Source organism: Dasypus novemcinctus, chromosome 24 (genome assembly GCF_030445035.2).
Source record: "Dasypus novemcinctus isolate mDasNov1 chromosome 24, mDasNov1.1.hap2, whole genome shotgun sequence".
In the NCBI taxonomy this organism is placed as follows: domain Eukaryota; kingdom Metazoa; phylum Chordata; class Mammalia; order Cingulata; family Dasypodidae; genus Dasypus; species Dasypus novemcinctus.
Genome location: NC_080696.1, coordinates 48,438,982 through 48,727,339, shown reverse-complemented (window position 1 = coordinate 48,727,339; position 288,358 = coordinate 48,438,982). Strand labels below are relative to the sequence as shown.

Below are 288,358 nucleotides of genomic sequence, written 5' to 3'. Positions count from 1 at the left end.
ACAACCGGGGGAGGGGGGGGAATTAAATAAATCTTTAAAAAAAAAAAAAAACTTTGGAGGAAAGACAGACATTGGAATAACTAATCAAAGAAATTCAAGCAAATCTCCTATAGCAATTTAAGGAGTTTTATAAATGAAAATCTGGATAGAAAATTGTATTGGATATAGAGCTAAAGGATATTAAGAAGATAATGTGTGAACAAACAGAAGAATTAGAAAGCTAAAAAGGAACATAACTGAACTTATGGGGATAAATGTTACAGAATTAAAAATACACTAGAGGGGGGAAGTGGATTTGGCTCAACTGATAGAGCATCTGCCTACCATATGGGAAGCCCAGGGTTCAAACCCAAGGATTCCTGACCCATGTGGTGAGCTGGCCCACGCACAATGCTGATGCACACAAGGAGTGCCATGTCATGCAGGGGTGTCCCCTGCAAGGGGGAGCCCCACGCACAAGGAGTATGCTCTGCAAAAGAGCCGCCCTGCACAAAAAAAGTGCAGCCTGCCCAGGAGTGGTGCTGCATACACGGAGAACTGACACAGCAAGATGACACAACAAAAAGAGACACAGATTACTGGTGCCACTGACAAGAATGCAAGTGGACACAGAAGAACACACAGTGAATGGACACAGAGAGCAGACAATGGGGGGAGGGGAAAGGGGAGAGAAATAAATTTAAAATAAATAAATAAATAATATACTAGAGGGGAGCAGGTGTAGCTCAGTGGTTGAGTCCCTGCTTCCCATGTACGAGGCCCTGGGTTCAATCCTTGTACCTCCTAAAAAAATACACTAGATGAGGAGCTGAGTGGCTCAAGTGATTGAGTGCCTGCTTCCACATGAGAGTCCTGGGTTTGACTCCCGGTGCCTCCTAAAACAAAACAAAACAGCAAGTAAACATCCATCAGCCGTATGGGATCTAAGCCCTCTCTCGCTTTAGAGGTGAAGTGGAATCATCATCCCAGGGTCCTCAGAATGGAGGAATAAAATATGGATTAGAGTGATCTGACTGGTATTCTACTATAGAATTATTGTGACTCTAACAATAGAAGAAATTATATCATTGATGTCGAGACAGAGACCACGGGAGTTGCTAAAGGCAGGGAGAGGGAAAAAGAGGTGTGATATTGGGGCATTTTCAGGACTTGAAGTTGTCCTCAGTGATATTGCAGGGACAGATGCAGGACATTATATATCCTGCCATAAGCCACTGAATGGACTGGGGGAGAGTGTAAACTACAACATAAACTATAATCCATGTTGTGTAGCAATGCTCCGAAATGTACTCATCCAATGCAATTAATGCACCACACTAACAAAAGAAGTTGTTGATGTGGGAGGAGTGGAGGGTGTGGGGAGTGGGGTATATGGGAACATATGTAAAATTTTGTGTGATCTATGTATCTTTTAAAAAAAAGATAGTTTTAAAAAACAAACAAACAAAGAAACAAAAACTCAGGGGAGAATGTGGCTTGCTGGTTGTGTGCTGGCTTCCCCCGTCTGAGGTCCTGGGTTTAATCTTCATGCCCAGTACCACAAATAAATAAATAAATAAATATAAATAAAATAAAATAATATATATACATACTAGAGTTATACAACAGCAGATTTGAATAGTCAGGAAAAGAATCAGTGAACTAGAAGACAGGACAATTGAAATCATACAGTTGGAAGAACAGATAGAGAAAAAAGCTTCAAAAAGTGAGCAGAGCCTAAGGGACCTGTAGGTCATAAGCATTATGGAATTTGCAGAAGGAGAAGGGGAAAGGGCAGAAAGAATGTTTAGGAAATAATGGGCAAAAATTTCCCAACTCTTACATAAGACATAAATATACATGTCCAGGAAGCACAATGTATTCCAAACAGGAAATGCCCTAACAGACTTACTAAAAGACACACAGTATTCAAAATATCAAATGCCAAAATAAGGAGAGAATTCTGAGAGAAGCAAGAGAAAAGTGATTCATCACATACAATAGATCTTTAATAAAACTAAGTGCTGATTTCACATTAGAAACTAAAGAGGTGAGAAGACAATAGTATGACATATTTAAGGTACTGAAAGACAAAAACTGCCCGTCATGAATTCTTTATCTGGTAAAACTATCCTTTAAAAATTAGGGGGAAGCGGCTGTGGCTCAATCAGTTGGGCTCCCGTCTACCTTACGGGAGGCTCTGAATTTGCATCCTGCGGCCTCCTTGTGAAGGCAGGCTTGCCTGCACACTGTGGAGTGCCACTGAGCCTGCAAGCACCACAGAGTGCTGCCCAGCCCCCAGACGGCACGGAGAATTTACTCAGCAAAGTGATGCAACAAAAAAAAGGGAGACAAGGAAAAAAAAACACACAAAAGAGCACACAGTGAATGGACACAGAGACCAGATAGGAGGTAAGCCACAAGGGATGAGGGGAAATAAAATAAATAAATAAATATAGGCACAGAAGAACACACAGAGAATGGACACAGAGAGCAGACAGCATGCAAAAAGCCACGGGGGGGGGGGGGATAAAAAAAATTAGGGAGAGTTTAAGACATTCCTGGATAAACAAAAAGCTGAGAGAGTTTGTCACCAAAAAACCTACCCTACAAGAAATGCTAAAGGGAGTTATTCAGATTGAAAGGAAAAGAGAGGAGAAAGTGGCTCAGAGCAGTATGAAGAAGTGGAGACTTTCAGTGAAGAAAACACATGGGTAAATGCAAAGCCCAGTAGTACTATATCCTCAGTATATAACTCTACCCTCCTGAGAGCTCTATTGAATGACCTAATGCAGATAGTCCTTTGCTCCAGACTATTCTGTTTTCTATATTCTTGCACTGCCTTAGTTGTCTGCAAGTTGCTTCTTCCTGCAGGACAATTTCTGGAAGGGTGAGCTTGAGATGACTTTCCTGATTCAGCCTTTCATACTTTCACCCAATAGACTGGCGCCAACACACAGGCACCCAAGTATGTGCATAGGGGTTGCTCTTCTCCCTCTGGAATGGGGCCACAGAGTACGGCAGGCTCCACGCCATGCTGGAGAGGAGACGCGAGACGGGAGAGACCAGCAAGAGCACCGCGAGCTTCACCTTTCATTTTTCAATCTCTGTTTTCTTAATTTGGCACTCACCCAGATACTGCAACCCTTTAATTGGCTTCTAGTGTTTTGAGAACGATAGATCTGTTAGTTTTTGTTTGTTGTGCAAAGATTCTGTGTGGGAACAATACCCTGGACACCTTATGCTGCCATCTTGCTTGACCAGAACTCCTGGATTAGGTTTTACTCTCAAGTGCAGCTGGAATGAATTCTGACACAGTCCTCTATGTTGCTCAGAACTCAAACATTTAAGGTTGCATTCTGCTCATTCTGGTGACACTGCACACTCAAATATTTGCCATTCTCCTACATCCTGTACTGTCAGGTTGCAGGATCTTCCCTGCAACAGGTAATTTGTTATCTGATTCTAGGTGTCAGATCTTTGGGTGTTCGGCTGAGTTTCCTGACTATATAACAGCACCTAAGAAAGGTTCAGACAGTTCTGGAGGGGAGGACACCACATCTGGTAAAGAATGTGTAAGTTTCAAGGCTTGGAACAGGCCATCATAGCCACCATGTCTGCCTCCACCATAAAATCCAGCAGCTTTGTCCACATAGTGGGATCCTCGCCCTTGAAATCCTGGCATCTGGGGTGATAGAAATCGCTGATAATGGTCCCAAGATCATGGAAGTGTCTGGCTAGAGTAGAAGTAGCCCATTCTCCACTGCCTCATGGCCCCACAGGGTAAGATGACCAACTGCTTGAGCTGGTAGCGAGTCTGTGCATGCAGAAGTGCCCGTTTCACTCACCTGCTCTGAGGGTCTTCCCAGATGCCTATGTCTAACTGATTTTTAAAAACAAATCAATTTTATTGATACTTATTAATAAAGCATACAATTCATTCAAAGTGTGCAATCAATGGTATTCAGTATAATCACATAATTGTTCATTCATCACTTTAGTCATTATTAGAGCATTTTCATTATTTCAATAGTAATAATAATAAAAAACAGACAAACAAGAAAAGTCTTCACCTCTCAATCTCTGACCTTAAATCTCTGTTTTTCCTTCTTCCTCTATCTCTTCACTCTGTCTCTGATTCCAGATCTGCCCCATTTTCAGCCTTGATCTCTTGCTGGTTCTCTTGTTTTCTCTCACTGTCATTGTCTGACTGGCTGTCTTTTTCATGAACTCACAGTCTCCATTATTCTGTTTTTGCATTTTTAACTTTCTTTATTGCCTTTCCTCCATCTCTGTTTCTCTTTCTGTTTTTCTCTAGCTTTGTGAGTCTCTGTCCCTTCCTGGGAGGAAAACCCCTGCCTTTGACAGGTTCATCTTAGCTCCTCCTTCCCCAGGGTCCTGAATTTCCCAGGGGCTAGTCCATCTCTTGACCTTGGGGCTGGCCATTGGCTCCCTCTCAGTCCTGGAAGTATGTCCTGATGTTTGGGCCAAGGCTGGTGACTAAGTGTTAACTCTACCTTTGAGCTCCCTTTTTCAGAAACGTGTGCCTTCTTCCCTGGAGTTACCATGTACTCCACTACTGGAAAGATGGGAAGAGCTAGAGAAACAGAAATATCACCATCATTTGTGTGGCTGTAAATGTCAGGATCCTTCTGACATTCTAGGCTCAGATGAGTAGAGCCTGAAGAGGGACCAGAAAGGTCGGAGTCTGGGACCACTGTGTTGTGGAGCATGGAAGGTGGGGCATCATTTCTGTGGACTGGAGGTTGGGGAAGGAACTGTACAGCAGGCCTCCTCCTCTGCTGGCCTTGCAGTCAGTACTGGTGGTGCTTCTATTCCAGGCATCTCCAACACTGAGTCTGGGAATGAAGACTCCTTAGAAGGACGAGAATGAAACTGAATTCTGAAAACTTGAGTCTGAATATTACTCTGCCACTGATTTGCTGTGTGAAACCCTGAGCAAGTGACCTCAATTCTTTTAAGTTCCATTTGCTTATTTTTTAAAATAGGTTGTGAGTTGTGCCTGGCCTATTGTGAGGCTCTGGGTGCACGCATCAAGTGTATTTCTATGATTACTTTCCAGGAAGTTTGGGCTCTCTAGGTACTTGCCAGTGGTGGGGAGACTTCTCTAAGGTCAAATCCTACCTGGAGTGTGAGACTTGAGGCCTTTAAGAATCATTTATTCCAAGGATCTGATCTTACAGATGGGGAGACTGAGGCTTAGAGAAAGGATAGGCCATGCTGCAAGGTGGGCAGAGCTGGAGTCCATCTCAGTCTCCTGAGCCCAGTATTGTCACCATGTTTTTTATCTGACCACAGGGCCCTGGAGACCTGAAGTGATGCTGTCAAGTGTGAGTCCCCCATCGTCTTTCAGGCACCCTGCTCTGTTTGGCCAGAGATGCCCTCCTGGTGGTGCTCACCACTGACCCCAGGCTTGGGCATATGGGACCCCACAGTTGTAGTGGTCAATCAGGCATCCACTGGTCATGTGCACACAAGATCCTGCCACCTCTGTCGTCCTGCAAAGAGAGCTTCTCTGAGACTCATTTTTTCTTACTTGTAAAATGGCATGACAATAGTGCCTGCCAAGTGTCAGGTGAGGATTAAATGTGATCAAGCACATAAACCACTTAACACTGGGATTGGCTCAATAAACACTTTCCCAGTAAGTGTTTTTTAATTTTTTCCTTCCCCTCCCCCTCCCCCACCCTGCTATTTTTTTGCTGTCTGCATCCATTCACTGTATGATCTTCTGTATCTTTTTCTCTCTCTCTCTTTTTAAAAAGATTTATTTTTATTTATTTCTCTCCCCTTCCCCCCACCCCCAGTTGTCTGCTCTCTGTGTCCATTTACTGAGTGTTCTTCTGTGTCTGCTTGCATTCTTGTCAGCGGCACTGGGAATCTGTGTTTCTTTTTGTTATGTCATCTTGCTGCATCAGCTCTCTGTGTATGCGGCACCACTCCTAGGCAGGCTGCACTTTTTTCGTGCAGGGCAGCTCTCCTTACGGGGTACACTCCTTGCGTGTGGAGCTCCCGTATGGGGGGACGCCCCTGCATGGCACGGCACTCCTTGCGTGCATCAGCACTGCATGTGAGCCAGCTCACCACATGGGTCAGGAGTCCCTGGGTTTGAACCCTGGGCCTCCCGTGTGGTAGGCGGACGCCCTGTCCGTTGAGCCAAAGCTGCTTCCCACTTTTTCTCTTTTTGTCTTCTCTTTTTGTCTTTCTCCTCTAGGATTTACTAGGATTCAATCCTGGGGACCTCTGTAGTGGGGAGAGGTTCCCTGTCAATTTTGCCACCTCAGTTCCTAGTCTTTGCTGTGCTTCACCTTGACTCCCCTTCATCTCTCTTTTGTTGCATCATCATCTTGCTGTGTTATTCACTTGCACAGGCACTGGCTCACCGCGTGGGCACTCAGCTTGCTGTGCAGGCACTCGGTTCACCACTTGCCTTCTATTTAATCCTGTCTGGTAGATTCACTCATTCATTCGATTCATTCACACAAAACTTACTTAAGTTTTTATCACATGCCAGGTATTGTGCTAGGACCTGAAGCCACAATGAAGAAGACACATGAGTCAATAGCACAGGTGTTTAAGAGCCTGAGTTGGAAAGCCAGACTTGCCTGGCTTGGGATAAAAATCACTCGAGTTCTCTGAGCATCACCTCATCTGGAAAATAGAGGGATTGCTTTCTGTACTGGCTCATCACACAGGCACTGGCTCACCATGCAGGCATTCATGCAGACACTCAGCTCATCACATGGGCATTCACATGGGCACTTGGCTCACCGCATGGGCACTGGTTCGCTTCATGGGCACTGGCTCACCATGCAGGCACTCACATGGGCACTTGGCTTGCCATGCAGGCACTTGCACAGACACGTGCTTCACTATGTGGGCACTTGGCTCACCACCTGGGCACTTGCGTGGGCACTCAGCTCACCACGTGGGCACTTGGCTCACTGCATGGGCACCCACATTGGCACTCAGCTCGCCACACAGGCACTGGCTTGCTGCACAGGCATGCTTTCTCTTCTTCTTTTTCATCAGAAGGCCCCAGGGACTGAACCCAGGTCCTCCCATATGGTAGGTGGAGACCTTATCACTTGAGCCACATCTGTTTCCCAGTAGGTGTGAATAATGGTGATTGTAATGTCCAAAGTAATACAGCCCTTAGAGCAAAGCCTGCAAGTTTGCAAGATAGCATTCTTTAATCCAGACAAAAGTAGTTGACGTCTAGCAATTTTGGGAACAGTTTTCCCACACTGCTTCTAGCTCTATTCTACAGTTTAGTAAGTCAGCCTTTCTTTTTCCTAGTCTCCTTCACACAGCAGTCTTGCTGGCAGTTTCTTAATGTCCAACACTTGGTTGACAATTTGTCCTACCAGACCCCTAAAACATTTCTTCATGACATACCACAGCCTCTGGTCCAGTAACCTCATGGTAGATGACGCCTTCCTTAGGGAGACAATCCCACCTTTGGAGGAGTAAATTGCAGAACCTCGATCCATACACCAGCTCTCTCTCGGTTGGGTGTAGAGAAGAAACCAAAGCTCTACTATTGTTGATGTTTTCCTCCTTTTACTTCCTTGATGGATGGATTTTTTTGCCCTTGCCCAGTTTCTGCTTTACCAGCAGCCGCCCCACCCCACCCCCAGCCAGTCACAACTGAGCCTGAAAGAACCGTTTACCTCTCCCAGGTTCATGAGGACTATGAGTGGCTGGGCAGGAAATCCTAACCTTGCGAAACCTTGTTGAGTGGGGACAAGGACTCATTTGGACCACCTATTTCTTAGTAAGTTGTGAAGAGAGACAGCCACGTCTGCCACCCACAGATCTACAGGGATGAGTTAATGATCTGACTGCTCGTGTTTTCCTCTTTCTCAGGGCTCTGGGCCTGCCCCAGCTCAGTGGTATTCTTCCCTGATACTCTCCTCTCGCCACACCGGCGACTTCTCCTGGTTTCTGTGTTTCCATTCCACTTTTGTCATCATGGACTATTTTTTTTTTTTAAAGATTTATTTATTTATTTAATTCCCCTCCTCCCCGGTTGTCTGTTCTCTGTGTCTATTTGCTGTGTCTTGTTTCTTTGTCCGCTTCTGTTGTCAGCGGCACTGGAAGTGTGGGCGGCGCCATTCCTGGGCAGGCTGCACTTTCTTTCACAATGGGCGGCTCTCCTTAGGGGTGCACTCCTTGCGCGTGGGGCTCCCCTACGCGGGGGACACCCCTGCATGGCAGGGCACTCCTAGCGCTCATCAGCATTGCACATGGGCCAGCTCCACACGGGTCAAGGAGGCCCGGCGTTTGAACCGCAGACCTACCATGTGGTAGACGGACGCCCTAACCACTGGGCTAAGTCCGTTTTCCCTATTTTGTGTTTTGCTCAAGGGAATATTTCAAGTTGGTTTGGAAAATGACTGAAGCTCTTGGGTGTGTTTATGGCCTGGGAGGAACCAGGGTGAAATAGTTTCTTAGAGTCAGTTCGTTGCCGTCCTGGGTACAGATGAAGAAATCAAGGTCTAGAGAAAGGCAGTGGCTGTCTCAGTCGCAGCAATAAACCATGAGAACCTAGCCTCCTGACTTTGATTAATAAACATTTTTTTTTTGAGACTGAGAAACATCGTGAATTTTAGCTAAGGGCAAAGATGGTATCTATTAGTATGGCGAGACCTGAAACGGCACCAACCTTAGACCTGGGCAACTGGGGCTCCTGCCTGGGGCCTCGCTCCTCAGGGGGCCCTGTGCTCTGGAATGCCTTCCTCAAACTTTTCTGTTGCCCTCCCTTGCCTGGGAGCGCCCAGGGCCTGCTGTGCCATTGGGTGGGGCCCTGAGAGCCCGGACTGAGGCCTGCATGGCTTCTGGTTCTCCTTTCTCCCTTTGGGGCTCGTTCCACCCCCCTCTTCTCCCCACATCGCTGGCATCCAGAGAAGTCACCGTTCTGCCTTGGCGGGAGCCTCCAGCGGTGGCTGTACACATCTCCCCCAGGGCTTTCCAGAGCGTCATGTCCTTTCTCGCCTCGGACTGTGTGGTAACGTTGTGCTCTCCTGGGTCCATCTCGAGGAATGCAGGATGAGGCATGGACATTCCTTGTGAGAACTGGATGCTCTTCTCACTCCTCCAGAGCCGGTTCTGGAATTTGCAGGGTCTCGTGCAAAATGGAAAGGTGGGGTTCCTTGGTCAAAAGCAGGAAAAACGTGCCACTGAAGTGTGAAATTAAACTTTTTCCTTCCTTCTTCAGCCTCTCCCTAGACTTGCTGTGGAGTTTTTATCTGTAATTGACTGTTGCTCTCCCTCCGGCATGGGGATACTGAGGGGGAGGACGCAGACCCTCAGAGGTGCCTGGGGCCCTGCCCTACTACTCAGCATGTGCAGACAGGGCCCACCTCCTGACAGGCTCCCCTTCCCACCAGTCGGAGCCCCCTTCTGCCAGACGCTGGACTGGTTCACCCACTGTGCCCCGGGGAAAGCCCATCTCCCCTTCCCAGCACCTGCTGCTTCAACCCAAGGTCGAAGGGCAACCCCCAAAGGATCACGGCCCCTATGTCTGGATGTGCTTGGTGTCTGGGTAGCAGGTGGGCCGAGAGCTTGCCCCACCGAGCCACCTGTCAAACACGCCACAGCACTGTCAGTCTAGGGCATGAAGTAGGTGGCCGGGAATCACCCTCGGGAGGAGAGGAGGTGGTGGGAAATGGGGCCCCGAGTGAGCTGAGGTTCCAAGCCCTGCTGCCCTTGTCCCACCTGACTCTACTTACAAAACTCAAATTCAAAGATAATGTTGTCAAGAATTTCAAGGCAGTGAATTCAGAGAATGAAACTCCAAGGGAAACGGACTTGGCCCAGTGGTTAGGGCGTCCGTCTACCACATGGGAGGTCCGCGGTTCAATCCCCGGGCCTCCTTGACCCGTGTGGAGCTGGCCCATGCGCAGTGCTGATGCGCGCAAGGAGTGCGCCCCGTAAGGAGAGCCGCCCAGCGCGAAAGAAAGTGCAGCCTGCCCAGGAATGGCGCCGCACACACTTCCCATGCCGCTGACGACAACAGAAGCGGACAAAGAAACAAGACGCAGCAAATAGACACAGAGAACAGACAACTGGGGGGGTGGGGCGCGGAATTAAATAAATAAATAAATCTTTAAAAAAGCAACTCCAAGTTGGAGGCCCTGAGTGACACGCCCATGAAGCCTGCCCTGCCTCCTCACCTAGCTCCCCTGTTGGTGGAGGGGTGTGGTCAGTGTGAAAGAGATCACACTCTAGGAAAGAGTGGTTCCAGCTTAAAGAGTTCAAGAGAAGACACTATTGGAAGATGCATGGCATAAAACTCAAATGGCCCATTTAACACGACTAGAAATGCATCACCATTCATATCTTCCCACATACCCTGGGTAAAATTTGCATTTGTCACCAGCAAGGAAGCATACTGGAAGCCAGATTCTGGGGTGGTGAGATGGATGACAGTCTCATGAGTCATGATGAAACCAGCGCTAAATATAGTGTATTGGGGACCATAAGGCTTCAATACAAACAGGTTCCAAAGAGCCACGGCTTTGTCAAGAGTAACAGCGTTGCTGCCCTTTCTTTTGGTGAGAGCTGAAACCAGGTGGGACCAGCACACCTGACAATAAAGAGCACAAAGAGATGATTCCTGTACTCTGTGAAGAACCTTCACATACTCTAGTTGGGCAACAAACACATTGGCATCTCTTCTCTACATAGTATTCCAAATCTTCATCAAAGAATCACTAAACCTTACATGGGCCCATGAATTTTATACTTTTTTTTTTTTTCAGGTATTGGGGGCTGGGGACTGAACCCAGGACCATGTATGTGAGAAGCCGGCACTCAGTCATATTGGCCTCTGAAAGTTGTTTTTTCATCCATTTTGCTTGTTGTTGTTGTTGTTGTTTTTAGGAGGTACTGGGAACTGAACCCAGGACCTCCCATGTGGGAGGCAGGAGCTCAACTGCTTGAGCCACATCTGCTCCCTGTAATGCATTTTTCAAATTGTTTATATAGATAGGGGCCCTGCAAAAAGTTTTCCCAGGTCTCCATATCCTTAGGGAGCTCTGACCTAAAGGCTCATTGGAGGGATTAACAGAACTCAGGTTTGCCAGGAACTTAATGGGACAGAGGAAGATAAGTCCAGAACCAAGGACTGAGGCTGTAGGTAGAGCCGGGCAGAAACCTGTGTGCCTGAGGTATGCAGGGACCTGACTGCACTAGAACAAGCTCCACCATCCTGAGTGGGTCAAACTGCTGAGCGCTTGCCAAATACTCCTCATGACAAACACACGAGATAGGAGAAAACAATCCCTCTATTTTCCAGATGAGGTGACGCTCAGAGAGCTTGAGTGATTTTTAATCCCAAGTCAGGTAAATCTGGCCTTCAAGGTCAGGCTCTTAAACACCTGTGCTATTGACTCCATGTGTCTTCTGCATTGTGACTTGAGGTCCTAGCACAATACCTGGCATGTGATAAAAACTTGAGTAATTTTTGCGTAAATGAAACGAATGACTGAATCTACCAAACAGGATTAAATAGAAGGCAGTAGAGGGTGTGTGAAGTAGACTTAGTAAAGAAACCTCAGGTTTGGAGGGGGAGTGTCCACCATCTAATGGGTTCTGGGGATCAGCATGGGAGGAACCAGCTGTAGAAAAGCTCAGTCTTGTCTAATTAACTCACTGCGCAACTTGGACTTTGCCCTTCTTCTGAGGACTTCTTTCTCTTCTCCTTCCCTGCCCCCTCCTTTTTCTTTTCCCCCTTATTTTCTTCTGCTTTAAACTGGTGGTTCAGGCTAGATCAGGGGTCAGCAAACATTTTCTGAAAAGGGCCAATCAAAATTTTACACTTGGTAGTAAGTCTTTCAGGTCTCTGTAAAAAATACTCAACTTTGCTGTTGCAGTGGGAATACAGCCATAGATGATACATGAATTAATGAGTGGAGTTGTGTTCGAATAAAACTTTACTTACCAAAACAGGAACCTGACTGGGTTTGGCTCCCTAAGGCTGAAGTTTGCTCTTTCTTGATGAGAAAGGAGTTGGCCTTTATCAGTTAATCACAGATAGAAAACCCTAGCTATAGCACTCTCCTTTTCACTCTTTAAGTAGCAAATATCTAGAAAACTCCAGGAGATTAAAAAAATGAATAAATTGAGTAGAATTTGGAAAAAAAAAGAAAAAGAAAACTCCAGGAGATCTCTAAGCATGGCCTTGAGGAAGATAGGGGGGAGCTGAGGGTGTGAAATGTAGGAGCTTCTCCCACTCTCACCCCTGTGTCAGAACCATCAAATTGCCCCCTACCAGGCCCTCCTGGCTGTGAGAACCGATATCCTGAACCCAAGCTAAGCTGGATGCTACCCATTGGTGGGAGTAAGACCCTCCATCTCTCCTTTCCCTGCCCTACTGGATGACCCAGTTAGGAGTAAAAGCACCTGGCTCATAGTAGTTACCCAATTTACACTAATTTTCTTCATTTTCTTGCCCTGACAAAATTTAAACCATTGAGTGACTTCTGCATAGAGATATCTGCTATCATTTGGTTGTCCAGCTGTGCAATGCTTTCCAGATCTGTTTGTGATTGATAATAGGTGATTCTCTCATATCTGTTTGAGTGTCCACAATTGTCACTTTGAGGAATGAATGGGGGAATCCCAGGCATCAACAAGGCTACAAGAGGTTGAGGCAAGATTTTAGACTTTGCATTCAGACACAGCTGGGTTGAATTCTAGAGTTATGATGAGCCTCTTGATAATCAGAAGTAATCTATGCAGTCTGTGTAGCCCACAGAATGGGTTTAATAAATGGCAGCTATAATTTTTATCACGTGAGATCTATAGGGGATTCTGGGTTAAGAAGCATTCCTCTAACACTTTATTTATTTTTTTTTTTTTTAATTTTTTTATTTTTTATTGACTTTGTAATAATATTACATTAAAAATATATATGTGAGGTCCCATTCAACCCCACCCCCCCACCCCCCCTCTCCCCCACCCCCCCCCAACAACACTCGTTCCCATCATCATGACACATCCATTGGATTTGGTAAGTACATCTTTGGGCACCTCTGCACCTCATATACATTGGTTCACATCATGGCCCTCCTCTAACACTTTAAATTGCACAGCGTAATTAAATGTTGATTGCAGTGGCAGGTGAGTTGCTCTTCCCTTTACTTCAGATTCATTTCAATTTGCTTCGGTGGTCAGGGATACAATCCATTTATTCTTCTCAAAGTTCTTTCACACCCTTTATCTCACAACCCCTTGAGAAGGGCTGATTTGTCAGTATCGTCCAATTTCACAGCTGGGAAAACTGAGCTCCATAGAGATTTGCTGAGAGCAGAGTTTTTCCTTCTGCACTTTTCATTCGACAGCCATTTGATGAGTGCCTTCTATCAGGCACAGAATAGGCACTGGACTATAACAGTCTAAGTATTTCAGGGGAAACAAATATCATTTGGTTGAGTGATAGGACATCTGAGCTTTCCAGACAGAAATTGCATTGAGCAATCCAGCAGAGCGTTTCACAATCCCGGATGTGGAGTGAGTTGCAACATGGTGTGTTGTGGGAATTCAGGCTCAGGCACAAGAGAAACTTCCAGCACATGACCACTTTATTACTTAAACAGCACAAAGGCTCCCAAAAAAGCAGGGGAAGAGCTTCTATCACGGCCACTTTCCTGGGGAGGTCAAACTGCTTGGGTCAAGGTCCCTGGTTGGCAGCTCCACATACCCCACCCCTCAGTGGAGGGGAAAAACCCTATTCTGTGTGAGCGTGAAGTCCTTATTCACGTCAGGGGGATGGGGCCCTGCCTGTGCTAATTCCTGCCCTGAAAGCACCAGGCACTGCTTGTTTCCAGTTTCTGGATTCAAGGTCTGGTTGAACCTTTTCATTAGACCTAACATCTCGCCCAGGTTGTGGGATGGAAACAGACTGAAACATCGTTGCACATTAGAAGAGGAGGCAGCAGGTGGGCAAGGGCTGGGTGACGGCCGCTGAGTGCGTGCTGTGACTTCCCTAGCACCTGAGAGTCCAGGGACGTGAACATCCGGGTGCATTGCAGGACACCTTAGCTAAGTGTCTGCCTCTCTGGTCTCAGCTCCAAGTAGCACCGCCCTCCCCTTCCACAGGGTGCAGAGCTCCTTATCAGCCTGCTGACACTTGCAGGCCAACCTCTTCTCTTTCTATTCTGGGCCTGCTCTGTGGGCTTCGTGGTATTGCCCGGGACAAAAAGAGCCTCACTGATCTCATTGGTATCTGGTTGCTGGTCTTTCTGAGCTTCCTGTCTAGGCAATAGCAGCTGGGAGGGGCCAAGGAAATGCAGGTGGGACACACCCACTGGTGAAGTATAAATAGTGAGGCTCAGCATTGGCCCACAGAGCCTTCCCTGCCCTCACCATGAAGTCCAGTGGCTTCTCTCTCATGGTGCTGCTTGCTCTGGGAACCCTGGCACCGTGGGCTGTAGAAGGTGATGGAAAAGGTGAGTTGGAGTCACCCTGCAGGATTAGAGGTTGGGGCTCCTGGTGGTGTGGGAATGGCCCCTCCTCTAGGCTCTGAACTTGGATCTTAATTCCTCCCTCCTTGAGGGAGGGCTTCGTGCCCGCCTGTGCTCCCAGGGCTGTGAGGGGTTCAGAGCGTCTGGAAATGTACATTTACTCAGCCATCCCCACAGCCCAGCTCTCTCTGCTCTTAGCCATAGCTCTCTCCCTCTTTCCTTCTCCATCTTTGTCTCCTTTACTCCCTTAACATGCTTGTGACTATCCATCCATCAGCCTCTGAGTCTCTCTTGTTCTCCTTTGTCTCTGTTTCTGTCCTTTCCTCTGTTTTTCTGCCTCTGCTTTTACCTCTCAGTCTTTGCCAGGTTGACTCTATTGATCTTTGCTTTTTTCTCTGTCTCCAACACTACCAGCCTTCCAGGCTGCCTTTGTGTACCCTTGCCTCTCCCTGGGGGGTAGAGAGCCTTGACTTGAAGCCCTTTACCTTTTGTCCTGGGTCTGTGACTTCCCCTCACATGTGCCTGGTTTAATGAAGCCTGTCTTTATTTGGAGACTGAGCAGGCATTTCCCTTTGCACTTTGTGGGTGGCCCCCTAGGTGAAGAGTCATGATGGCTACTCAGCACCCGCCACCCACCCTGGCCCAACTCTTGACCTTCTCTTCAGGATCCGTGAAAGCTGGAATGTGCCCTCGTATAAAACCTGCCCAATGCCTGAGATATGAGGAACCTGAGTGTGCAAGTGACTGGCAGTGTCCAGGGAAGAAGAAATGCTGCACTGATGTTTGTGGCATCAAATGCCTGGATCCTCTTCCCATCGTGAATCCAGGTGAGGAGAGAGGAGAGCTGGGCAGGGAGGTGTGAACCTGAGGACTGGGCAAGAGGTAGAGAATGGGACTGGGCAATGGGGTCCCACCAGGTCTCGTTCTCTGCAAGAGTTGCTGAGGCACATTTGTCAGTCATGGAATCACCCAGCCAGCCAGCCTGTCAGGAGGCCAGTCAATCAGGCAATCAGCTGGTCATTCAGATAGCGGAGCCGTTGGCAGGCATCCATCCAGTCAGTGCTGTATAGACAGCTAGTCACCTACACTGACTGAGAACTTGATGTTAGAGGGGAGCCAGAGCCTACCTTCCCAGGATGCATGTGCCTCAGAAACAGGGTGGTGGTGATGGAAGGGAGGTTGGGAGAGGAATCTCACTGCACAGTGTGGGGAAGAGGCCGGACCCAAGAAGCAGGGAGGCAGTGTCCAGGGTTCAAGGCCTCTGACCCACGCCCTCTTTTTTCCAGTTAAGAAGACTGGAAAGTGTCCTCCGGTCAGTGGTACATGTTTGATGCTCAACCCCCCCAATCACTGTGAGCGTGACAGCCAGTGTGAGGGTTACTTCAAGTGTTGCAAGGGCATGTGTGGCAAAACCTGTGTGTCCCCCGTGAAAGGTAAGGAGAGGGGTAGGGGGCAGATCTTTCTCCCTCCAGCCTCAATGCTCTGTAGGTCCAGGCATACAGGCAGGGGGATGCCTGACTCCTGCCCCCAGCAAAACCTCTGCCTGACACCCTTGGCTTTCAAGCGCATTACTCCTCAGTCCTCAAGGCAAGGTTTCCATAGGATCACCAGAGTTTTGATTCTATTCCAGGTTTTTCTAGTGAGGACCTTGGGCAAGTGATTCTGAGTGTCTTTCCTTATCTGCAAAATGGGCATAATGAAATGGATAAGGCACTATTTGCATTAAATATTTATTAAGATTATGTCTGGTATGTTATCTAGGGTCAAAGGCCAACAGATCAGTGGAGCTTGAGAATAATCTAGTGCAATGCTCTGATTTTACAGTTCAGAAAGACTGAGACAGTGATCCAGGAAAGAAGAAATTTGAACTCAGTCTCCTGATACCAAAACTTTCAACTATACCACACTTTGTAATGTTCTCTATCTCAGGGGGGCTTCTTTGGGGAGAGAAAGTAGAGATGACCTGACTGGTTCCTATACTGAAGTGCTGGTCTGATTTTCTCTTACAGCTTGACTCCTGCCGTTTTGAGGAGGCTGTGGCTTCCTACTCTGTGTAGTCTGAGGATTCCCTTTCTCTCCACTTGGATCCCTGGGGCATTCCATGATGAAGACTTGGTTCTGTCACCAATACCTCATTTGGAGAAAGTCTTAGCACACAGCTGGCTTTCAGGACATGCCTGCTTATAGATGAATGAATATGTGAGCATCTTTCTCTCTGCACATCCTGCTTCTGTGGTTCATTGGGTATGAGTGGGATGGGAGATGACAAGGGAATGTTTGGACCTGAGAACTCCTTCCCACATAAATGGAATGGAAGGAAGAGGCTGAGGAGATGGGCACACATGAATTTGCATCACACGTATAAATGTACTGGCTCTGGGATTTGGGATAAGTGGTTTTATCTCCTGAATTTTAATTTCTTTGTCTGCAAAGTGGCAATAAAATCACTTTCTCACAGTGTTTGAGTATTGGAGTATGTGAAATATGTGAAATGAACAGTAATGTTACTAGACCACAGCAGATTTTCTAAGAAACAGGAGATACTTGCAAGCTTCTAGAGTGATTTTGATACTTTTCAATTTCTTCTCTCCCCCAAAACACCATTTCTTCCATTTTCACATCAGTGTTTATGACATGCAGTTAGCCAATACCGCATGAGGGTGGTGGTGTTCTTGATTCCATGGAGCAGGAAGAATAACAAGAGCTGGGCTGCTAGAGCAAGGAGCACTCTGAGAACCTCTCTTCACATGTCTGCGTTTTTTTGGACTCTAGAGGAAATGGAGAACTTGATTAACTGATGACTGTTTTTTAAATTTATTTATTTTTATTAAAAAAGCTTTAGATTACATAAATGTAACATTGAAAATATAGGGGTTCCCATATACTCCATACCCCCCATCCTTTTCCCCATTGACAACATCTCTCATTAATGTGGTACATTTGTTACAATTTATTAACACATAACGAAGCGTCTATAGGTTACATTATGGTTTGCACTTTGCACCACATCATTTTATAGGTTTTGACAAAATGTATAATAGCCTGTATCCATCATTGCAATGTCATGCAGAACAATTCCAATGTCCCCAAAATGCTCCATGTTATACCTATTCTTCTCTCTATCTCTGCTCAGAATTTCTGGTGATCACTGTCTTTATATCAATGTTACAAATTCTTCCATTATTAGAATAATAATAAGTCTTCTTTAGTCCATAGTTGCATTCTTCCCTTATCATTCCTCAATCTTGGGGATTTTGGGATGGTGGTGCCTACTCTGCTTCTGATTGATAGGGAGCTTAGATCCCATGTGGTGGATGGATGGAACTATCTTGCTTGCAGTTGTAGAAATTCTCTGTTTTGGGGGGATAGATGGGTGCTGTCCATCCTCCTCCTTTTGTTAGTTTTTCTGGGTGAGTCTGATGAACTGGAGAGGAGGTGTTGTCTGCAACTGTGCTGAGATTTAGGGCTCAACTGGCATATGAACAGCCAGAAATTTAAGTCTCTGGGACACATATTTAATGGGTATAATGCTAATTATAGGTTTAAATGAAAGAGGTATAAGAGCCATTGTAGGAAAATTATAAATGAGTCTAACTCTGATACATTGGGGGGATAGGTTATTATATATTCCATGGTACGGCCCACTGACAGGGTGCTGAATTCTTAGGATTGTCTTCCCTGCCTATAGTGTCTAGATATCTCTAGAGCCCTCAGGAGTCACCTGCTTGAGGCACTGTTTACTGTGGCAATCAGGGAGATCCTTTGGAGACATGCGTAAGTGTATCCTCTGGAGTTACTTCTCAACTCATTTTGAAATCTCTTAGCCATAAAAACTCATTTATATTTAATATTTCCCCCTTTTGGTCAAGGTCTTTTTCCAAATGCATCATTAGTTGGTGCTTGGGAATAGTACCTCGGTGCCAGAGCAGCTTATCCCTGGGAGTCATGTCCCATGCCAAGGGGAAGTTTATATGCTGAGTTTGGTTTAGAGAGAGGCCACATTTGAGTGGCAAGGAGGCTTTCAGGAGGTAACTCTTAGGCAATATATTATACTAGGCTAAGTTTCAATTACAAGAATGAGGTTCATAAGTACAGCACCAATAAAAGGGCCTGGCATATTGGTCTGTCCTCCTTTTCTAGGCACTGCCAATATACTCTAGGGATTCTTGCCAGTCTATTAGAGATGTAGCAGGACTCCACAGAATGGGAATTCAATGTTCTTTCAGTTATTGTGTGGGTCTTCACCAACCAAGACAACACCCCATGGCCACTTGAACACATTCATATTCCATAGAGGCATGCCCCAGGTACATGCCTCCCCATACCTCCTCCGACCACTGACACCCTGCAGCAGTGATCTTCCCTTGCCATAGTTGAGATCCTTCTGCAATCCAAACCCTCCTCAAAAACAAAGCCAAAAAATGAATACATAGAAATAATAAATAAAATACAAAAGACAAAAAAATTTTTTTGCATTGTGTCTTTCATCATCGTAAGATCTGTTATCTTTTATGTACAGTGACAATTTTTTCTGTATGATCCCCAAGTGACTTACTTTTTTAAGCTTTAGCTTACAGAAAATCACATAAAAAATATAGGGAAGTTCCATATATCCAGCCTCCTCCCCCTCTCACATTTTCCCCTATTAATAACATTCTTACATTAGTAGGGTGCATTTGTTACAATTGATAAGCAAATATTGAAGCATTGCTACTAACCATGGTCTGATTTTCAGTCCCAGTAGAGTCTTGAAATGACTGCATTCCCAGCAGACATAAATAAATTTTTAAAAATCTTTAAAAAAAGTAAAATAAAGATGGAATTTTTAAAAAAATACCTACAAGTTCAATGAATTTGCAATAAAAGTCCCAGCATGATTTTTTAAAGACTTAACAAAGTGATCCCACAGCTAATGTATTTGCAAAAAGCTCCTACACACTCCCAATTTTTAAAAGGAGAAATGTGGGGGCTTGCTAGCCCAGGTACCAAAGATGTTAATACTATAGTAATTAATAACTAATGTAGTATGATGTCAGTGCTGAAAAAGACAAATGGTTCTGTTCTAATGGAATAGAATGGAATATGTGGAAATTTGTTACATGAAAGGGAAGAATTTTTACAACTCAGAAGGCAAAGGTCAAACTAGTAATAAAAGCTTTTTTTTTGGTTCACAATGACAACTTTTATTTAGTGTTCACAGTAATCTAACATAGTTTGGATTTTTAAAAATTGTTTTTAAACAAACCAATTTTATTGATACAGGCCACTAAGTTTGCTTTTTTTTAAAGATTTATTTTATTTATTTCTCCCCACCCCCTTGTTGTTTGCATTTTCTGTGTCTGTTTGTTGTGTGCTGGCTTTTCTTTTAAGGAGGCACTGGGAACTGAACCTGGGACTTCCAATGTGGGAGGGAGGCACCTAATTGCTTGAGTCACCTCCATTCGCCTCTTTGTTGTATCTCTCATTATGTTTTCCTCTTGTCTCTTGTTGCGTCAGCTCACCACACCTGCCCATCGCGTCAGCTTGCTGTCTTGCTTGTCTTCTTTAGGAGGCACCAGAAACCGAACCTGGGACCTCCCGTGTGGTAGGTGAGAGCTCAATTGCTTGAGCCACATCTGCTTTCCCTAACTTTTAAAAATAAACTTTTCATTTGAAAATAATCTTAGATTTACAGAATATGATAGTATAGTGAGTTACCATATAACCCTTACCTAGTTTCCCTTATTAACTTCTTACATAGCCATGGTACATTTGTCAAAGCTAAGAAATTAACATTGGTCTATTGCCACTAATTAACCTCCAGACTTTATTCAGGTTTTACCAGGTTTTCCACCAATGTCCTTTTTCTGTTCCAGGATCCAATCTAGATACCAAATCACATTTATGCACTTGGCTTTCAAACAACACACATATGCATAAGTAGATCCTAGTTCATACTAATTTTTCCAAACAAACGAAATATTTTAATATAAATATCAATATTTAAAACAATTTTTTATGACCAGGGAAGGGAAGGCACTCTTAAGCAAGGCCAAAAATATTAATCATTACGGAAAATATTGATATACTTATGTATACTTTAAATGAAAATTTTCTGTGTGAATAAACACAAAACAGTTGAACGATAAAGTGTGACTCTGAGAGAAAGCATTTAAAATGGTGAGCACAGGCAGTGAATTAGTTTTAAAAATATCTATTGAATTTCTATCAATCGATAAGGAAAATACAAATAAGCCAGGGTGATGGAAGGAAGCTGTGGATAATAAAAGGCAATTCAGAGAAGAAGAAATTCATGTTGTCAAAATAGGTTAAAAAAAAAACTTTACCTCATTATTTATTCATCATAGTATATTGCAAATGAAAACAAACATGAGACACACATTTTTTTAGTTGCCAGATTAGTTAGGAACTGAACACAAAGGGATTGTTCAAAGTGTGTCACAGGGAAGAGGAGTTAGACCTATTACAGCCTTCTGCTTTGGTGAGAGGCTGGGCCCTTGTCTGCAATGGAAGGAATCACCAGGAAAGAAGGTGCAGCGGGAACACCGAAATCCGGATGAAGCAGCTTTGGTGGTGTTGCACCCAAAAGGAAGGTCAAAGTGTCTTCTTCCCCATCATAGCACTCCTTGTCCTTGGAACCCTGGTGTCCTGGGCTGTGGAATGTTGAAGTAGAGTCACCCTTGCCTCTCCTGGCCCTGGAAGGGGCATATCTTTGGTCTTTGATATCAGAGCCCACTTCCCAGGGGTGGAAACCTCAGGCTCCAGAATCAAAGGGTCTGAGGACACCTCAGCTGAAACCTTACTAAGCATCCAGAAATCTTTTTTTCTCTGTCTCCTTATTTCTGCTTCTTTTCCCTTTTCTGATCTCCTTGCGCTCTTCTTATCTCCCTTTCAGTCTTTCTTACTCATAGCACCTGTTTCTTTCAGTCTCTGATCCTTTTTCCTTTTCCCTCGGTCTGTCTGCCCTGCCTTCATGCTTTCTGTTTGCCTAATTCTCTGCTTCTAACTCTCAGCCACTGTGTGACCTTGTTTGCTTCTCGCTCGGCCTCCTGGCTCTCTCTCTGTTTTCCTTTCTTCCTCCGTCTTTGCTTTTCCCTGAGGTAGGAAAACTTGATCGTGAGTTATACATTTTTTTTGTTCCTGAGCCAGTGACTGGTGACAAATTCACTTTGTCACTGTTCACTCCTTCCTGCAAACCATCCTGGATCTTGAACTTTGTCTAAGGACTTCCATTTCTCCTTCGGAAATCGCCATCTATGGTAGAATTCGTCTCATTCTTGGGAAGGTGGCCCCTGTTCCAGGGCTGTGATTGCCATTCACAGTCATGTTCTTATTGTCCAGAGGTGCTGAGTGTTGGCACCTGCCCTCACATAAGGCCCGCTCAGTGCTTGGTGCACCACCCTCTCTGTGCCAGAGGCTCTGGCAGTGCTTGGAGAACCAGAAATGCTGTCCTGACATTTGTAGCATCGCTTGTCTGGATTCTATTCACTGCCAAAACCCAGGTGGGAAGGACCTGACTTGGGAAAGAAAAGCAGGGAAGCCTGAGCCTGTGGTTGGAGAATCTTGGGAACTATAGGAGACCCAGTTTGGATTTGGGGTAAGGGACAGGGCACAGGCAGGCTTCCTCTACTGCAGGCTTTGTAAATCTCCAGGGGTCAATCTTACAGATGGTGAACCAGTCAGGGCCTGAGCCAGTCATCAGCCAGCCTGTCTGTCTGTCAATCTACCAGAAAGTGTTTTAAGCCCTCTTTGGGGCCCTGTCCAAGTGGGGTTCTCCAGATAGCAGGCTCTGATTCAGAGATCAGCATGCAGGAGGCTTATTAGGGAAGACTCTTGAGATTCAGATGTGTGGAGTGAAAGGGGAGGAGGCGGCAGTGTGCAGAAAGAGAAGCTGAGCCTAGGCTGACTCTGAAGTTTCTTAAGATGATGATTAAAAAAAAAAAAAAATGAGATGACACTTCAGAGCATCCTGAGTTGAGGTGAGGGAGACAGGCCTTTATATGCCTGAATGTGGCATACATTTATATACTGAATGTGGGCCACCTCCAAAAGAGATGAGATCTTGGGCAAGGAACACAATCCTAAGGAAAGCTGAAAGCTGAAAGATGTCTATGGATAGCTAAGTCCTCCATTCCTGAAGGATGATCTAGCCGATGCCATGGGAAATAAATTCTTCCAAAACTGAGTCATGATATCAGGCAATTGAAACCAAATTAAAGCTCTGTGTGTGTATATGCACATGTATGGATTTGACAAACTGATAGGAAAATATATATAGAAAAGAAATGGGCCAAAAATAACTAACAAAGTCTCAGAAAAAATTAAGAATGGAAACTTGCCTTACCAGATATTAAGAGTTAATATAGTAGCATCATAATAAAGAAAATATGGTGTCAATATAAAGACAGACAAATTTGAATCAAAGGGAGTAAAAAGAGAACCAAAAATCAGACCCATTCTTATATATTAATAGAATTTTATCTGTGATATAAGTGCATTGGCAGCTGAGTGGCTAATCAATAAATAACCAAGAAAAAAGTGGTTATCAATATAGAAAAAATTAAATTGTGTCATTTCCTCAACCATATATAAAAATTAAATCCAGATGAGTTAAATATTTAAATTTCAAAAGCAAAGTTTTAACCTTTTTGTACAATATGTAAGTTTATTATATATATTCCTTAAATTTTATAAAATATTTCAAATATACAGAAAGGTATATATATTTATATAGCTACTTACATACTATACACGGAAATGTGGTGTATATGTGGTTTTTTTTTGTTTTTTTTTTAAAGATTTATTTTTATTTATTTAATTCCCCTCCCCTCCCCCAGTTGTCTGTTTTCTGTGTCTTTTGCTGCGTCTTGTTTCTTTGTCCGCTTCTGTTGTCATCAGCGGCACGGGAAGTGTGGGCGGCGCCATTCCTCGGCAGGCTGCTCCCTCCTTCGCGCTGGGCGGCTCTCCTTATGGGTGCACTCCTTGCGCGTGGGGCTCCCCTATGTGGGGGACACCCCTGTGTAGCACGGCACTCCTTGCGCGCATCAGCACTGCGCTTGGGCCAGCTCCACACGGGTCAAGGAGGCCCGGGGCTTGAACCGCGGACCTCCCATGTGGTAGACGGATGCCCTAAGCACTGGGCCAAAGTCCGTTTCCCCTATATGTTTTATATATATATTTGCTGACCCATTTGAAAGTAACTTGCGGAATACCAGGAGGACTGAGGAATTACAGTTAGTGATTACCTCTGGGGTGGGGAAGAGGAAAATAAACCTGGTGTCCATCAAAGGCAACCTCCTATGTTTTGTTTGTGGTAGATTACTGTTTTAAAATATATATTTATATAACTAGTACTAGAGTTGGTAGGTGTACATCCAAGAGACTTAAATCTTTGGGCTGTCCATGTGCCAGCTGGGCTCTGAAACTCAATGGAGTTGCAACATCTACTCTCCAGTTCATTGGTCTCACCCAGGAAAACTAACAAGGAGGCAATGATGGACAACTACCATACCAAGGAACTGAGAGTCTACAACTGCAAGCAAGAGAGTCCCATCCATTGGCCCTAATGGGTTGCAGCCCCCTCTCATTTAAAGGCTGAGTAGACATCACCATCCCAGAATCCTCCCAGATTGGGAAATGAGCTATGGACTAAAGAAGACTTACTGGTGTTCTACTGAAGACTTATTGTGATTCTAGCAATGGAAGAAATTATATCACTGATGTGAGGGCACTGGCCATTGGAGGTTCTGAGGACAGGAAGAGGGAAAAACAGGTGTAATACGGGGGCATTTTTGGAACTTGGGAATTGTCCTGAATGACATTGCATTAGTATATATATATATATGTATATATGGTATTATACATATGATATATAATACAGGTAATTATATATCTTGCCATACAGAATTGGGAGGGAGAGAGTGTAAACTACAATGTAAACTTTAATCCATGCTTAGTGGCAATGTTCCAAAATGTGTTCATTAATTGCAATAAATTTACCACACTAAAAAATATGTATATAAAGCATTATATATATATATATATATATATATATGTAATGATTTCAGAATTGCAATAGAAACTTTTTGCTACGATTACCTGCAAATGACATTGTATTAGCCAACCAAAGGGGTGCTGATGCAAAATACCAGAAATTGGTTGGTGTTTATAAGGGGTATTTATTTGGGGTAGGAGCTTACAGATACCAGGCCATAAAGCATAAGTTACTTCCCTCACCAAAGCCTATTTTCACATATTGGAGCAAGATGGCTGCCGATGTCTGTGAGGGTTCAGGCTTCCTGGGTTCCTCCCTCCCTGGGGCTTGCTTTTCTTTCCTCTGTGAGCTTACTTACTGGGGCTCCAGCTTAAGACTTCAGCATCAAACTCCAACATCAAAACTTCAACATCAGAAACCCCCAACTCTGCCCTTTGCCATTCCTTTTATCTGTGAGTCCCCACCCATCAAAGGGTGGGGACTCAACACCCTAATGACGTGGCCCAGTCAAAGCCCTAATCATAACTTAATCACGCCCAGGTAAAGACCAGATTGCAAACACAATCCAATATCTATTTTTGGAATTCATAACCATATCAAACTGCTACAGACATAGGACAATAACCAGAAACCCACCCTCCAAACTAAATGAAGTTAGAAATCACCTGTATCCTCTAACCACGATATATGAAGATTGAAAGGAATGGTAAATAACTCACAAAGTGGAGAAAATCAAACCTAATGAAGGAGAGTTATACTGATGAAAAAGAAGCCAATATGCCCTACAGAATCACAGAAACATGCAGAAATAGAGAAATCAAGAATTTATGGTGGGTGGTTTTAGGGCTAAGGGTTGCCAGATTCAGCAAATAAAAATACAGGATGTATAGTCAAATTTGAAATTTAGCCAATCAGAAAAACAGTATTCAGACAAAGAACAAATACTTTTTTCTGAAGCATAAGTGTGTCCTCTGAAATATGTTGGATATACTCATGCTAAAAAATTCGAATTTATCTGACAACAGTTTTAGAACTATATTTGAATGTCTCTATACGGGGTGGTTATACCCACAGATTCTACTCTAGTAGGTCTCAGACTGTCGATTGGGGCAGAAGATAATATCAACTCTTTGTGCACCTACCTCAGCCTCCTACATATGCCATGGCAGTGTGGAAGGTCAGGGTCACCCCACTGGTGAAGGTACAAAGGGCAAGGCCTGGCAGTGGCCATCAGAACCATCATTCATATGTTTTCACCATGAAGTCCAGTGGTTTCTTCTTCATGAAGGTCTTCCTTATCCCTGAAACTTTTATGTCCTCATTCTGGGCTGTGGAAGGTGGCATTTTCCCTGGTGAGTTTTAATTACTTGGTTCAATCATCTACCCACAGTGAAGGATGGCAGGGGTAGGGTAGGGAGTGTTCCTTGCTAGCACAGGGGTGTTGTACTCTTTCTGTCCCAGAGCCTGAGCTTAAAGTCTTACTTCTAGTGGGTATCCCAGGTGTGGAGAGGGCCTGTGATTAACAGGAACTAAGTTCTTTATGAGGGCTCCATCTGGGAGTATGTCTGAACCACTGGAAATTATCCTTTCAGTAGACAGTTCTGTATCTCTCCCAGTCTTGGTTGACTCGATTCTCTGGGTCTTAAGAAATGTCTAGATCAAAGCCCAATAGGACCATCACACCTGGGGGCCTCTCAAGGATCATCTAGCCAGTGTTCTGAGTTTACTGAACCAATGAAAAGCTCAGATTGGTCACCAATGTCTGGACACCAAGACCAGTGATTCTTCAAGAATGCCGCTCCATGTTCCTTCTTTCCTGCTCCAAGAGGTCTTAGAGCTTGAGGGCCAGAGGTTCCCCTTGATGTGAACCTGGAGGTAAGATGCTGCTCTATGTGCAGAAGCGCTGATCTAATGTTCAGCCTGATTCCTGCTAGCTTGGTGAAGCTGAAGATTCCTGTGGGAGTGATCCAGGGAGTCTAGTTCCTACACAAGCCTGGACCATTGGGCATTCCGAGCTGGAACCTTGTTTCTACCATGAATATTTTCTTGACTTCTGGTTCCTTTGTGTAGCCCTGGAAACCAACAAAGGGCTCAGCCTCATGCAGGCATTCAGAAAATGAGTAAATGCTTCTCTCTACATACTCTGCAAGTAGGAGTCAGAGACTGGCCTGGTGGCTGGGCGTGGGTGGGAAGAATAGAGACCCTCTCCTACACATGCATCCCCCATAACCAGGGACAGAGTTGTTTTCTAGGATATATAACAGAATTCAAATGGCTTCTAGGCTTCTACTTCTAGGCGAGGCTAGAAGTTTTCTAGGAAAAAGCAAATAACTCAGCCAAGTGGATGAACCAGTTTACCTTCCTACCAGCAGTATGTGAGCATATTTTCCACATGACTCCATAAGAGATCTATTGTCAGACTTTTAAATTCTTGGTGGATAAAAACTGATGACTTGTCTTAATTTGTAATCATGATTACTCATGAAATTGAACATACATTCAGAGTTAGAATCATGTCAGAATAACAACATGATTAATATAAATGTACATAGCGCTGTGTCTTAATAATTGTAAAGATTCAGTGGCAGAGCATTGCTCAAATTTATTTCCATAGCCTCAAGAGAATTGTGAGGATGCTTGAGAGGGATTCAAACCTTATGTAAACTTCAAAAGATGAGCCCAGGTCAAGAGTTGGGGAGTGTAAACCCCAACAGGAAGGAATATGACTGTGAAGTTAATTTCTGATGGGAGGATCTGACAGCCACAATTGTCATTCATTAAATCATTGGTAGAGGGAGGGGTGTGTGGTTGACCCTCCCTTGTTTACTCCCCACTTCCCAGGCTCTGTATTTGGCCTAGCTTGACGCTTTTCTGTCCTGCCACCACCACCAATTCATTGTCACCAAGCCACTATTTCAAGTGTCCTAATCACATGGCCAAGGGATCCTTCAATACTCTTAGAGAATGTTGGTATTTTTCAGAGGACCTTTTCCGATTATGTGAAAGAACCTGCACAAATCCGGTATGGGTGAGTGGCCCCAAGGACAATCATGAATTGTGAGGGTGGGATGGGAGCATGGCTGAGGGTTCTTTCTGGCTTCATTAATCGTTTCATTCATTCAAAAAGATATCATGTGTCAGGTTCTATGCAACTCATTGGAGATTCCACAGGAACTGTAGAGACATTGTCCCTGCCCAGTCAGTAAACTAGCTGCTGGGATTTACCTTTGGTTTATTTCCCCAAAAGCAGACCCTAAGGCAATTTAAGGACAGGTAGATTCTTGGGAGGAGATCCCAGGAAAACACTCTGAAGAAAGTAGGTTAGTGAGGTAGGGTATGGAAAGAAGCCAAATAGAGCACAGTGCTGAAATGGTTTCTGCTGTGGGTAACTCGGGCTCCATCCTGTTGGGGAATGCTGGGAGACAGTATAGAATTTATCTTGGAATTTCCTACCCAGAAGTTAGAAGTGAAAAAGTTGGGCTATTTATCCTCCAACTATTTTTTTTTTTATTGGGGCCGGGGATTGAACCTGGGACCTCATATGTGGGAAGCTGGTGCTCAACTATGGACCCATATTGGCTTCCCTGAGTTGGTTTTTTCATTTGTTTGCTTGTTTTTTGTTTTTGTTTTTAGAGGCACCAGGGACCAGATCTGGGACCTCCCATTTGGGAAACAGGTACTCAGCTGCTTGAGCCGTATCTGCTGCCCTATCATCCATCTCTCATCTGTCATTTGGCCTCCTCCACGTGGGCTAAGAGGAAGACCTCAAGCAGAGAGTCACAGGTGCTTACAGTAGATGCCAATGGCATGCACTGGAGTGGGAAGCGCCTTGAGATTATGGAACAGGGCACTGGCAGAGTCGGCTACAAAGTCCATTGTAAACAATAGTCAAAACAATTTTGGGGGAGAAAACACAGTTGGAAGACACACTATCTGATTTCAAGATTTTCTATAAAGCAACAGTAACCAAAACAGTTTGATAATAGGATAGACACATGGATCAATGGGAATCCAGTAACAGACCCACACTTGGTTGTTGACCAAAGCACAAAGGAAATTTAATGGGGAAAGAATTGTCTTTTTGACAAATAGTGCTGGAACAACTGGGCATCCCTATGTAAAAATATGAACTGTAATCCACACCACACACCACATAAAAAAATTAACTCCAAATGGACCATAGACCTAAATGCAAACACAAAACTATAAAACTTCTAGAAGAAAACAAAAGGAGAAAATCTTTGTGACCTTGGGTCATGCAAATATTTCTCAGATGCAAGACCAAAATCATGAGGAAAAAAAAAACTGAGTAGGATTTCACTGAAATAAAAACTTCTGTTCTTTGAATGACATTTAAGAAAAAGAAAAGATAAGCCACAGACTGGGAGAAAATATTTGTAAAACACATATCTGAGAAATGACTTATGTACAAAAAATATAAAGAACTCTCCAAAGTCAATAATAAGAAAAAACAAAACAACAAAAATGGATAAAGATTTGAATAGACATATCACCAAAGAAGACATAAAGATGGCAAGCAAGCGCATTTAAATACCCTCATCATCATTAATCATTACAGAAATACAAATTAAAAGCACAGTGAGAAACAACTACATGAATGGCAAAAAAAACCAAAACAACAATAAAAATACTCCAGCAATACCAAGTTCTGGCAATGATGCAGAGTCACTAGAACTGTCACACATTCCTGGTGTGATGACAAAATAGTGCTGCCATTTTGGAAACAGTTTGACAGTTCCCTTATAAAGTTAACATATGCTTTCCATGCTACCCAGCAATCTCATTCCTAGGTACTTACCCAAGAGAAATGTAAACTATATTCACACAAAAACCTACACATGAATGCTTATAGTAGCTTTATTCACCATCACCCCAAACTGGGAGCAATCCAAATATCTTTCAGCTAGGGAATGGATAAGCAAATTGTGTCCTATCAGTACGGTGAAATACTACTCAGCATTGAAGAGGAACAAACTACTGATAATGGCCAACAACATATCTCAAATCAAATACATTATGCTAAGTGAGAGAAGACAGACTCAAAGGACGCATACTGTTTGGTTCAGGCTATATTATACCCTCAAAAAGGCAAAACGGTAGAGACAGAAAAACATCAGTGGTTACCAGGGCCTGGGAGTGGAGGAAGGGATTAATGAGAAATGGCACAAGAGAATATTTGAGGGGTGATGGAGCTGTTCTCTGTTTTGATTGTGGTGCTGGTAGCATGACTGTATACATAGAACTGCATACCAAATGTGGTGCATTTTTCAACAATAAACAAGACAGAGGCCCTCATCTTTAGACTTGTTTCCATGGAGAGGCATCTCAGTAAACTGACAGTGATGACCTTCGTGGACAATCATTAAGAAAGTAGTAAGTGTAGGGGGAGAAGGGGAACAGAGGAGGGGATCCCAGCTTAGAGACAGGCAAGAAGGGGTTGTTTGGGTGCTTACACTGGGGACAGCACCTATCAGAGGCTCAGCCTAGAATGTGAGACCCTCGCAGCCACGTGGCAACAGCAGTCAGCTGGGGCAGGTTTACTGCAAGAGTTGGCTGAAGAGCCCCCATGGCTTGAGACCTTAGCCTGAGAGCATGACCAAGAAGGGACCAAGGGGAAGGGAATGTCCCAATTCTGAGGGGTGATGGGATGAGGCGTGGGCAGTCACAGAATCATGGGTCCAGGGTGATCATCTCTTCTAGCAGGTTCACCTCTGCATTGTACATGAGCCAACTGAAGTCCAGATAGGGGCAGGGGCTTGTCCACCGAGCAATTCTAAGGCAGTGGAATCAGGTCTTCAAGACCTGGTGCTTCAAGATGGCAAAGGTTTTCTGATGGCGGGGAACTGAGGGAACTTCAGTCACAGGTAAAGGAGGCTTCAACTGAAGACTGATGAGCTGCAGGCTCAGTTAGTAACCTAACCAGGAAGGTCAGGACCCGGGAGGGCAGGATTAGAATAGATACAAAGATCTGAGGCTGTGGTTAGAGCCTTATGCACATAGGACTGTTCTAAGAAGAATAATTCTAGCACTTTCTGGGAGTCAACACATATTATGAGATTTCATATCCTTATGGGTGAGCTATGTGGGATAATAGGTTTTCTCGTTTTTCTCCCATATTTTTCTTTATTTTTATCCAATTATATGAGCATGTGGTCTAAAGAGTCGCGTAATTTTACAAGGGTTGTTGTGACCATCAGCAGATACTGACCACTCTCCCCAGAGGAAACCACTTGTAGCTGATTATTTGGCACTTAACTCCCTGTCTCTAAATAACAGATGGGAAATGCTACCTTCTGACTTTTCAGTTTTAGGTATAATCTATTGACTTCTCACCACTGGCTATGAGGTTTTTGTTCATTCCTTCGCTCCCTGAACTGCTACCATACACGCTTGCCCTTCCCATCAGTGTTACATGTTGATTAGATCAACAGTACTGTTTACATTAAGTGACTACAGAAACACTTGTTACAGCTGAGCCATGTTCTAAACTATACGACCTGTCCTTTCTGGCATGAATTTTAAAAATTTTCTCTGAAATGAAAAAAATTGTCTTCCTTTTCATTTGCTTAGTTTTCTATGTATGTTCAATGATTCAACTACAAACTCTTCACCAGTTGCCTAAATCTCCAGTCAATGCATTCAGATATGCCAGGTATTCTATTAATTTCACCTTCCAGAAGACTCTGGAGCTCTCTGACCTGTTCCAATCTGTGCTGGAGGCTCTGTATGGCTGGTACTCAACTGTCATTCCAAAATTTTCCATTACCATCATCTTGGGATCTCCTTTCTTTTCTACCCTATGTTTCATTTCCTATATTCCCTGAATTTCTGTTTCCCTTTAATAAGCGTTCTTTTGATATTTAAAGTTGTTCTGTTGTAGACGTCGAGAGAGGTTCAATTATTTGTGTATAGAAAGGCCAGGACGTAGAAATAATTTTGGGGAAGGAAAAAAAGACTTTATTTACGACCAGCTGGACTTGGGAGACTTCTGTTCAAAACCCAAGCCCTGAGTAGAGTTTTGGGTCCTTTTTATACAGACGATATAAGGGTGGGGAGTCAAATGGTGCTTTATGAAGGAAAACGACTTTTCTTTGTTAGTCGAGTATTTGTCTGAGTACCAGATAGGTTTTGAATTAACATATCCCCCACATTCCATCTGGATGCAACTTTGAATACACATTCAGTCTTACACCCTTTCTGAAAACTCAAAGCCTTTAGGGCCTATATCACTTAACTGGATTTCGAGAGACTAGGCACACTTGGATACAACGAATTCAAAATTATCTAATTTTGAATTCATGCACAGGCTATATTATATCTCCCCTTTGAGGTCAAGCTTAAGTTATTAAGCTTTGGCATCACGATTGTCAGAGTCTCTCTGGACTGACTGGCATGTATATAGAGCTGGCATTGCTAAATTGTTTTCCCGGGACTGGAGTCGTTGCCATGGTTACCAAGGGCAGGGCTGCAGCTTCTCCCTGGCCCACAGGCACAGCTCAGGACACAGACAGCTCAGGTTATCTAGGAAGAGATGAACAGCCTCCCACCCAAAGCCCACATCAGTTCCACACAAACTGCTTCCCACATAATCATTGCCCAGTGAAAGAGAACTTTCATTATAATCATGAAAGAACAGTGGGGAAATTTGGGGGTGTGGAGAATTCAAGGATGTTAAATGGCTTCCCTAAGCGGCTGTTAAACCGGCTACTTTTATCTCAGGAAAGTGGTTCAAAGGTGACTCGCTTCACGTCAATTTCACTTCCAGTCACAGAGCTAAGAGTTAGGGTGTTCACTCTCTCCACTGTCCTTTCACCCCCTTTATCTCAAAGTAGTGGCCGAGTAAGGTATTACCTCCACTTCACAGCTGGGAACACTGAAGCCTGAAGAGATTTAGATTGCCATACCCTCCAGACCATGTAATTCAACAAGGATTTGAGAGACTCCCTCCCATGTGAGAGAGTGCCTGGAGCTGAGGGAATTATGCAGAAACAAGCCAGCAGGGAGCCAGCCAGCGAAGGCATCACCGGGAATTTGGGGAAGGGCGTGACCTTGGCAACCCAGGCAGGAGTGTCACAATCTCTAGGAGTCCAGGAATGTGGGAAAGTGGGGCACAGCGAAAGGCCACAGCTCTGCTTATTGCTTCAGATTTCTAAGGAGCCTCTTTGTAATGTTCTCCTACCCTTTACTTTTCCCTCTGTGCCTTTCCCCTACCTCAAAAGCAGAAGGTTCAGGTCCCCTAAGGTGTTACAAGATGGCTTCCTCAGCAGTCTGGGGACACCCTCCCCCCCCCTTCAGGCCTCAGGCTCTTGCCTGGGGCAGGAAAGAGCCATCAGTGTTCTGGGTGGCAGGGTGACTGTCCTCTGCCTACATCTTCAGCTTACAAAAGAGCATCTGGGAGGGCCCAGGGCAATTCTGGTAGGGACATTCCCACAGGCCGAGGTCTAAGGGGTGAGCCTGGCAATGGCCACCACAGCCCTGGCTGCCCTCACCACGAAGTCCAGTGGCCTCTTTGCCTCCATGGTGCTCACTGCTCTGGGAATCCTGACGTCCTGGGCTTAGGATGATGCTGGCAAAGGCGAGTCAGAGGATCTCAGGACAGGGCTAGTGAGAGCTCGGCATGGGGTGGCCTCTTCCGGTTAGTCCAGGGTTTCACTTTGAAGCTATTACCTAGCCCCTAGCCCCTACTTTCCAGCAGCTTCCTGAAGATTGCATCTAGCAGAATTTCTGAGCATGCAGAAACCCACCTTTCACAGCTGGAGCAGTTTACCCCAGCTTCCATATTTCTCCTTATTTCTGTCCTGCTTTCTTTCTCTATAGCTTCTTCTCTATTATATGATTGTTAAATTTCTTGAACTTGATAACTACTTACGGTGATTACAAGGGCAAGTATCTTTGTTCTTAAGAAATATATATAAAAGTATTAAGTGTTCAAGGAGTCTGATGTATACAACCTATTCTAAAATGTTCAGAAACTAGATGGGTAGGTAGATAGACAAATAGAATGACACAGCAAATGTGGTAAAATGTTAAAAGTTGGTGGAGCTGGGTATCTGGGTGGGAGTATTTTGAAGTTCTCTGTATGGATTTTGTATCATTTTTTCAATTGTCTTTTAAGTCTGTAATAATTTCAAAATTAAAAAAAAAATTTAAATGAGGAAAGTCTCATTGTGCTTATGATGTGGGCTATGGGTGGGAGGCTCTTTGTCTCTTCAGAGATAACCTAAGCTGTTTGACTTGTGGGTGTGGAACAGTAGGAGGCTGCAGTCCTGCGCTTAGTGACAATGGCAACGACTCCAGTCCCAGGAAACAGTTTAACAATGCAAGGTCTATAAACTTTAAGTATTTAGGGGAAATGCAAACCAAATATGCTAAAAGCTTATCTAGGATGTCTGGAGTCCATGCTAAAAGCTTACCTAAGATGTGGAAGATATATATGCTAATTGAAGCCTATTGAGAACTGAAACAAAGGGACCATTTGGCCTTTCCTCTCTGTATAAAAGACATTTGAAAATCTTGTTGAGGGCTCGGGATTCAAACAGAAAGCTCCCGAGTCCGGCCGGCCGTCAATAAACCATTTTTCCTTCTCAAAATCATTCCTGAGTCCTGGCCTATCTATACGCAAATAATTAAACCTCTCTCCAATTCTACAACACTTATATGGAACAATCACCAAAATATATTTATAAAGAAAAAAGTGAGATATAGAACACCTTATAGTATCAATTCTCTTTCTCTCTCTGTATATCTATATCTACATCTATCATATATATATATACATACATCTATATATATCTGATCTGTGCATGTGTGTGAACTTGTTTTCTCTATTTTAAAGCTGAGAAAGCTGAGAATTTGAGTCCAAGTTTCCTTAGCTCATTTATAATCTAAGTTAACATAATAAAACCTTTTTCACTTAACAAAACCAACAACCCATATTTGATGATCTGTTAATAGGACTATGTACATGTTTTAACTACTGAGTCAAGTGGTGTACTGTGATTCTGCTTCCATTCCTATGTAATGTTCAACCTCTAGAGCAGAATTCTCCACCTCAGCACTATTCACATTTTGGGTCAGATAATTTTTTGTTGTAGGGGGCTTTCCTGTCCCTTGTAGAATATTTAGCAACATCCTTAATTTTTGCCCACTAGATGCTAGTAGCATATTCCCACCCAGTCGTGACAACAAAAATGTCTCCAGACATTGCCAAATGCCCTCTAGAGCAGGGGTTCTTACCTTTTTTTGTTCCACAGACCCCCTTGCCAGTCAGGCGAAAGCCACAGACTCCTTACTAAGTCCACACTATATTGTGTATTATTTAATAAATATATCACACCCACACCAACACGTCCCCACAAGAATAATGTTTTTTAAATTTTATTTAAGTTCAAGTTCACAGACCTCTTGTTAAGAACCCCTACTCTAGAGGGCAAACTCACCCTAAAAACAACTTCCCTAAAGTGAAGTTCCTCATTATTTTATTTGTTTGCTATAGCAGTTTGATATTATTTATGAATCTCCAAAAAAAGAGCAAAATTATGTTTGTAAACTGGTTTGTTCCTCTGTGATATCCTTTGACTGTGTTAAATTCAAAGTTTTAAGGTTACTTGATAAAAGATTAGGCTTTTGATTTGACCACACCAGTAGGGTATGACTGAGGATTGAGTCTGTGCCTCCTTGGTGGGCCGATATTTAATATAAGCAGGCACTAACTCAAGAAGACACATGAGAAGATAGAGTTCCATAGACAAAGAAGGGGAGAGAACTTGGTCATTTCGGTCCTGCCATGTGACAGAAAAGAGAAGTGACAAACAGTAGGTTGTAGCTGAAGAGATAAGAGCATCCAAGCCACTGAGAAGGCCTGGAAAGAAATGAGCCCTGTGCCAGCCTACAGGTGAGACTGGAATTGCTGGGACCATGGAGCCTTAAGAGGAAGAAGAAAGGAGAGACCATGCAGAGACTGACCATCATCTTGCTACAACATGTGGCAACAGACTTTGGTAAGTTAACAGCCTTGAATTGGACTCTTTAGGGTCTTGTAACTTTAAGCTCTTACCCCAAATAAATACGCTTTATAAAAGCCAACAGAGTTCTGGTTGCATCATCACCCCTTTTGGCTAACTAATACACTGCCCTTTTATTGAACATCTCCCCTCAAAAAGTTAAGTGTAGAATTACCAAAGGGCCCAGCAGCTCTATTTCTAAGTATGTACCCAAAAGAATGGAAAGCAGGGACTCGAATGGACATATGCACCCTGATGTTCACAGCAGCATTATTCACAGTTGCCAAAAGGCAGAAGCAACTCAAGTGTCCATCAACCGATAAATGGATAAACAAAATGTGGTGTTTATATACAATGGAAAGTTATTCAACCATAAAAAAGGAATGAAGTTCTGATATATGCGACAACATGGATGAACCTTGAAGACATCGTGTTGAGTGAAATAAGCTAGACACAATATTGTATGATCTCACAGATATGAATATATGAAATAATTATAATAAACAAAACCACAGAGTTAGAAACTAGAATATAGGTTATCAGGGGCTGGGGTGGGGTCAGAGAAGGGGAAGTTAATGCTTAAATTCCTTTTTGGGTTAATTCCTTTTTTGGGAAAAGTATTGATAACGAATGGTGGTGACAGTATTACAACAAAGTGAATGTAATTAATGACACTAAATTATATATTTGAATGTGGTTAAAAGGGGAAATTTTAGGTTGTATATATGTTATTAGAATAAAAATTTTGACAAATCCCATAGGACTGGACAACTCAAATAGTGGACCCTAACATAAACTATGGACTATATTTTACTATTATTTCATCGATTGTTACAAAGGTACCACACTAATGCAAAGTATAAATAATAGGGAAACTACATGTGAGGGGGTATATGGGAACTCTGTCTTTTCTGCATTATTTCTCTGTAAACTTAGAACTTCTCTAATAATTTTTTTTCAGTCAAGCTAGTTATTTATTTAAATCAATTTGTTGTTAATATGACAAGAATGAGAGCAGATGTGGCTCAAGCAGTTAAGCACCTGCCTCCTGCATAGGAGGTCCCAGGTTCGGTTCCTGGTGCTTCCTAAAGAAAAAACAAAACAAGCAAACAACAATCAAAAACAATGAACAAACAAACGAGCAAAACTGAGCAAACAGTGGGCAAAGAAACAAGCAATCAGCAAAACAACAAGCAAACAATGAGCAAAATCAATGAGCAAAACAACAAGGAAACAACAAACAAAAACAATGAGCAAACAGATGAGGGAGCCAACTCAGGAGAGCTGATGTGGCTCAGTGGTTGACTGCCGGCCTCCCACATATGAGGTGCTGGGTTCAATCCCCAGTCCCAGTTCCTAAAAAAAAAAAAAAAAAAGACAAGAATGAGTTTATTAGTAAAACAGCTAACCCACATTGAAACTTAAACATTGTTTGAAAAACAAAATCTCATTCACAGCAAATACCCTTCCATAAGTTGCGGAAATATTTTCAACATAAATATGGGTTTGCTAAAATAGATGCTCTAAGCTTCATTAAAAGGTATGAAGTTAACACCACCCAGTTTTAGGAATAAAATTTTACTTTATGAAGTATCAATTTTTAAACAGAAAACCAAATTTACCATTTGAAATATTCATGGAATCTGATTACCTAGATTACCTTTTATTTGATCAATTTTACATTAGATTTTGTTGATACAATGACTTTTTTTTTTTTTAAGTACCAGGGATTGAACTCAGGCTATCGTACATGGGAAACAGGTGTTCAATCACTGAGTTACACTCTCCAATGAGAGTTTTTTTTTTTTCATTTTTAGGAGGTACTGGGGATCAAACCTGGGACCTTGTATGGGAAGCAAGCGCTCAACCACGTGAGCTATATCCACTCCCCAAATGCAATGACTATTAATAGAGAACTTTTTTTTAAAGTTGTGAGAGTGGATTAGAGTGACCTCAGTATTTCTAATATTTTTTAAGCATAATAAGTGAGGTGAAAATTCAACAGGAGGTTCAAGAACCAATTGGAAGAGGAAGAAGAAAGGATCAGCTAACTCAAAGACAAACAACTGAAATTGTAAAGGTTGAGGAGCTGAAAGAAAAAAAGAAGAAAATGATGAAAAGAATAGATCCTGAGGAACCTGTGGGACACCATAGAGCACACTAAACATATCATAGGAGTCCTGAAGGAGAAGAGAGTAGATAAGGGAGCAGAAAAAATATTTGAAGAAATAATGGCAGAAGGCACCATTCTTTTTTCACAAATATAATCTGCTTTCATTTTTAATTAGGTAAACCCCAAATTTCCAAATAATGAAATGTACAATATTAAGCATAGCACAAATTACGGATATGAATCACAACCATTAAGGAATGTCAACATGAACTGCTGACTTTTAAATTTCTGTAAAAATGACATGACAGTGAATTAATTGAAAAAGTGAAGATCCTGCCAGGGGTGCTTTAATGAATGGTTCACAATCAATTAAATATGGTCTGTTGAAAAACTATTTAAAAAGTTATTTGCCAAATGCATGAAACCAGAATTCCTTTCTCTGAAAGCAGAATACAAAAACTCCCTGCAATCTTTTTTTTTAAAGATTTATTTATTTATTTATTTCTCTCCCCTTCCCCCCCTCCCCATTGTCTGTTCTCTGTGTCTATTTGCTGTGTCTTCTTTGTCTGCTTCTGTTGTCAGCGGCACGGGAATCTGTGTTTCTTTTTGTTGCATCATCTTGTTGTGTCAGTTCTCTGTGTGTGCAGCACGATTCCTGGGCAGGCTGCACTTTCTTTTACACTGGGCGGCTCTCCTTACAGGGCACACTCCTTGCGCGTGGGGCTCCCCTACGCGGAGGACACCCCTGTGTGGTAGGGCACTCCTTGCGCGCATCAGCACTGTGCATGCGCAAGCTCCACACGGGTCAAGGAGGCCCGGGGTTTGAACGGCAGAACTCCCATGTAGTATACGTTCGTCCTAACCACTAGGCTAAGTCTGCCACCCCTGCAATCTTACATACACTGTTAGATTGCTCTCTACATGGGTGTTTCAAAAATGTTGCCAATATAACTTTCAGACAAGTCAGTGTGTTAATGAAGTTTCACTGTGGTGTAACAAAACAAAAAAGTACTAAGTACTCTGTAAAGACTTTTCATCTTTTTTGTACCTAGGAGATATATAAGACATCAAGTCATTTCCTTGCCTCTAAAAAAATAAATATACATTGCCCTTGGCAATTGTTCCCTACTCTAATTAGAGTAAACATAGACTATTAAAGTAAATTACTCAAACTAGCAGTCAGGCTTGAGAGAAAGGTTTGGGGGAACCATCCCACTGGATTCAAAAAACAGAAAGAGTAGCTCAAAGGTTGACCCTGACTTTCACCCTGAAGAATGTATATTTAGTTATCGCATCTGAATGCTTGGTTGGCATGTATTTTGCTAAATTTGAATTTTGAATTTTGTCCAACTATAGTTAAACAAGCATACACTGAGAAGAATCTTAGAAGAAATGCAGTATAAAACATTTCTCTTTTGGATGTAATAAATAGAAATATAAGGAATGGTGTTTTACTGTATTTCATTTCCATTTCCTAGCCACTACAAAAAATGATGGTCATCAAACTTGACTATAAATGACTTATGTAAATTTAGCTAAATTGACTGAAGAAATAAAGATATTAATTTAGTTAAATTTTTCTTTCCAGACAAAATATCCCCTCCCCTCAATTCAAACATCTGTTTTTTGCATACATGAGAATTTTCCCAGATGCCAGTATGAAAACTCCACATATACATCTTGGTTTTCTGTTTGAAATCATATTCAAAGGTGACATCCCAATGTTAGGACATAAAATGGAATCACAGTATTACACTTGCACAGTGTTAAGAATTGGGGGGGAAATTTAACTAAAAAAAAGAATTGGAGGAGGCGCTATATATAGGCTATCTGTATTTTTTTTGCATGATTTTTCTGTAAACCTTCAACTTCTTCAATTTAAAAAAATTCAAAAATAATAGATTACTTCCCAAATCTTTTGAAAGATGAATACACAAATCCAAGATCCTGAAGAAATACCAAGCAGGATGAACCCAAATAGATCTATCCCAAAACACATTATGATCAAACTGTCCAATGCCAAGAACAAAGACAGAATCTTAAATAACAACAAGAGAGAAGCACTATGACACCTATAAGTCATCTTCAACAAGATTCACATTCCTTTTCTCAAGAGAAACCATGGAGGCCAATGGGAGGACCTATTTAAGGTGCTGAAAGTTAAATTTGTTACCTGAGAATGCCATACCTGGCAAAATTGTCCTTCCAAAATGAGGGAGATATTAAGACATCAAGACAAAACAAAAATGGAGGGAGTTCATTTCCTCTAGGCCTGCCTTACAGGAAGTGCTAAAGGAAGCTCTTCATGTTGCAAAGAAAGGAGACTAGAAAGTACCCCAAAGCTGGATGAAGAAATAAAGGTCTCCAGTCTAAGTAACAATATAAGTAAATATATATATGTAACAGTATTCATTTTTTAATTTGTAGTGCTGTCTTTCACTTCTTATAAGGTTGAAAATTCAAATGCATGAAAAACAAGTGTAAATCATTGTTATCTGGCACATAGTACATAAAGATGTAAACTGTGACATGAACAACATAAAAGGGAGGGATGAAAGGATGTAAGTACTGTGTATGTGTAGGTATTGAACTCATGTTGGAGTCAACACAAACTAAATTGTAAGAGATTTAGAATACTAACCATACTTCCCATGTTAACCATAAAGAAAGTATCAAAAATCTACACAAAAGGAAAAGATATGTGATACAATTTAAAAGATCATCTAAACAAAAAGGAAGGTAGCAATGGAAGAAAGGAGGAACAAAAAAGGTATAAGACTTAGAAAAAAACAAAGTAAAATAGCAGAAGTAAATCTTGCCTTATCAGTAATTTCTCTAAATATAAACTTTTCAATCAAAAGCCAGTGATCAGAAGAATGAATAAAGAAACATGACTCTGTTATATGATGTTTACAAGAGACCCATCTTATATCCATAGATACAAATAGGTTGAAAATGAAAGGATGCGGAAAAATTCATACAAATAGTAATCAAAAGATACAGTCTATATTAATAGACTATCTAATATGCTATTGCTATAAAATTGAAATATCAGTATATCTAAGCACAGAGCATTTATATTATCAGGGAATATTAATAGTTGAGATAAACAAGGAGTGCCAACATGACAAATGGGTCATTCTGGGGGAGATTGCTTGAGTTCAAATAGCTATTGGACACTCATGTCATGAACGTCTGCTTCCTGTGGGTTTGGTCCTACCCATTTGGGCAGGAAAGAAACCCCTTCCTTTTACTTCCCTCAGACATCCAACCTCATAGTCTTTCCATGTACACTCTAGTCTCTAATTGCCTTCTAGATTTCAGAAACAGACAATACTTTGCCATCTTTCAGACCTATGTTCTATTTCCAACTGACTTAGACAAATTGCCTACCTGCTCATCCTCAGCCATACCATCTATAAAAGAGGAAGGCAAAAGCAAGTGGAAGTTTCTGAGCCTTTCTAACTGAAACTCCAAATGACCAGGAGCAAGCATTCTGTACCAGAGGGAAGACTGAATTCCAATCCCACACTCACTCCCCAGATCCAGCACCTACCAGGACCCTGAGCCTCTCTCTGAAGCTCTGTGGTTATCCTGGCAGCAGAATAATAGAGAAGTTATCAGTAAGCTTAAAATAACCTCTGGCAACTTCTTATGCCTGGTCTGGAAATGGGCCAGTTTTCTCTTCCAACCAGTCATGTGTATCAGCCTTCTCAGGGGTTAGCAGGAGCCAGCCCTAGGAGGTAAAATCAGGTACCCACTGTTTATCAACTTTTGGCATTTTACATGATCACTCAGCCTTCCATCTGATTTAGAACAGGGTGTACACTTTGAGATCATGGTGAACCACATCCTTATCTTAGAAATAATAAAACCTAGACTAAGAGGAGGATGAAGGGGTTTCAAAGATCACAGAGTGCTCCAGTAAGAATGTTGGCTATAGACCAGGTAGGTGGATCTAACTTTAAAATAATGCCAGGGTAATGAACTTCCTTGACCTGGACAATGAATGATCTATAGTGTCTTAGTTTCTGGCTGTTAAAACAAATACTAATAAAATAGGTTGGCTTAACAACATGAATTTATTGGCTCATGGTTTCACAAGATAGAGAGCTTGCTTCCCCCTGAATCTTCCAGTTGGTTGGCAATTTTTTCAGTCCCTTGGCTTTTCCATTACGTGGCATGGCACATGGTGACCTCTCCTTTTTGTTGGGGGGGAGGTCCATTGACTTCCACCTTCTATTCTAGATCCTCCCAGCTTCTCTTTCTGTGTCAAATTTCCTTTAGATATGAGAACTCCAGCTGATTGGATTAAGGCCGACCCTCTTTAGGTGTGGGATCTTAACTATTAAGATCTTCAAAGTTCCTGTTTACAAATTGGTTCACATCCACAGGACAAGCAGTTGGGACCTGAACATGACTTTTGTAGGGGACATGATTCAATCCCCAACACATAGGAATGGGATAAGTAATCTAGGAAGAGAGAACAAGCGTAAGCTAAAGCTCTGGAGCAAGCAGAAATTAGATTTGGGAAGATGCTGCAAATGGAAGCAACTTGGCTGAGATAATTATGTACAAAACTGAGAAGCCAACAGTCCTCATTACTCCAATTTAAATGATTTCAACACCCTGCTTTACTAATTTTTCTCACAACTTTCCACTGCATGAGAAAGTTGACTTAGATGGACTCCTTGAGCCCTTTTCAACAAAGGAAAGGTCCTTAAAAGACAATCTCTTGCAGGATCTATTTTACAATTGACATAGCAAAGATGAAAATGAACTTGCGTAAAGTTAATTAGAAAACAAATGTGTTAGGGGAAACTGGAATCTTGATGATATTTTTGGCATGCATTTATTTAATAATAAATGACATAGTATGCTTTCATTATTTACTTGCCATCTACATTTTTCTAAGAATTGCTTTTTGAGGTCCTTTGCTAATTTTTCTATTAGACAGTTGAGTTTTATTGTTATTTATTTTTTTAATTTATTGAAGTGTATCACTCATACGTAAACATACATAAATAATAAGTGCATAGTAGTAGTTGTGAAATTACAAAACAAACATATATAACATTATACAGGACTCTCATAACTCACCCTACCACCAATACCTTGCATTGTTGTTAAACATTTTTGACTAATGATTAAAGAGCATTGTCAAAATATTACTACTTACCAAAGTATTTTCCCCCCAACTTACACTATTATTATCTTTACATCATTTATATATGAACATACACAAGCAATAAGTGTACAGAAAAAGTTGTGACGTTACAAAACAAACATGCATAACATCATACAGGGGTCCCATACATCAACCCTCCACCAACACCTTGCATTGTCATGAGAACTTTGTTACAAATTCTGAAAGAATATTGTCAAAATCTTACTATTAACTATAGTCCTTATCTTATATTTGATGTATTTTTCCCCCAACCCAACCTATTATTATTTTTAAAATATTTTTATGACAGAAGTTGTAAACAACCATGCACATTTGCAGAATTCCCAAACAACACCCCTCTATCAGCACACCACACTGTGGTGGAACATTTGTTACAAATAATATAATATTATCTGATTGTTACTATGTCCACAGTGTACATTTGGCACACATTTTCCATACTGTCCCATTATCAACACAGTACATCTCTGGCATAAATGCAAGAATATTATATTTTTACTGCTAACCACAGTTCATAGCTCACTCCAGTTGTATCTTTCCCATGCTTTTCCACATTCCCACCACCGTGCAATAGAGATGTAAATTTGCTCTAGCTAACAAAGGACACTTGCATCTGTACCTCAACCACAATTTTCATCCACCTCTTGGTTTACTGTTGTATTCAGTTGCTAGAATATTATCTAGCATTCTGTTAATTGCCATTTACATACCTAGACTATCATTTTCAGCCACATCCCCATTTATAAACGAGCTGTTACTATGTGTTACCATCCAATCTATGCATTTCCACACTTTTACAGTAAAGATAATTAAAACTGCTACATACATTAAACATCAGTAGTCCATCTCAAGCCTCCTCTTATCTCCTTTAAGATTCCACCACCTACCACTAGGTCTTGAAGCTATTTTTCAACAATTTCTTCTAGAAGCTTTATGGTTCTCGCTTTTACTTTTAGGTTATTTATACATTTTGAGTTAATTTTTGGATAAGGTGAGAGATAGGGGTCCGCTTTCCTTCTTTTGGCTATGGATATCCAGTTCTTTCAGCACTATTTATTGAATGGACTGTTCTGCCCAAGCTGTGTGGCTTTGACAGGCTAGTCAAAAGTCCCTTGACCATACATGTGAGGGTCTATTTCTGTACCATCAGTTTGGTTCCATTGGTCTGTGTGTCTGTCTTTATGTCAGTACCACGTTGTTTTTACCACTATATGTAGGTAATATAATTTAAAGTCTGCAGATGAGGGTTTGCTTTTCCTATTTATGATGTTTCTGGCTATTCAGGACCCCTTACTCTTCCAAATAAATTTGATAATCATGTTTTCAATTTTTAAAAAAGTTGGTGGAATTTTTATCAGGATTGCATTGAACTTGTATATCAATTTGAGCAGAACTGACATCTTAATGATATTTAGTCTTCCAATCCATTAGCATGGAATGTTCTTCCAGTTATTTAGGCCCTTTTTTATTTCTTTTAACATTGAATTGCAGTTTTCTGAATATATGTGCTTTACATTGTTGGTTAAGTTTATTCCTATTTGAGTTTTATCTGTCATATTTTATTTTCACCACTCCTCTGACATTTTTAGTTACTTTTATTGATATAATCTTCATTTCTAGACTCTCTTCTAGTCCTCTTTCTCCTGTCTTTTCTTTTCAGGCTCCAGCACACCCTTTAGAGTTTCCTGAAAATCTGATCTCTTGGTTAGAAATTCTCTTAGTTTCTGTTTATATGTGAATATTTTAAACTTGCCCTCATTTTTTAAAGACAATTTTGCTGGATATAAGATTCTTGGTTGGAAGTTTTTCTCTTGTACTATCTTAAATATATCACAGCACTATCTTCTTACATTCATGGTTTCTGGTGAGAAATCAGCACTTAATCTTATTGGATATCCCTTGTATGTTTTGCATTGCTTCTCTCTTGATGTTCTCAGAATTCTCTTTGTCTTTGGCCTTTGACATTCTGATGAGTATATGTCTTGGAGTTGGTCTATTTGGATTTTTTCAGATGGGAGTGCATTATGCTTCTTGGACATGGATATCTATGTCCTTCAATAGGGTTGGGAAATTTTCTACCATTATTTCTTTAAATATTCCTTCTGCCCCCTTTTCCTTCTCTTGTCCTCCTGGGACTCTGATGACACATATGTTTTGCACGTCTCTTGCTGTCATATTTCCCTGAGACCTTGTTCAATTTTTCCATTCTTTTCATTTGGTCTTTTGTATGTTCACTTTCAGAGACCATTTCTGCAAGCTCACCAATCCTTTCTTCTGCCTCCTCAAATTTGCTATTATATATTTCCAATGTTTTTTTAAATTTCATTGATTGCACCTTTCATTCCCATAAGATCTATTTTTCTATGCATGCTTTTAAATTCTTCTTTGTGCTCATCCAATGTCTTCTTAATATCCTTAATCTCCTTAGCCACCTCATTGAATTTATTAAGGAGATTTTTTGAACCTCTATGATTAGTTGTTTCAACTCCTTTATGTCATCTGAAGGCTTATCTTGTTCCTTTAACTGGGCCATATCTTCCTGTTTCTTGGTGTAGATTGCAATTTTTTGTTGGTGTTTTGGCATCTGGCTTTCTAGAGTATTTATTCTGGGTGCAGTTTTTCTCTTTAGTTTAGAGCTTCCTGCCCTTTCTCCCCTGCCTGGGGTGGGGATGGAGCTGCAAGTATGGGCAGCAATCTATGCAGTGTGGGTCTATCGGTCCACAGTTGCCCCAATAGACTTCTGATTGTTCAGCCTATGCCAGCTAAAGGTACCTGCACTTACCTGGATAAACTGGTGCAGGGTTCACCAGCCTCCTCTGCCAGAGGTGGGGCTAAAGCCTAGGCTAGGGCTGCAGGCTGATCTGGGTGAAAGAAACCGGTTCCTACTGTCAGTGTGATTTTTGGTCAGCCGGGCTTCCCCTCATGCTGGGGATGGAGTCATAATGGCAGCTACCTGTCTCTTTCCAACCTGGAAAGGTTCATACTTTAGCTGTTCTTAGGGTTATACTTTAGCCAACCGAATAATTTACTAATCGGCAGCTGAAACTGGTGGCCAACCATCTCCTCCTCCCCTGTTTTGGGAAAGGGAGCTTCAAATTCCAGTCACAGAATAGCTCCTGGGGAGGCTTGTGCTGCCAAAGTAGGATAATCACTAGGCTCCATGGCTTGGCTGGTAATTTTCCAGAGTGGCTGGCACAGGTCCTGGCAGCTTCCTCCTTGCTGGTGGTGGGACTGGGGCCTATGCTAGAGCTGCAATCTGATCTGGATGGAAAGAGGCCAATCCCTCCCAGCACTGTGATTTTCAGTCCGTCCTGCTTCCCCTTGTGCCAGGTGCAGAGTTAAGATGGTTGCTACCAGCCTCTTTCTGACTTGGACAGGCTCAAACTTTAGCTGATTTTAGGATTAACTTTAGCCCACTGAATTTACTCATCAGTAGCTGAAGTTGGTGTCCAACCGTCTCTTCCTCCCCCATTTTTGGCTTTCAATTTGGCTTTCAATTCTGACCACAGAATAGCTCCTGAGGCGGCTTGTGCCTCAAGTGGAGGATTGGAACCCACCTCCATAGCATGGAGGGCTCTACTTACGAGTCTTCCCTGCAGATGGGCAGTCTCCTTCCATTCCTTCAAGGATGTTACAGGATGCTCTTCTGGTCTCCTGGAACCCCTGAACAGGTGCTTTCGGTAGCTCCAGATAACTCTGGGTGTTTGCTAACTGCCCTGTACCAGGAGGTGACTCTAGGAGCTCCTTACTCTGCTGCCATCTCGCTGGTTGTCTCTATTGTTATTTATTTTTTAGAGCTCTTTTTACATGCAGGAGGTTCGCATGTCATGTGAATTAATACATTTATTTTACTTGTTTGCTGTTAACTATTGTTTTATTTTATTCAAGCAATGCTTTTGCACAACAAGTGCTTTAATTTTTATTAAGTTCAATTTTTACTAAAGTTAGGAAAGTTTTGTCAAATCAAAGATCACTAAAACACCAGAGGAGAGGAATTGCAATAGGCCCTGGGAAAGTCAATCCCACAATTTCATAGTAGCACCTCTTTCTGAGGGGTCACATGCACCAAAGACTGCTAAATTAATTCTCCAGCCCTTCAACAAGAAAAAATGCACTAAGCAAAGTCTTCTAGGGATACGCAATACCAGAGGACCTAATCAAACTGGAATCAGGGGTGGTGCCCTAAAAGGGAAGATTCTGCAGCATTTACTACTTTCTTACCTGTATCCCAAGTATATCCTCAAGGAAGGCCAAATCTTCAGGAAAAGAAGCTAATTTAGGGTATCGGAAAAAGATTGGCCCTGGGGTAAGAAGACCTGGTTTCCAGTTGCAGTATAACCTCAATTAATTTCTTTTCCTTTCCAAGCTTAAACCTCCATCTGGTCATGGAGAGCTTATCAAAGCAGTACATGTCAAAGTGCTCTGTAGCCTGACATTCTAGGGGTGCATTTACAAAAAGAAAGAAAACACATCTCTGTCGTGTCTAAATTTCGCTTAGCCCTGCGTGGCAAGGAGCTTGGGTACAGTATCATAAGGAGCACCTGATTCCAAACTGTTTCTTCCCAGGAGCACGGAGCCACCTGTTCAGCTTCCTGCCTCATTCTCCCAACCCAGCCATTAGAGATGGTGCAGCCAGGATGGGCCTTTTAGAGGACTTGGCCTCAGGAAAGCTTGGATTTCTGGCCAGAGCCTGCTGACCAGCTTCCCACCTCTGTGTGGACAGAGATAAGTTGTACCGTGTCCCTGCCATATTAGTAATAGGGAAGCAAAGGGCAACTATGTTTACATGCAAACAAGTAAAAGAGGCAGAATCATCAAGGCAGCGCGCTGTGGTGCAATTAGCACAAACCTTGGTCCCCACTACACATTAGCTGCACAGCCTTGGGCAAGCAAGCTTTCTGGGACTCCGCAACCACATCTTTTTTTTTTTTTCATTAAAAAAAAAATATTACATTCAAAAAATATGAGGCCCCCATTCACCCCCGCCACCCCCACCCCACCACTTCCCCCCACAGCAACACTCTCCCCCATCATCATGACACATCCATTGCATTTGGTGAGTACATCTCTGGGCATCGCTGCACCTCATGGTCAATGGTCCACATCATAGCCCATACTCTCCCACATCTTAATGCAGCAGTGATGATAATACCCAGATCAGAGATACTTAGAGTTTTGAGTGAGAAGGTCTGAGCCCAGTGCTCAGTAAAAAGTACCAGAGGGACAACCATAATGATAATAATAACAACAAATCCATTTTTGTATCACTTCCTTTTGGAAACTGAGGTAAAATATACACACGGATCAAAGCACAGATCTTAACTATACGTTCAATGAGATAGACACATATTCATTTAAACAATGCCTCCAACGTGCTTCTTCTTTTTCATGATCATTTTGACTGGTCTGGGTGCTGTGGCTTTCCATAAAATTTTCAGTATTGTCATGTCAATTTCTAATGAAAAAATCCTGTTGACTTTTTTTTATTAGAATCTAATTGAATCTGTAGATTGATTTGAGGAGATTTATGTGGAATTCTGGATCAAAGGATCCCAAATAACCAGAACAATCATTCCTACAAAATGAGAGAAAATAGTTCCAAATCATATACCTGATAAAGGCTTAGCATCCAGACTATATAAGGACTTAAAATCTACCATATAAGACAAATCGCAAAATTTAAAAATATACAAAAGACTTAAATAGACATAGCTCCAAAAGAAAATATACAAATGTACAGTAAGCACATGGCAAAATGTTCGACATCACTAGTCATTACTAAAACATAGATCAAAACTATAATGAGACACCCCAGTCACACCCACCAGATGGCTATTATCCACAAAACGTAAAATAACAGGTGCCGGTGAGCACTATGGAGATGTGGGAACCACCATGAATTGCTATAGGGAATGTAAAATGGTGCAGCCTTTATGGGAAATATTGTGGCAGTTCTTCAAAAAGTTAAACATATAATAGGATCTAGCAATTTCACTTAAAGGATTATATCCAAGAGAAACGAAAACATGTTCACTTAAAAGCCTGTATGTGAATTTTCTCTTGTCCTGTGGGTTACTTTTTCTTTTCTTTTTACTTTCTTGATAGTCTCCTTTGATTCACAAAAGTTTTTAACTTTGATGAAATCTAGTTTAGTTACTTTTCCATTCTCATTTATACTTTTGGTATTATGTAAGAAGCTGTTGGTGAATCCCAGGTCATGAAGATATACACATGTGCTTTCTTCTAAGTGGTGTATAATTTTAGTTTGCATATTTAGGTCTATGATTGATTTTGAGTTAATTTTTATATATGGTGTTCATTCTTTTACATGAGGATAGACAGTTGTTTTGCATCATTTGTTAAAAACACTATTCCATCTCCATTGAATGGTCATGGCACCTGTATTAGTCAACCAAAGGGGGGCTGATGCAAAATACCAGAAATTGGTTGGTTTTTATAAAGGGTATTTATTTGGGGTAGGAGCTTACAGATACCAGGCCATAAAGCATAAGTTACTTCCCTCACCAAAGTCTATTTTCACGTATTGGTGCAAGATGGCTGCTGACGTCTGTGAGGGTTCAGGTTTCCTGGGTTCCTTCCTTCCTGGGGCTTACTTCTATTTCCTCTGTGAGCTTACTTCCCCGGGCTCCGGCTTAAAGCTTCAGCATCAAACTCCAACATCAAAACTCCAACATTAAGAACCCTCAACTCTGTCCTTTGCCATGCCTTTTATCTGTGAGTCACCACCCACCAAAGGGTGGGGACTTAACACCATAATGACGTGGCCCAATCAAAGCCCTAATCATAACTTAATCATGCCCAGGTACAGACCAGATTACAAACATAAGCCAATATCTATTTTTGGAATTCATAACCATATCAAACTGCTATAGCACCCTTGTCAAAAATCACTTTAAATGTAAGGATTTCTTTCTGGACTCTCAAGTCTATGTCATTGGTTTATATGTCTGTTCTTATGTCAGTACCACACTGTCTTGATTACTGTCACTTAGAAGTCACGCTTGACAATGGGAAGTGTGAGTTGTCCAACTTTGTTCTTTTTTTCAAGATTGTTTTGGTTATTAGGATCCCTTGATCCAGAATTCCATATAAATTTTAGAATCAGCTGGTCAATCTCTGCAAAAATGTCACTAGAGATTTTGATAGTGTTAGTACTGATTGTGTAGGTCAATTTGGGGATATTAACATCTTAATAATATTAAGGCTTCCAATACATCAACACAGAATGTCTTTCCATTTATTAGGTTTGAAGTTTTCCATGTACAAATCCTGAACTTTTTTGATTAAATAAATTCCTACATATTTTATTCTTTTGAAGCGATTGCATGTGGGATTTTTTCCTAAAATTCCTTCAGATTATTCCTTGTTAATATTAGAAGTAAAATTGCTTTTGGTATATTGGTATTGTATCCTGAAACAGTCTGAAGTCATTTTTAGCTCTAATAAATTTTTGGAGATTCTTAGAAACTTTCAATATATAACATCAGGTAATCTGAAGTAATCCTTTTAGTATTTCTTGTGCAGTAGGTCTGATAGTGAGAAACTGTCCCACTTTTTGTTTTGTGAAAGATTTATTTGTTTATTTATTTATTTATTTATTCCTCACCTCCACCCCATCCCGCCCCTCATTGTCTGCTCTCTGTGTCCATTTGCTGTGCATTCTTCTGTGTCTGCTTGTCTTCTCTTTAGGCTGCACCAGGAACTGATCCTCGTTCCTTCTGGAGGGGGAGAGAGGTGCTCAACCTCTTGTGCCACCTCCACTCCCTCATCTGCTGCATCTCTTATTGCCTCTCCTCTGTGCCTCTTTTTGTTGCATCATCTTGCTGTGCCAGCTCTTCACCTGGGCCAGCTTGCTGCATGGGCCAGCACTGCTGTACGCACCAGCAGTCCGTGGGCCATCTGCCATGCAAGCCAGCTTGCCTTCACCAGGAGGCCCCGGGAATCGAACCCTGGACCTCCCATATGGAACATGGAAGCCCAATCACTTGAGCCACATCTGCTTCCCTCGGTTTTTGTTTACCTCAGAATGTCTTCATTTCTCCTTCATTTTGAAGGATAATTTTGCTGGATATAGAATTGCATCATGTCCCCCACAAAAGACCTGTTCAGATCTTAATTCATATTCCTGTGGGTTTTAACCTATTTGTAAGGGGATTTTTTTATTATTTGTTAAGGTATGACCAAATTGAATCAGGGTGGGCCTTAATCCAGATAAGTGGAATCCTTGCAAAAAGAGGAAATTCAGGTGCAATTAGAGAAAGCCACAGGAAGATGCCTGAAGCCAGAAGTCAGTGGAAATCAGAAGAACAAAGAGAAATCACAATGTGATAAGAGACAGAGAAGCAAGCCAGGAACCCCAAGGGTTGCAGACAGCCAACCTAAGAACACTACAGAATTCAAGCAGAAAGCATAGCCCTACCAATGCCTTGATTTTGGGCCTTTGTCTTCCCAAACCATGAACCAATAAATTCCTATTGTTAAGCTAACCAGTGTGGTATTTGTCATAGCAGCTCTGGCAAACTAAAACATTGGTTGACAGATTATTTCTTTCAGTATTTTGCCTTCTGCCTTCTGGCTTCCACAATTTTCATAAGAAGTCAGCTGTAAATCTTATTGAGGTTCCCTCATACATGACGAGTTGCTTCTCCCTTGCTACTTTCCAGATTCTCTTTGACTTTCTACAGTTTGGTTATGATTTGTCTAGGTGTGAATCGTTTGAGTTTATCCTTCTTGGAGTACATTCAGCCTCCTGGATGTGTAGAATAATGTTTTTATCAATTTGGAAAATTTTTGATATTTGTATTCTTCAAATATTCTTTCTGATCCTTTTCCTCTCTCCTTTCTTCTGGGATTCCCATTATCTGTAAAGTTCTTAAGCATGTTGGTGTACCACAAATCTCTGGAATTCTGTTCCATTTTCTTCATTCACTTCTTTCTGTTCCTTTTATTGTGTGATTTCGACCAACAGTCTCCAAATTCACTCATTCTCTCTTCTGCCTGCTCAAATCTGCCATTGAGCCCCCCTAGTAAATTGCCCATTTCAGTTATTGTAGTTTTTAACTCCAGGATTTCTCTTGTTCTTCTTATGATTTCTCTTTATTGATATCTCTATTTTTTTGAAGCATCACTCTCATGCCTTCCTTAAATTCTTTGTTCAGGGTTTCCTTTACTCTTTAAACCTGTGTATAATAGTGGAATTAATGTCTTTGTCTAACAAATACAACATCTGGGTTTCCTTCAGGAAAATTTGTATTGACTGCTTTTTCCTGTGAATGAGCAATAATTTCTTTTTACTTTACATGTCTGTGGCATGAATTCCAAAAAGGAAATATTGATTATGTTTGTAAACTGGGCTACTCCTCTGGGCATGATAACCCTTTGATTGTATTAGATTCAGTTGACATATCTGATTAACTTATGTTAAGATTAGGGCTTTGATTCAACCATGTCATCAGACTGCAACTTAGTGTTGAGTCCCTGTCCCCTCAGTGGGCTGCTGAAACAGACTCACATGGAAGTAGAGACATAAAGAGGAACACAGAAGAATAGAGAGTGCTCAATAGACACAGCAGAGGTCCTGGGAAGAAAGATAAGCCTGATAGTTTCCACCTGAAGAGAACAGAGCTGAGCCTCGAAAGAAATGAGCTCCGGGAAGAGAGATAAGTCTTAAGTCAGCCTACAGCTGAGATCAGAAGCTGCGACCATGGAGCTGTAAGAGGAAGAGGAAGGCTGAACTCTCACAGAGACCAACAGCCATCTTGCTCCAACACATGGCAACATACTTTGTTGAGGGAAGTAACTTACTAGTTATGGCCTTGTGACTATAAGCTTCTACCCCAAATAAATACCTTTTATAAAAATAAGCAGATTTTTGGTACTTTCATTAGCACCCCTTTGGTTGACTAATACAATGTCTCATATGTTTTTTTTTAAAAAACTGGATATTTAGATAGTATAATCTTTCATTGATTGAAACCAGATTCTCCCCACAGTGTTAGTTGCTATTGCTTTTGTTGCTGATAGTTTGTTTATTGACTTTCCTGGACTAATTCTGTAAAATCAATATTCTTGGTCTCCTTCAGTCACTGAAGCCTCTATTCAGTTAGCTTAGTGGTTGGCTAAAGATAGGAAAGAAATTTTCTTAAATGCCCTACCAGTCTCCTGGCCTTGCCAAAACACTCTGTCTCTATTCAGACATATTTTCAGTGATCCAGCAGGCCATTTACAACTCTGCCTGTCTTCACATTCTACTTGCACACAGCTTGAAGTTCAGCCAGAGATGAAAGTTTAGGGTTTTCATTGGTCTTTTCTAAGCACATGCATGGACTTGGGGGTGTGCACAGCTTTATGCCTGCATATGACCTTATAGATTCCCAGGAATATGCTAGAATTTTTCAAAACCCCAATGAACATTTCATTCTCCAGATTTCCCTTTAATTTTTTTTTTGTTCTCCCTCCTTTGTGGCTTTTTGCTTGCTGTCTGCTCTCTGTGTCCATTTGCTGTGCATTCTTCTGTCTGTATTTATTTTTATTTATTCCCCCCTCCCCCTTGCAGCTTGCTTGTTGCCTGTTCTCTGTGTCCATTTGCTGCATGCTCTTCTGTGTTTTGCTTTGTCTCCCTTTTTGTTGTGTCACCTTGCTGAGTTGGCTCTTCGCAGCATTTGTGAGCTAAGCAGCTCTCCTTGGCGCTTGCAGGCCAGGTAGCTATCTGTGGTACTTGCAGGCGAGCCTGCTTTCACAAGGAGGCCCCAGGATGCAAACCCAAGGCCTCCCATTTGGTAGATGGGAGCCCAACTGATTGAGCCACAGCTGCTTCCCTCCTTTTAACTTTTGGAATCAACCTCTTTTCACCCCAATTGAAATCACTGCTTCAAGAAGCTGTGATGTTCTACAATTCCCATGAATTGTTTTCAACACATAATCTAGGGTTTTCCACACAGAGAAAGCTCTGAGTAATGTGAAATATGACAAGTTCTGAGAAGAGGAGCTTTTGAAGGAGCTGACAGATATGTCAATTAGTGACACTTCTCTGGCAATGGAGCTGTTGAGGAACTATAAACATGTTGTCCTTTCTCCTGTGGCTACCAGGCTGCTGATTTTTGGAGCTGTTGCTGTGATGGTGTTGGTATTCAAGGCTGCTGCAGAGCTGTGGAAAGAGGGATGGGACAGGGCATGTTTAAAAGCCACAAAGCCCTCTGTTCTTACTTAGATTCACCCAATTTTCTTGACTAAGCATTCTTTGGATTGCCTTTCATTAATTGCCAGAGTTTTGAAAGAGTTGATTTTGACAATAATTATTTGTATTCTCCTTTCATTATGGAAGACCAGGTTTTCTTCATGGGCTTCCACCTGTTGTGGAGATTTGGTGGAAGTTTGCTACCAAATTAATGAAGGACACTTCTAATCTTGGTGTTAGAGAAAAAAAATGGTGCTTACTGGGACATGGAGACTGACATGGTTGCAGGCAGGAAGTTTATTGGGAAGCTCTCTCAACAGAAGGGGTCTGAAGATAAGACTTCAGGCCCCTCCCCACACACATGGCAGGGGTCTGAAGAGAGACTTCAGCCTACTTCTGGCAGAGGCAGTCATTAATTTCTAGCACATCTATAGGCAGGAACATGCTTAGTTAGTGGGAGTGGGTTGGGGCTTAGATAAGACCCAAAGGTCAATAGGGATGACTAGGGGGTGGTGGGCTAGGGGTAGTGAATTCTAGGGATGTGGGAGGGGTTGGTGGCACCACGTGGCTTCTTTGTCTATTCTTGTGAGGAAATGAACTGTATCTGAACACATAGGCTCTGGATGGGGGGGCTGTTCTATGTCACGGGAATGCAAGTCATTGTTTTTGTTAACCATTGTAATCCTTGTGATCAGTTAATCATTATAAACCTTGTAAGGGAGAAACCTCTAACAGTTGGTTTATTATTTTCTTCTTTTATTGTGAATCGATAATTGATTTTTCCCAATGTGTACCGCTCCTATGGCAGAGATTATATGATCTTTTTCCTTTACGCTATTAATGAGGTGGATTCCGTTGATTTATTTTTGAATGTTACACTAAGCATGCATTGCTGACATAAATTCCTTTATTCGCTTGTTCACAACTTCAAGAATTATCACCCTTTTACACATTACTGGATTCAATCAATTAGTATTTAGCTTAGGACTTTTGCCTTTATTTCATAGCAATGTTGGCATGCAGTTTTCCTTTCATGTGTTATCCTTGCCATCTTTTGGCATCACAAAATTATAGTGAATATCAAAGTGCTTTGGGAGAAAAAAGGTCACAAATGGATGAATGGGCTGCAAACATGCATGATGAGAATTCAAGTACAGATTCTAATTAGCTGGCCTTCTGAGTCGATCAGAAAGGATTTATTTACTAAATCTGACCTGGAAATCAAGAGAGGACAGGTCAAGCCAGAGCTAGAGAGGAGCAGAGTCAATGCACAGCAAAAAGAGGCAATGCCAGGGAGCAGATGTAGCTCAGTGGTTGAGCGCCTGCTTCCCAAGTACAGAGGTCCCGTACCTCCTAAAAAAAACCAAAAAAGACGCAATACCAGGAGGTCGCCACAAGGTTGTCCTACAGAAAAAGCTGAGGAGTTGCAGCAAAGACAGCTGCTTCCCGGATGTCTTTTCCTCAGCAGCTCTCTGCCTTCCACATCAGATCCCTGTACTGGAGTGTGGGATCCATAAATCTACTTCTCACTATTGCTTAAGAAAGGTATGTTCTTTGCCACTAAGCAAGGAGAAATTATGCGCACTTTTATAGACGTGTAGGGAGTTCCAGGGAAGCTATTCAACCCGTTTCATATTCCAAAAGGACCTCAATTAAACTTAACCTCATCAACACAAGAATTTCAAACACAAAGAGACATAAAGACAGGAGTTAAATAGGAAAACATTCATCATAGGACTTAATTTTGTGTCCCTATAGTGCACAATGAATTGATGTTATCCATAAATATAGAGATTATCTTGCTAATACCACATTATCTAGCTTTGTCTTTGGGCCTGTGCATGTGTTACAAATGTTAATTTGTTAAAAGCAAACTCTTAAAATATACCCGTTTATGAATGCTGTTGGGAGAGGTGAGGTGGAAATGGTTTTCCGGATATGGAATGAGAAGAGTGGATATTCCTCGCCTGATGAGTGCACTAGGAAAGACAATTCCCTTCCATGAACCTCGGCATCTGCTGTTAATGCAGGATTACTAAGGGCCAGTCCAGCTCTGGTACTTTCTGAATAAGTGGGCAGCATTCGCGGCTCTCAGCAGTTTCTCCTCAGAGGGTGTTTCGCAGCCCTTTCCCGGGCTTCCGGAAACTGCTGGTATTCCGTGGTTCAGACGCCCCACTTCCGGCCTCGCGCACCGGGCACCACAGCGCCCCTGCTGGTAGACCGCCGCCAGCGACGACGGAAACAGAAGGTGGCCTTTGGCGCTCGCCTGCCACACAGTTATCCTGCGTCATGAAGTTGAGCAGTATCTCTGTGCTCGCTGTCGTTATCCTCTTCTACCTCCAAATGGGCCAAACTGGATTCCGACGGAAGGGTAGGTGTGGGGCGGACGGCCCTGCGAGTGGCTGGGGTACGGGAATGTTTCCTGGGGGGGGGGGGGGGGGGGGTCCGTGGGAAATACTGGCGCTGATCCCTAGAAGGAACACACTCACCCTGTGGCATTTTTCTTCAGCTGTCGTGAAACCTGGGTATTGCCCAGAGTTCACTCTTTACTGCGCTTTCACTCTTTTACCTTCATGCCGAGGTGATAAATGTTGCAAGGGGACCAAGAAGTGCTGTTACTATGACTGTAGGCACGAATGTATGGAGCCCTGGTGGACTTTGGGTTGAGGTGAGCGGCTCCAGGGCCTGCTTTGCCCCAGAAAGGGTCCCCCTTGGTGAGTTGTCTTAAAGGGAGATGAGAACTGACAAAGCCCTTGGAAATCACTGTAATTAGAGATTTTAAGTCTGCCCTGGAATTTACCTTAGGGTGTGTAAAGAAAGAGGCCCACTAAGTTGGGACTCTGGCCTGCACTCCAGAGAATTCACAATTCTTTCCTGACTTGAACACCATTCTTCAATTTTGTATAATGGACATTTGGAAAAGATTATTCCTAGTTTCTTAGGTGTTACTGAATTTTTATTATGATTATTTTCAATTGCCTTTTTTTACTGCTTATAACAATAAATTCCTTTTCCCTTCATGTATAATTTGAGCTACATTCACTCCTTTTTTTTTTTTTTTTGAGGTACCAGGGACTGAACCTGGGATCTCATACTTGGGAAGCAGGTGCTCAAACCACTGGGCTACATCTGCTCCTCTCCCCTTCATATTTAAATGCTGATATAAGGAATTATGATATCATAATTCCTTAGGATGATTTGCTGAGTATAGGGATACCCTTCGTCCCTGCTTCCTTGCACCACTTAGGATAAGAGTTCCTAGCAGTGTGCCTGATTGTCTGATTACCTGATTATGTCTTCTCTTCCCAGGTGGGAAACCCTTCTTTACTAGGCCTGAGAAGTCACTGATGCTATAGCTTCAGACCTACTCTTGGCTTCCTGGTATACTGTTCCTCCATGCTCTCCTCACCCCCAAGATTTTATGTTTTTAAATTGTTAAATACCCAGAAACATTGTAATATAGAAACAACACAACAAAGAAATAAGGTATTACTATATTTTAAAAATCACCACAATCTCTAAGACTGCTGGATATGTCTAGAGGTCTCTCTGTCTCTTTCTCAGTCTCTGTCTCTCATGGCCTTTTTGGGACTGGGGACAGTTGTCTACAAAATGAAAGAAATTTCTGGGAATCAGTTGTGGCTCAACTGATAAGAGTGTCCACCTACCATATGGAGGGTCCATGGTTCGATATCCAGGGCCTCCTGACCTGTGTGATGAGCTAGCCCACACACAGTGCTGCTGCATGCAAGGAGTGCTGTGCCACGCAGGGGTGTCCTCCGCAAAGGGATGGCCACGCACAAGGAGTGTGCCCCGCAAGGAGAGCTGCCCTGTGTAAAAAAAGCACAGCCGCGTGAAAAAAGCACAGCCCGCCCAGGAGTGGTGCCACACAAAGAGCTGACACAGCAAGATGACGCAACAAAAAAAGCAACACAGTTTCCCAGTGCCTCATGACAAGAATGCAAGCGGACACAGAAGAACACATAGCAAATGGACACAGAGAGCAGACAACAGGGGGAAGGGGAGAGAAATAAATAAATCTTTAAAAAAAAAAAAGACAAATTACTGCAGCTTGCATCCTCTACAACAAAAGTAACACAGCACTTTTGAGGCCTCTTTTGGATTCTGGGAGCCACACGTTCCAGGAATACTGCTATGACCCCTAAACCTGGTGACATGAAAAGCTGCCAGCTTCACATGAGGCCTGGAGCAGAAAATTCAAGCTGCAGTGCACTTAGCCCTGCTGCTTGGAACATATATCCCAGCAGACCCTATGCTGTAAAAGATGCTTGTAGTGGGAAAGATGATGTATGGAGATTATAGTGAGTCTCAATGAGATAATCACAACAAAGTTCCCTGGGGATCTAAAACCAAGCCATACCATCTGCAGTGGAGAATCCATGTGCCTTTTGAGAATTATGCCTGGCATGTTATTAGGTCCTTATAGAGAAAGAATGCTTGACCATGGTGCACCAAGTCACCATGCTTTTAGAATTGCCCCTTATAAGTTGAGTTTTGTTGAATTCACCAACTCATCAAGTCAGATAGGCTGATCAGAACTCCATTGTAAGATGGAAATGGTACATCTGGGATTGAGCCCAAGCAGAAACAGAGGTCATGAAAAAAATTACATGAGAGGGTAGACCAGTTCCTCTAATCACCCACTATAAAAGTATCAGCATGCCTCCCCCAGCTTGCATCTAAGGCCATATATTGGGGGTGGTGTGTAGGGGGGCATTGTCTCAAAAACATAGCTGAGAAGGAAGAAAATATCAAAGCTTGGTGTAAGTGCAGGCTGTGGGTGAAAGCTGTTGTCTGTATTACAGCCTCATTCAGGGTGGCCTTGAGACTGGGGGGATGGAATCATCACCCGTTGGGCGTTGGCTTTGTGTGAAAGGATAAGTCATGAGAAGTGAGGATAAGCAGATTCCTGGACAGTGACCAATGGCCTATTCATCTTGGAGGGAAAAGTACTAAAAAATTGGAAACAAGGAGGTCTGCAATAGGGCAAGTGGACAAATGGGAGTGAATGTTTATATCACATGTTAACACCCACCACAAATCATCTACCATGGATGAGACCCTGAAAAGCCAAGAAGACATGGGAAACGGACTTTGGCCCAGTGGTTAGGGCGTCCATCTACCATATGGGAGGTCCGCGGTTCAAACCCCGGGCCTCCTTGACCCGTGTGGAGCTGGCCCATGCGCAGTGCTGATGCGCGCAAGGAGAGCCGTGCCACGCAAGGGTGTCCCCCGCGTGGGGGAGCCCCACACGCAGGGAGTGCGCCCGTAAGGAGAGCCGCCCAGCGTGAAGGGAAAGTGCAGCCTGCCCAGGAATGGCACCACCCACACTTCCCGTGCCGCTGACAACAACAGAAGCGGACAAAGAAACAAGACGCAACAAATAGACACCAAGAACAGACAACCAGGGGAGGGGGGGAAATTAAATAAATAAATAAATCTTTAAAAAAAAAAAAAAAAAAAGCCAAGAAGACAAAAGGCTTCAACCACTTGACACTAATCAGTTTTCATCACCATACCTAGAAAAAGAAATCTGATGGCACAAGGGGGGGGACTGTAGTAGCCATGGAAATGTGCTACTAAGGTCTCCTGCTTTAGACAAGTACTTGCTAGAAGTCCCCAGCTGCTATTCTATGAATCTGCCTCCATGTTTGCCCAAACACCATGCTTCCCACAGGCAGCTCCCGGTCATAATGAATGCCACACAAACACAAAGGCACACCATTCCTGAGAGACCCGGGATGACTCTGATGGGTCACCATGGCTCAGCAAATCTCCGTCAGCCTTGCTGACACTTTCTTAGTATTGTACTGTAGTCTGAGGCTCTTCCTACCCACCCTTCCTTCCCTCTGTCCTTTGCAGGGATCAAACCTGCACTGTGATCTGATGGCCATTTTCTTCCACCTTTGACATCCTCCCCTTCATCCCTTGCATGTTTTGTTCTCCAGTACACTCTTGATTATCTAATCCTGCCTTGGCATCTGCTTCTCATAGGGCCCAAACTAATCTACGTGCCTGTTTGTTTCTGGATTGAATTGTTCACAAAAAGAAGAGAAAAAAAAGGGAAGAGGAAGAAGGTGAGCAAAAGGAAAAAACATACTTTTCCCCCCCAAATAGATATTAGTATCAGGTCAATGTGGTATTTAGAATCCATTACAATCATTAAAAAAGTGAGGTACCCATTTTACTTAAATAATATTTATCATATACCTAAAATTATATCCCTTGTAACTGCAAATTATGAAAAATATTAGGTATCAACTTAAAACATGCTAGGGTATAAGTAGTTTTCCAAATTTGCTTAAAGCATATGTGTCAAAGAAAAATAAAATTTTTGAAGATGACTTTCCAAGACCTCTACTTTCTGTGTGGTCCCTAAGGGAGACTGAGGCACACGAAATGAAGTAACTAAATGGAAGTCTAAAGACCACTTTATTAGATAGATCTGGGCCTCCAAAACCCAAGATAAGACTCAAGGCAGCAACCATGTGCAAGTGGCAGGCCCAGGCAGGCCTGTCAGCACAGGCTGAGAACCGGGACTGGGCCTGGTGGGCGGCGGGGCCCTGGTCGAGTCCTCAGAATCCTGGGACTTGGGGAGTTTGCGTTGGATTTTAACGAGCGGGAGCCCTTCTGTGTTCATGGAACTAGGAAAGACCAGAGTCTTGGAATTCTATGCGTGCAGTTACTATAAAAGACATGAACCAGCAAGAGTTTGTCAGAGCTGTGGCAGCCTTTCTCAAAAAGTCTGGGAAGCTGAAAGTTCCCAAATGGGTAGACACCGTCAGGCTGGCCACACATAAAGAGCTTGCTCCCTACCATGAGAACTGGTTCTACACACAAGCTGCTTCCACAGCGCAGCGCCTGTACCTCCGGGGTGGTGCAGGGGTTGGCTTCATGACCAAGATCTATGGGGCACATCAGAGAAATGGCATCATGCCCGGTTACTTCAGTCAAGGCTCCAAGAGTGTGGCCTGACAGGTTCTCCAGCCCCTGGAGGGGACGAAAATGGTGGAAAAGGACCAAGACGGTGGTCACAAACTGACGCCTCAGGGACAGAGAAATCTGGACAGAATCACTGGACAGGTGGCCCGCCAAAAGGAACATTAGAACAAATGATGCTGGGTTAATAAATTGCCTCATTTGTAAAAAACAAAACAAAACAAAAAAAAACAACGCAGCTAGGCTGGACCAAACAAAGGACTTCCTTTTCATATATTTTGAAGGCATAAACTTTAGGTCTTTAAAAAACCTAGAACTAAGGTATGTTTTGTTTTATTACCAACCCAGAGTCCCAAATATAGGCCAAGATCTTACTACTTTAACAGGTGGAAAGTCCGTCGGCAGCAGATGTAGCAAGAAAGCCTTGCTTCCCATCTCAGGATAACATAGTCTCTCTTCATGGAATCCAGAAACAGAAAACATGGTTATAAAAGGCCTATGTAAGCTGATGAATGGAGAATCTGCATCAGGAGATACTGAGAGGATCTGATCAGAAAAAACAAAGATGGAAGCATTGGGGGAGTGGGGAAAAGTAAATATGAAACAGTAACCTCATCCTTTTTGCAGATCCTAAGGAATCAGGGAAAAAAAACCAACAACCAAGGGCAACAGAGAGTCAGCAGTCTTATAGGTTCTGGTGTCTTTTTAGTTTATTTCTTTGTTGTGGTGGTTTCCTATTACAATGTTTCTAAGCATTTAATTATTGACAAAGTCTTGAGGGTACAAAAAGTGTGGAAGAACTGGAGACCAAGGATCCAAGACTAAGTCTTCTTAGTCTTGCCTCAGGCTTCTTAATAAGGGGATTCCACCTGGGAAGAGAAAAGAGAATCAAAGACACAGGAAGATACAAACTGGGCAGGGACATGGATGTGGGTCCTCCTAATGGTTGTGCCTGACCCTTGCTAGGTACTCTCCTCCCAAAGTCACTAGGGAGGTACTGCTAAGGTCAGGGATTCTAGGCAAGTCATCCTAAGGAATTATGATAGAATGCATTATATCACCATTTAAATATGAAGGGAAAGTGCTTCGTTGTTATAAGCAGTAAAAAAAAAAAAAAAGGCAATTGAAAATAATCATAATAAAAATTCAGTAACACCTAAGAAGCTAGGAATAATCTTGTCCAAATGTCCATTATACAAAGGAGAAGCATGATGTCCAAGACCAGGAAATGCATTCTCTGGGGTGGAGGCCAGAGTCCCTGCCTAATGGGCCCCTTTCTTTATTCACCCTAAGGTAAATTCCAAGGCAGACTTAAAATCTCTAATTACAGTGATTTCCAAGGGCTTTGTCAATTCTCATCTCCCTTTAAGACAACTCACCAAGGGGGAACTTCTCTGGGGCAAAGCTCACACAGGCAGGCCCTGGGGCCGCTCACCTCAACCCAAAGTCCACCAGGGTTCCATACACTGACGTCTGCAGTTGTAGTAACAGCACTTCTTCGTCCCCTTGCAACCTTTATCACGTCGACACGCAGGTAAAAGAGTGAAAGCACAGGAAAGAGTAAACTCTGGGCAATACCCAGGTTTCGGTCTGGCTGAAGAAAAATGCCACAGGGTGAGTGAAGGCAACCGTGTGTGTCTTCCAGGGATCAGCGCCAGCATTTCCCCCGGCCTCCCAGGAAACATTCCCATACCCCAGCCACGCACAGGCCCATCTCACCCCACACCTACGCTTCTGATGGAATCTAGTCTGGCCCATGGGGAGGTAGAGGAGGAGGATGACAGCCAGCACAGAGAGACTGCTCAACTTCATGACGCAGGAAAACTGTGTGGCAGGGGAGCGCCAGGGGCCCCCTTCTGTTTATATCGTCTCTGGTGGCGGTCTACAGCAGGGGGCGCTGTGGTGCCCAGTGCACGAGGCCGGAAGTGCGGTGTCTTAAAACCCCCAACTATCAGCAGTTTCCGGAACCCGAGGAAAGGGCTGTGAAACACCGTCTAAGGAGTAACTGCTGACAGACCCGAATGCTGCCCACTTGTTCAGGGAGTACCAGAGCTGGTTTTAGTAATCCTGCCTTAACAGCAGATACTGAAGTCCATGGAAGGGAATTGTCTTTCCTAGTGCACTCGTCAGGCGAGGAATATCCACTCTTCTCATTCCATATTCAGAAAACCATTTCCACCTCACCCCTCCCAACAGCGTTTAGAAACGGGAACATTTTAAGAGTTTGCTTTTAACAAATCAACATTTGTAAGAAGTGCCCTGGCACAAAGACAAAGCTAGATAATCTCTGTATTTATAGAAAATGCCAATTCATTGTGCACTTCAGGAACAAATTTAGGTTGTGTGCTGTTTTTTTCTTTAACTCCCATTCTTGTCTCTCCTTGACTGCACAAACTTCATGTGTAGATAACGTCAAAAGTCTAACTTGAGGTCCTTTTGGAATATGAGCCCTGGGCCAAATAACTCTGCTGGCACTCTCTGCACTGTTCCTACTTAATTGGCAGCAAAGAACATACCTCTTAAGCACTCTAAAGAAATAGATTTATGGACGGCACAAGGAGTATAGGTATCTGATGTGAGAGGCAGAGAACTGTTGAGGGAAAAGACAAATCCAGGAAGCAGCTGTTCTTTGCTACAACTCTTCTGCTTTTTCTGTAGGACAACCTTTTGGCGGCCTCCTGGCATTGCATGTTTTCACTGTGCATTGACTCTGCTCTTCTTTACCTCTGACTTGGCGTGTCCTGTCTGAGTTCCAGGTCAGAGTTAGCAAATAAATCCTTTCCAATTAACTCAGAAGACCAGCCACTTAGAGGCTGCACTTGAATTTTCATCATGCGTGTTTGTAGCTCATTCATCCATTTGTGACCTTTCTTTTTTCAAACGACTCTGGTATTGACTAATTTTGTGATGCCAGAAGATGACAAGGATAACACATAAAAGGAAAACTGCATGCCTATGTTCCTATAAAATAAAGGCAAAAGTTCTAAACTTAATATTAACTGATTGAATCCAGTACTTTTAGACAAGTACTAAAAAATACTTGTCAGAATCAGCTTTTCAGAACTTTGGGAATTAATTAAATTCTCCAACAATACAAGAAGTGTTTTTTGTTGTTGTTTATTTTCCCCAAGAAAACACCTAAAACTTACGAAGAAGTGAGAGCATTGTGATATTTTCATTTGCCCTGTTCCTATCCCCTCTTCCTAGATCTGCTATAACCTTGAAAACCAACAGTGTTACAGGTCCTGCAGCTGTGAAAACCAGCAGCCTACCAGCCCCTGAATCAGGAAAATGAGTTTGGAGCTCCTAAAAGCTCCATCCCCAGAGAAGTATCATTATTTGACCTATCTGCTCCTTAAAGAGCTCCATTCTAAGCGTTTCTCATTATTTCACATGATGGAGAGCTTTCTCTTGTGGACAATCTATCTCTATGGGATTTTTAAAAGACTGTCTGAAGCTGGGGAAGTGTTGGATTCCTCTAGGTTCTTGGCTATGTTGTACAAAAGAATTTAAGAACACAAAAGTTTAGTTAGGCCTGTAAAAAGAATTTACTGGGAAATGGGGGGAGAAGGGGAAAGTAAGACTTGCTGAGAAATGGGAGAGAAGGATGGGAATACGTGCTGAGATTTGGTGCAGGCTCTTCTAGGCAGAAAGAGTGAGTTTTGGCTTATGTGGTCTCCTTTTAAACTATTAATTTTTCTTTCCCTTGCTAATGCTTAGGGGAGGGGCCCCAGCTGTTATTGGTTACCCCACTAATGGTGGGGGCCAATGGTGAGGCCTGTTTAGAATATCTGGGGCCTCCCCTCAGCCCATGAAAGAGTCCCACCTGGGCCCTCAAGGTCAAGATCAAGATCTCAGCAGGGGGGTTTAATATATACCCAGGGGATCTGAATCTCTGGACTGACCATATGATAGCCAGGCACTGAGCCTCAACAGACTTCAGCTCCTACACTCTGGTTTATTGGACTTACCCCACTCAGCTAACATGGAGTTGAAGAAGGTCAATCACCACACCATTGAGCCAAGAGTGCCTACAATTGAAAGCAGGAGGATTGCATCCAGCATCCATGTGGAATCTAAGCACCCTTTTGATATAGATGTGGAGTGGACACAACCATTCCAAGGTCCACAGGATGGAGGAATAGAATATGGATTAGACTGGACTTACTGATATTCTATTCATAAACTATTGTGATTAGTAAGTGAAGAAAATGTGGCATTGGTGTGGAGAAAGTGGCCATGGTGGCTGCTGGGTGTGGGGAATGGGAGGAAGAGATGAGATGTGGAGGCGTTTTTGGGACTTGGAGTTGTCCTGGGTGATGCTTCAGGGACAGTTACCGGACATTGTTTGTCCTCCCATGGCCCACTGGATGAAACGTGGGAGAGTGTGGGCTATGATGTGGACCATTGACCATGAGGTATAGTGGTGCTCAGGGATGTATTCACCAAATGTAATGAATGTCTCATGATGATGGAAGAGATTGTTGCTATGGGGGGGAGGAGTGGGGTGAGGGGATGGGGGGTATATGGGGACCTCATATTTTTTAAATGTAATACTAAAAAAAGACAAAAACAAAAACAAAAACAAGATCTCAGCAGGGTCTCATGGCCATGTCGGTCAGCCATGTTGTTTGTCGGCCATGTTGTCTGCCAGGCCAGCCACCTTCCCGTTTTCACTGTACTAACCTGCCTCGACTCCTCCCACAGAGAGTTCACACCCTTATTCTTAAGGGATGCTGAGGGGCCATGGTCATTCTTCTGTAGTTACTTCCTGCTGGTTAGGGCAGTAGTCCCTGCCAGACAGGGCATAAACCTCTCTGGCTATTCTATTGAGGCTGAGGGAAGATGGGTCCGGCACCCTGGTTGGAACTGGATAAAATCCCCTCATGACTGATTTTCTTGATTCTGTAAGAAATAAACTTAATGAGAATTTTGAAGATACATGGTCACACTTAATGGATAAAGAGGATGGTGGTGAGCAGGCCCAAAAAGGGGGCCAGCCAAAACGTACTGGACAACGAGAGTGAGAAAGGCCAGGTGCCTTCAGAGGTTGCATCCTCCCAAAGTTGATGGGAAACAGCATTCTTCCTTGAGCTATTTTATGCTGTTGGTTAGTTCTAGGGAGAGTTTGTGGTAGACCTGCTGGATTTGGGTATAAACTGCCAACTCCAGTCCCCACAGCAGTGGTTATGCTTCGTACAGCTAGGAGAGGTATGGAGAGGCACTGCCTTAGACATAAACTTACAAAGACAGACTAGGCAACAAGACAAGCATATAGCAAACAAAATAAAGACAATACTTAAGAGAGCCATTCCTTTATTGTATAGGTACATTCATTAACTACTTAGGAAATGAATTAAGTTTACCAGGACTTTTAACAGGTTCAGTATCCCTCTGCATATGGTCTAGAAAAGATATCATATTCATCAGGCATATAGATACAGTACTTAATACTAAATCAATGCACAAGTTCCTCTTTGAGCTGTAATTAATAGATCTAAGCTCCAGGTTTGCAATACCATACATGTTATCTCTCCTTGGAAGCAAACCGTAATGCCAATTGTGTTTAAATTCTACTTATACTGATGTGGGCTATGGGTGGGAGGCTCTTTGTCTCTTCAGAGATAACCTAAGCTGTTTGACTTGTGGGTGTAGAATGGTAAGAGGCTGCAGTCCTGTCCTTAGTGACAATGGCAATGACTCCAGTCCCAGGAAACAGTTTAACAATGCAAGGTCTATGAACTTTAAGTGTTTAGGGGAAATGCAAACAAAATATGTTAAAAGCTTATCTAGAATGTCTAGAGTCCATGCTAAAAGCTTACCTAAGATGTGGAAGATATATATGCTAATTGAAGCCTATTGAGAACTGAAACGAAGGGACCATTTGGCCTTTCCTCTCTGTATAAAAGGGATTCAAAAATCTTGTTCGGGGCTCGGGGTTCAAACAGAAAGCTCCCGAGTCAAGCCGGCTGTCAATAAACCATTTTTCCTTCTCAAAATCATTCCTGAGTCCTGGCCTCTCTATATGCAAATAATTGAACCTCTCTCAAATTCTACAACAATACCACTCTAGTAATTGTTCCTCCTTCACACAGCCAGTATGTTGCAGCACCATTTACCCTGGAGAGAAGCTAGGAAGGTAGACTCCAGTCTTTTACCAGCTTGATGCATAGCACCCTTCGACTCTATGAAACAGAGCCAGTCTGGAGGCAATGTCCATTGTACATCTGGCTGTATCAAGTCATTGCCAGCTGCTGCAGGAGTCTGAAACTACAACGTGCTCTCTGTCCACGTCAGGAGCATGTTCAGAGATGTATAGATACTTTTATTGTTTAAGGGGTCAGTGGCCAACTAGTCAATAACTCAAATGGAGAGGCACCATGCAATGTATTTGGGTCTGGTTTGAATGCACAAGAGAGCTTGACAAAACTGAAGTCTATATCTTTTGATTTTTATATACTTTCTTCTAATTTAAAAAAAAAGATATATTTTTATTTATTTCTCCCCCCTCCCCCATTGTTGTTTACACTTGCTCTCTGCTTGTCTTCTTTCTAGGAGGCATTGGTAACTGAACCTGAGGCCTCCCTTGTGGGAGAGAGGCACCTTATCACTTGAGCCACCTCCGCTCCCTATTTGTTGTTACTCATTGTGTTTCTTCACTATGTCTTGATTACATCGTCTCACTGCATCATCTTGTTGTGTCAGCTCACCCCACCAGTCCATCACATCAGCTCACTATCTTGCTCATCTTTTTTAGGAGGCACTGGGAACCAAACCTGGGACTTCCTATGTAGTGGGTGGGAGCCCAGCTGCTTGAGCTACAGCCTCTTCCCTTTTTTTTTTTTTTTTTTTTAAAGATTATTTATTTATTTATTTAATTTCCCCCCCTCCCCTGGTTGTCTGTTCTTGGTGTCTATTTGCTGCGTCTTGTTTCTTTGTCCACTTCTGTTGTCATCAGCGGCAAGGGAAGTGTGGGGGGTGCCATTCCTGGGCAGGCTGCACTTTCTTTTCACGCTGGGCGGCTTTCCTCACGGGCGCACTCCTTGCGCGTGGGGCTCCCGCACGCGGGGGACACCCTTGCGTGGCTCGGCACTCCTTGCGCGCATCAGCACTGCGCATGGCCAGCTCCACACGGGTCAAGGAGGCCCGGGGTTTGAACCGCGGGCCTCCCATATGGTAGACGGACGCCCTAACCACTGGGCCAAAGTCCGTTTCCCAGCCTCTTCCCTTTATACACTTTCTAAACACTTTCAGTATAATGGATAACATATCAAATGACTTAACTATTTTAGTACTTTGCTTTTTACTTTTACACCTTTACCATGATTACATTAATTAACATGTATTTTACTTTAGCAGCACAGGAAAAACTACTTTCTCAATTATTTTATGAAAATCTAAGATTCCCAATGGAACCAAGATTATCTTTCCTTACCACCACTCTAATATGCAGATTGAGGTGGCCTCTGACAGGTTTCTCTATAATGAAGTTACTTTTTGTTATTATTATCAATTTAGGTTTCTAATAAATAATGGCTTCCTGGAATTAGCCATTTAAATGCTTCAGTTTAGAAGATGGCTTTCACAAACTCCGTAATTAACCATAACCACATAGACTTTACATTTAAATAAGCTTATTAAATTACCAACCAATGAAGTTTACTTAATCCATTTAAGAGAGGGCAGATCTACATTTCCTTCTTAGCTTAATTTCATTAAACATGAACTTACAATTTTCAACATCTTAAAGATTTAATCCATGTAATGTTAATTTATTTAATGAGTATTTGATAACCCTAGGGAGATTACACCCAAGTTAAATAAAATTGAAACCATTATATTTATGCAAGGAATGTTCTTTTTCCTTCCTTTACAGGAGGCTAACACCTCTTTAATAAAATTTTTAAATGGTGAATAATCTTAAAAGCATCCTGATTGCTAGGTTCTGGAATATATTAATATTACAAGTGTTTAATTTGTTTTAATCATAATTTAGAAAAGATCTTTCCATAGCTTTCAAAGACCCTTCCTTTACATACTGAAATTTGAAATTGCATTATTAACCACCCTTATTTTAAGGTTGTTAAAAGGTTTAAATTGGGGGATTACAGGGAAAACTGATTCTTAATTACTCAGGCTAGAAAATAGTTTTAACCTGCCACACCTAGCTCCTCCCTCAGAGCTCTTGCAGAGAAGGCCCTGGGGACTGGGTAGGTCAAAGGGCTCAGGAAAATCCTTTTCCCTTTCCCAATAGTTACTGTATTCAGATTTCTATATGACCTTTCCATTCTGCTTAGCCTAATTTGGGCTCCAGGAATATTCATTCACATACATAACCACAAATTTATTGTTTTAACAATTTGAATAGAGCTCTTTTAAGAATTTTCATTTGTTAATTTGATATTACTGTACTTATGTATGAAGACACACACTGAGCAAACAAGCAGATGCAAATAGAGTCAGACTCAAACACAACTAATTGATATTACTTATAATTCACATTCTTTTACAAAATAAGTTTAACTGTGAAATAACATTTAAAAGATTTTTTTGAAGGCTATTTTTATGACTCTAATTTACAATGCAACCATGCAGTTTTGCACAAGAATTTCATCCCTTTTAATTATTGGCTTATAAACAAACTGTCCCCAATGCTTTAAAATACAATTTACAACATTTTACTTTACTTCAGAGCTTGCTTATTTCTCTTTTTGACTTTGGCAGGCCTTGGGTAAAAAGCACTAATTTCATTATATACTCACTGAGGTCATTGAAGCCTCAGAGAAACTGGTTTCTTTCATGAATTGCTGCTTTTACGAACCTCAACAGTCAAGATGGGAGGCCTCCCCTACTTCCCAGTCCTCAGAGATAACAGGACTCCAGTGGCCGCTGGATGGAAGAGTGGACATTCAACCCAAAGGGTCGAGAATTCCACCAGGCAGCAATTTAGTTCAAACTTGGAGCCACAAGAGGAAGCAGGGTTATTGGCACCAGGGGAAGGACAGGAGACAGGGGTGTCTCAAGTTTTCTTTCCCCTGAGCCATAGGGTGCAGAATTTGTCATGAAATAACTATAAACAAAGGCTAGACCTGAATTAACCATAAACTAAGGTAAATTAGCCCAAGATTATTCTTACAATGATAAGTCTAGGCTAAATCCACCCAGTTATAGCAATTTCATTTTTTTTTAAAGATTTAATTTTTAATTTTTTATTTCTCTCCCTTCTCTCCCTCCCTCCTCCCCCCCCCCCCCCCCATCTGCTCTGTTCATTCGCTGTGTGTTCTTTTGTGTCTGCTTGCATTCTCGGCAGCACCGGGAATGTGTGTCTCTTTTTGTTGCATCATCTTGCTGTGTCAGCTTTCTGTGTGTGCGGTGCCACTCCTGGGTGGGCTGCACTTTTTCACACAGGGTGGCTCAATACGGGGCACACTCCTTGCACGTGGGGCTCCCCTACGTGGGGGACACCCCTGCGTGGCGCGGCACTCCTTGCACATGGCAGCGCTGTGCATGTGCCAGCTCACCACTTGGCCAGGAGGCCCTGGAGTTCAAACTCTGGGCCTCCCATATGGTAGAGGAATGCTCTATCAGTTGAGCCACGTCTGCTTCCCAGCAATTTCAGATATTATCCTTCTACTGTTTTATAACATAAAGGCATCTATATAATGATCTTAACTCTTAGTTTCTGGTAAGTGTCCACTTAAAAACAATTTGGGCACTGCCATTTATTAACTAAGCAAGTAAAAGAATTTTATTAGTAACAACTTTGCCAAGTTTTTCTGCTTTTTCTGCAGATGAACGAATTCCATTTGTGAATTATACATCAAATTCAATTGCAAGATAGTATTGACATTTAAAGACAGTTTTTAGGCAACCTTTCACCATTATCCAATTTGTAATTGGTGACTCCCAAGTCTGGTTTATGAGTTCCTAGGCATGAGCAAACTAAGTTAAAGCAAGGACAGATTAGAACAGGAGAGAATTTTACACACTTAGCTTAGTTTAGGAAAAGACTTGACTTTAGAATCACCTAGATGCAAAGTTATCAGTTTCTGTCTGTGGCAGATACCTCATGCAGGACCCTCCAGCTTAGTTTCTTCAGGAAAATCCCTGGGCAGCCACTAAGGAAGGAGCTAAGGGGTCCAGAGAAGCCCTGCCCCTGAGGAGACACGAATTGGGCTGCATTCCATTAGTTACTTCCTGTGAGCAGTAAAACCCCGCCAGTCTTTTTCACTGGCAGGATTGGAGTGTTACAAGGAAATAGGCAGGGAGCTAGGAATAGTCAGGAATCTTTTAATCTTAGTACATTTCCTCATCCCTTTAAGGAGACATGGCCACATGGTCTCTGCCCTCAGCTCTGTCTGGCCTCTCCTTCTCTCTCACACAGGTTTACTGGAACTCAGGGTCTCATACAGAGCCCACTCTCAGCCACATGGTGTGACCGGAAACAATTAGCCTCTTTCTTTTTAGACCGTCAGTAGGCAGGCTGTCTTGATTTAAGAGCCACCCATTATCCTACAGGAGGATAAAGTTGGTCAGTCGGGGGCCTCCCACTGCCAGATTTGACTGAATGGACTGCTCGCTGGGCCAGAGTCCCAGAAATCAGGGAGTGCTGCTCACTGTCCCCATGCTCCAGGGATCGGGAGCTTTGTCTCTGGGTGTCCCCAGAGCCTTAGAAGTCTTGGGGGCATGTGAGTGAGGTTCTAGACCAACCAACCAAGCTGGGCTGACCTTAGGAAAGGGGCTGACTAGGGCCCTTTCTTTTGCCTACTTTGCAGTGGTCTTAGGAGCTAGCTGAGTGAGCTCTCCTCATAGTCGCTCCCAGGGACCAAAGTCTGCAGTTAAACCCAGTATTAAAAACCCATTAGGCCTGTGCGGTGAGTCAGTCCCACACAGAGAGCAATGAGACAAGATGGTGATGCAACAAAAGAGAGATGCAGGGGAGACGTGACAGAAACCAGGAGCTGAGGTGGCACAAGCGACAGAGTACCTTTCTCCCACATTGGAGGTCCCCAGGATAGAATCCCTGTGAAGCCTAGAGGAGAAAATGAGAAGAGAAGGCAAAAAGAAACAGACACAGAAGATCACACAGCAACTAGACACAGCAAAAACAGCGGGGGGGGGGGGGGGAGGAAAAAAAACACGTTGCCTTCTATTTTTAAAAAAGTCCATTAAAAAACTAAGAGAAACTAAAAACTAAACACACACACACAAATTAAGAGACTAATTGTCCTGTGACTTGCCAGCTAACATCTCAGGGACCCCCCAAGACAATCTCAGGGTCTCCGTAGGGTGGAGAAGGAGCAAAGCCTCAACACACGACTGAGGGTGGGGCTCATGCCTTGCTAATACAGGCATTTTCGGTTTCTAATTCATTCTAAAGCATTTCACAGACCCAAAATGAGGATAGCAGTAGTTGGAAGATCAAAGGCACTTTTAATTAAAAGGAGTTAACTAGCAGCCTAAGGAAATGGTACAATAAGTGATAGCCATTCTGAACTCAGAGAGGGCCTGGTAAACTCCCAGCAGACTCCTGCTCTACTCGGGCCACATGCTCAGTCAGGTCTCAAGTACGGTTTCACCCACAACCCAGAACTTCCTTGGATTTACATGGCATGGGGGTTCACCCCTACCATCTCCAGAGAGGGAGCCAAAAGTCCGGATGGACCAAGTTTATGTCCTGTGGGAGCCTATCCAAGGAACCCCTTATCCAGGAACCCCCTTTAAAATGACAGAACCAAAAAAGGGCACAGACAGGCTATAAAGAGTTCAGTCCACCAGTCCTTGCTGAGTGTCGGGGAGGGTTGCACCTGCCTCTGGGACTCCTGGCTGGCTTGCCAAAGGAAGCCGGGGAAGTGTTGGACTCCTCTAGGTTCTTGGCTATGCTGCATAAAAGAATTTAAGAATACAAAAGTTTAGTTAGGCCAGTAAAAAGAATTTATTGAGAAATGGGGGAAAAGAACAAGGCTTGCTGAGAAATGGGAGAGAAGGATGAAAATACGCACTGAGATTTGGTATGGGCTCCTCTAGGTGGAAAGAGTGAGTTTTGGCTTGTGTGGTCACCTTTTAAACTATTAATTATTCCTCCCTTGCTAATGCTAAGGGGAGGGGCCCCACCTGTTACTGGTTACCCCACCAGTGGTTGGAGCCAATGGTGAGGCCTGTTTGGAATATCTGGGGCTTCCCCTCAGCCCTCGAAAGAGACCCACCTGTCCCAGGAGAGCGTCAGCTCTCCATGTGTGGGCTGCGTTTTTTGTGCAGGGTGGCTCTCCCTGTGGGGTGCACTCCTTGCATATGAGGCACTCCTACATGGGGGGAACCCCTGCGTGGCACAGCACTCCTTTGCATGCAGCAGCATTGTGCGTGGGCCAGCTCAGTCACATGGGCCTGGAGGCTCTGGGTACCGAACCCTGGACCTCTTATATGGTAGGTGGATGTTCTATCAGTTGAGCTATATCAGTTGAGCTACATCTGCTTCCATCAACTTCTTTCAATAATAGCTGTAGGCTGCGATAAGTCTCGTCTCTCTCCCAGGGCTCATTTCTTTCTGGGCTCAGCTGCTCTGCTCTCTCTACTAGGCCAGCTCCACTAGGTGAAAGGCTCGTCTCTCTTCCTAGGGCCTCTGCTGTGGGCCTCTGCGTATTTACTTTCAGGGGCTCCAGCCATTACTACTCTAACTCCTCTGCTGTTTTGTTTTCTCCATGAGTCCCACTGTCGTGGCCCAAGCAAAGCCCTAATCACAACTCAATCAAGTAAAAGTGAAACCTAAGATGAATTCAATACAACGTAATATGCCCAGAGGAACAGACCAGTTCACAAACAATCCAATATCTAGTTTTGGAATTCATAAACAATATCAAACTGCTACAGGGGTTTGTCTCTGTCTAGCCCAGTAAGAGAAGGCACTTCCCCAGGTCAATCGAGGGTATATAACCTTCTATATCAGGATGTGGCAACATATATCTAGTCCCTTTGCACCTGTAACAATTCTTGGAGACTCGGAGGGAGTTTGGATCCCTGAGAATCCACAGTGTAGGGATATTTGTATGTTTTCTGACTGCTCACTACTAGAATTCCCATCCTAGGTTTTGGTGCCTCCCTGTTTGAGTCAATATTTAAGTCGTGATAGTTGAGAGACAGAACGGGGCTTTCTCTTACAGAAACAGAACAAATCAAGAGAGTCATTTTCCTTCACCCTGATACCTAGGGCCTATGCTAATATGCTCAGCATATACAAAGGTCCCACCTGGCACTTTGGAGCTCCACTGAATGACTCAAAGACACAAAGACAAGGTACATTCTTGCTTGGGGCAGTGTAGTTTTGTTGTTCACAGCTATACCCAAGCCCAATGGCCGGGACAGGTGGCCATGACAAACACCCAGGACTATATAGCAGGGTTCACATCTCACGTTTGCCAAGGTGTGGTTCTGCCTTGGTCGTGCTGCTTGGACACTTATTCCTTACAACATCCCCTGAAGTAGAATCTTCAGGTTGCCCATAATTCCATAAGCCACCTTCTGCAGGATGGATTCTCTGGGAAGCAGAAGCTAAGACAGAGTTAGGAGTGCAAACATTCATTGCAGGGTGAAGGAGAGGAAGCAGCCTTGACCAGAAGGAGCCAGAGTGTCGCCAGCCTGACAACATCTCTGCCAGCCCAATGGCAGCTCTGGAGCAAAGACGTTCCATGGCAGGGAGGGGATCTCCCATTGGGCAGAAAAGAGTCGGCCTTTGTACTCTGTCCTTGGCCGGGGCCTCCCCTGGTGTACAGTGATCTCGACGCAAACCCTGAGGTAATCCCTGAAGGATCATTAGCCAGCAGTGGTCAACTAACCACGTTCCTCTCAGCTGGACCACGAGTTGTTTCTTGAAGGGGGATCTGTGCAGCACAGTGCACCCCTTGTGCTGTGAGAATCCACGTCTCCATATACATTTGGAGAACAGCCACTCCAGGGGCTCTGCTCCTGAGGGAAAGCTTAGAAGAGGCGTGTGGGTGGGGCAACTGAAGCCCCGGGTGCTGCTGTCGCACTCAGGACTGTACCTGGTACTCATCACTGCCCACTTGCCCTCTGGTCCTCGGTTGCCCTCAATGCTAACCTCAGTAACTAACCCAGTGGTGCAGGCCAAACCCTCATTCCTGAGGGGTAGCCATACGCTCCTCAGGCCAGGGGGGCTGCACTTGCCCACACATCGTCACCGTTGCACAAGATGGCAAGGAGAGACTTTGCCATGCCTTTCCTAGCGCTGACCTGTTCCAGTTCAAATTTAGGAAAAGTCTGTTCTGGTTGGTGTAGCATATTAGAGAGTCTGCACTTTAGTTGTCATGATGTTTCCTTGTAGCCCTGCTTAGGAAAGCTGAAACACTATTCAGCTTGAGCTTTGAAAATTACATCCCTCTCTGTAAATTCAGGATGATAGAGAGAAGATATCTGTGCTTTCAAAGTAAGATTTTTGTCATGATGGTGCCTAAGGGCCAGCAGGGCTGCTCCTCCGTGAGGAGGTGGGACAGCTCTTAGGACTGTCAGAGCTGATATGACACAGTGCCTGCCCCTTCCCTCTGTGACTAATGCTTGGGAAAACCCCAAGGTCCCTCCCAGGGTGAGGGAGGCTATTTCCTGGTAGAACAAGAGAAGGCAGTTCTTCTTCCTTGAAAACTGCAGACCCGCCCCCAGTGCCGGCCCACCTGGAGCTGCATAAAGCCAGGCTCGGCCTCAGCTCTGGGCCAAGCGCGTTCCTGACAACATGAGGTTCCAGGGCGTCTTGGTCGTGTCCGCGCTCCTCGTCCTGGGGCTGCTGATGGTGGAGGCAGCTGTCATGAAAGGTGAGTCGACAGGTGGCCTGGGTGGGGCTGAACTGGATGGAGGACAGGCCTGACAGCCCTCTGGGCCCCAAGAGAGAATGTTTCTGGTGCAAGAAGCAGGGCAGGAGGCTACACTCAGCCTCATGGCTGCTGCCATCCCATTGTAAAAAGCAGGAAGGTGCCACGTGGGCGCTGTGTGCTTTCCACCCAGTGACTGAGCTGCCAGGAGTCTGGGGGCGCAGAGGGGCTGCTGTGAGGCCTGAGCCTCGGGGGTTGATACTTGGCAGGATGTGGAACAAAGTGGGCACGCAGGTCTCTGGACCCTCCTGCCTCTGACCGCCCCGTCAGAGCACCCGGGGCGTCAGTCCTCTAAGAGGAGGCGAAGGAGCGAGAGGAGCTCAGGAATCTGCACCTCTCCCTTTACTAAGGAGCAGACTGAGACCCAGAGAGGAGCGCTGAATAGCCAAGGTCGTTCCCAGAGCCAGAGGGAGCCGGGGCCTCCTGACACACGGCTCAGGGTCTCCCCCACCAAGCTTCCTCAGAAGTGACAATGGTCCTTCTCTGCTCTGGGAGTCACCCCCGGCTGGTGTCTGCCCTTGAGAGCCCCAGGACGTGGACTGGAGACAGGGGAAAGAAACAGACGCCCAAGGGAATTGTGGTCCTGTCAACACTTTCCCCAAAGAGAAGGGAATGGCCATCCAAGCACCCAGGCTGCAGGCACCCCTGCTACTTCCCCCCATCTCATGTCACAGTTTGGGGGGGCGCTGCAGTGGGCAGTGGCTGGACCAAGGGAATGAGCAGGTAGTTGATGCAGAGGCACTGGCCTAACTGGGGCTACATCCCTTCTTTTAACAGTTCCACCTAAAGGTCAAAACCCTGCCAAAGGTCCTGTCCTGGACAAAGGTCAAGATTTGATTAAAGGACAAGTTCCAGCTAAAGGTCATCGTCCAGTTAAAGGGCAAGATGCAAACAAAGGTCCACACTCCCAAAAACCTGGCGTTTGCCCCACGACACTGATCCGGTGTGCCATGTTGAATCCCCCTAACAAGTGTCTCAGCGACTCCCAGTGCCCAGGGAGCAAAAAGTGCTGCGAGGGCTCTTGTGGGTTGGCCTGTTTGGAACCCCAGTGAGGTGAGGACTGGGTAGAGGGCAAGGGGACTTCTGGGGGCACAGGGGAGGTCTGGGCAGGGGGACAGCTCCTGCTTGGCAGGGGGAGGGTGTGTGGGGGCGATGGAGATCTGCGGGGCCTGCGTTGACCCTGCCTCCCCACGGCCTCCGAGCCACGTCTCTGACGCTCTTCTCCTCACCAGGTGGAGCCTGTCCTCGCTGCACCGGTGCCACCCCCAGGGCTGCAGGCCCCCGTCTGGCCCTGGGTCCCCCCGGCCGTCTTCCACACTGCCCATTCTTCCTCTCATTCAGGATGTCCTACCCTGGGACCGACTCTCTTGTGCGCGTCCCAATAAAAAGACCTGCCTCTACTGCATTTGTTTCTGGCTCCTATGACTTCTGGGCCCCTGGAAGCTCCAGCCACGTGGGTGTGGAGTTGGGCTCCCTCCCCAGTGGATAGGGGAGAGGGACCCATGGGACCTGTTCCTGGTGTACTGGGGAGAGAAGGGACAGGAGCAGGAGGCCCAGCCCTAGGGCTTGGTATTATAAATCCAATAATCGACTCAGTACCGCAGCCTCCATTGCACCAGGCAGGGGGATCCTGAAAGCTTGCCTGGGCCTAGGACGGGCTGGGAGGGCTTAACGCTGCCTGAGGGGCAGCTCGGTCTTTCCCCGCCTGGACCTGGCTACTGTCAGCCCTGCCAGCGTGACCAGCTATAGGGGCCAAACCTATAGCCCCTTCCTCTCTTTTTGCTAATGTTTCCCAGGGATCTCTATTCCTTCCAATAAGACGTAGAAAGAATGGTGTTACAGATCGTGGGAAATCTCTGCTCATTAAGGTTAATTGGGAGCAGAGCAGACTCGTGCTGTGAAATGGGGTAGATCATCTGTGGGCAAACCTGAATGACCTCTACTTTAGTCCACCCACCTCCCCGCCATCAAGGAAGCTGCCAGGGAAGGTCCAGGCCTCGGGAGGAGGAAACATTTTAGGTGGAGTGAAAGGAGCATTGATTCTGGAGTCGGATGACCTGAGTTCTAGTCCCAGCTGTGCCTTCTCACTTGTTGGGTAACCTCAGACGAATCTCTTCCCTCTCTGAGCCCCAGTTTCTCTAATTAAATTGAGGTGGTTAGGGAAGTGGATGTGGTTGAAGTGATTGGGCTTCTGCCTACCAAATGGGAGGACTTGGGTTCAATCTCTGGGGCCTCCTGGTAAAAAAAAAAAGTGTGCCCACACAGAAAGCCAGTTTCTGCACAAGGAGAGTCATGTAGCAATATGATGACACCACAAAAGAGAGACAAAGGGTAGAATCAAGGCGAGGCACAACAGAAACCAGGAACTGAGGTGATGCAAGTGACAGGGGACCTCTCTCCACATTAGAGGTCTCCAAGATCGAATTCTGGGGAATCCTAGAGGAGAAAAACGAGAAAAGAAGACAAAAAGAGAAATAGATACAGAAGATCACACAGCAAATGGACACAGAGAGCAAAAAACTGCAGGGCGGGAAGAGGGGGAGGGGAAACCTGAGGTGGTTGGATGTAATTACCCTGGAGGTCCAGTCTAGTGGGTGAGCAGGGAGCCCTATGCCTTTCCTAGCCCCTCCCCAGCATGAGCACACCAGCCCCAGCTTCCCCTTGCTTGTTCTCTATGGATTGTTTGGACTAGTGCAGGGCTTTGGTTTCAGGGAAGTGGGGAGTCCAGGTGGAGCAATGCCCAAACTTCCAGTCTGACAAATAGCTGACAGATCATATTTTAATTAAATGCCTACAACAGGCAGTTAGAAAATAGAACAGACAACAATTCCCATGTATAATATCAACAAACTCATACCATTCCTACAAATAAACTTAACAAGAGACTGGCAGACCTTTTAAAAGGAAACCTATACAACTTTTTACAAATTACATCATTAAAAAAAAAAAAGGCTTGACTCTCTAAGCCAAACTCAGCATATAAATGCATTACCCAACCCCCAGTGTGGGGCATGACTCCTGGGGATGAGCCTCCCTGGTGCCAAGGAACTGCTACCAAGCTCCGGCTGGTGATGCAATTAGAAAAAGACCTTGAATAAAAGGGGGAAATGGTAAAGACAAATGAGTTTATATGGCCAAGAGACTTCAAAATGAGTCAGGAAGTCATCAGAGGGGTCACACTTATGGATGTCTCAGCAGGATCTCAGAGACACCAAAGTAGATACAACCCAGGTACTGGTGTTCCTGAGGGCAGAGACAACCAGGTCCTACAGTCATGGCAGATGGTGCCAGAGTTCAGTGCCTTACCAGTGGGCCCTACTTTGGAATTTGTGCTCCTGAGTGTGATGGAGTTGGACTCAGATGTGACTTCTCTACACATGCCTCTTCTGTCCCTTTTATTGAACCTGTGGTTGGTGCTGGGGTTGGTGTATGCCCAGGAGACTTGAATCTCTGGGCTGTCCCTGTCCCAGCTGGTCTCTGAGCCTCAACAGTGTTGCTGCACCTACTCTCCAGTTTGTTGGACTTACCCAGGTCAGCAGACAGGGAGGTGAGTATGGACAACCACCATACCAAGGAACCAAGAGAATCTACAGCTGTGGGCATGAGAGTCCCATCCACTAGCCTTGTGGGATCGAAGCCTCCTCTCAACTGAGAGGTGGGGTGGGCATTGCCACCCCAGGGACCTCAGGATGGAGGAATAAAATATGGATTAGAGTGAACTTACTGGTATTCTACTATAAAATTATTGTGACTCTAACAATGGAAGAAATTATATCATTGATGTGGAGACAGTGGCCACAGGAGTGGCTGAAGGCAGAGAAAGGGAAAAGGAGGTATGATATGGGGGCATTTTCAGGGCTTGGAGTTGTCCTGAGTGATATTGCAGGGATAGATGCAGGACATTGTATATTTTGCCATAACCCACTGAATGGACTGGAGGGAGCATAAACCACAATGCAGACTATAATCCATGCTGTGTATCAGTGCCCCAAAATGTGTTCATCAATTGTCATGAATGTACCGTACTAAAGAAAGAAGTTGTTGATGTGGGAAAGTGGGGGGTGTGGGGAATGGAGCATATGTGAACCTCCTATGTTTTTTAAGGTAACATTTTTTTGTGATCTATGTATCTTTTTAAAATAAATAAAAATATGTATTTTTTAAAAGCTTGCCTACTTCAATAAATTTTTTAAATTAAAAAAAAAAAAAGACTTGAATAAATACATGCTATGCACCTGAACAGAAGGGCTCTGTATGTTGAAGGTGTCAGTGTTTACCACTTTGTTCTTTAAATGTGCCCCATCAAACTATCCTACACATGGAGTCCTTTATATGAATCCGTTCTAGTGGGAGAGGAGAAGTGGCAGACGTGGGCAGTGTTACAGCCTGGGGAAAATGTCTGAGAAAGTGAAGTTACCAGGCCGAGAGAAACAAAGACGAAAGATTGAGAAATTGAGAGAGAGGGGTCTGCAGGGTCTTTTATTCCCATTTTATCTGAGGGCGGCTCTATCCATTCCCTTCCTGTTTGCTTTTGTCCCCCAAAATTCACCTTTTGGCCAAAGCGAGGCTCTGCTGGGTCCTGTCATAGGAAACCAGCAGTCCTGGGTCAGAGTATGGTTAGCATCTGGAAGTGTGGGTGTTGCCAGGAAAAATATCTCAAGTGTGGAAGTGTCTGAGGGGAGGTCGGGTGGGGGTGGCTGGGGAAGGATTCCTCATCCTAAAAAACTAGAAGCCCTGTTATTGAATGGCGAACCATTTGAGAGGCTGAATTATATATACTGCATTCCTCCCAAGAAAAACCCACCTGTGCTTGGTCTGGTCTGTGTCCCTGTGGGGTGAGGCTGTTGTTAATGGTGTCTCTTGAAGACCTTGTTTTAGATAGTTAGGGTGTGGCCCGAATCTGGTTACTGGAGACCTTTCTAAGCAGAAGAAATTCAGACACAGAGGGAGAGAGAGCCCCGGGGAGGAGCCAGAAGATGGAGGCCAAGGGAACAGAAGGGGAGGAGAGGATATGGCCATGGGCCAGGAAAGCCAAGGAGCCCAAGGATTGCAGGTCAGTTGGAACCTACCGACCCAGGAGGAAGCAAACCATGAGCCAACGGGTTTCTCTGGTAAGCCACCCATCGTATGGTGCTTGTCTTAGCAGCCTGGAAACTAAGACAAACCAGTTAGGAAAGTTTCACTCGGCTCTGGTCTCAGACCAAATGCCCAGAAGGCTGGAGCTTTTGAGAGATCTGGCAGACAATTATCAGGAGGATGCATTCTGTTGGCTTCTCAAATTGTTTGCTTTTGAAAGAAATCAAACCACAGAAGAATTTATAATATGTATCTGTACCATTTAAACAAACACCCATAAACCCATCTACCAGATGGGTAAGTGTTAGGGGTGGGGGTAAGTTATGGGTCGTAACATAGAAGAACTTCCCTGTGTACCTGCATTGATTGCGTCCCACTACCCTGATATTTTATGAATCATTCTCCTGTTTTCCTTGTAGTTTTATTGTATTATGGCTTAAAATAATATATAATTTAGGTTTCCCTAGACAATATATTTACTTTGAATATTCTAAATTTTTAAAATGGATAGTGCTGTATGTACTCTTCTCTGACTAAAGCAGCTCGTTCAATATTTTTTTAAGATTTATTTTATTTAATTTTTTCTCCCCACTCCCCTTGTTGTTTTGGATTCTCTGTCTGCTCTCTGTGTCCATTTGCTGTTTCCTCTCTGTGTCTGCTTGTCTTCTCCTTAGGAGTCACCGGGAACTGAACCTGGGACCTCCCCTGTGGGAGAGAGGCGCTCAATTGCTTGAGCCACCTCAGCTCCCTACTTTGTTGCATGTCTCCTTGCTGTGTCATCTTGTTTTGTCAGCTCACCGTGCCTGCCCATGGTGCCAACTCACTGTCTTGCTTGTCTTTTCCAGGAAGCACCAGGAACCAAACCGGACCTCCTGTGTGGTAGGCGGGAGCTCAATTGTTTGAGCCACATCTGCTTCCCATTCAATTTTTTTTTAAGATTTTTTTTTTTTAGAAATTCTTTTTTTTTTTTTCTCTTCCCTCCCCACCCCGACCCTGGTTGTCTGTTCTCTGTGTCTGTTTGCTGCATCTTCTTTGTCCGCTTCTGTTGTTGTCAGCGGCATGGGATTCTGTGTTTCTTTTCGCTGCATCATCTTTTTGTGTCAGCTCTCCGTGTGGGCGGCACCATTCCTAGGCAGGCTGCACTTTGTTTTGCGCTGAGCGGCTCTCCTTATGGGGCGCACTCCTTGCATGTGGGGCTCCCCTACGCGGGGACACCCTTGCGTGGCACGGCACTCCTTGCGTGCATCAGCATTGCACATGGGCCAGCTACACATGGGTCAAGGAGGCCCAGGATTTGAACCACGGACCTCCCATGTGGTAGACAGATGCCCTAACCACTGGGCCAAGTCCACCGCCAGATTTTTTTTTTTTACTTATTTTCTCTCCCCTTCCCCCCCACCCCCGCCATTGCCTGCTCTCTGTGTCCATTCGCTGTATGCATTCTTCTGTGTCTACTTGTATTGTCAGCAGCACCGGAAATCTGTCTCTTTTTTTGTTGTGTCATCTTGCTGTGTCAGATCTCTGCATGTGTGGCGCTACTCCTGGGCCAGCTGCACTTTCTTTGCATAGGGTGGCTCTCCCTGTGGGGCATGCTCCTTGTGTGTGGGGCTTCCCTACGTGGGGGACACCCCTGCATGGCACAGCACTCCTTGCATGCATCAGCACTGCACCTGAGCCAGCTCACCACACTGGTCAGGAGGCCCTGGGTTTGAACCTTGGACCTCCCATGTGGTAGGCAGATGCTCTATCAGTTGAGCCAAATTTGCTTCCCTCAATATTTTTTATATTTATGTCTGTAGATAGGTACAGTTCTAGATCATTCTACTGTGTAAAAATACACCACAATTTATCTGGCTATTCTGCTGTTGGTGGACTTTTGAGTGATTTCCAGTTATTAACATCATAAATAATGTTGCTACAAATATTCCTCTATTTTTTTTTGAACATATATATGTGTTTCTGCCAGGTATATTCTTTTTTTTAATAAAAATTTACATAAATATTTATGTATTTTTCTCTCTCCCCCAGATGGCTTCCTCATCTGTCTGCTCATTGTTTGCACTCACTGTCAGCTCTCTGTGTCTGCTTGCTGTGCCTGCTTGTAGTCTTTTAGGAGGCACTGGGAACCGAACCCAGGATCTCCCATGTGGGAGGCAGATGCCCAACTGCTTGAACCACATCCACCCCCTGCTAGTTGTAGCTCTTCATTGTGTCTTCTCCTTGTATCTCCTCATTGCCTCATCTTGTTGTGTCATCTCTTCACATCAGCTCCTCTTCTTTTTTTAAAAAGATTTTAGTGTTCCTTTTATTTTTATTTTTTTTAATTATTTATTTATTTCTCTCCCATTCCCCCCCTCTCAAGTTGTCTGCTCTCTGTGTGCATTTGCTGTGTGTTCTTCTGTGACCACTTCTATCCTTGTCAGTGGCACCGGGAATCTGTGTTTCTTTTTATTGCATCATCTTGCTGTGTCAGTTCTCCGTGTGCGCTGTGTCAGTTCTCCGTGTGCGCAGCGCCATTCCTGGGCAGGCTGCACTTTCTTTCACTCTGGGCGGCTCTTCTTACAGGGCACACTCCTTGCATGTGGGGCTCCCTTTGCAGGGGACACCCCTGCGTGACATGGCGCTCCTTGCGTGCATTAGCACTGTGCATGGGCCAGCTCCACATGGGTCAAGGAGGCCTGGGGTTTGAACCATGGACCTCCCATGTGATAGATGGATGCCCTAACCACTTGGCCAAGTCTGCTTCCCAGCTCCTCTACTTTAGGAGACACCAGGAACCAAACCTGGGACCTCACATGTGGGAGATGGGTGCCCAATAGTTTGGGCCACATTCGCTCCTCTGTTGAGTATATTCTTAAGAGTGAAAATGCTGGATCATAGATTATGTGATGTTCAGTTTTAGAGCTATTGCCAAAGAATTTTCATAAGAATTTCCGTTGCTTCACATTTTTGCAACACTTGTTATTGTCAGCTCTTTTTATTTTAATCATTCTGATGGGTGTGTAGTGATACTGCTCCATGAATTTAAGTTCCATTTCCTTAATGAGTAATCAAGTTGAGTGCCTTTGCACATATTTATTGGCCAATTGTATACCTTCTGTTGTGAAATGTCTGTTCAAATCTTTTGCCTGTATTTTCTAGTCGGTTTTCTCTTTGTTTCTTACTCATTTGTAAGAGCTATTTATATATGCTGGATGAGACATCTCTTGGAAGGTATATTATAAATACCTTCTCCCAATCTATAGCTTACCCTTTTACTCACTTCTTGAGTGTTCTGAAGACCAGAAGTTCTTATTTTACTGCAGTTCCATTTATCCATTTTTCTCCCTCTAGGGTTAGCTTTGTGTGGGTGTTCTTATATTTTCATGTTTTATTTTAAAAGCATCATTGCCTTACCTATTGTGTTAGTTAGGGTTCTCTAGGGAAATAGAATCAGCAAGAGATATCTGTCGATAGTATGTGATTCTATAAGAGTCTCTCACACAGCCGTGGGGATGCACAAGTCCAGGTTCCGCAGGCAGGCTGCAACCAGAGCCTGCAATGAAAGTCCATTGAAGGTTCTTGATAAGTTCTGAGAGATGTTGGCTGTCCAAGACAAGTTGGGAAATTCCTTCTCAATGCTGGATCACTTCCCCTTTTAAGGCATTCAACTGATTGGGTTAAGTGTCCCTCATTGCTGATAGCAATCTCCCTGACTGATGTAATTATAACCAGCTATCTATGATTTACCACTGCAATAAAGTCAATGGTGACTAAAGTTCATAAGTGCCCTTGTATTACAATTAGCCCAGTGTTTGCTTGACCAAACAACTGGGCACAATTACCTGGCCAAGTTGACACAGTAGCCTAACCATCACACCTATCATACTTTGACTTCTGTGTATGCTATAACGTAGGGGTTAAGATTCATTTTTTTTCTATATGAACATTCAGTTGGCCCAGCACCACTTTTTGAAGACATTCTTTTCCCACAGTACTACAGTAACATCTTTGTCATGAGTCAGGTGATTTTATATGTGTGGATCTATTTCTGCACTCTCTGTTCTGCTTCTGGCCCCCTTGCTCCAGTACCACACTGTGTTCATTGCTGTAGCTTCGTGACGAGGCTTGCCATCCAGTGCAGGAGTTGTCCTGCTCTGCCACTGCTGTGGTAGTGTCATTGTTGTTCTTTCTTTTCTTCTCCCTTCCTCTGTTTCTTCTCCTCTTCTTCTTTCTCCTCTTCCTTTTTCTTCTTCAAGATTGTTTTGTCTGTTCTTGACTCTTTCTTTGCATTTCCATATAAAGTTTCAATCAGGCTGATGATTTCCATACACACATACATAACCCTATTAAGATATTGATTGGGATTGCATTAAATCTATAGTTCGGTCTCTTTGAGGGAGTGATGAGGGTGGTAGAAATTTTTATCTGTAAGTTATAGAGTCTTCCATTCTATAAACATGGTATATATTTATTCAGATCTTCTTTAGTTTCTGCAGTAACGTCTTTGTGTTCTCAGTGTAAGGTCAGTGTATAGTTCTTCCCAGTTACTTGATAGTATTGTAACCTTCTAATTGTAATATTTCAATTGATCAATATTCTGCATTGTGGTTTGACCATTTTGCCTTTTAGTTAAGAAATTCTTCTTTAGCCTAAGATAGGTCCTGAAGATACTCTCATAAGTTGCCTTCTAAAAGTTTTATAGTATTGCCTTTCACATTTAAGTTTTTTATCCCTTGTAGCAGTTTGATATAGTTATAAATTCCAAAAATAGATATTGGATTTGTTTGGAAACTGGTCTGTACTTGGGCAAGATTAAATTATGATTAGGGCTTTGATTGGGCCATGTCAGAAGGGTGTTGAGTCCCTGCCTCTTGGTGGGAGGGGACTCACAGATAAAAGACATGGCAAAAGACAGAGTTGGAGGTTTTTCATGTTGGAGTTTGATGCTGAAGTCTTAAGTTGGAGCCCCAGGAAGTACGAACATAGAGGAAAGAGAAGCAAGCCCCAGGAAGAGAGGAACCATGAACCCAGAGAGATGCAAGCCCTGGGAAGAGAGGGACCCAGGAAGCCTGAGCCCAGGCAGATGTCAGCAGCCATCTTGCTCCACACATGAAAATACGCTTTGGTGAGGGAAGTAACTTATGATTTATGGCCTGGTATTTGTAAGCTCCTACCCCAAATAAATACCCTTTATAAAAACCAACCAATTTCTGGTATTTTGCATCACCACCCCTTTGGCTGACTAACACATCCCTCAGTTGATTTTTGTTTATAGCATGTGCTATAGATCCAATTTTTTTCCCCCATAGGGATAAACCATTTTTTTCACCACTGTTTATTGACTAGGCCTTCTTTTCCATATTCATTTGAACCACTCCCTCTATTATAAACTAAGTTTATATGTATGTATATGTGTGTATGTATATATCTGTCAGTTTGTTTCTGGTATCTCTGTTCATATATGTACCCATGCCAGAATACTTTGATTATCAGAGCTCAAAAAATGCCTTACTATATGTAGGAGAATTTTATTTTTGTTTTTTTTGTGTGTGTGTCTTTATTCATTTTTTTAATATTACATTCAAAAAATATGATGTCCCCATATACCCCTCATCCCCCTCACTCCACTCCTCCCCCCATAGCAACATTCTCCTCCATCATCATGAGACATTCATTGCATTTGGTGAATACATCTCTGAGCATCATTGCACCTCATGGTCAATGGTCCACATCATAGCCCACACTCTCCCATGTTCCATCCAGTGGGCCATGGGAGGGCATACGATGTCCGGTAATTGTCCCTGCAGCACCACCCAGGACAACTCCAAGTCCCGAAAACGCTTCCACATCTCATTTCTTCCCCTCATTCCCCGCACCCAGTAGCCACCATGGCCACTTTCGGTAGGAGCATTTTGTACTTCTGCACTGTCGGGCAGTCTGGTGGGGGGACTTCTCTCAAGTGGCAAGGGCCACCTGACACCACGCAGGGCATTGCAAGTACCATTTGAGGTGCTCCCAGTGGTTTGGTGGGTCACATCAAGCATTCAGTGCAGGGGGAAGACTCTTCTTTCTCCCCCCTGCTCCCACCACCTGGGATCCAGCACCCTTCAGGACACTGGGCCTTTTTCTGAGTGAGGAGCCCTCACCTGTTTCTGAGGCTCTACAGTCATCCCTGAGGCAGAACACGAAAGCAGTCACTGGTCAGCTTAAGATAACCTCTGGACATTTCTTAGGTCATTTCCCTATGTGGGCTGGAGAGACTCTTTTCCAACCAAACATGTGTCAGCCTTTCAGGGGTAAGCTAGGAGGTAAAAACAGGCAGCTGGTATTTGTCAGGTTTTGACATTTTCTCCAATCATTCAGCCTTCCATCTGATTTAGAACAGGATGTACACTTTGAGATCATGGTGAGCCACCTCCTTATCTTAAAGATGAGAAAACTGAGGCCGAGAGAGGAAGATAAAGGCTTCTGAAGGTCAAGAGTGCTCCATGCAAACTTAGCCTTGAGCTAAAATGTAGAGCTGACCCGTTGATGGATTCCCTTGGTCAAGACCACATGGGTGGTCCATAGGATGGAGATGGACATTCTAGAGTGAGGGAATAGTGCAAAGTCATGTATCCAACCAAAAGTAAAATGACTTTGGGAAGATGCTGCTGCTTTGGTGGAGATGATCCTCTATGAATCTGACAAGTCAGCTGTTCTCAATGGAGTCTCTGACACCCTCTCATTGCCCCATTTTTTTTTTTTTAAAGATTTATTTATTTATTTAATTTCCCCCCCTCCCCTGGTTGTCTGTTCTTGGTGTCTATTTGCTGCGTCTTGTTTCTTCGTCCGCTTCTGTTGTCGTCAGCGGCATGGGAAGTGTGGGTGGTGCCATTCCTGGGCAGCTACTCTTTCTTTTTCACGCTGGGCGGCTCTCCTCACAGGCGCACTCCTTGCGCATGGGGCTTCCCCAAGCGGGGGACACCCTTGCGTGGCACGGCACTCCTTGCGCGCATCAGCACTGCGCATGGCCAGCTCCACACGGGTCAAGGAGGCCCTGGGTTTGAACCGCGGACCTCCCATATGGTAGACGGACGCCCTAACCACTGGGCCAAAGTCCGTTTCCCAGCCCCATTTTTGATGATCTCAACTCCCTGTGTTTTCTCCTATTATTTCAGAACTTTCAGGAAAAAAATGGCTTTAATAGAATCTTTGACCCTCTTTCATTGTGAACGGAACTGAAGAGGATCTTAGAGACAATCATCCCAGCCCCCTCATTTTACAGTTAAGAGAACTGAAGCCAAGAAGAGGAAAAGAACTTGCCTAAGGTAGTTAGTGAATACAAGGTGATATTGGAAAATGCAGTTGATTAAATAGTGTGTTAAGTAGATGCAAGATGTTTTAACTTGCATCTATTTAATAATCAATGAGATGGTATATACTGTTTCATATTCATTCAAGTGTTAACACTTTTTTTCGGTGAATTGCCTTTTCATGCTCTTTGCTCCCTTTTCTATTGGGTTGTTGAGATTCTTTCACATGATTTGTAAGAACTCTTTTATAGAAAGAAAATGTACCACTTGCTCTTATATATTGTATTTTTCTGTTTAGCTGTTAACTATTGTTTTACTTTGTTTATGCAATATTTTGCCCTATCAATGTTTTTAGGTTTTATAAAGCCAAGTTCTTGTTATTCTTAAAAAAGCATTTCCCAATTGAAGATTTACAAAAAGAGTGTTCATGAGGCTTCCAAGATAGCTGGGGTCATGGGTATCCATGTATACTGAAATCTCCCGTTACATTCTTCAAAAGCCATACAACTCAATGAGAAGAACCGCAACCCCACACAGACCCCATGCCTTCAATGAAGTCAGAAATCAGAGAATGCGAAAACTTCAAATTATGCATACGGAAAAAAGAATTGATTTTCAATGGAGATACCTCTTGATCTCTTTCCTCAGTCCTTTTCAGAGAGCAAAGTAGGGCTCAGAAATCAATATGTATATGTAGCAGTTTAATATTATTAATGAATTCCAAAAAGAAATATTGGATTATGCTTGTAATCTGATCTGTACCTGGGCATGATTGAGTTATCATTAGGACTCACAGATAAAAGGCATGGCAAAGAACAGAGTTGAGTGTTTTCTGATGTTGGAGTTTTGATGTTGGAGTTTGATACTGAAGATTTAAGCTGGAGCCCTGGGAAGTCAGCACACAGAGGAAAGAGAAGCCAGCACCAGGAAGGAAGGAACCTTGAACTCCGAGATAAACAAACCCCAGGAACATAGGAACCCAGGAAGCCTGAACCCTCGCAGATGTTGGCAGCCATCTTGCTCCAAATAGACTTTGGTGAGGGAAGTAACTTATGCTTTATGGCCTGGTATCTGTAAGCTCCTACCCCAAATAAATACCCTTTATAAAAACCAACCAATTTCTGGTATTTTGCATCAGCACCCCTTTGGCTGACTAATACAGTATATAAAAGAGAACAGAGGAATGGAGAACTTAGAGTTGAACTAAAAGAAATAAAGACAAAATAATAAAACAAAACAAAAACAGAGACAGAATTGAATTAAAATCATTCTCAGAAAGAACAAGTCCATGTTAAGCATGAAAATACCAAAAATGAGGGCTGGTAGAGCAGAGCACTTGCTTGAATTCCCACACCTATTTCCCCCCATTATTAATATCTTATGGTACTTTGGTACATCAGTCACAACTAATGAGCCAGTATTGATACATGACTAGTTACAGTCCATACTTTATTCATCTTGCCTTAGATTTTACTAAGCATTTACTACACATAGTATTTACCCTAGTCTTCTCTAGACTCTTGACAGTTTCTCAGACTTTCTTTGTTCTTGATGACCTTGACAGTTTTGAGGAGTACTGATCAGGTGTTTTGTAAAATGTCCCTCTGTTGGGATTTTTCTGATGCTTTTCTCATGGTTAGATGGGGTTCATTCATGAGGACCAAGGGAGAAGATGGCTTAAGTCTTAGAGTTAACTTCATAGGAAACAACCTGCTGCAATTAAGGGCTAGCTTAATGTTACAACATAAGTGGGTGTGAGGAGCAGCCGTGGTATAGCTTCTCGTCAGATGTCCACAGCTGCGCTACCACATGGAGAACAGTTGGGCAGCTAACCAGTGACAGTGAGCGCCATCCATTGAATAATTAAGGAAAGAGAAGCATCAATGCCATTGCCAATGACAAATGAGCACCCTAGCATGCACACATACTTTCAGTAGTTTCCTCTTTAGTCATATGATTAATATGCCAGAGCCTACCTGGGATACTTCAGAGTGAAAACCTTCAATAAAAAAAACAAACGAAATTAGATCTATACCACATGCTATAAACAAAAATCAATTGAGGGATAAAAAACTTAAATGTGAAAGGCAATACTATAAAACTTTTAGAAGGCAACTTATGAGAATATCTTCAGGACCTGCCTTAGGCTAAAGAAGAATTTCTTAACTAAAATGCAAAATGGGGAAACGGACTTGGCCCAGTGGTTAGGGCGTCTGTCTACCACATGGGAGGTCTGCGGTTCAAACCCTGGGGCCTCCTTGACCCGTGTGGAGCTGGCCCATGCACAGTGCTGATGTGCCCAAGGAGTGCCCTGCCACGCAGGGGTGTGCCCCCCGTAGGGGAGCCCCATGTGCAAGGAGTGTGCCCCATAAAGAGAGCTGCCCAGCGCAAAAGAAAGTGCAGCCTGCCTAAGAATGGCGCCACCCACACGGACACACGGAGAGCTTACACAACAAGATGACGCAACAAAAACACAGATTCCCGTGCCGCTGACAACAACAGAAGTGGACAAAGAAGATGCAGCAAATAGACACAGAGAACAGACAACCTGAGTGGGGGGGTGAGGGGGAAGGGGAGAGAAATAAATAAATAAATCTTTAAAAAATAAATAAATAAAAATAAAATGCAAAATGTCCAAACTATGATGAAAAATATTGACCAATTGAAATATTACAATTAAGTACTTACAATACTATCAAGTAACTGGGAAGAACTGTACACTGACCTTACACTGAGAACAAGAAAATTTTACTGACAGAAATTAAAGAAGATCTAAATAAATATATACCATGTTTATGGAATGGAAGACGCTATATCCTATACGTACCAATTTCCACCACCCTCATCCCTCCCCCAAAATAGAATGAACTATAGATTTAGTACAATCCCACCCAAAATCTTAGGAGGCTAACTATAATACAAGGGCACTTACGGACTTTAGTCATCATTGACTTTACTGCAGTGGTAAATTATAGATAGCTGGTTATAATTACATCAGTCAGGGAGATTGTTATCAGCAATGAGGGACGCTTAACCCAATCAGCTGAATGCCTTAAAAGGGGAAGTGATCCAGTATTGAGAGAGAATTTCCCAGCTTGTCTTGGACAACCAACATCTCTCAGAACTCATCAAGAACCTTCAATGGACTTTCATTGCAGGCTCTGGTTGCAGCCTGCCTGCGGAACCTGGACTTGTGCATCCCCACGGCTGTGTGAGAGACTCTTATAGAATCGCATACCATCGACAGATATCTCTTGCTGATTCTATTTCCCTAGAGAACCCTAACTAACACAATAGGTAAGGCAATGATGCTTTTAAAATAAAACATGAAAATATAAGAACACCCACACAAAGCTAACCCTAGAGGGAGAAAAATGGATAAATGGAACTGCAGTAAAATGAGAACTTCTGTTCTTCAGAACACTCAAGAAGTGAGTAAAAGGGTAAGCTATAGATTGGGAGAAGGTATTTATAATATACACCTATCCAAGAGATTTCACAACAGAAGGTATACAATTGGCCAATAAATATGTGCAAAGGCACTCAACTTGATTACTCATTAAGGAAATGGAACTTAAATTCATGGAGCAGTATCACTACACACCCATCAGAATGATTAAAATAAAAAGAGCTGACAAGAACAAGTGTTACAAAAATGTGAAGCAACGGAAATTCTTATTCACTGCAGATAAGAACGTAAACTGGTGCAACTATTTTGGAAATTCTTTGGCAATAGCTCTAAAACTGAACATTACATCCTCTATGATCCAGCATTTTCACTCTTAAGAATATACCTGACAGGGGAGCAGATGTGGCCCAAACAGTTGGGCACCCACCCCCCACATGGGAGTCTGAGTTTGGTTCCTGGTGCCTCCTAAAGAAGAGGAGCTGATGCAATGAGATGACACAACAAGATAACACAACGAGGAGACATAAGGAGGAGACACAATGAAGAGATACAACTAGCCAGGAGTGGATGTGGCTCAAGCAGTTGGGCATCTGCCTCACACATGGGAGGTCCTGGGTTCGGTTTTCGGGCCTCCTAAAAGAAGACAAGCAGACACAGAGAACAGACAGTGAGTGCAAACAATGAGTAGACAGATGAGGGAGCCATCTGGGGGAGAGGGGAAAATACATAAATAAAGAAATCTAAAAAAAAAAAAAAAAAAAAAGAATATACCTGGCAGAAACACATACATATGTTCAATAAAAAATAGAAGAATATTTGTAGCAACACTATTTATGATATTAATAACTGGAAATAATTCAAAAGTCCATCAACAGCAGAATAGTCAGATAAATTGTGGTATATTTATACACAATAGAATGAACTAGAACTGTACCCATCTACAGAGATGAATATAAAAATTATTGAATGGGAAGCAGATGTGACTCAAGCGATTGAGCTCCTGCCTACTACATGGGAAGTCCCAGTTAGGTTCCTGGTGACTCCTGGAAAAGACAAGCAAGACAGTGAGTTGGCACCATGGGCAGGCATGGTGAGCTGACAGAACAAGATGACACAACAAGGAGACATGCAACAAAACAGGAGCTGAGGTGGCTCAAGCAATTGAGCACCTCTCTCCCACAGGGGAGGTCCCAGGTTCAGTTCCCAGTGCCTCCTAAAGAGAAAACAAGCAGACACAGAGAGCAAACAGCAAATGGTCAGAGAGAGCAGACAGAGAACCCAAAGCAATGGGGAGGGGCGGGGAGTAGAGAGAATATATAAAATAAATCTTTAAAAAATACTGAATGAACTACATTAGTCAGAGAAGAGTACCTACAGCACTATCCATTTTTTAAATTTAGAATATTCAAAACTAATTATTTTGTTTAGGGAAACCTAAATTATATATTGTTTTAAGCCATAATACAATAAAACTACAAGGAAAACCGGAGAATGATTCATGAAATATCAGGGTAGTGGGACGCAATCAATGCAGGTACACAGGGAAGTTCTTCTACGTTACTACCCATAACTTACCCCCACCCCTAACACTTACCCATCTGGTAGATGGGTTTATGGGTGTTTGTTTAAATGATAGATATATCTTATAATTTCTTCTTTGGTATGGTTTATGGTTCAAAAGTAAACAATCTGAGAAGCCAATAGAACGCATCCTCCTGATTACTGTCTACCAGCACTCTCGAAAGCTCCAGCCTTCTGGGCATTTGGTCAGAGTCCACAGAGCAGAGTGAAACTTTCCTAACTGGTTTGTCTTAGTTTCTGGGCTGCTAAGACAAGCACCATACGATGGGTGGCTTACCAGAGAAACCCGTTGGCTCATGGTTTGCTTCCTCCTGGGTCAGTAGGCTCCGACTGACCCACAATCCCTGGGGTCCTTGGCTTTCTTGGCCCATGGCCATATCCTCTCCTCCCCTTCTGTGCCCTTGGCCTCCATCTTCTGGCTCCTCCCCGGGGCTCTCTCTCCCTCTGAGTCTGAATTTCTTCTGCTTAGAAAGGTCTCCAGTAACCAGATTCGGGCCACACCCTAACTATCTAAAACAAGGTCTTCAAGAGACACCATTAACAACAGGCTCACCCCACAGGACACAGACCAGACCAAGAAGAGGTGGATTTTGGGGGGACAAGGGAGGTACATAATTCAGCCTCTCACATGGTTCATCTTCAGTAACAAGGCTTCCCATTTCTTAGGGTGGAGGGACCCTTCCCTCCCCACCCCACCCACCTCCCCTCAGACACTTCCACGCCTCAGGTGTTGTTCCTGGCAACAGCCCCCTCCAGGTGCTCACTCCAGCCTGACCCAGGACTGCTGCTTCCAATGACAGGACCCAGCAGAGCCTCGCTTTGACCAAAAGGTGAATTTTGGGGGACAAAAGCAAGCAGGAAGGGAATGGATAGAGCTGCCCTCAGATAAATGAGAATAAAAGACCCTGCAGACCCCTCTCTCTCAAATTTCTCAGTCTCTCGCCTCTGCTTCTCTCGGCCTGGTAACTTCACTTTCTTGGACATTTCCCCAGGCTGTAACGCTGCCCACGTCTGCCACTTCTCCTCTCCCGCGAGAATGGATTCAAGTAAAGGGCTCCAGGTAGGAGAGTTGATGGGGCACATTTAAAGAAGAAAGTGGTAAATACTGACATCTTACATGCAGAGCCTTCCCGTTCAGGTGCACAGTGTGTATTTATTCAAACCTTTTTATATATATATTACTTTGTGAATAGTTGTATAGGTTTCCTTTTAAAAGTTGTGCCAGCCTCTCGTTAAGTTTATTTGTAGGAATGGGATGCTTTTGTTGATAGTGTAAGTGTGAGTTGCTGTCTGTTCTATTTTCTAACTGCCTGGTGTAGGCATATAATAAAACATGATCTGTCAGCTACTTGTCAGGCTGAAGTTTGGGCGCTGCTCCGCCTGGACTCCCCGCTTCCCTGGAACCAAAGCCCCGCACCAGTCCAGGCGATCCCTGGAGAAGGAGCAGGGGACGTCAGGCCTGCGCGCTCATGCTGGGAGGGCCAAGGAGAAGCCCAGGGCGCCCTGCTCGCCCGCTGGATCAGAGCTCCAGGAGAATTACACCCACCGCCTCAATTTAGGTAGAGAAACTGGGGCTCAGAGAGGGAAGAGATTCGTCTGAGGTCACCCAACAAGGGAGAAGACACAGCTGGGACTAGAGCTCAGGTCATGTGACTCCAGGGCCGAAGCTCCTTCCCTCCACCCACAGTGCTTCCTGCTCCTGAGGCCTGGTCCTTCCCCGGGAGCTCCCTTGAGGGCGGGGAGATGGGTGGACCCTGAGCAGAGCCTTGGGGTCATTCGAGTTTGCCCACATGTGGCCTCCCCCTCCTCACAGGGTGAGTCCTCTCTGTCCCCAGTTAATCTTTTTTTTTTTTAATTGTCTTTTTTAAAAAGATATATAGATCACAAAAACTGTTACGTTAAAAAATAGAAGAGGTTCCCATATACCCACATGCCACACACTTACTCCTCCCACATCAACAACCTCTTTCATCATTGTGGCACATTCATTGCATTTGGTGAATACATTTTGGAGCACTGCATGGATTATAGTTTGCATTGTAGTTTACACTCTCTCCCAGTCCATTTAGTGGATTATGGCAGGATATATAATGTCCAGCATCTGTCCCTGCAATATCATTTAAGACAACTCCAAGTCCTGAAAGTGCCCACACATCACTTCTCCTCTTCCCTCTCCCTGCCCTCAGCAACTACTGTGGCCACTGTCTCCACACCAATGACACAATTTCTTCACCAACTTAATCTTAATGAGCAGGGATTTCCCGCTATCTGTAACACCATTCTTTCTACGTCTTGTTGGGAGGAATAGAGATCCCCGGGAAACATTAGCAAAAAGAGAGGAAGGGGCTACAGGTTTGGCCACAGGTCGGCTGGTCACGCTGGCAGGGCTGACAGTAGCCAGGTCCAGGCGGGGGAGGACCCAGCTGCCCCTCAGGCAGCGTCTAAGCCCTCCCAGCCCGTCCTAGGCCCAGGCAGGCTTTCAGGATGCCCCTGCCTGGTGCAATGGAGGCTGCGGTACTGAGTCGATTATTGGATTTATAATACCAAGCCCTAGGGCTGGGCCTCCTGCTCCTGTCCCTTCTCTCCCCAGTACACCAGGAACAGGTCCCATGGGTCCCTCTCCCTATCCACTGGGGAGGGAGTCCCAACTCCACACCCACGTGGCTGGAGCTTCCAGGGGCCCAGAAGTCATAGGAGCCAGAAGCAAACGCAGCAGAGGCGGGTCTTTTTATTGGGAAGTGCACGAGAGAGGCGGTCCCAGGCTAGGACGTCCTGAATGAGAGGAAGAATGGGCAGTGTGGAAGACGGCCACGCGGGACCCAGGGCCAGGCGGGGGCCTGCAGCCCTGGGGGTGGCACCGGTGCAGTGAGGACAGGTTCCACCTGATGAAGAGAAGGGCGTCAGAGACGTGGCTCGGAGGCCGTGGGGAGGCAGGGTCAACGCAGGCCCCGCGGATCTCCATCGCCCCCCACACACCCTCTCCCTGCCAAGCAGGAGCTGTGCCCCTGCCCAGACTTCCCCTGTGCCCCCAGAAGTCTGCTTGCCCTCTACCCAGTCCTCACCTCAGTGGGGTTCCAAACACATGTATCCGCAAGAGGAGATGTAACAGCACTTTTTCTTCCCTGGGCAATCGAAGTCACTATGACACTCATTGGAAATCGGCTTCAAGCATCCGATCTTTATGCTGAGGCATTTGCCAGGTTTTTGGGCACGTGGACTTTTGTCTAGATCTTGCACTTCAACTGGACCATGACCTTTAGCTGGAACTTGTCCTTGAACCGAATCTTGACCTTTGACCAGGACAGGACCTTCGGCAGTGCCTTGACCTTTAGGTGGAAGTGTTAAAAGAAGGGATGTATCCCCAGTTAGGCCAGTGCCTCTGCATCAACTACCTGCTCATTCCCTTGGTCCAGCCACTGCCCACTGCAGCGCCCCCAAACTGTGACATGAGATGGGGGGAGGTAGCAGGGGTGCCTGCAGCCTGGGCACTTGGACGGCCATTCCCTTCTCTTTGGGGAAAAGGTTGACAGGACCGCAATTCCCTTGGGCGTGCGTTTCTTTCCCCACCCTCCATTCCACATCCTGGGGCTCTCAGGGGCAGACACCAGCCGGGGGTGACTCCCAGAGCAGAGAAGGACCATTGTCACTTCTGAGGAAGCTTGGTGGGGGAGACCCTGAGCCGTGTGTCAGGAGGCACCAGCCCCCTCCTGGCTCTGGGAACGGCCTTGGCGATTCAGCGCTCCTCTCTGGGTCTCAGTCTGCTCCTTAGTAAAGGGAGAGGCGCAGATTCCTGAGCTCCTCTCGCTCCTTTGCCTCCTCTTAGAGGACTGACGCCCCGGGTGCTCTGACGGGACGGTCAGAGGCAGGAGGGTCCAGAGTCCTGGGCGCCCACTTTGTTCCACATCCTGCCAAGTATCAACCCCCGAGGCTCAGGCCTCACAGCAGCCCCTCTGCGCCCCCAGACTCCTGACAGTCAGTCACTGGGTGGAAAGCACGCGGAGCCCACGTGGCACCTGCCTGCTTTTTGGGATGGGATGAGCAGCCACGAAGCTGCGTGTAGCCTCCTGCCCTGCTTCTTGCTCCAGAAACATTCTCTCTCGGGGCCCAGAGGACCTTCAGAGCCTGTGCTCTGTCCAGTTCAGCCCCACCCAGGCCACCTGTGGACTCACCTTTCATGACAGCTGCCTCCACCATCAGCAGCCCCAGGACGAGGAGCGCGGACACGACCAAGACGCCCTGGAACCTCATGTTGTCAGGAACGTGCTTGGCCCAGAGCTGAGGCCGAGCCTGGCTTTATGCAGCTCCAGGTGGGCCGGCACTGGGGGCGGGTTTTCGAGGGAGAAGGACTGCATTCTCTTCTTCTACCGGGAAACAGCCTCCCTCTCCCTGGGAGGGACCTCGGGGTTTTCCCAAGGATTATTCACAGAGGGAAGGGGCAGGCACTCTTTCATATCACCTTGCTAGCCCTAAGAGCTGTCCCACCTCCTCCCAGAGGAGCAGCCCTGCTGGCCCTTAGGCAACATCACAACCAAATTCATATTTTGAAAGAGCAGGAGACTGAAAGGAGAGAAAGAAATTGCCCAAGCTCATGCAGCCAGAGGGTGTTCCCCCAACATGCCCTGCTTCTGCCAGCCCCACGCAGCGCGCCCCTATTTCCACCCCTCCCGGTATCAACACGGGCTTATTCTTCATTCTCCCTGGATCCTGAGAAAGAATCCATAAGGTAATTTGCCTGGGAAGTCTAATGACTCGTCTGTGCCCTTTGCCATTTCACAGGCGGCCTTTGAGCCACACCACGAAAGTAAAGGGAGAGTTCTACGGGGATGCAGCCCTAGAAATCACAGTGGGCAGAGAGAAAACAGTAGAACCTAAGTGAAAGGAAGAAAAAGAAACCATCTCTAAGGTGGACACCTACAGTTTGTAGGGCCAGCGTCCCTTCCTCCTTCTTAGAGCAACGTCCTCTTTCTTCTGCAGAACTACTGCTCCTTTGTACCATGAATGTCAGTAACCTGCAGCCACAGGGTTGCGTGTGCGTGTGTGTGTGTGTGTGTGTGTGTGTGTGTGTGTGGCTGAGGCCAGGTCTACTGAAGGCCTTTCTTTGAATGGGCACTAAGGGGAAGAGGGAAGTCCCTCATTTGGGTGGACTTGGGAGATAGGAACTCCAGAAACCACGGTTCCAGCCTGGAGAGTGAGGGCGAATCACCTGTCTGAGAAAAATGAAGCCAACACAGAGAGAGAGAGGCCTAGAAGAGCTGGTGAGACAAGCTCCTGGGGGCACCAGCTCTCCACTCCCTTTACCCTGAGAGCAGTTCTTCCCACAGCCCCCCATGGTGGGGTCACAGCTGGTGGATTAACCTACTGCCTAGACTAGTCTGAGCTGTCGTTGCTTCCAAAGTTCTGCATAATTGAAAATACCCAGAGGTTGGGTGTTGCCAGGGACACAACCTGAAGTTTGAAAGTGACTAAGATGAGGTGGGAGTGAGGCAGGAAAAAAGCTGGCTGATTCCAGGACGGTGCACACGTTGGTTAAATCCCTTCCCCTTGCCTCTTAGGACTCAGACCACATGCCTACCAAGGCACAAAGTTCAAAGGAGCCATGAACAAATGCCAGGATGAGGGAATCAATTGGCCACCTGCAATACATCCTACAAATGAGAAAGTGGGTAGCACACATCCCTACAGTTAAAGAGCAGCATTAACGTGAGCAGAGCTCACCAGCCAGGTAGAGGAGACTATTTGAGGCACCTATGCCCTGCCCCTCCCCAGAGGTAACACTTCCTAGGTTTTCTGTTAATTAACCCTTGCTTTCCTGAATCGTTATACCACCTTTGTCTGTATTCTGAACTATATATTTAATTTTGCATATTTCAAAAATTTATATAAATGGAATCATCTAGTACCATTTTCATATGTCTTTCTTATTTTGCTCAACTTTACATTTTTGAGATTCATCTATTTTGAAACCTATACCTATGGGTCATATATTTTCATTGCTTTAATATTATAATATGAAATTACCAAAAATGTATCTATCCAACCTACTGTTGGTGTACATTGGGTATTTGGGGTTTTGGGCATAATTTTGGCATAGTAAATAGTGTTGCTATGAATAGTCTTGTACATATCTTTTGGAGAACATAGGTCTAAATTTATGTTGTACATAGCTAAGAATGGAAGTGTTGGATCATGGAGCATAGATAAGTTCAGCTGTCATAGATGTTGCAAAGTTTACAATGTCATTGCAGCAATTTATACTTTCTCCAGGAATGTGTGACTTCTGCTTGCTCTACAACCTTGACAATATTTGGTACTGTCTGCCTTCTAATTAGCCTCTCTGGTGGGCATGGATTGGTATTTCCTTGTGATTTTAATTTGCATTTCCCAAATGGTGGTGAAGATAATTAAGCTGTTTTTCACATTTTTATTGGGCATTTGGAAATCCTCTTTTGTGAAGTGCCTGTTCAAGTGTCTTACTCATTTTTAATGGGCTTGTCTGACTTTTCTTCTTTTTTTTAAAGTTTTTAAAAATTAATAGATCACAAGGAATGTTACATTAAAAAACATAAAAAAACATAAGAGGTTCCCATATAACCTACTCCCTACTCCCCAGCACATCATTTTTGTAAATTGTATTTTTTTGAAGATACATACATCACAAAAAAATGTTACACTAAAAAAAATAAGAGGTTCCTGTATATCCGCCACCCCCGCACTCCACTCCTCCCACACCAACAACCTCCCTCATCATTGCAGCACCCTCATTGCACTCAGTGAACACATTTTGGGGCACTGCTGCTCTACAGATAATAGTTTACCCTGTAGTTCGCATTCTCCCCAAATACATTCAGTGGGTTATGGTAGGATATATAAAGTCCAGCATCTGACCCTGCAATATCATTAAGGCAACTCAAAATCCCAAAAATGCTCCCACATCACATCTCTTCTACCCTCTCCCTACCCTCAGCAACTACTGTGGCCACTTTCTCCACCTTGATTCTGAAATTTCTTCTATTACTCGTCATAATAGTTTTATAGTAGAATATCAGTAAGTCCCCTCTAGGCCATATTTTATTCCTCCATCCTGTGGACTCTGGGATGGCAATATCCCCTCCACCTCTAGATCAAGAGGGGGCTTAGATTCCACACGGATGATGGATGCAATTCCTCTGCTTACAGTTGTAGGCACTCTTGATTCCCTGATGTGGTGATTGACCATCTTCACCTCCCTGTTTGCTGACCTGGGTAAGTCCAATGAACCAGAGAGTAGGAGCCCCAACTATGCTGAGGCTCAGGGCCCAGCTGGCACATGGGAAGTCAAAAGATTCAAGTCCCCTGAGTATGGACCATCCCTAGCGCCAACCACAGGTTCAATTAAAGTGACAGAAGAGGCATGTGTAGAAAAGTCACATCTGAGTCCAGCTCTATCACACTCAGGAGCACAATTTCCAAAGTAGGGCCCTCTGGCATGGCACAGAGCTCCAAATCCATCTGCCATGGCTATATACCCTGTGGATCTCCGTAGCATTCAGGAGAACCAGTACCTAGGGTTGTATCTATTTTGGCTTTTTCTGGGGTCCTGCTGAGGTGTGCGTAAGCGCGACCCCTCTGATGACCTCCTGACTCTTTTTGGAAGACTCTTAGCCATGTCGACTCATTTGTCTTTACCATTTCCCCCTTTTATTCAAGGTCAAAGAGCAGTTTTTAACACTTGATCCAACATGTAGGCTGAGATATTCTGCTAGTCTGAGTCGATCCTTTTATTTGAGGTCTCTTTCTAGTTGCTTCTCCAGTTAGTGATTAGTAGTAATCCCTTGGTGCTAGGGAGGCTCATCCCCAGGAGTCATGTCCCATTTGAGGGGAAGATAATGCTTTTGCATACTGAGTTTGGCTTAGAGAGTGGCCACATTTGAGCAACATGGAGGCTCTCAGGAGGTAATTCTTAGGTACCCTACAGCTCTAGACCTAGTTCATATTTCAGGCACACAGGCTCCTAAGCATAGTCATCAGTATCAAGGGCTCATTGTTGGACCATCCTTCCTTGTTGATCTTTGCCATTGCACTTGGGGGATGATTGTTGTTCCATTGGGGCATGTGACAGAGCTCCCCTGGGTGGGGACTCAGCACCCCCTCAGTTGACATTTGTAACTGTAACCACTATAAAAATACCCAACATATATCCTAGCATATTTATGTTCCCTATATACTTGCCCTGGAGAACTACCCCCCACCCATGTGCTCCCCATCAATACCACCCCACACCAGAGTTCCTCCCCTGCCATAGCTGAACCTCTCTGTGATCCAAAACTTCTTCAGCAATGAATCCTAATATATTGCCAAATTCAATTAATAGAAAATTGAAATACAATAATGGGTTTAAAGTTCAGAAGTAGAATACATAGTAATTTAGAAATACTAACATCAAGTAAAAATAAATTGGTGTATTAATAAAATGAAAAATATTATATAAAGCTTTGTTTCTAATGTTTTGCATTTCATCACTGTAATAGGTGTTGCCCTGTATGTACAGTGGCAAGACACTTTCATTTCTTCCTCAGTGTCTACATCCTTTCTTTTTCCTTTTTTTCCTAATTTTAAATATTGTCTTCAAAAAAGTTTTAGATCACAGTAATTCACATACACAATATAGGGGACTCCCGGATATCCAACATCAAACCCTTTTCCCCTTTCCCCAGCAATGATCTGGGTACTGTCTGCCTTCTAATTAGCCTCTCTGGTGGGCGTGGATTGGTATTTCCTTGTGATTTTAATTTGCATTTCCCAAATGGTGGTGAAGATAATTAAGCTCTTTTTCACATTTTTATTGGGCATTTGGAAATCCTCTTTTGTGAAGTGCCTATTCAAGTGTCTTACTCATTTTTAATTGGCTTGTCTGACTTTTCTTGATTGATTTTTGTAAGAGAAAAGGAACTCTCATAAATTACTAGTGAGACTCTATACTAGTGCAACCCATTTGAAAAGTTTAGCATTAGATAGTAAAACTGAATATGTGCACAAGCTCTGATCCAGCAATTACACTTCCACATATATACTCAAGAAAAATATTTCCACATGTTTACCAGGAGACATGCACACAAATGTTCATGAAAGTACTGTTTGTAATAACAAAATACTAGAAACAGCCCTTATTACCAATAAGACACTGGATAAATATGTTATGGCAAATGAACAAAATTAAATATTATTTAATTGTGAAAATAAATAAAACACAGCCACAATATAATTATAATATAATTTTGAATGAAAAAAAATTCTAAGAAGACTATATTTAAAATTATATGCTTGCTATAAAGCCCAAACCAAGGAAAACTAAGTAATATATTGCCTAGGCATATTTACATATGCAATAAAACTTTCTTTAAAAAGTAAGTAAAACAAAGAAACCATATACATGAATACAGGATAGTTTTTAACTCTGGAAGTGAGAGAATAAAGGATTTTGGATGGGTGAAAACACGTGTTGATGTTAAGTTTTTGGTAATATTCTAGTTCTTGGGTTGGTTGTTAAGTTCATGGTTGTATGTGTGTGTGTTAACATGTATTTATTTTTAAGGCTTAGAGTAAATAATTTGTGGATTATCATAGTTTTCAATAAACTTACATTGCTGCACTTAGATTGTTTCTAGTCTTTTGCCATTACAAACCTTACCACATGTGGAATTATTTCTTGGATTATTTTGCAGGCTAGATTACCAGAGGTAGAACTGCTGGGACAAAAGCTAAATGCATTTGAAACTTTGGTAGATATTGTCACATTCCCCTCAATAGGGGTTGAGCCATTCTGTTCCCCCACTAATAATGGATACAGCTGCCTGTTTCCATAACCTCATCCACAGAGTGTCTAATTTTTAGATTTTTATCAACCTAATAAGTGAGAAATGATGTCACTGAGGTTTGTTTTTGTTTTTCTTCCCTCCCCTTCCCCTCCCCCCACCTTCCTGGGTTTTTTTGTTTTTTGTTGTTTTTTTGCTGTGTCAATTCTCTGTGTGACCTTCTGTATCTATTTCTCTTTTTGTCTTCTCTTCTCGTTTTTTTTCTAGGATTCACGGGGTTGTTTTTGTTTTGTTTTTTTTAAGATTTATTTTTTATTTATTTCCCTTCCCCATCTCTCTCCCCACCCCGGTTGTCTGTTTGTCTGCTCTCTGTGTTCATTCGCTGTGTGCTCTTCTGTGTCCGCTTAAAATCTTGTCAGCGGCACCTGGAATCTGTGTCTCATTTTTTTGTTGCTGTTGCGTCATCTTGCTGCGTCAGCTGTCCATGTGTGCGGTGCCATTCCTGGGCAGGCTGCACTTTTTCCGTGCTGGGCGGCTCTCCTTACGGGGCACACTCGTTGCATGTGGGGCTCCCCTACGCGGGGGACACCCCTGCGTGGCAGGGCACTCCTTGCGCGCATCAGCACTGTGTGTGGGCCAGCCCATCACACAGGTCAGGAGGCCCTGGGTTTGAACCTTGGACCTCCCATGTGGTAGGCGGATGCCCTATCCGTTGGGCCAAATCCGCTTCCCGAGGATTCACAGGGATTTGATCCTGGGGACCTATGATGTGGAGAGAGGTTCCCTGTCACTTGCGCCACCTCAGTGCATGGTTTCTGTTGTGCCTCACCTTAACTCTCCCCTTTGTCTCTCTTTTGTTGTGTCATCCTCTTGCTGTGTGGCTCACTTGCCTGAGCACTGGCACTCGTGCAGGCACTGGCTTGCCACTGGGCACGATTTTTTTTTTACCAGGAGGCTCCAGGGATTGAACCCAGGTTGGTCTTTTTTTTTTTTTTTTAGATTTATTTTATTTATTTATTTCTCCCCACTCCATCATTGCTTGCATTTGCTGTGTCTGTTCTTGTTTCTTTGGGAGGCATTAGGAACCGAACCCAGGACCTCTGATACGGGAGGGAGGCACATGATTACTTGAGCCACCTCTATTCCTTGCTTTGTTGTGTCTTTTATTGTGTTTTTCTTCTTGTGTCTTGTGTTGCATCAGCTTGCCACACCTGCCCATTGCATCAGCATGCTGTCTTGCTTGTCCTTTTTAGGAGGCACCAGGAACCTCCACTCCCTGCTTTGTTGTGTCTTTCATTATGTTTTTCTTGTGTCTCTTGTTACATTGGCTTGCATGCCTGCCCATATCACACCCGCTCTCTGTCACCTTTAGGAAGCACTGGGAACCAAACCAGGGACCTCCCTTGTGGTAGGTAGGAGCTCAATGGCTTAAGCCTCATCTAGTTCCCTCACTGAAGTTTTTATTTATTTATTTTATTTTATTTATTTTTAGATTTTATTTTTTTTATTTATTTCTCTCCCCTTCTCTGCCCCTCCTCCCCAGTTGTCTGCTCCCTGTGTCCATGCATTGTGTGTTCTTCTGTGTCTGATTATATTCTTGTCAGCAGCACCTGGAATCTGTCTCTTTTTGTTACAGCATCTTGCTGTGTCAGCTGTCCATGTGTGGAGCACCATTCCTGGGCAGGCTGCACTTTTTCGCACTGGGCAGCTCCCCTTACAGGGCGCACTCCTTGAGCATGGGGCTTCCCTACATGGGGGACACCCCTGCATGGCACAGCACTCCTTGCGCACATCAGCACTGCACGTGGGCCAGCTCATCACACAGGTCAGGAGGCCCTGGGTTTGAACCTCAGACCTCCCATGTGGTAGGCGGACACCCTATCTATTGGGCCAAATCCGCTTCCCATATTCTTTAATTTTTTTAAAAATTTATTTATTTTCATTTATTTCTCTCCCCTTTCCCCCACCCCGATTCCTGCCCCAGTTGTCTGTTCTCTGTGTCCATTTGCTGTGTGTTCTTCTGTGTCTGCTTGTCAGTGGCACCAGGAATCTGTGTCTCTTTTTTGTTGTTGTTGTGTCATCTTGCTGCGTCAGCTCTCCTGGGCAGGCTGGACTTTCTTTTGTGCTGGGTGGCTCTTCTTACAGGGCGCACTCCTTGCTCACGGGGCCCCCCTATGTGGGAAACACCCCTGCGTGGCATGGTACTCCTTGCGTGCATCAGCACTGCGCATGGGCCAGTTCATCACGCGGGTCAAGGAGGCCCTGGGTTTGAACCCTGGACTTCCCGTGTGGTAGGAGGATGCTCTATCCGTTGAGCCAAGTCTGCTTCCTACTGAAGTTTTTAAAGATTCATTTTTATTTTTTCTCTCCCCCCCCATTGTCTACTTTTTGTGTCCATTCGCTGTGTGTTCTTCTGTGTCTGCTAGCATTCCTGTCAGTGGCACCAGGAATCTGTATCTCTTTTTTGTTGTGTCATCTTGCTGTGTCAGCTCTCTGTGTGTGCGGCGCCACTCCTGGGTGGGCCACACTTTTTTTTTCACATGGGGTGCCTCTCCTTGCAGGGCACACTCCTTGCATGTGAGACACCCCTACATGAGGGTCACCTCTGCGTGGCATGGCACCCCTTGCACACGACAGCACTGCTCATGGGCCAGCTCATCACATGGGTCAGGAGGCCCTGGGTACTGAACGCTGGACCTCCAATATGGTAGATAGGTGGACGCTCTATCATTTGAGCCACATCTGCTTCCCTGAAGTTTTTAATTAGCATTTCTCTGTCATGAATTAGTTTAAGCACCTTTTCATGTTTTTGAGGACCACCTATATTTGTTTTTCTGGAAACTGTTTGTTTCCTTTGCTCATTTTTCTATTGACTTACTAATCTATTTCATCTTAATTTCTAGGAGCCTTATATTCTAGAGAAAAGGCCTTTGTCTGTGATATGGTGTGCAAATACACTTTTTATCTCATTCTCAGACCTGCCCCAATCAGCTGAGGATGGCATCCTTTCCTTCTTTTACCAGGACATCCCACCTGTGGTTGGCTATTTCTTCCCTGAGTTTCTGCAGTTCTGCTTCATAATATTCTTTCATTGATATTTAAAATTTATGTGCTAATAAATTTTAAATCTAAATGAAATTTAAAAGTTATAAAAAGTAACTTACTAAACTGAAACCAACACAAGGAGAAATGAAAATTCTGAATAATTCCAAAACCATTACTAGAAATGCAATCAATAGTCATTACCCCACAAAGGAAGCGTCAGGATCACACACCTACACAGGCATATTCCACCAAGCAATCAAGGAACAAATAACTTCAGAACTACTTAAAGTCTTCCACACAAATTTTTTTAAAAAAGAGGAAACAATTTCTAACACATTTTATGAATCAAGCGTAATCTTGATGCCAGTACTTTACAAGGATTTATGCCAATTATAACCTCAACAAAGCTATTAAAGTTTTAAAATAAAAACTTAAAAACTCGACCAGGATACTTTGATAAGAGAAGATTATGAGCCAATCTCACTCATGAACATAAATGCAAAATTCCTAAATAAATAATTTACAAACTGCAGCAATATTTTAAAAGTATAATACATTGTGAACTATTTTAATTTACCCTAGAGATGCAAACATTAGAAACTCAATGTAATTCATCACATGAACAGATTAAGGAAAAATATATTATAATCTTAACAGATACAGAACAACATTTGATAAAATTCAAAATACAGTTATGATTTTTTAAAGGGCAAATTAGGAATGGAGAATAACTCTCTTAGTCTTATAAAAATTGCCCCAGAGCAAACATCACACATAAAGGTAAGATGTTTAAACCACTCCTTTTTAAGTCAGGAACAAGATTATGCTATCCCTGATTCTATTCAAGATTATACGGGAGATGCTATCTTACAAAGTCAGGCAAGAAAAGAAAAGAAAAAGTACAAATATTAGAAAGAAACAAAACTGTCATTAGTCATAAATAATGCAAATATGTTTATGAAATGCTAAAAAATCTACAGGTAAATTATTATAATCAAATAGAGTTTACCATGATAGAGGGAAGCAAAGAGAACACACGAAAATCAATTACATTCTATACATCAGCAACACACAAATAGCAAATAAAAGTTTACTGATTGAGCACTTCCTAGCAAAGGAGGACAATATGCCAGGCCCTCGATATTGATGCTTACACTTATAAACCTCGTTTTCATGAAGCTGAAACTTAGCCTAGTCATATATATTGCCTGCTGGGTGCATATTCCCAGAAGAATTGAAAGCAGGGATATGAACAAATATATTCACACCAATGTTCATAGAGGCATTATTCACTATTGCTGAAAGTTGAAAACAGCCCAAATGTCCATCAACAGGTGAATGGATAAACCAGTTGTGGTATATACCTACAATGGAATATTACTCAGCTGTAAGAAGGAATGCAGCATTAACATAGGGGATAACATGGATGAGTCTTGGAAGATCTAATGTTGAGTGAAGCAAACCAGGCACTGAAGGACAAATATTACATGACCACACTGATATGAATTAAGCAAATTGAGCAGACTCACAGAGCTAGAGTCTGGAGGATAAGTTTACATGAGACAGAAATCGAGAAAAAGGGTGTGAGTCAATGCCCATATGGGCAAAATCTATGCTAAGGTTGAAGGGTGTAATTGAGCAGTGGATGGGCATAACAGTGGTGCAGTGATGCTATTATGTTGGGTGGTACTAGTCTGTGAGGGGGTCAGGGTGGGGAGGGTGGGTTGGACTATCCAAGGAACTGGGGGGGAGGGTTGGGGAAAGGAGCAGATGAACTCTAGGTATTTGCAAGTATGTGGATGAAACTGCAACACTGGGAATGTTCTTTTGGCAAACATGGCTGGGGAGGGTTCCTGGTTTAGGGTGCTGGATGCAGGACAGGGCACATCTGGGGCAGGCTTCTAGGGAGTGTTCATCTTGTCATAGTGTGTTGTATCAGTTAGTGGAGACTCACATAATGAGTGGGATGGTATTAGACTCCCATCCTGAGGAGTCCTGCTATATTCTCAAATAGAGGGGTGTGAGTCTCTTTAGAGCATAGGCAGTGCCTAACAGGGAAGGAAAGGCCAGTCTGTCAAGCCCTCCATGTTGTTGCAAGTAACTGTGAATCAGCAGGATCTTATTGACTGCCAAAGTAAATATTGTCTTGAGTTTCAGGGTTCCTGAGGGCTCTGGGGACATCCAGACACTATAGACAGGACAGATAGCTCAGGAGTTTGGCACCCTGCCAGTGGGCCCTATTTTGGAATTTATGCTTCCCAGTGTGACAGAGTTGGACTCAGTTGTGGTTTCCCTACACATGGCTCTGCTGCCCCTGTATTTGAACCTATAGTTAGTACAGGAGTTGATAGGTGTATGTCCAAGAGACTTAAATCTTTGGGCTTTCCATGTGCCAGTTGGGCCCTGAATTTCAACAGAGTTGCAACACCTACTCCCCAGTTCATTGGACTCACCCAGGACAACTAAAAAGGAGATGATGATGGACAACGACCATCCCAAGGTACAGAGAGAGTCTTTAACTACAAACAAGATAGTCCATCCATCTCCTCCATGGGACCTAAGCTCCCTCTCATTTAGAGGTGGAGTGGGCAGATGGGCTAGGGTAGACTTACAGTTAATCTACTAGACTTATTGTGATTCTAGCAATAGAAGAACTGTTATCATGGATGTGAAGGCCGTGGCCACTGGAGGTTCTGAGGGAAGGGAGAGGGAAAAATAGGTGTAATATGGGGGCATTTTTGGGACTTGGGAATTGTCCTGAATGACATTGCAATGACAGATACAGGCCATTATATATCTTGTCATAACTTACAAAATTGTGCATGAGAGAGTGTCAACTATAATCCATGCTTAGTGGCAATGTTCTAATATGTACAACTCTGTATTTAAACCAAAACCTATTGCTTACATACTTTAGATGGAATATATACATAGATATAGCTTAAGAGTTACCTCCTGAAAGCCTTCTTGTGGCTCAAATGTGGCCTCTCTCTGAGCCAAATTCAGCATATAAATGCACTGTCTTCTCCCAGCATGGGATATGACTCCCAGCATGGTATATGCCTTTTTAAAAAAATTTCTCTCCCCTTCCCTCCCTCCCCTAGTTGTCTGCTCTCTGTGTCCATTCACTGTGTGTTCTTCTGTATCCACTTGTATTCTTGTCAGTGGCACTGGGAATCTATGTCTCTTTTTGTTGTGTCATCTTGCTGTGTCAGTTCTCCGTGTGTGCGGTGCCACTTCTGGGCAGACTGCACTGTTTTCACATGGGGCGGCTCTCCTTACAGGGCACACTCCTTGCACATGGGGCTCCTCTACACAGGGGCATGCCTGTGTGGCATGGCACTCCTTGTGCACATCAGCACTGTGCGTGGGCCAGCTCACCACATGGGTCAGGCTGCCCTGGGTTTGAACCCTGGACCTCCCATGTGGTAGGCAGATGCTCTATCAGTTGAGTCAAATCCACTTCCTGGCATATGACTTTTTGAAAAAGACCTTGACCAAAAGGGGGAAATATTAAATACAAATGAGTTTTTATGGCTAAGAGATTTCAAAGTGAGTCAGGAAGTCGTTCCAAAGGTTATGCTTCTGCCCATCTCAGGAGGCTCTCACTAACTGCCACACAAAGCAGTGCCTCAAGCAGCAATGCTCCTAAGGGTTCTAGAGACATCTAGACACTGTAGGCAGGGCAGAGAAGCCCAGGAAATCAACACCCTTATTGGTGGGTCTTACCTTAGAAGAAATGATAATCTATCTCCCCAATGTACCAGAGTTAGACTTATTTATATTTTTCCTACACATGGCTCTTTTGCCCCTTTTATTTGAACCTATAATTAACACTATATGCATTAAATATACGTCCCAGAGACTCAAATTTTTGGTCTGTTCATATACGAGTTGAGCCCTTAATTTCAGCAGAATTGCAACCAACACCTACTCTCCAGTTCATCAGACTCACCCAGGACAACTAACTAAGAATAATTATGGACAACACCCATCCCAAAAAAACAGAGACTATCTACAACTACAAGCAAGACAGTTCCATCATTTGCCCCCATGGGATCAAAGTCCCCTTTCATTCAGAAGCAGAGTGGGCATCACGATCCCCAAATCCTCAAGATTGAAGAGTGAACAAAGATAAGGGTGAAGTGTAACTATGGATCAAAGTAAACTCATTATTCCAGTAATGGAAGAACTTGTATCATTGATATACAGGCAGTAGGCACCAGAGGTTCTGAAGGAAGAGAGAAGAATAGGTGCAACATGGGGCACTTTGGGGGACATTGGAATCATTCTGTATGATATTGCAATGACAGATATAGGCCATTATACATTTTGTCAAATCTATAAAATTGCATGGTGCAAAGTATAAACTATAAAGTAAACTATAGACCATGGGTAGTAGCAATGCTTCAAAATGTGTTTATCAATTGTAACAAATTTACCACACTAGTGAAAGATGTTAACAAGGGAAAGAGTGGAAGGGGGAGGAGGTGGGGTATATGGGAATCCCCTATAGTTTCAATGTAACACATTTATGTACTCTAAACCATATTTAAAAATAAAGAAAAAAAATGTTTAATGATTTTTATATGCATAAAATAAAATATGAAGAGCTAAGAAATATGCCTAATATATTTCGTGCAGGATCACTACAGAGAAAATAAGACTTTAGTCAGAGAATGTTTTTAAAGTCTGCTAATGAACTAGAAAGGTATACCATACTAATGGATTGGAATGCACAATATAATAAAGATATCAGTTCTCTTCAAATGGATTTCTAGATTCAGTGCAATTCCAATCAAACCCCTAGAAAGATTTTTTACCTTGGCAAGATGATTCTAAAATGTATACAAAATGCAAAAGCCAAGAAGAGTTAAAATACTCTTAAAGAAGAACAAGTTAATAGAACTTGACATACCAGATGTCAAGATTTATTTTAAGATAATGTGGTAGTAAAACAGTGGCAAATAAATATACAAATGAACAGAATAGAGAACCCAAAAACAGTTGATTGTGTATAGAGATGTATGTTTTAAACATAGTTATAATAAAGAAATATGGTTAGGGTCATACCAAGATAAATACTGAAATATGCTTATCATATTAATATGGGTTCCTTGAGTGGCTGAAAAGGGGATAAAGCTTAAGAAAGCAGGAGAGAAGGAGGGAAAAGGCAAAAATAAATTAATAAATGAATATATTCACTAAAAACTCATGTTCATTGTGATCCTATTTTCTGTATAAATAGATTAGAAAAAGAACAAATAGTACCACATCTTTATCTACTGACTTCTAGGAATGTCTATATCATACCAATAGAGAAAACCAACTAGGAGAATATCTGTGTGTTTTAATAATATTTATGTGTGTAAAAACACATAAATAATATTCCCCATATGTCCATATTCATGTTTGGAAAAGGAGAAAGATATGAGGGGATATACAACCAGGCTGTAAATATTGGTTACATCAGGGTGATAGAAATTGGAAGAGCACAGGACAAGCACTGGTGAGAAGTGCTTCCTTTAGGTGTACAGTGATTGTTCAGTTTTTCACTTGCCACAACAAAAAGTCATTACTGGGAAGCAGATGTGGCTCAAGTGATTGGGCTCCTGCCTACCATATGGGAGGTCCAGGGTTCAATTCCCAGGGCCTCCTGTGAAGGCAAGCTGGCCCACACACACAGCTGATAAATAAATAAATCTTTTTTTAAAAAAGTCATTACTATTGTGATGAGAAAATGTCAAAAAAAGAAAATTAAAATCGCTAAACCAGTATAAAGAACTCAAGAAATATTGTATGCTTTACTAATATGTATTAATAAAATTGATTTGGTAAAAAAAAAAAAAAAAAGGCGAGTAAAGAAAACAGTATAACTGACAACCGTTTTATCTAATAAATATATGCATGTGGCCATTAATGCAAGTGTTAAGAAGGAATGCTTACAATGTGTCATGATGTCAAAAATATTATAACAACATATGTCGGTTAAAGTGCAAGTGCACACAGCAGAAGTCACTCTAAGTAGCTTAAGGAGGAAAAGAATTTAGCTTCTGTATGAATGCATTTGATTTTGAGAACCTGAGTCACATCTGAAATCCTAGCTGTGAAAAAGACTGGAAAAAACAGTCTCTTAATTTCCAGCCTCTGCAGAAAGACACTCCGGGAAAAATGAAATCGTCGTTGATTAAGCAGTGCCCGGTATTTGCCACAATCCACCCTTTTTCTTTTCAGTATTCACACACATTCTTCCCAGGCTGGCGCTTCTGAGCAAAATTCATGACCAACCCGGAAGGAAATTTGAGAGGGAGTTGATGTAAAGAGTACTGAGAATGAGCAACGTAGAAGCAAGTGCTGGAGGAGGCAGACGGAATAGGACTGAAAGCGCATGGGCGGAGGGAGAAGAGAAAGCGTATTTCTAGTAGAGCGTGTCACCTTGAAGGGCTGGAACCACTCTCCGTGGCAGTGGCTGAAGGCAGGGGCCCTGAACCGGGTCTGAGAACCAGGCACAATACAGCAAACTGCCCAGGACTGCAGCAACAGAAGAGGGAGCCCTTGAGCCGGAAACTGGGAAAACTGTGACTTCCCACGGCTCCCACCTAAAATCAGAATTTAATTACAGACTATATACAAAAATACTAGTTTGTGAAAAATCAGAAATGAGCAGCAACGTTTATCAGCATATTTTTAAAATACCCAGTAAAACACAAAACTGAGGAAACTGATTTTCTAAAATAAATGTTTACAATTTACCAAATATATGCCTCTTCACCAGAAAGCAGAAATCCCGAGACATGAAGAGATGGCAAGATAATAGGAAGATGTGAAATAGAAATTGACATCTCAGTAAAGAAATTGAAGAAAAAGACAAAATCATTTCTGAAATAAAGACTAAGAACAAAGTAAGGAACAAAAAAGAAAAAATAGGGAGCAGATGTGGTAGAGCAGTTGAACACCCACCTCCCACATGGGAGGTCCCAGATTCAGTTCCTGGTGCCTCCTAAAGAAGACAAAACAGCACAACAATCAGACAACAAGAAAAAAAAACAAGCAGATAACAAGCAAAAAGAAACAAACAGGGAGCAGACATGGCTCAAACAGTTGAGCACCGCCTGCCATAAAGGAGGTCCCAGGTTTGGTTTCTGGTGCCTCCTAAAGAAAAACGAGTAGGAAAGGAAAAAACAACAAGGAAGACAATGCACAATGAACAAAAACAATGAGCAAACAACAAACAAAAATAATGAGCAAACAGACAAGGGAGCCATCTGGGGAGGGAGAATAAATTATTTAAAAAGAAAAACATAAGGAATAAAACACAAATTTAAAATAACTAAAAATGACTAGTGGAAAAGTCTTACATGTAAAGAAGTCAATGGAGATTCAACGTATATATAAGCCAAGTCGGACAAAAAAGGAAAACAATACAACAAAATAGAAAAACTAATTGAACTGTAATTCAGGAAAATTTTCTTGAAATAAAAGATGACTTAAATATGTATATATATGTATAAATAAAAATATATATATATATAAAACTTAACATCACGTACTTGCAAAAATTGAACCAGAATGATAAACAAGATATATTCAAGTAAAATTTTTGGACTTTAAAGATAAAAAGAGAAGCCTTCAGGGAGCCAACCCACTCTCAAACACTCTTAAAGAAGTCATATTGACAGCAATACTCACTTCCAGAAAACAGCAGAGCAATACCCAAAGTCACTTAAGGAAAGAAAGTATGCACTGAAGATTTTCTGACCAACTATTAATATTTTGGCATTCAACAAGAAAGCAAATATTTATGAACATGCAAGAGCTGATGGAATATTATTTCCAAGAGTTTTCCTCAGAAGTTTACAAGGGACAAGATTTATCCAACCTAGAAATGTTTGGGGAAACTAGCAAAATGATTAGTGTTGAGCCCTGAATATTTTTAACTGCTGAACTAAGTCTAAAACAAAGGTGAGAAAAAGAGTAACAAATAGTCTATAAATATAATATGCTGTGAAAACATAAAAATATTCAAACTTCCTTCAAATGGAAGAAAAAGGGGGAGAGAAAGTGGATAAGAGAGTGAGTTCACTGATTGTTTCATATGTAATAGCTTAGAGTCAAAAGATATTTAAAACAGTATAAGCTTCATCAAAATCAAGGACTTTGGTGCTTCAAGGAACACTATCAAAAGTGAAAAGAAAACCTATGGAATGGGGGAAAATATTTGTAAATCACATATTTGATAAGGGCCTAGTATCTGGAATATACAAAGAGCTCTTACAACTCAGCAAAAAAATTTAAAAATTTAAAAAGCCAATTAAAAATGGACAAGGGACTCAATAGACATTTCTCCAAAAAAGATATATAAATGGGCAAGAGGCATATGAAAATATGCTCAACATCATTAGTCTTTAGAGAAATGCAAATCAACACCACAATGAGATAACAATTCATATCCAACAGGATGACTATAGTAAAAAAAAAAAAAAAAAAAACAAAACAGAAAATCAAGTGTTGACAAGGATGTAGAGAAATTGGAATCCCAAACATTGCTAGTGGAAATGTAAAATGGTACAGTCACTGTGGAAAACAGTTTGGCAGTTCCTTAAAAAGCTAAACATAGGGGGAAGCAGCTGTGGCTCAAGCAATTTAGCTCCTGTTTACTATATGGAGGACCTGGGTTTACTCCTCAAGACCTCCTGGTTAAAAAAAAAAAGAAAAGAAAAAAAATGGCATCCCAGACCTGCGCAAAATGGAGAGTCACCAAAAAGATGATGATGCAACCAGATAGGAAAAAAAAAAAAAAAAGCCAAATTTAGGATTACCATGTGACCCAGAAATTTCACCCTAGGCATGTACCCCAAAGAACTGAAAATGGATATTCAAACAAATACTTGTACATGAACATTCATAGCAGCACTATTCACCATAGCCAAAAAGTGGAAACAACTACAATCCACCCAAATATCTACCAACTGAAGAATGGATAAACTAAATGCAGTATATACATACAATATACAATGGAATATTATTCAGCTGTAAAAAGCACTGAAGTTCTGATACATGCTACAATGCGGATGAACACTGAAAATTAGGCTAAGTGTAAAAAAGCCAGATTGAAAAAAAAGTCACATATTTAGGATTCCTTTGATAAGAAACATCCAGAATAGGTAAAGCCAGAAAGCAGATATTGCCAGGTTGGGTGGGAGGTGGAAGAATGAGAAGGTACTGCTTAATGGGTACAGGTTTTCCTTTTGGGTAATGAAATGTCATAAAACTAGATAGAGGTGATGATACCACAACACTGTGAATATACTAAATGTCACTGAATTGTACACTTTAAAATAGTTAATGGTTAATTTGATGTTTATGTGAATTTTATGATGATACAAAAATGTTTTTAAAAAACAGCATAAGGGGAAGCGGATGTGGCTCAACAACTTGGGCACCTGCCTACCACACAGGCGGTCCTGAGTTCAGGTTCAAAGCCTCCTAAAAGAAGACGAGCAGACACTGCTTCCTGCTGCAAAGAGCTAGACTCCGCCCCTGCTGCAATGCGCTAGACCCCGCCCCCACCACAATAAGCAAAGGCTGCAAGCCAGCAGATGCCCCAGCTGGTGGGGCGCAGGTGTGGCTCAGTCCCTTGGGCACCCCCTCTCAAGAGGGAGGTCCTGGGTTGGGCCACTGGTGCCTCCTGGAGAAGGTGAGCAAACAGTGAGCAGACAGACAGATGAGTGAACCACCTGGGGGAAGGGGGCGATAAATAAAGAATGAAGTAAATTTTTTCAAAAAATAGCATAAGGATATTTAAGACTAAGAAAGATAATATTGACAAAAAATTGATAGTGGAAGACAGAAATACATTTTTTATTGTTGCCCATAGTAGAAAACTAATAAATATCATCTTAAGAAGGGAAAAAACTAAGCCTTATTTAAAGTTATAAATATGAAGTCATTCACTAGGACAAAATTATAAACCTTCCTAAACTTGGAAAGAACCATGAAAAAAGACCAAGGAAATAAAACCACAAAGTAGGTGACTTTAAAAACAAATATGTACATATATATGAATATAGGTATGTATATAAATATGTCTAGCTATATAAATAGAAACACTAAACATATAAAATAATATGCAACTGAAATAAAATATGCCTATCATATCAACAACTGATAATGGCTCAACTCACCAATTAAAAAGAAAAAAAAAGCAACTTTCAGATTGGATCCCAAAACAAAACCCAACATTTGTTGTATACAAGAAACACACTTAAATTTCTTCTCTGAAAAGTTTAAAAAACAAAAAACATAATGGGCAAAGACAGACCAAATAAATGCAAGCATGGAGAGAGCAAGGGTGGTGATCATGATGTTAAAAAAAGAATGAATTTTGACAATTGAATAAATGAGTATAATGAAAAAATAAAGGCATCATATAATACAAACAACTACAATCCACAATAAAGGGTTCTCAGTAGTGACTACCTCTGAAAAATAGCAATTTTCATAAGCAAAAGTATAGAAGGAATAAAGAGAAACAAAGTACTAATAATGAGAGACATCATTAAACTTTTATGTTAATACAGAGCAAGTGGGCAAAACCCAATAAGTATATAAACAAGCCAACAACATAATCATTTAGGGTAGATCTTACGGATATAAAAGTCAAACTCTATACCTTGTCCTTTCAAATGGCCATAGAATAATTACAAAAAGACCATGTATTAAACCACAGAGAAAACTGCAATAATTTTTAAAAAATTATTATAAAGAAAGCAGTCTATGGTCCCAAAGGAATAAAAATAGGAATTAAATACAAAGCTGAAAAAAAAGTATCTGAAATTTTAAAGGTTCTTCAAGAAATAATTTTTGATTCAAAGGGGAAAACAAAGTGGGAAACAGATGTGGCTCAATCAATTGGACTCCCATCTACCATATCGGAGGTCCAGGGTTCAATGCCCAGGGCCTCCTGGTGAGGGCAAGCTGGCCCACGTGTAATGCCTGCCCACGTAGGAACGTGGCCCTGCGTGGGAATGCCACCCCACACAGCAAATCTGCCCTGCACAGAAGTGCCGGGCGACGCAGAGAGCTGGCGCAGCAAGATGATGCAACAAGAGACAAAGAGGAGAGAGAATAAGAAGACATAGCAGAGCAGGGGAGCTGAGGGGGTGCAAGAGCGTAATCGCCTCTCTCCCACTCTGGAAGGTCCCAGGATCAGTTCCTGGAGCCGCCTAATGAGAATATAAGCAGATGCAGAAGAACACACAGCAAATGGACACAGAGAGCAGACATCAGGGGGGAACATAGAACAGGGGGCAGGGGGGAGAGAAATAAATAAAATCTTTTTTAAAAAAGGGAAAACAAAGTAATCGCAGATTTTTTTTAGTTTTTATTTATTTATTTTTAAAGATTTATTTATTTATTTCTCTCCCCTCCTCCCCCACCCCGGTTGTCTGTTCTCTGTGTCTGTTTGCTGCATCTTGTTTCTTTGTCTGCTTCTGTTGTTGTCAGAAGCACGGAAATCTGTGTCTCTTTTTGTTGCATCATCTTGTTGTGTCAGCTCTCCATGTGGGTGGCACCATTCTTGGGCAGGCTGCACTTTCTTTTGCACTAGGCGGCTCTCCTTAGGGGGTGCACTCCTTGCGCGTGGGGCTCCCCTACGCAGGGGACACCCCTGCGTGGCAGGGCACTCCTTGCGCGCATCAGCAATGCACGTGGGCCAGCTCCACATGGGTCAAGGAGGCCTGGGGTTTGAACCGCAGACCTCCCATGTGGTAGACGGACACCCTATCCATTGGGCCAAGTCCACTTCCAAGATTTTTTTTTTAAATAGGAAGTACTGGGGATTGTACCAGGACCTCGTACAGGGGAAGTTGGTGCTCAACCACTGAGCTACATCCACTTCCCTGAATCACAGAATTTTGAAAAGACAAAACAGTGATAATGAAAACATTGCAATAGTGTTTATACGATTTAATAAAGCAGATCTTAGAGAAAATTTAAAGCTTTAAATACATATAACAATTAATATGAAAGAAAATAAATGAATTAAGCTTGACTCAAAATGATGAAAAAGAAGAACAACTGAAGGAAAGCAGGAAAAAAATAAAGATAAAATCAGAAGTTAATTCATCAGATAGTACTAGAAATAATAAATATAGAATTAGAAGGTTGTTCTTTAAAATATAACAAAAGAGGACAACCAGCAAGATGGCGGCAGAGTAAAGCACTCCTAGAGTCAGCTCGTGCTATAGGGCAGTTAGTAAACACCCAGAGCTATCTAAAGCACCGGCTTGGGGTCTCCAGGAGACCAGAAGAGTGTCCTGCAACATCCTGGAAGAATGGAAGGAGGAGACTCTCCTTCTGCAGAGAAGATTCGTCCATGCCCCGGAGGCCGGTGCCCATCCTCCACTGGAGGCACAAGCAGCCTTGGGAGCTATTCTGTGGCTGGAACTGGAAGCTCCACTTCCCAAACACAGGGAGGAAGAGAGGTTGGCCGTGATTCAGCTACTGATTACTAAATTCAGCTGGCTAAAATATACCCGAAGAACAGCTAAGATTTGAACCTGTTCAATTCAGAAAGAGGCTGGTAGCTGCCATTTTGACAGTGCCCCCAGCATGAGGGAGGCCAGGCTGACTGAAAATCACAGTGACAGTAAGGACTGGCTTCTTTCGCCTAGCCTCGGCTAGGGCTGCAGGCCCTCCTCTAGCAGGGAGGAGGCTGGCAGATGGGGCACCAGCCTCTCCAGGTAACTCCAGGTACATTCAGCTGGTACAGAATGAATAGTCAGAAGTCTACTGGGACAACTGCGGTCATTTTGGACCCACACTGTATAGATTGCTGCCCACACCTGCAGCTCCATCCCTGCCACAGGCAGGGGAGAAAGGGGCATGAAGCTTCGTCAGTCTCTCTGAACAACTATAGTCTAGGCCTGCACGACTTGGATTATTACACATGGCTGTGGCTCTGTCCCTAACACTGGCAAAGGAGGAAGTTGGGAGAAGCTTCACTGGTCCCTGGGACAATGAGGGCAGCTTGAGGCTCCCCGGCTTACAGCACCAACTACATGCTTGGCTCCTACTACACAACCAGCAAGAGAGAAAGGGCAGGAAGCCTTAAAGAGAGAAACTGCCCCCAGAATAAATACATCTTGTAAGCCAAATGCCAAGACACCAAAAAAAAAATTACAATCCACACCAAGGAACAGGAAGATATGGCTCAGTTAAAGGAACAATTCAACAAGACTGTCTTTCAAAACTGAGGGTGAGTTAAGAATATTCACAGATGAACAAAAACTGAGATGGCTGCAGATGACATAAAGAAATTGAAACAACTAATCGTAGATGTTCAAACAAATCTCCTTAATAAATTCAATGAGCTGGCTAAAGAGACTAAGTATATTAAGAAGACATTGGATGAGCACAAAGAAGAATTTGAAAGCATACATAAAAAATAGCAGACCTTATGGGAATGAAAGGCACAATAAATGAAATTAAAAATACACTGGAATTATATAATAGCAGATTTGAGGAGACAGAAGAAAGGATTGGTGAGCTTGAAGAAATGCCCTCCAAAAGTGAACATACATAAGAACAGATTAAGAAAAGAATGGAAAAAATTGAACAAGTACTCAGGAAACTAAACAACAGCAAGAGACATGCAAATATACGTGTCATGGATGTCCCAGAAGGAGAAGAGAAGGGAAAAGGGGCAGAAGGAATATTTGAAGAAATGATGGTAAAAAGTTTTCCAACCCTTGGGAAGCAGATGTGACTCAAGCAGTTGGGTGCCCACCTACCACATGGGAGGTCCTGAGTTCAGTTCCCAGTGCCTCCTAAAGAAGACAAGGAAGACAGCGAGCTGATATGATGGGCTGACATGGCAAGCTGACACAATGAGATGACACAACAAGAAGACACAGCAAGAGACACAACAAGCAGGGAGGAAATGTATTTCAATCTATTGGGCAAATCCCTCCCACATGGGAGGTCCTGGGTTCAGATCTGGATGCCTCCTAAAAGGAGACAAGCAGACACAGCACACAATGAACAGACACAGAGAGCAGACAGTGAGCACAAACAAGGGAGGAGAACTAAATAAATAAAATAAATCTTTTTTAAAAAGACTAAAAGATCATTATAGATAAAAATAAGGTATGTCAAGTAGGAAATAACCAGAGAAACAAAAGAAAATATAAAAATTGAAGGATATTAATATGAATTCCTCGATGAAAATAAATTTGAACTCTGTATGAAATTTTAAAATTGCCTAGGAAAATAAAATTTATCAAACTGACCCTAGAAGAGATAGGGAGTTTAACACTTTTCATAGAAGAAATATAAATAGAATAGAAATTTACATACACAAAAAAGAAAATGAGCCCTAGCTAGGCCTAGCACCAGGCCTAGACAAACAAAATGAAAGTCTTTGCAGTGTTTCTTTTTTTTTTTTTTATCCATTTTTTAAAAAATATTACATTAAAAAAATATGAAGTCCCATTCAACCCCACCGCCCCCACCCCCCACTCCCCCCACAGCAACACTCTCTCCCATCATCATGACATATCCATTGCATTTGGTAAGTACATCTCTGGGCATCGCTACACCTCATGGTCAATGGTCCACATCATAGCCCATACTCTCCCACGTTCCATCCAGTGGGCCCTGGGGGGATCTACAGTGTCCCGTAATTGTCCATGAAGCACCACCCAGGACAACTCCAAGTCCTGAAAATGCCTCCACATCTCATCTCTTCCTCCCATTCCCCGCAGCCAGCAGCCACCATGGCCACTTTTCCCTCACCAATGCCACATTTTCTCTGTGGACAATGGATTGGTTGTGTCCATTGCACTTCTATATCAAGAGGGGCTTAGATTCCACATGGATACTGGATGCAATCCTCCTGCTTTCAGTTGTAGGCACTCTAGGCTCCATGGTGTGGTGGTTGACATTCTTCAACTCCATGTTAGCTGAGTGGGGTAAGTCCAATAAATCAGAGTGTAGGAGTTGAAGTCTGTTGAGGTTCAGGGCGTGGCTATCATATTGTCAGTCCAGAGATTCAAATCCCCTAGATATATCTTAAACCCCAGCACCAACTACAATTCCAGTAAAGTAGCATGAAAGTCTTGTGAAAAGAGATCCCATCTGAGTCCAGTTCCATCACACAGAAACACCAGCTCCAAAGAAGGGCCAACTGACATGGCAGTGAACCCCATCTGCCATGACCATAGAACCCGTGGGTCTCTTTAGCCCTCAAAAGAACCAATACCTGGGTTTGTATCTACTTTATCTGTCTCTGAGACTCTGCTCAGGTGTGCATAAGGGCAATCCTTCTGACAACCTCCAGACTCTTTCTTAGAGACTCACAGCCATATAAACTTATTTCTCCTTTCCATTTCCCCCTTACATTAGGTCAAACAGCATTTTAAACTCCTGTTATTATATGTAGACAGGGATATTCTGCTGGTCCGCGTTGAACCTTTAATTCAAGGTCATTTTCTAGTTGCATCATCAGCTGGTATTTGGTAGTGATCCCTCGGTGCCAGGGAGGCTCATCCCCGGGTGTCATGTCCCACGCTGGGGGGAATGCACTGCATCTACATGCTGAGTTTGGCTTCGAGACTGGCCACATTTGAGTAACATGAAGGCTGTCAGGAGGAAACTCCCAGGCACAGTGCTGCTCTAGGCCTTGTTCTTATTTCAGGCTGCAGTGTTTCTTAAATGATATTAAAATCCTGTGGCCTCCCCATGAACCAAATCAAGAACTAGAACATCAACTTAACCTGTACCAGACTGTGACAGTTTGAGATTATTTAATGAATTAGTTTATGTTTGTAAACTAATTTATTCTCCTAGGTGTGACACCCTTTGATTATATCAAATTCAGTTGAGGGGTCCTTGGTTGGATTAGCTGTTAAGATTGCTTTGAGGGCTTTCTTTGATTTGACCACGTCAGAAAGGCGTGACTCAGGTTGAGTCCCTGCCCCCTGGTGGGTCTGATATAAAAGGACGCTTACACAGACAGAAAGACACAAGACACAGAGAGGAGAGAACGTTGTCATTGTTGACCCTGCCACATGACAGAGAGGAGAAGGCTCGAACAGCTAAAGCCCTTGGGAAAGACACCTGATAGCTTACAGCTGGCCTTGGGAAGAGAGCAAAGAATGATATAGGTGATATAGGAAGCCCTGAGAGACAAGCTCTATGCCCACCTACAGCTGAGACCATGAAGTAGCTGGGCCCACCAAGCCTCAGAGGAAGAGGAAGCCCAGAGGGGAAGGCTGAGACCAGCCAGAGATGGCCCACCATCTTGGTTCAACAAGTGGCAACTGACTTTGGTGAGAAAGTACTTCTTATGGTAGCTTGAGTTTCCACAGCCTTGAGACTGTAAGCATTTACCCCAAATAAAGCCCTTTATAAAAGCCAACAGCTTTCTAGTACTTTGCATCAGCACCCTTTTGGCAGACAAATAAAGATAGCTACTATCCAGAATTCTAGGTTTATCATCCCTTTGCTTTTTTGTTGATGACATTGTTCTGTTCCTTCAACTTCCTTATATGTTTCGAAAATTCATCATAAAAAGCTGGGGGATGAAATAGCCAACACATACTCCAAAATTCTCACAGTTGGACTTGAATCTCATTAAACCTCTAGAGCTAACTTCGATTTATAGAAAAGAAGGAGGAAAGAGAAATCAGTATAAAGAATCAGCACAGAGGAAGCAATTTGGGACATTCTGAAGAACAATTCCCCTGTTTTATTCAACAAGTCAATAGCATGAAGAAATGGGGGGGTTGAAGGAACAGTTCTAGATTAAAAGAAACTTAAGAGTGTAAGAAACAAAGATTAGTTTAGTTTTCACATAAAGGAAGAAAATATTAATTAAGGTAACCTGCAGCCTACTGCATCAGTCTCCTACTCCCAGCTTAAGCAGGAACAAAGGAAACCAGCTTAAGCCAGTCCATAGGCAGTAAAAAAGATGCCCAAGAAAGAGCTAAGTCAATACCAATCAGCACTAAATTCCATTCCTTATTAGGCAAAGGGGAGCAGGTAAAAACTAAAATGGTTGGAATGTGATGGGGGAAGCAGTTAATCACAAATTTTTGCATGGGAAAGTTAGATCTTCTCGGATAGGCTGTAACCTCTGAAGCATCAAATCTGGAGAAACAGAGGAAGGGCTTGCGTGCTAGGCTTAGGGGTATAAATTGTGTCATTTTTCTTTGTTTAAGGTGCCAGCCACGTTTTCTGTTTGTGTGCCCCTTCTTGCAAGATTGAGAGTAAATTTTTTTCTTCTCCACAATCAGGTGAGCCTTATTTTCTTCCAGAAGATTTCTTTCTTACAAGAGGCATTACAACCAAATGCAATTTGTGCCTCTTGTCTGAATTCTGATTCAAACTAACCAACTCTAACGAGTCATTTTGGAGACAAGAAAAATTAGAGCATAAATGGGATATTAGATGATGTTACTAATTTTGTTAGGTATGAAAAGTCTGGTTTAACTACCCCAGAATTTAAAACTTTGGTATAAAGCAAAAGCAAGGAAACAAAAAAATTTGCAGTATTATTAATAAAAGCATTTATCAAGCTCATCTCATTCAATCCTCAGAATAATCTTCTAAGTATTATCACTATCTTATACAAAAGTAAACTGTCCAAAGTTATCAAGTAATTTATCCGAAGTTGCAGAGCTGGTGACTTTACTGGTGGCAGTAGGACTCAGAACCAGGTCTGCCTGATTCAAGTATCCATGTACTAACTTTACCATACTGCTTTCTAGATATGAAAAGTTAACAGTATCCTTAATATAGAAACAACTCTTAAAACTCAGTAATGAAAATAAAAGGACCCCCAATAAAAATGGGCAAAGTGCATAAACAGGCAGTTCACAAAAGAAGAAATGCAATCGGTTCACATAAACATGTGAAGAAACGTTCACCCTTACTAGTATTCAGAGGAAACCAAATTAAAATGAGGAACTGGTTTCCACTGCCGAAGACTTTTTCTACTTATTATTTTTTTAAATTATCCTCTATCTGGTGAATGTATCTGTTAAGGATCTTTGGTTGCAAGCAACAGCAACTGACCTTGAGCTGTCCTCTTTAGAATGCTGCCTTCTCTGCCCAGGATTCAAATGGACAGATGTGAGGAGAGGAGGCAGTGTGATGAGTCCAGCGGGTCAGCCTCTGTCGAGCTCCTCGCCTGTGGTAGGAGAAGTCCCTGCTATCGTGGCGGTCAACCACGATGACGGGGGTTGGGGAGTAATGGCCCCACCAAAGAAAGGGATGCTGGGGGACAAGATCAACAGATGTCTCCTGCAGAGCTAGGGGAGGCTCTCGTACACTCCTGCACTTCCTTTCTGAAATGCAACCTGACCAGACATATCCAAAGCCTGAAAAAGTGATCAAACCCTTTGAACCAGCATTTCTACTTTGACAAGCTTACCCTAGGGAAACAATCAGAGGTGTGGCCCAAAATGCATGTACAAAGATTGTTCTGCAGCTCTGTTTATGAGAGCAAATTGGAAACAACCTCCATGTTACACAATAGATTTTTTACATTTTGGTATATCAGTCTTATAAAATATCATGGAACTATCCGAAGCCATGATATTGGAGAACATTTCCTGACACAGGAAAAATGTCTACAAAATAATCCCAATTGAAAAAGCATTCCTTCAGTGAAAATTAGCTTCATAAGATTTCCTCCAAAATAAAGCTGCCAAGGAGGCATCAGGTTTCCAAAAGCAACACCAGATCATGAAAGCGGCATGAGGCATGCAAGTTAAACTCAAGGAAGAACTTCCCGACTTAAGGGCTGTCCTGGGCTGGAATGGGTGAGTGAGAGAGGTGCTGGCATGTCTCCTTCCTTTCTCAGGGTCAGTTGAGTCATGGCCATGCTTCCAGGGCCCAGGAACTGGATGGGATCACCAGGAAGCAGAGCTCCAGCTCAGCCAGGAGACAGGTGTGTGTCCTTGAGCCAGCCCCTCCCATCGCTGGGCCGCAGTTTCCTCATTATTCAAGTGGGCGGGTGAGGAGGGAGGATTTGATCTCCAGTCCCGACAGTGTCCCACAGTATGTTTGGGGCCCCCTGCCACCCCCTACACAGAGCCCCAGGTGCCTCTCTTCCACCAAATGCAGGAGCCAACACCACAGAAACCTAAGGCAGAGGTGCTGGCTGTGATATTTTTTCTCAGGGGCCAAGGAAGGGGGCTCACAGGCCCCCTTCATCTGCTGTGGCCAGAGACCTCCTTACCACGTGCCCTGCCAGCCTCGACAGCCAGCCAGGCCCAGGCAGAGGGCAGGGCTAGCAGAGGCCACTGGAGACGCTCTCGTTCCCACCCATGCCAGGCCCTGGAGCAGAGGTCAGACCTCGCCCCCGTGCCTGCTGGGCCGGCCTTGCAAGCAGGGAGCCCTAAGTGTCCCTCCCCAGGCAGCCGAGCTCTGCAGGCCTCTCCTTGCCATTGCAAAGCTGATTTCTATCTCCTGCTAAGCCATCACCGGGGTTTCTAGATCCTATAGAGCGTCACACTTTATACAGATAAGGAAAACAGCAGCCCAGAGAGGATCCAGCCCTACCTGTATGGCTGGATCCTCGTGCCCTGGCACCCAGGACCCGCCCCAACCCTGCTGTCCCCTCTTGCACAAGTGTCCCCTTGCCCTGAGGCCTGGGGGCCGGGGGTGGGGCCAGGATGAGACAGCTGAGTGCTGCTCCAATCACCCCCTCTTCTTCCTCTTCTGACTCAGCCACGCTAGTCTCCCTGGGGCTGAAGTGTTAATTTGGGGAACCCTGGGCTCTGGCCTTACCAGGCACTGGTGGTAGAACCATGAGGGCCAGAAGCCTCCTCCTCCTGGTGGCCCTCCTGGCTTTGGGAAGCCAGCTGCCTGCTGCCTGGGGGCTGAGGAAAGGCGGTGAGTGAGGGCGAGGTGGCTGAAAAGCTCTCCAGGGGCCTGGGGTGGTTTCCAGCACCGGAACTGAGCTGAGAGAGACAGACAAATAGAAAGGCTCAATGCAGAGACCACCAAGTCAGCTGGAAAGGGCGTCACCCACCTCCAGGGAAGCTCTGGGGCCGGGCTCAGACGCCTCTGCCCGGGTCAGGAGGCTTCTGCCTCTCTGGGAGGAGGGGGATTGGGGGAGACAAATAACACATGTGTGGGTGTCTGTGTTTCAAGTGCTCCCGGCAGCTTGTGTTTCAGACCGTCCGTGCCTCCCAGCTGCCCGGGTCTGTGTCTGCACCGGTCTTTCCGCCAGCTACGTGGTGTGTGTGTACCTGGGCTTGACCGCACGTCTGGGTGTGCGTGCCTCTGTGTGTATGCAAGTCTCTGTGTCTTTGTGTCGCTTGTCTGTGCCGGTGTGTGTCTGGGTATGTGTGCTCAGGAAGGACTGCCTGTGTCTGAGCCCGTACACGTGTGTACATGTGTGGCTCTGAGCCTCTGGGCATGTGGCGGCAGAGGGGAGGCCTGTCCCGGCAGGCTTGTTTGTGGTTGTATCCATGGAGGCGTGCCTGGATCTCGGGGTCCACGGAGCAGGGCGATGGCCCTTCTGTGACGATGGGCCTTCTCTGCCCCTTTCATCCCCCAGCCCAGGCTGAGGAAGGGGCAGGAATGTTGAGTGGGGGAAGTGGCTTCTAGGATCTGCCTGCCTCCCCCACCCTCCCCATTCCCCTTCCCCAACCACACCCCTGGCAGGGCTGGGGCTGGTCTGTTGGCAGGAGAGGGAAGCCGGGGGTGGCTCGAGTGGCTAAACAGGTGCCTCCCCAGCTGGGGGAGGCCCCCGCCCCATCCCCTTCCGAGCTGGACACTGTGACCTACATTCTCCCGTGCAGGCCAGGTCCTGCCTTGGGAGAAAGGGACAGTAATGGGACCTGCCTCTCCTTCCAGGACCCTGAGGAGCTGTTCCCTGCACCCCCTCTGCCCCCTCCCAGCCTGGGGCTTGAGCCTGCTCATATGGTATGGGCAGGAGGGAAGGGAGTCAGGGAGCTCCAGGCCCTGGCCCAGGGCTGGCTATGATTCATGCGCCACTGCCACACCAGTCCTCACTTGGGATGCTGGGAGAGCAGGACTATTTTTCTCCCCATTTTGCAGATGGGTAAATGGAGGGGCAGTGGAAGCAACAACTTGCTCAAGGCCAAGTTCTGACTCTGAGCTAGTGTCAAAGATAGCATTTGAGTGCAGGTCTTTGGAATAAGGGAGATTTGTCTCCCCAATTTACTCCTCTGTGAAATGAGGTCTGACGCCCTTCTCGCGGGACTAAACAGTGTCTTGAGGCAGCAGGGCTCTCCCAAGGGCTTGGCATACAGCATAAGCGGGAGATCTGGGGGAGGTGCTGGGGGTACTGGGAGGGCACTCCCCGAAACTGAGCCCAGTGTTCAGAGGTGATAGCTGGCCCCAGCCTACTCTGCACACGCCCAGCACCTCCCCCCACAGCCAGGCGTGACACAATTTCTCTCCCCCAGTTCACCTCATCTCCTTCTTTCCCAGATTTCCCTCCCATGAGGCATCTGCTCTGCCTCTAGGTGGAATTGCAGGCAATGGAAGAAGGTGACATGGTTGAGGGAAGGGCCACCTGGGTTTGTTTCTGTGGAAGCACAGCCACCCCTGCTTACAAGATCCCACCCCCCACTCACTCAGATATCTGGGTGTCTCTAATATAAAGAGCCCGGCATTGCCCCTGGCATATAACTAAGTGCCCAATGAAGGTTTTCAGTGGTTCCATGGATTGGTGAATTTACCTGTGTCTGTAGCTCTGCGCGTATGTTTCTGCCTCTGGCTGCGTATGTGTGTCTCTGCTCGCACACATGTGAATACTAAATGTTCACATACATGCTCGCACACGTCTGTGGGCGTGCATGATGGGTGTAATGATCTGTGTGTGTCCCTCTGTGTGCAGGCATTTGTTATGACAGTATGTTTGTGTATTTGACTATGTGTATGTATTCCCACTCATAGGGATAAATCTATATGTTTATATATATGTACAAATTATCTATGCATGTCTCAATGTGCATTGGTGGAATCCTATGAAATTGGCAATCTCCTATGGTAAAGGCTAGAGGTAATTGTGTGTGTCCATCTAATTGTGTGTGTGTGTAGCTATGTCTGTATGTATAAATATATATTTCATTGTGTCCAGGTATGATTATTTAATTCTTGGAGTCCACATACCTACAGGTGTGCAGAGCCGCCTGTGTGTGTGTATGCTGTGTCTGTGCACACACCTGGGAGTGGGTACCTGGATTTGGAGGGACGGTTAGGAAGTGGAGTGTGACCTCCCAGCCCTCTCACCTGCCCCTGCATGCTCCGGCCTTTCATCCCCACCTCCACGCTTTTGCAGCTCTCTGCACTGGAAGCACCAGCTCTCGTGCCCTCTCCCCACCTGCCTGTCTCTCCCCGAGCCTCGGCTCCCGGCCCCTCCACTGCCCACGGGGTTCGGGCGGCTCCGTTCAGCCCTCTCGTGGACATCTGCGCCCCTCCGGCCTGGGCTTGTGCGTCAGGGTTTGTCTCCCAGGGCCCCACGCCACTCCAGCCTGGGGAGCTGACGCTACTCAGAGAGGGGGGCTCCGCGCAGGCCCAGTCACTCTCTCCAACAGGGGCAGCAGTTAAGCCAAGCCAGCCCAGTCCAACACCTGGAGGGACTCTGAGCGCTTCCTGTAAGCAAGGCCCCTACTACGTGTGCAGCCAGCACCCAGAGGCCAGCAGGGGAAGGTGGACCAAGAGGTGCCACAGCACTGGATCCAGCCCTGTTGGGGGGGCTCTCGCACCCCTATCCATTTGCTAGATTGAGTGGGAGGCTGGGGACCAGCCCCCATCCCTATGGCTCAGTGGTGGCCAGAGCAGGGACTGGGGCCCTGCCCTGAGAGACCAGCACGTGGGGTCCTCTTACAGGTCTGGGCAGGTCTGGGCGAGTCACTGCCCTTTTCAAGCCTTGTCTTTTTCCCCTCCTTGGAGGAAGATGCCGATTTCAAGCCTTTTGCATGAAATCTGGGAATGGCCCAAAATCCCAACAAGAGGAGTGGTGAGGTAAAGCCTCCCAACGGGATATTCTAGAGCCATAGCCCATTAGGGGAGTGACACAATTGCACTCCTGGGAGTGGCAGGCTGTCACCTGGCTGCATGAGCTGCTCCAGGCCCATGCCAGCCGACAGGATTCGCTTCAAAGCCCTTTCTTCCAAATCATCACTGAGCCCCGAGTATTTTGCAGGAAGAGCTGTGCTATGACCAAAGCGGGCTCCATGCCGCCTCTCGAGACGCAGACAAATAAGTGCAGAGTCACAAACTCTGAAAGAAAGATTTTTGGGGAGTGTACAGGCATTGGGTGAGGGCTGACCCAGTTAACATGGAGTCAGAGAAGGTGTCCACCCGTGACATGTCACCTGAGGCCTGACTAGTTGACGGGGCAAATGGGGGTGGAGGAGAGAGCGCCAGGCAAGGGCACAGCCAAAGCAAGGGCGCTGCAGAGGGGCAGGGACTGAGCCAGGCAGCGGGAGGAGTGGTGAAGAGGCCCCGGAGATGGGCGGGAAAGACCAACACAGCCTTGGCCACAGTGGAGGCTCGGAACTTTCTATTCCTCCTATTATCTGAGGCTCAAACCAGCCCCGGGAGGTGGGCGTCCATCTTCCCATTTCACAGAGAGAGAAACTGAAGCTTGGAGTGGTAAAGAGACTTGGCAAAGGACAAACGAGAAGAAAGGTCTGGTGAATTCAGATCAGGTGCTTCCCAGGCCAGCGCTTATTTCATGACCCTGAGCTGCCTCCCGCTGCAAGATTTGGGGGCATTCTCTTACAGAGAAAATGGGGGGCTGTCCGCCGGACGATGAGCCCTGCCAGCAAGGGCCTAACCAGTGTATGCACGACAGACAGTGTCCCTCGAACAAGAAGTGCTGTTACCGAGCCTGCTTCCTCCAGTGCCTCCCCAGAGTCTCAGGTAAGGTGCCCCCATGCACTTTGCTGACCCCCGGCTCCCAGCCCCTGGGCTGGAGGGCACGGGCAGGGCTCAACCAGGTGCCTGTGTTGCAGTGAAGAGCGGCAGCTGCCCCCAGGACCAGCTGCGCTGCCTCAGCCCCAAGCAGCATCTGTGCCACCAGGACTTGGACTGCCCGGGCAGCAAGCGGTGCTGCCTTGGCGCCTGCGGCCGGGACTGCCGGGACCCCGTCAGAGGTACGGCTCCTGCGGGCAGCTTTCTCCCTGTCCCCCCAGCATGGACATTTCCTTCCAGCTCTACAAGCGTCACAGCAGCCCTCCCCAGAAGCCTGGGCCGCCCCCGGGAACTGGGGGTGTGGCTGAGGATTGGAGGGGACCTGTTGGAACTTCAGAGGATCCCTGCGTCTCTCTGTGTGACCTGGACCAAAACTCTCAACTCCTCTGGGCTGCAGTTTGCCCTTTGGCAAAAGGCTGGGGAGTCTTGCCTGGTTGGGAGTTGAAGCCAGAACTCAGAGCCCTGTTTTGGGAGGGAGTTAACCCTTTCCTTCTCTCTCCACAGGCTAATTCTAATTCTGGCTTCAGATCCAAGGCTCTGACAGTCAGAGTGGAGGTCCCAGCAGGAATAGGTGAGGACAGGGGCCGGAGGCCACCCAGATGACACTGTCTCCGCCGATAGCCGCTCCAATCTTCTGATCAAACACAAATCTGATGTCCCTTGCCCTGCAGCCCACACACCACCTGGTTTCTCCTGCTGGGAGTCGAGGGTTCCAATGACCCCAAAGGAACGCCTCTCTGTGTACCCAGCCCAGGTCCCTGTGCAGATGCCACTAGGAAATTCTGGCCCATCCCAAAATTCAGTGGATTCTTTCGCCTCTCTTTGCACCATGTTATGCCTTCCGCCTAAAATGCCAGCCTCTTTCTTTTCCTCCTGATTTTCTCTTTGACCTGCAAGGCCTACTTCAAGCAGCCCCTTCTTTGTGGAGCTTTGACCCCTCTTTCAGGCAGCCCAACCACCCAGCACTTAGGTTCTAGCAGAGTTTTCCAAACTTCAGTCGATTCACAAACCCCTTTCCCAATTTTTGCCAGACCTGCAAGATATCGTGATATTTTGTGTACTGCCTATACTGTTATTTACCTAATATTTTTCTTTAAATTGTATGTAAATAAATTTACTTCAAAAGAAAACTCGGTATCACTACTATAAACGGGACAAGCAAGAGCTCTGTAACTGTAAAATAGATGCAATGAAAACAGTTAAATTCCTTAAATCATGTCAGATTAATTTATAGTAAATAATATTATTAAATTCTAGCTAGATAATGCCACCTGCCAAGACTGGGAGCATGAGGCCTACACTCTGTTTGAATAAATGAAGATTGAAAGGGCTTAAAGAGATATTTAAGACTAAACTAAGACTTTCTCCCTGATGTAATCAGAAGAATTAAAGCAGAGAAAAACTTTATCACTCCAAGAGCCAGTGTTGTGTCATGTTGCATCCAGGTACACCTTAAGATCATTTAATATTGGGGCGATTTGGGAAACATTGCCCGGGCAGCTGGGGTGTCATTATTTATAAGTGGGCCTGTCTCCTCCCCTGGCTGAGTCTCATTCACTCCGTCTCTGCCCCGTCTGTAGTCAGGACCTAAGGGGTGTTCTTGGGGCAGTTGGCGAGGGAATGGACCCTCCTGGACCCCGATGGCTGGATTCCTGACTCTCCAGCTCTGGGGAGGAAGAGGAGGCAGGCAAACGCCTCCCTCCTTCACCTGCTGGGCCTCCTCCTGTGTCCTGGTAGGCTCAGGGGAGGGCAGTCAAGCCTGGAAGTAAAAACGGGTTTTCGTTCCTTTCTTCAACCTTTCACGTGGTTTGCTGTAGGCCTGGCTGGAAGATTGGTAGAATTCCATTTTCTCACTGCCATAGTCCTTCCCAATGTGAATTGTTGACTAAAAGCAGCAAATGCTAATGCTGTGGATACAAGGTGAGGCCTGGGAGAGGAGAACTAGCCAGGAGTCATGGACTCTCCATGTGACCTTGGGCATTTCCTTTTTCTGGGCCTCGGTTTCCCCACCTATAAATTCAGGGAGTTAACAGATATTCTGATAGATTGTACAGTTTGCCCACCATTCTCCCTCCCCCTGCCACACTTGCCATGGCTTTCCTGTGGGGAGAGTACACATCCCTTCCCTAATTATTTTGGGCTGGGCCATGACCCTGGCTTTTGCCTATGGAATGTGGGCAGAAGTGACAGTGTGCCAGTTTCAAGGTGAGGCCAGGAGAACAGCACGCCCAGAAAGTCACTGGTCTCAGAATGGGAGACACGTGGGCAGGAGTATAGCTGAGCTGTCCCAGCCAATCTTCAAATCTGTGGTTTGGGGGTTGTTTGTTACACAGGATTTTTTTTTAAGATTTATTTATTTCCCCCCTTCCCCTCCTCCTGCCCTGCTGTTTTTGCTGTCTGTGTTGTATTCTCTTCTCCTTTTCTCTCCTCTAGGATTCACTGGGATTCAATCCTGGAGACCTCTGATGGGGAGAGAGGTTCCTTGTCAATTGAGACACCTCAGTTCCTGGTTTCTGGTATGCTTCACCTTGATTCTCCCCTCGTCTCTCTTTCGATGCATCATCATCTTGTTGCGTGACTCACTCACGCGGACACTGGCTCACCACGCAGACACTCGCACAGGCACTAGCTTGCCACGTGGGCACGCTTTCTCTTCTTTTTCACCAGGAGGCCCCAGGGATCAAACCCAGGTCCTCCCACATGGTAGGCGGAAGCTCTATCTCTTGAGCCACATCCACTTCCCTAGGATTACTGATGTAAGAGCTGGACTAATTCAGATGACGATGACTGGCCCTTAGCGAATGCCCACTTTATGCCCCACATTTTCCAATACCATTTCATTCACCCATCCCATCAGCTAGAGAAAGCTGGGTATCGTCGTTTCCATTGAACAAAGAAGAAATGGAGGCCTTGAGCTGGGAAGTGATATAGACAGGATTAAAGTCATATTTCTCCTTAGATATTAATTAAACCAGCAACAGGTAACAATTAGGGAACACTTACCTACCCTGTGCTCATTTTAATAACTCTGCATGTTGAATCTCATCAAATCCTCACAACCTTGCCAGGTAGGGTTATTGACTACACTGATTACATTCTGTCATTGAAGATTCCTTCCAGCTCTAAAGACTCAGTTTTCCACATCTGAAAAATGGATTCCAGCTTCCTAGAAAGTCAAGCGACCAGCCTCAGTGCCTGTTGGTGCACAGCTCATTGCACTGGATTCTTTCTGGAAAGACTTCAGGAGAACCAGAGAGGGCTTCCTGAAGGACGGTGGTATCTAAGCCAAGACCCTGGGATTTAGTAGGAGTTACCAAGTATGATACTGCTAGTCATCCATTCTCTCTTTATTCTTTACCAGTGGCAATGTTTCCAGTTAGAAATATTTACACTATCACCCTCAGGCTGTGGCACTGCCATAGAATTCTACATCTTGGCCTAGATGGCAGCTACATGGGTGCCCAGATTTGTAAAAAAGAAATCCATGCAGCTGTAACTTAAGATCTGTCCACTTTATTGAACTTTATTTCAAATTTTAAAATGTGTCACCTCCACAGGTTCTCTTGTAGTGGGGAGGGCCATGGGACTCAGGACTGGCCAATCAGAAGTAAGGGGCAGTCTACTGGGGGGCTCCCTAGAGAGCTATTGTGTTCCTGACAGAGGAGGCAGGCTCAGCCTTTGGCACTTCATCCGTTCACCCTTCATTCCTCCTGCAGCATGGATGCCTGCAGCTAGATCAGCCATCTGGTGTGTCCTTGAGGATTGTCTTAGGTGGGCTCCCCAAAAGCAAATGCTGAGATGATGCTCTGGTAGTGTTCACAGGAAAAATGGGCACGGGAGTGGAGACATGTGGCAGGAAGGGAAGGAGGGTGGCAAGGGTGTGCTACCATGCAGATTCCCATGGAGGGAACTCTTGAGCATTGGCCCCATTGGGGCAAGGGGGCTGGAGAATTTATGTCCCTGTATGCCTCCGTCATCAGTTAGGAACTGCCAGTGGAGTGGGGGGACATAAATTCCTAGATACTTTGGTCTCTCCTGTGTGCAGGCACAGGAGGCTCTGAAAGTCTCAGGGAAGCCCTTTGACAAAGAAATGCAAGTTAAAAACAAATTTTAAAATATAAAAAAAACAAAAAGACACACACACACAAAAGAAATGCAGGTTACTAGCTGTTGGGAGGGAAAACATACCAAGAGCTTGTGTGACAAAGAGACCCAAGGGGACATGGGCAGAGCAGTAGCCTTATCAGCTCCAAGGACGAGAGCCACTTGAGGGACACTAAGAATGGTAGAGTTGGAAATGAGAAGGAGCCTGGGTTTTCGACGCCCCCACAAGCAGCTGCACAAGCAACAGCCTGCCAAAAAGAGTCAACTCTTCTGGTTAAGTAAATGGATTTAGCCACTGTGGTTCAGTTCCTGTTAGGGCTAAATTAAATCCTAACTGCTCTACTGCGTCAAGTCTAGAATCCAGGTACAGGGAAGCAAACGTGGCTCAACTGATAGAGCATCTGTCTACCATACGGAGGGCCCAGGGTTGGATCCTCAGGGCCTCCTGACCCGTGGGTGAGCTGGCCCATGCACAGTGCTGCCACACACAAGGAATGCTGTGCCACACAGGGATGTCCCCCATGTAGGGGTGCCCCACACGCAAGGTGTGTGCCCGCAAGGAGAGCCACCCAGCTTGAAAAAAGCACATCCTGCCCAGGAGCAGTGCCACACACACGGAGAGCTGACACAGCAAGATGACGCAACAACAACAAAAAAGGGACGCAGTTTGCCAGTGCCACCAGATAACACAAGTGGACGCAGAAGAACACACAGCGAATGGACACAGAGAGCAGACAACGGGGGAGAAGTGGAGAGAAATAAATGAAACAAATCTTTAAAAAAGAAAAAAAGAATCCAGGCACAGCTTAGCTGGGGCCTCTCTGCACGAGGCTGCAGTCCAGGTGCTGGCCAGGGTCTTGCTGAGCCACTTTCCACTGGTGGCCAGAATTTCAGTTCCCTGATGGCTGATGGGCTGAGGACTGCAGTTCCTGGCTAGCTGCCCTCATTTCCGTGCCTTAGCAACATGGCAACCTGAGTTGTCAAAGCCAGTCGGAAATCACAATCATGGAAGTGACATTCCATCACCTTTGCCATATTCTGTCCAGCCCTCACTCAAGGGGTGAGGATTGCACAAAAGCATGACCACCAAGAGGCAGGATCATGGGGGGGCATTTTAAAAGCTGCCTGCCACATCTAGGTCTGCTTAATTCCAAAAGTTCCTGTACTTTCTACAATGTCAAGTTTGCTCTTTAGGGCAAAACCCTATGGGCTCAGATGGCCATTTCTGGCCAGGGACTGAGGGAGAGTTCGGGGGCCACCCTGTCCATGGCTCATAAGGGGCAGGGATCCCCCAGAGAAACCCCAGAATCCCCTAATGTCACCTCTTCCCACTCCTATTTCTCATAACTTCATCCAAAAACTCAGTTTAGCTCTCACAAGAGGATCTAAGGATAAAACCAGATTCTGGCTCCATTCGCTTTGGTCCTTGGGAAACGGGTTTGTCTTTTCTCTTTGGGGGAACCACTGCTCCACCTCCGGAAGAACCCAAGTTCTGGGGGGTGGCTGAGGCTGAAGACAGCGTACTAGGCCAGCCAGGGATTGGGAGATCCACTTCTCAGCATATCTGCCTCAGTTTCCCTGTTGGTAAAATGGAGGAGTGGGCAAGATGATTACCAAGCACCTTCCTACTCTAACCTCTTACTCTGAGAGCAACACTGAAGGGGCACAGCCTCAAATAGCCATATGTGACTCTGCAGCATTAAAAATGCGGTTAGTCCAAACTGAGATTTTCTGTAAGTGGGATATGGTAGGTATAATTCTAAAATGGCCCCAGTGACCCTAAGCCCCATATAACCTCCTCCTCTGAGTGTAGGTGGAACCTGAGAATGTGTGTTATTTGGCTAAAGGGAGATTGTCCCGGGTGGGCCTGACCTAACCAGGTGAGATTTTCAACAGCTGAGTGTTTTCTCTGGCTGATCACAGAAGAGGGAAGTCAGCCCTCCAGCTTTCCTGGAAGAAAGCAAACATCCATGCTGTGACGTGTCCGCAGGGGCCACATGGCAAGGAACCATGGGCAGCCCGTAGGAGCTGAGAGTGACCCCAGAGGGCAGCTGGCAGGAAATGGGGACCTCAGTGCTACATCTACAAGGAAGTGACTTCTGCCAACAATCTGTGAGCATGAACAAGAACCCTGAGCTCCGGGTGAGAACTCCTACGCAACGCCTTGATTTCAGCCCAGTGAGCCCCTGAGCAGAGAGGATCCAGCCATGCCGTGCCCAGATGTCACGCCTACAGAAGCTAGATGGTAACTTTTTGCTGTTTTGAGCCACTAAATTTGTGGTAATTTGTTATACAACAATAAAAAACTGAAACTCTAGAGTTCGAAGATTTGGTACAAAAATAAAAATGTAAAATAGCTTATTAATAATTTATTTAATGGGTCCATGCTGAATTTATAATATTTTGGATATATGGGGCTAACATATTATTAAAACTAACCCCACCTCTTTTTACTTTATTTTAATGTTGTTACCAGAAACTTTGAATTTATGTATGTGGCTGACATTATATTTTGATTGGACAGTGCTGGTCTAGAGGACTTATAAGTCAACTATATGATTTTGGAGAACTCACTTCGCCTCTTAAACCCTTACTTTTTTCACCTGTGAGATTGGAATACTGTATTAGCCAAAAGGGGGTGCTGAGGCAAAGTACCAGAAATCTGTTGGCTTTTATAAAGGGTATTTACTTGGGGTAAAAACTTAGTTACAAGGCCCTAAAGAGCCCAACTCAAGGTTACTTCCTTACTAAACTGTTGCCACGTGTTGAAGCAAGATGGCCTGCGAGGTCTGTGAGGGTTCAGCCTTCCTCTTCCCTCTTAAAGCTCTGTTTGTCCAGCTTCTTCCGATCTCAGCTGTAGGCTGGCAGAAGGCTAATCGCTCTTCCCCAGCCATTGTTACTTTCCCGGCTCAGCTGCTCTGGTCTCTTCGCAAGGTCAGCTGTAGACTATCAGGCAAATGGCTCGTCTCTCTTCCCGGGGCCTCTGCCTTGTCTGTGGAGCTCCCGTTTTTCCTCTGTGTATCTTCTCTGTGTTTCTACTTCTGTGTGTCTCCTTGATTGAGTGTCTGTCTATACAGCCCTCAAGAGGGGTGGGGACTCAAACTGAGTCACCCTAATGAGGTGGTTGAATCAAGCCCTAATCTTAACATAACTTAATCAAAGGCATCTCAGCTGAATCTAATACAAACAAAGGGTATCACGCCCAGAGGTACAGACCAGCTTACAAACATAATCTCTCTTTTTGGAACTCATAAATATTTCAAACTGCCACAAATCCTACCATCACCTACCCCTTAGATCTATTTGCAGCTTAAAGGAGATGACTTCCCAAGCATACTTGGCTCAAGGAAAGTGCTCAATAAATATTGGTTATTATCATTATGATTAATTCATATCTGTAAAGTAGGGATCCTTGCTTGTATCCAAGTCCAGGTCTCCATTCCTCTCCCCCCAACCAGGCCCACAGTAGACACTCGATAAACGCTTGCTGATCACACAAGCTTTGGCACACCTTCCCCCTTTATGTTCACTGCCCACTTGGAAGGTGGGAATCAGGAAAGCACTGGCAGATGAGGAAACTGAGCTTCTCAGTGGCAGAATGACCTATTACAAGCTTCACTGCCCAGAAGGGGAAGAGCCAGGACTGAGGCCAGCTCAGGCAGGGCTTGGGATTCACAGGGACACAAGGACACCTCCTGCAATTCCCTGATGAAATCCCAGTTGGCAGTTTTGGAAGACTGGGCTCCAATCCCAGGTCTCCACCCCTAGCCCAGTGTCCCCATGGAGTGACCCAACCTCACCTGTGAAATGAGGACCAGAAGAGCCAGGACCTGCCAAGTTTGTGCCGTGTAAGTCAGATAACTCACCTGAGGTAGAGCCCTGGAACAAACTAAGCACTCAGTTAAGGAACTATGATTACTGTTTGTTGTTATTGTTGTTACTTTGCCAGAGAAGCTCAGGCTGAATCCCCTCTCGAGGGGGTCCCCATCCCCAAAATGACCCCTCCTCTCAGGGCTCCAGGCGTGAGGGGATGCCCCAGCTGTTGGGCCCAGTCTTCAGACGCGTCCCCCCACCCCCAGCCAAGTTAGGAATAGAAACCACCGCCTCCGGCCGCCCACGGCCTCCCTCCCTCCCCCGCAGCGGGCCCGGCAGCGATCGATGCGGCCTCAGCCGCGCGGGACGGAGCAAGGCAGGGAAGGAGGGGGCGGCGGGGACTCCGGCAGCAGCGCGGCTCTGCGGGCGCGGGGCAGGGATGAGCCCGAGCGCGGCCGGCGGCTCCCCAGCCTCGCATCTACTGAGACACCCGCGCCGGGCGCCCGGAAGGGGCCGTGAGAGGTAAGGAGTGCCCCTCGGAGAGGGGCGTGGTCCGGGCAAGGGGCGGGGGCTGCGAGGGTGGGAGGCGGCGCTTTGGGGAGATCTGGCTTGGTCTTGTTGGCTCATCTGTAAAATGGGATTAGAAAAACTCCCTGGCGGGGTTGGTGCAGGAATGAAACTGGGAGAGGTGTGCATGAAACACAGCGAGGTGACCAGCGCGTAGTAGGTGCTCGAAAGAAGTGTGCAGAGGGAAAGACAAGTCAAAAAGCCTGGTTGTCCATCTCAACTTCGCCATGTATCAGCTGGGTGATTTTGAGCAAGTCACTTAACCCTTCTTCGTGACCTTCAGCTCCCAGTCAGGAAATGTTTGTTGAATTAGTTATCCCATTTCCTAGAGGAGGAAGGTGAGCTCCAGAAAGGGAAGGGATTTGCCCAAGGTCAAGAAGCCTAGGCCGACCTGGTTGCAAATCCAGGTGAGGGAGTGGAGGTGGAGCTGCACCCCACAGTATGCACCGCGCACCTGCCCTGTGCCAGGGACTGCACTGCTGAGAAACACCTTGTGTCACCTCATCTTCATGACCTCTCACGGGACGTCTGATGTTCCCCCAGTTTCAGACAGGGAAACACAAGCTCAGAGAGGGGAATGGACATGCTCAAGGTCACACAGCTAGTAAGCAGCACTCAGAATTTGAACCCAGGTCTACCAGAGGGAAGTACAAGGAATCAACATTTATTGCGCACCTACTGTGTTCCCGGGGCTTTGCACACATACTCACGACAATGCTTCACCAGAGCTACCATCGTTTCCATTCTCTAGAGAAGAAAGCTGAAGCCCAGGGCAGAGAGGAGACTGGCCTGAGGTCACAGGGCGAAGGACAGAACCCAGACCCACCTGACATCAAGCCCAGGTAAGTGAGGTGCACCCCACCCTCTGCCAGGCGCTGGGCCAGGTGCTTGATGCACATTCAATCCCCACATCCACGCCGGGAACCAGCAGCGCAGGCGGGATAACGGAGGGTCTGAGGGGAGTCACCAGCCCTCACTTCCAGCAGAGCCACGATGGGCAGTGGAAGGAGCTAGCGTTTCCTGAGTCTCCACTAAGGCCGAGTACTTTCCAGAATGTACCCCTACTCCTCCAGCCATCTTGGTGGTTGGTAGGTGCTGTGCTCTCCAGTGTGCAGATAGAGAAACTTGACACCTGGAGAATAAGCACCTTCCTCAAGGTCCAAGGTGCATCAAGAGTGGAGATAAGCCCAGGTTTGCTGGACTCCGGAAGACAGTGAAACAAGTGAGTAATTTAGAAAACTCCTCTGTGGCCAGGCCTGGAATAAGACATTTAATCTTTTTAAACGAATCTTCAGGGGGGCTATTAGTAGCTCCATTTGACAGAAGCTCAGGAGCTGGCATGACTTGCCCCAGGTCACACCACAGAGCCAAGGTTCAAGGTCAGGTCTGACTGTCTCCACAGATGCTTTACATGGCTCTCTGACTTGGGCATGTATCAGAATCACCTTCCAGCCTTGCCAGAACACAGACTGCTGGACTCCCACCCCCAGAATTTCTTCTTTTTTTTTTTTTTTCCCACCCCCAGAATTTCTGATTCAGCAAACGGCAGGCTGAGAATTTGCATTTCTAACAAATTCCCAGGTGATGCTAATGCTGCCAGTCCAGGGAACACACTTTGACACCCACTGCTCCAAATTGCTCCTCCCATCACCCCTGGGTGGTCAACATTGCTACTGCAATTTTGCAGAAGAGAAAACAGGTTCAGAGTGCTAGTGTGTTCAAGATCCCACAGCGGACCTCTGACACGAGACTCCAATTCCACACGGGAAAGGGAGGCCTGATGTCCGAGCCTCCACGAGGCGCCCGGCCGTGCTGCCATTCAGGCGCTCTCCTAACCCGGCCGGGGCGATCTCAGCACCAGGAGGAAAATGGAATGGGGGTGGGAAGGGTCCGTTATTTCGTCAAGGTCTCCGGGGTTCAGTTCAAACCCAGGCCTGACCCTGCATCCAGAAGGCACTCGACACACCTATTGAAGGTCTGCTGCATACCAGGCGCTTCACAACACCCCTGGCGGGTGGGTGGGGCCGATGATTTTAACCCCGGGAGGGAGGCTGGGGAACGCGGCCCTCAGCACCCCGACCCTGTCCGCAGGCCGGCGCGTCGCAGCCATGGTGAGCGAGTCCCCGGAGCCCGGCGCGGGGGTCCCGTGGCGGCGAAGCGACGAGGCGCTGCGCGTGAACGTGGGCGGCGTGCGGCGGCGGCTGAGCGCGCGCGCCCTGGCGCGCTTCCCGGGCACGCGGCTGGGCCGCCTGCAGGCCGCGGCGACCGAGGAGCAGGCGCGCCGCCTGTGCGACGACTACGACGCGGCGGCGCGGGAGTTCTACTTCGACCGGCACCCGGGCTTCTTCCTGGGCCTGCTGCACTTCTACCGCACCGGGCGCCTGCACGTGCTGGACGAGCTGTGCGTCTTCGCCTTCGGCCAGGAGGCCGACTACTGGGGCCTGGGCGAGGGCGCGCTGGCCGCGTGCTGCCGCGCGCGCTACCTGGAGCGGCGCGTGGCGCGGCCGCGCGCTTGGGACGAGGACAGCGACACGCCGAGCAGCGTGGACCCGTACCCGGACGAGATCTCCGACGTGCAGCGCGAGCTGGCGCGCTATGGCGCGGCGCGCTGCGGCCGCCTGCGCCGCCGCCTCTGGCTGACCATGGAGAACCCGGGCTACTCGCTGCCCAGCAAGCTCTTCAGCTGCGTCTCCATCGGCGTGGTGCTCGCCTCCATCGCCGCCATGTGCATCCACAGCCTTCCCGAGTACCAGGCCCGCGAGGCGGCGGCGGCCGTGGCGGCGGTGGCCGCGGGCCGCAGCGCGGAGGACGTGCGCGACGACCCGGTGCTCCGGCGCCTCGAGTACTTCTGCATCGCCTGGTTCAGCTTCGAGGTGTCGTCGCGCCTCCTGCTGGCGCCCAGCACGCGCAACTTCTTCTGTCACCCGCTCAACCTCATCGACATCGTGTCCGTGCTGCCCTTCTACCTGACGCTGCTGGCCGGGGCGGCGCTCGGCGACCTGAGCAAGGTGGTGCAGGTGTTCCGCCTCATGCGCATCTTCCGCGTGCTCAAGCTGGCGCGCCACTCCACCGGGCTGCGCTCGCTGGGCGCCACGCTCAAGGTAGACCCTCCGAGGCCGGGGCTGGGGGGCTGGGAGGGGCGGTGACTATCGGGCAGGTTGGCACGTGGATTTACAAGCCCAAGGTGTCCAGACCCAGTGGACTAAGGCGTGAGACTTTGTGTCAGGCACGGGGCTAGACGCCAGGTGTACTTTTCACATCCATTCTGACCTTCCCAACAGCCCTGTAGGGAAGGGCTTACTGTTATCTCCATTTCCCAGAGGAGCTTTCCTTGCCTTTCTTTTTTTCAAACCAACCAAAAAGCAAGACAAAGGACATTTTTTATATATCTGTCTGTCAAATATCAAATAGTGCAAAGCATGCAAACATGCAAAGTAGGATACTAACTGGCTTCTTCCCGAGAGCCTTTCTTCTGGCATCTTCAGAGGGCGTAGATAGTGATAGGTCACCTGTAATAGGCTAAGTCTAGCAATGGCCTGGGAGCTAACACTGAGCACTAATTCTGTGCCAGTTTCACATCCATTATGGATTTAATATTTAGGATTCTTGCCACGGCAAGAAGATGCTGTTATTTGACCTGCTCCTGTAGATAAAGAGCCTGAGGTTCAGAGAATTCGCTTTTTAAAGCCTGGCTGCAATTGTATACACCTTCCTTGTGCCAGGCTCTGCCCTGGGGAGCTCACACTCTGGGGATGTGTGTGAAATTAGACTGGTTTGGGGAGGGAGGCAGAGCGTGAGTTTGGACTTTATCCTGAAGTCAGAGGGCAGCCTGTGAGAGGTTTAAGCGGGCACAGGTATTATTGTCACTATTTTGCAGGTGTGGAAACTGAGGCTCCGAGAGGTGAAAGGTCTCTCTGTGAGTGGCAGAACCCAAAGAAGTCAGCCGTGCCTGACTCCAGCACCCAGTGCCCTTTCTCCTCAAGCTTGCTGCCACTCTGCTGAGAATGCCTAGAAGGTGCTAAAAGGCCCCTCCCACCCTTAGCTCAGTGAGGCCTCCTGCGTGCGGCAGGACAGCCAGGACACTGGGCACCAGTAAGGTGACCTGGGCAGAATCTCAGTGCGATGGGCAGGTGCAGGGAGTCTAGATGCCAGCAGGACACCTGTCCCTGTTGTGACAGTTCAAAACGTCTCTAGACATTGTCAAATGTTCCCCTTAGGGGGTGGGTAAAATTGCCCCTGGTTGAGACTCACTGCCCTAGGGCTTGGCCTCGGAGGCACCACCAAGTACCAGGCAAGTGCATCCTTCTCTTACCTTCCCTGAAGGGACAGGAAATATTTGGTACTTGTCAGAAACCTGATCACCTGGTCGAAAGCACGTAAAACCAGAGCTTTGCGTTGTGGAGATCAGCTGCAGTTCTCTTGCTTCTGCAGTAGCACAACATCACAAGCTGTTCATCGGCTGGTGACAACTGTTACCTGTCAGCAGAGCTCTTATTTCCCAGCCTTCCCAGACTGTAGGCGAATTAGACCCGTGTTCCTCGAGCCCGGTCCCCAGGCGTTCTGCTGCCTCCTGTAGTTAGAAGAGCTTAGTGTGGTGCCGGGGACCTGTGTCTTAGCACCACTTCTGCTTTGCTCTGTGACTTCGAGCCTGTCCCTTCTGCTTTCTGGGCCTCAGTTTCCCCATACGCTGTCTGTAAGCCCAGCCAGCTCTGACCTGGGTTCCTCCACCCCCTTCCAGCACAGCTACCGTGAGGTGGGCATCCTGCTGCTGTACCTGGCCGTGGGCGTGTCCGTGTTCTCCGGAGTGGCCTACACAGCTGAGAAGGAGGAGCACGTGGGCTTCGACACCATCCCGGCCTGCTGGTGGTGGGGCACAGTGAGCATGACCACCGTGGGCTACGGGGACGTGGTGCCGGTGACGGTGGCCGGCAAGCTGGCCGCCTCGGGGTGCATCCTCGGGGGCATCCTGGTGGTTGCGCTCCCCATCACCATCATCTTCAACAAGTTCTCCCACTTCTATCGGCGCCAGAAGGCTCTGGAGGCGGCCGTGCGCAACAGTGGCCACCAGGAGTTCGAGGACGTGCTGAGCAGCGTCGACGGCGTGTCGGAGGCGTCCCTGGAGACGTCCCGGGAGACCTCTCAGGAGGGAAGGTCTGCAGACCTGGAGGCCCAGGACCCCCGTGGGCCACCAGCCTCTCAGCTGTACTAACACCAGGGCTCCGTGTCCCTCTTCCCACACCTGAGTCAGCAGAGATGCCTCCCCTGCCTAAGCTGCTCCTGCCCGCCCTGGCTCGGGACCACTCACCCTGAACTGAGAGCGGAGGGCCAGAGGCTGGATCCCTTTCTCCAAAGGCCCAGGGCAGGAGAGGGCCACCTGAGATTCCAGGGGGCTGGAGAGCCTGGAGGCCTTAAGGAACAGAAGCTCCAGGTCATTCGTGGAGCAGGCAGGGGCTGCAGGGGGAAAGCAAAAGGATGCCAACAATTGCCAAGCGCCGCCTGTCTGTTAGCCAAAGCACATTAGAGGGTTTATCCTGTAGGATACTTACCCCCTTTTGTAGATGAGGAAACTGAGGCTCAGAGAGGTGTAATGACTCACCAAATGTCACACAGCTCGAAATGGTCAGGGCAGGGCTGGGATCCAGGCTTACAGCCTGCCAAGAGCCAGGCCCAGCTGACCCGGAGGGTTAGACCTTCCTTCAGAGTGAGAGAAGGGACCAGACACCGGATTCCGATGCAGGAGCCTCCAGAAGGCTCCCCCTGGGGGGGAAGGAGGAAGGAGCTGCCTCCTCTGCTGATGTGAAAGATCTGTTAAGCAGTAGTCTCCCCCACCTCGCTTCTTAGGCTGGTTTGAGATAAGGAAAATCTGAGATAAAGGCCGTGCCTGAGGCCTGAGGTCTAGACCTGCCACGTGACCTGGGCCAGTACCTGCCCCATCTCCAGTCTTCAGCCTCTCTGTACAACGGTCTCAACCTCTGACCCAGAGGGAGTTGAAAGCCGATGGAGCAGAGCAGACGCTGACTTAAAGCCAGCTCAGCCCTGCTGCATTGGTGGCAAGGGGCTGCCAAGCATGGGCTGCTGCTCCCTCCAGCCCTCCCACCCAGTCTGACCTTGGCAGTTCCCTTCTGCCCCCCACAGACCTCCAGCCTGACATGGAGTTACCACCCAGCTAAGTGCTGCAGACTCCTATCCCGTTTGGCTGGCTCCAGCCTCCTCCCTGCTGGGACCTCACCTCTCCTCCTCTCCCCTTGCTGGAAGAGCTGGGGAGGGAACGTTCAGCAGCACTTTTCACATACTCTTGCTAGAGCACTCGTCACTGCTGGCATTGCCTGCCTGTGGATCTGTTGGTCCCAACACACTGCGCTTCAAAGGGAAGACAGCGCTTGGTTGACCCTGGCCTAGGTGCCGAGCAGGTATTGAGTAGATGATGGATGGATCTGCCAATGCGTACAGCCTGCTGTGAGCCAAGCACTGAGGGGAAGGAAGAAAAAGCCAGAGTGACCTTGCCCTTGAGAGCCTGAAAAGGAGGTTCACACAGCTCTGCCTCACCTCTCCCTCCTTGGTTTTTGAGGCTTTCCCAGTGATTTCCTTGTAGATCCTTCATTTACTCATGCAACAAATATCTATTGAGTCATAAGCCAGGACTCCATGTGTGGCCTACAGATATGTTTTGTTTAGCCAAACAGTGTTCTTGGTGTGCTTGCATGTGTGTGTGTGTGTGTATTTTTTAATTTGAAAGCCTTTGGGAGGGGCACGCACTTTCCAGTTCCCCGGTGTCCCTCTTTCCCCAGCATACACACACTGCTGGCTTCCACTTAGGCATTTCTCAGATTTACTTTACCTACCTGGCCTCTGATTTATCGGCTGCTTACTAGGTTCAAGAGATTCAGGGAGCGGAGGTGGCTCAAGCAGCTAAGCACCTCCCTTCTACATCAGAAGTCCTGGGTTTGGTTCCAGGTGCCTCCTAAGGAAACGAGGAACAGACACAGCAAGTGCAAACAATGAGTGGGTGAGGAGAAATAAAATAAATCTTAAAAAAAAAGATTCAGTGGTGGACAAAATATGTATCCCTATACTCATGGAGTTTATAGGCTAGTGGGGATGGGGGCAGACTTTCATCCAAATAATCAAATATATAATAATGAGCTCTAATAAGTACTACAGGGAAGTACAAGCATGTATAATGTAATGGGGACCATTACTGGAGAAGATCAGAGGAGGCTTCCCTGAGCAATTAATAATTTAGCCTGCTATCATAAGGATAAATAACAGCTAATTAGGCAGAGGGCTGCAGGGAGGAGTATTCCAAAAGAGGTAACAGGGCCCTCGATATGTTGCATGGACGGATTCCAATCTTCAGGTTCAAATAGGGACTGGAGCTAAACCAGGGAGCCTCTGATGAATTTAACACACACACCCACACCCCAGCCCTCTCATACACTCATCCCTTAGCATCTGGACCCAGCTGTACCCAGGTTGGGGTCAGTGACGAGGGCTGTATGCATCTTCTTAAGGTCTCCCCTGACACGTCAAGGAGCCAGAGGGCTTCTGGATTTTCTGATCCCACAAACAAGTTCCTAAAGCTGGTGTGGAGAAAATGCGAATCAGCTGGCCTGCATCGGTCGGGAGGCTGTGTCTGATACTGAAGGAGGAGCAACAACTCACTCCCACCCCCATGTATCAAGAATCTTTATGCAAATAAAGAGCTTGGGCCAGGGACCTTGTGTGGCGCTGGCTGCCTGACTGCTTTCTGGGGGACGGGGGAGGGTGTGCCACACGTGAAGTGACGGGAAATCCACCATCTCCTATTCCATCCTTGGATTTGGCCCAGGCTTCCTCTGTGATCAGCCAGAACAGGTTGTGGGAGCAAGGAATGCACCTGGAATTGATTTGGGGCAAGAAGGGTAATTTATAAGGAGAAATAATTGAAGCACTGAACAACTTACAATTAGAGTTCTTGGGTTAGCAACAGAAACTGACTGATCTGCAAAAAATGAATGTACTGGAAGGTATATTAGTATCCTCTGACTCCTATAACAAATTACAACAAGCTTAAAACCACAGAAATCTGTTTTCACAGTTTTGTACAGAAGTCCAAAATCAAGGTGCTTGGCAGACTCTGGGAGCCAAGCGTTTTGTTGGCTTTCTTGGCTTGTTTCCACATTACTCATCTCTCTTCCTCCATCTTCACTTCACCTTCTTCTCCTCTTGAGTCAAATGCTTCCCCCTTGATGGAGAAAGAGGGCAAAGTACCCAGATTCACATCTGCACCAGAGTACATAGAGAATAGGTTGTCACCAAAATAAAGGGGAGGGATGTTAATAGGCACACACACACACACAAATAGATGTCCACTATATTCCAACCCTTGACTGCCCAGCCCATACACCTGCCTTCTTTCCAAACACACAGGTTCATAAATGCTTCTCTCTAACATAAGGAAACTAACTCATCTATAAAAACACACTGATCCTCTCCCCAAAGGGAAGATACACCACCGTTCTATTACTGAATCCAATTCTGAGTTCACTCCTCCACTCCAAATATTGATCCCAAACCAATATTTGACAAAATAAGGAATAAATGTAGTGCCATCAGTGTACCCTATCTTTGACACCAGAGGAAAGGAAAAGAAAAGAAAGACACAGCAAGGAGAGAAACAGGCCTTTGCTAAATCCTTATTCCTGCAGTGGCCATGGGGCTGCAGTTGGTATTTATAATTTTCCTTCTTCACCAGCCATGCCATGTTCTCCCCACCTCTGGGTAAACACCCCAATAACTTGGGATCCTTTGCTTGATGGGGTGACCCAAACCTTTATTCCTAGAGAATTTGAGCCTTTGGTGATCCTGCTGGCATATGGAGATGCCTGAGGGAATCTCTGGTTGTTACTTGCACTGCTTCCTTCCACCTGTATGCCGCAGTAACAATTTCCCCTGGATAGTTCTAGCCAACAAGTAACACTCTATTTGTCCATCTAGGGATGAGAGGAGCTCAAGTGTCCTGGTGGCAGCCTTTCTCCAATTCAGTGGACCCACAGCTCTATCTCTTAGTGGAAGTGTCCTTTCCTCGGGTACTAAAATCACAGTCAGCCGATAGGAAGCAATAGATTTGCAAGTGGGCCACTAGATTTAATTGGGAGATATGTGACTCTTGGATGGCCTTCTGATGCAGCCAACTTGTATCCTAAGTATCTACTTGAGCCCAGTCCCATGGACCCATGTGGAACACTTGGTGATGGAGTCCTGTCAGGCCAGCTTGACTTTGTGTCTGGATGGATAATATAGTACCTGGTATACAATTGGCATCTTAGGTCACAAGCTACATGATATCCTGTAGTTGGGCCTTCTTGACCATCAAAGGTTAGATTTGAAAGCAGTAAAACCAGCAATCCAAATAGCACTGGACCTTTTTTTCATGGTGGTAGAAGTTCCAAGGTAGCCACCTGTCCCTCACTTCGAAAGGAACATTCCTATATGTACCAAGTTTGCTGGACACTTCTAGATATTCACTGAGCTGCACTTTTCACCCACCTTCTGAAAGACATATGTCTTCCCCATGCACTGGGGTACCTGTGCATGTTTACTATCCAACTAGTGAATCCATTTGATAGGGGTGACCAGGGAATCAAGGCCTTTGTGGTACAGAGCTGGATAAATGAGGCTTCCTGAGTTAGGACAATAAAGGAAAGCTATTGTCCCTTCCAGATAATAGGAAAATGCTTCCAGTAGTTCTGTTTCTCAGAATAGAGAAGTGAAACCAATAGCTGCATATTAGCTCCAGGGAGTGTAGTAAGGGTAACATATCTAATTACTACTGATTGAAAGTATCCACTGTCATTTTCCAAGATTCATCTAATTTTGTACCAAACAGGGGAAATGAATGTTTTGATAGGAGTCATCACCCTGCTGTCTTTAGTGGTGACACTAATCTCTGCCACCGCAGTTGATTTTCTATTTTGAAACATTTACTCTGCTGGAATGCTATTGGCTCCTTCTTCCATAATGGCCCTTACCTCATGGGTAACGGAACCCATGTGGGCATCTTTTCCAAACCATATCACTCAGAAACTAGAGCTATAGAAGGGCTGGGGGATCCTACTACCTTCCCAGTGATAAAGACTCAGGTCAAAACACTATTTTTTCACATGAGAAGTGAACCTACAGTGGACCTTGGACCCAAGACATTGATATTAGCTCAAAGTCTTCTCCAAGTTTCCTTGAAAGCTTTGGGTATTTCCCTTTCTCCAGTACTCAATTACTCTGGTAAATGTCCACAGGTGTCTTTGGAGAATGTAAGAGAAACGTTCACACTACACTTGTATACTATTATAGCAGGCTTCCTCAAAGGCAAGTAGCATCCAAAGGCCTTTGTGTGGGAAGTGGACTTGGCCCAGTGGTTAGACCATCCATCTACCACATGGGAGGTCCACGGTTCAAACCCCGGGCCTCCTTGACCCATGTGGAGCTGGCCCACGTGCAAGGTGTGTGCCCAGTAAGGAGAACCGCCCAGTGCAAAAGAAAGTTCAGCCTGCCCAGGAATGGTGCCGCACACACAGAAGCTGACACCACAAGATGACGCAACAAAAAGAAACACAGCTTCCCGTGCTGCTGACAACAACAGAAGCAGACAAAAGAAGAACACACAGCAAATAGACACAGAGAACAGACAACTGGGGCAGGGGGAAGGGGAGAGAAATTTAAAAAATATATGTATATATATATATATTTATAATAACAACAACAACAAAGGCCTTTGTGTCATCAAACTAACTCAGGCCTAGGAATCAGGTAATGTTCTATGACAACCACCACAGTGGCTACAGTCAGGACTTCATTTTTGCCAGGGATAGAGATTGTTTTCAGTTTTTGTTTTGCTTTGGTTTGCTTGTTTTGTTCATTATACAATACAAGTAAAACTTTAGCGAGTTGCCCTTGACGTAACATTTTTATGGCCCTGAGAGATCTCGCCTCATGCTTGCCCTGCTGAGTATTAGTTTGACCATTCTTACTCCATTTCTAAGGGTTAGATGCCAACCCGGGCTCCCATACCTCTTCATTCTCCTTCTCCTCTGAGATCGGAGGACCATTTCAATCACAGCCCTTCCACCCAATACCATTGATCTAGACATTCCTCAAAGCAAGGGTAAAGAGAGGGTTCTTGGTTCAGTGGGAGCCACAGTTAGGGGCACGTGTAGGCAGGAGGCACAAGACAGACCCAACTCAGCATCCCTGTCTTCTGAAATCTTTGAAATCCTTCTTTTAATGACACTGAGGGAATTTGAGGCCTTGAAGTTTCATTTCATGTGGGCCAGTATTTGATCCAAGTTTGCATTGGCCAACCAGTCAAATTGTTAGGATCCAGCCTGCTCTGGGAGATAGCACAAAGAATGCAGAATCCTGGTGAACTCATCCATATCAGTAAGATCAGCCTGGCCCAAAATTACATTTCTTTTTCACTGATCAAGCGCCACAAAAATCCATTCCCATAATATTCCCGCAAATTTCTAATGGTATCAATTAGTTTCTGAGATTCTGTGTGGGTCCAAGGTTCTGTCTTACTAAGAGTCTACTTCTCACTCTCTAAATAAAACTAATCTCTAGTTTCTAGCTAAGCAGCCTTGAGGGTTGGGCAAGCAGGAAGTTGTGAGCTTTCTTCTGTGAGGAAGAGGGGGTGTTTGCACCAGTGTTGTAGAGGGCAGTGGAATTCTCCCACATCTGCTCATATGGCCATTCTATTCATCATTACCACACTCTCTATCAATGCCTAATCTTATAAAAGTGCAGCAGGGCTTTTAATGCAGCAACCTGTATAATCAATTGCAAACTTAGGTTTTGGAGATCTCAGCCCTCTCTCCCAAAGATCGTATGACATTACTTCATCATGGCCATAGAAATGCTCTACATTTCATTCTGTACTTGAAAATGAAAATTTTTATATTTGTGTTTGCTTTGTTGACCCTCCCTTTACATTACACATTAAGACATAAAATGTTCTATTCTATAGCCTGGGAATTTCTTGCCTTCATTAAATTGCACTATGACAGAACAGCCTTCTCTGAGAGCCACATCCTCAGTAGTTAAAAGATACTAAGTAATTCAGGAAATAGCTCTTTATCATTATGTACCATGGTCTGCTAGATTCACCGGCCAGAGCCCAGTTGGTAACCACACTGTGCTTTGCCATGTCACAGCCCAATCATTTTTTTTTTTAATTATTTATTTATTTATTTTTTAATTTACATTAAAAAAAATATGAGGTCCCATTCAACCCCACCGCCCCCGCCCCCCACTCCCCCCACAGCAACACTCTCTCCCATCATCATGACACATCCATCGCACCCGGTAAAGTTCATCTCTGAGCATCACTGCACCCCATAGTCAATGGTCCACATCATAGCCCAGACTCTCTCACGTTCCATCCAGTGGGCCCTGGGGGGATCTACAGTGTCCCGTAATTGTCCGTGAAGCACTATCCAGGACAACTCCATGTCCCGAAAATGCCTCCACATCTCATCTCTTCCTCCCGTTCCCCACACCCAGCAGCCCCCATGGCTACCGTTCCCACACCCATTCCACATTTTCTCTGTGGACATTGGATTGGTTGTGTCCATTGCACACCTATGTCAAGTGAGGGCTTAGATTGCACATGGGTACTGGATGCGCTCCTCCCGCTTCTAGTTGTAGACACTCTAGGCTCCATGTTGTGGTGGTTGACCTTCTTCAACTCCATGTTAGCTGAGTGGAGTAAGTCCAATAAATCAAAGTGTAGGAGCTGAAGTCTGTTGAGGCTCTGGGCCTGGGTGTCATATTATCAGTCCAGAGATTCAAATCCCCTACACATATCTCAAACCCAGCACCAACTACAATTCCAATAAAGTAGCATACAAGTCTTGTGAAAAGAGATCCCCTCTGAGTCCAATTCCATCACGCAGACTCAAAAGAACCAATACCTGGGGTTGTTTCTACCTTATCTGTCTCTTAGACTCTGTTCAGTTGTACATAGGGGTATTCCTTGTGACAACCTCCAGACTCTTTTTTAGAGACTCACAGCCTTATAATCTCATTTCTCCTTTCCATTTCCCCCTTACATTAGGTCAAACCGCTTCCCGAAGTCATGTTATTATATGTAGACAGGTATATTCTGCTGTTCCGCATTGAATCTTTAATTCAAGGTCATTTTCTAGTTGCTTCTTCAGCTGGTATGTGGTAGTGATCCCTCGGTGCCAGGGAGGCTCATCCCCGGGTATCGTGTCCCACGCTGGGGGGAATGCATCACATCTACACGCTGAGTTTGGCTGTGAGAGTGGCCACATTTGAGTAACATGAAGGCTGTCAGGAGGAAACCCCCAGGCACAATGCTACTCTAGGCCTTGTTCTTATTGCAGGTGTATAGGCTCAAAAGTGTAGCCATTAGTATCAAGAGCCCACTGTTGGGCCCTCCTTCCTTCCTGGTTCTTGCCGTCGCACCTGGAGGATTGCCGCTGCTCTCCCAGGGCCCACAACAGTGACCCCCCAGCCAGGAGCCCAGTACCCCCCCAGCTGTTGTTTTTAATTGTTTCCACTATGAGTATATATATACATTACCATATACTCTGGGCATATGCCCTGTATAACTCCCTGTCAACCATATATATCTTGTCAATAACATCCCATATCAGTATTCCTCCGCTGCCATTGTTGCCAATCATTTTCAATGTACCGTATAACCTGGAGGATATGTTGCCTACAATTATACTCTAGTTCCAGTTATTATATCAGTCTTTGGTTGCAAACAACAGAATCCAACTCTGGCGAACTTAAAGCAAAAAATGACTGCACAGGATACATACTAGATAGGATCAAAGAAAAATCAAACAACCAGACTTTGAGAAAAATGAGGGCAACTGTATTAGTTAGCCAAATGGGTGCTGAAGTAAAGTACCAGAAATCTGTTGGGTTTTATAAAGGGTGTTTATTTGGGGTAGATGCTTGCAGTTACCAAGCCATAAAGCATAAGTTACCTCCCTCACCAATGTTTGTTGCCACATGTTGGAGCAAGATGGCTGCTGACATCTGCAAGTGCTTGGCCTCCCTCTTCCGCTGAAGGCTTTGTGGCCCCAGCTTCTTCCAATATCAGCTGTAGATTGGAATAAGTCTCATCTCTCTCCAGGGGCTAATTTCTCTCTGGGTGCAGTTGCTTAGGGCTTTGGTCTCTGCAGCTGCAAACTATCAGGTGAACAGCTTGTCTCTCTTCCCAGGCGTCTGCTGTATCTGCTTCTCTGTGTGTTTACTTCTTCAGCTCAAAACTCCAAACTCCCTTCTCTGCAGTGTGGTTTCTGTAAGTCCCTGCTCACTAACGGGGTGCAGACTCAATGTCCTGCTGACGTGGCCCAACCAAAGCCTCAGTCATTAGTTGATCAAGTAGAAGTGAAACCTCTTGTATTAGCTAAAGGGGTACTGATGCAAAATATCAGAAATTGGTTAGTTTTTATAAAGGGTATTTATTTGGAGTAGGAGCTTACAGATATCAGGCCATAAGGCATAAGTTATCTCCCTCACCAAAATTTATTTTCACATGTTGGAGCAAGACGGCTGCTGCCAGCTGTGACGGTTCAGGCTTCCTGGGGTCCTCCCTTCAGGGTCTTGCTTCTCTCTGGATTCAAGGTTTCTTCCTTCCCAGGGCTTGCTTCTTCCTGGGCTCAGGGTTCTTCTCTTTCCTCTGTGAGATTACTTCCCGGGGCTCCAGCTTAAGGCTTCAGCATCAAACTCCAACATCAAAACGCCAACATCAAAAATGCCCAATTCTGTCCTTTGCCATGCCTTTTATCTGTGAATCCCCATCCACCAAGGGGTGGGGACTCAGCATCCTAATGATGTGGCCCAATCAAAGCCCTAATCATAACTTAATCATGCCATGGTACAGACCAGATTACAAACATAATCCAATATCTATTTTTGGACTTCATAACCATATCAAACTGCTAAACCTCTGAATCCAATATAATCTAATATGCCCTGAGGAATAGACCAGTTTATAAACATAATCCAATATCTATTTTTGGAATTCATAATATCAAACTGCCACAGCACCACAGAAATCTAGGTAGTTTTGAATTATGAATCACCTTTTTAGGGCACTGCAATCAAAATGCCTTAGTGTCAGCTGGCTCTAACTTTCATCACTCTCTTGAGCTAAAAATTCCCCAAGATTGAGTCTAACTGGGCTGAGTTGAGCCACATGCCCACCTATTGGCTGGAGGAAGAGATTGTAAGGACCATCAGACAGTACCACCAGGACACAGACAGCAGAGGGGTCATTCCCCCAAAGGAAAAGTAGGGTGCTCTCATTAAAATGAGAAGAAAAGAATCCCAGTTAGATAAAACCAACAAGTGTCTATGACAATAGCGCTGCAGGGGAATGGCAGCTAGGGAGCTGAGCATCTGCAACAGCAGAAGCACCTGCCTATGGCCCACAAGGCCCTGCACGATCTTGCCTTCCCCCACCTGTCTGACCTCACTGCCACTTACTCTCTCCCTTGTACACTCTGTTACAGCCATAGTGGCCATCGTCCATCCTTACAAGTCAAACTTTTGTTTCTGCCCCAGGGCCTTTGTTCTTGCTGTTCCCTCAGCCTGGAATGCATGTCTCCCAGGTCTTCTACCTGGCTGGCCCTTCCTGTCAGATCTCTTTTTCAAAGGGTCTCTTTGAAGGCCTTCCTAGATCTCTCTATGTGATTACCTCCCCTATGCACACATGCACATGCATTGTTTTCAATCCCAGTACCCTGTTTTATGTTCTTTACAGTACTTCGTTGTCTTCTGAAATTATCATTTATTATTTTATTTGATAAATTATCATTCATGATTTATTTTATTAGACGACTGTGAATATGACAAATCCAAACCAATCTTGGTGTTAAAACACTGCACTAGGGACTCAAATATCGCAAGCATTGCTGACATTGATGACGTGACTTTCTGAAACAGAGAACAACTCTTGGTAAAGCCCCAAACAAAATAAACTGCAAGAAACGTGTGGTTTCTACATAGCTCATTCCTGGAAAATTACAGATATAGTAAAACCTTGCACAGAGTACTTTGTGTTTAGATGTAAATGAAGCTTAGTTTAGTATCATATTTATAAATAACATTTCCAGGGGGTCACTTGAATATTGTGCAAGATGCAGGACCATTTCTTTTTGTGCAGGACTATCCCAGAATGTCTTGCTGGACATCTAGCACCCCTGCCTGTACCCAATAAATGATGAGACAGCCCTTGATTGTCGTTGTCACATCTAAAAACACTCCCACACATTTCCAAAACATCTCCTAGTGGGCAGTACTGCACTCTCATATCTATAGAAAGATAAGAGACTCGCATATCTATAGAAAGGGTATACTACTATATATCTAAGTCTTTGTGAGAATAAAATGAGATAATTTAAAAGGCTCTGTATTGTGCCTGGCATATTATAAGTGCTTAGTAAATGCGAATTTACTTCCTCCCTCCTTCCCTGCTTCTGGAGATAGGTTCTCTGTCTGATCATCTGAGAATATCTGTCAGCAACCCAGGCAACAGTCAGGAAGGTACAGTATTTCAGGAAAGCAAGTAAATTAGGCCACAAGAAACACACTCATCTATCCCGCTCCCAGAAGAGCTTGCAGAATAGCACGACAGATCTGCAGACAGAATGTGGAACTATTACATTAAATACTGCATAGCCAATTGACTAGAGACCTACACTTTCTGATTTAACTCTGCTCCCTCCCTGCTGTGGAGTAAACTTCTAAGACTAAAAGAACCCAAGGGCAGGCTGAGGAATTATTCTTTGATAAAGGTGGCCCACCCAAGGGCAGGACTCCACTGCACCCCTCTGAATCCTGGGCTGTGCCTGGCCTGGCTTCAAGCAACAACAGATGGGGATGGAGGACTTAATCCTATATCCAGACTCTTAATGTCAGACTTTTTGTACAGGCGGGTCCCTCTGTCCAGGAGGCCCTCTCTCACTTCCCACCCTTTAGCCACCTGGCCAACTCTTCCTCATTTTTCAAGTTTCAAGATGTTATTCACCTTCTCCAGAGAAGCTTCCTTGGAGATCCCAGCAGAATCGGTTATTTCTCTGTGTCTGCAGGCCCTGTACTTCTTCCTACCATAGTCTTTGTGATGTTGCGATATACTTCCATGCTTGGCTGATGCCCCCAGACTGGTCTGCAAGAAACTGTGTCTAGCTCATCTTTCTATCTTTGGCAACTAGCTCATACCTGGTACACAGTAAGTGCTCAACCAAAGTTTACTCCCTTCCCTCTCTACCTGCCCTGCCCCCTTTGGATCCTATAACAAACACACCCTAGAGTCAGTGTCATGGAGAATTTCAGTTTTTAAAAAAGCAATAGTCTGTGTTCCAAAGGGCATTTTATTGAAAATAATGTTGACAAGGTTCGAGAAAGAAGAAGGATGGACAACAACAATTCTAACATAGAGGCACACAGGAATTATCTCAACTTTAAAAAAAAAAAGGTAACAAAGGAAGCTAAGTCTCATACATATACAAACTGCTGACCTCAATAGATTATATACATCCAAACCTTACAAAATAGCTTTTCAAGTCAGCACTTAAGCCAGTGTTACTAGTTTTTGTTACAAAAAGTTAAAGCTACAAACTTCACATTTTAAAGTTGTACATCAGAAACAGCATTTAAGCTTTTTTCCCAAGTTGGTTTGAGTGCAAGCTGGTGGAAGAGATTTTTTTCCAAACATAGACAAGGACATGATTCCCAAAGATAATCAATATAATCCTGATTTTTAAAAAAACAACAAGAGGAGTACTTAAGAAAGGATGGATTTAGGGATGGTTTGGCAGGACCAATTTCCCAGTAAATAAGGAGCTGCAATCTTTTAGAGGCAACATGGTATGCTAGAAAGGGCACTGGGGAAAGAATCAGAACACCTGGATTTGAACCCCGTCTCTGCCATATTCTAGCTGTGTGACCTTGAGAACAGACTTCACCTCTCTAGCCTCGTTTTCCTCAATTGAATGAGGACAATAATACCTCCCAAAACTATCAAATTTCTGAAATGTGGTAGGTGCTAAATAAATGTTTCCTGGATCAGAATCTACAACCTTAATGAATCAAGGCTATAGTTCTTAAATGACTTCAGATTATTGGTTCTGTCTATCTGTCTGTCTATCTATCTATCTATCTATCTATCTATCTATCTATCTATCTATCTATCTATCTATCTATCTATCTATCTATCTTATCTATCTATCTATCTATCTATCTATCTATCTATCTATCTATCTATCTATCTATCTATCTATCTATCGATCAGCCAGCCCAACATTCATCCCTCCAACTGGCGGTTGGAGGAAGGGTCAAAGGGGAAAGACAGTAATATGCTTTAAAATTACTGACAGGGAGGTAAGTAAGATATTCTTAGAGAATTTGAGATGTTTTAATGACACAGGTAGCTGTGGGCCATTGTCCTTGGAAGAATATGTGAGAGGTTCAGAATTCTCTGGAAATTTTAATCACAAGCACTCAGGCAATGACTGAAGCTCAGGCCTCAATAAAAGCAAGCTGATATACCTTGAATTTAGTAATAAAAGGAAAAATGACTCAGACTTGTTCCTCTGCCTTTCTGTCACTAGTAAACAAATACACCTTGTCAGGAAATTTATCTGATCTAAAACAAATTGGCTTCTGCCCAAACGGCTCTGTCTGTCTAGCCCAGGGGTTCTTAACCAGTGGTCCATGGACCCCCTAAAGATTTCAGGGGGCCCATGAGCTTGAACTGAAAACAATCAACTTATTATCTTTATTTTCTCTGACCTCTAATTGAACTCTAGCGTTTCCTTCACTTATGAATGCATGTAATAAATTACAGTAGTATTCATTTCATATCATATTACAATTGTTGCATATCTCAAAAAATCTTATGCTCATCTATACTTTGAAATGACAGTAGCTGTTATACCCCACACTAGTTGAGTGTCATAAAACTATCTGCCACTACATTCTGAGAAGGGGTTTTCACCTGACTGGCACAGGGGTCTGTGGAGCAAAAAAGGTTAAGAACCCCTGGTCTAGCCAGACTGGTGAGCACTTTGTTGGACCATTATGTTGGTTGCACACATGCTTGAAACAAACTCCAGATCAAAGGTCATGACCCAAGAACATTTATGGGGAAGAATCAAACCTTCTTTTACTTGGATCTAGCATAGGCTGGGAGAAAACAGGCATTTCCCCTCCCATTTGGCTAAGTGCAAAGTCCTTTGTTGAAAAAGAAAGAGACTGAAGCAGGAGTTAATTAGCACAGCAGATGGCAGGAGGGATGCATGCTGGAAGCTTTGGTGTGTAAAATTCACGTGGCTGTTAGACTTGACTACTAATTCAAATGTTTTCCAACCCTCAAAAATGCCTTAGAATTATTTAGACTGTGCAAGAGAAGGTGGTCAACTTCATTCAAACAGACTTGTGACTTTCCTTTGCCCTATAAATACTGGTCCCATATGATGATGCTAGGAATGTTGATCCTACCACATATTAGCTGCATTGCCTTGGGAAAGAATCTTTTTCTCTCTGAACTTGGTTCTTCATTTATGAAATGGGTAAAGTACTTAACTCAGAGGCTTACTGTGAAGTTTAGAGCTGACACATGTTAAGAGCCTATCTAGCTCAGACTGGCATATAAGTGTGTGATGAATGCTAGCTGCCATTTATTATTCCAGCAGGATCCTCAGATTGTCCTCTTGTCTCTATATCTGCCTCTCAGCTGCTTAACTGGCCAAGTCCTGAAGACCAGTAACTGCCTCTTACATTTTTAAAAAGTTCCTTTAAATGCAAAGAACAGAATCTGGCCACAGAAGAAGAGCATTCCCAGCCTTCTCACTGATCCGCAGATTTGGGGAGCAAAAGCAATTACAGAATCAAATTACAGCATCCTTAGGTGCAAACCAGTCATGGTTCCCCTAACTGAGGGGAAGAGCTATTAGAAAATAAAGAAATGAAAGGACATTTGCCTCTCCCAACTGTCTGCTCTTTGCTGTGACTAAATGCCATGTGGCCTTAAGCCAACGCTGCAGAAAGATGACTCTCTGCTGTCTTTTGCAAAGTCCTCTGATCTGCTTAGGCCCTAGGTTTGCTTGCTTGGGGGTCAGTTTGCTATCCAATATGCTGCAGAGCTTGTGGAAAACGCACTGAAACCAAACAATCTGGCCCCCACTGGGAATCTTTTCATTACCAGGTCACCCACCGAACAGGCGAGGCAAGAGCAGGTTTCAGTTAGCAGAGTCCCCTGGCGTAGCTTAACCCAAATTGGCACAAGTCTCTTCCCTTGGAGAAAGGGCTGCTTGGTTCAGTGGTCCAGAGTTCAGAAGTCCCAAGTTCTGGTCCCAGTTCTTACTCTAACATGCTTTGTGATTTTGGCCAAATCACTTCCCCTCTCTAAACCTTGATTTTTCCATCTAAACAACAAAGATCTCTGTGACCTTTCCATCTCTGGCACTCTACATGTCTGGGCTGATCCTCCTGGAGAACAAATAGTTGTCTGATTTTCATTTCTCCTTTCCAGATCCCTTATCAGTAAAATGAAAAAGAAAACAGTCACATATGAATGTAGATCACAAAAGCAATGCCCTCTACCCGTCTCTGTAAGGAATGTGGAGCAAAATGCCAAGTGTGTGATCTTCTCACGAACAATAAGAGCTTTGAAAACCCTTCCCCTTTTGTGGACTGAACAGAGCCCCATGCTTGCTGAGAGTTCCTGGTAGGCCTGTCCCCTTGCTGGGTCACGTCTCCTCTTAAGGCACTAGGCAGTATCTGTGCTGTGACTTTCGGCAGTTGGGAGAGTGGAGATGGATGAAAGGCATTGAAACAGCCAAGGCCAATTTGCAAAATGGGTGCCAGGTTTCTCTGGGAACTCACAGTAAACACCAGGGCTTTCCCTTGGACCTCACCAGTGGCTTCAGAAGCCAGGGATAAACCACATAAGGCTGAAACCTTGGCAAAAGAACTGGCCCCAAACTTAGTTTTAAAGGGTAAGTTTGACTCCTGGGATTCTAGTGATCCCATCAGCCTCCCAGTACCCTATGCCCTCATGTTCCACAGTACCATAACTTACAGAAAAGAGCAAACTGTTTAAAACTGTACCTGTACAGAGATGCCACCACACTGAGTGGGGAATCTATTTATAATTTATATATATATGTATGTATATTTATATATTTTTTTAAATCTTCCAGAAAGAACAACTGAAAGCTATTGGGAGAGGGAAAACAAAGACAACATAAAACTTTCCCAGCTATCACTCAACTAGGAGTCTCTGTTCCTGGGTTTAAAACTCTGAGTTTAAAAGCGCCACTATAACTCCTTTGAAATAATAAACCTGACCACTTTAAATGCACATGTCAAGATGGCACACTGACTGTCAGTAGCCCTTCCCTCCGGTGCGCATTCCTGAGTTCACAAAGGTGCTGTGGAGACATGACAGAGCAGAACTGTTGGCTAACAAACTTGAGTGGCAAGCAATCCATAGAGTTCACTGGCAGCCTGGGGTGGAGTCCAGGCCCTCCTGGCCTGGGCTTGCTCAGAAGTTTTGTTGCCGCCGCTTCTTCGCCTCAATGGCATCCAAGATGGGCTGCCGCTTAGACTGGTATTTCTGCCGGATCTCTTCAATCTCCTGCTCCATCATGGGGTCAAGGGCCAGAAGCCTCTTCTGAAGGTCCTCCACTGTCCAACTTTTAAGCTGGAAGAAAATGGAAAGTACAGTCATGACAAGGCCTAGGTCAGTGACGGAACGACTGAGAAGTCCTGCCTTCCCAGGAGAGAGAAGGAGAAGACTGCTCAGACCAAGCTTACGGTGACAACCCATTCAAATGAACAGCACATCAGGAAGCTTTCTTGAGATGATTTGTTCCTGAAAGAGTTCTAAGTGCTAATCTCTTTGATCTATTGCACACTGACTGGGAACTCAGTGAATAATACATACTTTCCCCTTCCTCTTCCTTTAAATTATTTAAATATGGATTCATTGTTAGGGCATAAACTTGGTGTATGCAAAATAATGTTGCCTCCTAGTTATTGTCCTCCTCCCAAGAGGAGCATCTGGACAGTGACGGTCTACCAAGTTGGCTGGATGCTGACGGAAGACCAGAAGCTTCCTCCCCACCCCCACCTTCCCACACCCCAGTGTACTAGCACTGTGATACGAGCATATTGGGGGCTTCCTGGGAGTTAATTACATATTTACTAGAGTTCTTTACTGGGGGTTATTCTATGCCAGGCACCACTCTAAGCACTCCATATATGGATTATATACATAAGCCTTTAGGGAATATACATAAAAACAGAGGTGGGGGTGGGGTGGGGCTGTATGTTGGAGAAGCCCTGAAACTTCTGAAATTAAATTTCCATTATTCAGAGAAAAAAAATTGGACTTGATAAATATATAAATTAATAATAATAGCTAGCACTATATTAGTGCTTTCTAGGTGCCAAACACGAAATCCTTTACATACTCTTCTAATCCTCACAACAACCCTATCATTTGAGTACATTGATGAAGCAGCCAAGAAAAAGTTGGTTAAGTCACTGGCCCAAGATCTCACAGCAAAGAAAGTGGCAGAGTCAAGATTCAAAGGCAGTCACTGTAGCTCCAGAATCCACACTCCTCACCAGCACTTGAAGAGCAAAAGAGGAAAGCACAGGTTTCAGAATTCATTCAACTTGTGCTAAAAATATGGCATTACCAACTTCTCCAGATCTTCTGTGTCTATTGAAGTGGGAGACCAAAGTCTCACCATGCTTATTGCAAGAATTAAATGAGATCCTGGCCATCCAGTCCTTAGTGCAGCACCTGGGGCACGGTGTGCTTTAAAGATGGCAGAGGGTGTTATGCCCTCTCTCTTCACCAAAACCTAGGAGCACACTTGTGCTCAACCTGTGTCTGCAGCTGCTGGGCAGGAGGCTTCATCGTTGCTCTATGTGTGTAGTATTCACTGAGGCAGCGCCAGGAAGTCCTGGCTGGCAGAGGTAGGAATGAATGCAGGCCTTATTCACAGCAGGTGGTGATACTTTCTTTTGTGCACTCACAGCCAGCTTAATAGGTACAGTGTTTCAAGAACTCAAAGGCTCGGCCAAGTCTTACAAGAGATCTGTTGTGTCCACATTTATAAAACCATCTCCCTCAATCCTTTTCTGGGGCCTCAAAAGGGAAGGGTAGAGAAAGGTGGGTGAAGGAGGCTTTCTGTCCACCCTTCCCTTTAGGGGGTGGGCTGTGAATGAGTGTGAAATGCTATAGTGGCCTCCCTAGAAATGGTTTATTGACCTGACACCTCAGGAATTTTCATTAGCTCCTTTCAGGGAGGTTGTCTGCTAAGTGAGAAAAGCCTAACAGTTTAAAATGAAAGTTTTTTTGTAATGTGAGAATGGAAAGACTTGAGAATTTGGGGGGGGGGGCGGGGAAAGGACGATGACAGGGAGGAATGTGCTGGAAAGTTGTGATGAAAAAAAAAAAGCATCGTTCTTTCCAGACTGTGGTCTTACACCCCCTTGGAGGCTGGTGTTCTTGGCCCAGGGACACCTCAAAGAGCAATGCTTCTTCCCTAGTCTTTAGCTTTTTAAATTTCTTCTCCAAAGAAAGAGCACTGCAAACCTAATACTGAAGGTTATTGTAGTTAAGAACTTAATCTCTGTGTTCATAGACTCTAGAACTGTACTAGCTGTGTAACTCTGGACAAATAATTTTACCTCTTTGAGCTTCCATTTCCTCATCGAGCACATAGATAATTAGTTTCTTTATCCTTGGGCTGTAATGAGGGTTACATGTCAGAACAGATAAATTCTTACCTTGGAGCATCACATAATCTATTGTCTGGCAGTTAGTAAGCATAAAATAAATAGTAGTTGTCAGTTATTGCTACTTTTATTAATATTATTTGAAAAGTCTCTAATCTTTCACAAACTAGCTGTTCCTGTAACTTCTGATCCAAGCTAGAATCCAACAAGTGAAAAAGAAAATATTCTACTCTATTTCCTGCTAACAATGCCCAAGTGCATTTCCCATAATGCCTGTTAGCTTATTGATAGTTTTAACAAGATAGTTTCATCCATCCATCTATCAAATATTTACTGAATGTCTACTATAGGCCAGGCACTGTTTGAAGCACAAGTATACTTCAGTAGTAAAAAAAAAAAAATCATTACTCTTATCAAGATTACATTTTAGGGAAGCAGATGTGGCTCAAGTGATTGGGCTCCCATCTACCATATAGGAGGTCCAGGGTTTGATTCCTGGGGCCTCTTGGTGAAGGCAAGTTGGCCCACACAGCAAGCTGGCACAAGTGGAGAGCTGGCCCATGTGGAGTGTTGGACTGCACGGAGTGTTGGCCTGCGCAGAGTGCTGGCCCATGCAGGAGGGCTAGGTTGTACAAGAGTGCTGGCCTGCGTGGAGAGCTGATGCAGCAAGATGACCCAACAAAAAGAGACACAGAGGAGAGACAATAAGAGACACAACAGACCAGGGAGCTGAGATGGTACAAGAGACTGAGCACCTCTCTCTACTCTGGAAGGTCCCAGGATCAGTTCCCAGAGCCACCTAAAGAGAAGACAAGCAGACACAGAAGAACGCACAGTGAATGGACACAGAGAACAGAGAGTGAGTGCAAAACAATGGGGGTGGGGTGGGGGTGGGGAAAGATAAATAAATACATAAATAAATCTTTAAAAAAAAAGATTACATTTTAGTGGGGAGAGTCAGACAAATAACAATCAACACTGTGAAACCAGTAAATTATCCTTCCATTAGAAGGTTATACATGCTATGGAAGAAAAGAAAAAACAGTGAAGGAAGGGGAGTGGGGAATTGTGCAGACTTGCTTTTTATCGATCTATTAGGATGAAAAGCAAAATGCAAAATGAAGAAATTTAAGTTAGTAGAACTGCACTACCTTTCCTACTTTCTCTGCAATTTTGGATAAGTTCCTTCTCCCTGAGCCTCCCTGGGCCTCAGTTCCCCATATGTAAAAGAAGGGGCTGATTTCAGAGGTCTTTCCTGACTCATTGTTTCTCAATGTATGATCTATGGATCACCTGCAAGTTCCTGAGCCCCAACCCAGAGCTACTTATCAAATTATCTTGCAGATAAGGCACAGGAAAGTGCATTTTAAAGAAGCTATTCAGGTGTTTCTCTAAAATCCTTCCATTTGATAAGCATGATTCTACACCTTCCTTTTTGTTTCCATGTTAGCAAAATTCTCACAAACTATAATAACTGCTGCCTGTCTCTGGGCAAAGCTTCTTCTAGGCTTCCAATTTCTCTGCAGCTTTACTGCCCTTGGTTCTAATCTGGGGGCAACAGCAAGCACCCTTGCTTCATCTCAGCCACCTTCAGACTAATTTACTTGCCCTAAAGTCTTTGGGGCTTAAATTACACTTAACCTATCAGAACACCGCCAGACGGTCACTGCTGAGGACTTGGTCACATCATCCAGATATGGATTTTTCTGAAAAAATAAGCTCAGAGAATGGTTTTATGGCGCCAAGTATAGCATTTCACCTTCCTGATCCTTGGTGGCATAAATATATTTCAAATGGCTTTCTTGCAGTAAAATGACATGATTCTAAGTTCCACTCTGGCCAGCACCCTGAAGGGGCAAATTCTCAAACCAGTCATGTAGGTAGCTTGAGCTATTTTCACTAGATAAGGGGAACAAACTCTCCATGTTGTATCTCATCTATCGCCTAGGATTTAAACGTGCTCTATGTGCTGTGACACCCACATTTATATCTCCAAACCCAGAAATCTTTGAACTCCAGGCTCACAAATCTAAATCATATACTACTGGATATCTTGGGCCTTGATTATCTCAGGGAAATCTGCAACTTAACACACCCAAAACAAAACTCTTGATTCCCACCTCTTTCTCATCTCTGAACCTCTTCCCAGTCTTGCCCACTTCTGGAATGGCACCTCCATCCTCCCAAGGGCTCAAAATCATCCCTCATTCTTCCTTTCCCACACCAGCTCCATGCCCACACTTAATCCTTCAGTGGTCTATATACCTGGTCCCTGCAGTAATGGAGTAACTCAGATCCAACCACTTTTTTCCATATCCACCTCCACTTCAGTCGAGGCCACTTGTCATCTCACAGCAACAAGAATAATTAAAATATAGGAATGAATCAGAGCACATCATCCTTATGTTTCCTACTGTACTTGGTGTTATATCCAAACAACTCACGAGGGACTACAAAATCCTACATCTCTGGCCATGCCTTCCCTTTGAACTTCATTATCTACCACTCTCACCTTTGCTCATGATCCTCTAGCCATACTTTCAGATCCTCAAACAGGGCACATGTTTTTCAGCATTAAGGGCCTACACAGTTAAAGATTCTTCTGCCTGGATGGCACATCCTGTTCCTCCTTATCCCTTAGGTTTTAACTCAGATGTCAACTACTCAGAGAAGGTAAGCAAGCTGTCTGTAATCATCTGATATAGAAAGGTCACCTACTTTCCATTATTCTCTATTTTAGCCCCTAGTCCATTTCCTCCAAAACAATCATGGTTCCTTGTAGTTACTATTATTTTTTACTTTATTTTTAATTACAGAAGTTGCAGGTTTATAGGAAAATCATGCAGAAAATACAAACTTCCCATTCCCACCACTCCCCCCCTCCCCCATACCATTTTTCCTATTCTTAACACTTTGCATTAGTGTGGTACTTTTGGTACAAGTGATGAAAGAACATTATTATAATTATACTATTAACTACAGCCCATAGTATATCTTAGATTGACTATTTGTATTATATAGTCCTATGTGTTCATTTTAAAAATTTTATTCTATATACAACCTAAAATTTCCCTTTTTTTTTTTTTTAAATTTCCCCCTTTTAACACACTCAAATATATAATTCAGTGCTGTTAATTACATGCACATTGTTGTGTTACCATCACCACCATCTATTACCAAAACGATTTACTCAGTCCAATGATAGTTTCTATGGATGTCTGAGCAAGTAAAGACAACAATATATGGGTAAGCTGGAGTTCTCGTAAAAGAAATATCTGATGATACTGTCTCATAATCTGTAACAAATGTTCCACCAGGGTATGGAGTTGTATGGGAAACCGACACATCTGTATGACTGTTTCATAAGTTCACAATATCTGTAAGAAAAAAATATTTTAAAAGAAAATAGTATGGGTTGAGGGAAAAATACACCAAATGTAAGATAAGGACTATAGTTGGTAGTATTATTTTGACGATGTTCTTGCATAGTTTGTAACAAATGTTTCACAACAATGCAAAGAGTTGGTGAAGGGGTGATGTATAAGACCCCTGTGTGATGTTATGTATGTTTATTTTGTAAGTTCACAATCTTTACTATAACACTTATTGTTTATGCATGTTCATGTATGAATTATATACTTCAATAAACAATTAAAAAAAAAAAGCCTCTAGAAATGTGTTGTATCTTAAAGCAGGCTTTTTTTTTTCGGTCCAAAATTCAACCTCACTCTAGTTTCAGCAAGATATAATGCTGTTTTACGATTGGATTCTACACACAACATGGAAGAAAAATGTTAATTATCTGAACATTTGCCATGTGTTAGGCATTGACTAAACATTTACCTGCATTATTTCATCTCTTCCACATATCTCTAAAGGTAGGCATTATCCTCATTTTACAGATAAGGCCATTGAGGATAAGAACGGGCAAATAATTTACCCAAAGTGCTACAGGCAGTAACTGGAAGAGCTTATAACCATCATCAGAAGGATTTCTGGAAATGGGGTGCTGTTAATGAAAAATTTATGAATTTAGCTGACATTAAATATGGCAGACAGCCCTCATTCAAAAATGCCACCATTGGCAGTTCTAGGTGACCTTAAGCAAGTTACTTCACCTCTCTGGGATTTAGTTCCTCATAAGTAAAATAGGGATGGTGCTGCCTCTTCACTGCCTTTCTTTGTATAAAAATACCAAGTGCCTACTATGTGCATGACACTGCTGCTGGCTTCCAGTGACTCAGTGTGAGGTTACTAAACATGACTCAAATCAAATCAGCTAACATTACAGGCAGCTTATACTAGGTCAGGAACAGTGTTGGGCAACGTGAATGTAAAGGACAGCATCTTTCGGAGCAGCAACTGAATTTAGGGGAAAGAGCACTGGCTTTGAGTCAGATGGTCCTGGGTTCCCCTTAGAGCTCTGAGTTCTACCCTTGGTGCTGGATGCCCTTGGGTAATTCAGCTAATATGTGTCTCAGCTTCCTTAGCTACTCAATAGAGAACAACAGTATCTACCCTATAGAGATGATGTGAGATTTAGAGGTATGAGTGAAATATATAACAGTGTCTGGTACACACAGAAAGTATTGGGCACTACCACCTGAAGTCCTTTTTTAGGAAATGGAGGAAATAAGTAATCAATAGAAACAGCTGCTGTTGCTGTGAGAACTGAGCTGGATGAGCTTACACTATGGTGCGCAGGATACACAACACATACACAGAGCCTTCTCCAGATAATTCTGTATGAGAAGACCCAAATCAGATGATTTGGGCTTATTTCTGCTGGGTAAGACCACAGCAAAATCTTCAGATTCCCAGCATCAGTACAAATACAGAAGGCAATGGGAACTGGTTTCTTTTGAATAGCCTTAGCAGTTCGGAAGTTCTGAATCGTCCCATGTTGATGCTGGTTGCATAACTGGCATGGAGACCAACTGAGGAAATATGGCTGCTGTTTCATCATAAGAGCTAATTCACAGGAATTTCACTGACAGCTTATCTTGAGCCAGCAGAGTCAAACTAATACTAAATACCTGCCTCTGCAATAAGGCCCATAGTGAACGTCTGGTCCACATCCAAGGAAGAGTGTTTAGACCTATTTCAAGGTATGCCCCTAGGCTGCTAAATATTCTCATCTCAGAAGTCTATTGCCCTAATGGAGTCATGAGATGTGTCGTGTCCAGTCCCCTGCCCACCCCTCCTCCCCGAGAAAAAGGGAGCGGATGTGGCTCCAGCAGTTGAGGGCCTGCCTCCTAAAGAAAACAAACAAAGAGCAGACATTCAGCAAAACCCATGAGCAAACAATGAGCAAACTCAGGGCAGCAGGGTGGGGTTAGGTGAGTGATATCAAGAAGAGACTTTCCAGGGAAACGGACTTTGGCCCAGTGGTTAGGGCGTCCGTCTACCACATGGGAGGTCCCCGGTTCAAACCCCGGGCCTCCTTGACCCGTGTGGAGCTGGCCATGCGCAGCGCTGATGCGTGCAAGGAGTGCCGTGCCACGCAAGGGTCCCTTGCGTGGGGGAGCCCCACGCGCAAGGAGTGCACCTGTGAGGAAAGCCGCCCAGCGTGAAAAGAAAGAGCAGCCTGCCCAGGAATGGCGCCGCCCACACTTCCCGTGCCGCTGACGACAACAGAAGCGGACAAAGAAACAAGACGCAGCAAATAGACACCAAGAACAGACAACCAGGGGAGGGGGGGTAATTAAATAAATAAATAAATCCTTAAAAAAAAGAAGAGACTTTCCAAATGTTTAAGAAGCTTTAATTCTATACATAATGTACTTGAGCACTCATTAATTGTGCCTTCAGTGTCACAAGCAGGATTTCTCAAACACATCCTCCCTTCTGGATGGGTGAGTTTAGCAATCCCCAGTCACAAGTGATGTTTCACTGTGGCTAAGAATGAAGAAAGAACACACCTTTGGAATTAAGCAAGACTGAAGTTTGAGAGAAGCTAAAAAGGTGCATGAAGCCATAAACATGCCATTCAATACCTTCAACTCCAGCCATTAGAAAGTCAGCAAAAATACGAGAGAGAAAATGTAAAAAGAACAGTCAAAGGCATGTAGGGCATTCTGCCAAGGACACTCATTCTTTCTTGATGTGAACTTGTATCCATCTAGGAGTGGACTCTATGGGGAGAGGTGACTCTAATAGATAAAATTCTCAGGCGATGCAGTCATCTCCCAGCAGATAAGTGAAAAGAGAGGCAACCAGAAAAGCAAGGAATTTGACCCCCAAATCAAACAAAATGAGGGAAACAAACCAACAAACCATGATAAACTTTCATACCCCAAACACAAAGAACAATGATCCCACAAAGGCACTGCGTTCCTACTATCTAGCATTATATCTCTAATTATAAAGATGTAGAGAGTGCCTGCTCTGCCGGACACCTGAGCTGGGCCGAGACTGGAGCAGGAGGGATGCTGGGGGTGTGGGTGAGTATAGGGCAGGGCTCCTTGCCACTCTGTCATGAAAAGAAGCTACAGTCTGAGGAATTACTAAATTCCTAATGACTGCTAATAGTAATGAGAGCTACCTTTAATTGAATACTGTATGCAAAGCTTTGTGCTCAGCATTTTACATGCATTATTATCCCCTGTAATCCTCACAATAAGTGAAAGATGCAAGAATTGGTACAAGGTCCCACAGTCCCAGTGGCCGAGTTAGAATCTGAGCCTGCTTTAGCATGTCTGATTGCAAAGCCCAAGCCAAACCTGTTAGATTACACATTAGACAGGAGAATCCCTATGGTCAGAGTCTCTAAAATAAGGACTTTACATTTTTTTATATATTCATAGTGCAAAGAGGAGGTGATCAATCTAAAGAAAACTCTGAACTGTAAAATTTTCAAAATTGAAAAGAAAATTTTGTTATTTTTACGTAACACACTGAGATACAAGGAAATAATAAATTTAGGTTAGGTAGCTGGAAAAGATTTATGAGCGCATTTGTCAATATTATTAACAACCACTGAAAACTCTTATAAGTGCCATATTTTTTTCACACCTCTATGCATCTGCTGAATGTCATTCTGTCTTCCGCTTACGGACTGCCTATTCAATCATCCAGCCTAGCTCAACTTCCAGCTCCTCTTTCCCCTCTACTACCCTTTTCCTTTTACTAAAATGGGAGCTACTTGAAGGTAGGGACTATGTCTTAGGTATCTTTAGAGAGCCAGGGTAGCAGATAAGAGTTCTCAATAAATATTTAATAACGGAATATATCCTTAATCCTTAAGCCTTTTTTTAAAATGATGCTGACTTTTTACTGATTTCCCTTAATCACTAGTAAAATGCTGGGCTTTTCAGAAGCTTTGAAAGTATATAATCAACACAGAAGCCTAAGAGGATAATATAAGTTCATTATATAAAGTTATGTCAATTATTCAAATTGACCCCTGCATGCCAAAATCAAAATGAACAGCTCATACAGTGTCATGATTCAATAAAGTTACAGGAGAAATGGACATAAGATCCATTCAAGTCCTGGTTACTTAATGACTACTCTTTAAGAAAAACTATTTTAAGAGTAGCTCTAAATTGGTGTATAAATTTTACATTTAAGGAAGTCAAACTGTGAGAGGAAAACTCTCAGGAAGCTGTTAAACACAAAACCTCCTAGAATAATTGTGAATGCCTAAAAAAGATAGAGTACATTAATAGGAAAGCAGATGATGCTCCTGGTATTTGAAAGAACTAAAGGGAGACAGCAAAAGTATCATCATTGTAAGGACATTAATCTTTTAAAAGATGTGAAAACATAAAATATCAATTGCACCAAGCTACTGTTTTAATGTAGCTTAATAATTCAGATAAAGAGCTAGCTAATCACATAAGAATCCCTGCAAGCTGTGCCTCTGTACCCTTTCTTGGGCTGGAAATTTCCAAGATAGCAAAAAGGTCAGGCTTTTTCCCTCTCTTCCTGCCAAATAAAAGAAGCTCAAAGAACCCCAAGCAAAATCTGAAAGCTAAAATGTAAATGGATCTAGCTTCACTTAATAAATGTATTCCTAAAAGGTATCTTCAGAAGACTAAATAAGTTCCAATTCTGAATACAATAAAAGAACTAAATGTTTGCATAAAACCAGTCAAGAATGCAAGCAAAAGCTGAGTTAGCTATTTTGTAAACCTGAATTTCTTTAAGTGGGGAAAAACTTTAAGTGGGGAACTTTAAGTGGGGAAAAACAAGTAAACAGCACTCAGTTTCTGGAAAGTGTACAAAGTTTTGTAAGCCCTGTAACTGCTGGGCTCTCTCAACTGAAAAGGAAAGAGATTCAAAATCTGAATACCCAAAAAGAAATGTTCTCTAAAGCAATCATTTGAGAGAAAAGAATTCTGAAACAAAACCAGACAACAAGTTCTACCTGCAAGGTATATCAGACTCTTTCTGCAAATACAGCCATAAAGTCTTGGGACCTGAACCCCCTACAGTGTCAAGAATATAAATTATGCCTAGATAGAGTTGTGTGTGAGTGTGTTTAAGACTTTCAAATCTGCCATGATTACATAACTATCAAAACAGGGGGTTTTTTTTTTGGTCATTTTTAAAATGTCATTTTTCTGATTTAAGACTGTAAAAAAGATGGTTTTATTCCTTATTCTATAAAAGCATTAATACACATATGTCCTAGATATTTTGGGATAGTCCTAAATTTTATTACTTTCAAAAAGTATTTAATTGTATGGAAAAGCTATGCCAAATGTACGCTATGGCTAGTAGTAAGAATCTGATGCTATTACCTCATAATCTGTAACAAATGTTCCACAACAGTGTGGTGTGATAGTGAAGGGTTGTTGTATGGGAATTCTACACATGTGCATGATTGTTTTATAAGTTCACAACTTCTGTAATTAAAAAAATATATATATATTTAAAAGTATTTAATTGTTATGGATAAGCAAATGACTAAATGTATGCCTTAATATTTTTTAAGAGTATATAAATTCATATACTAGAAAAAATTCTTTGTAAAGACAATGTGCCCTAAATTTTTGATTCAGAAAGTATGATTTGATCACCATATATTCACAAGCTAAGCATTAAAAATACATGGCGGGGAACAGAAGTGGCCCAAGCAGTTCATTGCCTGTGTCCTACATGGGAGGTCCTGGGTTCAGCTCCTGGAGCTTCCTAAAACAAACAAACAAACAAGCAAACAAACAAAAAAACCAACTCAGGGAAGTTAATGTGCTCAGTGGTTGAGTGCTGGCTTCCCACTTATGAGGTTCCAGGTTCAATTCCCAGCCCTGGTACTTCAAAAAAACAAAAACAAAAACAAAAAAACACACACAGGGAAGCAGCTGTGGTTCAATCAGCTGGGCTCCCATCTACCATATAGGAGGCCCTGGGTTCACATCCTGGGGCCTCCTTGTGAAGGCAAGCTGGCCCGTGCACCACGGAGAGCTGACGGCCCATGCGTCGTGGAGAACTGATGCAGCAAGATGACACAACAAAGGGAGAGAAGCAGACACAGAAAAACTGTGCAGTGAATGGACACAGAGAACGGATAGCAAAAAACAAGCCTCAAGGGGGGAAATAAATAAAAAAATAAATAAATCTTTAAAAAAAAAAGTAAAGGGAAAAAAAAAGTGAACTTAAAAAACACACACACATCGCTCTTCTGGTATGAAACTGTTCTTTAAAATTTGCATTTTAAATGTTTTCTACAAGTGAGCAAGCATCTAGAAGAAAGAAATGCTTCTAATCTGGAGTCTGACATAAACTCAGAATCTGTACTGATAGGAGAAGAGTGAAAACACCATGTTATGTAGATGTCACAAACAGATACCATGGGATGTATAGTTCATGATTAATATGATATTTATATAGGCCTACAAGCATACTCCTTGTCACCTGAAAGTTATAAATTCTAATTTTATGAACTCTTTTCCTTCATGAATTGTCTGACTGTTAACAGCATAAGCATACGGTTATTATAGCCTTTGACTTGAGAATAGCCCTTTTAAAAAGAAGAGGCAGGAGAGTGTATTGCCTCTCAATACCCTTCTTTATACGTTCTAGGATAAACAAGGGAATTCCTTTAAGTGCATCTACTTTAAAGTGCAAGTGATGTGAAACTTTCCCAGGGAGTAGTTGGACAGTGCAGTGAGGAAGAGGCTCTCTTGAGTTTCTGTCACGGCGTTGGCAATGTGGGTGTGAGGACAGTTAGTGGAGCACCCCAGCCACGGCCCAGAACTTGGTCTGGTTGCCACCGTGCAACCTCAGCCTGACCATAACCTTTCGGCAGCCCTCTCACATGGACACCATACTCCCACACAGCTCGCATGCTCTGAAGGCCTCTTGTCCTGCACCAGCGCCAACTCCCTCTGCAAACCCTGGCATGGCCGGCACACAGAAGCCTGTGATGCTCCTTCTGCAAGACCCCTGGCCCCCTGCCAGTGCACACCGACCTGTTGTGGCTTATCAGTGCTCCCCGCCTCCACTTCAGAGAGTAGCCTAATGCTGCCCAGGGACTTTGGGCCAATTCCAGGCTAGCCAAACTAGCAAAACTTCTCTGCCATTCCATGGGCTGAACTATACCTTCCCCAAAGAGGTCTGAAGCCCTGGCAAGTTTGTCCTTCTTTGGGTATTCTCCCTCAGCCCTAGGGTGTCATAGAGTTTCCTGACTATGACTTTTATCATAGTCAATTATTCTTTATATTAAGCTTCTCCCTTTTAACCCACTGTGAGGTTTCTATCTCTTGATTGGATCCAGGTAATTAAAGGGCGGAAGAATGCAAGTGAGTAAATATGAGCACATGCTTGCCCACTAATGGAAAAACTTCCAAACTGCCAAACCCCAAACAAAAAGTTAAATTTGAAATATGCCAAAATAATTTCAAATCCAGAAGAGTCTGGCTATGTATATTTATAGCCCAGTATAGGAAAAAAACAAAACAAAACAACTTATTTCTCTCATCGAAAACTGAAAACTATGTTAACAGTAAACAAACAAATTATGGTATATCCATACAATTGAAATTAGCAATAAAAAGGAACAAATTCCAGATACATACAACACGGATGAGTTTCAAAACAGTATGCAAAGTAAAAAAAGCCAAACACAAAAAAACTGCATAGTACATGATTCCATTCTCATGACATCTCAGGAAGGAGAAAACTATAGAAACAAAAAGAGCATGAGGGAACTTTTGGGGGTGATGGGAATGTACTGTATCTTGATTATGGTGGTATTTACATAACTGAATATATTTTGTCAAAATTTATCAAACTATACATTAAAAGGACCAAGTTTTGAGGTATAGAAATTAAACATTAATAAACCCAACTTTAAAAAACTAAAAAAACAAAAACAAAAAAGAAAAAAAACTACATGTCAAAAATTATAGCTTTAAATGCATATATATATTTAAAAAGATAAATGATTGAAAATGAATAGCCTTAATTGTCCAAGTGAAGAAGGAAAAAAAAAACTGAATAAACCACAGAAAATAGAAAAAGAAGAAAATGATAAAGGTAAGAACAGAAGTTAATGAATTCAAAAGCTAATGTTCAAAAGCAAGGATTAACAAAACCAAAGCTCAATCTTTAAAATGAGTAAGAAAATAGAAAACCTTTGGTAAGTTTGATCAAGAAAAAAGAAACAAATATTAGGGATATAAAGAACAAGATATAACCACAAATACAACAAATTTTAAAATCTAAAACTTTATGCCAATAAATTCGAAAACCTAGATAGAATCAAGATTTTGGGGGCAGGGTTGGGGAGCTAGATTAACTCGGAATGAGATCAAAAAAGACCAAGGACTAAGAAATCTGGACCAAAAGGACAAGCAGGATAAACCAGATAGTTAAAAATGGGTACTCAGGGAAACGGACTTGGCCCAGTGGTTAGGGCATCCATCTACCACACGGGAGGTCCGTGGTTCAAACCCTGGGCCTCCTTGACCCATGTGGAGCTGGCCCACGCGCAGTGCTGATGCGCGCAAGAAGTGCCGCACCACGCAGGGGAGCCCCACACGCAAGGAGTGCTCCCCGTAAGGAGAGCCGCCCAGCGTTAAAGAAAGTGCAGCCTGCCCAGAAATGGCGCCGCCCACACTTCCCGTGCTGCTGACGACAACAGACGTGGACAAAGAAACAAGACACAACAAATAGACACAGAGAACAGACAACGGGGGAGGGGGGGAAATTAAATAAATAAATCTTTTTTTTAAAAATCTCTTTAAAAAAATTAAAAAAAAAAGAGAACAGACAACCGGGGGAGGGGGGGAATTAAATAAATAAATAAATAAAAATCTTTTAGAAAAAATAAAATGGGTACTCAAATGGTAGAGCCACAGAGGACAAAACAATTTTTTAAAATAGAGACAACTGTAATATTATTGAGCAAACACATTTTCCCTATAAGCAGGAAAAAAAAAAGCTAATTCCCAACCTTTAGTTCTGGCAACAAGGCAGACTACTGACATAACTGGAAGCTTTCTCCAGTGAAAGTGGTGAAATCCCCAGGATCCAGAAACATTGTTTGTATGGCCCATCCTCATTCTGCACCCCCATGCTAATCTTACTCCCAGTAAACCAGGTTGAAATGAACATCAAAGGTAGATTCACAGAGAAAGAAAACAAAGAAAGGCAGGACAAGAAGTGCAAGCAGAAGCCCTGCTGGTATGCCTTGATGAGACAGCAAAAGTTAAGGACCCTACTGTACAATGATTATAGTAATAATAACAATAAGAAAAGCCAATGTGTTTTGAACATTTATTAACTATTCATTATTAGTATCTACATTAAGTGCTCCACATGCATTCTCTCACAGGATAGTCACTAAATTCTACAGCTGTAATTGTAAATCCCATTCTAGATGAGAAATTTGAGGTTCAGAGGAATTACATAATTTGTCTGAGGTTACACAGTCAGCAAGTGGCAAAGACCAAAACTGAATCTTGTTCTCTGGCTCTAGAGTCTGTACTTTGAATGAAAACATCACTTAACATCTACTATTTGTTAGGTTCTTTTGCACTCATTATCTCATTTAAATAAATAGAATGAGACACAAATACACCACTAAAGCCTATATACTAAGCATCACCAGACTATTTAACTGCTTGTCTTAGTAACAATAAGTAAGCAGGGAAGTGGCTGTGGCTCAACTGATAGAGTCCCCTACCATATGGAGGGTCCAGGGTTTGATACCCAGGGCTTCCTGACCCATGTGGTAAGCTGGCCCACACTCAGTGCTGCTGTGCACAAGGAGTGCCCTCCCACGCAGGGGTGCCCCCGTGTAGGGGAGCCCCACGTGCAGGAAGTGTACCCCACAAGGAGAGCTGCCCTGTGTAAAAAAAGCACAGCCCACCCAGGAGTGGCGCTGCACACACAGAGAGCTGACACAGCAAGATGACACAACAAGAGATGCAGTTTCCCAGTACCGTCTGACAATGCAAGTGGATGCAGAACACACAGCGAATGGACACAGAGAGCAGACAACAGGGGGAAGGGGGGAGAAATAAATAAAATAAATCTTTAAAAATAAATAAATAAATAAGCATAAGGCTGGTGAAGTTTACCTCAAGCTAAGTTACTATGACACTGAGCAGTTAGGGGCAAGAGACATTGGCTTTCCCCATCTGTAAAATGGAAAATTCAGATAATCCTAATTAATCGTCAGTAAGATTTCTGTGGGGGGAAAAACAACAAAAAACATGGACAGAATTTCCTTAGGGATGAATTTTGGCTGAAATTGAAAAAAAAAAAAAAAAAAAAAGCACTACTATTAGACAGTGCTTTTGGGCAATGGTATGGACTACTTCCCCAATTTTTGGAACTGCCCCTTCTCAGAAATGACCAGAGGTGGTCAAGAAAAGCCTGCATGGTGCCTCTTTTTAGAAATGTAGCAGCTTGAGGCTGGAACATATGCCCTTTAAGGCCACTTTCAATCCTGAAAGCCTGTTATTCTGATATAGTGTTAGAAGGGCTTATTGAGAAAGAGGATGGCTTCTGGGAATTCAAGACATATGCCCACTTGGCAGCTGTGCTTCTAGCTAAGCCACATGGAAATGACCTCGGGACACCCCTTCTTGGGGCCCAAGGTGCCAAGATACTTGTTTGCAGTTTTAGGATCCCTTTCTGATCTTCTCTTCTTAGCCATCTGTATCTAAATTATTTCTTATCACTAGTCACACTGCCTCTACCAAAATTCACAAAACCCACAGTCTGGACTCAGCTCTCTTTGGCTCACCATCAAAGAATAATTAGCCTTGAAGAGTAACTTAAAGAAGAAGGCAGCCAAACAGCCACAGATCAAGCAAGCTCAGAACCAAACAAAGGAAATAAAAAACAGTGTCAAGCTCATGCATGCAGGCTGTTTTAAACAACCTCCTAAGGTCACTAACCACAAGCATTTAAGTCTTACCCTCAGTGCCATTTCAATAACTGAATTAAAAACCAAGCTCAAATCAGCTAGTGCAATTCACCAGCAGAACCAGGCTACTGTGGTTCTAAGACAAAGACGACATTCATTTGCCATGTGGTTTCTCAGAAAGCACATCTAAACAGCAGGTTTCCCTGGCAATTTTGGACACATATTTCTTTTTCAGACTGCTGTTCATGGCTGGTTTTCTGAGAGTAAAAAGTACAAGATCTCATTATATTCCTAAGTACAAATGACTTCAACCCCAACATACCTTAAACCCAGCTTTACAGGAAAAATAAGACATCTGAAACAATAATAGTCCACTTTGTCAAGAACTATTTGAGACTTTCTTCTCACCAGAAACTGCTCAGCAAGATTACCTCAGTAAAGCTCCATTACTGTGCAGCTGCTGTTTATCCTGGCTAGCTCCTGTGTCTGCACATAGCACTGTCGGATGCAGATCTAAATAGGAACATGGTTTCCATTCATCTTTATTCCAGAAGAAATTCATCAAAAAACAGTCAGAAAGCAAACCAGTGTAGAGATCATCGAGAAAGATGATGGCAGCAATCTTAGAGCTTAGTATTTTGATGTTTAAAATCCTGGCTTAACGTACACACTACAGAAACAAAAAACAAAAACGAACAACAAAAGCAAACATGAAGCCTCAACTCCTAAACCTCTCACTGACAATAAGAAAGCTTGGGTTAATGAGTTACAATGATCTAAAGGCAGCCTAACTCCAACATAAAAGCCCAAAATACTAAATGCCAAATAAAGAGAGAATGATTAAGTCAGTCAAGAAAATATAATGGGATGTACTATTATGTAACCACTAAAACTGATGATTTTAAATGTTTTTAATGATTTGAGAAAATATATAAGATATATTAAGTGGGAAAAAAATCAAGATACCAGATTATATATGCAGAATGATTTTGGCTGTCTAAAATATAAGTACAAAAAAATTGGAAGGAAGTATGTTAAAATGTAAACTGTGATTATTTCGGGGGAGTGGTGGAATTGTAGGTGACATTTCCTTTAAAATTTCCTCATTTTCTAAACTTTCTGCAAAGAGCACTTATACTTTTTACAACTAGGAGAAGAAATATGGCATTGCAACATCATAGAACAGCAAATGAACACTACAATAGGAAAAAAAAAAACACTTATTAACTGCTTACTGCAGGCCAGATTACTTCCCTATGTGCTTTAAATGCACTGAATCATTTGACACAACAACCCAATGAGGTAGGTGTGACTTTTACCCATTTGACAAATAAGGAAACTGAGGGTTAGACAAATGACATACACCTTGCCCAGGTGACATAACTCATGGAGAAGATGGGACAGGAATCCTAACAGAATGACTCCAGCAGTTTTAATCACTATGCTAATTGCCTTTCACCCCACACAGCAACATCTGCCTCCCCCCACCCCAAGTCTGAACACCTGAAAAGAAGCATCAATGACAAAATCTACTTTAAAAGGGAGTGGATGTAGTTCAAGTGCTTGAGTGCTGGCTTGCCATATACAATATCCTAGGTTTGTTCGCCTGTACCACATAAGCAAACAAACAAATGAAAAAAACAACTCTCTTTAGGGAGCAGATGCAGCTCAATGGTTGAGTACCTGCTTCCCATGTACAAGGTCCTGGGTTCACTCTCCTGTGCCTTCTTATAAAAGGGGGTGGGGGCACCATAATAATTTAGGGATTATGACTACAAAAGATGAATCTGCCAAAATACTATGGTAAATTTTCAAACTAGAGGAACTAAAACTACCTCTAATTCAAACTATAAAGAGCATCTATTGTGAAAGAGCAATGTATCACTGAGGTTGAAAATCTATCAAAACAACAAATTCAACCCACAGCTAAATTTCACAGTGCAAGAAAAGCTAGAAATAATTCTCAAAGACAGACACCTGATATCTATTTATCAAACTGCCAAGAAAAAAGAAAAGCATTTAAAGATAGTTACTAGGACTTGGACAGAGAAGAACCGAATTTGCAACAACAACAATCCCCCAGCAACAAGAGGCATTGACCACTGGAGCCCAGAGAATAGTAAGAAACTTAGAAGGAAAATAAAAAGCATTGTATTTGAAGCCAAATTATATCATTTGCACCCAGCCTAAGAGGACACCAGTATTCTTTTTTTCAGTCCAGCAGTGAAGGTCTTTTGGTTAGAAATAATCAATTTTGCTTGGCAAAAAAAGGCATCAAGACAGAAGTACTCTGGATCAAATTCTGTAAAATCAGCCTGTTCGAGATGCATTAAAGTTAATGCCAAAACCAATATGGTTGTTCACAGTTCCTTTCTAGAGGTTTTAAAAACAGAAAAATACTGAAACTCGGAGTTTCAAGTAGATACTGTCTATAAAAACAAGCCACTTTTAGATAATAGATACCATCAAAATTTGGTAAGGTCAAATTCACCAGGTATACTAAAAATAACTGGTTGTTAGGAAAACTGGCTGGCTGCTTAGAAAAAATAAAGCTGGATTCCTACTTTACTTTTTATACCAATTCCAGATGGATTAAATACTGAAAAGGAAAAGATATAAAAAACTCTGAAACAAAGCAGGGGTTAATATTTTTACAATTTTAGGATGTGAAAACTATTCTAAACAGAATATAAAATTCCAGAAACCACAAAGGCAAAGCTAATAAATCAAAATACATAAAAAATAAATTTCTGAATAGTTTGACACTATAGACAAAGTTTTAAAAAACTGGGAAAATATTTTTACCATGTATATTAAAAGGTTCAAAACCTTACTTGATATGTGAAGAAGTCTTAAAATTCAATGAGGAAAATAAGAATTCTATTGACAATTAGATTAATAAATGGCAATTCAGACAACAAAAAAGATAGGAAATTTGGCAGTATACATCATAATTTTGAACTTGTAAGTAGTTTGACTCAATAATTCCACTTCCAGGAATTATTTCTAAGGATGTACAGACATGCAAAAATGTTCTTCAATATAACATTAAAAAGCTGGAAGCTCCCTAAATATCCATGAATTGGGGATTAGTTAATTCAGAGATCACAGATGCAAATATTTTCAGGGGGTAGGGCAGGCAACAGAAATAAGCTCAACTGGTTATAAAACAATAAGCAGGAAGTGGTGGGAACTGTGCCGAACTGGAGAGCTCACAGCCATTTTGGTAATTCAAATCGTAAAAACTACAATATGTCATGGGCCAAACTAGCTCTCCCTTCCCACAGACCCCCAGAGTTAGATGTGTAATTGAGAGCCAAAGGGATAAGTAACACACCTGTTCTCTATGACCAGCCTTGGGGGACCCTCCCATACTTTGTACGCTGAATGCTCATCAATTCTACTAGGCTGAGTCTGGCTAATGTAGACTCTCAGGACTGGACAAGACCTCAGAGGTTCTCATTTAACACTAAGCTTTCCTGAGGCTGCAGTCACTCAGCCTTATTCAGGCCCCGATGAGGAAGGTAAGAAGAGGAAGGGGAAGGTGGGTGATGATGGGGAAGGCCAGTAGTAGGGAACAAGGACCACTCTCCTGAGGGATTTGCATTTTCCATAAGAACAAAACCGAGGTGAGAGGAGAGGTAGGAAAAATGAAAAAGGTAAAGTCCTCCTCATCACTCTCCTGCTATATAACTGTACATAAAGCTCTAGGTATTGATCAAGTAACAGGAACTCAAGCATTGTTTCTGAAAATTCTCATGAAATGTGCTGAATTCATAGTACCACGGTTTAAACATTCCAGCAAAAAACTCCAGGGCAGCTGTTCCTGGCATTAAACAAGGGAAGAACTGCCACAGAAAATGTGGCAAGTTGTATGTAGTATTTTTATTGCAAGATCTTAATTCATCCTAGGAACTGTTTAAATTAAACCTAGAATGGCTATAGCTTATAATTACCAGTCTCAGTAGCACTTCCAAAAGTGGAAAACCTCCACCTGAACCTGGAATGGAACGTTTCTTCCCAATGTGTGAAACTTTATGCTTGCTCCTGCCACTTCTGGGATTAAGAGCACAGGGGTGGGAGGGACAGCAAATTTCCTGACATTACTTCCTTCTGAACACCATTTCCTTAAGATTTTTTTAAACTCCAAAATGGACATATCCACTTCTGAAGTCTATGGAGTCCTGGAAGGGTCTCTGCTATAATTTTCTTAAATAAAGAGAAAATGGCAATAACTGGTGGGTCTATAAAGTAGACCGCAGTTTGCTCTTCCTCCATCATCTGGCCACTATTTCTCTCTCTTTTTTTTTTTTAATTTTTTTTTTTAAAGTTAATAGATCACACAAAATGTTACATTAAAAAAAAAAGAGCTTCCCATATACCCCACTCCTCACCCCCACCCCCATCACTTTCTTAATTGTATTTTTTTAAGATACATAGATCACAAAAATGTTATATTAAAAAATGTAAGAGGTTCCCATATACCCCACACACTCCCCACCCCATTCCTCCCACATCAACAACCTCTTTCATCGTGACACATTCATTGCATTTGGTGAATACATTTTGGAGCACTGCTTTACCAGGTGGATAATAGTTTACATTGTAGTTTACACTCTCCCCCAGTACATTCAGTGGGTTATGGCAGGATATATAATGTCCAGCATCTGTCCCTGCAAAATCATTCAGGACAACTCCAAGTCCCAAAAATGCCCCCACATTACACCTCCCTCTCCCTCCCCTCAGCAACTACTGTGGCCACTTTCTCCACATTAATGCTATTATTTCTTCTATTACTAGTTACAATAGTTCTATAGTAGAATATCAGTAAATCCACTCTAATCCATATTTTATTCCTCATCCTGTGGACCCTGGGATAGTAACGTCCACTCCACCTCTATATCAAGAGGGGGCTTAGATTCCACATGGATAATGGATGCAATTCTCCTGCGTGCAGTTGTAGGCACTCTCAGTTCCCTGGTGTGGTGGTTGACCATCTTCACTTCCCTGTTAGCTGACCTGGGTAAGTCCAACGAACCAGAGAGTATGAGTTACAGCTCTGCTGAGGCTCAGGGCCCAGCTGGCACATGGACAGTCCAGAGATTCAAGTCTCCTGAATATACACCAACCCTAGCGCCAACCACAGGTTCAGTAAAAGTGACAGAAGAGGCAATGTGAGAAAGGTCACATCTGAGTTTAACTCCATCACAGGAACACGAATTCCAAAGTAGGGCCCACTGACATGGCACTGAACTCCAGAGCCATCTGCCATGACTATAGAACCTGTGGGTCTCCGTAGCCCTCAGGAGAACCAGTACCTGGGGTTGCATCTATTTTTGGCCACTACTTCTGATCCAATGTGGTATGCAATGCTTGCTGAACTACACAAATAGGAACACAGCTCATCTCTCTCCCTCTCCCTTTCCCTTTCCTTCACTCTCTGCTATTTTCCATTAACAACGGTACCATTAGAATTAAAACTGTACTGAAAAAAAATGTTATCAGTGTGGTAACTGTCTAAGTCTCACAGCTTCCAGCCAGGCACAGAAGGGAAGCAATGTGGTCAGAGAAAACACAAAAGGCCTGTCAATTTCTGAACCGCTAAATTTGCCAATTAAACCCAGGAAGAAGAAAGTTACAAAAGAATTTAGCTCATCTTAGGTATTAAATAAATACTTCAAAGCAAACAGATTTAAGCTAGGAAGCAGAAATTTCTGTCTCAGGGGTTTCAACAAAGCTGTGACTAAGTGTTGGGCCCGCCTCCTCTCTCGAGTTCTTGAGCCTCTGCCTCATTTACTCTCGTCCTCTTTCTGGTCGTCCATCCATTTTCCCACCTCAAGTATTACATGTGTAAATAAAATTTACTGAATGATTACTCTGCTAAGTACTGTAAAGCATTTTTCTAATTTAATCCTCTCAATAACCCCAAGGGAATATGTTTAGTATCTTCACTGTAAGTTAAGCAACTTGCGTAGGGTTACTGATCTCATGAACGGTGAAGCCAAGGTTGAATACTGGTCTGTTTGGGCTCTTGGCCAGTTTGTCATATGGCCTCCTATGCTCATTCTGGACTCCTGGATGTTCAAAGCATCCTCTGCATTTTAAAAGGACAGGAAAAAACTTACATGTACCAAGCATCTATTATATGCTTTACACAGGCTATCTCTTTCAGGTTCATAAAACTCCTTGGTAAGATGGTATTATCTCCATTTTAAAGATTAGTAAACAAAGGTCTAGAGAATTCAAGGGTTCCTGAGGAGCTTTTCATCCCATCTTTAATTAGCAGATAAAGAAATAGAGCCCCACAGAGTCTGATAAGGTGTCCTGCTAATTACTGTCACAGCTGAGACCTGGTTCCCAATCCACTGCTCTTTTAAACTATATTTAAGCTGACACTCTAAAGGGACGCAACATATCAATAATAGAGTAGGAATGCCAGGCACTTCGATAATTGTGTTATATTATTAACCCACGTTGACCTAGGGGATTACCAACATCGCAGTGCCAGTCAATGTTGTCCATTAAAGATCTACCATAGGAGGGGGGAAAAATCTAAACCTCACGGTGTATCAAATTTATAACATAATTAATATGTTCCTACACACGTAAATGAATGGGTATTAGCAAAAAGAGAACCTGGAAAGGTTTGGAAAGCTTTGTAAAGAATGCACAATGGGTTCAAATAACATAAGCAAACTTTCTGAACACCTGTGTGGGCATGGCTATTTGCCAAGTGCTGTGCCCATACAGAAAGAAAATATGTAACACCTGAACTGGATGAACATTCACCGTCAGGGCGTATATAACATTTCTCATGCAAACAAATGCATGCTGTTCTGAGAACAATAATGGATTTAAAGCCTAACTCCATCATTTATTAATCATGTGCCACGGGATGGCATTTCAAAACCTCTGTTAAACTAATGAGAGTGAGATCTATTGTGCAAAGATACTGTGAGAAATAAGTGGGACAAAACATTTACAGTACTCAGTATTGTTATTTTCATCATTTTCTTCTTAAGTTCTAGTTTTAAGAAAACAAGTGTCCCTGACCAAAAATTTTAAAGTAAAACAGGGTAATAATGAGCAGCCATTACACGGATTACTAAAAATACTCTATTTCTACCTCTGGGTAAGAAAAGCAAATTAACAGAAAAGCCCATACTGATTAGAAAATAGATAAAAGAGTATAAGAGAGAAAAAATTCAGGAACAAGTGCCTGAATTAAACTGACAGGTAGGGAAGTGGACTTGGCCCAGTGGTTAGAGTGCCGTGCCACGCAGGGATGTCCCCCATGTAGGGGAGCCCCATGAGCAAGGAGTGCACTCCGTAAGGAGAGCCGCCCAGTGCAAAAGAAAGTTCAGCCTGCCCAAGAATGGCGCTGCACACACTGGAGAGCTGACACAGTGGGATTATGCAACTAAAAGAAACACAGATTCCCGAGCCGCTGACAACAATAAAAGCAGACAAGGAAGAACACGCAGCAAATAGGCACAGAGAACAGACAACTGGAGCGGAGGGGGGGAATAAATAAATAAGTAAATCTTTTAAATAAATAAATAAACTGACAGGTACACTGTGACAGAGATATCACCAGAGACTAGACCAAGTATTTACTGAAGCCATTAAAGACTTCTCCACAAAAGCCAACTTTTTTTGCAAACTTAATATTTGGTCAAAGCCAAAAGTATTCTTAAAATAACAATGCTTTTTTAGTTAGCATGACATTTTTTGAACAACAGTATAATTACTATAAAACCCATGGTTACAAAGTAAATAATAGAGTGTCAAAAGAAGGTAAAAATGAAATTGTTCCAACAAGGAGAATTATTTACATAACGATTAACAAGCACAAAGGTTGTTATGCTCTGAGTAAACATTAAAAGACCATTTTGAGTCAATAATAAAGATTTCTCTAATATCATAAAATTTCCAGAAAGACATAATAAACCTGAAACCAATCTTCCTGGCTCCTACAGTTCCCAGGACATATTATTTGAAAGATGAATCTTTTTCCTGCTTTTTAACATTAATTAAGCACCTAGTATGTGCCAGTACTTCACAAGCTTAAAAACAAAAGTGTTAATAGAGACACCTGATTCTGGCACTAAGTAAAGCTGCCTTTTAATATCTCTGGACTACATTTCCTCAAAAGGGCATAAGAAAACCCCACCTTGCTTTTCACAAGAACATTGTAAAAAACACCAAAAAAAAGAACAAAATATGAATGTACCTTTAACTATATAAAATGTTATATAAACCTAAGGCAATGATAATATTACCATCATCAGCAAAAGGAAGCCTACCAGCAGTCTGGACTTAATTGTTCCCCGGCCTACTCTATCTCTGGATTTTGTATCATAGTCAAAGATCTAATAATTTTTAAAAACAGAATAAAAACCAAAAAAACAAACAAAAAAATACATAATGCACCAAAAATGAACATAAAATGCCTTGCAATTCTCTGCTACTAGAATTCTACCATAGTTTTAAAGATTAAACTTGGTTCAAATAACCCCACTTTACATGTCATTTAATCCTTCCTCAAATCTGGTAAGAAAAGAAGGACGGGTTGTAATATACTTGATTTTTACAGATCACAAACCTGAGGCTCAAAGAGATTGACTCACCCAAGGTCCTCTCTAGAGCCAAAGCTAATCCCTCTTCAGATGTACTTTAATGTTCATTCTACTGGTCTATGCTACGAGGTTCACCAATTTGAAAGAAAGCTAACTTCACAAGTCGTCAAACTTCCAGGCTTGATAAAGTAATTTTATCAGTCATTTTACATAGCCTGCAGTCACTACCGTAAGGAAGTTCACACTGGAGATTGTGCACACATGAAGTGAGAGGGCGGCATCTATTGGCAAAAGTGTGTTGCTGCAAGGAAGTGTCTAAGAGCTTCAAGATTTGAAAATTATTAGTAATGCCAATGGTTTATGAAATGAGAGGAGGGTAGACAGAAAAACTATAGAATAGAGATATAAAGGAAAGAAAGAAAGTACTGGGAAGTTATCATTCAAGAAGTCTCTTATGTTGCAGTCACTTTATATGCATTACTCCATTCTCACCAAAACCAAAAATTTATCCTATAGGTACTATTATTACTTTGAGTTTACAGATAAGAAAACTGAGGCTGAGAGAGAAGAAACTGGTCCAAAGCTACTCAGTAAATGGTGAAGTCAGGATGGAAACCTTAAAATTCTGACTCTTTTGATCTTTACCTGGCACACTGCCTCTTAATCCAAATGGCAGGATCTGTATCACTGTCTGAAAGCAGAGGGAAGGAAATCATCATGAAAATAATAGAGAACATTTTCCAGAATTGAAAGAGATGATTTTCCAGATTGAAAGGATCTTCCTGGGCCCCAAACAGTGCATGAAATAAGATCAATACCAAGTTTCATTACTACGAAATTTCCAAACGATGAGAAAAAAGATTCTACAAGTTTCCAAAAAAACCACAACAGGGTAAAAAGTAGCAATAATAAATAATAAAAGATAAGAAATAAAGGATCAAGAACCAAGGAATCAGAATAGCACCAGACTTCTCAATAGCCACAGTAGGAACAAGAAGGCAATGAAAGATTGAAAAAAAAAAAAATTTAATTTGAAAAAAGAAAAGGTGGCAATGAATCCATGCCTTCAAAAATGTGAATGAACATTTCCAATCTATGCCCAAATGTGATGTGATGTGATGAATGTAATGAATGTGAGGGAAAGGGGAAAACAATTTTCAAATATGCGAGGTCTCAAAAAATTATCTCCTGTGCATATTTTTCTCTGGGATTACTACAGAATCAGAATATCCTCCAATAAAATATGGAGGCAAACCAAGAAAAATAAATCATGGTAAACAAGAAATATAGAAGAGGGGTAAGAGGGTGATGGTGAGAAGGGAGAAACCAGGAGGGCACCTACACCCAGTCCAGATGAGTACATGCCAGTTGGCTCCAGCAGCAAACAATTTCTTTAAGGGGAAATTTATCAAGTATTTGATGCAGCTAGATGTCAACTGAAAGGAAGGGGTATTGTGTGGTGAGGGTAAGGAGAAGAGAGTTAAATCCTCCTCTTCCTATAAGTAAAGTCAAAAGATAATACCTAACACTGAAAAGTCAGGAAGTAAAGCATAATATTAAAGATATAGAGGTAAAATAGGGGTTCTCCCAGGGGGGAAAAAAAAAAGAAGATACAAATAGGTAGTGGGAGAGAGTTAAAAAGAATATGGGGTTAGAGGCAAATGGGCAGATCAGCATTAACTTACGATTAAACTATATATACACACATATATATATTTCTGAGCTCTGTCCACTTAATAAGCTTAGGCAATGTTACTCAGTAGCAACAAATATATATACCTAACACCCAGATCTTGGTTTCTAAATACCATTCACCACTAAAAGGAATCAGAGATCCTTGGAGAAACAATCAATTCAAGACATGAGGAAGGGAAAAGTAAAAAGTGCACTTGGGAATTTTTGATGTACCAGGAAGTAAGGAAGGGCTCAAGGACAAATGTCACAAGGACAAAGGGGCCCAGTTGGAGGGGATTCCACTGGCCAAAATTAGGAATCAGAATGAATAATGATGATAAAGAATTAAAATATATTTAATAAGAAAAAATCCATTCGTCCACAATGAGATTTAAAAAGGAAGTACAACAGTTCTTTATAGAAGCATGCCATCTAATAAATGTAGAGCTTTTAACAGAACTAGAATTACTAATCCCAAGGGGGGAAATACTTTTACAATGGCAAGAGCTGGAGGACATCACCTGAACCAAGCAATCAAACTTAGCTTCTTTAATAACAGAAAATCTGACATTATGTGCTTTCTGCAGGATCCATCACCTTTGCAGTCCTTTTTTAGTCTCCAAAGTGTTTAATTTTAATCCAATCATGAGGAAACTATAAGACAAATCCAGGATGTGGGGCATTCTATAAGATCACTGGTGGAAAGGAGAGGGAGAGGGTGAGGGAGAGGGAGAGGGGGAGGGGGAGGGGAGGGGGAGGGGAAGAGGGAGAGGAGGGGAGGGAGGTAGAAGGGGTGGGGAGAGGAGGGAAGGGGAGGGGAGGGGAGAGAGGAGAGGAGAGAAAGCAATGGCATGAAAAAACAAAAAGGGGTTAGGGACCATTAAAAAATAAGAGACAATATACTTCCTTGCTCTGTCAGGTAAGAGGGCCTGGAAGCACCAACAAACTAGTAACAACAAGCTTACCCAGTACCTAGAACCTGGTTCCTAACATCACTCTCCAGTAAAAGGAACCAGGGCTCCTAAGAGAAATGGCTGACACTAGGACAGGAAACTATGTAAGAGGAGCCTGAGGCATCTTACATATCAGAAAGTAAACTACTCAGAAACAAAACAAAAACAAAAACCCCAACCTACACTAATAGGGGTCAATCAAAGGGGCAGAGGAGCCAAGTGAAAGGGCTCCCAAGGACGAACGCTGGAACAAGTTGACCAACAAAATAAGGTAGTATTGGATTGTAACCCAAAGTATAAAATAAATATCCATCAATAAATGATTGAATAAATTAATAACTGGGGGAGAAAAGATAAACCTCCCATGTAGAAGAATTCCAAATAATGTATATAGCTAGCATAACTCCCTTCTCCTTAAGCACACATTGTGACTTCCTTTTGAAGAGTACAGTATGGAAAAGGGGGAAACGTGGAGAAATCTGGCAAGCACTACCTCAGCCAGATGATCAGGGTTAACATCAACAGTGGTAAGTCATGTTGCTAGCTAGTCTACATCCTTGATATGATGTGATAAGAATGGCACTTTACCACTTGGTTTTACTCCCCAAAACCCATAGCCTCAGTCTAACCATGAAAAAACAATCAGACAAAAACCTCACCAATACTCAAAACTGTCAGTCATCGAAAACAAGGAAAGTCTGAGAAAGTGTCATGGCCAAAGGAACCTAAGGAGACATGACAACTAAATGTAGTGTGTGGTCCTAGATGGATTCCGGAACAGAAAAAGGATATTAGCTGAAAAAAACTAAGGAAATCTGAATAAACTATGGACTTTAATTAATAATAATGTGCCAATATGGACTCATTAATTGTAACAAATGTCGTATACTAATGTAATATGTTAATATAAGGAAAATAGTGCAGGGAATAGAACTCTGCACAATCTTTGCTATTTTCCTGCAAATCTAAAATTGCTCTAAAATGTAAAAATTAACATATCAAATGCAATGCATAATTGGACTGTAGATTAAAAAAAGAGACAATGAAGAAATCTAAATTTAAACTGTATATGACTTATTACTGAATTATTGTTAATTTTCTTAGATGGAATAATGGTTTTGTGATAACTGGTTCAGAAAAAAAAAGTATGTGTATATAAACACGCTAAGACAGAGGGAATAGGGAGAAAGAGAAAGCAAATGTGGCAAGATGTTCAAAATTTGACAAGATGGGTAATGCCATATAATGCCTATATTATACTATTCTTTCAACTATTTAGCAGGTTTAAAGATTTTCAAAATAAGTTGAAAGCAAAAACAGGCAAAACTAACCTGTGGTATTAGAAATCAGGATTGAAGTTATCTCTGGGAACAAAGGAGTTGGTAATGATTTGGAGAGTTTAGCGGGACTTCTTAAGTGCTAGTAAAGGTCCATTTCATTAAACTGCACACATGATTTGTGGACTTTTCAGTATATATGCTATGCTTCAATTTAAAAGATTATATAAAACAAACAAAATAATTAAAGGACACACATGTAAGAGGTAAAACTAATTTGAAAAAGCACAGGAATAAAAATCAAACAAAATCTGAGAGAGAAAAAATAGCGGATTAGGAGGCGCACACAAGACTCATCTGTATAAATTCTACTTCTTAAATTGGACTGCAAGTTCATAAGTATTCATTTTATTATTATGTGTGCCAAAACTTTTTCAAATGTTACATTTATGGACATATGTGTCAAATTTCAGAACAATTATTTTTTAAATTATGAATAGTCCAAAAAATGGGAAAAAGAAACTAGTACTGATTGAGAGCTAAGTATAAGGCAGCACTGTGCTAGGAGTTTCATGTCTATTACCACATTTAATCTTCACAGCAACAATCCTGCAAAGTAGATATTAATCCTATTTACAGCTAAGCTCAGTGAGGCTCAGTGGTCCAAAAACATCCAGCTCTAAAAAAATCCATTACCTTTCCCCTTCCCCAGGGGTTCTTAACCGTTTTTATCCCACGGACCCCTCTGCCATTCAGGTGAAAAACACAGGTCCCTTCCTAAGCCCACACTACACTGTTTATTATTTAATAAATATATCACACCTGCACCAACATGTCCCCACAAGAATAATGTTTTTTTGAATTTCAATTCAAGCTCATGGACCTCTTGTTAAAGAACCCCTGCCTCCTAAAAAAGTCTGCCAATACCGAGGTAACCGTGGTGCTCCTAATCATAAACCATAAACCGTTTGTTCAACAATTGTTTATTGGCTAGGCATTCAAGATACAAAGAAAAATGCAGAGCAGTCAGCATGCATTTGGGGCAAATCACTCTAAAAAGAGAAGGAAAGAGATCGCTGGTCTCTTGCTCTTCCTCCTCCGTGCCCCCCCCCCGCCCCCCAAAAAAACCTCATGGAAACATGGCTCTACAGAAAGGAATGAAGAATGCCAGAAATACAAGTATAAAAAATACCTTTAAAAGAAACTGATAGTTTAAAACAAAAACAATGTATTGTGGGGTTTATAACATGTGATAAAAGCAATATTTCTGACAATTACAGCACAAAGGAAAGGAAGAAATGAAAATAAACCAGTAGAGGGGTCAGAGATTATATGTGAAGTGGTGTCATTTATTTGTAGGTAAACTGTGATAAAATGATTTTTAAAAAGATATAGAATGATAAACCCAATTTAATGACAGAGCTTAACTCTGGGATTAAGGGAGAGGGAAGATAATCTGGATTGTTTGAAACTTTTATAATAAAAATGTATTTGAGTAATATGTGGGTAATTCTTTAAAAATTGAATTGGGGGAGCCAATGTGGTTCAGTGGTTGAGCACCCGCTTCCCACATATGAGGTCCTGGGTTCAATCCCCAGCCCTGGTACATAAAAAAAAAAAAAAAAAAAAAAAATTAGGCATTAGCAAAATGATCTCAAATTTTAAAAATAAAAAGATACATAACCATATAAAAAGTATAATCCTAATTTTGAAAAAGGAAAACTAAATGCACACACCCATACCTACATTATATACCCAAAAGTCTGGATAGAAATAATACCAAAATATTAACAATGGTTATCCATGAGTAGCATGCTCACAGATGATTTTAACTTTTTTTTCAAATGGATAATAACCAAATATTAGTTTTATAATTAAAAGGGGAAAAAGGTTACTCTTTAAAAATTAGAAGGAAAACCTACTAAACAGCTCCTTTCCCCAGGCTATTTTAGCTTTTCAACATTTCTGCAGCAAGATGACAAAATTTTAAACTATCAAGTGTGGGGAGCCGCCCAGAGCTACGTGCATTTGCAGTCTCCAGCAACATGGCGGTTTTCATAAGTACGCCTACTCCACCCCTGTGCTTCCGCCTTCTTCTTCCCCTTTCCCCAGTTTCCCGGGCAAAAAGTGTCGCGCCTGCGCAACAAGATGTTGAAGCCATGACCAGCATTGAAAACTCGCAACCTATAGCAAGTGGTGTAACAGCATTTTATTGCCTTATATGGAAGAGCCGCTTCATCAGCCTATCACCCCCTGCTAATACTCTCCCTTTAGTATATATTCTGATGCTCTACCCTCAATAAACGGAGACTTGAATCAAGTCCTAAGAATAATGCAGAAACCTTCTTAAATGGATATTCCCCATGATTCCTCAAACTGTTTACCATCTAAACTCTTGACATCATGTCTGGATGCCTGCCTGGCATAATTTTAAAACCTTTGGTTATTAGTAAGGGTAAAGTCTAATTTTTTTCACTGATAATGACCATCATAATAAACCCACATAGGTACACACATAATCTATTTCCGTACAAACACAATTGTAACCTTATAAAATCCAATGTGAAACTGAACATTTTTCAGTTTAAAATCTTCGTTGTATAGAACCAATAACCTGAGTTTTGTCTTTGTGCTCTACTAACTTTAATTTTAAAAAAGTGTTAAAAAGTAAAAAAAAAAAATTTAATTTACATTTTAAAATATTTTCCCCGTTTGAAACCTTCTTATGACTAAAGAGTAAACAATACTAAACCTACTATTGTTTTCCTTTTCTAACTTCAAGTTTTGGCAAAAGTACAATAACTGAACTAAATCTGAAACCTGGCTTTGGTTGTAATGAGATTCAACTTCAGAAATTTCAGGCTTTGATTACAACAATTAGGAATTCCAGGCTTCCAGGGACTCCTTTAGTTGCTAATAACAACCTGGCAACATTTTGATACCTGGAGCAGTTTAATAAACTGCTTGCCACAGGCCTGATTACTCATTCTCCTGTGACACAAGAGTGTTATGACTAAATTAAAGTCTAATTAGTTTATATAATTAAATGACTCTGACAGAGAGATTCCTCTGAATACTCCTTGCTTAAAAGAAAGAACAGCATTAACTACAAAAAACAAACAAACAAAAAAACAGCATTACCATACAAGCTAAAAATATGTCATTTGCTTCTTAACACTAAAAGGATAAAGCATCAACCTTAAAATACATAAGCAACATGACAGAAAGTTCCAATACCTATTTATGAATAGGTTAATGAAGGAATCAACTTTAAAACCACTGCAAACAACCTAAATGTCCACGAACTGGGGATTGGCTGGATACACTACAATATATCCTCACAATGGAATACTAACCAGCATCAGAAAGGAATGAGAGGGAAACAGACTTGGCTCAACTGATAGAATGTCTGCCTATCATATGGAGGGTCCAGGGTTCTATACCCAGGGCCTCCTGACCCATTTGGTGAGCGGGTCCATACGCAGTGCTGACGCACTCAAGGAGTGCTATGCCACGCAGGGGCGCCCCCGTGTAGGGGACCCCCACACGCAAGGAGTGCGCTCCTCAAGGAGAGCTGCCCCACGTGAAAAAAAGCGCAGCCCGCCCAGGAGTGGCACCGCACACACAGAGTTGACGCGGCAAGATGATGCAACAAAAAAGAGACACAGTTTCCCAGCGCTGCCTGATAATACAAGCGGATGCAGAAGAACACACAGCGAATGGACACAGAGAGCAGATAACAGAGGCGAATGAGGAGAGAAATAAATAAAATAAATCTTAAAAAAAAAAAGAGAAAGGAATGAGAACTACCTTTACATACTGCTACTGAGTGATTTCTAGGATATATAGTTAAGTGAAAACAGAAAGGTAGAGACAAGTGTGTTATAGTATACCTCAGCTTATGTAAGAATGAGGAGTACAAATATACATGTACTTGCATATACATAAGCAAAAACCTTAAAAAAGAGGGAGGAAACAGGGTAGAGGGGACAAGGATTGAAGCTAAATGTGAATAACTCTGCTTTGTAGATTTGTCTTTGAAATCATAAAATAGTTTATATAATTATAAAACAAAATAATAAAAAGAAATACCTAAAAGCAGAAGGCAAAATGAAAAAAAAAATCTCTCTGCATATTGAGTTTGCCACTTAACCAGATGGACAGAAATAATTCCAAGTGACCTTAACAAACAATAATTTTACTATACACCTCTAGCTGAATATGCCCTATGCATAAAGAGAACTGAGATACAATCTTAAATTGTTTTCAGGGATTATTGATGGTGGAACTGTTGGCATTGTTATCCTAAGGCTGACAAATTTATTGTGGGATATAAAGCAAATGAGTAATCATACTGGTATTGCTGGGAACTGAGATATTTGGCATGGGGAAAAGGAGCTACAGATATAGAATCTAAGTATCTAAGTAAAAACCCTTGAGGACTTGAATCTGTATGGACTTAGCATGTGAATTCATGAATTTAAAACAACAACAACAAAACACTTTGTTTTGTCCATTGAAAAGGCCTACAAAAAATAGGCCTAACTGCAATGAGTACTCCTTGTATCTAGAATGTGGTCTCTAAATACCATTTTCCACTAAAAAGAACAAGAGTTCCTTCAAAAAAAATGACTGTTTCCAGGGATAGAGCAGGGAAAGTACATGAGCCTGGAACATTTTGACATATTAGAAATCAAGGAAGGTATCAGAAACTTATGGAGAATATGGAAATCATACCTTAATAAAACAGATTAAAAAAACAAAACTACTGGGGTCATATCAAGATGGGACAATTTAAACATTAAAAAAAATAATTGTAAAGATTGAAACACATCAAATATTTTTAAATTCAAAAATTCATGATATCAAAAAAAACCCTCACAGGTTACTTTTGGAGGATGCTAGGGAGTCAATTCAATATTCTGAAAACTGGTAGAGGCAAAAACAACAAGTACAGGACCTCATACATAGGAAACAGACTTGGTTTTTTCATTTGTTTATTTGTTGGGGATCAAATCTGGGAAGCAGACACTCAACCACTTGAGCTACATCTGCTCCCCTCCCATAGGTTCTTAATTATAGGGTTCTTATATGTAATTCATTTCTAAATAAACTTATAATTTCTATTTTGCTTTTATCTTTAAAGCAAGATAAAATTTAGATGTATGCTTTTATATTTCCAAGGGGGTAAATGGGTAACACTGAAGGCCTGGAGCACTGTGTTAAGGATTCTGAAGCTGAATCGTGACTCTGTGGAAAAGATGAATGCCAGAGACATAGACGACAGGAATGGCAGCACATGTGCCCCATATTCGGCCTTCTTTTTATGGAAGATAAAAACACTTCACTCATGTTCAGAAAATCTACAGTCACAGTCTTCCTATAGTGTATTGTTAGCATAACAACTAGAATATTTTTAAAACATAAGAAGGACTAAGTCATCTCTCATCAATGATTTTCCATTTCACTCAGAGTAAAAGCTAAAGTCCTTATAAGTACACAAAAGATCCTACATTATCTGGTTTCTCTGATCTCATAACCTGCTACACTCCCCCTTAGACCATGCCATACATACTGTCTTCTTCACTGTTCCTCAAACAGACCAAGCAAGTTCCTGCCTCAGGACCTATGTATTTGTTGTTTTCTCTGCCTGATAAGCTCTTCCTCTGGATGTTCATATAGTTCACTCTTCATCTTCCTTGACTGCTCTATTTAAAATTGCTACACACACACTCCTAACCTCCCTTTTCTACTTGACATTTCCCAAGCATATATCACTATCTGACACAGTAAATATTTTCCTCCTTTATTTTTCTACTTGAAGAATGAAAGCTCCATGAGGACAGAAGTTCTGTCTGTTTTGTTTACTACTCCATCCTTAGAAAAATGTCAAGCACGTATTGGTGCTCAAAAGCACTGAATAAATAATAAATGAACAGACGACAAAACAAATAAACCTAGGTACTAGTATGGGTTCCATGACTAACCAGTTAACCTCAGGCAAGTTATTCTGAGCCTCAGATTTCCATCATACCTGTATTAACTATGACATCCCTGCTACCTAACAAAAGTAGAAGATGACTTATGGAAGTATGACGAATTTCCTCTAGGCCAGTCAGTAAGATAACAGAAAGCCAGGACTAGAAAGGCCTCCCAGAGTCCAAATCCAATGCTCAAACCAAGCTTTCCTATATAAACAACAACAGAATTATGGCAACTAAGTATCAAACTTCAGAGTTTAAAATGTAAAAGAAAAAGGTTCATAAAGAGATAATTCTTTCTAAAAGTATTCAGAAAAGGAATGCAGATTTCTTAGCTTACTATTTCTTGAATTTTTTATTGCCCTCTATTCATTAAATCCCTATGAACATTAATAAGCTTCTGTGGTTGAGGGAGAATGTTCCACAGCATAAAAAGGAAAAACACACCCAGTTTTTCATAAGAAATTGGAAAAATTTAATAGTCATTTTCTGACAATATGCAGAAAAATCCTCAGTGTCTAAAATTAGCAGAATGGTTAGCAAAACAACAAAGACACTGCAAAGCAGCATCAATTGCCCTCTAGTCTAATTCTTAAACATAAAAATCATAATCCCAAATACACTATTAAAGATATCTACAGCCTCCTTTGAAGGCTGAATACTTCATTTATCATTAATAATTTCTAACTTGACAAGAAGGAAAATGACAAATGCAATAAAGCATTTTTAATGTTAAAAAGACACTAACCAGGGACCCCAGAAATGTTCAAATCAACATGTCTCAAATTCCTGAGGACATGAGAAGTAAGGAGCTACTGCAGAGGCTGTTAGAGGGGACTCAAACTGCCCTGAGGAAATGCTCAGATGCTTTCTGTTATAGGGCTGAGTTGGGGAAACGGACTTGGCCCAGCAGTTAGGGCATCTCTGCTGTGCGTCAATTAAAAAATAAATAAATAAATAAAGGGCTGAGTTGGATGTGTTATTGTTCAAATAGAAGTCATAGCCATTTGACTTCCACCACTACTTACAAACTCATAGTCTCCATCCTGCGGGACTTTCCAATCTGAAGAATTTTTCAGTGGGCCAGATACACTCTTGCCAAAGCTGTTGACTGGATATTCCTTTTCTTTTTGTTCAAAGTATTCAAGGAAAGATGGTTTTGCAGGCTGCACGGTCTCATCTCTTCCTGAAAACCCAGAAAAATAAAAGGTGAAAAGGAGCGCTCATATTTTAGCTAAGTTTAATATACAGATCTCTCTCCATTTGGACAAAAGTAGAGCAGAGCCGTAGAGTTGTTCTTTTTGTTAAATAAGGACTCCTTCAAGAATTTAATGAAAACTACAGAAAAATACACAAGTGTTCACTCAAAACATTTCTGAGAGAATTTCAGAAAATTCAAGATCCCCCTAAAATACTTACAAAGATTTCCCAGGGTCCCTTTTTTCTAGATGGAAAGACATAGGTGATGCAAGCAACTCTGAGTAAACTGCATGTAATACTCTTTGGGTCTTTGGTAGCAAAGAGTTCCTTTAATATTCAGACTGAAAACAAAGAGCCAAAATGAAAAATATTTTTTTAACATGTACATGTACAATATTCTCTACAGGCACTGGAGCAGGGAAAGGGAAAGCTATTACAGTACATTGATTTTATTTGATAATTTCACCATCAAACTGGATTAAAGAGAAAAATATGCATGAAAAAGAAAATATAAGTAAATCACAATCCATCCTCTTCATAAAATATTACGTAACTTTAAAAATACTATTTACAAATGATTTACAATGAGGCTAAGGGAAAAAATAGGATGTAACATATATACAGAATGATCTCAACTCTGTACAAACATATAATAAGAGGAAAAAAATAAGACTGGAAGAAAATACAGCAAAATGTTAATTTTTATCTCTGGTAGTAGGATTATAGGTGAATTTACTTACTTCTTTATGAACATTTTTTAAAAAGAAGATAGTACAGGATAAGTATTAAATGAGTAGAAATGATAAGAGTTATATGTGCCAGAAGATGAGAGATCTTGCAAGCTGGGGTGGTCAGGGAAGACTGGTAGAGGGGAGCTTAGGATTCCTGCTAGAGGTATGAGCAGCTGTAATTAAAAACAATGCAAAAAAGAATAATTTTATCTGGGATGACTTAAAACTCTAGCTAGCTACAAGGATCTATTTCACATGCTAAGGCATCTTTGTGCCTGATATTAGTATTCTAACATTGGAGAAGTGCAGGAAGCTTTTTCCAGTGCTTCCCATGAACATGGGGGGTTATATTGTCCTTTTCCCTAGAAACCAGAAGAAAAGGCCAGAAGGTCCAGAGCCTTAAGAAACTGATGGGGAAGTATCTAGAAGATAAAGATCAGCAAAGTGTTTCTCTATGGACACTCCTGTTCCATGCAGTCTTAACTCTTCATACTTGGCTCATCCAGTTTCAAGCCAGCACCCTGTCTCTCAGATGTCTGTCATCTTCCTCACTGTCACCATTGCCAAGTTCAACAGCAGTCAATCCCAGATCTGTCCACTTCCAGATGCTGCCAAAACCTTAATTCACTGTTGCCTCCTCACTTATTAGTAATTAAACACAATATTTGGTAGGACCAGTGGGGAATGTGTGTTTTGTTAAGTTTGCTCTAGGTATGATGTTAACTGCTTTTCATGCTTATCTTGTTAAATTTTTAAATTAGATTTAAGACATTATTTCACAATATAGTTCTGCAGAATAAGAACAAAATAATACTTGTAAAAATGGGTGTTTGGGATTTGTGGAGAAGTCAAGAAGCTATGTCCTTTTGATCCCTTTGGTCCCTTTTCTAGGACCACCGGAGAAGAGGGCTAGCAGGCAGAACATTGCAGCAACCGCACACATAATCCTACACATAAAGTAAAGGAGTGCTGAGAGAGCCTTCTAGAGCCAAGCAACTGCCAACAGTCCACTGACTGCTGACATATAAGTATACTTTTATACAATATATCCTAACTAGATTATACCAACCAGTTGAACAGAATAGAAAGTCCAAAAAATAAAAGAGAAGGTCCAAATGACTACCTCAACAACTGGATGGACAATTGGAAAAAAGATTAAATTGGATCCACACCTCAGACCAGAAAAACTTCAAATGCATAGCAGATTTAATTGTAAAAATGGAAACCATAAATACTAGAAGAAAACTCGTGAATTTATTTAGAACCTGGATGTGGGAAAAGGCTTTCTAAACAAGACAAAATCCAGAAGCAATAAAAAATATATGAAAACCTTTTGTGTGATGGAAACATCATAAATTTAAAAATTAGTAAGCACACACACACTATAAGCCAAGAAAAGTGATGAACCAAAAGAAAATATTTACAAAAATATCACAAGATTATTAATGCTTTTTAAAGAAAATTTAAAGAATTCTATTTTTATTAGGGAGATGAGCTTTAAGCATAAAAAGAATTATTCAAGTCAATAAAAAAAGACGAAACAGTCAAAAATGGGATAAAGACGAAAGATAGTACACACACAAAGATATCCTTAAATATATGGAGAAAAAAGCTTGGGTTTATTCCTAACAAAATAAAGTCAAATTGAAACCACTTAGAGATACCATTTTTCATATTTAGATTGGCAAAAATTCAAAAGCTTGACAATACACAATCTGTTCATAAGTTGTAGAGATGCAGGTACTCTCACACACTGTTGAACTGGAATCCAAAATGGTACAATACCTATGGGGGCATCTGTCAATATCTAAATATCAAAATATGAAATGGGGGAAAGCATGGAGAACCCTATGGTAGTATATTTGAAATGGAGGTATTAATACGAACTCATGGTTTTTAAAAATGTTTTTTCATTTAAAGGCCTTGAAGCAATAATGTCCCCCAGTTCTTGGTTTCCAAATACCACTCCCCACTAAAAGGAACTAGAAATGACTGATTCAAGATCTGAAGCAGAAAAACTACAAAGCGAACCTAGAACATCTTTTTGTCCACCCCCCCCAAAAAAGGCAAGTGTTCAAAAACTGATGGAGATATATCAAAGGACACAGAAGCCACCTTGAAGGAGCTCCCAATAGAGAATTTTGGGACACTGAGCATCAAAAAGAATACAATGAATAAAAAAGAAAACATGAGCTCAGAGTGATACTTTAAAAATAAGGGGGGTTGGGAGAGAAAGGAAAGTTCTTTAGAAGAATCACCATTTGACAATGAACTGTAAGTTAAAAAAAAAGATTATCTTCTTTCTTGGAAATACACACAAAAAAGAATGTCTTCTCTCTTAGGAAACACATTTAATGTATGAGAATAAATTGCATATACAAGTACCAACTTCTCGTTATTCCTATCATTTCATGTCTGTTTATCCATCTATCCAACCATCTTTATGTGTGCACGGAGAAATGTCTGAAATGAGTTTGTCAATTAAAAATGGTGGGGAGCAGATGTACCTTAAGTGGTTGAGCACCTGCTTCCCATGTATGAGGTCCCAGGTTCGATACCCAGTACCTCCTAAAAACAAAAACAAACAAATGAAACTCTCATTGGGGACAGATGCAGTGGTTGAGCGCCTGCTTCCCACGTATGAGGGTCCAAGGTTCAATCTCCAGAACCTCCTAAAAAAAAAAAGGCAACTTCTGGATAGACATATAAGGTAATTAAATTTTTTTTTATCCTGTGGAATTGTTAAGTAACAACAACAATAAGGACATTACTCTTCTTTTAAAAAAACATATCCAACAATAAAACTGTGTAATCACTACAGTAGACTTCTCTGGGACTTCATTAATTCCTTTCTGTTGCACTACAGGTAGACTTTAGAAATGCAAGTCTTTAAATGAGGGATGAAATACTAAAGATAACATTTCTGTGGTCTAATTCTAAACCATGTCACAAAAATCAAAGAAATATCTGTTAAACTAAAGTATAATCATTTTAATTCTATCACTACTAAGATGAGAAAGTGAGAACATTTGCTTTCTTCATATTAGTTTTTCTCTTGTTTGCTGACAATATAGCTCTTCCCCACCCACTTAAAGATTACTAATATTTTTGGAGTCGAAGGACCAACTGTTCTTTGTCTCTTTCAACAACTAAGTGTTGAAATTCTATCTAAAACTTCTTTGCTTTCATCTTTTGACATCAATACCAGTGGCCTGATTATATCTGACATTTGTTAGAAATCAAAGTTCTAAAAACTACACTGAACTATATAATAAGAGAATTTTTACACCTAATCACACAATTAGACAAGCTGGAAGTAAAATTCACACAGGTATTAGAAATTTAATTAAATGATTAGTTAAACAGTTACATGTAACAGATACAAAAAGCTAAAGTTGATTTTTGGAGACAGTATGATACACTAGAAAAATCCAGTTCAAAGATCTAGATTCTGGGCATGACTATGTGACCTTGGAAAAAACCACAGGTTCAGCAGTGACCAGATTAGATGATTTTTAATATCATTCAAATCTTTACAAATTCTATGATTCTATTACTTGGTAGTAGCTTCTGAAATCATATGTATGTCCCAGTTAAGGTGTATAATTCAGTGGCTTTTGGTAGAACTACCTTTCAAAAGTTCTTCTCCCCTGAAAGATTATTGACTCAACATTCAAATACATTAGGTGATCCCTGTTTCTAGTATTCCAAAAATCTACCTATACCATAATGGTTATTTCTTTATGTATTAGAGCGCTTCACTATACGGAGGAGATAGCATTCCTAGTATGACCAACATTGCCCTTTAACACTGTGATTAAACTGTAGCAACTATTTCAGACTGATGATAATCTCAAGAATTAGTATCTCTCACAATTAGTATCTAATGTAGTTTGGTTGCAAAAATGGCCACAATAATTTCCTCCCTGTATCCATGCCCTTGAGTAGTCCATTCCCACAATGACTCTGGGCTAGGCCATTTAACCTGCTTTGGCCACTGAGACAATAACAAATACACTGCAAGCAGAGACTTGAAAAGTGCTCATTTATTCTACAACCACGTAAATAAAGCTGCGTGAGCCTGCTAGATGGTGAGAGACCGTGGGGAGAGAGAGGCCCAAATCAACAGCAGTCTCAGCTGAGGCCTTCAGAAACCAGCCAGCACCAGCTGCTATCCCACCAGCTGGCCAGGGACAGGAGCCAGCCGATCCAGACCAGGAAGACTGCCTACCAAAGTCCAACCTAATGCCAACCTACAATCATGAATTAAATAAAATGGTGGCGTTAAGCCACTGAGTTTGGGGTGGTGTGATATATAACAAAAGCTGATACTGTCAAATTGTCTGCCTGTCTGTCTCTTTTTCTCTTCCCCTCTCTCTCACACACACTCTTTCCTCCTATTTATCATTCTTTGGAAACTCAGGTTCAAATTCAACCAACGTTTACTGAATACCTTCTAAAGTTTAGGCTTGCTACTGAACGGTTTCACTTGATGCTCTCATCGAAGCCTCACGACCAGCATGTAAGTATGGGGAAGTGGACTTACACTCATTAGGCATCTACTGGGTGCCAGACACTGTATGATTTCACTTAATCCTTAAAGAATCTGTTGAGATATGCATTATTATTCCTATTTTACAACTGAGAAGTTTGCCTAAGATTTCACATCTAGTAACTGGTAAGGACAGGATTTGAAGCCAACCACAAGATGTTAAGTCTGATGAAATGTGTCTCATATTGCAAATTCTCTAAAATCAAAATGAAAACTCTTGACCATCAGAACTACCATTGAGTGCAGAAAGAATGGGGGAAAGGAATTTTCCCAGTAACATTATCTTTGAACTTTTCTTTCAGCATCCTTGAGCTAGATGATCAAGTGTGCCTGTCAGTACTGAATAGTATAAGAGAATCACTCCAAGCTAATTAAAGGCAATGCTGTTCCCAGGCCTTAGGCTGGCTGGTGGGCTTTTGTTTCAACCTGAGTTAGGTTATGTCTTCAGATGAATCCCAGGAAATGAAGACATTCAGTTGAATGACAATAAAGAAACCTAAAACCATGGGGAGAATGAACTGAACAGAGAGAAGTAAAGCTTTGAAAATCGATACATCTTGTCCTGATTTTTAAACCTGATGCAGATAATGCATGAACTCCTATGCAGGCCCATTTTTCTTTGTAAGCAGCATCTGGCAAGCTAAACTAAGCCCATAGACAAAGGGGTGAATTCATAAGCAACTGTACCCTCTATTTACCTTTCTTTGAAAACTGCCAAATAAAAGGTGAAGGACCTAACAACTCAAATGTCCATCAACTGATGAATGGATAAAAAAAATGAGGTATATCCATACAGTGGAATATTATTCAGTAATAAAGAGGAACAAAATACTGATACATGCTACAAATATGGCTGTACCTTGAAAACATGTTAGTGAAAGAACCAGGTGCAAAAACCACAGATTATATAACTCCATTTATATAAAATGTCCAGAACAGACAAATCCATACAGACAGAAAGTAGATTAGTGGTTGCCAGGGGACAGGGGAAGAGAAGGGTAGGGAGTGACTGCTAACAGGTTGGGGGTTTCTTTTTGGGGTGATAAACACGTCTGGAATTTGATAGCAATGACGGTTGTGGATGTATTAAAAGCCGCTGAATGTACACCTTAAAATGGTGAACTTTATATTTGAATATATCTCAATTTTAAAAGAATATGTTTTAAAAATTTGATTGTGGTGATAGTTATGCAATTCTGTGAATATACTAAAAACCACTGAATTGTTCACCTTAAATTAGTGAATTGAATGGTATCTGAATTAAATATCAGTAACTCAGTTTTGTTTTGTTTTTTTTTTTAAGCAGAAAGATCCCTTCATTATTTACTTTTATTTCTGGATTCATATGAGCTATAACACAATGCCCGGGCGGTCATAAATGGTAAGAAACTCAACCAAAGACTGATGTTCATCTTTTACTTTGGAATGACCATCTACTAGACCTTAAACTTACATCTTTCCATTTCAAACCTTCATTTTTCATACTGTCACTAAGTAAACCACAATGGTCAACTTACTCTTTCCTTCTTCCTTACAACAGCAACTCTTCTATCTTAACAGTATCCCATTCTGTTTGAATTAGAGAACTAAGCAAAGCCTGCATTTTCTTCTGTCATATTTGTATTCATATTCACGCAAATATTTGCAAGAAAAAAAATTGCAAGGAAGCCTGCAAATGTTTTCTTCTGGTTTGGAATAATATGCCTAAATGTGTACTTCTTAACACAGATTTCTTTTGTTTTTTCCTTAATCTAACCTTTATGATATGTGTGTGTGTATGTGTTTGGTTTTGATTTTGTTACCACACACCTAAGGGCTTTACATGTATTAACTATTTAATCACACAACTTATTATCCAAGTTGCTGTCATGGCTATAAATATTCCTCTGAATGTTCTTTGAAGCCACTAAGAAGTGCTGGAATCACAAATTATTAGTCCCTGGAACCAACATAGGAATAACTTTCCCAGTAAACCAGTTTCAATCATTCCCTCTGTAAGAACTGACTTGACTTCTGAGCAATGGTGCTCTAGTTTTCCTCAATACCGACTGAAAGATCTAAATTCAAACTTCAAATGGTTACTAACTAGAGCAATATGGGAAGCATATATAAAAATATATAAAAGGTTCACAGGTAAGAATGATCCACACCTTGATTATTATAAGAATTCCCCAATTGATCTCACCTTTTCAGTCTTTTCAAACTCTTTATCATCCAACAGATTCTCCTTAAAAAAAGTGCTCTGTTCTATCACTTTGCTGGTCAAAATGTCTTTACCAATAGAACCAAGTTCAAACTCCTTACTTTGACATTCACGGTTCTCCAATACTGGCCAACACTCACATCTTTCCATCATTCTCCCACACGAACTCTGCTTCAACCAACCTCAATATCCATACGCATTTCTACCTTTCTGACTTTGCACCGACCTGAAACATCCTCCCCCAGCCTTTATGCATATCTAAGTCTTCACCTTCCTTTTCACAAAACTTTTAACACCTGTCTGTACCCACTTAACCAGAACAAGCAGAGATCCTATCTTATCAACTAAGTTATGTCATTATCAAATAACACTATCTAAAACACCCAGGGTAATGTCCCATACATAGGAATTAGAGTAAAGTAGAGTAGGCACTCCACATAAATATTAGATGACGATGATGATAATGATGAATGTCATCATTCCCTTTTAATCTAACAGTTCCTGGTCAATTGTAAAATTCTCACTTGGTTTTGTACATTGCACAGTAATGACATTTAGTGACTAACTAATAAACACTGCCTGATTTTTAAACAATACTGATCCTGAGCTGATATTTTTAAGGGAATTCTACTTTTTCTTTATAAATCCATTTATATTCATATATCAAAATGCTCTTCATTTTCTTGCTAAGAAGAATGAGGTCAGAACCAGCTTAGAGCACCAGAGAAATATATTCTACTAACTGATCAAGACTGATTTATCTGGCTTTTAAAAGGCATAAGAGCTCAGGTATATCTTTTGAGATTCACTTTCCTTTGCTCATCATTATTATTAAGCTATTGTCCTCCCTTAGAAAAGTCATTTCCCCCATGGCAATTCTTGGGTCTCCTTTTACCAATATAGCTACACTGGATCATCTTATCTTTCCCAAAACATGGGACATCAGCCCTTCACCCAAGTCACACTGAGATCTGGTACTTTCAGATCCTAATATGTGGTCTGGCAGGGTGTTTGGAATGAATTTTAAGGCACCAAGAGTCTGTGCTTTTTGGCTCATTCCAAAAGAATCAAGAATGGTAAAGGTTTCCAAAGATAAAAGTGAGCCCAACATGTGGACACAATTAGAAAAACTGCACAAACAATTAGAATTTGGTCTCCATGCTGGCAGGATGACCTTGAATTATTTGTGCAACTGTGAGAAAAGTTTAAGTGCCAAGATGTCTGCTCTTCTATTGTAAATCTCACCCAGGAGGGAGCTTCTTATAAAATGCACAGTGAACCACAGTGATTATCTTTCAGGAGATGGAAAAAAAACCCAGCAAGTAAATTCCACAGTAAAGATAAGAGTTTGAAACTTTACAAAGGAAGGCTCATGAGGATCCAAAGTCTGGCATTCTTTAAAATCTACCATCTTGTATTTGAATTATTTAACAGAGTCTCAAAACATCTATCATCTTATTGCCAAGGAATTTAAAACACACATACACTCACTCTCTCTCTCCTTAGCACATTTGTAAAACGTTACTGAAACTGACAAGTACTTGTCTTTTAGAAAAGCCATTTTCATTCCAGTGATCAGATATAGAAGTGGCAATTATGAAACACCATAAATACCAAAAGTAAATACTAAAAACATAAATAGCAAGAGAAATGGAATTAATGGAATAAATAGCAGAAAAGGAGCATTGATTGAGGAGTTTTTAGGTCCAGTTTAAAAAATCATTCTCATACATAAAAAGGCCCATTAATATAAATAATGTTAAAACCTTGTATTTCCCAGAGAAAAAGAAATACTGTCTGACTTTCCAGTTTCCATTTTTGAGCAACTATATGCTACTAAGTATTTTACATTTACTCTCATGTCATCTTAACAACCCTATAAACTCAGAACTTTTATGCCTCATTTTTGCAGACTACGAAACTGAGGCTAAAAAACTTGTCCAAGGTGACTTTGTCTATAAAACCCTGAGGCAAGTTTCAGACTAAAGACTCTCACTCTGAAACCCATGCTCTTTCCATTACTCCTTTTTCCATCTCTTGCCCTTACTCAGAGATGTGATCCAAAACTAAATATTTTAAATTTTTAGCTTTGGTATGTATAATTACACTACTGCTATCTGAAACTCTCATATGACGTTGATTTTAAGTGGCAAGCACACACAGACACTTAATACTTTCTCATGATAGCATAAAAATCCTTAAGGGATCAGATATTGAACAGTAAGCCTACTGTAGTAAAAGAAGTGTTAAAATACCTGTAGTACTTTATGTCCTAATTAACTGTACTCTTGCAAATGCTAGACCTGAGTCAGAAAGAACGAGATAGATAACAAACAAGGAGACAATGTTCTAACAACTCCCTTCAAACAACTGCAGGTATTAAAAAATAGGCTGTGAGTCAAGAATGTCTATCTTATGCAGCTTCAAAATTAGGATCTGATGGACAGCGTTAAAATAAAATTATTTCAACAAGAACCTGACCTTTGCTTTCAATAATACATGCCTTCGTGAGACTCAAGACTTTTTGGGGAAACATAAATACATAATGAATTTACCACATAATTCTATCACAGTAATTTACCTAAAACATGCTTCTGAGTTGCATTAATTTAAATATGCCAGTATACTTTAAAATTCTATTTCAAAGAGATTAACGTGGCTATTGCTCAACAGGAAGAAATTAGAATTTTATTAACTAAGTGTCGATTTTTAAAAAGAAACCATCTACATGCAACAACATAGATGAAGACATCATGTTGAGTGAAATAAACCAGACATAAAAGAAAAATATTGCACGAGCTCACTGATATGAAATAGCAAGAATAAGCATTCATAGCATCTGAAACTTGAATATAGGTTTACTAGGGGCCAGGGTAGAGGTAGGGAAGGGGGAGTGGTTGGTACAGAGTTTCTGTCTGGGATGATGGAAAAGTTTTGGTAATGGATGGTGGTGAATGCAATTAATAATGCGATTATATATTTCAGTGTGTTAAAAGGGGAAATTTTAGATTGTATATTATGTTACCAGAAGAAAAATATAAAAACAAAAACAAAAACATAGGACTGTACAACACAGTGAGCCCTAATGTAAACTATGGACTATAGTTAATAGTAAAATTACAGTAACATTGTTTCCTCAATTGTAACAAAGGTACCACATCAATGCAAGGTGTTAATAATAGGGAAAACTGTGTATGTGAAGGGGATATATGGGAACTCTCTATTTTCTACATGATTTTTCTATAAACCTACAACTTCTCTAATAAAAAAATTTTTTTAAAGGAAGAAAGAAATCATTTGCTTGCACCCTTTAGATCACTGAGTCTAATCTGAAAGGCCTGAGTCAGGGAAAACAATCTTTTAGTTCAGTAGCCCAAGTTCTACCTCCCACTGGACTAATAAACTTGGAGATGAAAAAGGGGGAGTAGCAGCTATGCATCTCTTGGGAAGAGAGGAAGATCCTGACATTGTAGCCAATAAATCTTGGGAGGAAGAACTGTTACATGCCTAAATCTTTAGTAGAAAGGTACATATTATCACAAGTGGCCATCTTTTGGCCTATCATTTCTTCATATAGCGCAAAAGCACTTAACTGTTGTGGGTGTGGCTCATATAAGCAGTTGAAGCCTTAGAAACAAAAACTTACATTTCCCAGAGAAAAAGAAATACTGCCTGAGTTTCCAGTCTATTGGTCTGTCTACAATTTTCAAACTTTCTAGCCATCACACTCATATGAGCCAATTCTTTAAAATAAATCCTATGTTTATATACCCTTTAAAAAAAGGCATTTAACTGTTAAACTACAAAATGTACAAATCAAGCTATCGCAGTTGCACCAAGAATTTTTTGTTGATTACCTTTCTTCTGGAAAAAACCTGTCTTTTTTTTTTGCTTTAAAATCTATATTTACCAAAATATTTTTAATATAATGTTTTTTTAAAGCTTAGATCCTTTCTATACATAACTTCTAATTCTCATTTTAGGTTCTAAATATTGACAACTTGTTTGTCAATAATTAGATAAAACACAAGAAAATTTTCTTCCCTAATGAAAGATATTTGTCAAGAATGGATACTACTGAAACTATTTTACTGCATATTAAGACACAAAAAGCAGGCAGCAGATGTGGCTCAATGGATAGGCGTCCACCTACCATATGGAGGGTCCAGGGTTCTATACCCAGGGCCTCCTGACCCGTGTAGTGAGCTGGCCCACACGCAGTGCTGCCGCGTGCAAGGAGTGCCATGCCACGCAGGGGTGTCCCCTGCGTAAAGGAGCACCATGAGCAACTAGTACACCCCACAAGGAGAGCCAGCTAGCGTGGAAAAAAAAAAAAAAAAAAGACACAAAGAGAAGAACCACATATAATTTAAAATAAATACAGAGATGACAATATGTATAAAAGTTTCATTATTATTGGGGTGGCAGACTTGGCCCAGTGGTTAGGGCGTCCGTCTACCACATAGGAGGTCCACGGTTCAAACCCCGGGCCTCCTTGACCCGTGTGGAGCTGGCCCATGCTCAGTGTTGATGTGCGCAAGGAATGCCCTGCCACGCAGGGGTGTCCCCGCGTAGGGTAGCCCCACGCGCAAGGAGTGCGCCCCGTAAGGAGAGCTGCCCAGTGCAAAAGAAAGTGCAGCCTGCCCAGGAATGGTGCTGCACACACGGAGAGCTGACACAACAAGATTGACGCAATAAAAAGAAACACAGATTCCTGTGCCGCTGACAACAGAAGCAGACAAAGAAGATGCAGCAAATAGACACAGAGAACAGACAACTGGGGTGGGGGGATGGAGAAATAAATAAATAAATAAATAAATCTTTAAAAAAAAAGTTTCATTATTTTCATAGCACTACTAATGGTCTTCAGTGCCAATATATTACTTTGGATGACATATATTAATAACAATAATTAACTTTTTCTGAAACCTCTATAATGCACTTGATTTTCTGAAGCACATATTTCTATTAATATTAATGGCAGAAATAATGATTGAAACAGATAATAAAAAGCCAAGAGCCTCAAGATGTCATTTTATTAGGAAAACTCTTAAATGAACTTCTTTCAGTTTATGAACTATTCCAAATTAGCCTCTTGAGGCTTATTTCTAAAAACTGAAAATCATGAATTAAAAATGCTTTAATGGGAAGCAGATTTGGCCCAATGGATAGGGCATCCACCTACCACATGGAAAGTCCAAGGTTCAAACCCAGGGCCTCCTGACCCGTGTGATGAGCTGGCCCATGTGCAGTGCTGATGCGCGCAAGGAGTGCCATGCCACGCAGGGGTGTCCCCCACGTAGGGAAGCCCCACGCGCAAGGAGTATGCTCCGTAATGAGAGCGCCGAGTGCAAAAAAAGTGCAGCCTGACCAGGAATGGTGCCCCACACACGGAGAGCTGATGCAGCAAGATGACGCAACAAAATGAGACACAGATTCTGGGTGCCGCTGACAAGAATACAAGCGGACACAAGAAGAACACACAGCCAATGGGCACAGAGAGCAGACAACTGGGGGTGGGACGGGGAAGGGAAGAGAAATAAATAAAACATAAATCTTAAAAAAAAAATGCTTTAACATTGTATGTTCATGTTAGTTCAGACTTACAAGAAAGTTTTAAGACTACCAGATACCCTGCACCTAGCTTCTCCAAATGTTAACATTTTGCTACATTTGCTTTATCCTTTGATGGATCTAGCTAGCCAGCTAGCTATAAAACTTTATTTATTATCATATTGGTAAGTCTTGATAAAACAAAATACAAACATCACAATAGCCTTAGGTATCACCAGAAGGGTACTTGAAGATCCTAGAAATAGGTGTCAAAAGTCAAGAAATGCAGGGTTGTTTTAAACAATACTGAACAGGGAGCCCTATATCACACTGGCAATGAGGACCAGACGACAAAAGCCTTAAGATCTAGTGTGACCTTAGACAAGATGCTTAAACATCCCTCTAAGCTTCAAATTCCTCATCCGGTATGGTAGGAATTTGCCACCTAAAGTATTAATATCTCAGGGATGCTGTGAAGGTCAAATAATACAAAAGAAACAATTCATCAAGAGTTAACAATTCTGGGCCTTCAAGCAACAGTGACGCAAGATGGCAGCCACCATGGGTTCGGACAATTTATGAAAACCGAATATACAGCCTTAAAATAGAATGTGGACCTAAATACCCAGAAGCACCCCCCTTTGTAAGATTTGTAACAAAAATTAACGTGAATGGAGTTAATAGTTCTAATGGAGTGGTGGACCCAAGAGCCATATCAGTGCTAGCAAAATGGCAGAATTCATATAGCATCAAAGTTGTCCTGCAAGAGCTTCGGTGCCTAGTGATGTCTAAAGAAAATAGGAAACTCCCTCAGCCACCTGAAGGACAGTGTTACAGCAATTAATAAAAAAGAAAAACCACAGCCCAGAGAAACCCAGGAAACCTAAACCCTCACAGCCATCAACAGCCATCTTGCTCCATCATGTGAAAATAGACTTTGGTGAGGGAAGTAACTTATGCTTTATGGTCTGGTATCTGTAAGCTCCTAACCCAAATAAATACCCTTTATAAAAACCAACCAGGGAAGCAGATTTGGCTCTATGGATAGAGCATCCGCCTAGCACCTGGGAGGTCCAGGGTTCAAACCCAGGGCCTCCTGACCCTTGTGATGAGCTGACCCATGCACAGTGCTGATGCGCACAAGGAGTGCCATGCCATGCAGGGGTGTCCCCCATGTAGAGGAGCCCCATGTGCAAGAAGAGTGCCCTGTAAGGATAGCTGCCCAGTGCAAAAAAAAGTGCAGCGTGCCCAGGAGTGACGCCGCACACAGAGCTGATGCAGCAAGATGATGCAACAAAAAGAGACAGATTCCCGGTGCCGCTGACAAGAATATAAGCGGACACAGAAGAACACACAGCAAATGGACAGAGAGAGCAGACAACTGGGGGGTGGGGGGAGGGCAGGGAAGGGAAGAGAAATAAAAAATAAATCTTAAAAAAAAAACCACAACCAACCAATTTCTGGTATTTTGCATCAGCACCCCTTTGGCTGACTAATACAAATGGATAAACAAATTGTGGTGTATACACACAGTGGAATATTATGCAGCTGTAAGAAGAAATGAAGCCGCAAAGCATACAACAACATGCATGAACCTGGAGGACATTATACTGAGTGAAGCAAATGGACACAAATGGACAAATACTGTATGACTGTGCTATTATGAATTAAACATACTGTGTAAACCCCTGGAGTTAATCATTAGAACATAGGTCACCAGAAAATAGAAGAAGGATAGAGAATGAAGCTAAGGGTTAATCTGTACAGAATTGGTAAAAATGTTGTTTTGTAAATCTTTGGAAATGAACAGTAATCATTTTATGGTGTTTGTAACTAGCAGTACTATTGTATGGGTTTGACAGTGGTTGAAAGGGAGAGTCTAAGGTCATGTATATTACTAAAAGCAAAGCTAAAAACTGTAACATGGGACTGTACAAGATAGGAAAACCTCATGTAAAACACAAATATGGGTGATATTGCATATATAACACTGTTTTTACAAATATCAATACAAATATACTAGAGAGAAGGAAACAGAATAGCAACTCTGTACTCCAGGCAAGACACAGAGAGACTGAGAGGTAATGAATTTTGTTTGTTTTTTTGTTGGTTTGTTTATTATTATTATTGGAATAATGAAAGTGCTCTGAGAGTGACTGGGGTGATGAATGCACAAACATGTGATTATACCAAATACCATTGATTATACTCTTGGGATGGATTTATGTATCAATAAAACTGAAAAAAAAAGCTTAAAAAAAGAAAAATATGAATGTACAAAATAAATTAGAGAGATGGAAATGAAATAGCAACTATGTATGGCAGGGAAAGCTTAGAGAGATTGAGAGGTAAATATTAAGGGGTACAGCTTTTTGTTTGTCTGGGTTTTTTGTTTACTATTACTACTAATATTGGATTATTATTATTATTACTCTAATAATGATTGAATTGATGAATGCACAACTATGTAATTATATCAAATACCATTGATCCTACCCTTTGGACAGAATGTACACTTTATTAATATGTAGCAATCAAACTGATTTTAAAAAAAGGAATAAGGGAAGCAGATGTGGCTCAAGTGGTTGAGCTCCTGCCTTCTACATGGGAGGTCCTGGGTTTGGTTCCCGATACCTCCTGAAAAAAACAAAAATGAACAACAAACAAAACAAATGAGAAAAAAAAAAAAACACCTCAAGGATGCCGATGTGGCTCAGTGGTTACGCACTGGCTTCCCAAATACAAGGTTCTGGGTTTAATCCCTGGTCCCCAGACACTGTACCTCAAAAAAAATGAATGAATGAATGAATGAGGAATACAATTTGCAATACATTTTGAATATAATTAGCAAACTACATATACTGTGTGTATAAGTAGTCCTGCACCCAACAATTAGAAAAACACTTTCTTCCTAAGGTACACAAAAAATACTTAACAGATATTAATGATATGCTAGGCCAGAAATACCTCAAAAAAAAGTCAAAGCACTATTATCACACCGATAACTCTTTGTACTTTTGTGAAATTTAAAATTAAAAAATGAGTGGTTTTTAAAAATTATACATTTGGTTTTTTAAAGTACTTTTAAATAATTTGTGGGTTAAATGAGAAACTTGTAAAAAGTACAAGCACCACAAGCTGGAAGAAAATATTTCCAATGCACTACATGTGAAAACTTAAAGGATGCACCTAAAACAAAACTTAGAGAAAAATTTACAATTTCAACTGATTATATTAGTGAAAAAAGAAAATTAAACAGCTAACAAAAATAATACCATTTTTGGTAAACTAGAAAAGACAAACATCTTTAACATGTTAAGGGGACTCTATCAAATCCTGATGTAAAATCAGACTTACTGGTAAAACAATACAAGAATTTTCTTTAACTTGAGAAACAAGACAAGAATAGCCACAACCCTACTTTACTACTCAACACTGTATTGAAGGTTTTGGTAAGACAGAAAAATACATAAGCCTAAGGACTGAAAAGAAAAATACACAGATAAGACTGTCTTCATTTTTACAAAAACAAAAAACAAAAGAATCTACAGAAAACCTATTAGAATGAATAAAACAATCCATAAAAATCAATAGCAGTCATGTCTAAAAGAGCAAAAAGTTTAAAAATTTTAAAAAGTAACCTGCTCTTCCCCCTAAATTCCATTTGTAATAATAACATAAAGTATTTGAAAATAAATTTTAAAAATCTAACGCATCTTTGTGGACAAAATTATAAAAACATCTTTGTGGATATAAAAGTTAAACCAGGAACAGACTTTGGCCCAGTGGTTAGGGCGTCCGTCTACCATATGGGAGGTCCGCGGTTCAAACCCCGGGCCTCCTTGACCCGTGTGGAGCTGGCCATGCGCAGCGCTGATGCGCGCAAGAAGTGCCGTGCCACGCAGGGGTGTCCCCCGCGTGGGGGAGCCCCACGCGCAAGGAGTGTGCCCGTGAGGAGAGCCGCCCAGCGTGAAAAGAAAGAGCAGCCTGCCCAGGAATGGCGCCGCCCACACTTCCCGTGCCGCTGAGGACAACAGAAGCGGACAAAGAAACAAGACGCAGCAAATAGACACCAAGAACAGACAACCAGGGGAGGGGGGGAAATTAAATAAATAAATAAATCTTTAAAAAAAATAAATAAATAAAAGTTAAACCAAACAGATGGAAAGATGAATCATGTTCATGAACAGAAAGAAGGATCACAAAAATGGCAATTTTACTCAATTTATGTATTCAATACAATTTAAACTCTCAGTGGTGCTCTATAAAACTTAATATACAGCTCCTGAAATTTATAAGGAAGAACAATGAGATAAATTTCAAGTAGTAATCTGTGTTGAGAAGAAAAATACAAAAAGGGAAGAGGACTTTATTTTAAATAGATGGTTAAGGAAGGCCTGAGAAAGTGACAGGACCAGAAACTTGAATGAGGGAGGAAATAAGTGTTTCAGATGGAAAAATAAAATTATATTGACTATAGCTCTTATTGTGAAAAAAAAAAAAAACCAACAAAACAAATACCTGCTATATTAAAGAAAGTTCTAAATGTGAACAGCAAAATTTTACAACTCTTAGGACAAAAAAATAGACTATTTTTAAAACATCTAGGTAGCAAAAATGACTTAAAGAAGACACAAAAACCATACTATATAAGAAAATTCAGACATAACTGACTTCATGAAAATGAAAGTTGCTATCTAAGAAAGAAACTCCTAACTCAGGAGCATGAGGCACAAGCTGGGGAAAATATTTACAATGCACATAACTGACAAAAAATGTGCTCCAAAAAATAAAGAATTATTACATATAAGTAACAAAAAGACACACACACACATCCAATTAAAAAAACAAAAACAAAGGCAAAGGGTCATAGCCTACTCCCAAAGAAAGCATTAGGCTTTTATGTAGGTGAAATGGAAATAGTAAGATTAAAACTAAAGAGATGGGAAGCAGATGTGGCTCAACAACTGGGCTCCCATCTACCATATAGGAGGTCTAGGGTTTGATTCCCAGGGCCTCCTGGTGAAGGCAAGCTGGCCCACGCAGTGCTGGCCTGCGTGGAGTGATGGCCTGCGCAGGAGTGCTGCCTGGTGCAGGAGTGATGCCCCTACAAGAGTGCTGACCCACGTGAAGAGCTGGCGCAGCAAGATGACATAATAAAAAGAAACACAGAGGAAAGAATAAAAGACGCAGCAGATCAGGGAGCTGAGGTGGCCCAAGAGAATGGTCACCTCTCCCCCATTCTGCAAGGTCCCAGGATCGGTCCCTGGAGCTGCCTAATGAGAATACAAGCAGACACAGAAGAACACACAGCGAATGGAAAGCAGACATCTTCTTTAAAAAAAAAAAAAAAAAAAAAACCTCAAGAGGTGACTTGGCAACAAGAGCTATACAATGTTATTTCTAATATTTATTTTGATACATAAAATACCTTTCTCCCAAGTTAGTTTTGCACAAGAATTATTAATTAAAAATATTTATTCAATTACTTGGTTAGGTCTTTTCTGGCTGATAACAGTTTGAAAACTATATGCATGGGAGATTGGATGTGACTCAAACAGTTGAGCACCTGCTTCCCAAATGGAAGGACCGTGGTTCAGTCCCTCGTGTCTCCTAAAAACAAAAACAAACAACAAACAAACGAAAAAAACCAACTGAGGGCAACTGATGTGGCTCAGTGGTTGAGCACTGGCTTCCCACATATGAGGTCCCAGGTTCAATCTCCAGCCCTGGTACCTCAAAAAAACCAAAACACTATATGCATGGTAGCATGCTATAGAAAGAGCATCAATTCTCTTGGCACTAAAATCTGGGAAGGAAGGAAGGAAGAGGAAAAACTTTCCATATTTTGAGATGTTCTGGCTCACTTCAGTTTTACTTGAACTTTGCCAAGTATGAGTATCCAATCTCTTACCTAAATAAAATAAAGACACTGCCCTAGTGCTGCTGTGGTCACTTAAAATAAATCAATAATGATCACAAATAAGAATAAAGCCTCCCATAGAAAGGGGATTTTTTAACTCAAAGGGAACACAATTTTAATGCATACCCTATTAGAGAGCTCCCTCTGCTGGCCTGATGACCTAACACCAAGGTGAACTTGTGTTGTCTCAGGGATGCATGCTTCAGTTCCTGAGGGCAAACAAGTTTCTTCAAGAGCCCTGGTCAAACACACACACACACAAACAAAACAAAACAAAACAAAACAAAACAAAACAAAACAAAAAACAACCACCACAAAAAAGACACATACCTAGATAAACAGAAGAAGCCTTCCAAAAATTACCACACTAATATTTTATCCCAACAGGAGATTTCAAAGTAGTGTGGGCCACAGTTGACTGCTATGGTTTTTTTACAGGTGTTCTTGAGGTCTCTTATAAAGCAATCAAGTCTTACCTCCACTCTAAATCCCCTCTCTCCAACTGCAATCTGAGTGTGTATAGTACCATAGATATACACAACCAAAACAACATAACAATATCATTAGCCTATCATCAGAGGGAGGCTCCCTTTGAAAAACATCTGCCCTTTCCTTCTGGAAGTCCTGGGGACATGTGTAGAGTATCTAGTTATTCAAACCACCAAGGAGAGATATGTTACCTCAGGCAGAAACTCACCAATATATGACTGGGAACATAGGCCTTAGTCTTGGGAGCCTTAGTCCTCCAATAGCTGAATTAAGAGGCACTGCAGGGCAGCAGTATTATATCATAGTTAAGAGTATGAGCTTTGACATCAGACATTATCTGAGTTTCAATCTTGGCACTTCTATTTCTCACTGTGGAATCATGAGCAAGCTGCTTAATCTCTCTGCAATTCAGTTTCTGCTGCTGTAAAATGGGTGGTGACTATATCTACGATTCAATAGCATGGTTGTAAGGATTAAAACATGTGAAACGCTTTCCAAGGACTAAGCACAGTGCCTGGTATATATTAAGTGCCTGACTGTTAATGATTATTATTTACAGTTGTGATATAATATATACCCTCCTGAGAATAAATAATTTTTATATAGCAATTGCTTCTTTTTAAAAAATATATCCCTTGAATCTCATCAAAAGCCAGTACCACCAGTCTTACCATTAATTTTGAAGAGCTTTGTATCATGTATCTGATGCCCATGAACGTAAGAGTAAGCTAAAAAAAAACAAATCAGGAGTTCAGTGGAATGAAAAGAGCAGAGACTCTGGAATGCTTTTGATTCCCAGCTCCAGAACTTACTAGTCATGTGACCATGAGTCAGTAACAATCTCTCTGAACTTGTTCCCTTATAGAGAAAACGCAAAAACATCACTTGTATAAAACAGGTTAAGATGACCAAATGAGATGAAAGGCTAGAGGCTTCCTCTCCTGCTCCAAACACAGAGAGATTCAAGGCTTTTTAAAAAGCAATAAGAAATAAGATGGGTAGAGTTGAAAATTGCTGAAGCTGGGTGTCTGGTCCATAGAGATCCATGATATTTTCTCTATAATTATGTATATGCTTTAATTTTTCGTAATGAAAAATTTAGTGACAAATCTGTCAAACGTGAGATGCAAAAACTGGATTACAAAACCTGCAGCAGGAGGTTTGTAAACTTTATTTAATGTCATTGAGCCTGTGACTATTGAGGTTTTTAAATGGTTCTCCTCGTGACTATAATAAAAGATGCATGGTTCTCATTAGACAAGCTAAAACTAACCAAGCTCAGAAATTGAAATAAACAAACAAGCCATAGAATTAATTAGCACTTGAAATATGAAAACTCCATTTTGGGGAGCCGATGTAGTTCAAGTGGTTGAGTGCCTGCTCCCCATGTACAAGGTCCCAGGTTTGATCCCTGGTACCTCCTAAAAACAAGCAAATGAAAAAAAAAACCAACTCTCATTGGGGAGCAGATGTAGCTCAGTGGTTAAGTGCCTGCTTCCCATGTACAAGGTCCTGGGTTCAATGCCCAGTATCTCCAAAAAGAAAAAACATGTTAATGGGTCAGCCTAGTTATAGTACATGGTGATTATAATTATCTGCATAGTCAAAGTCCTTAAAACATGGAAGATATAGAGGTAATAAAGGAACTAGAGATCAGCAACTAACTACTACAAAAAAAACCTTCCTGAAAAATCACACTGGCTACTTAAAAGAAAAAACTAAATTTAGTATATTACATTCACTTGACTATTTAACAACATAAAATATGTAGGGTACTCTAACCTTGAGTTGAGAGGATGAAACATAACCTACAAGCACTGAATGAGGTAAGAATTTTAAAAGCCTAGCATAGGATCAGATTGCAGGTCTAGCATAAGCCCCAGTCTCACCTCCGGCAGGGAGGAAGCTAGAAGGACAGGCCCCAGCCTCTCTGGGAAAATACAGGCCACACTGAGGAGGCCTGTGATCATCCCCGGGAGCTATTTTGTGGCTGGTTTGGAAGCTCCATTTCCTAAAAACAGGAGAGGGAGAGACAGTTGGCCACTAACTTCAGCTACTGATCAGTAAATTCGGCTAGCTAAAGTAAAACCCTAAGAACAGCTGAAGTTTGAACCTGTCTAAGTTGGAAAGAGGCCAGTACCTGCCATTTTGACTCCACCCCCAACATGAGGGGAAGCCAGGCTGACTGAAAATCAGTGACAGTAGAGACCTGTTTCTTTCACCCAGATCAGACTGTAACCCTAGCCTACACTTTAGTCCCACCTGTAGCAGGGAAGAAGCTGGTGAGCCCTACACCTGGGTAACTGCAGGAACATTTGGTTGGCATAGACTGAATAGTTGAAAGTCTACCAGGGCAAGTGTGGTCATTTTGGACCCACATGGCACAGATTGCTGCCCATACCTACAGCTCCATCCACACTCCAGGTAAGGGAGAACAGGGCTTGAAGCTTCGTCAGTCTCTCTGGGCAACTACAGTCTAGGCCTGTACACCTTGGATTATTCCACACAGCTGTGGCTCTGTCCCTACTTCCAGCAAAGAAGAAATTGGGAGACGTTTCATTGGTCCCTGGGGCAATGAGGACAGCTTGAGCCTCCACAGCTTACAGCACCAATTACATCCTCGGCTCCTACTACGCAACCAGCAATAGCGAAAGAGCAAGAAAGCTCTAAATTAAAGAGAGAAACTCCACCCAGAATAAATACATCTAGTAAGCCAGATGCCAAGACACCAACAAAAAATTACAATCCACACCAACAAACAGGAAGATATGACCCTGTTAAAGGAACAACAAAAGCCTCCAGGTGACATAAAGAAGTTGAGACAATTTAGCATAGATGTTCTTAATAAATTCAATGAGATGGCTAAAGAGATTAAGGATATTAAGAAGGCATTGGATAAGCACAAAGAAGAATCTGAAAGTATAAAGAGAAAAATAGCAGATCTTATGGGAATGAAATGTGCAATAAATAAATTTAAAAATACACTGGAATCATATAATAGCAGCTTTGAGAAAGCAGAAGAAAGGATTGGTGAGCTTGAAGAGATGGCCTCTGAAAGTGAACATACAAAAGAACAGATAAAGAAAAAAATGGAAAAAAAATTAGTTATTTATTTTTTATCTTTTTAATTATCTTTTTTTAAAGTTAATAGATTACACAAAAGAATGGAAAAAATTGAACAAGGTCTCAGGGAACGAAACGAAAGCAAGAGTCATGCAAAAATACATGTCATGGGTGTCCCAGAAGGACAAGAGAAGGAAAAGGGGCAGAAGGAATATTTGAAGAAATTATGGTAGAAAATTTTCCAATCCTATTGAAGGACATTGATATTCATGTCTAAGAAGTACAACATACTCCCCTCTGAATAAATCTGAACAGACCAACTCTAAGACACATACTAATCAGAATGCCAAATGCCAAGGACAAAAAGAATTCTGAGAGCAGCAAAAGAAAAGCAATGCATAACATACAAGGGACACCCAGTAAGATTAAGTGCTGATTTCTCACCAGAAACCAAGGAGGCAAGAAGACAGTGGTATGATATATTTAAGATATTGCAAGAAAAAAATTTCCAGTAAGAATCTTACATCCAGCAAGATTGTCTTTCAAAAATGAAGGCAAGTTTAGAATATTCACAGATAAATAGAAACTGAGAGAGTTTGTAACCAAGGGACCAGCTTTGCAGGAAATACTAAAGGGTGTGCTACAGTCTGAAAAGAAAAGATAGGAGAGAGGGGCTCGGAAGAGAGTCTAGAAATCAAGATTATTTCAGTAAAAGTAACTAAAAGTGTGTCAAAAGTGTGGTGAGGGAAGCAGATTTGGCCCAACGGATAGGGCGTCCACCTAGCACATGGGAGGTCCAAGGTTCAAACCCAGGGCCTCCTAATCTGTGTGATGAGCTGGCCCACGCGCAGTGCTGATGCACGCAAGGAGTGCCGTGCCACGCAGGGGTGTCCCCCGTGTAGAGAAGCCCCACACACAAGGAGTGCACCCCATAGGAGAGCCGCCCAGTGCGAAAAAAGTACAACCTGCTCAAGAATGGCACCGCACACACAGAGAGCTGAAGCAGTAAGATGACACAACAAAATGAGACAGATTCCAGGTGCCACTGACACGAATACAAGCAGACACAGAAGATGACACAGCAAATGGACACAGTAGACAACCTGTGGGGGGGGGGGGGAAGAGAAATAAATAAAAAATAAATCTTTAAAAACAAACAAACAAAAAGTGTGGTAAAAATAAAATATGAAAGATAAAACTCAAATATTTTGGAATAAACTTAATAAACAACATAAAGCACTTGTATTCAGAAAACTATAATTCATTGTTAAAAGAAATCAAAAAAGGCATAAATAATTGGAAGAACATTCCATGCTCATGGATTGGAAGACTAAATATCATTAAGATGTCAATTCTACTCAAACTGATATACGGATTCAATGTAATCCCGATAAAAATTCCACCAACAATTTTTAAATAAATGGAAAACATGATTATCAAATTTATCTGGAAGGGTAAAGTGTCCTGAATTGCCAGAAACATCTTAAAAAGGAAAAGTGAAGTTGGAGGACTCTCACTTCCAGACTTTAAATAATATTATCTAGCTACAGTGGTAAAAACAGCATGGTACTGGCATAAAGACAGATACATAGATCAATGGAACCAAACTGATGGTTCAGAAACAGACCGTCACATCTATGGTGAAGTGATTTTTGACAAGCCTGTCAAACCCACCCAGCTTGGGCAGAACAGTCCATTCCATAAACAGTGCTGAGAGAACTGAATATCCATAGACAAAAGAAGGAAAAAGGAACCCTATCTCATACCTTATACAAAAATTAACTCAAAATGGATCAAAAACCTAAATATAAAAGCAAGAATCATAAAGCTTTTAAGAGAAGGTAAGAGGAGGACTGAGATGGACTACTAATGTTTAATGTGTGCAGAAGTTTTAATTAACTTTACTGTAAAAGTGTGGAAATTAGTATAGAGTTGATGGTAACACTCTATTATAGAGTGTTACAACTGGTTTATAAATATGAATATGGCTGAAAAGGGTAGTCTAGGGATGTAAATGCCAATTGAAAAAAAGCTAGAGAATAATCTAGGGACTGACTAACACAGTAAACCCAGAGGTGAATGAGAATTGTGGTCAATGATATAGATGCAAGACTGTCCTTTGTGAGCAAGAGCAGATGTACGTCTCTATTGCAGGGTGGTGTGAATATGGAGAAGCATGGGAAAAAAACAACTGGCGTCACCTAAGGACTGTGGTTAACAATAATAATGTAATACTCATGCATCTGTGCCAAAGATGAACTGTGTTAATAATGGGGGAGTATGGAAAAAGAGTGCCAAATGTATGCTATGGACCTGGTAATAGTCTAATTATATTATCTCATAATCTGTAACAAATGTTCTACCACAGTGTAGTGTGTTGATAGAGGGGTATTGTATGGGAATTCTGCCTGTGTGCATGATTGTTTTGTAAGTTTACAACTTCTGCCATAAAAATATATTTTAAAAATAATAATAGGGTGGGGATTGGGGAAAAATACACCAAATATAAGGACTATACTTAGTAGTGAGATTTTGATAATATTCTTTCATAATTTGTAACAAATGTCTCACAACAATGCAAGATGTTGGTGGTGGGTTGATGTATGGGACCCCTGTATGATATTACGCATGTTTGCTTTGTAAGTACACATTTGTTACTATATACCTATTGTTTACGTATGTTCATGTATAAATGACATAGTAATAATAACAGGCTGGGTTGGGGGAAAAATACACCAAATGTAAGATACTTTGGTTTGTACTAATATTTTGAGGATGCTCTTTAATCATTAGTTAAAAATGTTTCACAACAATGCAAGGTATTTGTGTTATGGTAGGTAAGGTATGAGAGTCCTGTATGAGGTTATATATGTTTTATAAGTACACAACTATTACTATACACTTATTGTTCATGTATGTTTATGTATGAGTGATATACTTCAATAAATTTTTAAAAAGGAAAAAAAATAAAATTAAAGTATTTTATTTTATACTAAAAAAAAAAAAAGCCTAGCATAGGTCCTGACACTGTTTATATAAACACTTTGTAAATATCCATTTTTAAGGCTTTAACAAAAAGGGAAAGGGGAAAGAAGGGGGCAAAACTAGGATTCCTACGGCATTGCTGAGTTCAAGGTTTTTATTTACAGGAAGTACCTATGACATCAGCAGTATATTTGAGGGATTTTTTTTTTCTCTGACAGTAACTCTAGAAAAATGTTAAATAAGTAAAATTTAAAATACCTATAATATACTACCACCAGTGATAATTAACTTGAATGCAGACTGTGACAAATGAACCTGTTACAAATGAATAACGTAAGTATAGTGGGGGAGGTAGGGCAGAAAGAAGCTGACCCAAGGAACTTTGGAAAACAATGTTTTAACAGGATACTGACAGTTAAAGAGAAAAAAACCTGCCCACCAATACTACTTTAGCTGGTAAATTTGTTTCTCACAAGGATATGGGTTAGCAATTCTGAAAATACTTTATATACATTCTAGGGTTGAAAAGTCACTAAATACAGTATAGATAATGAGAGTCAGACTCCTCGCTGTCGGGGGAGAGAAGTTACAAAGAAAGAAAGGGGAAAGGCTAGAATCAACCCAGTGATATTAGAGTGGAAGGTATCATAACGGACTCACAGTTATATATATATATAAAAAACTATATATATTTATACCTATACACAAACATATACACGTACATAAAGATGGAGAGATACAAAAATATATATATATGTATGTACATGTGGATTTCTATATATATATAACCTAGCTCTTTCCACTAAGAGCCTAGAAACAATGATCTTGGTTTCTTCATTTCTAAATACCATTCCTCAATAAAAAGAAGTGCAGCTTCTTGGAGACATGAGTGATTCCAGAATTGGGGCAGGGAAAATACAAGATAAACTTGGCAACTTGTGGTGCCAGGTAACAAGAAAATGTTCCAACAAAATGATGACACCATCTGAAAGAGCACAGGAGCACACCTGAAAACAGTACCAATAACCAAAGCTGGGACAACTTGAGAAACAAAATAATGACAGCATTGGGTTATAACCCAAAGAATAAAATAAATACCCTTGAGTCCATACTCACAAAACATAACTGAAAAAATAAATAAGTGGGTGAGAAGGTACAATTCTTCCTCACAGAAAAATTCCAGCTAGTTAAAGTAAAAGGAATGAGAAGTAGTAATTGTTATAGGCAAGACCCACCCACGGATGCTAAATTAGTGGGCAAACATCTGAGGAAAAGCAAGATATATGCATAGTCTCAAAGTATCACTTCCAAAATACTTATTAACTAAAAAGGGAACAATTGTCACTTTCAGTAGAGAAACCTGGAGACATCATTTTAAGCCAAGTGGTCAAGGCTGACATCACCAGTAATCACTAGTAGTAACACATACTACATCATAAACGCCCTGATGCAATTCCCTAGGAAGAGCACATCACATCTGTGGTATTCTTCCCAATAATACATAACACCTCAATCTAATCACAAAAAAATATGAGGCAAACCCAAACTGAGGGGCATTCTACAAAAGAACTGCCCACTCTTCTCAAAAGAGTCAAGGTCATAAAAGACAAGGAGGGAAGTGGCTGTGGCTCAATCAGTTGGGCTCCTGTCTACCATATGGGAGGCCCTGGGTTCGCATCCCGGGGCTTCCTTGTAAAGGCAAGCTCACCGACACGCTGTGGAGCACCGCCTGGCCCTCAGGCGCCCTGGAGAATGAACTCAGCAAGGTGACACAACAAAACAGGGAGACAAGCAAAAAGAAAAAACCACAGAAGAAAGCGCCGCAAATGGACACTGAGAGCAGACAGCAAGCAAGCCACAAGGGGGAAGGGGAAATAAAAATAAATAAATACAGACACAGAAGAATGTACAGTGAATGGACACAGAAAGCAGACAACATGCAAAAAGCCCCAAGGGGGGAGGGATATAAAAAAAAAAGACAAGGAAAAACTGAGAAACCTTCACAATGTGAAGGATACTAAGTAGAGATGACAACTACATACAATGTGGGATCCTGCACAGAATCTGGAATAGGGGAAAAAATAGATATTAGTAGAAAAACTGGTAAAAATCCAAATAAAATCTATTGTTCAGTTAATAATATTTATATCAATGCTAATTTTTTTCTTCTTGGTAACTACACTATGGTCATGTAAGACCTTAACAGAATGGGGAGCTGAAATTTTAGGCTTTGGAGGCCATAATAGAACTTTGTACTATTTTGCAATTCTATCAGTCTAAAATTATCTCAAAACAAAAAACTAAAAATGTACCTATTACCAGTGATAACCATTTTTAATATTTTGATTCATTTTCTTCTAGCCTTTTTTCAGTCTTTTTCTATGTGTATATTAACAAATATTTATCTTTTTATATCTACAAAACTGTAGTCATAATTTTGATTCTTTTTTTCACATATTATTTCTACAATTCACTAAATATTCCGCAAAAACATCATTTTTAATGTTTTTGTATGGTATGATTTTCCATTCTGCGTATGTACCATAATTTATTTAACCAATCACTAACCAATGAACATTTAAATTAATCTGGATTTGTTTTTTACAATTATAAGTAACATTTGGGAAAATTCTTGAATATAATTTGTCTCTATCTTCAATTATTTTCTTGGACTAGATTTGTAGAAATAAAATTTACTGGATCAAAGGTCTGATTACATGCAGAATACATACTGCATTCCAGTAAGGTTATACCAATTTTCAATTCTAATTCTGTATCCTAACTAGTGAGTTCCTTCGGGGCAAGGACTGTCTCTTTGTTCCCTGCTGTATCAGAAGCACCTAGCAAAGTACCTGGGATTGAAATTGATTAAATGAATTTATCAGTTACAAAGTAGAGGGTCTAGAGCAGGGAGCAGTTAGCTAACTCTCTATAGAGGGCCAGACAGTAAAAATTTTGGACTTTGAGGACCAGAAACTACTCAACTCTGCCTGTAACACAAAAAATAGCCATAGACAATACACACTGTAACAGTTTGATATTACTGATGAATTCCAAAAAGAAATATTGGACTATGTTTGTAAGCTATCTTTTCCTCTGGGTGTATTAGATTATACTGGATTCAGAGGTTAGCTTGATTAAGTAATTATGTAAACCTCTTGTGCCAGTAGGGCATTGAGTCCCCACCTTTTGGTGGGTGGGGACTCACAGATAAAAGGCATGGAAAAAGACAGAGTTGGGGGTTCTTAATGTTGGAGTTTTGATGTTGGAGTTTGATGCTGAAGCTGGAACCCCAGGGAGAGAGACAGAGCTGTTCATCTGATACTACAGCTGATCTTGTGGAAAGATGCAAAGCCTAGGGAGCCTCATAGTCTACAGCTGACCCTATGGAGAAAACAGAGGTGCTGAGCCCAGAGGAACCCAGGAAGCCTGAACCCTCACATACGTCGGCAGCCATCTTGCTCCAACACGTGAAAATAGATTTTGGTGAGAGAAGTAACTTATGCTTTATGGCGTGGTATCCGTAAGCTCCTACTCCAAATAAATACCCTTTATAAAAGCCAACCAATTTCTAGTATTTTGTGTCAGCACCCCTTTGGTTAACTAATACACATACCGAACAGGCATGGATGGCTATGTACCAACAACACTTAATTTCCAAAAACAAATGGCAGGCCAAATTTGACTCATTGACTATCACTTGCCAATCTTCTGGTCTAGAGGAAAAACCTCTAAATATGAAAAAAAGAAGAAAAAAAAACAAAGATGAAAAAGATCCTTGAGACCTAGTACTTTAAACCTATGCAAAGTTAAGCTAAATTGTATTTATACAACTCAATTATTATAATTTTGTATTCCCAAATTGCTTTTCTCTACAAGATGGTCTGTAATGCACAAAGTAAGGGCAGGGAAAACAGCTGAAGAGTAGAAAAGAGCATGGCATTCTTAAATGGAAATTGAGCAGCACAGGGCCTTAAGGATCAGCAGGATAAGAATAGAAGCAGAGATGGGTTTCAACTAGAAGAGACTTGATAGGACTTTTAAACTTGGACAGTCATCTTTAAAGGATTGACTTAGTGTTGGTATAGCTGGGTTAAACACATGAAGTGTCATGAAAATGGCCTGAAAATATATACTGTAAATAGCTCAGAATTTTATTACAATTTAAAATGAATCAATCATCAAAATAATGTATGTGAGAATGTTGTATTTTTATGACTTTTCTGTAAACCAACAACTTCTCTAATCAAAAAATTAAATTTTAAAAATTAAAAAAGAAGGGAAGCAGCTGTGGCTCAATCAGATGAGCTCCCGTCTACCATATGGGAGGCCCTCGGTTCACATGCCAGGACCTCCTTGTGAAGGCAGGTTTCCCCGCACACTGCGGAACGCCGCCTGGCCCACAAGTGCTGCAGCATGCTGCCTGGCCCACAGATGCTGAGGAGAGCTGACTCAGTAAGGTGACACAATAAAAAGAAGGAAGACAAGCAAGAACACAGAAGTGCGTGCAGTGAATGGACATAGAGAGCAGACAGCAAGCAAGCCACAAGGGAGGAGGGGAAATATAAATAAATAAATACAGACACAGGGAATGCACAGGGAATGGACACAGAGAGCAGACAGCATGCAAAAGCCGCAAGGGGGGGGGGGTATAAACAATTAAAAAAGAAAATGTATGTGAAAAAGGGGGAAATGATAGCATTCAATGAGAGAATGGCTGCCCAAATTAAAAGCTCGAAGTAAATTCTTTCTCATTGCTGATCTCTTCTTACTCCTGATTCCACATGCCACTTCCCCATTCCCAGCACACCACCTTTCCTCCCCCATCTCTGCTACCATACTCCAATGTTTTTACTCCTTTGGTGGAAGCATGAGAAGGGGGGATTCAAGGCTGAGCCTGCATGAACCATGAAAATCCATATTCTTGATGTGTGTATTACTTGTATGAAGTTAGTGTTTTTAATCATACTTACTTTTCATAGTCCCTTCCTCTTCCTCATCCTCTGCATTGATCACCATGGTGCCCAGCTGTGATGGCAACGTGTCATCATGCTCAATCATAGTATTGGCTCCATCACTCATGGTGCTGGCAACTCGAACAGTGCCCATATCATCACCCACTGCCCGAACCATCGTTCCAGAATCCATTTCATCTTCCTCCTGTAAAAGGAGTGAATCTCAAATTAAGGACAATTTGATCAAAATGCTTTGAATTCTCTGAGTTCTTATCACTTATCTTGTTGCAAATATTTATGGATTTGACACTTACTCAGTTTCTAAACTCAGCTCAAAGAACTGAGAGCTCTCCTATTTTATCCAAAGAAGATCATAAATTCACCCATGTGAGAGTAAGATATCTATCCCCAGGACTTTTTCCACCTCCCCTTCTTCTCTCCTTCATCACAAAGTGTTGCAATAGAAATCTAAGAAACTGAGGTGAGCCCCCATGGAATCTCAGGGTTATGAGGTAGCTACATGTTTAGTATGAATTCTAGATGTCCCCAAGGGTACAGAGGAACCAAGTGATGGACCCGAGCATTTTCTCTTCTGAATAACAAGTCAGACTGAATATAAGCTATCAGGGCAAGAGAGTGAAATTTTAAAGTGCCTCAGTAAGCACTAGAAGAAAAGAAGTCACAGACACAACATGAACTCAACCATCTCCAGGTCCAAGCTGATCCAACATCTTTTATTCATCTTACTGGCTGGGCAATCATGAAATAACAAGCATTAATGCTTGAGACCCATAGCAATGCCCACCACTCACTGAATTTTCTTCCTCATCCTGGTCCACCTCCCTCTGCTGGGCTTCCTGACGTTTCAGCTTCACATCCATTGCTTCATTAATTAAGTCCCGCAGTATGGACACTCCTTTGGCACTCTTGACAAATGGGTGCTTAAAGAAGAAAGTGAGTAACATTGGAGGCAGTTTATGAGACACCAGTGCTAAAACAATGTCTGACACACAGTAGGTACTTGAAAATATCCGTTGAACTTCGATAGTCTATAAGATTAGACTTCTTCTTTCTCTTATCACATATAATAAATAAGTCTGGTCTGTTATTACTTAACACCAGTTTTTATTCTAGTGTCCATTAGATCTTTCTAGTGTCCTCTGATCTTTCATTTTCCTATATTTCTTGAGTAGAATGCTTTCTGATCTTCATATTGCTCTTAAATCTAAACTTGATCCCAGTGGTAACTACTTCGTTATACATTAAAGTTTAGTCATGCTGGAGATATGTTTCTAAATTGAGATATGTATCATTTTATTATAAATTATTTTCTTTATATTTTTCTATTATATTACAGAACATTATACCATTGTTTTTTTAAAATTATGAACATAAATCAGGCTTTCTTGGTTTTGCTCTTTTTTATAAAAGGTAGCAGAGATTGAATCCAGGACTTCATACATGGGAAGCAGGCACTCAACCACTGAGCTACATCCACTCCCCATTGACAGTATTTCTTCGTTTGTTTTCAGGAGGTACTGGGGATTGAACCTGGGACCTCATACATGGGAAGCAGGCGTTCAACCACTTAAGCTAAATCCACTCTCCTAAATCGGTTTTATTATCTAGGAGCTTTATACCAGAAAAGTAATCAAAGTGTTGAAAACTAAACATTTGTTATAAAAAACAAACACTAAGTCTGCTATGATTGAAAACCATTGGCCTAACCCAATAATAATAGCAGTATTTGTCAAGCCTATACCTACTACCTATAATAGATGTTAAGCATTGTTCAAAGTTGCACATATTATATCACTTAATTTTCTACACATACAAGGCAGGTACTTTATCCCCATTTTACAGATAAGAAAACAAGGCACAGAGAGGGTAAGTTACTTGCCCAAGGTTCACAAAAGCTAGTAAACAAGAAGCCAAGATTCAAACCTGGGCAGTCTCCAAGCTCCTAACCACTAAGCACATTGTCTGTCAAATCCCACCATCTTTTGAGGCCCAGGCATAGCAGCCTGTAAATGAAATGGAGAGGCAGCACCTCAGGGTGCTTCATACCTGTAGGAGTTGGGTGGCTGTGGCTCTTTGCTCAGGGCTCTTCACAAGACACTGCTTCACAAAATCCGTAAAGTTATCTGACCATACTTCCGGCTTTCGGAATGTGGGAGGAGGGTTTGTAGGAATCATGAAGATTGCCTGATTTAAAAAAAAAAAAAAAAAAAGTCATAAACAAAAATGATACTCCAGTAAAAATCTGACTACAACTACATTGGGAGCTTTGTAAAATTATTTTTCTCTTATCCACTGATAAGGCCATCTGAATTCCAATAAAATTCTAAGTATCTCCAAGTAGGAAGTATGATAATTAGAGAATCTATTATCTACCTATGTCTCTCTCTCTCTCTCACTATAAAAAAAGCATCCTTTTAGCAGTATATTAATACCACGTTTTCCATATTCTTTTGCTTCCTGTTGGTGATTTTGCTGTTTAAAACAGCCTTCAAGGGAAGCAGACTTGGCCCAATAGATAGGGCATCCACCTACCACATGGGAGGTCTGCAGTTCAAACCCCAGGCCTCCCTGACCCGTGTGGAGGTGGCCCGTGCGCAGTACTGAAGCACGCAAGGAGTGCCATGCCATGCAGGGGTGTCCCCCGCATAGGGGAGCCCCACGTGCAAGGAGTGCGCCCTGTAAGGAGAGCCACCCAGTGCAAAAGAAAGTGCAGCCTGCCCAAGAATGGCACCACACAAATGGAGAGCTGACACAACAAGATGACACAACAAAAAGAAACACAGATTTCAGTGCCGCTGATAAGGATAGAAGCGGTCACAGAACACACAGCGAATGGATACAGAGAGCAGACAACGGGGAGGAGAGAAATAAATGAAAAATAAATAAATCTTAAAAGAAAAAAGAAATTATTAAAAATAAAATAAAATAAAATGACCCTCAAGTGTAACACTGAAGTGCTGTCTAGTATTCCTAAGCACAAGAAGGCTGTGATGAGTCTTACAGAGAAAATACATGTGTTATGTAAGTTTTGTTCAGGCCTGAATTATACAGCTGTGGGCTGTGACTTCAACGTTAATGAATCAACAATGTGTATTAAACGAGGTGTCTTTAAACAGAAACACACATTAAACTAGGTTATGTATACTGATCAGGGCAGTGAGTAATCACCCAGAGCTATCTAAAGCACCTGTTTGGGGCTTCAGGAGACCAGAAGAGCATCCTGCAACATCCTTGAAAGAATGGAAGGAGGAGACGACCCATCTGCAGAGAAGAGTCATAAGTAGAGCATTCCATGCTGCAGAGGTGGGTGCCCATCCTCCACTGGAGGCACAAGACACCTCAGGAGCTATTCTGCGACTAGAATTGGAAGCTCCACTTCCCAAAAACAGGGGAGGAAGAGATTGTTGGGCACGAACTTCAGCTAAAACCACAGTGCTAGTAGGGACCGGCTTCTTTCCATCCAGGTCAGAATGCAGCTCTAGCACAAGCCTCAGCCCCACCTCCAGCAGGCGGGAAGCTGCTGGGACCTGTGCCAGCCCCTCCAGGAAACTGCAGGGGAGGCACTAATCATCCGACTTTGGTGGTGCAGGTCGCCCCAGGAGCTATTCTGTGGCTGGAATTGGAATCTCCATTTCCCAAAAACAGGAGGAAGAGATGGTTGATCACCAATTCCAGCTTCTGATTAGTAAATTCGGCTGGCTAACGTATAACCCTAAGAGCTAAAACTTGAAACTGTCCAAGTCGGAAAGAGGTCAGTAGCCGCCATTTTGACTCCACCCCCAGCATGAGGGGAAGCAGGGCTAACTGAAAATCATAGTGACGGTAGAGACCAGGTTCTTTCACCCAGATTAACCTGCAGCCCTAGCCTAGGCTTTAGCCCCACCTGTGGCAGTGAGGAAGCTGGCAAGCCCTGCACCAGCCTATCCAGGTAACTGCAAGTACATTTGGCTGCCACAGTCTGTATAATCAGAAGTCTACTGAGGCAACTGCGGTCATCCTGGACCTGCACTACATAGATTGCTGCCCATTACCTGCAGCTCCATCCCTGCCCCAGGTAGGGGAGAAAGGGGCATGAAGCTTCATCATTTTCTCTGGGTAACTACAGTCTAGACCTGCACAACTTGGATTATTCCACACAGCTGTGGCTCTGTCCCTACCCCCAGCAAAGGAGAAATTGAGAGAAGCTTCATCCATCCATGGGGCAATGACAGCAGCTTGAGCCTCCATAGCTTACAGCACCAACTACATTCTTGAATCCCACTACACAACCAACAAGAGAGAAAGGTCAGGAAGACCAAAACTAAAGAGAAAAACTGCACCCAGAATAAATACTCCAGTAAGCCAGGTGCCAAAACACCAACAAAAAATTATAATCTACACCAAGAAACAGGAAGATATGGCCCAGTTAAAGGAACAAGATAAGCCTCCAGGTGACAAAAAGGAGACAACTAATCAAAGATGTTCAAACAAATCTCCTTAATAAAAATTCAATGAAGTGGCTAAAGAGATTAGGATATTAAGAAGACATTCGGGGAAACGGACTTTGGCCCAGTGGTTAGGGCGTCGGTCTACCACATGGGAGGTCCGCGGTTCAAGCCCCGGGCTTCCTTGACCCATGTGGAGCTGGCCCATGCGCAGTGCTGATGCGCGCAAGGAGTGCCGTGCCACACAGGGGTGTCCCCCGCCGTAGGGGAGCCCCACGCCCAAGGAGTGCACCCATAAGGAGAGCCGCCCAGCGCGAAGGAGGGAGCAGCCTGCCAAGGAATGGCACTGCCCACACTTCCCGTGCCGCTGACGACAACAGAAGCGGACAAAGAAACAAGACGCAGCAAAAAGACACAGAAAACAGACAACCGGGGGAGGGGAGGGGAATTAAATAAATAAAAATAAATCTTTAAAAAAAAAAGAAGACATTGGATAAGCACAAAGAATTTGAAAGCATATACAGAAAAACAGGAGATCTTATGGCAATGAGAGATACAATAATGAAATTAAAAATACATTTGAATCATATAATAACAAATTTGAGGAAGAAAAAGAAAGGACTGGTGAGCTTGAAGAAATGGCTACTAAAAGCGAGCATACAAAAGAACAGATGAAGAAAAGAATGGAAAAAATAGAATAAGGACTCAGAACTAAACGACAGCAAGCGGTAGGTGATGGATTCTTAAAGGAAATAAGAGGAGGACTGAGATGGACTACTGATCTTTACTGCATGCAGAAGTTTTAATTAGCTTTACTGTAAAAGTGTGGACATGTATAGAGTTGATGGTAACATATTATAGTAACAGCTGGTTTATAAATGGGGATGTGGCTGAAAACGGTTGTGTAGGTATATAAGTGCCAACAGACAGAAAGCTAAAGAATAATCTATGGACTGAATAGTACAGTAAACCCAGCAGTGGATGAGAATTGTGGTTGATGGTACAGATACAAGAGTGTCCTTTGTTAGCTAAAGTGAATTTACATCTTTCTTGCAGGGTGGTGGGAATGTGAAGCATGGGAAAAACACAACTGGAGTGACCTATGGATTGTGGTTAGCAGTAATAATGTAATATTCTTGCATATATGCCAAAGATGTACTGTGTTGATAATGGGACAGTATGGAAAATGTGAGCCAAATGTGCACATGGTCATGGTAACAATCAGATAATATTATATTATGTTTAACAAATGAAGGCAAGCTGGCCCACGCTCCGCAGAGTGCTGACATAGAAAAACATGCAGCGAATGGACACACAGAACAGACAGCAAAACAAGCTACAAGGGGGGGTGGCGATAAATAAAATCTTAAAATAATAATAATAGGGTGGGTTGGGGGAAAAATATTTTGGCTAGTAGTAATATTTTGATGCTCTTTAATCATTAGTTTAAAATGTTTAACAACAATGCAGGGTATCACTGGTAGGGTGAGGTGTGGGAGCCCTGTGTAATGTTGTACATGTTTGTTTTTTAAGTTCATAATTGTTACTGTAAATACATTTTTTGTATATGTTCATGTAAGAGTGATATACTTCAAAAAATTTTTTTTAATAAAAAAAAAGCAGGGACAGCTTATATTTGGGCACAGAAATAGTTAAAAGAAACTATTATGTCTTTTACAGGAGCACTAACTAATCAGAGAAGGGAGGATATGGTGTTAGGAGTAATAGAGAGAACTATGTGGAGCCCCAGACAAAGGCAGGGTTGGGGATCTTATAAGAATTTGTGATGAGGGTGCCCTGGAAGTGGGTAAAGCCTGGCAGTCCCTTAGGGTGTCACACTGTGTGAGTTTCAGTCTGGATGCAATAAGCCCTTAACACTCTAGAAGCAGAGAGAAGAGGGAGAACACAGCTTGTAGAAGAAGAGTCTCGAAATCCACAAGCCAGAACTTACAAATTCAAATGCTTACAGTGGTGAGACGGGGAAAAGACAACGAATGAACTAGGCTGGGTGTTAAGTGACATGAGTTCAAAAAAATAGCTTGCTTTCTTCTTAATACTACTCTTAAGAAAAGTACTTAAGAAAACACTGTGTGCCAGTTTGAGATTACTTTATGAATCCCAAAAAGAGAAAGATTATGTTTGTAAACTAATCTATTCCTCTGGGTGTGACAGTCTCTGACTGCATTAAATTCAGCTGAGGTGTCTTTGATTAGATTACCTATTAAGATTAGGGTTTTTGATTCAACTATGTCAGTAGGCGTGACTCAGGCTGACTCCCCACCCCCTTGCTGGGTCTCATATAAACAGATCCTCACTCAGACAGATACAAAGGATAACAGAGCTCTGTCATTTTTTTTATCCTATCCTGCCATTGACAGAAAGGAAAAGGCTCAAATGGCTGAGGCACTATGGAGAGATGAGCCATTTGCCTGACCTTACAGCTCACCTTGAGAAGAGAGCGAGACAGCCGAGACTGATACAGGAAGCCCTCAGAGACCAGTCCTATGCAAACCTGCAGCTGAAATCAGGAAGAAGCAACGCAGATGCAGATGCAGATGCAGATGAGAGAGAAAACCCAAAGAAGAAGGATAAACCTGGGCAGAAATCAGCAGCCATCTTGCTTCACCCATGGCAACATGCTAAGATCAACAGTAGTTGACTTTAGTGAGAAGGCATCTGTGATGGTGCCTCGAGTTGGACTTTCAAGGGCCTGGGAATGTAAGCTTTTACCCCAAATAAATGCCCTCTATAAAAGCCAACAGTTTCTGGTACTTTGCACCACTTTGGCAGACTAATTCACACTGTAATAAAGGACAACTCATCTCAATAAAACTGCTAAATAAATAAATAATTGTGCAAGGATAGCCAAAAATAGCAGCTATGTGCAGTAGGGGAAACAGAGAGATTGAGAGGTGAAGAATTTTCCTGTTTATCTATTTTTTGTTTATTATTATCATTGAAATAATGAAAATGCTCTAATAATGACCAAAGTGATGAAAGTACAACTATGTGATTATATCAGTTACCACTGATTGTACACTTTGGATAACTGTATGCTTTTATTAATATGTATCAAATAGTAAACAAAAAATATAACAAAAAAAAGTAATAAAAAAAAAGAAAATAACCAAAAAATATATATTTAACAAAAATTGATTTGCTAAAAAAACGTCAACTGATACTTGGTGACACAATAGGGAATCATGAGGACTGATAAATAAAAAGTCCATGTCCTATATGGAGACAACCACTACTCAGGTCTACTAAATGACGCCACGTTAAAATGTTGGTCTCTAAAACATTTGTTAAAATATTGCACAGGTCAAACCACTTATTTCTGTGGCCCATGCCCTGACAGACAGCTATCAGTGGTACACAGCCTCTGCAATGGACAGAGGTGGATCAGGTTTGAATTAGTGACTACGGCTATAGTCAATAGAAGTGTACTGTCTAGAATGACACCTTACTTACATGCAATTAATTCATTTATTGTTCAATATCTAGCCAAATAAGCCATTCAACTAATTTTCTAATTATGACCAGTAGCTAACTACTCCACTGGTTTTCTGTCCCTGTCCTTACCCTCATTGGATGGATATCGGCATAGGGGGGCTTTCCTTCAGCCATTTCTATGGCAGTTATTCCCAGCGACCAGATGTCTGCCACACAGTTATACCCAATTTCCTGAATCACTTCAGGAGCCATCCAAAATGGTGTTCCTATCACTGTATTTCGCTTGGCCATGGTGTCCTAAAACAGAAACGGAAGAGAAGATTAAGCATTAAAACTATGGAGGAAAAAAAGAGACTTTTGCAACAATAAGAAATATCTTGTACTTAATATATATAAACCATACTCAAGACATGATTAAGAAAATCACACACAAAAAATTCAAATGTCCAAAAAACATAAAAAGGTTCTCAATCAATGATATCACACAGCATATATAAGACTAACAAAAATTTAAAAGACTAATAGCTAATTGGGGCACGTGACAGCACAAAAAAACAGGCACTCAAATTCAAGGTCACTGGAGTATAAATTGGTACTTTTTGGTAGGTGATTTGGCAATATTTATTACACTTCTGACAGAAATTAAGAAGCTCATCCTAAAATTCATATGGAAATGCAAGAGACATTGTGGAGCCAAAACAATCTTGAAAAAAAGAGGAACAAAGCTGGATGATTCACACTTTCCGATTTCAAAACGTAATATAAAGCTACAGTAATCAAGGAAGTGTGGTAAAGGAATAAAGATAAACATATAGCTCAATGGAATAGAATCGAGAGTCTAGAAATAAACCTATACACTTAGGATCGATTGATTTTCAGCAAGCGTGACCAAATAATTTAATGGAAAAAGAATAGCCTATTCAATAATTGATGCCGAAACAACTAGACCATCATGCCAAAAGAAAAAAAAGAAAAATGAGTTGGACCCTTACCTCATACCATATACAAAAATATTGGATCACATACCTAAATGTTAAAGCTGAAACTATAAAACTCATAGTTTTATATAGAAGTAAATCTTCGTATGCTTAGATTAGGCAATGGATTCTTAGAAAGGATACCCAAAGCACAAGCAACAAATGAAAAATATTGATAAATTGAACTTCATCAAAATTAAAAACTTGCTTCAGGGAGCAGATGTGGCTCAACCAGTTGAGCACCCACCTCCAACATGGGAGGTTCCAGATTTGGTTCCTGGTGCCTCCTAAAGAAGACAAACAATGAGTCGACAATAAGCAGACACTGAACAAAAACAATGAACAGACAATAAGCAAAAACAACAAGCAAGATAATGAGCAAACAAAGAGCAGACAACAAGCAAAAAGACAAAAACGAACAGGGAGCAAATGTGGCTCAAGCAGACACAAAAGGACAAATATTGTATGATTTCACTATGATGAACTAAATATAATGAGCAAATTCTTGGAGTTAATACCCAGAGTATAAGTCACCAGAGAAAAGAATGTGGTTAGAGAATGGAGAATTAAGGTTTAATCTGTGCAGTATGGGTAAAAAGTTGTTTGGAAATGTTTGGAAATGAATAGAAATGATGAAAGCACAACACAGGATGTGTAATTAGTACTGCTAACATATGGGTATGATAGTGGGGTTTTTTTTTTTTTTTGCTTTTCTTTCTGAGTAATGAAAACGCTATAATATTGATTAAAGTGGTGAATACGCAACTCGGTGATTATACCAAATGTCATTGATTATACATTGTAGAGAAACTGTATGGTATAGGAACAAAAAAATAACAGGGTGGGTGCAGGGGAAAAAAACACCAAATATAAGATACAGACTATAGTTAGTCCGTATCAGCCTTGGAAAAAAAAACTTTCTAGGGTTTAGGACACCGGGGAAAGGCTGCATACTGCCTAGAGGAGAGAGAGAAAGGATAAAGGAAAAGAATCACAATGATGACAAAACTGAGTTTAAAAACACATTTGCAAATACCAGCACCCCTCCCACCACACTATATACACTTTTGAATTCTCAGGTCTCCAACCAGTGGCTACAGACAAAGGGGACCCCAGGGATCCACCGCCCCAGGAAAGGGGGAAGAGAGGGACACAAATTTGGTCTGCTATGTCCCATAAGAACTTCCAGGCCAGATGGGGCCATGCCATTGTTTGCCTCAGAAGCCTGCACTGAACTAAAGAGACCCAACCTTCTCAATCTCCCGCTCTACTGAGCAGAACTGGTTCTTTTTTTTTTCTGTTTTTTTTTTTAAGATTTATTTTTATTTATTTCTATCCTCCCCCGCCGCATTGTCTGTTCTCTGGTCCATTCACTGTGTGTTCTTCTGTGTATGCCTGTATTCTTGTCAGTGGCACCAGGAATCTGTGTCTCTTTTTGTTGTGTCATCTTGCTGCGTCAGCTCTCCATGTGTGTGGCGCCACTCCTGAGTAGGCTGAATTTTCTTTCACACTGGGCAGCTCTCTTTACAGGGTGCACTCCTGGCGCGTGGGGCTCCCCTAAGCGGGGGACACCCCTGTGTGGTACGGCACTCCTTGCACACATCAGCACTGCATGTGGGCCAGCTCCACATGGGTCAAGGAGGCCTTGAGTTTGAACCATGGACCTCCTATGTGGTAGGCAGACGCTCTATCCATTGAGCCAAGTCCACTTCCCCAGAACTGGTTCTTAAGGACACAGGAGAGGAGAATTACTTCCAACTCAGGAAAATGGAAGGGGCTGCCAGCAAAGGTAGGAGAACTGCCTCTGAGAAAGTTTGAATTACAAGGTTCTTGGCTACCAGGCAGGATCCTCTTTCACACTGATCCAGTTTCTGTTGCAGCAAACACACTCCAACCAAGCATTGAGCAGAGGGCTCCCAAAGAGCACCATCTGCTGGCAGACTAAAGAAGTGCATGTGAGGAAATTAAAAGTAAGCAAGAGAGGCTACTTCCACCCTGAGTTTACAACCTCCCTCCCCAAAGCCCTAAAAAGGGTGTCTGTAACCTATTACTGGGTCCAGGGTCCAGATTTGAGCAACTAACAGGGATATCCTAAGGAACCAAAACAGGTTGAAACAAGAATCAAAGAACTGTAACAAACAGCCTCCCACCACTAAAACCCCACAAAAGAGAGAGAAATCGTACATCTGAGTAAACTCACCATCCTAATAAGATGCATAGACAGCAGCAAAAAAATTACAAGTCATACTAAGAAAATGAAAGAAATGGCCTCAAAAAAGGAATATATCAAAAGATGCAGGATTTAAGACAACTAATTAACAGGAAGCATATGAATTTCTAAAATCAAATTAATGAGTTGAAAGACAATATGGCTAAAGAGATAAAAAACATCAAGAAGTCATTGAGGGGAAGTGGATGTGGCTCAAGTAACTGAGTTCCCGCCAGCATATGGGCGTGTACGGGTTTGGTTCCCAGTGCCTCCTAGAGAAGGCAAGCAAGTATAGCTGATGCAATGGGACGGTGCAGCAAGTTGATGCAACAGATAACACAGTAAGATGACACAACCAAGAAACACAGCAAGGAAACACAATGAGATACACAACAAAGCAGGGAGCAGAGATGGCTCAGGCGATTAGGCACCTCCCTCCCACATGGGAGGTCCCAGGTTCAAACAAGGGGGTGGTAGAGAAAAATAAATGAAATAAATCTTTAAAAAAAGACACAATGAAGAATATGAAAACCTGAATAAAAAAGTAGTAGAGCTCATAGGAATGAAAGACACAATAAGGGAAGCCAAACAAACATTAGAGGCATACAACAGCAGACTTGAAGTGACAGAAGAAAGAATAAGTGATATAGAAGACAGAAAATCTAAAATTGGAGAAAAGAATGGAAAGAATTGAGCAGGGGCTCAGGGAGTTGAATGATAACATGAAACGCAGCAACATACGTGTCATGGGAGTTCCAAAAGGAGAAGAGAAGGGAAAAGGGGCAGAAAGAGTATGTGAGGAAATAATAGCTGAAAATTTCCCAACTCTCATGAAAGAAATGAATTTACATGTTCAAGATGCACAGCATATCCTGATCAGGATAAATCCAAATAGACCTACTCCAAGACACATGCTACTCAGAATGTCAAGCATCAAAGATGAAGAGAAAATTCTGAGAGCAGCAAGGGAGAAGCAAAGGATCATATTACAAAGGATGCCCAGTAAAACTTAGTACAGATTTCTCATCAGAAACCATGGAGGCAAGAAGACAGTGATATGATACAATTAGGATACTGAAAGAGAAAAAGTACCAGCTGAGAATTCATTATCCAGCAAAATTGTCTTTCAAATATGAAGGTGAGTTTAAAACATCACAAACAAACAGAAACTAAGAGAGTTTGCAAAAAAGAACATACCTTTGCAGAAAATATTAAAGGATGCCTTAGAGCCTGAAAGAAAAAGACAGGAGAGAGAGACTTGGAGGACAGTATAGAAGAAAGAACAGCAGAAAGGATAACCAAAAGAGTAAAAAGATAAAAAATAATACATGATATATGAAAACCAAAGAATAAAATGGTGGAGATAAATAATGCATTTACAGTAATATCATTGAATGCGAATATATTGAACTCCCCAATCAAAAGATATAGACTGACAGAATGGATAAAAAAACATGGGAGGCGGATGTGGCTCAACTGATAGAGTATCTGCCTACCATATGAAGGATCCAGGGTTCAATATCCAGGGCCTCCTACTTCCTGACACATGTGGTAAGCTGGCCCATGCACAGTGCTGCTGCACACAAGCAGTGCTGTCCCACACAGGGGTGTCCCCGTGTAGGGGGTGCCTCCTGCAAGGAGAGCCGCCCAACATGAGAAAACAGAGCCCACCCAGGAGTGGCATCGCACACATGGAGAGCTGATGCAGCAAGATGACGCAACAAAAAAAGAGATGCAGTTTCCCGGTGCCACCTGACAATGCAAGTGGACACAGAAGAACACACAGCGAATGGACACAGAGAGCAGACAAGAGGGTGGGGGATGGGGATGGGGATAGAAATAAATAAAATAAATCTTAAAAAAAAAAAAAAAAAAGAGCCATCCATTTGCTGCTTACAATAGACTCACCTTAGACCCAGGGATAAAAACAAGTTTAAAGTGAAAGGTTGAAAAAAGATATTCCATGCAAATAGTAACCAAAAAAGAGCACAGGTAGCTATACTAATATTGAACAAAACAGACATTAAATGCAAATTCTGAAATGTCTACAACAAAGCTACTTGAGCTAATAAATGAGTTCAGCAAAGTGGCAGGATACAAGATCAACACACAAAAATCAGCAATGTTTTTTTAAACTAGTATTGAACAATATAAGGAGAGATCAGGGACAAAATTCCATTTTTAAGCAACAAAAATATTCAAATACCTAGGAATTAATTTAGCCAAAGTAGTACAGGACCTATATGGAGAAAACTACAAAACAATGCTAAAAGAAATTTTAAAAGACCTAAACAAATGGATAGATATTCCATTGCAAGAATAAATATCTTGAAGATGACAATCTTACTCAAACTGATTTACCAAATCAATGTAATACCAATCAAAATCCCAAGAGCTTACTTTACAGAATTAGAAAAGGCAATTACCAAATTCATTTGGAAGGGAAAGTGCACCTGAATAGCCAAAAGCATTCTAAAAAAGAAGAGCAACATGGGAGGTATTTCACTGCCTGACCTTGAAACATTAAAAAACTACAGTGGTCAAAAGAGCATGGTACTGGGAAGCAGATGTGGCTCAACTGATAGAGCTTCCGCCTAACATATGGGAGGACCTGGGTTCGATCCCTAGGGCTGAAAAAGAAGAGAAAGTGTGCCCACGCAGCAAGCCAGTGCCCACAAGAGTGCCTGCATGGTGAGCCAGTGGTGAGCCAGTGCCCACACAAGCGCCCGCGCAAATCCCCATATGGTGAGCCAGTGCCCCATGCAAGTGAGTCACGCAGCAAGATGATGACGCATCAAAAGAGAGACAAGGGGAGAGTCAAGGTGAAGCACCACAGAAATCAGGAACTGTGGTGGCGCAATTAACAGGGAACTTCTCTCCCAATCAGAGGTCTCCAGGACTGAAACCAGAGAATCCTAGAGGAGAGAAAATGAGAAGAGAAGACAACACAGACAGCAAACACAGCAGGGTGGAGAGGGGGAAAGGGGGGAAAATAAATAAATCTTAAAAAAATTTTTTTTTTCTCTTAAAAAAACAACAAAAAAAACAGCATGGTATTGGCATAAAGATAGACACATTGATCAGTAGAACAGAATTGAGAATCCAGAAATAAACCCTCACCTTTACAGTCAACTGGTTTTTGACAAACCTACCAAGTTAATGTTAATGTTATTGGGACAATACAATCTCTTCAACAAATGGTGCTGGGAGAACTGGACATCTATAACCAAAAGAATGAAAGAGGACCCCTATCTCACTCACTATATAAGAATCAACTCAAAATGGATCAAAGACCTAAATATAAAAGCCACAACCATAAACCTACTAAAAAAACATACGGAAACATCTTCAAGACCTTGTAGTAGGTGGTGGTTTTTTGGACCTTACACCCAAAGCACACGCAACAACAAGAAAAATAGATAAATGGGACATTATCAAAATTAAACACTCGGGCACCTCACAGGATTTTGTCAAAAGGGTGAAAAGGCAGCTGACTCAATGAGAGAGAATATTTGGAAATCACATGTCTGATAAGGGTTGAATACCCATGATATAAAAAGAGATGTTACAACTCAATAATAAAAAGACAAATGACACAATTTAAAAATGGGCAAAAGACCTGAATAGACATTTGTCCAAAGAGAAATACAAATGGGGAAGAAAAAAAAAAAAGACACATGTAAAAATGCTCAGCATCACTAATGATTATGTGAATGCAAATCAAAACTGCAATGAGGTGGCTGACTTGGCCCAGTGGTTAGGGCATCTGTCTACCACATGGGAGTTCCACAGTTCAAACCCCGGGCCTCCTTGACCCGTGTGGAGCTGGCCCATGTGCAGTGCTGATGCGCGCAAGGAGTGCCATGCCACTCAGGGGTGTCCCCCGTGTAGGGGAGCCCCAGGCGCAAGGAGTGAGCCCCGTAAGGAGAGCCGCCCAGCGCGAAATAAAGTACAGCCTGCGCCGCACACATGGAGAGCTGACACAACAAGCTGACGCAAGAAAAGGAAACAGAGATTCCCGTGCCGCTGACAACAACAGAAGTGGACAAACTTCTTTGTCCAAATAGACACAGAGAACAGACAATCGGGGTGGGGTGGGGGAAAGGGGAGAGAAATAAAAAAATAAAAAATAAAAATTTAAAAAATTTTTAAAAAATACTACAATGAGATATTTTTTCACACTTGTCTGAATGGCCACTATTAAAAAGAGAACTACAAGTGTTGGAGAGGATGTGGAGAGACAGGAACACTTATTCACTATTGGTAGGAATGCAGAATAGTATAGCCACTGTGGAGGACTGTTTGGCAGTTCCTAAAGAAGTTGAATATGGATATGCCACGTGACCCTGCAATACCATTAATGTGTATATACCCAGAAGAACAGAGAGCAGTGACAACAATAAATATCTGCACCCCTATGTTCATAGTGGCATTATTCATGTTTGCCAAAAGATGGAAACAACCCAGGTGTCCATCAACTGATGAATGGATAAACAAACTGTGATGCATTCACAAGATGGAATATTATGCAGCTGTAAGAAGAAATGAAGTCGTAAAGCATATGACAACATGGATGAACCTGGAGGATGTTCTGTAGAGTGAAGCAGCCAGACAAAAAAGGACAAATACTGTATGAATGCTACTGTGAGTTAAATACATTGTGTAATCTCATGTAGTTACTATCTTGAATATGGGTCACCAGAAAAACAGAATAAATTTAAAGAACAGAAAGCTGAGATATAACTAGTGCAGACTATGGTAAAAAGGAAGTGTGTTCATCTTTGGAAATGAATAGAAAAAATGAAAGCCCAACATAATATTTGTAATTAGCAGTACTATTAAATGGGTATGAAAGTCATTCAAAGGGAAATTCTAAGGTCATGTGTATTTCTAAAAGGATGCGAGGGAGGCAGATGTGGCTCAAGCTATTGGGCTTCCGCCTACCACATGGGAGATCCTGAGTTTGGTTCCCGGTACCTCCTGGAAAAAGCGAGGTGGTGCGGCGGCAGGCACAGCAAGGTGACTCAACAAAAAAGACACAAAAAGGAAAGACAATGAGAGATACAACAAACTAGGGAGCTAGGGTAGCTCAGGTGATTGTGTGCCTGTCTTCCACATGGGAGGCCCCAGGTTTGATTCCCAGTGCCTCCTAAAAAGAAGATGAGCAGACACAGAGAGCACACAGCAAATGGACAGAGAGAGCATTGAAAACAATGGCAATGGGGGAATAAATAAATTAAAAATCTTTAAAAAAAAACGGAAAGCTAATAAATGTAACATGGAACTGTATAGTACAGTAAAACCGCATATGATACATGAATATGGATAAAACTGCATATATAAGACCGTTTTTCTTAGAAGCTGAACAAATAAATGTTAATACCACAAAATGTTAGTATCAGACAAAAAAATTATGCTAAATGAAATGAGACACAAAGTACTACATAGTGTATGATTCCACTTATATAAAATGTAAATATAAATCAATTTATAAAGATGAAATTAGATTAGTGGTTATGTAGGGCTGGGGAAGGAATGCTAAGAGGTGTGGAATTTTTTTTGGAGTAATAAAATTGTTCTAAAATGTTTTGTGGTGATGAATGCACAACATTGTGATTATACTAAAAGGCACTGATTGTACCCTTCGGAGAGATCATATTGTGGTATGTGACTATATCTCAATAAAACTGTTCAATAAATAAGTAAATAATTGTGCAAGAATAGCAGCTATTAACAGCAAGGGAAACAGAGAGAGACTGAGAGGTTGAGAATTTTCTTGTTTGTCTGTTTTTTGTTTATTATTATTACTATTGAAATAATGCAAAACACTCTAATAATGACTAAAGTGATGAATGCATAACTAAGTGATTATACCAAATACTGATTGTATACTTTGGATGAATTGTATGTTTTATTACTATGTATCAATAACATTTATTTGTTAAAAAGAAAAAAAGAATTGGTTTTAAGAGAGTGCCAAAATTGATCAATACAAGTAACATTTTTACTTACTGTGAGTTGACCTGCTACCCCAAAATCTGCAAGTTTAGCATGCCCTTCTGTATTTAACAAAATATTTCCTGCCTTTATATCTCGGTGGATTTTCCTCATAAAATGAAGGTATTCCAGTCCTTTAAGTGTGGATTGTAATATTGTAGCTATTTCATCTTCTGTTAACTGAAAAAAAGAAGTTCAAATTCTATGAGCTTAAATCAGCACCTCAGGAAAAGAAAAAAAAAAAAAGATTCTAACTTCTTTCTTTCTTCAAATATAAAAATAAAATCTTATTCAACCTAGGAAACAGATGTGGCTCAAGCTTTGGGGCTCCAATCTACAATACAGGAGGTCCAGAGTTCGATTCCCAGGGCCTCCTGGTGAAGGCAAGCTGGGCCACGCGGCAAGCTGGCCTGCATGAAGTGCTGGCCCACACGGAGTGCTAGCCCACGCCGAGAGCTGGTATAGCAAGATGACACAACAGAAAGAGACACAGAGGAGAGACAATACGAGATGCAGCAGAGCAGGGAGCTGAGGTGGTGCAAGGTATTGAGCACCTCTCTCCCACTCTGGAAACTCCCAGCATCAGTTCCTGGTGCTGCCTAAAGAGAAGATAAGCAGAGACAGAAGAACACACTGTGAATGGACACAGGAAACAGACAGCAAGCACAAAAACAACAGGGCGAGGGGGGATAAAGAAATAAATAAACCTTAAAAAGAAAATGATCTTATTCAACCTATGAACATTTGACTGTCCAATGGCTTATAATACTAGTCCCAAAGTTACATTTCCAGCCCAGTTCTGTCCCCAAACATCAGTTATGTTCCTGCCTATATGGTATCGCCATATGAATACCTAACAAGCATCATAAACATGTCAAAATTAAATTATTTATTTCTACTACACTCCTATTTCCACTCCACCAACTGACCCCCTCCAATAGTCCTCCCTCTCTCAATAAAAGGCTTCTTCATCCCTCCAGTTGCTCTTGCCAAAAACCTTGAAGTCATCCTTGATTCTTCTCTATCTTCAAAATATATTCACACATACCCTCTGTTTTCACCCTGGACCAAGCCACCATGGCCAGCCTGAACCAGTGTAATAATCTCCTAGCTAGTCTTGCATTCCCCTCCCCCCCTTGATATTCATCAGTTTATTTTCAACACAGCAGTCAAAATGAACCTTTTAAAAATGTAAACTAAATCTGTTCGAAACCCTTCAAGGTCTTCCCAAGTCGCTCAAAATGAAAGCCAGCCCTCATGCGGGCCTCAAATGATCTAGCTGCTGGCTACCTCTCTCACCTCATCTTCTACCACTGTCCTCCTGGCTCAGCCACACTAGTTTTTTTTGCTGTTCCTCCAGCAAGAAATATTCCAGGCATACATCTTTTCAAGGCCTTTTCATCTGCTGTTCTGTGTAGAACGTGCTTCATTCATATATCTGTACAACTTTTTGTTGTTGTTGTTGTTTACAACTTGTTTTATATTCATTGTCTGCCCAAATGTCACCTCATGAGAAAATCAAGGAAGTCTTCCTTATCTCCATTCCTAGATTCCCTTACCCTACTTTATTTTTATCACAGCATTATCACCATCTGACATATTATGCATTCTTGTCCATCTTTTTATGATTTAGCTTCCCTATTAGAACATTAGCTCCATTAGAAAAAGTCTTTTTTTACTTTTGTATCTCTGAACCAAGAAACTCACTTGGTACATGGTAGGTACCAAAAAAAAAAAAAAAAAAAAAAAGTTGAATGATGAGGAATAAATGAAAGAGAGAATGTTGGAGACTGACACAGAATATTATTTTTGTCACTATTTTATAGAAAAGGAAACTAAGGCATAGAGAAGTTAAGTAACTTGACAAAAGTCCAGAGCTAATAAGCAATAGAGCTTTCTCTAAAATCCAAGCAAACACTATTGGCAAAGTAGCAGGCTAGTATTTTCTATGGCCAAAGAGAACAAAGCTCAAGACTTGACTTACTGACTCCTTGTTCTAACCAGCTGAGCTATGTGATTAAAGTAGCACTGCCTCATATAAATATAATGCAAACAACAAATGTAATTTTAAATTTTCTAGAAACCACATTTAAAAAAGAAAAATGAGGGAGCAGATATAGATCAGGCAGTTGGGCACCAGCCTCTCACAAGGGAGTTCCCAGGTTCAGTTCCCAGTACCTACTAAAGAAAAGAAACAATGAGCAGGCAATGAGCAGACATCAAATGTGAGTAGGGAAACTGATGTGGCTCAAGCCCTTGGGCGCCCACCTACCACATGGAAAGTCTCGGGTTCCATTCCCAGGTTCCTGGAGAGGACGAGCAAGACAGCAAGCTCACGCTAGGGGCTGGCATGGCAAGCTGATGCAACAAGATGATGACGCAACACGATGACAGTGCAAACAAGGAAACACAATAGAGGCACAAACGGCAGGGAGTGAAGGTTTTTCAAGTGATTGAGTGCCTCCTTCCCACATGGGAAGTCCTAGGTTCGGTTCCCGTTCCCGTTGCCTCCTAAAGAAAACAAACAACGAGCACACAAAAAGCAAAAAAAACAAGCAAGCAAATACAAAGAAACAAAACAATAAGCAAAACATCAAGCAAATAGACGAGGGAGCCAATTGGGGTGGAAAGGCAGGATTAAAAGCAAAAGAAAAAAAGAAAAATGAGAAACCTAGCAGATATATAGTCAACTCTCCCTCTTCGGTTCTTCAGGCCTGCCCTGGACAACCAACAAAAGAATGACAATGGACCGGCCCCAACCTGAAAGCAAGGAGTATCTTCACTGCAAGCAAAGCAATCCCAAGGAGAAAGAAAGAAAAGAAGAAAAGAAAGAAAAGAAAGAAATTTATCTATAAAATATTTATATAAAAATAAATAAAATATTTATATAAATTTGTAGAAAAATACTAAAAAATATTTATTTATAAAATAAAATTCCATTTCCCTGCCCCATAATAGCTACATCCCTTCTCAGTCTGAAACAGTCAGAGTGGACACTGAGATTGAAGAATGAAGAAAAATAAGGGGGGAGTGTATCCACTGACTAAAGTGGACTTATTTTTATTATAGTTATTATCTTATGTTAATAACTATAAATGTAACAATCTGTAACACTATTATAGATTTTTTTGTAATTTTTAAAAAGAAAAATTAATTTTAATAATATATATTAACCATATTTTTTCAAAATATTATTACAACATGTGGTCAATTTTTTAAATATTAAAGATATTTTTGCAGTAAGTATTCAAAAGTATTTTATACTTAAAACACATTTCAATTTGGATTAGCCACATTTCATATACTCAATAACCACATGTGGATAGTAGCTATTGTGCTGAGCAGTGAAGAGTTAAAATATTTGAATAAGACACAAATATTTGTTGTAATAAAAAATCAGCACTTAAGAGTTTAAAAGTACATAAATATATTAAAATAATATTAAGATAACAAAACATTAAAATCACCTTCAAAATTAACTTTGGGTTGTTTTTCAATATCTAAAACAAATTAATTTTGCATATATGAAGCTCTGGAACCCAATTTTTAATTCAAGAAGTATTCAAGCTGTGGGACTTTTAAAAAATATATTTTTCCTAAATAGCTAAAGGACATGTAAACACATTAACTTTCCAAAATGTAAGGCAAGGAAAGGATATAGTAGTATGAATGATCCAAGAATTACAATTACATTTTTTTAACTGTCCACCTTATAATTTCAATAGCAGCTCACAACTTACAAAGTACCTTCATATATCACTTAAATTAATTTTCTTAATGATTTTGTAGCTACTCAACATAGACATTATTCTTATAAAGATTTAAAAAAATAATAATAAGGGCTAAGATTTCCCCTGCTTCTACTCATATCCACACAGAAGCTAGAAACCAGAGTTCTCTTTTAAACATGTAAATCAGTTGGCATACTTACCTGCTTAGAACTCAGCAATATTTTCCTATGGTACTTGAGCTAAATTCAAATTCATTATCATGGCCTAAATTACCCAACAAAATCTGGCCCTGCTCACCTGTCTAACCTCGTCCCATTTCAGTTTCCCCCTTGCCTAGACCCCTCCAGTCAGGGTCTTCTTTCTATTGCTTAAACATGCCAAACTCACTAGTTATTTCCCTATAGAGAAGGTTATTTCCAAAGTCATCCTCATCATTCAAGTCTTACTTTAAATGTTACCTTCTCTAAGTGACCTTCCTCAACCACCCATGCTATAGTAGCCCATCAGGCACCTTCTATCACTTTACCATCACTTCATCCTGATTGTCATTTCCTTCAAAGCAATTATCACTATCTGATACTTGTCTAATTACCATTAATTTGCTTTTTTTCTGCCCTGTTATAAAGTACACTACCATGAGAACAGGGTTGTTGTCTGATTTATTCACTACTGTATCCCTAGAACCTAGAAATATTTACTGAATATATGAATAAAGAGCTTAAGCAACTGAACCTGGACTGGAACCCATGACTCCTAACTCTCACTCCAGCAATTAAAGTAACATCAAATAATCTTGAGATTACCCTTGATTAATAATGACGTTCACTTTCAGACTTTGAGTATACAGGATATAGAAGAAGTTATCTTGAGCATGCTGGGTACAAGGAGATATCCAAATCCAAATTTAAACATTTAAAACTCATTACAGATTTGATATTCATCCCCCCCCCCCCCCGTAAGCAATAAGCAGAGGATGCTAAAAGTGACTGGACTGGGTTGGTGTCCAAAATGCCACATCTAGGAGAGGTCAAAGAAGAAAGATTTGATAGAAGAATGAAACTGTATGAAAGCCCAGGGAAAAGAAGATGACAGAAAAGATGACACTGTTCTAAAATGTACTTACTGTTTTATTTCGTAATCGAATGATATCAGACACAGAGCCAGCCCCACAGTATTCCATAACGATCCACAAGTCTGTGTTCTTAAAATAACTGCCATAATACTTAACTACATGAGGGCTAGAGAGAGAGAGACGATACAAATTAGTAGAACAGTCTTCAAAATACCTTTCCTAATTCAAATTAATGAAAATTAATTTCTCAGCTCAAAAGATCAATTGTTCATATTCAGGGTACCCTCCTGGGAAGAATGTAAAATAGTATGGATTTTCTGGAGAACAATAAATAACAAAGGCTCAAAAAAATGTTCAGGTTCTTTAACTCAGCATTCTATTTTTGAAGTCTACGAATTTATCCTAAGAAAAGAATAATGGGGAGCAGATATGGCTCAAGAGGTTGAAAGCCTGCCTCCAACATGGTAGATCCTGAGTTGGGTCTCCAGTGCTTCCTAAAAACAACAAAAAGCAAAAAAACAAATGAAAAAACCAATTCAGGGGAGCCAGTACAACTCAGTGGTTAAGTACTGGCTTCCCACATATGGCCCTGTACTAAGGGAAGGGGGAAGAGCAATGGGAAGGGCAGGGAAGGGAAGGGAAAGGTATTCAAAATGAAATGAATGGGGAAGTGACTGTACCTCAATCAGATGAGCTCACATCTACCATATGGGAGGCCCTCGGTTCACATCCCGGGGCCTCCCTGTGAAGGGAGCCTGGCCCGCAGGCACCATGGAGAGCTGACTCAGCAAGGTGACACAACAAAAAGAAGGGAGACAAGTGAGAACACAGAAGAGCCAGCAACAAATGGACACAGAGAGCAGACAGCAAGCAAGCTGCAAGGAGGGAGGGGAAATAAAATACAGACACAGAATGTACAGCGAATGGACACAGAAAGCAGACAGCAGCAAAAAGAGCCACAAAAGGGAGGGGGGATACAATAAAAATAAATAAATAAATGAAATGAAATAAAATGAATGGCTAAACAAAATGTGGTATATACTTAAAATGGAATACTATTCAGCTGTAAAAAGAAATGAACTTGAGATGCATATGACAACCTTGAGGATATTATGTTGAGTGAAATAAGCCACATACAAAAGGAAAATATTGTACGGTCTCACTGATATGAACTAAATATGATGAATAAACTGATGGATTAAAATTAAAGAGTATAGGTTAGGAGACAGAATGTGGGTTGAGAAGGGGAAGCTGATGCTGAAGTATCTAGAATGTTTAATAAGGTGGATTGTAAATATGTGGAAATGGATAGAGCTGATGGTAACACATTATAATGAGTATAACTAACCCTGCTAATTTATAAATGTGATTGTGGCTGAAAGGGGCAGTCTTGGGAGGTTAATGTTAATTGAAAGACTGCTAGAGGATAATCTAGGGATTGTATAATATAGTGATTTCAGTGGTAGATGAGGATTTGGTTAATAACACAAATATAAGAATTTTCCTTTATTACAAGGTGTTAAGAATATAGTACTACATGGGAAAAATACAACTACTGTTAACATATAGACCTTTAGTTAACAGTAATATTGTAATATTTTGTAACAAAGGAAAAGAAGGTACTATAGCAATGCTAACAGTCAAAAAAAGGGACATGGGCTCAACACACAAAAACCAGTAATGTTCTATACACTAGTACTGAACAATCTGAGGAGGAAATGGGGGGAAATTTCATTTTCAATAGGAACAAAAGACTGAAATGCCTAGGAATTAATTTAACCAAAGAAGTACAAGACCTATATGCAGAAAACTACAAAACAGTGCTAAAAGAAATTTTAAAAGACCTAAACAAATAGAAAGACATGGAACCAGTCTGTGCGTATTGTGAAGCAGTCAATCTTACCTAAACTGATTTAAAAATTCCAAAGCTAACTTCACGGAATTAGAAAAGGCATTACCAAATTCATTTGGAAGGGAAAGTATACCCAAAAGCCAAAAGCATTCTTAAAAAAGAAGAGCAACATGGGAAGAATTTCACTGCCTGACCCTGAAACATATTACAAAACTATAGTGGTCAAAATAGCATGGTATTGGCATAAAGGAGGATACATCAATCAGTGGAATAGAATTGAGAATCCAGAAATAAACCCTCACCTATACAGTCAACTAGTTTTTGACAAACCTTCCATGTTATCGGGACAAAATAGTCTCTTCAACAAATGGTGCTGGGAAAACTGTGTATCTAAAACCAAAAAATGAAAGAGGACCACTATCTCACTCTCTTTACAAGAATCAACTCAAAATGGATCAAAGACCTAAAGAAAAGCCAGGACCATAAAACTACTAGAGGAAAATGTAGGGAAACATCTTCAAGACTTCGTAATAGGTGGTGGGTTTTTGGACCTTACATCCAAAGCACGCACAATGAAAGAAAAAATAGATAAATGGGACATTCTCAAAATTAAACACTTTTGCACCTTGCAGGATTTTTTCAAAAGGGAAGACAGCTGAGTCAATGGGAGAAAATATTTGGAAATCACATGTCTGATAAGGGTTTAATATCCAGGATATAAAAAGAGATGTTACAACTCAAAAATAAAGAGACAAACGACCGAATTTAAAAATGGGCAAAAGACTTGACTAGACAGTTGTCCAAAGAAGAAATACAAATGGCAAAAAAACACATGAAGAAATGCTCAACATCACTAATGATTAGGGAAACGCAAATCAAAACTACAGTGAGATATCATTTCACACCCATCAGAATGGCCACTATTAAAAAGACAGAGAACTATAAGTGTTGGAGAGAATGTGGAGACAGGAACACTTCTTCACTGTTGGTGGGAATGCAGAATGGTACAGCCACTGTGGAGGACTGTTTGGCAGCTCCTAAAGAAGCTGAATATAGACTTACCATGTGACCCTACAATACCACTAATGGGTATATACACTCAGAAGAACTAAGAGCAGTGACATAAACGTCCGTCTGCATACCGATGTTCATAGCAATATTATTTACAATTGCCAAAAGCTGGAAACAACCCAGGTGTCCATCAACAGATGAATGGATAAACAAACTGTGGTGTACTCACATGATGGAATATTATGCAGCAATAAGAAGAAAAGAAGTCGTAAAGCATATGACAACATGGATGAACCTGGAGATCATTATGTTGAGTGAAGCAAGCCAGACACAAAAAGACAAATACTGTATGACTGCATTACTGTGAACTAAATATATAGTGTAACATACTGTATAATTTAAAAAAAATTATATGTATCCAGTACATTTAATTGAGAAATGTATGTTTTATTCAAAAAAAAAAAAAAAGAATATGGGATTTCGTTTTATGAGATGTGAATGTGATCTGGCTTTTTTTTTCCTTCATTAACAAGGAGATCTTAGTCATGTCATTTAACCAGTCTGTGCTCATTCAGAATCTTTAAGATCACTAGAGAGAGAAGAGGATTTCGCCCAACAGATAGGGCATCCACCTACCACATGGAAAGTCCAGGGTTCAAACCTAGGGCCTCCTGACCCGTGTGACAAACTGGCTCACACGCAGTGCTGATGCATACAAGGAGTGCCGTGCAATGCAGGGGCGTCCCACGCGCAAGGAGTGCACCCCATAAGGAGAGCCACCCGGCGCAAAAGAAGTGCAGCCTGCCCAGAAGTGGTGCCACACACACAGAGAGCTCACGCAGCAAGATAGTATAACAAAACGAGACACAGATCCTGGGTGCTGTTGACAAAAATACAAGTGGACACAGAAGAACACACAGCAAATGCACACAGAAAGCAGACAACTGAGGGGGTGGGGAATGGGGAAGGGGAAAGAAATAAAAAATAAATCTGAAAAAATAATTTTAAAAAAAAAGAGATCACTAGAGAAACAAATGAGTTTGCTTTTAGGATTAAATAAAAGAACTGTGCCTGGACCAGATTTTTTAAAGTAATGCTTCCATAATTAGCTAACCTGCTTTTTGTCTGTTATTTTATTTTTTGAATTTGAAATAAAGTTTAAAAAAAATGAAATAGTATCATAGTGCTATTTTTGAAAGTGGAAATTTAGATATCATCTAAATGTTTAACATTAGGAAATTAATTAAAGAAATAATGATATAACCATATACTGGAATACCATGAATCCATGAAAAATGTTACAAAGAAAAATGTCATAACATGAAAAGCTATCCTATCTACAAAAAAAATAAGGTTTCAAAATAACAATCATTTTAATCCAAAAGGAGAAATGGAAGGATAGAGTATTTAACAACAACTATTTCTGCAAATGACTTTATTTTCTTCTTTTAATTTATTTGCATTTTTCTAAGAAGTCACATGGATTTTTTAATAGAGAAAAAAAACTGCACTATAATCTATTATAAAGAAAAAATATTCAGGATCAGACCTGGAATTAGAGAACTCAAGCTTAAGAGAGATACCAAGTAAATTTCAGAGAAAAATCAAGCCTCCCTTTAAAATTAAATAATTTGTCCTCCAAGAGCTACCGACTTTAAGGGGCTAGATCATAATAATGTATAATAATAATTGAAGATGCTAAAACCAACTCAGCTTCATTAAGTCTCAGAATTTCAAATGCCTTTTCATCCTTGGCAATTGACAATGACAAGGACAGAAGAAGGAAAAACACACACACACATACAAAATGACTATTATTGAAGAAATGGATAAATAAGTTTTCTTATGGTACAGATCACATTTGTTCTCTCCTAAACGTCTGTAGTACTTACTGCTTCTATTATACAATTATTATCAGGTACTTATCTTTGGAATATGTTACATACAATCTTGTATTATTGTCAGGTAAGTTTTCTTGTTCATACATATGCCTGGCCTGTCCAATTAACATATAAACTCCCAAAGGATAAGGACCCTGTCCTGTGCTTCTTTGTATTCCTTATAGTGTTTTCTGTAGAGCAGGCTCTCATAAATATTTTAGTTAGAAGCAGTTAAGAACCCTGAGTTCTTAACTAGTCTATCGAAAGTGGTCAAGTCCTGATTTGTCAAAATAGCTTCTATAATGTATCTTGTAGAGGAGGAAAAGAAAACTGCAATCTTAATCTAATCAAGAAAAATGAGAGTTCATCTAGTAGAGGTAACAACAAAAACAGAAAGGAAAAAAGAAAGGGAGGGAGGGCGGAGAGTAAGAACTGCATTCACAAGTCTGCTAGTAGGAAGCCCCATCTGCCCTGAAGCTGAAGCTTTATAAATAGGAGGTACTAAATTGAAATGCTGGCCAAGGGACTTCAGAAAAATGGATACAGCCTTAAGTGCAAGGTTTTCTCATCTCCCTTCCAATTCCCTACTGCTGGTACTGGCCCTACATTTGTATGCACTAAGTCTAAATATGTTGTCACAGAATTTTAGAGCAAGTCACGTGCTTTTCTGTGGTTGCCTGTTGGCCTGATTTCCTGCTTAGGGCATTTGGCAAATCTTAGTTCCTCAAAGATAAAATACTTAACTAATCATAGTTTGAATAATTTTTTTTAAATGTTAAAGAAAAAATAGTAATACATAAGGAATCTCCTTTTACATATCTATTTGATATTTTAAGGTTTCTAGAGCTAAAAAAAAAAATGGAATTATCTCGCCTGTCTCTGCAGAAATGTTTTCTCAATAGGAAGTAAAAGAGATCATTATCAAAAAAAAAAAAAGTCAGCACCATTTTCTGCCTCTTCTTCCTAGTTTCTAAAAAAGCTGACTGAAAAAAAAACCCAAAAAACTATGCAGTAATGTAGAAAATATAAAAGACTAGCTAGTAAAACACAAACTTTTTCATCTTATTTTCAGAACATGCAAAGTGATTCTACTGCACTCTCCCTTCTGCAAAATATCTAAAGTAAATGCAGCTCTAGGGGTCAAACGTTAAATACACCAAACTCAAAACCAAGTTTTCTCCAAAGTAACATTATGTGCCTTTACCTGTCACATTGCTGCATTATAGAAATTTCTTTGATTATCTCCTGCAGATCTGACTCCACAGGAACTTGCTTAATCGCAACAATCTGACCAGTCTCCTTATGAATAGCTTTGTATACACTGCCATAGGACCTATAATTGGGTGAAGAAAAACATTTGTAGAGTCAAAGCAAGCCAAGAGACAAGAGGTAATTAAAAAAAAAAAAACTCACATTCCTAAGTCCTCGTTTATATCCTTTAAGTGCCGAATATATATTAATATATACTTAGATACATGTGCAAAACTGAGAAAGCTGAAAATAACTACATCAAGAGAAATATCACAAAACAGCATCTTTAAAATTTCACATTTGAACTTTAGAGAGTATACTGCTACGGAATAAAAGTAACTATTACAATAGCTACCATGTATTGCACGTCTGCTGTCTGCCAGAAACTGTGCATCATCTCAGTTCATACTTACAAAAACAAAACAAAACAGCAAGTAAGGGGTCATTATCCCTATTTTATGGGTAAACGTTGATAGGCTCAGAGGGTTACATGACTTGCCCAAGGTCACACAAGTGATAAATAGTCAGCAGACTTGAACCCAGGTGTGTCTGAATACGAAGTCTGTGTTCTCTTCACCTCTATACTGGGGTACATTATGGAACATTATGGAAGTGGAGGTCTTTGTTTTCTTGCATTTACTCTAGTACCATAGGTCTTTCAGTTCTTGCTCCTCTTATATGCAATAATACTCAAAAAATTATGGAAACCAATTAAGGTCTAAGCTAGTATCAGTGTACAAATACATACAAATACTTTTTGCCTTCTACTCCAGCATATTCTCAAAATAAAGTTTACATATCTATTCAATTTGAAGGCTATAAAAGCATCAGACTTAGAATCTAAACCCTAGGATTTTAGTACTACTACCATAACTTAGTAGCTGTTCTTCACAAACATAGTATTGACTTTGCTGCACCTTTCTCACTTATAAAATGACAATAATACACACTAGTTTACAAGACAGTTGTGACAGGCAAATGAGATACCATCATCTTATATTGATTACATTCACTGGGATACTGGATGGCTCTCAGTGAAATAATGAGTAGTGTTTCATATTTCCCAAACATATCTGTTTCTTCATACTGCCTTGGCGAGAAAAAAAAAAAAAAATCAAAACAGTGCTACCTATTATGTCAAAGTAGCTGGATGGTCCAAGAATGCGCAAAACCATATTCAAGAATGGTTTCAATGTCAATGTAACATTCCATCAGAATCCCTTATAATGGGATCTGGCTTGAGAATCCCCTAACCAGCACAATGATCCTTAAGTACTACTTTTTTTGGCCCAAGAAAGGCAACCACTGACTATATCAGGAAGACCCAACCACTGCCCCTTGTTCCTTGCTAAAATAACCCTGATTTGTTAGGATGGTAACATGTTTGGCTCCAGGGGCTAAACTATGGTGGTCCAAGCCAATCACAGTGCTCCTATTCCCTCTGACCAGTGAATGAACTACTAGAAGGCCTAGGACCTAGTTCTGACCAAAGAAGTTTGAGGGAATTCTGCTGAATGGTTTCTGGGAAAGGTTTTCTTTCCTGACAAGAGACAAACACACAAGAAGGCCCGTTTCCATCTGCCACTTCTCTTCTTGCTTTGGTTCTGTCATGTGAAGGATGATGCTTGAAGCTAATGCAGCCTCTTGAGACTATAAGAATTACAGAAAGGCCAAGATATTGTTGAGCCAATTAACCAATCCTGGAATATCTCACTCCCAGATTATTATTTACTTATCGAATGCCTTTATCTGTTAACCATTGTTCATTGGATATTTTGTTACTTTCATCCAAAGGTACTCTTATATACTAGGTTCCATATGACAAAAATGCCTATTTCACCATTACTCTGGAATGACAATTTTGCCAGTATAGAATACGATTATAGATTTCCCTCTAGTGCACTATTTTCCAGCGTCTAGTGTTGCTGAGAAGTTTGTTAACAGGCAGATTATTTTTCATAGCCAATCTCTCTTTCCACAGATTTTAAGATTTCTTTATCCTTAGCATTCTACAATTTTATTACAATATAATTCAGGGTTGATTTACTTTGTACTTCATAAACTTCTTCAATCTGAGGGTTTATCTTTTTTCTTAAAGATTTATTTTATTTATTTCTCCCTACCCCCTTGTTATTTTTCACTTGTGTCTGTTTCTTCTTGTTTCTTTAGGAGGCACCAGGAGCCAAACTGGGTACCTCTTATATAGGAAGGAGGTGCTAATTACTTGAGCAACCTCCACTCCCTGCTTTGTTGTGCCTCTCATTATGCTTTATCTTCTTGTGTCCCTTGTTGTGCCAGCTTGCCGCACCTGCCTATAGCACCAGCTCACTGTATTTTTAGGAGGCCCAGGGATCCAAAACAGCAAACTCCCTTGTGGCAGCCAGAGCCCAATCGCCTGAGCTACATCCACTTCCCTATGTCCTTCTTCTAATCAGGAAAATTCTCAGCATTATCACTTATTTCGTCTAACCGATTTCTTCTAGTATCTCCTAGAATTCCCATTGAACTAAACGTGACCTCCTTAATCATCCTGTCTTCTTGATTTCCAACTCTCTCAAAATATTTTTTGCTGCATTTTGCGATCAATATCACTTCTATCTTTCAATTAACAAATTTTCTTTCAACCTAGCTACTTCACAATTTATCTGATTTATTAGCCTTTTAATTAACCTTCAATTATTGTAGTTTTCATTGTCAAGATTCCCAACCTTGTATTTTTCATGGAGCTAACTGTCCAGTTAAGTATTTTTGTTTTAAAGATGTTATTGCCTCCAATTTTTCTTTTTAAAACAAATACATTGAACATATTTACACTCATTTTAGATTGCTCCGTTATTTCTATTTTCTTGGGTATGAATTTCTCCCATTTATTAGATCTGCTGATCGGTTCATGGAAGTGGATTTCCTTTTATCTTGAATGATTTTCCTCTACACAACGTTCACTATCAGATGGCTACATGGTGCTCTTTGTCCCTGACAGGTGGGTTTCATCTGGGTTATACAACTCAAACCAGGTCTTGCATTAGGAGTCTAGGGGTTTTGTCATTTAAGGTACCACACCTAAATATAGTCTAGGCACAGTTCTCATTGTCAGACTAATACCTCTGCTTTTTCCCTAGGCCATAGGCAAATAGCACTTTCTAATGGTGGTCAGGCAAATTTATTTTGGCTTTAGTTCACATATGGGGAGCCTAGTCCCAAAAACCATATAGGAAGCCCAACTGCAATCTCTTGATAAGGACAGGGCATATCTTATTATCCCTGGCCCAGTGCTGACTATGTATCTTTAAATTAAAAAAATATACATTTTCATTCATCATTCTTAAGTGTCTGAAATAGAGAAAAGTCTCTAAACGTACTTACTCAGCTATTTTGACCAAAAAACTCTCCATGCCTCCCTGTGTCATCCTGCTAACAGAAAACTCTGATAGCTCATATAAACAATTATAGATTCATGATTCCACACACTGTAATCTGGAATTAGAAGACTTCAGCAATCATGTTTGTATATAGGCAAATCTCTTAAGACCTTATTCCCTACAACAAAAACTAAGTGACCCAATGAATTTTAATTGGCAGGGAACAAAGACAGTAAAGAAGAGGGTATTTCACACAGCCATACTAGGTAAGCTTACAATGTGGGAAGATGGAAATAATATTGTATCTGAAGCCAAAATAACCATGTTCAAGTCTTCATAATACCATTAACCAGTTATGAAACCGTGGGCAAGTAACCTAGACTGAGCTTCAATTTCCTCCTCTGTAAAATGGGAATAATGACAAAAATACCTAGCTCATAAGACTGTTACATTAACTAAATGAAATAACTTAATGGAAAGGACTTTTTAAATTATAAAGTATTATATATATACTAGTATTTTTTAATCACCCTTTATAAAAAGTTAAATAAGTCACTATATACAACTTTAAGTATAATAGAAAGGAAAAGATATTAAGCTCAAACTGAAAACACTTTCCAAGTGCTCTCCACTTATCCTGGTCTGGAGCAGACTTTGCCTTTACTCTGTCATAGATCCACATGATTTCCTCAAAGTCACTAGAATCCAGCACAGTCCTTTAGCCAGAGCTTGTTTCATAGGACACGGATGAGGGGGAGTTCACCATTCATTTTCCAGAACAATGTAAAGATGGCATGGCAGTTTGTGTGTTTAGAAAGTTAAGGTCTTCCTCAGAATTTTGCTCAGGTTCATTCAGTCTGGATGACATAAATCTATATATTTGTAGTATGTGAATAACAGCAAAAGTAGAGCAATATGATGATGGCAAGGGAAGAAAGATCTGAAATTGTTTTCTCTCTGGTGATGTCTTTATGGGAAATTTTCCAAGTTCCTTGCTGAAAAGAATTCACGGATCTAAAACACAATTTAAAAAATCATAATTAGTTGTTTTCCTTACACTATATTCCTGATATAACCTCTGCCTATAGATTTCTTTTGACATTCCAAAACCCAATCATCTCCCAGAGATCCCTGAACACCTAACCATACTTTAAGATTTAAGATTTAACTTTGCTTTGACATAGTGAGGTGTGAAAAATTCTTCAGTTCACACAACTGAAAATAAAATAACTGCCACTTACTGAGCTTCTATTGTGTGCTAAGCACTGTGCTAAATACTTTACCCCATTATCTGACACAATATTCACCATAAACCTATGAGGTAGATACTATTATTATTCCCACTTTATAAGTAAGGAAAGTGAGGCTTCAAAATATTAAATAATTGGCTCAAGTTCACACGACTAAAAACAGTAGAGCAAGGATTTGAGCCCAGGTCTGTCTAACATTGGAGTCTATGCTCTTACTACTGTAATACGCTTTTATTAAAAGTAAAGAAAAACAAGTTAGTTACATAGTCAAGTATGCCTTCTTGTCTTTATCTTATTCTAGGTATAACCTCTAAGCATTGTTACTTTAAGAGCCATGGACTAACTTCCTCGAGAAAAACAGCAAGGATACCAAGCTAAAGCTGAAAATAACAGACAAGAGATGTAGAGGGACTGTCATTTTCCATACCTTTAATGATGCCAGTCAACTTGCAGCCTTCTCAACTTGCAACCTTCAGATTCATCTTGGACTTGTCTTTCAGCAGCACAACTGGTGTCACTGTCTACTTCCCTTCTCTGCTTGATTCCTTTTTTGATTCCAAAGAGTATTTTTCCAACTTACGAAAAGATGGTAACTAAGGTTTTTTACAAGGAGCTAATCCATCAAAAACAATTCCATTTAATCCAAGATTGGGTTAAACATTATTGTGGATCTATATTAGCCTAAGTAACACTAAATCCAAAATATAATCAAACAACATATAAGAGCTTATTTTTAAAAGTATTTAGTAATTAGATAGTAGATATTTTTAAGAGTTAATATGCCAGGTCTTCTCTTGAAGGAGAAGTACCCCCCAAGAAATTTTAACAAACAAAAAAAAAAAAAAAAAAAAAAACCACACATTTATTTCCTTATATTGTATACACTATTTCTAAAGGATTCACAAGAAACTGCTATATTGGTTCCTTTGGGGTGGCTGAGAGATCAAGCTGGGGGGCAGATTTTTTTACTGTATACATTCTTATACATTTTTGAATTCTGAATCATATGATTTTATTACCAATTCAAAAATGAACAACAACAAAAAGAAAGGGTGGTGCTAATATTTGTCCTGGTCATTACAGGAGAAAGAATAACTATACAAAGATTAAATTGAAAAGATACGTAAAAGTACAAAAAAATTATGATGTAATTTATATTGTATCATAAAAGTCAATGATGGTCACTGTCTATTACTAAATATCATTTTATCAGTATTTTAAAATTCATTCATAAATCTATGTTTTGGGAAGTGGCTGTGGCTCAAGGAATTGAGCTCCCGTTTACCATATGGAGGACCCAGATTGGATCCCCAGACCTGTGCTGCAGGGAGAGGCACAGGCCCCCATGCAGCAAAGCAACATACCAAAAAGACAATGACACAACCAGATAGAAAAAATAAAATCTGTGTTTCAAGAAATCTATTGGTTCCCAACCTAGGATTTTGGATCTCCTAGGAAGCTGTAAAGGTAGTGACAGTCCTTAATTTATTTACTATATTTCATAAAGCTGTACTAACTAAAATACTGAATTCCAATTTTTTTACTGAAACAATTATTGTTGTTTCAGAAGCTCTGAGCAGCAAACAAAAATCTCATTAATAAAAAATAGAAAAATGAATTATAATACAATTAGTGTAATGTTAAAGAAACTCTTTTAAACAACAGATTTTACAAGAGACAAACAATATATGTCCCTAGTGTTAAAAGACTGGGAATCACTAAATCTGTCTGTTAATACTGATGGGAGGAGAAGGGAAGAGGGTGTTTCAAGCTGCAGATTTATTTCCCACCCCCCAGAGCTGTGCTGATATGCCAAGAAAATGGTTCATTTCCTTCAGTGTTAGGGCAGGAAAAAAAATGGAGCCAACTGGTCTACCTAAATTTTCTGTATACTCACCCTTCTCCAAGTTTCTCCAAGACATCAAACACTTCTTCTGGTTGTTTGGTTAAACTATCTTCATCCAACTTTTTCAACTGCCTGTGAGTGAGGAAATATAAGTGTAAAATACATTTCACTTGCCAGCAACTAGAACATGAAATACATATATTTTACAATTTAGCATCCTAGGAATTTCTTTACAAAGTCTGCACTAGCAAACAACAGTAAAAGCAAGCTAAGAGACTTTTAAGGGCAAGTGAAAGGCTACTCTATGGAAAGATTATACTTGTTCTAGGTCACCCTGATGGGCATAATCAGGACTAGAGGATGGAGAGCTACCCAAGAGTTAGATTTCAGTTCAGCATGTCAGCATTTTCTAACAATACAAGTTGTCCTAAAATAGTTTAGACTGCCTTAAGAGGTCCCTAGTTCCCCATCACTGGAGAATTTAAACAGATTCTTAAATGTTACAGAGTGCATTTAAGCATTAGATATATCTTTTAAGTCCATTTATATTTCAAGATTCTACAAATTAAAATGGTATACTCTTTGAAAAAGATGTTTAATGTAATGTTAATTACAAATAGAAACAGAGCCTTGACTAGAGGCCAAGGAAGACTGAGAAGACCTTGACTCTCCAAAACTGGTAATTTTGTCAAAGCATGTAGATTTATAGGTATCATAGAAACAGAAATAGAACTTGTACATGTAAATATGATCAAAAGTGAAAAATAACTAGGCGGCTGGGAGTTTCAAATAGTCTTATAAAAATGCTCCCATGAGCAGTCATTCATACCTTTGACTAGTCTCAAAAATCAAAGGTACATGGCTCCTTACAACTTCAAGATTATAATTCATATTTTTCTGTTTATGCTACTTAATCAGAACAAGTATGGGAGGCATACAAACAATATTTCTTTTAAACTCTGGGACCTCTGAAAATCAAAGCCAAAAATAACTACATCTAGTGTTTTTATCTTTGTATTATTAACAGGCTTAAAAAAAGTTTTCTAAGGAATATGTGTATGTGTGTGTATATGTATGTATGTGTATCTTCTATACAATGGCTTCCTGAAACTGCAAAGGTCAACAAAGAAAAATGAACTCAGGAAATGGTGAAATATGGAAGCAATCACATTGCAGATTTCTTTGTAAAGAAAAAGGTTTCAACTAGTTGGATAATATTAATTTTGACAAGGTTTGAATTTAAATATATATGTGTGTGTGTTTGCGTTGTGCATACATATACACAAATATGTACCTTCCTAAAGAAATGGCAAAACCAGAAAAGAAAAAAAACCTTAACACATCAAGTATATCCACCAATAAGCTCTGATCTCAAAAGCACAATCTAACAGAATTTTATAAATATCAAGGTACTAGGGAAATGGAGAACTGCTCCAAGAAATAACTGCGTTAACTTAAACCTTAACAAAATGACCACATTGACCTTTGAAAATCAAAAGGTTCAAAAACGTAAATTCCAATGATATCATAAAAAACTCCTATCTTCAAAACATAAAGGGCTGAAGTGAAACTATGCTTAAACTTCACAATAGAAATTTCTATGAAATCAGAAGTTGGAAAGAACATCTCATAAGCCAGCGTTTGGTTTTTAGGTTTGTGTGTGTGTGATTTTTTTGTTTTGTTTTTTTAAACCCTGAATTATAACTATATAAACAACAGACAATACCTCATTTTTTAAGTATAATTAAAGTTTTAAAAACAGTTTATATAAAGGAAGATTCATGTGTTCCTTTGAAGTGATGACTCTTTGTGGTTACAAAAACTCACTATTTGAACTACCATAGATACCACAGCATAACAAAGGAAACTGCCGCTGCCATGAGAGAAATAGCTACAAGTCTCTGATAATACTTTGACCGACAAACTTTACATGACTGCTCAGTCACTCCTTTAAAAAACCCAAATGGCTTTCTGTTCATTATTTTTGGACCAGGTTTATTTAAAACAATCTGAACTTAGGGGACCTTTCTATCCCTGGTATCTGGTAACCAAGTAATGATCAATAAATGTTCGATAAATGGATTGAATGTAATATGAGAATCACAACCTTTATCAACAAGCTGTGAGTTTTAAAATAAAACAGAATTTCACCTAAAAAAAAATCACCAGATTATCAACAAGTAAGATTTCTAAAGAAAAATCTTTTGATAAGTGACTTATAATATTTTCTGCCATGAGTCTTTATGGAACAAGTAATATTACCAAACCAGCCTGATGTGAAGATACAACTCCTTCAACTGGGACTTCCCAGGTCCTCGGTAGTTTCAACACTTGCTCATAAACAAACAGGTCTGGCCAGCTAGGGGCCAAATACTGGTGGATATGCCTCTCCTAAGTGAGATGGCCTGGTAGATGGCCAGCATCCCAGAAATGCTCTCTGCACCATCAACCAAACCATCATTAAAATCATTAACCCCTACATAAGACAACAACTTTAATCTGTCATCATTCACTAGTCACACACAAACATGAAACTCATGAACACAAAGAGCATTTCTTGCCTTGGGGTTGCTATCTCTTGTTGGAAATGCATGCCTTTTGAATCTCTGAAAAGACATCTTTCCAAACACAAATAAGGGTGTCTGAGAAGTAGTCACTCATACGTTTGGCTAATTCTTAAACCTCTCTCTCCCAACTTAGAACTCCCAAAAGGTATATTTATGTATACCTATCCCTCTTTTCAAACTGAATTTGATATGAATTACAACAAATATTATATTTAATATTTTAAAATGATAATAAAATTAAGCTGCTGCAACTTAGGCAGTTATGATGAGCAGGAAAGTACCAGTCATTCAAGAATTCAGTATTGCAATGCTCTTCTGTTTCACTTTTGATAATTTTTTACAGTTGAAAAGGTACAGGAATTGAGGTCCCAAGTTCATTCCCTAGTACTTCCTAAAAAAAATAAAATGTACAGGAATGTGCTTGATACAGTGATCAGCACAGATGTCTAAAAGCAAAAAGGAGGAGTGGATGCAGCACACCTCAAGCAGTTGAGTGTCTCCTGCTTCCCACATTGGAGGTCTCAGGTTCAATCCCTGGCCCCCACAGTTTTAAAAAAAAAAAAAAAAAAAGAGGCAAAAAGGCTTACTCCTTTGTCCAAGATTATAAACACAAGGCAAAGACAGAAACAAAACTTAAGATTCCAAATTCTCTTTTCAATTAAACCAAGTCCTCACTCTCTTAAGGAAGAGAAAGAACATATATATTTCAGGAAAATAATAATAATAACCAGAATATATTTATTATTGGACTGCTATCACGCTATAGCAAATATCTGCTAAAACACAGAGGGCTCTGAAATGTATTTCCAGAGAGGCAGCAGAATGAAGAAGTTAAGAGCCTGGACTTTGGACCAGACTGTCCGGATTAAAATTTCCAGCTCTACCACTTACCAGCTGTGGGACCTCCAACAATCATTAATTTCTCTATGCCTCAGCTTTATCATCTATTAAATAGTGGTAAAGGGATAACTACCTCATAGAATTGTATCAGGATCAAATGAGTTACTAATAAGTTGCCCCATATGAAATTTCCATTTTTAAAGGTCAAAATCGCCGGCAATTTCACATGGCTCAATAAAACACAGGGAAAGCACTCAACAGTGTCTGGCACAGTAAGGAGTATAAGGGTGTAAGAATCATTAGCACTACAGTCTCAGCACTCTACGCCAGAGTGAATTGAGTCCATCCAACCAGCTATTAATTTGCCTTCTGCAGTGTTTGTGCACTTCACACAACACCCAACCATGGTGCCCAAGCTGTCAATCTCTTCCCTTTACCTCTCCATTGGCCCACACACTGAACACTTCCTACTTTAGTGCTCCTTATGCTGCAGGAAGTTAGAGGCCTGTGAAATAAAAGCTAACTAAAGTGCACCTCAGAGAAGTAGGACTCTTCCAGTCTCTACTTCCCACTTGTCTGTAGATGCCGCAGAGTGACATAAGACCCTGGTGTCCACAGAACAAATCAACGATAAAACTGCAACCAGATCCAGGATTTCAGGCTTTTGGGGACCAGTCACCCCCCTGATGTTGACCTAAAACAATCCAAGAACCACTAAGATCTGGAGCTAGCTAGATATTCACAAAACAGAAGAGGCCAGAGAAGGGCACAGTCTGACCAGATCCACAGAAACAGACCTAGAGCAAAAAGGGAAACAAATAGGACTGGGTCTCAACTCTTCTGGGCTCAATTTGCTCATCCTGAAAATATCCTCTTACTTCCTAATCCACCTCCCAAAATCGGGTTTTGAAGGGATAAAGAAGATGTGAGGAAAATTAGGAAGGCACTCTGGATCTCAGTAACGAAAGATGCCATCATCAGCCTAGAGTGGGGACATCACCAAGAGCATCCCGCTAAATGCTACCCTCCACGAAGCCCTTCCTCGCTAGACCCTCACAACTTTCTTCACACGACGCTAGCCTCAGGCGCATGCTTTTCCCCTCAACATATCCTCCCACACGGGACTCCCAAGGTGGGACTCCTTTCTCAGAAAGTCCACCCCGGCTTTTCTCTCTGCTGGGGCTCCCAGCAAGATCCCTCATAGGTTTTCATCCTGCTTCATTATCTCCCACCCCCCATACCAGCAAGTCCCTTCTTAGACCCCTAAGTGGTCCCCGCCCTCAGCAGGTGTTCCCCTTAGCAAGCTTCTCCGTTTATCCCAGGAGGTCCCCCATAGCAAGTGTTCTCCTTAGCCACTTCCCCCTTTCGCCCCTTCATCGGGTATTCCACTCCACCGAACCCCCAGCCCCGAGGTCCCCCACTCGGCAGGTGTCCGCATCAGTCGAGTCGCCTCACCCCACAGATCCCCCCTCTCCGGGGCTCCCACTCAGCGTTCTTCCTTCAGCCTGCTCCCACGTTCCCCCTGCCCCGCGGTGGCCTTTTCCTTAGCCAGTGCCCCCCTCACCGGCGCGGCGGATTCCTCAGCTGCACCGTCTCCATGGCGTTGCCGAAAGCCACCCGAACCCGCTCACTGCTCCATCCTCCCTCCGGACCTCCCCGAGCCCGCCCCGCAGACCCACCCACACTTCCGCTTTCCGCCCCTACCGGAAGTAGCGCGCGACGCGGGAGCCGGGCGGAGTCTCAGAGGCTGAGGCTGCAGGAGCGGGGTTCGGGTCACGTGGTGCGGGGTCCGCGTCACATGGCGGGGCTGGGCGCGGATGGGCTCGTCTTCAGCGGGGCCGACCCCACCGGTGATGTGTTGTTGCAACCCTGTTTGTCCCGTTGCTGGGTCCCCAGTCTGGGAACCCATCTCTGCCCGGGTCCTGGGTCTCCATTTCTCAGAGGCAGATAACGAGGCTTTTTGCGAGGGGCCGACTTCTTAAGAATGTCCATTTTTAACCCAAGTTCTACGCGGTTTGTGGGAAGCGCTACTCCACGAGTTTGTGCTTTTCCTGAAGCAGGCTAGAACAGGGACCTGAGGGGGAAAGGGTACCATAGGAAAACACTAGGATGATAGGGACAAAACAGTTCTGTATAAAACTCCTGCTAGCCGGCGCCCAGGCTTTACCGGCGTCTGTCAGCGGAAAGTACCACCGACAAGGGAGGAGTCAGACAATACATAACAAGAATCGCCTTCATATCCCTTCCCCTGGTCCCCACTTAGGTCGGCAGACACTCAGAACCAATGAGAGTGTTGCGTCTCCAATCCTTTTTCAACATACTCTGAACCAAAGAGAATGCTGTAACTCACAAGTCTTCATTTACGTGGAGAAAGGCGGGGGGTGGGGAGATGGAGAGAAGACCAGCCTCAAATAAGGTCGCAGGGCCTGCCCCAGCAGTCGTCTCACTCTTGAGCCCGTCTGCAGCCCTTTGCCTGCACCGGTCCCACATGTGTACTTTTTCATTCTTTTTACGATAAGCTCATTACTTTCTTGCTTAACGTGGTTCATCCTTTAATTCCGTTCTGCAACGTGGCCAAGAAAGTGGAAACCCACAACTGGCAATGTTCCTCCTGTTGTCAGGTGGAGGCACGCCATCTCGTCCGATGTAACAAAATACCAACCTGTAAATTGCCCCACCTTTTCTCTTAACAGCCTTGGCCTTCAAGTCAGTTTGCAGACAGAAAAAAATAAGGTTGCTGTGCTTGCCTTTATATATTACTTCAGGTAATCCTCTCATTAAGCCCATTATTATCCCCATTTTTTATGTATTTGCATAATTGTTTATCGGAGTTCTTATGTTCTCAGCGCTTTACTAGTATTAACTCATTTAATTCTCCTAACAGCCCTATAAAGTAAGAACTATTATTATCCTCATTTTACAAGCCTGAAGAAGTAAAATATATTGCCTCAAGGTAACAGGTAAAAGTAGAGGTTTGGGAATTCAAATCCAGGTTGGTCTGATTCCAGAGCTTGCACTGATTGGTTAAGGGTGGCAGACAGCTCCATTCAGAGCTCTGGTCCCAGCTATGGCAACTCAAAAATTCTCAGTTGCCACCACCATCAATGAGTGTTAGGGAAATGGCAGGTTCTTCCCAAGGGGAAAGTTACAGGAAAAAAATTATCTGGAGCACCCTCTCACTGGTTTTAATTTTCCTGATTTTCCCAAAGAGATGCCATATACAAAACACCCAAGGTAATAGAACTGTTCTTCTGGGGCCATGTGGGAAAAAACTTACTGAGATTCTACTATGTGCTACGCATTGTCCTGGATTTTTACTTAAACCTCAAAAACAACCCCATGAAGCAAGCATTATTATCCCTAGTCTAAAGGTGAGAAAGCTGAGACTCACATACAAGCAACGAGTCAGAACAAAGGTTTTAAATCCAGGACCGCCCTGATTCCCCAAACTTCTTATTTTATTCACACATTGTTCTATTAGAAATTTGTACAAATGGCAGGGGGTGTCCTGACAAAGTAAAATCAAGTTGGGTTTCTTACAAAGCTCAGGAAGCCATTATAGTTCCTTTTTATAAGAAGTCAATCCTCTGTCCTCTGAAATTCCCTAGCACTTTTCCTTTCCTGCTCCCAAAGTACATTCTTTCTATCGTATGTGCAGGCCCTGCAGCCACTGGATTTTTTCCTCCTTCAGGGGCAGCTCTGTATACAACCTTCCATTGTGCTCACACAGCATAACACTCATTCCTGAAGATGAATAGGTATTCAACAAACAAGTTTTGAAAATAAATGTTAATTTACCAATACACGGTCTTAAACAAACAATTCTCCTTTGTCTACTTCCTGAGATTATTCCAGAAGATAGACTGACATTAGAATGACCCTCTTTTCCCACAGAATATCTAATCCAGCACTGTCCAATTGAGATTTCTGTGATGATAGAAATTTTCTATGTATGTGCTATTCAAAACTGCAGTCATAAGCTACATGTTGCCTTTGAGCCACATGTGGCTTGTTTGAAAAACCGAATTTTTAATTTTATTGTAATTTTTAATTTAAATTTAAATAGTAAACCTCAGCCAGTAACAATAGGATAATAGCTTAAGAGAAAGAATAGGGTTCCTTATGCTCCACTCATTCAACACTTATTGACCTCCATGTGCCTGGCAATATACTAGGCCCTGGGTACATAATAATATTTAAGACATAGGAATTCTACCTTTTTGCATTTTACAGAGTAATAGAAAAGACAATTTCAGATAATCAATTATTTAATGTAGTGGAAAATGATCATGGAACACTGGAATATGGGAACCTAGCCAAATCTGGTAGGATTAGGAAAGCTCTGAGAAAACAGGGACAGTCATTAATTCATTCAAATATATATTGAGGGAAGCGGACTTGGCCCAATGGATAGGGTGTCTGTCTACCACATGGGAGGTCCGCAGTTCAAACTCCGGGCCTCCTTGACCCGTGTGGAGCTGGCCTACGCACAGTGCTGATGTGCGCAAGGAGTGTCGTGCCACGGAGGGGTGTCCCCCGCGTAGGGGAGCCCCATGCGCAAGGAATGTGCCCCATAAGGAGAGCCACCCAATGCAAAAGAAAGTGCAGCCTGCCCAAGAATGGCGCCGCACACACAGAGAGCTAACACAAGATGAGGCAACAAAAAGAAACAGATTCCCGGTGCCGCTGATAAGGATAGAAGTGGTCACGGAAGAACAGAGAGCAGACAAGGGGGGGGCGGTGAGGAAGGGGAGAGAAATAAATAAAAATAAATCTTAAAAAAAAAAAAAAAAAAAAATATATATATATATATATATATATATATAGAGAGAGAGAGAGAGAGAGAGAGAGAGGGAAGCAGATTTGGCTCAACTGATAGAGCATCTGCCTACCATATTGGAGGTCCAGGGCCCAGGGCCTCCTGACCTGTGTGGTAAGCTGGCCTACATGCAGTGCTGATGCTCCTTGCCACACAGGGGTGTCACCTGAATAGGGGAGCCCCACGCACAAGGAGTGCACCCTGCAATGAGAGCCGCCTGGCACGGATAAAAGCACAGCCTGTCCAGGAGTGGCACCGCACAACACACAGAGCTGATGCAGCGAGATGATGCAACAAAAGAGACATATTCCCAGTGCCACTGACAAGAATGCAAGCCAATACAGAAGAACACACAGTGATGGGACAAAGAGCAGACAATGGGGGTGGGGGGAGGATGTGCCAGTCAGTGAGCAAAATAGCTGAAGTTCCTGCCCTCATGGATCTTACATTCAAGTTGGGATCATCAACAGTAAACAGAAAGCAAATATATATCTGCTATTAAAAGTGCTATGATAAGAAATAAATGAAGTTAGAGTATAGAAAGTGAACAGAAGCAGTGGGATGGAGAGTAATGTTAGATCACTGAGGAGCTTTACTGAGGAGATGATATTTGAGTAAAGATGTGACTGACGTGAGAGAGTAAGTCACACTAATATCTGAAGGAAGCATATTCAAGACAAAAGGAACAGCAAGGGCAAAGCTTGTGTTCTTAGAGCATCAGAAACACCGTGTGGTTGGAACAGCACAAATGAGGGAGGAGAAAAGTAGAAGCCGAGGTAGAAGAGATAGGCACAACTAGATCAAGTGTGGGCCATCGTAAAATTTCCAAAAAAAATGACTAGAAGTTAGCTAGACTTATCAGTTAACTATCACTGTGTAACTAACCAGTCCAAAGCTCAGTGAATTAAAACAATAATTTTCCTGTTTTTTAATTATTACAAATAAAGCTGTTATGATCATTTTTGTACAAGTCTTTGTAGGAGGTACATGCACATATTTCATTTCTTTGGGGGTATATAGACAAGAGTGGAATGGCTGGATCAAATGGAAGATATATGTTTAAGGGTTTAAGAAACCATTTTCCAAAGTGATTGTACCATTTTACATTTCTACCAAAACAGAGTATGGGAGTCACAGTTACTCTACTCCTCACCCTCACTTGGTGTGGTCAGTTTTCATAATTTTTAAAAAAATCTTATTGTTCTAATTTGTATTTCTTTAATGACAAATGATGTTGGGAATCCTTTCAAGTGCTTATTTGCCATCTACATAGAGTATACACCTTTTTGAAGTGTCTTTTCTTTTTCAAGTCTTTTGTCCTTTTTAAAATTTGCTGGTGTTTTTTTTTATCACTGAATTTTGACAGATTTCTTTTAATATTCTGGATAAAAGTCCTTTATCAAATATTTGATATACATTTTCTGTGACTTGTCTTTTCACTCAATTAACAGTGTCATTCAAAAAGCAGATGTTCTTAATTTTTAATGAAGTCCAAATTACCTTTTTTTATGGGTCATACTTTTGATGTCATATCTAAGAAGTCTTGGGAAGAGGGCTGCCCAGGCATGCTGCTTTAGTGGGAGACAAAAGGGTGAGAGTAGAGAATCTGTCTCTGTCTCCTTTGCCTCTGACCTCATAACCAGCAGTGGCTGTATCTGCAGCTTTTACTCGACCTAGGTTTGATTTGGTTCCAGCTTCCCCTGTATTGTAACCCTTAAGCTCTGTTACTATCATCCCTCCCTTTTATCTTTAAATCCTAGGGGTTTTAATTGTTTCCTGCTATTGCTATCCTTTGGGCTGCCTCATTGCCCCCTGTTGGCTTCTCAACATTTCCATCATCTTTGAAAGCAAATCCCTGCATTAAATTCTCCCTGTTTCAGATACTCAGAATGTGTTTTCAGGTTGGACCCCGATTGATAAAATTCAGTTAAAAATCATCCAGACCTGTAAATAGAGAAATTATAATTCTGTTTATACTTCTGTCACCAAGACTAATTGTTTTTGGCTTCATGGTTTGGAATCAACTCTTGAAAGTATTGGCTGAGCCTGGCTCACTCAAATGAAATATAAGACCTGTCCAGATTCTAACACATCTTTACTTGCCAGAATTCTCTCACTCTATAAATCAAGAAAGGCAGAGATATTGCTTAAAGAAACTATCAATTAACCCTGGGAAGACATGTTCAAACAAAAAATTTTTAAAGTACAATTTAAATGGTTTATTTAACCTTTTCGATCATCCCCATGGGCCAGGTGGTAGACCCACACATCCAGGACCCAGCAGGCTCAGCCCAGCCTCCAAGCCGCTCGTTCAGACTCCAACAGAGTGAGCGTGTTGCAGATGTTGGAGTGGCTGGTGTCATCCATGAATTCCACAGGAATCTGTGTGCACTGTCCCTGCAAGCCGGACCTGCCCAGCACCTTGGTGACCAGGCCAGCTTGATAGGCTCCATGCAACTGGTATCCATGATGGCTGCAGTTGGATAGAGAGCTCAAACAAAAATTTTAAATAACGTTTGTCCAATAAGATCTCTGCATATAACCCTATTAGGGGGACTACAGCTGTAACATCTATTCCTTTCCCAATAGAGCTGAATACAAATTAAATGTGGACTTGATGAGAGGGTTAACTCTGAGAGATGAAAATCTTAATATGTCAAAAGTTCTCCAGCTGCCAAAAAGTGGAAACAACCCAAATGTCCATCAATGGATGGATAAGTAAAATGTGGTATATACATACAATGGAATGTTTTCAGCAAGAAATGAAACACTAATATCTATTATAGCATGGATGAACCTTGAAACATGCTAATTGAAAAGGCTAGTCACTCACAGTGTTGCCAGATTTTTCTCTAGGTTCTTGGCTATATTACAAAAAAAAAAGAATTTAAGAACATGCCAGATTAGGTAGGACAGTAGTTTATTAAGAAAATGAGAGGGAAGCAGACTTGGCCCAGTGGTTAGGGTGTCCGTCTACCACATGGGAGGTCCACAGTTCAAACCCCGGGCCTCCTTGACCCATGTAGAGCTGGCCCATGCACAGCTGATGTGCACAAGGACTGCCTGTGCCACGCAGTGGTTTCCCCACATAGGGAAGCCCTACACGCAAGGAGTGCGCCCCGGAAGGAGAGCCGCCCAGCGCTAAAGAAAGTGCAGCCTGCCCAAGAATGGCACCGCACGCACGGAGAACTGACACCACAAGATGACACAACAAAAAGAAACACAGATTCCCGTGCCACTGACAACAACAGAAGCAGAAAAAGAAGACGCAGCAAAAAGACACAGAGAACAGACAACTGGGGCAGGGGGGGAGAGAAATAAATAAATAAATCTTTAAAAGAAAAAGAAAAAGAAAATGAAGGGAGCTGAGGTGGCATGAGAGATGAGCACTTCTCTCCCACTCTGTAAGTTCCCAGGATCAGTTCCTGGTGCTGTCTAAAGAAAAGCAAGCAGACAGAAGAATGCACAGCAAATGGACACAGAGAGCAGACAACAGGGGGTGAAGGGGAGAAATAAATAAATCTTAAAAAAAAAAACATCTAGGGAAGCGGATGTGGCTCAAGTGATAGGGCTTCTGCCTACCATATGGGAGGACCTGGGTTCAATCCCTGGGGCCTCCTGGTGAAAAAGAAGAAAAGAATGCCCGCGTGGTGAGCCAGTGCCTGTGCAAGTATGCAACACAGCAAGATGGTGACACAACAAAAGAGAAACAAAGGGGAGAGTCAAGGTGAAGCACAGCAGAACCAGGAACTGAGATGGTGCTGCTGACAGGGAAACTCTCTCCATATCAGAGGTCCCTAGGATCAAATCCTGTTGAATCCTAGAGGAGAAAAAATGAGAAGAGAAGACAAAAAGAGAAATAAATACAGAAGACCACACAGCAAATGAATACAGACAGCAAAAAACAGTGAGGTGGGGGGAGGGAAGGGAGAAAATAAATAAATAAATTTTTTTAAAAAAGAAAATGAGAGAAGAGAAATAGGAGAAAATAACAAATAATGGGTCCCAGGTATACTTACAGGTTGGTCCAGGCAAGGAGGTGGAAAAAGGGCAAAAAGAGCTGATTTACAGATTGCAAGTCCGCATTACAAATTACAAGTTCCCAGGTGTAATTGTGTCCTGGTCCAGGCTAGAGAAAGGGCAAAAACAGGGCAAAAGGGCAGATTTAACTTCTGCACTTACATTTTATTTTAAAGATTTATTTATTTCTCTCTCCTTCCCCTGACCCCAGTTGTCTGTTCTCTGTGTCTATTTGCTGCATCTTCTGTTGCTGTCAGCAGCACGAGAATCTATGTTTCCTTTTGTTGCGTCATCTTGTTGTGTCAGCTTGTTGTGTCAGCTCTCCATGTGTGTGGCGCCACTCCTGGGCAGGTTGCACTCTTTTCACACAGGGCAGCTCTCCTTATGGGGCACACTCCTTGCACATGGGGCTCCCCTACGTGGGGGACACCCCTGCATGGCACGGCACTCCTTGCGCACGTGAGCACTGCACATGGGCCAGCTCCACACGGGTCTAGGAGGCCTGGGGTTTGAACCGCAGACCTCCCATGTGGTAGACAGACACCCTAACCACTGGGCCAAGTCCGCCACCTGCACTTACATTTTAAACCATTAATTACCCCACCTCTTGTTAATGTTTGGGGGAGAAGTCCCAGCCGTTTGCTGTTTTGATTGGTTATCCCACCTGTCAATTTCCCCAGGAGACCCAATGGCAAGTCCCCTTGAAAATATCTGGTCTTTTCCTTGATCCTGAACAAAATCTTGTTCTAAATGGGGAATTCTTGCAAGGTTCTTCCAGTAGCCATCTTGTGGGTCTTTCCCTCAGGGAGGGTTCCCACATCCCACAGACATATATTTCACACCCGTGGTTTTCTGCCAGGTCCCAGATTCCTCTTTTTATTTCTTAAACTAGCCTGCCTCAACTCTCTCCTCCCTGGGAATGCTGAAGGATGATGGTCATTCTTCTGTAATTACTTCCTGCTGGTTAGGGACAGTAGGCCCTATCTGACAAGGTATAAAACCCTCTTGCTACTCTAACATGATTGAAGGAAGATGAATCTGGCACTGTGGTTGGAGCTGTGAAATCCCCATATGACTGAAAAGGCACTGATTCTGGAAGAAATAAACTTAGTTAGAATTTTGAAGATATATGGTCCCACTAAAAGGATACTGGGCCACAAGAGTAGGAAAGGCCAGGTGCCTGCAAAGCCTGCATCCTCCTGAAGTTGGTGGGTATAGCAGTTTGATATTGTTTATGAATTCCAAAAATAGATATTGGATTATGTTTGTAAACTGGTTTGTACCTCCGGGCATATTAGATTATATTGGGGGAAGCGGATTTGGCTCAATTGATAGAGTGCCCACCTACCACATGGGAGGTCCAGGGTTCAAACTCAGGGCCCCCTGACCCATGTGGTGAGCTGGCCCATGTGCAGTGCTGATGTGCACAAGGAGTGCCCTTCCATGCAGGGGTGTCCCCCGTGTAGGTGAGCCCCACGCACAAAGAGTGCACCCTGTAAGGAGAGCTGCCCCATGTGAAAAGAGTGCAGCCTGCCCAGGAGTGGCGCCACACACAGGGAGAGCTGACGCAGCAAGATGATGCAACAAACAGAGACACAGATTCCTGGTGCCGCTGACAAAAATGTGAGCAACACAAAAGAACACACAGCGAATGGACACAGAGAGCAAACAGGGGGGTTGGGGGGAAGAAAGAAATAAAAAATAAATCTTTAAAAAAAAAAAGATTATATTGGATTCAGAGGTTTCACTTTTACTCGGTTAAATAGTGATTAGGGCTTTGATTGGACCACAACAGTAGGATGTTGAGTCCCTGCCCCCTTGTTGGGTGGGGGCTCACAGAGAAACCACACCACAGAGAAGGGGTGTTGGAGTTTTAATGCTGGAACCCCAGGAAGTAAACATACAGAGAAGCAGATGGATGAGGAAGGAGAGAAGGTCCCATCAGACACAGCAGAGGTCCCAGGAAGAGAGATGAGCCATTAGCCTGATAGTCTACAGCTGGCCTTGTGGAGAGAGCAGAGCAGCCAAGCCCAGAGAGAAACAAGCCCCAGGAGAGAGACGAGACTTATCCCAGCCTGTGCCTGAGATTCGAAAAAGCTGGAACCATGGAGCCTTACGAAGAAGAGAAAGGCTGGACCCTTTGCAAACTTGGCCCATCATCTTGCAAAAAAGTGGCAACACGTGGCAACAGACTTTGGGTGAGAAAGTACCTCTTATGGTGCCTTGAGTTGGACTCTTTAGGGCCTTGTGACTGTAAGCTTCTACTTCAAATAAATACCCTTTATAAAAAAAACATCTGATTTCTGGTATTTTGCATCAGCACCCCTTTGGCTGACTAGTACAGTGGGAAACAGCATTCTTCTTTGAGTTTTTTATGCTGTTGGTTAACTTTAGGGAGAGATTTTAATAGACAACGGGGTTTGGTATAAATTGCCAATCCCAGTTCCAATGGTGGAGGAGAGGAATAGAAGAGGCACTGCCCTTTTAGTTATTTTATAGGGAGAAACTACTGAAAATGAAAACAAACAAAATTTCTTTAGGAGTGTCAGGCTTGCCTTCCCCCTAGCCATAGGCATTTGGGCTAGAGTTGGAGGGAACAGTTGGCCTTGACACAGACGCTACTTAGCTTTGTCTCTTGAAGAGGTATTTCAGACCATCCAACAACTGGCACTCGTACATCCTGTCAGGTGCTTCTGGTAAGCGGCACTGCCTTGGGCAGCTGGCTTCACTTGAGATAAGTTCACCCAGCTGGCAATTCCTTTAACTTTAAAAGCTGTGGGATTGATCAAAACTACAGAATAAGGTCCCTTCCATTTTTATTCTGATTGAGAGTGAGGCCTTGTCTCCTGCCAGGTTTTGATCAGAACCTGGTTCCCAGGTCCTGAGTGAGGAAAGTTTGTCCACAGACCATCTTGAAGGGACTAAGCTTAAGTGGGTCCTAGCCACCTTGTTTGCTGTTTCCGTTCTGGTGGCAAAATGCTTAGACTTGGCAGGATGGCATGTGGGTCTGCCAGTCCTCCCCAGGGTATGAGTGGGACAGGTTCTAGAATAAAGCCTAGGAAAGAGACCTGGGTTAAGCACATCTTTCACTTGGTGTAGGGTGAAGACTGAGAGATTGCCCCCAAGTTAATTTGGTGGCTTTCTCAATTAAAAGGACTGTTGCCCCCACTGCTCTCAGGCAAGGTGGCCATTCCTTTATCTTATAGGCAAGTTCATTAACTACTTAGGAAATGAAGTTGTAACATAGGTAGAGACCCTGGCCTGCTGTCTATGCCCATTGTAATGTAGGTGGTCAACTGGAACAACTGATTTGATATTCTGGAGAAACCACAAGGGAGCCCAGCATCAGTCATGCCTTTATTACTTACTCAGACTCAGAACATAGAGGCAGCAGGCCAGGAGAAGCTCCATCCTTATCCCTTACAGAACCTGGTGGGGTGCACTGCCTAACAGACACAGCCAGCTTTCATAAGGTTACAGCAGGACACAAAGGTTACTAGTTAACAACTAACAGACCTCCTAATTATTACTGCAGATGTTCTTTCCATGCTTATATCCAATCCCCTGTATATGAGGGTCAAGTGGCTGGCCAGACCAACCCATCCTTATTCTATGGCTTCAACTTCACAAAAAGGACATTCCATCTTCATTTACCCTACAGAAGTTTACCAGGACTTTCAATATGTTCAATATCCCTCTGCATATGATCTAGAATAGAAAAGATACCTTATTTCCCATTTTGACTTTGGCAGATTTTGGGTGAAAAACATTAATTTCAGTATATACTTGCTGAGGTCATTGAAGCCTCAGGGAAACTGGTTTCTCTCATGAATTTCTGCTTTTAGGAACACCAACACTAGAGATGGGAGGTCTCCCCCACTTCCCAGTCCTCAGAGATAACAGGACTCCAGTGGCCACTGGACTGGAAGAGTAGACATTCAACCCAAAGGGTCGAGAATTCCACCAGGCAGCAATTTAGTCCACACTTGGAGCCAAGAGAGAAAGCAGGGTTATTGGCACCAGTGGAAGGACAAGAGACAGGTATGTCTTAAATTTTCCTTCCCCTGAGCCATGGCAGGGGCAGGGCGGGGTGGTGGTGGTGGGGGGCAGTAGCATAAGCAAAGGCAAGGGGTGAGGCTAGACCTCAAGTAAACATAGTCAATGGCAAATTCCATTTATAATTACCATCACAATAGCTAGCATAAGCAAGGATATGATTAGACCTGAAGTAACCATAAACAAAGGTAAATTAGTCAAAGATTAACATTACAATAGCTGAAGTCTAGGCTAAACCACAGTTATAGTAATTTCAGGTATTATCCTTCTGTTTTATAATATAAAGGCATCTATATAATAATTTTAACACTTAGTTACAGTTTCTAGTAAGTTTTTACTTTAAAGCAAATGGGTACTTTTATTAACTAAACCACAAGAATTTCATTAATAACAACTTTGTTAAATTTTTCTGCTTTTCTAGCAGTTGAATCAATTCATTTAATGTATAAATGTGATTTATACATTAAATCCAATTGTAATACAGTATTGACATTTAAAGACTCATTTTTAGATTATCTTTCACCATTATCCAATTTATAACAGGTAAACCCCAAATCTGATTTCCTAGGCACAAGCAGACTAACAAAGATAGAGATTTCAAAGTTAAACACAAAGTTAAGCATAGAGTAATAGAGGAGAGGATTTTATACCCTTGGCATTTCCTAGGAACCTTTTAGTCTTAATTAATGGCATACGAGGAGGTTCCTTATTTTCCAGGAGAGAGGTTTAGTAAATGGCCTAGATCTTGATCCCCATTTACTCCCCTTATTACGCACAACTGAGTTTAAAACTGAGGGGTCTGTTTCTAAGAGAGAGTTAATGGAAGCTTATGGTGTATTTCCTTATCTCTCTAAGGAGACATGACCACGCAGTTTCTGGCCCTCAGTTCTATCTGTCCTCTCCCCTCTTACACAGGTTTAACTGAATTCAGGGTCCCACACAGAGGTTACTCTCGGCTATACTGTGGCCACGTAGACCATGAGTAGGGAGGTTTTCCTGATTTCTGAGAAAACACCCCTCTGGGGAGTCTGCTGGAAGGCTAGAGACCATGGCCATTATTCTAGGAAGCATTTTTACTAGCCAAGCAACTAAAACAATTTTATTAGTCAGCTGATCTGGTGCCCCAGAGTCTGAATCTGACTAAAACGTCACCCTCCAAACCAAAGGACCAGAGTCACTTAAGAACTTAAATCTGGGGGATATTTGAAGTTGCTGCCGACAGAAGTTTCCAGGGCCGAACTAGGCCTTGGGAGATGCCTAAACCCAGGATTCAGACCAAAGAACCTGTAGCAGTGTGATATGGTTATGAATTCCAAAAATAGATATTGGAGTATGTTTGTAAACTGGTCTGTACCTGGGCATGATTAAATTACGATTAGGACTTTGATTGGGCCATGTCAATAGGGTGTTGAGTCCCCACCCCTTGGTCGGTGGGGACTCACAGATAAAAGGCATGGCAAAGGACAGAGTTAGGGTTTTTGATGTTGGAGTTTTGATGCTGGAGTTTGATGCTGAAGCCTTAAGCTGAAGCCCTGGGAAGTAAGCACGTAGAAGAAAGAGAAGCAAGCCCCAGGAAGAGAGGGACCCTGAGGCGAGGAAGAAGCAAGACCCTGGAAGAGAGAAACCCAGGAAGCCTGAACCCTTGCAGATGTTGGCAGTCATCTTGCGATAAAATGTGAAAATGGACTTTGGTGAGGAAAGAAACTTATGCTTTATGGCCTGGTATCTGTAAGCTCCTACCCCAAATAAATACCCTTTATAAAAACCAATGAGTTTCAGTATTTTGCATCAGCACCCCTTTGGCTGACTAATACAGCATCCAAGCCAAATTTGTGGGAGTCATTGGGAGCAGTTACCCCCCATTTGAAGGGCCCAGAACACTAGATTCTTCCTGGGAAATGGGGCTTGACATTTCCTCTTTTTCCCACAGAGGTCTTAAGAAGCTGTCTTACTTTATGGCCCTACCTAGTAGTTTCCCAGCTAAACCAGATATCAAAAGCCCATTAAGAGATTAGAGATCGGGAAACAGACTTTGGCCCAGTGGATAGGGCGTCCGTCTACCACATGGGAGGTCCGCGGTTCAAACCCCGGGCCTCCTTGACCCATGTGGAGCTGGTCCATGCGCAGTGCTCATGCGCGCAAGGAGTGCCATGCCACGCAGGGGTGTCCCCCCCGTAGGGGAGCCCCACGCACAAGGAGTGCACCCTGTAAGGAGAGCCGCCCAGCGCGAAAGTGCAGCCTGCCCAGGAATGGCGCCGCCCACACTTCCCGTGCTGCTGACGACAACAGAAGCGGCACAAAGAAACAAGACGCAGCAAATAGACACAGAGAACAGACAACCAGGGGAGGGGGGGAATTGGGGGGAATTAAATAAATAAAAATAAATCTAAAAAAAAAAGAAAAGAAATTAGAGATCAATTGTCCAGGACTTCAGGGCCTTGAGGGAAGAACCTCCTCCTGCCATGGGTGGGACTAAAACTTCACTAGCAAACACATTTTCAGTTTCTAAAACAATCTAAAGCATTTAAACAGATTTGAAAAATGAGAAATTCAGTAGTAGGAAGGAGGCTGATTAAATGCGAAGTTAAGGTGAATTATGAACACCATCCCTGGTCTGTGACCCACTGGGAAAGGGAGCACCGGCAGCCTCACAGCACGCACCTTGACCCTATCCACCCCTGCTTTCCCACCCTGTCCCAGACCAGGGAGCTGGGTGTGGTCAATAGGAAGGCAGGCTGGTGAGGCTGGGATGTGTGAGGAGAAGCAAGCCCCAGGCCTTCTGCCATCACCGCTGCCACCAAGGGACAAGAGCACAAGAAGGTGGTGACAGCCAGCATGGAGAGCAAGGCCAGCAGCTGCTAAAAAGGCCAGGGCTTTAGAGTGGAGATGCCTCATCCAGGCTGGAAAAGGCAGCTCACCTGAGCCCAAAGCTTGGCCCAAGAACTGCTACCTAGGCCAGGCCCTACTTTGAACCCTTGCCCTGTGTCCGGCTCTCCCAACCGGGGTCAGGTGGAAAGGCCCTGCGTCCCAGCCGAGACTGAGCCAGGAGGCCCAGAAGAGAGCAGCCCTGCGCCAGCTTCGCTGAGAGCTGCAGAAGAGCACAGGCCTCGGCAGAGACCCACGGCCATCTAGCTTTACCTCGTGGCAGCTGACTTTGGTGGGAAAGCACCTGTCACCATGCCTCGAGTTGGACTTTTCACGTTCTTGCAGCTTTGACCCCAAAGAAATCCCCTAACCCAAGCCAACCCATTGCTGGTACTTTGCAACGGCCGCCCTTGGGCCAAGGAAAACACTCAGCCTGTGGGGGACCTGGCCCAGCACAGCCGTGCTCACCCTGCCCACCAGCCTGCTCCTCCCACCATGCCCGCCCCCCACACGCCACCTGCACCATTCCAGGGACTCCCTGTGCTGTCCACGGCCCCAGGTAGCCTGCCTTGACGTGTCCCCTCTGGAGTGGGTGACTTTCCGTGTGCCCACAGCACCTTCTCCTCGTCTTTGTGTCAGCAGTGACCATATTCATATGCCCAAATCTACCCCTCCCCAGCTGTCAGCTCTAGCAGGCCCCGGACAGTGCCCGACTCCCTGTCCCCAGTGCCAACCCCCTAGAAGGCACCCCATAAAGGTTCCCTATGTTTTCTAGAAGGCCAAAGGAAGCCAGTGATGGCCAGCTCAGGCGGGTGTGTTGGGGTTGAAGAGTTGGCATGAGCCTCGAAAAAGCTTCGACTCAGGTGGTCCCTTGACCCAGCGAGCACGCCAGGGGCAAGGCCCTGCTCAGGAAGAGGGGCGGGCGAGAGAAGGGACTGTGAGCCCACCTCGGAGGCCGGGCTCGCTCTCTCGGAGCTGCAGGACTTGAGTGCTGGAGCTGCCTGCTCGCCGTCCACAGGGGCAAGGGCAGGCGGCCCAGGGGGGATCCCTAGGAGCAGTGAGTGCCCCGGCCCTCAGTGCTGGGTGTCCGACCTGCATCCTCCCTGGGCTCCCCTGCCCCTCTCATATCCCCCTGGGCTCTGCTAGAGATGGGGGTGGGTTCAGGTGCCCTGGGTCTTCTCAGGGAGCACAGGAGGAGGCAGAGGGGCAGGAGCACAAGGCTGACCTGCCTTCTCCCCTGCTCAGACTCCCAAGGCTGTGCCCACCTCCCGGTCTGCTCCAGGTGCGCCATCCACTGGCACATGAGAAAGTGAAAAATCAGTAAGAGAGGCTTTTCCAGCCTTCAGAGTTTCCCTCCCCACAGCCCTAAGAAGCAGGTCTGCCACCAATTTCTGAGTCCAGATCCCAGTTTTGAGCAAGGAGCAGGGCCCATCCTAACAATCCATGTCCAGGTTGAGGCAAGACTCAAAGAGCAGTGGTAACACACAGCCTCCCGCCACTCCATCCCTACCAAAGGAAAAAAAAAGGGAGCATCTGAGTACATCGCATCCTCATCAGATGCCCTGACATCAGCAACCAATTATGGGCCCTACTAAGAAAACGGAAGGCATGGCCCAAGAAAAGGAACAAACCAAAGCCCCAGAAGAGACGCAGGATTCGAGAGACCTTGTTGGCGAGAGGCACACAAATTTCCAAAATCACAATAATGAGCTGAGGGACAATGTGGCTAAGAAGATAAATGACAACAAGAAGACATCGTGAGAGTGCGAAGTCATGTTTGAAATCTTGACCAGCGAAGTGACAGAGCTCATGGGAATAAAAGACAAAAGAGGGGTGATCCATAGCCCATTGGATCCATAGCATGCAACAGCAGACTCGAAACTACAGATGAAAGGATAAGTGACACCAAATACAGAACAAGTGAAATGTAAGGGAGCAAAGAACAGAGAGTGAAAAGAATGGGAAAGACCTTAGCAGAGGCTCAGAGAGTTGGATTACAACACGGGACACAGCCACATACACGTCATGGTCATTCCAGAAGGAGAAGAGAAGAGACAAAGGGCAGAAAGAGTCTTTGAGGAAAGACGAGTGGAAAAATTTCCCCATTCTCGCAGAAGAAATGAACTTACGAGGCCAAGAAGGGCACCATACCCCAGTCAGAAGAAATCCAAAGAGACCTCCTCCAGGACACATACTCCTCAGAAGGTCAAATGTCAAAGACAAAGAGAAAATTCTCAGAGCGGCAAGGGAGAAGCAAACCATCAGCTACAAGGATTCCCAGTAAGACTCCATGTGGATTTCTCTTCAGAAACCATGAAGGCGAGAAGACAGAGGCATGATACAATTAGGATAGTGAAGGAGCAAAACCACCAGCCTAGAATTCTTTATCCTGCAAAATTGTCCTCCCCATATGAGGGCGAGTATAAACCACTCACAAAGAACCAGAAACTAAGAGACTTTGCCAAGAAGAGAATCGACCTTTGCAGGAAATAGTAAAGGAAGCCTTAGAACCTGAGATCAAAAGACAGGAGAGAGAGAGGCCTGCAGAAGAGCAGAGAAGAAAGACTAGCAGAATGGCTAACCCAAAGAATAAGAAGACAGGCAAAAAGAGCATACAACCTAAGAAAACCCAAGAGAAAAATGGTGGAAGTAAATAAAGCACTTAAAGCAATATCATTGAAGGTGAATGGATTAAACTCCCCAATCCAAAGGTACAGGTTGATGGAATGGATAAAAAACACACGCGTCATCCATCTGCTGCTTTGTAGAACCAGGGCTGCAAAACGGCTGAAAGCTAAAGGTTGGAAAAAGATACTCCATGCAAACCATCACCAAAAAGGGCAGGGGGAGCTAGACTGCTCTCTGGCAAAACAGACTTTAATGCACAAAGTTATGAGAGATAGAGAATGTCTGAATAAAAGGGACCATCCACCAGGAAGCAATCCATCGTAAATATCTAGGTAGCTGAACAGTGTAGCCCAAAATACACGGGACAAACTCCGGCAAAACTCTAGGGAGAAATACGCATCTCTACAAGGATCGTTGGAGACTTCAAGGCCCCACTCATATCATGAGATAGAACAATTAGACTGAAGAGCAACAAGGAACGAAAGAAGTTGAACGGCATGATCAACGATTGAGACCTAACAGACATCTACAGAAGGCTGCATCCCAACTCAGTGGGTTCTGCATTCTTCTCAAGTGCCTGTGGATCTTTTTCCAGGAGAGACCACATGTGAGAGCACAATGCAGCTCTCGATCAATAGAGAAAGACTGAAATGAATCAAAGCACCTTCTGAGATCAAAACAGAATGAAAGTGGAAATCAGTCACAAACAGGACCAAAGGCAATTCGCCAAGGAGTGGAGGCCAAAGAACACATCCTTACATAGTCAGAGGGTCCAAGAAGAAATCGCCAGTGAAGTCAGTCAGTCAATCTTTTGAGACAAAGAAATATGAGAACACAACGTAGGGCATAGCACAAAAGCAATCTTGGGAGGGAACATTAGAGCCTTTAATGACGACATGAAAAACCAAGAAAGAGGTAAAAGCAAAGATTGAACTGAACACCTAGAGAAACTAGAAGGAGAAGAGCAAGCCAATCCTGAAACAAGCAGGAGGAAAGAAAGAAAGAAAGATGAGAGCAGAAATAAATGAAATTGAGAACAACGACCACGAACAATAGAGCAAATCAACAAAACCTAAAGCTGGTCCTTTGAGACAAACCCCTAGCCAGACTAACCAAAAACAAGTGAGAGAAGATGCAAATCATTGGAATCAGAATTGAATGAAAGAGGGGACGTTGTGATTGACCCCACAGAAATGAAAAGGATCCCAAGAGGATATTATGAGAAGCTGCATGCCAACAAAGTAGACAACCTGGATGAAACGGACAAATTCCTAGAAACGCACAGACCACCTACATGACGCTACAAGAAATAGAATACTTAACAGACCATCACAGTAAAAGAGATTGAATCCATCATCCCAAATCTCCCAGCCAAGAGGAGTCCGGCGCCAGATGGCTTCACAGGTGAATTGTACCAAGCATTTAGAAAAGAATGAACACCAATCCTGTTTAGACTCTTCCCAAAAATTGAAGAGGAGGGAAAATGACCCAAGACAGTTGATGAAGCCAACGTCAGCCTAATACCAAAGACAGGTAAAGATATCACAAGAAAAGAAAATTAGAGAGCAATCTCTCTAATGAACATCAACACAAAAACTCTCTAAAAAATACTTGCCAATAGAATCCAAGAGTGTATCAAAAGACTTATACATCACGGCCAAGTGGGATTTTATTCCTGTCACGCAAGTCTGGTTCAACAGAAGGAAATCAATCAAAGAGAAAAAACACATCATCATCTCAATCAATGCGGAAAAGGCATTTGAAAAAATCCAGCATCTTTTTTTCAGATACAAACTTCAAACAATAGGAATAGAAGGAAAATTCCTGAACATGATAATGGGCATAGGTGGAAAACCCGCAGCTGTGATGTGCTCATGGACTGGAAGAATAAATATCATGAAGATGTCAATCTTTCCCAAACCAATTTATAGATTCAATGCAGTACCGACCAAAATCCCAACAGCCGTTTTACAGAATCAGAAAAGGCCATTACCAAATTCCTTTGGAAGGGAAAGTGCATCCAAAGAGTCAAAAGCATTCTGAACAAGAAGAACGACATGGGAGCAATTTCACTGCCTGGCCTTCAAAGGTATTACAAAGCTCCAGTGGTCAAAACAGGAAGGTAGTGGCATCGAGATAGACACATCTATTGGTGGAATAGAATGGAGAATCCAGAAAAACGCCCTCACCTCTACTGTCAACTGGTTTTTGACAAACCTACCAAGGCCGTGTTAACAGGACATAATGGGTTCTTTGACGAATGGTGCTGGGGGAACTGGATATCTATGACCAAAAGAATGAAAGAGGACCCTATCTTGCTTCCTTCACAAGAATCAACTGAAAATGGATCAAACCTAGATAGAAAAGCAGATACGAAAGACCTAGAAGAAAATACAGGGAAGCATCTTCAAGACCTTGTAGTAGGTGATGGTTTCTGTGACCTTACGCCCAAAGTGCAGGCCACAAGACAAAAAAAAAAGATAAAAGGGACGTCCGCAAAATTAAACCCTTGTGCACCTCACAGGACTTTGTCAAAAGGGTGAAAAGGCAGGTGACTCAATAGAGGAAGATATTTGGAAATCACATGTCTGGTAAGGGTCTAATATCTGGATCTATAATGAGATGTTTACTTCTCAACAATAAAAGGAGAATAAGATTGGCAGCTATGAAAAAAACAGAAGAATACAAGTGCTGGAGAGGATGTGAAGGAAGGGGAACACTCATCCACTGCTGGTGGGAATGCAGAAGGATCCAACCATTCTGGAGGACAGTATGGCAGTTTCTCAAAAAACTAGCCATAGATTTGCCATATGACCCAGCAATACCACTGCTGGGTATATACCCAGCAGAACTGAAAACAAGGACACAAACCGATAAATGTACACCAGTGTTCATAGCAGCATTGTTCACTATTGCCAAAAGTTGGAATCAACCCAAATGCCCATCAACAGATGAGTGGATCAATAAAATGTGGTATATACACACAATGGAATACTACTCGGCTGTAAGAACAAACACACTACAAACACATGTGATAACATGGATGAATCTTGAGAACCTTATGTTGAGTGAAGCAACCCAGACATTGAAGGACAAATACTACATGACCTCAATGATATGAAATAACCAAGCTGCCCTAGATAGCAAGAGACTGAACGATAGGCTTACAGGAAATCGGAGGGTGGAGGAAGGATGTGAGCCGATGTCTGCAGGGTGGAATTTAAGACGAGATGGTGGTAAGTATGAACACAAAGAAGAGATAAAAGGGGGGCAAGGGGTTGCCTTTGGTTGGGGCTTTGCGGGTTTGAGGGTGGCTGGGGAGGGACGGATGGGTAACATTGCCCAAAAGTGGGGGGAGGGAGGGGTAGCATACAAACACAGGACAGGGTCAGGTGTTGGTGGAGAGTAAAATGCCGAGAAAATCATATCAAAATATAATAAAGAGGGTTACCTGTTTAGAATGCTCGGAGGGGAGGGTCTGATGCAGGACGGGCTCCTGGGGAATGTCTAAATGCTCATTCTGCCAGAGTGGGTGACACCATGGGGTAGAAACCCAAGTAGTGAGAGTGGGGGTGGACCCACATCCTGGGGAGGACTAATGCCATCAAATAGAGGGAACTGTATCCCTCGAGAGAAAGGGTGGCTCCCAGGGCATTGGGGCAGTTGAGCAAGTTAGGCCCTGAACACTATTCCATCTATCTCTGGAAGTGGCTCCTCAGGAAACAGAGGTTGGCTGTCACTGTGGGCACCAATGTGGAAGGGAAAATGGACGTTAAATGTGTGGAACCAAGGTAAATGGGGGGTAAGAGAGGAGTTTCTTGAGAGTACACAAGGATGGATATAAAATATGTAATATTACACCATAACATATAGGAGATGACAGACTGATAATGTAAACCATAATGTAAAACATAGGATAACTAAGAATGTAAAAAACTGTGTATCCTAAAGTATGCACCATAATGTAAGCACAGATGTCACCTTGTTAGAAAGCTAGTGTCTCAGACTCTGTACATCACGTTAAGTAAATATGATGTGAATAGGGTGTAAGAGTATCGCTGTGGAAGGGAAAAGGTTTTGTGGTGGATGTATGGGAGTGCTGTATATTATATATATGCATTGCTGTGGTCTAGGGCTCCTGTGAAGAGAAGCTGAATAATTAGGGGAAAAAAAAAAAGATAGGATGTAGAATTTTTTCCAAGTCAACACGTGTTCTTTATCTAACCTTTAAACCCATCGCTATATGCCATTCCCTAGTAAGGGACCCTGACATTATATTGGGCTTCAAATTTCGGGGAGTTCTGGATCACAGAGTGTTTCAACAATGGCAGTGGAGGGATACTGGTATGGGATGCAAATGACAGGTGATATATGGCTGACAGGGAGTGGTACAGAACATATGTCCAGGGTGCATGGTAATGTTTGGATATACTCATAGTGGCAACAATTAAAAACCACAGCAGGGGGGGTACTGGGTTCCTGGCCAGTGGTGCTCTGTCATGGTCCCTAGGGGAGCAGCGACAGTCTCCCAGGTGCAGTGACGGGGACCGGGAGGGAGTGAGGGTTCAACAGTGAGCCCCTGATGCTAATGACTATGCTTGTGAGCTGATAAGCCTAAAATAAGAACAAGGCCTAGAGCAACATTGTGCCTGGGAATTTCCTCCTGTCAGCCTTCATGTTACTCAAATGTGGCCAGTCTTGAAGCCAAACTCAGCATGTAAATGCAATGCCTTCCCCCCAGCGTGGGACATGACACCCGGGGATGAGCCTCCCTGGCACTGAGGGACCACTATCAACTACCAACTGATGATGCAACTGGAAAATGACCTCATACGGAAGGTTCAATGCGGATCAGCAGAATATCCCTGTCTACATAAAATAACATGACTTTAAAATGCTGTTTGACCTAAAGTAAGGGGGAAATGGAAAGGAGAAATGAGTTTATATGGCTACGAGTTTCTAAAAAAGAGTCTGGAGGCTGGCAGAAGGATTGCCCTTATGCACAACTGAGCAGAGTCAGAGAGACAGATAAAGCAGATACAACCCCCAGATATTGGTTCCTTTGAGGGCTAAAGAGACCCATGGGAGTTATGGTCATGGCCGATGGGGTTAACTACCAGGTCAGATGGCCCCTCTTTGGAAATGGTGTTTATGTGTGATGAATCTGGACTCAGATGGGATCTCCCTTCATAAGACTTTCATGCTAATGTGCTGGAGGTGCAGTTAATGTTGGGGTTTAAGATATATTTAGGGGATTTGAATCTCTGGACTGACAATGTGATAGCCAGGTCCTGAGCCTCAACAGACTCCAGCACCTACAATCTGATTTATTGGACTTACCACACTCAGCTAAGATGGAGTTGAAGAAGGACAACCACCACACCATGGAGCCTAGAGTGATTACAACTGAAAGTGGGAGGATTGCATCCAGCATCCATGTGGAATCTGAGCCTCCTCTTGACATAGAGGTGCAATGGACACAACCAATCCAATGTCCACATAGAAGAGGTGGCATTGGATTGGGAAAAGTGGACATGGTGGACGATGGGTATGGGGAAAGGCAG

General features: G+C 42.3%; 3 protein-coding genes and 2 long non-coding RNA genes across 5 annotated transcripts; 2 read left to right on the top strand and 3 right to left on the bottom strand.

Annotated features, from left to right (window-relative positions):
- The first annotated feature begins 14,338 nt into the window (after window positions 1–14,338).
- SLPI (secretory leukocyte peptidase inhibitor) lies at window positions 14,339–16,931 on the top strand. Its single transcript, XM_004469838.5, has 4 exons — window positions 14,339–14,456; window positions 15,137–15,298; window positions 15,758–15,904; window positions 16,481–16,931. Exons 1-4 carry the CDS (start codon window positions 14,375–14,377, stop codon window positions 16,483–16,485), a joined length of 396 nt encoding a protein of 131 aa, XP_004469895.1. The 5' UTR covers window positions 14,339–14,374; the 3' UTR covers window positions 16,486–16,931.
- Window positions 16,932–61,639: 44,708 nt separating this feature from the next.
- LOC101418987 (uncharacterized) lies at window positions 61,640–62,839 on the bottom strand. Its single transcript, XR_009183316.2, has 3 exons — window positions 62,678–62,839; window positions 62,383–62,541; window positions 61,640–61,816 (listed from the first exon to the last, which is right to left on the bottom strand). It is a non-coding gene; the product is annotated as an uncharacterized lncRNA (long non-coding RNA).
- A 33,040-nt stretch (window positions 62,840–95,879) lies between these two features.
- LOC131275850 (uncharacterized) lies at window positions 95,880–112,534 on the bottom strand. The gene is made up of 4 exons (XR_009183315.2): window positions 112,435–112,534; window positions 97,333–97,481; window positions 96,226–96,489; window positions 95,880–96,045 (listed from the first exon to the last, which is right to left on the bottom strand). It is a non-coding gene; the product is annotated as an uncharacterized lncRNA (long non-coding RNA).
- A 27,497-nt stretch (window positions 112,535–140,031) lies between these two features.
- KCNS1 (potassium voltage-gated channel modifier subfamily S member 1) lies at window positions 140,032–146,153 on the top strand. The gene is made up of 3 exons (XM_004469832.2): window positions 140,032–140,107; window positions 140,539–141,548; window positions 143,186–146,153. The coding sequence occupies exons 1-3, from the start codon at window positions 140,032–140,034 to the stop codon at window positions 143,654–143,656; spliced, it is 1,557 nt and encodes a 518-aa protein (XP_004469889.1). The 3' UTR covers window positions 143,657–146,153.
- Window positions 146,154–156,856: 10,703 nt separating this feature from the next.
- STK4 (serine/threonine kinase 4) lies at window positions 156,857–266,089 on the bottom strand. The gene is made up of 11 exons (XM_004469831.3): window positions 265,971–266,089; window positions 261,051–261,131; window positions 254,498–254,626; window positions 248,602–248,716; window positions 243,763–243,927; window positions 234,694–234,861; window positions 228,734–228,871; window positions 227,479–227,607; window positions 226,685–226,871; window positions 196,041–196,198; window positions 156,857–160,171 (listed from the first exon to the last, which is right to left on the bottom strand). Exons 1-11 carry the CDS (start codon window positions 266,003–266,005, stop codon window positions 160,013–160,015), a joined length of 1,464 nt encoding a protein of 487 aa, XP_004469888.1. The 5' UTR covers window positions 266,006–266,089; the 3' UTR covers window positions 156,857–160,012.
- Between the last annotated feature and the right edge of the window lie 22,269 nt (window positions 266,090–288,358).

Excerpts from the sequence above, each read along its gene's own strand:
- SLPI (XM_004469838.5), top strand. The coding sequence starts at position 14,375 with ATGAAGTCCAGTGGCTTCTCTCTCATGGTGCTGCTTGCTCTGGGAACC. Across the intron at positions 14,457-15,136 it reads TGTAGAAGGTGATGGAAAAG|GATCCGTGAAAGCTGGAATG; the intron begins GTGAGTTGGAGT and ends CCTTCTCTTCAG. Across the intron at positions 15,299-15,757 it reads TCTTCCCATCGTGAATCCAG|TTAAGAAGACTGGAAAGTGT; the intron begins GTGAGGAGAGAG and ends TCTTTTTTCCAG.
- STK4 (XM_004469831.3), bottom strand. The coding sequence starts at position 266,005 with ATGGAGACGGTGCAGCTGAGGAATCCGCCGCGCCG. Across the intron at positions 248,717-254,497 it reads ATAATGCAGCAATGTGACAG|CCCTCATGTAGTTAAGTATT; the intron begins GTAAAGGCACAT and ends CTCTCTCTCTAG. Across the intron at positions 234,862-243,762 it reads GGGTAGCAGGTCAACTCACA|GACACCATGGCCAAGCGAAA; the intron begins GTAAGTAAAAAT and ends TTTCTGTTTTAG.
- KCNS1 (XM_004469832.2), top strand. The coding sequence starts at position 140,032 with ATGCTAATGCTGCCAGTCCAGGGAACACACTTTGACACCCACTGCTCC. Across the intron at positions 140,108-140,538 it reads CCTCCCATCACCCCTGGGTG|GCCGGCGCGTCGCAGCCATG; the intron begins GTCAACATTGCT and ends CCCTGTCCGCAG. Across the intron at positions 141,549-143,185 it reads CGCTGGGCGCCACGCTCAAG|CACAGCTACCGTGAGGTGGG; the intron begins GTAGACCCTCCG and ends ACCCCCTTCCAG.